This window comes from Bos javanicus, chromosome 5 (assembly GCF_032452875.1).
Source record: "Bos javanicus breed banteng chromosome 5, ARS-OSU_banteng_1.0, whole genome shotgun sequence".
Classification (NCBI taxonomy): domain Eukaryota; kingdom Metazoa; phylum Chordata; class Mammalia; order Artiodactyla; family Bovidae; genus Bos; species Bos javanicus.
The window spans coordinates 69,155,239-69,443,596 of NC_083872.1; the positions used below are offsets into that span (position 1 = coordinate 69,155,239).

At 40.8% G+C, this 288,358-nt stretch overlaps 3 protein-coding genes across 23 annotated transcripts; 2 read left to right on the forward strand and 1 right to left on the reverse strand.

Annotated features, from left to right (window-relative positions):
- The first annotated feature begins 7,183 nt into the window (after positions 1-7,183).
- Positions 7,184-65,369, forward strand: WASHC4 (WASH complex subunit 4). 6 transcript variants are annotated; one of them, XR_009736519.1, is made up of 34 exons: positions 7,195-7,344; positions 10,271-10,410; positions 11,313-11,366; positions 11,464-11,529; positions 12,379-12,424; positions 12,881-12,948; positions 17,889-17,971; positions 19,471-19,513; positions 20,154-20,257; positions 20,845-20,965; positions 22,581-22,704; positions 22,800-22,927; positions 23,757-23,917; positions 28,359-28,485; positions 33,913-34,038; positions 35,862-35,969; positions 36,448-36,594; positions 36,719-36,798; positions 37,967-38,072; positions 39,645-39,761; positions 40,921-41,089; positions 41,734-41,888; positions 44,307-44,381; positions 44,634-44,738; positions 46,895-47,029; positions 49,012-49,120; positions 53,576-53,642; positions 54,128-54,214; positions 56,875-57,022; positions 59,852-59,948; positions 60,554-60,750; positions 61,079-61,178; positions 63,114-64,539; positions 65,141-65,369. XR_009736519.1 is itself a non-coding variant. In XM_061417168.1 (34 exons), the coding sequence occupies exons 1-33, from the start codon at positions 7,284-7,286 to the stop codon at positions 63,179-63,181; spliced, it is 3,522 nt and encodes a 1,173-aa protein (XP_061273152.1). In that variant the 5' UTR covers positions 7,195-7,283; the 3' UTR covers positions 63,182-63,221; positions 64,428-65,369. The 6 variants fall into 6 exon arrangements, 5 of the variants coding, with proteins under 5 accessions (XP_061273151.1, XP_061273152.1, XP_061273153.1 ...); XM_061417168.1 differs by having other exon boundaries at positions 63,114-63,221; positions 64,428-65,369; XM_061417169.1 differs by having other exon boundaries at positions 63,114-63,221.
- A 3,528-nt stretch (positions 65,370-68,897) lies between these two features.
- APPL2 (adaptor protein, phosphotyrosine interacting with PH domain and leucine zipper 2) lies at positions 68,898-120,591 on the reverse strand. 3 transcript variants are annotated; one of them, XM_061417172.1, is made up of 21 exons: positions 120,315-120,591; positions 112,447-112,545; positions 101,878-101,937; positions 101,248-101,319; positions 96,612-96,699; positions 94,022-94,063; positions 93,852-93,910; positions 92,744-92,890; positions 89,394-89,476; positions 86,023-86,181; positions 84,427-84,615; positions 82,946-82,988; positions 82,789-82,845; positions 82,601-82,689; positions 78,524-78,682; positions 78,316-78,368; positions 76,572-76,746; positions 72,655-72,691; positions 72,128-72,268; positions 71,278-71,325; positions 68,898-70,038 (listed from the first exon to the last, which is right to left on the reverse strand). In XM_061417172.1, exons 1-21 carry the CDS (start codon positions 120,366-120,368, stop codon positions 69,904-69,906), a joined length of 1,989 nt encoding a protein of 662 aa, XP_061273156.1. In that variant the 5' UTR covers positions 120,369-120,591; the 3' UTR covers positions 68,898-69,903. The 3 variants fall into 3 exon arrangements, with proteins under 3 accessions (XP_061273156.1, XP_061273158.1, XP_061273157.1); XM_061417174.1 differs by having other exon boundaries at positions 68,898-69,822; positions 120,315-120,528; XM_061417173.1 differs by lacking the exon at positions 112,447-112,545 and having other exon boundaries at positions 120,315-120,539.
- Positions 120,592-188,644: 68,053 nt separating this feature from the next.
- Positions 188,645-281,339, forward strand: C5H12orf75 (chromosome 5 C12orf75 homolog). Of its 14 annotated transcripts, XR_009736522.1 has the most exons (7): positions 188,701-189,100; positions 204,914-204,938; positions 225,434-225,469; positions 226,412-226,491; positions 227,479-227,511; positions 276,467-276,518; positions 278,133-281,339. XR_009736522.1 is itself a non-coding variant. In XM_061417176.1 (6 exons), the coding sequence occupies exons 1-5, from the start codon at positions 188,734-188,736 to the stop codon at positions 227,502-227,504; spliced, it is 534 nt and encodes a 177-aa protein (XP_061273160.1). In that variant the 5' UTR covers positions 188,701-188,733; the 3' UTR covers positions 227,505-227,511; positions 276,467-281,339. The 14 variants fall into 14 exon arrangements, 11 of the variants coding, with proteins under 11 accessions (XP_061273171.1, XP_061273160.1, XP_061273165.1 ...); XR_009736521.1 differs by lacking the exons at positions 227,479-227,511; positions 276,467-276,518; positions 278,133-281,339 and adding exons at positions 229,059-229,179; positions 230,956-232,743 and having other exon boundaries at positions 188,699-189,100; XR_009736520.1 differs by lacking the exons at positions 227,479-227,511; positions 276,467-276,518; positions 278,133-281,339 and adding exons at positions 229,059-229,179; positions 232,750-233,617 and having other exon boundaries at positions 188,700-189,100.
- Positions 281,340-288,358: the final 7,019 nt, after the last annotated feature.

The window sequence follows — 288,358 nt, forward strand, 5'->3', positions numbered from 1 at the left end:
CAAGGGAATTCCCTGGTGGTCCAGTGGTTAAAACTTCATGCTTCCAATGCAGCGGGATTGAGTTTGATCCCTGCTCTGGGAACTAAGATATAAGATCCCACATGTCAAGCAGTACCAAAAAACCACAAGGTAGTTACATCCTCATCTCCCAGGGTGAGGGAAGACAATATATAATTCCCAACATCAAAAATTGAAGAAGTAATACTGCAATTATGCTATTTAGAGAAATGGAAGTAAATACTAAAATAATCAGCTAAAAAGATAAAACAATTGCCTTTGGGGAGAGGAAAATGGGAGAGCAGTCAGTAAGACTTTGCTATTTTTCACAACAAACTTTGTATAACTGCATTATTCTAGACCAGGGGTTGGCAAATCTTTTCTCTAAAAGGCTAGGCAGTAAACATTCTAAGCTTTGCAGGCCATACGGTAGACTTGTTGCAACTACTTGCTGCTGCTGCTGCTGCTGCTAAGTCGCTTCAGTCGTGTCTGACTCTGTGCGACCCCATAGACCGAAGCCCACCAGCGTCTCCCATCCTTGGGATTCTCAAGGCAAGAACACTGAAGTAGGTTGCCATTTCCTTCTCCAATGCATGAAAGTGAAAAGTGAAAGTGAAGTCGCTCAGTCATGTCCGACTCCTAGCAACCCCATGGACTGCAGCCTACCAGGCTCCTCCATCCATGGGATTTTCCAGGCAAGAGTACTGGCTTAACAAAAGCAGCTAGAGACCATTCTGAAATATAGCTGTATTCCAATAAAGCATTATTATAGACACAGAAATTTGAATTTCATGTCATTTCAGGTGTCATAAAATATTTTTTCTTTTGAGTTTTTCAACCATTTAAAAATCGTAGTTTTGAAGCTGTATAAAAATAGACTGGATTTGGACTGAGCTGTTGTTTGCTGATAACTGCTCTAAATGATCGGAGAAGGGAATGGCACCCCACTCTGGTACTCTTGCCTGGAAAATCCCATGGATGGAGGAGGCTGGTAGGCTGCAGTCCATGGGATCGCTAAGAGTCAGACACGACTGAGTGACTTCTCTTTCACTTTCATTTTCATGCATTGGAGAAGGAAATGGCAACCCACTCCAGTGTTCTTGCCTGGAGAATCCCAGGGACGGGGAACCCTGGTGGGCTGCCGTCTATGAGGTTGCACAGAGTCGGACACGACTGAAGTGACTTAGCAGCAGCAGCAGCTCTAAATGATGTGTCTTTATAACTATTAAAATAAATAAAACCCAATACACCTCTTGCAAAGAAAGCTAAGACTAGCAGGAGACTTTATTTTTATCTTGATGAAGTGTACATTTTAAAACACTATAGCAAACAGCTTTATTTTCATAATCAAAACTTGTATATATATACTTCCTTCAGAAAATCGGGAGCAAGACAAAGATGTCTGTTATCACCACTTCTATTCAGCAGTGTACAAGGCTCTAGAGAATGCAGTAAGACAATAAGAAAAAAATATAAGGATTAAAAAGGAAAACCAAAAATATCCTTATGCACAGACAAAATGTTTAGGAAAAGATGCAAAAGAATCTGCAATTTGTTACAGTTAAATGGAGAATTTGACTGAATATAAGTTCCATATATAATAATCTATTACTTTGATACACCTGCAAGAAACTGTTAGAAAACATTAGAAGTAATATGGTTTATAATTGCAATCATTGAAAGCAAATTTACTTTAAGAAAAAGTCTATATGACTTCTCTGGTGGATCAGTGAATAAGAGTCCGCCTGCCAATGGAGGGGACACGGGTTCAATACCTGGCCTGGGAAGATTCCGTATGCTGCAGAGCAACTCAGCCTGTGTGCCACAACTACTGAAGCCCTCAGGCCCTGGAGCCTGTGTTCCTTAACAAGAGAAGCCTCGGCAATGAGAAGCCCGAGCATCCCAACAAAGAGTAGCTCCCATTCACCGCAACTAGAGAAGGCCTGTGTGCAGCAACAAAGACGCACAGCACAGCCAAAAATAAATTCATTAATAAAAGAATAAGTCTATGTGCCTCAACCAAGACCCGGCACAGCCAAATAAATAAAAATATTTTTAAAGAAGAATAAGCCTGACAAAAGATATGCAAGAAATTTATGAAAAGAAACCTCTGAAGTTTAGAAAGAAAAGAAAATTATACACTTGCTGAAAGACTTTAGGGAAAACCCCAATAAACGTTAGTGTTAGGAAGATTCAATACCAATGGAAGAGAAATCTATTCCTGCCAAACTGATGTAGTGCCATCTCAATTAGAATTCCAACAGGGTTTCCCATGGAGCTCTACAAACTGACTAAAATGTATTTGGAAAATCAAAGGGTCAAAAATAAAAATACCCTTGAGGAGAAAACAGGAATAGGGGTTGTCTAACTAGACAGCAACACTTAAAAATTTATTGTAATTAAGAGTGGAGTTTTCGGCATTGGGATGCATGTCTGACTCTTTGTGACCCCATGGACCATAGCCCTTCAGGCTTCTCTGTCCAAGGAATTCTCCAGGCAAGAATACTGGAGTGGGGTGCTATTTCCTTCTGCAGGGGTATCATCCCACCCCAACCCAGGGATGGAACCTGGATCTCTTGCATTGCAGGCAGATTCTTTACCATCTGAGCCATGAGGGAAATATATGAATTAACATTGTTGTTCAGTCACTGAGTCATGTCCATCTCTTTATTACCCAATGGACTGCAGCACTCCAGGCTTCCCTGTCCTGCACTGTCTCCTGGAGTTTGCTCAAACTCATGTCCATTGAGTCGATGATGCCACCAACCATCTTGTCCTCTGCTGCCCTCTTCTCCTTTTACCTTCAGTTCTTCCCAGCATCAGGGTCTTTTCCAGTGAGTTGGCTCTTCCAATCAGGTGGCCAAAGTATTGGAGCTTCAGCTTCGGCATCAGTTCTTCCAATTAATATTCATGATTGATTTCCTTTAGAATTGACTGGTTTGATTTCCTTGCAATCCAAGTGATTCTCAAAAATCTTCTCCAGCTCCACAATTTGAAGGCATCAATTCTTCAGCATTCAGCCTTTTTTATGGTCCAATTCTCACATCCATACATGACTACTGGAAAAATCATAGCTTTTACTATATGGACCTTTGTTGGCAAAGTGATGTCTCTGCTTTTTAATACACTTTCTGGGTTTGTCATAGCTTCCCTTGCAAGAAGCAAGAGTATTAACATATTAGGAATCTTTTTGACAGATACACATAGGACTCTGACAAATTACTAACAGAAATGTCTTTAGTGAGTTATTACCATAGATTTTCTATTGTAAGAAACATATTTTAAACATATATTAAGAAACTAGTTCATCAATACCTTAGCACTAGTATCTATCTATACTATATTTAGGTATGAAATAAACTTGTAGTTAAGTTTAAGTTGTGGGGAGAAGAGTTAAGTGAAAGGATTGCTAGGTGCCCGTGGGCAGGCACATTCTAAGGGCAATTGTTTTAAAGTTCTTTGAAGCTGTCAAAATAGCATGATACTGTCCATATAAAATATTGCCCCTTCTAGTTTCAAGCTTATCTTTCAGAAAGCACTGTTAAGAGTGATGAAAAGTAGAAAGAAGGGTATTTAATTTTCAGAATGATTATTTGCCTTCGATAGCCTAAGCCTAAGAAATACAGAAAATCTATTGTAATAAATAACTTTCAGATAGCACATTTCAGTTAATAGTTAATGTGCTTTAGATTTAGTCTCTGACTTGTAATTCTCTAATAAAATTTGAAATTCTAGGTATGGAATTTGATTTAAAGATATGCAAGCTCAAGACTGGCAATCCCTGTGGTTTATTTTAAAATTAGGTGATAATGATTCAAAACAGCAAGCATTTCTACAGCATGTGGTTGTCATTGCTCTATACTTCTTACATGTATGAACTAAATTAGTCCTCATAACAATTTTACGAGGATTTTCCTATTACTTGTCCCACTTTATAAATGAGGAAATTGAGGCAGAGGTTAAATTCAGTTCAGTTCAGTCACTCAGTTGTGTCCCACTCTTTGCGACCCCATGAATCCCAGCACACCAGGCCTCCCTGTCCATCACCAACTCCCGGAGTTCACTCAGACTCACATCCATTGAGTCGGTGATGCCATCCAGCCATCTCATCCTCTGTCGTCCCCTTCTCCTCCTGCCCCCATCCCTCCCAGCATCAGAGTCTTTTCCAATGAGTCAACTCTTCGCATGAGGTGCCCAAAGTACTGGAGTTTCAGCTTCAGCATCATTCCTTCCAAAGAAATCCCAGGGCTGATCTCCTTCAGAATGGACTGGTTGGCTCTCCTTGCAGTCCAAGGGACTCTCAAGAGTCTTCTCCAACACCACAGTTCAAAAGCATCAATTCTTCAGTGCTCAGCCTTCTTCACAGTCCAACTCTCACATTCATACATGACCACAGGAAAAACTACCTGGCCCCAAACTCCATGGCTAGTAGGCGGCAGAGCTATGATTCAGACCTACACAGTTTGACTGTAGAAACTGTGCTTTTAATTATTAAATGAAACTGCCTCTCGCTCTGATTTAATAGATTAGTGAATATGCAGATTCAAATTGCTCTGACCTTTAATTTCAATGTATCATAATGAGCTACTAGGGGATTAATTACAGTGATTAGCACAAACATGAAGAATATAGCACAGTCAAATTCATGATCACACAGAAGTAAAAGGAAAAAGTTTGCTAACCATTCAGCACTGATGTTTCCTGTTATTTTCAAAATTTTTATTTTTTTCCTTTCTAAAATGCCCACTAAGACTGCAAGTACCACAGGGGTGGGATCCACCTTTCTGGTCTGTTTTTCCCATAACAATCTCTACATATAGCATGGTGCCTGGTACCTAGTGGGTCCTCAAATATTTGACCAACTGCAGATTCAGGGGCCTCAAGGAATGTTCCTCAAGAGGCTGTTTACTTGCTTTGTTATTTTTGGTCCTATTTAAGACTACAGAAGACCTTCACAAATTCTCTTTGCTAAAGATTAAAAAAATGTAAGTAGACACAATAAAACTTGAAAATTCACTTTCTAAGCACCAATACATACTCTTTTCCAGTTGACCACTGTCCTGTTCAGTAATTTCTCTTTCTTTTATTTACATGCGCATATGCTGGTGAAAAAGTTGGCTTAAAGCTCAACATTCAGAAAACGAAGATCATGGCATCCAGTCCCACCACTTCATGGCAAATAGATGGGGAAACAGTGGAAACAGTGTCAGACTTTATTTTTCTGGGCTCCTAAATCACTACAGATGGTGACTGCAGCCATGAAATTAAAAGATGCTTACTCCTTGGAAGGAAAGTTATGACCAACCTAGATAGCATATTCAAAAGCAGAGACATTACTTTGCCAACGAAGGTCCGTCTAGTCAAGGCTATGGTTTTTCCTGTGGTCATGTATGGATGTGAGAGTTGGACTGTGAAGAAGGCTGAGTGCCGAAGAATTGATGCTTTTGAACTGTGGTGTTGGAGAAGACTCTTGAGAGTCCCTTGGACTGCAAGGAGATCCAACCAGTCCATTCTGAAGGAGATCAGCCCTGGGATTTCTTTGGAAGGAATGATGCTGAAGCTGAAACTCCAGTACTTTGGCCACCTCATGCGAAGAGTTGACTCACTGGAAAAGACTCTGATGCTGGGAGGGATTGGGGGCAGGAGGAGAAGGGGATGACAGAGGATGAGATGGCTGGATGGTATCACTGACTCGATGGACGTGAGTCTGAGTGAACTCCGGGAGTTGGTGATGGACAGGGAGGCCTGGCGTGCTGGGATTCACGGGGTCGCAGAGTCGGACGCGACTGAGCGACTGATCTGATCTGATCTGATGCTGGTACAGGTTTATATGAAAACACAAATGTAACCACAAATACACACTTTCCTGCAACTACCTCCTGTTAGTTTCTCATGTCTCTATAAATCTACTCCATTTCTTTGAACAGTTATCTAGTATTTCACTGTACAGACATATTAAACTTTATGTAATTACTCCCCATGGATGGACATGCACAGGGTTTCTTACTAGTATCTACTGAAAACCATGCAGCAATGAACACTGCTGTTCAAATACATGTAGACATGTAGCATTACTGAGTAACACAGATCCCTGCTCACTGAAAAGCCTGTTAGCAGGTAGGCACAGGTAGCTCCTTGGACAGCAAGGAGATCAAACCAGTCAATCTTACAGGAAATCAACCCTGAATACTGGTTGGAAGGACTGATGTTGAAGCTGAAACTCTAGTATTTTGGTCATCTGATGCCAACAGCTGACTCATTGGATAAGTCCCTGAAGCTGGGAAAGACTGAGTGCAGAAGAAGAATGAGATGGATGGATGGCCTCACTGATGCAATGGACATGAACATGGGCAAACTTCAGCAGATGGTGAGGGCCAGAGAGGCCTGGCGGGCTGTAGTCCACGGGGTCTCAAAGAGTTGGACATGACTACGCAGCTGAACAACAACAACAGGTAGCCACTTCAACTGCACTTCTTCCCTCTGGCTTTTTAAGAAGAGGTATGAATAGAGCCGGGGCTTCCCAGGTGGCTCAGTGATAAAGGATCCACCTGCCAATGCAGGAGATGCCGGTTCAGTCCCTGGGTTGGGAAGATCACCTGGTGGGCTATGGTCCATAGGGTCGAAGAGAGTCGGACATGACTGAGCACGAAGCACGAAAGATGAGAGCTGAGTGCAAAATAAACAGAGTAGTAAAATTCCTCGTTTAAATGTGTTCATAAAGTAACTCCTCTTGCACATCGTTTTTGTTTTTTGTTTTCCCCTCAAGAGCAACCCGCATTGGGAGTGCAGGACAAGAGCGGCAAGAGCTCGGACGTTGGAGACCAGGCAGTCGTTGGCTAAACGAGCTTCTGGTAAGAAGTGCCTGGACGGCTATGTTCTAGTTGACCACGCCTTCCTATTAAGCCCTCACCCCATCAATTTTGCCCTCTTTAGGCTAGAATGAGGGAGCAGTTCTTTTAGTATTAAAAGTTCCTGGAGACTGCAGGGCTAAACTGAAGGTATAGAGATATGGCGTGAGAAATGAACTGGATGGTTGCGACGCCCAAGTAGTAACTAGGGGACACCTAAAGGACCACCGCCAAGGCTGTGGCAGCCTCCGCCGGCCACCCCCGGAGGACTCGGTTTCCCAGCGGCCCCCGCGGCCCGCAGGGGCGTCTAGCCCCGCTGGCCCTCGCGAGCGGGGGCGGGGCCGAAGCCGGAAGTCACGTGCTGCTACAGCCGCTGGGGTGAGGCCGCGGTCTTAGCCAAGGCTGGTTTGGGCTGTGACTAGGGGAGGCGCCGGGGTGATGGCGGTGGAGACTCTGTCCCCGGACTGGGAGTTCGACCGCGTAGACGACGGCTCACAGAGTAAGGGAGCGGCAGGGCGAGGGCTGCGGGTGCACGCTCATCGGCCCACCGACGTCCGGGCAGCGCTCCTGCGGGAGGGCTTTGCGTTGCGGTGGGCGCGCAGCTTTCTGCGCCTTGGGGTGTGAGAGGCACGGGCTCGCGAACCTAACTTTCGGTGTCGGGAGCCCCAGTGATGGTGAGTCAGGCAGGCCCGGCCTGGCTTGGCGTATGGGGTTGTGATTGTCCGGCGGAGCGCGCCGTGGCCCGGGGGCGCGGCGTGTCCACTTGGTGCAGCCGGGGCCCCGGACGGGGCCCCCCCGGGGAGGTCCGCATCCTGGGGAGCGGAGGCGGCCTGGTCCCTGGTCTCCTGGGACTTTCGCTGGATCTTCCGAGCTTGCAGTTTTAGGTGAGGTTGAGGTCGAGGTTCCTGTTTCGGTTTCCTGTTTTTCTTCGTTTTCCTCCCAAACCAACTTTGGGAAGTTTCGAGTGTCTTTGCCTTCATATCCTTAGAACTGTAGAAGGTAGCGAAAAAGAACTCAAGCGTGAAAAACAAACACGTGAACATCAATTTATTACCTTCCATGTCTTTTATTTACGTTTAATGGTATTTTTGAAAAGTGATGCCCTGTGGTTTCCAGCGCACCTAGACAGGTTTCGGAAATTAACAGCATATCTCCTGCAGATTTTACTTCATAAAATTGGATTGTCTCATTTTAATTTAGAAATCCAACCTCCAAAACCTAACAAATTCAGTTCCACGTAGCAAAATTTAGAGGTCAAGCTATTTCATTGAAACTACTTAAGATGAATACAAATTCGCAATCTATTTCTTATATTTGGTAATATGAATCTGTATAGGTGATTTAAATAAGAGATATTAGGCTTAACTGCTTTTTGAATTTGTTTTCTTATGTAGTTTTCTCAAAAGGTGTAGTTTTTAAAAATTACGTGTAAATTTTGCTTAATTTTTACAAAGACAGACACATTAGATGTATGTAGATTTTATTAGCCTGTCAAAAGGGTGAGTTTAAGTCAGGATGGTTAGCCGTTTCTCACAAAACTTTCCATGAGTTACTAGCTCTTACACAGCATGAGAAAACAATCCTGGTGATAGTGACAGGATCTTTCAACTTGTTTGTGGAGAGGATTCTGTCTTTGTTAAAGTGAACTGCACCTTGTCATGTATGAAGTTTTATGGATAGAGGTTCCTTACTCTGTATCTGTGAAATATTGGATTGAAGATATGTTTGGGTTTGAAAATGGTTCTGGTAGATTGAATCAGTTCAGTCTGATTCACTCAAAGATATTTTCCACACAAAGATAAAAAAAGGAATTCAGTCTCTTGGAAGTGATAAGCATGTTAATAGGTTTTTGGAATTTAACTCTTGAAGAATCACTATAGAGTTCTTATTTCAGATCTTATTTTAACTTTTACCAGCTTAAAAACTTATCAGCAAGGAACTTTAATGTTATTACAGATTTTCTCTTGCCTGCTACTTTAATTTCCAAGCAGACTAAATGAATAATTCATTGGCATGTTTGTCTAGCGTTGTCATTAAGAAGTCATTTTCTGGTTAAATGCAGCTTTGGTCATTTCCCTTGTAACTGAAAATTAGACAGGTACTTGGGATTTTGAGAATCATACACAGTTTTTAAAATTTAAGCTGTAAGGAAGGGAAGAGCTCTCTTCTCTGGGCCTGGTTTTCATTAATTTTTGGAATATGAATCATTTATATTGCTTTCCAGAATTGCCTGGATTAATGCTATAATAAAGCAGGAACCGTAATTAAATGGATCCACCTGATTCCAGGCATTAAGTTAACTAAATGAATCCACCTGATTCTGAACATTAGTTGCAGAATAGGGGAGAATGTGAAGCTAGGTCTTCAGTGAGTTGGAACATACTTACAGTTGCTTTGCATTGCTAATTTGAGGAGAGAAAAGCTTTACTTTTTTAAGAAGTCAGCAATTGAATAAAGTAATTCACATCAGTAAGAGAATCTGAGTTGGAGTTGAATTTGCTCCCTTTGGAGTAAGTAAGTATAATGTATGGTGCTGAGTCACTTCAGTCTTGTCCCACTCTTTGCGATCCTGTGAACTGTAGCCCACCAGGCTCCTCTGTCCATGGGATTCTCCAGGCAAGAAAACTGGAGTGATTTGCCACGCCCTCCTCCAGGGGATTTTTTGAACCTAACGTCTCTTTCGTCTCCTGCATTGACAAGCAGGTATTTTTGATGAGTAAGGAAACTTTTTGTCCAGTCTATTCCAGTGACTTCTAGAGTCCTCTATTAATATGTAAAGTCTGTAAATATCAACACAATATTCTGTACTCAATGTCCTTTACTGGCTTTTCCAATTCTATTATGATAATTAAAACAATATATCTTGGGGCATTATAAACATAAAATTAGCAATATAAATTTGGGGCATTACAGAAATAATACTGTGATGAAGCAGATCTAAAATCATTTCAAAAACAATATTTAGGTGTATTTTTAGGCATAGTTTACTGTGTAATTAAGCATTACAGTTAAAAATTTTGCTTCTATGACAGCTCAGATTTTTGCACCTAAATCAGGTTTTTTGCACAAAGTAGTTGTTTATGATTAAAATAGAGAATTAGGACATTGAGTTGTCTAAGGCATTTTCAGATTGTTTAGATTATGGGGTAAATAGTATAGTGACTTTTTCATAGTATTTTAAAGTTATAGTTTTAAGATGATTTCTTAAAGTACCATCTACTGTATGTACAATTATTATTATACTTGGAAAAGATAGAAAGTTCAATTACTGTTTAACTTTAGAACTTTATTTTCAAGAATTCCAGACATTCCAGGGTGATACATTAACAATGCTTACTATCTACTTTTCTGTGACTTTTGAGATTATTTGAAGTAAATGTCTTGTAATTCATTACTTTTCACAAACTTTTCAAATTTATATTTAGAAATTCATGCTGAAGTCCAGCTTAAGAATTATGGGAAATTTCTTGAGGAGTATACCTCTCAATTGAGAAGAATTGAGGATGCACTGGATGACTCAATTGGAGACGTTTGGGATTTCAATCTTGATCCTATAGCATTAAAGGTTGGAATTTGTTTTATTTTTAATTTACGTATACATTTTCAGAACATATATGCCTTGAAAACAGTGTTCAAATATGGGATATATATTTTTATTTGGAGTCTAGAGAGCTAAAAGAAACTTGGAGAAACATGGTTAATTTCCTTTTCTCTAAGCCATGCATGTGTGTGTTTTTTTTTTTTTTTTTTTTTAAAGAATGATGCAAACTCCAGTCTTTGAGCTGACTTTTGTTTTTCATTATCAAGAAAATGAAGAGGGTTGGAATAGCATATTAAGGCTTTGTTTTCTTATTAAGACTATTTTACATACAGAAAAGTGTGTAGATTTAAAATATATTGTATGTGAATTTTACCAAACATCTATCCCCTTGTAACTCATATCCCAGTCAAGATAAAGAATATTTCCATGATTTTTCAAAAGCTCCTTTATGCTATTTAGGGGCTCTTAATATGGGAGTGTTTTTATTTTTATTTTTTTAATATATAAAATACGCTGCTGTGTTCCATTTTGAGGTTGTTCTATTTTGTTTCATCTTTGAAACTGTAGCCTCTTACTACTCAAATAATAACATTTTTTAAGCATTTATTATGTGCTAGACAACTGTCCTAAGGTAGCAGTGTTGACTTTTTAATAGCAACTTTCCTGAGATGTAATTTGTGTATCATACAGTTTCTTTGGTTTGTAGTGTTTCCATAGACTTGTGCCACAGTCAATTTTAGAACATTGTCACCACTCCAGAAAGAAATCCTGTACCTGTTAGCAGTGCCCATCTGCTGTGGGACGGGTGCTGAGTACAGGGTCTAACACAACTTTCAGTGAAATAGAGCTAGTCTCAATTTGTGTATTGAGAATTTTAATGATTTTTTTTAAATTAAAAAGGAATTTATTTTCCTTTGTTTCTATAGCTTTTGCCTTATGAACAGTCTTCCCTTTTGGAACTCATCAAGACCGAAAACAAGGTACAGATTCCTAAACCTAAAAATCTATTTTTTAAAATGCTTTCATTATCTTCTATAATTTACTTCTTTCCTTTTGTATTTTTCCTCATGAAACTAGGTCCTAAACAAAGTCATCACTGTTTATGCTGCACTTTGTTGTGAAATCAAGAAATTAAAATATGAGGTAATTATTTATATTCTTCAAGACATTAAAAACATGATTTAAAAGCAAATATGAAAAAGCAAATATGCGCTTTTATATGTGTAAGTGTGCACAAATATTTCATGAAGATTGGGTGAGCTATGTATTTATTTTAGCAATAATAATGAGACCATTCACTAAGTACTATTTACCAAACACCATGCTAACCCTCTTAACAGTAATAACCACTTGGAGGTATGTGAGGAATAGATGAGAAAATTGAAGCTTAAAGAGGGTGTCACTCATCCAACATTTTATTGGTAGTAATGGTTTGAGTCTGGGCCTGCATTCCTTCTGTATTACTTGTCATATATACTGGATCTTCTGGATATAACTGATTTTTTTTAAAAAGGTTCGAATTTTTAATGGTTTGCGTTTCTTCACCCGTGAGCCATTAAAACTGGTAGATGGTAATAAAAAAGGTTTGAATTTATAATGTTGTGCATTTCCTCACCCATGAGCCTTTGAAAGTGGTAGATGGTAAACTTCATCTTTTCTTCTTTAGATTTTTTTTTTTTAATTTATTTTTCTTTTTTACGTTTTTGGTACTACATGGTTGCTTTCTCTCATGAACTTGTGAGAGGATGTCGGACAGTTAGAGTGGTCAGATAAAGGCTAAAGAAATCAAGAAATAACTTTGAGTATCAGTAATATCTTCGGTATTCTAAAGATAGATTGAATTTACCTATATTATAAGCAGTTTTTGAAGTTAAGTAAATTTGTATGTATGATGTAGTCATCTGTGTATTATTAAATAAGGATAATGAAGACAGCCTAGGAATTTAAAAACAAAATAGCAACCTTTAAAATTATTTTAATTTTTTTAAACAGGCTGAAACTAAGTTTTATAATGGTCTCTTGTTTTATGGAGAAGGAGGTAAGTTTTAAAATTTCACATTGTAATGTTGTGGTACTTGAAATAAACAAAGTTAACTGACAATTCTAGGACTGTTATGATCATGTAAAGTGTTAGTTTGAGCAGTGAACAGTCACATTTCTTTGTTGCTTTGTGTTTTTGTTTAGTAAACAGGTGAAAACCTCAGTGAACAAGCGGCAGCAAATTCTGTATAAAATTGATTTGTGAATATTTTTATAAATTACAAAGCACAATAGCTAGATGAATATTTTCCTTGAATTCATTAAATAGTGGGACAGATGGTTGCTTTTAATTGTGTGATTAATGATTGTTTCATTTTTCTCTTTAGTGTAAAATTCTGTTTTTCATACTGTCCAGATTAGAAGATGTCCTAATGAATAAAAATCATTTTCCTTTTTTGATGTTGATTGACTTTAAGATAAAAACTTGAAATATTTTTCATGTTGCCTTTTAAAGCTACAGATTCCAGCATGGTGGAAGGTGATTGTCAAATTCAAATGGGGAGATTTATTTCATTCTTACAGGTAAGTGGTTTTTACTTTTTATTGAGTTCCCCCCCCCCCCCCAAAAAAAGTTTGAGTAAATCACGTAATCAGAAAAGAGTTCTGAAATGTCAGATGCTCAGAGATTGTACTCTGAGGGTAAGGCACTTTGTTGGCATTGGATTATATTTAAGGAGATTGTAATTCCTGAAAGATTTTCAAAGCATTTTTAGTGACATAAGCTATCAAAATAAGTTTGTATAATTTCATTTATGGACAGTTTATCACCATGCCTCTTAAAACAATTTAAACTTTGTACCTGGTAGGAAAAGATAATTTATGATAGAAAAAGTGGCTAAGAAAGATCATTAAGCTGATATATGGACAAGGATGAAGTTTTAAAAGCAGCAGCATATGATGCTTTTAACCAGATGTTTCAATTTAGATATACTTTTCATTACTGTAAAGTTTTATTTTACAGTGTAAAGTTATTCTAGGTCTTTTGATTTATCAAAAGAATGAAATAAGTTGTTTCTCCCCTCCCTGTTGTAAAAGTAGTGCTTATATGGTAAAAGTAAAAACTGGAAATCAGGAAACAGTAGCCATAATCCCACTTACCTTCTGACTGTTGGATATAATATTTGATGTATTTCATTGAATCAGGCATGCTAATATGTTCAAATCTTTTATATCTTTACTACTTTGTTTTGGTCTTCTCACCTAATTGAGAGCATTTTGTTGCAGTTGTCCTCTATGATGGTACGTGTCAGTCAGGGTTCAATCCAAAAGCAAGTATCACACAGGATACTTCAAAAGGGGAGATTGAAAAGAGCTACCATTTGGTCCAGCAGTACCATTCTCGGGCATATATTCTGAAAAGATGAAAACTCTTAATTTGAAAAGTTAACGTGCACCCCAGTAATACAACACTGTTTACAGTCGATGAGACATGGAAGCAACCTAAGTGCCTGTCAACAGATGAATGGATAAAGAGGATGTGGTATATACATACACAATGGAATATTACTCAGCCACAGAAAAGAATAAAGCAATGTCATTTGTAGCAACATGGCTGGACCTACAGGTTATCATACTGTAAGTGAAGGTAGAAAAAGACAAATATATCATTTATGTGTGGGATCTAAAAAATAATGCAAATAACTTGTTTACAAAACTGAAACAGACTCACAGACATAGAAAACAAGCTTACGGTCACCATAGGGGAAAGGTGGGAAGAGGGATAAGGTAGAAGTACGGGATTAACAGGTGCACACTGCTATACGCAAAGTGGGTAAACAGCAGTGATCTACTGCATAGCACAGGGAACTGTACTCAGGATTTTTTATTAACCTTAATGGAAACGAATCTGAAAAAAACATATTGTTAAATCACTTTGCTGTACACCTGGAACTAATACAATATTGTGAGTCAACTGTACTTCAATTAAAGAAGAAAAGAATATATATTAAATCTAGAGAATTGGTTACATAAGGATTGGAGGGCTGAAAGGAAAAACAGTGAGGTAAGCCAGAGGACGCAAGTATCACCCCTATATGTAGGGTAAAAAAGGAAAAAGGTTCAGGTTGTTAGAATCTGAAAGCTAGGAGGAGGAGCCCCAAGGAATTAGTATTAATCTCATAGCTCTGAGGAATCAGTGCTGCCTGGCTGCTGCTGGTAGACTTTAAAATTGAATATTGCTTCTGGAGTCGTTAAGAGTCAGACACGACTGAGCGACTTCACTTGCACTTTTCACTTTCATGCATTGGAGAAGGAAATGGCAACCCACTCCAGTGTTCTTGCCTGGAGAATCCCAGGGACGGGGGAGCCTGGTGGGCTGCTGTCTATGGGGTCGCACAGAGTCGGACACGACTGAAGCGACTTAGCAGCAGCAGCAGCAGTGCTGAAAGAAGCTGGAGCCTGGGGCAAGTTGTGATTGCTGGGTTGAACTGATCCTGCCTGGATTATGTTGATAAAAACAGCAAGAAATAGAAGGGATGTCCCTTTCCTGCCTTTAGGTCTCCTTTTAGTGCCACCTGTTGACAAAACCTAACAGGAAGCCTGCTGGGCTGGGGTCTGAGAAATGTTGATTTGCAAGGTTGAAGTGAAGGTGTCAGTTTCTCCTTCTGGTTTTGTCAAATTTTGCATTTCTTATTTTGAGGACGTTTTATTTGGTGCTTATGAGTTTAGAATTGTTAATAATTCCCAGTAAATCGAATTGTATATTGTGTGATGACCTTCTTAAACTGTGATAATTATGTATATAGTATATAATTACATACATATTAATTAGCTATACCAATGTTAATCAAAATCTATTTGATACTACTATCACTGCCCCAGCTCTAGTTAGCATTTTCTTTTTTTAAAATTCTTTTTTATTCTTTCAGCCTTTCAGTGTCATTATGTTTCAGTTGTATTTCTCTAAAACTGGATCTATTTGGATTTTGCTTTTTTATATAATCTGAAAATTTCTGTGTTTTAATTGGTTCTTTTTCTGTATTTTATAGATAGTCTGTTATGTACCAGGACTCGTTTCTACCTTTTGCTTTGTGTTTTCTATTTGTCCTGCATTTTCTAGTCTTTGCTTTGCTTTTATTAGATTTATAGAAGTTTAATAAGAGATAACTGGAGCTGTTTAAATAAAATTGAAATGCATTATTTTCACTTTTAAAACATTTAAATTGTGGATCTCACAGCTGCATATAATTCCATTTTATATATTCAACAAATGTTTTGGGAGCCTAGCATATGTTAGAAACTGTGATTGGTGCTTGGGATACAGCAGTGCACAAAACCAACACATTTCTGCCCACAGAGAGCTTATTGTTTAGAACAGCCATAAATTTAATTAGATTCTAAATAAGATAGGTGTGAATTCAGTTCAGTTGCTCAGGCGTGTCTGACTCTTTACGACCCCATGAACTGCAGCACGCCAGGCCTCTCTGTCCATCACCAAGTTCTGGAGTCCATCCAAACCCATATCCATGAAGTCGATGATGCCATCCAGCCATCTCATTCTCAGTTGTCCCCTTCTCCTCCTGCCCTCAATGTTTCCCAGCATCAGGGTCTTTTCCAATGAGTCAGCTCTTCGTATCAGGTGGCCAAAGTATTGGAGTTTCAGCTTCAACGTCAGTCCTTCCAATGAACACCCAGGACTGATCTCCTTTAGGATGGACTGGTTGGATCTCCTTGCAGTCCAGGGGACTCTCAAGAGTCTTCTCCAACACCACAGCTCAAAAGCATCAATTCTTTGGCGCTCAGCCTTCTTCACAGTCCAACTCTCACATCCATACACGACCACTGGAAAAACCATAGCCTTGACTAGACGAACCTTTGTTGGCAAAATAATGTCTCTGCTTTTGAATATGCTGTCTAGGTTGGACATAACTTTCTTTCCAGGGAGTAAGCATCTTTTGATTTCATGGCTGCAGTCACCATCTGCAATGATTTTGGAGCCCAGAAAAGTAAAGTCAGCCACTGTTTCCACTGTTTCCCTATCTATTTGCCATGAAGTGATGGGACTGTATGCAGTGATTTTAGTTTTCTGAATGTTGAGCTTTAAGACAACTTTTTCACTCTCCTCTTTCACTTTTCATCAAGTGGCTCTTTAGTTCTTCACTTTCTGCCGTAAGGGTGGTGTCATCTGCATATCTGAGATTATTGGTATTTCTCCCGGCAATCTTGATTCCAGCTTGTGCTTGCTCCAGCCCAGCGTTTCTCATGATACACTCTTTAGTTTAGTTCAGTCGCTTGGTCGTGTCCGACTCTTTGTGACCCCATGAATCGCAGCACGCCAGGCCTCCCTGTCCATCACCAACTCCTGGAGTTCACTCAGACTCATGTCCATCGAGTCAGTGATGCCATCCAGCCATCTCATCCTCTGTCGTCCCCTTCTCCTCCTGCCCCCAATCCCTTCCAGCATCAGAGTCTCTTCCAGTGAGTCAACTCTTCACATGAGGTGGCGAAAGTACTGGAATTTCAGCTTCAGCATCATTCCTTCCAAAGAAATCCCAGGGCTGATCTCCTTCAGAATGGACTGGTTGGATCTCCTTGCAGTCCAGGGGACTCTCAAGAGTCTTCTCCAACACCACAGCTCAAAAGCATCAATTCTTTGGCGCTCAGCCTTCTTCACAGTCCAACTCTCACATCCATACACGACCACTGGAAAAACCATAGCCTTGACTAGACGAACCTTTGTTGGCAAAGTAATGTCTCTGCTTTTGAATATGCTGTCTAGGTTGGTCATAACTTTCCTTCCAAGGAGTAAGCGTCTTTGAATTTCATGGCTCTGCATATAAATTAAATAAGCAGGGTGACAATATACAGCCTTGACGTACTCCTTTTCCCATTTGGAACCAGTCTGTTGTTCCATGTCTGGTTCTAACTGTTGCTTCCTGACCTGCATACAGATTTCTCAAGAGGCAGGTCAGGTGGTCTGGTATTCCCATCTCTTTAAGAATGACAAACATATTCCTGGGAAAATCTATATTTCACTTAATGTGTGCCAAGCCTGTTAATAGGTAGGGTTAAAGGTTATAAACATTTGAAGTTATTTCAGAGTGATTTCTGAAGACCCTTTCCATTCCTTGTCACACTTTGTAAACTGGCAGCTTTTGAGCTTCATTCATTCAGATGTTCATTTAATAGGCAGAAATTGAGAAGCAGTTGAAGATTAACCACAGTACTGGACAGTGGCTATTCAAAGGAGTAAGAGAGTCTCTGTCACTTAGGAATTATATGAGCAGTGAAAGCAAGACTTAAAATACAAGGATGAATGAAATGCTATGGAGGCAAAGAGGTAGAAATGACCGTGGGAGGTGAGTGAATAACTGATTGCTTGAAGGATGCTTTAAATCTTATTGCAGGTTAACTGGAGATTTTTACTGGAAAACAGTTTTGTTTATGTTTAGCGTTGTTAACATAAAAGTCAGAAATGATGACATTTACTCAACTTGTAACATATACTCAACTTGTCATTTCAGGAACTGTCTTGTTTTGTTACGAGGTGCTATGAAGTGGTGATGAATGTAGTCCATCAGTTGGCTGCCCTCTATATCAGTAACAAGTAATGGATTTTAAAAATCATTTTGCATTTTTAATAGAGATGCAGGGAATGTCTTTGCTTAAACTAGCTAAATATTTAAAAGGTTTTCTTGTGTTTACTCATTTATTCACTCATTCCTTCATTCACGTACTCAGCTTTCTTTGAACGCTCGTGATGTTTTAAACACTCGTGATGTGTATAATGCAGAGGTTAGGAAGACAGTTTATACCGTGGTGCAGGAACCCATTATCTGTCTGAATGAAAATGTTGACAGAATAATCTTTAATTGTAGAGAAAAGGGCTAACATAGAATGTACTGAGTTCTCTTACTGCTTTTCTTTACATTGAAGTATTCTTGGCTCATTAGAATCATATGACACTTAAACTACTGAATCTTAGGGAGAGGGGACTAGATAATCTATAATTCTAATGATCTTCCAAGTTTGGATATCATTGCCCTAAATCAAGAAAAATGATCAAATTGTCATGGTTAGTATTCCTAACCACCACAGAGTAATACCTTGCATTTGATTAAAACTTTATACTTAATTTTTTCCCACTCACTTACAATCTTAAAATACCTTTGTTTAGGTATATGATTAGGAGTTCTCAGTTGTGAGAAGAGAGATAACTGAGGCCCAAAGGAAGTATTTGCCAAGATTCCATAGCAGTTTCAGTCTGATTCTTTCGGTCACCAGTCCATTCATTGTTGTTGTTCTTAGACCATGCTGCATCTTAACTGTCTTTGTAAAGTGGAAGAGTGTGTTGTTTCCCATTCTCGTGTGCTTCTGCTCTGTCAGATACTTAGCTCTCTTTTTCACTAAAGTTCTCATGGCAGAAGGGACTGACAGCATAGCTACGCCGGCCCGCCATAGAACCTGGTGTGTGATTCAGAGACCCCTCTCTACCACAGCCCTGTCCTAGAAAGACAAAGTTTATTTGAATTTTGTATTTAATTTTTAAAGTATTCTATCTTGCAGAATATTTTATATGTGCTTTAATATATAAGTATTAATTTATTTACTGTTGAGTAGGTTGAGTCTCTGGGAAGTAAAATTGAATTATCCTGGGGCTTTGACTTTGGTGTAATCCCATTTGTATGCATTGTTTTCTCAGTAGGAATGAAAACTCTAGAAATACACCCAACTGAAGAGAGGACTAGTTTCCAAATGCCAGTTTGGGTAGGATAGCAAAGATTCTAGTTGAAAATTGAGAAATTCTAATAGTTTAGAAATAAATGAATATCAGTTTTGGTATTTCTCTGCTTCATCCCAAGCTAGATGGGCCATGTATTGACATGTACCTACCCACTGAGTTGGGTATAGGCAAGGAGAGTACGTTAGTCCTCTTCTTGGGTGTGGACTATGATAGTAAACTTGTGTTGCATAAATTTTAGTGACTAAAGCCTAAATAAAAGTAAATACATTTTTAAATTCCAAGAGGCTTTTTCCTTAAAATAAACATGAACTGTGACCAAAAAATGAGGTTTTCTTTTAAACTTGGATGTTATTTTATTACAGGATTGCACCCAAAATTATAGAAACAACTGGAGTTCATTTTCAGGTAAAAGTAATTTAACTCGTAAAATAATAATTTTTTGCATATTTTGCTTTGGCATTTATATGATTGGGGAGTACTACACTTACTGCAAGGCTCTTAAAGGGTTTCTTTCTTTCTTTTGCATTTGTTCTCTCATTTGTGAACTTGATGAGGCGTTATTGACCCACTGTGAGTGTAACTCTTCCTAGTGTTGGCCCAGTGCAGACTCTCGAAGTCGGTGGTCCCCAACCTCTTTGGCACTAGGGACCACTTTTTTGGAAGACAGTGTTCACAGACCACAGGGGTGGGGAAGGGGGTGAAGGGATGGTTTGGGGATGATCCAAACACATTGCGTTTACTGTGCACTTTATTATTATTACATCAGCTCCGTCTCTGATCATCAGGCATTAGATCTGAAGGCTGGGGACCCCTGCTGTAAGTGGTCTGAGGGAATCTACAGTAATGTGATTAAGGATGAAATTTGGGTGAAGGGTTTTCCAATTTTAGGCTGTTCCATCTTGAGGATTAGTAGTTTCATCTGTAGCTTAACTTTCCCACTGCTTTAAGTTAGTAATTATCCCAAGTGTGTTTAACTTTAAAATCCACATGAAGCTTAACTTCTAACTAGTGATTAAATGATAATCATTAAAGGTTTTTTTTGCAGACTATGTATGAGCACTTGGGAGAGCTGCTAACAGTTTTGCTTACCCTGGATGAAATTATTGATAATCACATCACATTAAAAGACCACTGGACTATGTACAAAAGGTGAGCCAACTAAAATGTTTAAAATATTCTCTTTGTACAGTTAATGTATTACTAAAAAATAAATATAAATAGTACAGATCCTTTAAGAGACCTGAAGATACATATTTAGAAGGATCTCATTTCAGATTTTCTTTGAAGACAGTAACCATTCTTTTAATTGCAGATGGGCTTTTTGAGAGTATGATATACTTGTATAAAGCATCCTAATTCTTAAAGTGTAGTGAATGTTAATTTGACTATTTTAGGACCCAGGTTTATTTTCCTTGTTCTATACAAGTAACATTTATTCTCAGCTTGGTTTTATTTTGTTTTATATTCCAGACTTTTTAAAGTTAAGGCATTTTATTTTATTCAATCTGTTAGGTTTTCACTAAATTTTATCTAGAGAGTACCAGGTATCTGAATTGAAGATGATATAAAAAGGTATGTGATTAGAAATTTAAATATATTAGGATTGTTTTTGTTCAAATTTTCAAATGTGTAGTGTCAAATAAATGATTATAAATATAGAACTTTGATTTTGGGGAATAGTTTTAATATAAGAATTTATTGGCAAATTGAAGGTCTTTCTCCTCCTTTTCTACAAGGTTACTGAAATCTGTCCATCACAATCCTTCAAAGTTTGGAATTCAGGAAGAAAAGCTAAAGCCATTTGAAAAGTTCTTGCTGAAGCTAGAAGGGCAGTTACTTGATGGAATGATATTTCAGGTATGAGAGCTGTATCAGACTGTAATAAACGGGCTTCTGTTAGTAGACCCAGCTCAGAATTGTAGTGGGGCACTTTTATAACATACTGTTGTGACTGTATTTTTCTTTAAAAGTGCTTAAGCTTGAAACATTGATTATGTTGTAAAATATAATTATGTCAGTATCTAGTAGCTAATGAAATTAACAGTATACTGGTTATATTTGGGATAAAGTTTTTTTTAAATTATGTAAAAGGATAGAACTGTTCGAGGATTAGTATATAAACAGTTGTTTGTCAAGCATTTTTTTGTTGTTAATCTCTAGATTTTAGATTTGTGAAACAGCCTCTTAAAAGTCTGTTTTAATTCTTCCTACACAGGGAATATAATTTGGATCTATACAATTCAGGTAGCTTCTAACCACATGTAGCTATTTAAATTAAAATAAATCACCCTCTGCCATACTAGCAACATTTCAAGTGCTAATAGCCACATGTAATATAATTATCACACTTGTGTGTGTGCTCAGTCGTGTCTGACTCTTTGCAACCCCATGGACTGTAGCCCTCCAGGCTCCTGTGTCCATGGGATTCTCCAGGCAAGAATACTGGAGTAGGTTGCCGTCCTTCTCCAGGGGATCTTCCCGGCTCAGGGATCAAACTCACATCTCCTGCATTGGCAGGCAGATTCTTTGCTGCTGAGCCACAGGGAAGCCCTCACACCTTAAACTTATGTATGTTACATGCCAGTGATATCTCAGTAAAACGGCGAGGAAAGTCAGCTGTGGCTAACAGTCATACCAGTCAGCACATACATAAAACATTTCCATTATCAGAGGAAGTTCTGTTAGATGGCACTGCTTTGGTAGTGTTCACCAGAAGTTGCATTACAGTACACCCTTGAACAGCATGGGTTTGAACTGCACGGGTCCACTTATATATGGATAGTTTTCAATAGTGAACACTATAGTATTACACAGTCCATAGTTGGTTGAATCCAAGTATGGAGAGGAACTGTGGATACAGAGGGCTAGCAATAAATGATATGTGATTTGACCCTGACTTGTTCAAGGTTCACCTGTATATTCCATTTAAAGATCTATTTCAAGGTTACCTTTAATTTATATTTTAGATGGTCACAGTTTTTACAGAATGATCACAGCTCTTGTTTATACCAATGTAACTACAAATCCATTAATTTTAGAAGAATTTTTTTCATTGATTCTTTTTCCAGGAGCCATTTCTACACATGATGTAATAAAGTGCTAGGACAGTAATTGTTACCAGAAAAAATAAAGTCTCTTCTTAAAAGTGTAAATTAAAATAATAAAGCATGCTTTCCCATGCTTCATCAGATACACCTTCTGTGTATCACCAAGCACCACTGTGTCCCTTCTTGTAGGATATAGATTTTCAGTTCTGTTTTATTCCTTTCACATAACTGGTGCTCAAATATATAAGTATATATACATTTCCCATTCAGAAAGATTTAGATATTGGATTAGATTGAAAACTTGAGCCTCAATGTTAGTAAAATGATGAATGTAGGGTTTTATCACTATATTTAATTCTGTTTCATAGCATATTATGTCATATAACTTATGAGAGTCTAAATTTCTCTAAACGTTTTCTGTGTAGGCCTGTATAGAACAGCAGTTTGACTCTCTCAATGGAGGAGTATCTGTGTCGAAAAATAGCACTTTTGCTGAAGAATTTGCACATAGTATTCGCTCAATTTTTGCAAATGTAGAAGCCAGACTTGGTAATGTAAAACGCATTCTTTTTTTTGTTTGTAAAGTTTTCATTTCCTTTAAAGCAGAACTATAAGTATACTCTTTTTCTCTCATGTTTTATAAGGAGAACCTTCTGAAATTGATCAGAGAGACAAGTATGTGGGAGTTTGTGGACTCTTTGTATTGCACTTTCAAATTTTTCGAACTGTTGATAAGAAGTTTTACAAGTCTTTATTGGACATTTGTAAGAAGGTAAGAATTTGTAACTTCTGTTTTTTTTCAATTTGAATAGATGGAAAAGATTTTGGATAAAACTAGATATTTTAAAATGTGTTTTATTCCTGCTTACAAAAATGATAATTTTTGTAATAATAATTATAAAACTAATAGTATAATATTCATTTAAAAAACTAAGCTGTCCAAAAATAAGTAACATTGTACATGAAAATACCCCATAATTCCGCATCATATAAATACAGATTAGTAGGTGCTTTTTTGGATCTTTTCCTGTACATTAACTTCCTATTACTACTTTTATCTCTTCTCTTTCTTTTCCTTCTTTTTGTCATTCATTCCCATTATTGAAGTAGGAAAAATATGAGATCATTTTTTTTTCTGTCTTTGCTGTTTCCATGGTGTGGCGCCTGATTTCAGAGTTGAAAATTTAAACATTGTGTAGAATCAGGTACATTGACCATGAGAACCCAGCCATCTTGGATATGTATTCTGCATTTTTTCACTAATATAAAGTGAGAGTAAAGGTCGTAACGATTCAAGTTTCTGTTTAATTTTTACATGTTTTTGTTCATCTGAAAATCCATGAGTGTGTTTGTGTATGTTGTGTATGTTGTTTAATATTTAGGCAGAATAAAATTAATGTCATGCTCCACACCAGGTATAGGAATGCCTTGCCCTGAATTCTGTGCCATGTTAACGTAATTTTTTCACATTAATGAGGATCTTTTTATCATTATTTTTCTTGAAATAAATTGTCTTCCTTTGCCTGTTGTTGGACTATTAAACAGTTCATTATTTAGCCTGTATTTAATGATTTCCCCCTTTATTATATTTCCTGTTTCAGGTACCAGCCATCACTCTAACTGCTAATATTATTTGGTTTCCTGATAATTTTTTGATCCAGAAAATACCAGCAGCTGCCAAACTTCTGGACAAAAAAAGTCTTCAGGCCATTAAAATACACAGAGATACTTTCCTACAGCAGAAAGCACAGTCACTTACCAAGTAGGTTTTATAAGTATCCATAATGAAACTACTTAGATATTTTATATTTTAACTCTTACACTGATTCTGAATATATGGAAAGCATTTGAATTATAAGATCAAACATAGTTACTCATTACCAGAGAAGAGGCTGGGCAGTCTCTCCGAGATTTAATTTCTAGGAGTGTGTTCTTGTTTTAAATGTTGTAGGCGTAAACCTCAGCTTACGATGTGGACAAAGTATGCGTTATGGAAATACATGTACATGTGCGTACCCTCACATACACACACACATGTCTTTTTAGCGGGTGCATTACGTAGTTTTTGTGTGTGACGTGAAGTCGCTGCAGTAGATGCCATTTGATGAATTAAGAACATCGTGTGTACGTGCTTCAGTGTTGATTTTTGCAAGATTGATGCCATCCTTTTTTTATTTTTATGAAAGTAATGTATGCCTGTATTTAAGAAGTTAAAAAGTACTAAAGGTTCAAAGGGAAAAATAATTGTCCTCTGCTGAATTGCCCCCTATACCTTAGTCCTGTTCCCTAAAAGAATACTTTAACTCCTAGTTTCTTCTAATATTTACATCTTTTAGCTTCTTTTCCTATGTAAAATTTGAAATATGCACAAAATAGAGAAAACGGTATAATGAACTCACGTGTTCTCATCATGTGGCTCAACAGTTAAGTTTACTCACTGGAGTATATTGCATTCTCCCTGGAGTATAGTGCTAAAATTTTATGTTGACCTAGATGAAGATTTTAAGTGAGGTGTCATGGGACTTTGCCACTGGCCCGGTACTGATCACGGTTTTTAATCTGTAATGTAGTTATATGATACTATGGAAAACTACCCACTTTGTGTTGATCTTCACTGTTGAGGGGGAAGTTGCATCACTCCCGTACAGTGGGAAAGGAGGAGTATGTTTGGAATGTATGAGATCCCCTAAAGCATCTTTTAGTACTCCCAAGTCAGGTCCTGTGATTAAAGTCATGGAGAGTGATAGCAACTCAATTCAGGCAGGACTACTCAGGGCAGAGATTTCAGGGCTCTCCAATACATGCTAAGACAGAGTTGAGAGATGAAGACATAAGTTTGGGGTTATATTACGGAGATGAATTCAGTAGGATGGAGAGACAGGAATCAGATTTATTAGCAGTAATCTTAAAAAAGATTTGGATATTTTTGTTATCGGAGGCTTAATGTTCTTTAACAATGCAATACAATTGATAAAAATGTCAGTTTATATTTAGATTACATTAATAATTATACCCAAATTTTGGAAATGAGTTGCCATGTCTAGGCTAGGGGAATTGATAGTTGCATTGAATTTTTACTGGTCACATAATTAGTGTTTGGTGGTGCCACATTTTAAGAGGGCCACAGAGTGCAGCATCCGTGGATGAAGCCGATCAGGATGTTAGATCTGAGAACCATGACCTTTGAAGACTCGGTGGAAAAGTCTCTATATGGTTTGACCTTTAAAAGAGAAATCTGAAGAATGATGTATTTTCTTTAAATATTTGGAGGGCGTTCAGATTGAATAGGGAACAGATTTAATTCCTGTGTCTTCAGAAGTTCAGTCAGAACCAAAAGATGAACATGGCAGATATTAATAGTAATTGCCAACATTTTTAAGCTTGTTCTAGGCAACCCACTCCAGTATTCTTGCCTGGAGAATCCCAGGGACAGGGGAGCCTGGTGAGCTGCCGTCTATGGGGTCTCACAGAGTCAGATACGACTGAAGCGACTTAGCAGCAGCAGCAGCAGTAGGCCTTCTGCTAAAGGATTTAAACACAGTCTTACATAAACCCTGTAACAATCTTCCCATGTGGGAAATTGTAAAATCACAACTAATATTTACCCTGTGCTTTCAATAAGCCAGTATATTCCAGGAACTTCATATGTGTCATCTTTTTTAATCATCAGAAAATCCTGTGAGGTAGATTCTGTTGTTATGGCCATTTTATAAGTGAGAAAATTGAGATACAGAGAGAGTGACGTTAATCAAATTTAAACAACTAATGTGGCGGAGCTGGGAGTTTACCTCTAGAGCGCAAGCCCTTAACACTACTATAAAGTACTATTTTCATCCCATTTTCAGGTAAGGAAAATGAGACTTAGAGAAATGAATGTTGCCAGGGCACACAGCTAGGTACATGTCAGAGAGGCCAGGCAGACCCGTGCCCAGCCTGCTCTGAGCCTTTGCAGCAGAGTTGTGTAAGCTGCCCTGAGGAGTAATGACCTTACACCAGAGCTGACAGGCAGAACACAGAGGACTGTCAGTCCAAGGTGCTGTAGGAACTGAGTCTTCTTAAGTGAAAAATAAGTTGACTTTCAAGGATTCCCTCCCCCCATATGATAACATTTTAATGTTTCTAAATTCTTTTGTTTCAAAAATATACCTACACAGTCATTGCAGAGCTCCTTTGAGCTGAAGGGGGCAGTGTCTTTTTCATTGTCATAACTGCCAAAGAAACCTCAAATTCACAACACTGAAGTAAAGCCCGGGAGAGAGGAGTCCTGCTTGAGTCCTGATCACATTCTCCTCCTCAAAGTGGAGGCGTTGCCCTGGGATTTGGCCCTTTATCTGTGTTCCAGACTTTTAAATCAAATTATCCACAAGTCAAATAATAAATTTTAGCACCATTTGAGGCAGAGTGCAACTGTTGGTGGTGTTTGTTTAATGGCATCCTGGCTCAGCAGAAATAATTTTTCTCAGATTTGATGGTGAGGTTTCACCTCCTTAAAACACATAGGATCAATTGAAATTAATTTATTGTTTTTAAAATAAAAGAGTATACCTTAAATAGTTGTGCCCCTGAAAGTTCTCATCTTGAGTGATTTGATATGCTTTGATAGAGTGATGTAGTGTTAATAAGCAACCTGCTTAGAATTTTATTACTGATTCAGCTTTTCGAGGTTGGGACAGTTGCCTAGATTTGGGCTTAAGTCCTGGCTCAGCTGAGTACTAGTATGATGTTGGGCCCATTACTTAATTTCCCTGTTTGTCAATTTCCTGTTCTGTAAAATGGAGATCATAATATGTTAGTTACCTCACAAGGTTAATGTGAGGATGGAATGAATTAATTTGTGTAAAGTGCTTTTAACAGTGATTGGATATTTAGTAAGCATTCAGTAAATGTTAGCTGTAATTTTCAGATTCTGAATACTTCATTCTGCTCCTGGCTGTCATCTCCTTTCCTCTGCATTATCACAGGAGCTTCCTAAGTGGTTTTCCTGCTTTTGCCATTGTCCCCTATATAGTTTATTTTCAGTATGCCAACCAAAGTGATTCTGATCCTCCTCAGAGTTAGAGTAGGTCAGTCTGCTCAAATCCGCTCGCAGGTATCCCCAACCTTCAGGATCTAATGCCTTGATGACCTGAGGTGGAGCTGATATAGTAATAGAAATAAAGTGCACAATAAATGCACTGTGCTTGCATCATCCCATAACCATTCACCCCAGCTCCCCCAGGTTGTGGGAAGATCATCTTCCGTAACACCGATCCCTGGTACCAACAAGGTTGAGTCTAAAGGGGGGCTTCCCTGGTGGCTCAGAAGGTAAAGCATCTGCCTGCAATGTGGGAGACTCAGGTTCGATCCCTGGGTCAGGAAGATCCCCTGGAGAAGGAAATGGCAACCCACTCCAGTACTCTTGCCTGGAAAATTCCATGGATGGAGGAGCCTGGTAAGTTACAGTCCATGGGATTGCAAAGAGTTGCACACAACTGAGCAACTTCAGAGGCTTTCCACTGAAGTCCTTACCAGGCCTTATACAAATCCCTTTCTACTCTCCACTTTACCTGTTCCTCCAACCCACTCACCCCTGTGTATCCCTGATCTCCTTTTCTGTTCTCACCCCTCCTCTCTGCTCTTCAGTCATCCTGACTTCTTTTAGTACTTGAGCATGGCGCACACTCTTCTGTTTTGAGATGATTGCATTTGTTGTTTACTTTCCTAAAATTCTCATCTGTTGAATATTTGCATGGATTACTTATTTATCTCCTTCAAATCTTGGCTCACAATCACTTTTTCAATAAGGCTACTTTGATCACTGTGTTTAAAATTGTACTTGCTGCCCCAGTCACTTTTCCCTGCTGTATTTTTTCCGTAGCACATATCTGACATCTCAGAGTTCAGTTACTGATTGCTTTATTGCACAGCTCTTCTTTCTAGAATGTAAGCTTCATGGGAGCAGAGATTTTTGTCTGTTTTGTTTACTGCTGTTTTTTGTTTTTAGTACTGAAAAACAGTGCCTGGCCTGTATAGACATTCAGTGAATATTTGTTGCTTAAGTAAATTATGTGTGTATGTATAACATGTATATTTCGAAAATCTGGAAAAAAAAATCTGAAAGATGAATTGACTGCTGCCAGGAAATATTTTATTGTAGCCAGAAGAAGAAATGGAAGTAAATTTTCTTTCCTGTGCTGAATAACCTCAATATTTTCCTTTGTTAGAGATGTACAGTCTTACTACGTCTTTGTGAGTTCATGGATGATGAAAATGGAATCTATTTTATCTAAAGAGCAGAGAATGGATAAATTTGCTGAAGACCTCACCAGTAGATGTAATGTTTTTATACAGGTAGTTGCATCTTCTTTCTTAGAATGTTTGGATCATTTATTTGTTAATCCAGTATGCAGAAGGTACACTGTGAAAGAACTGTGAAGGGTAGGATATGTTTTTGTGTTTAAAACTGAAATTGATTTGGTTATGTAAGTTTGAGTCTGTGTGACTTGTTTAGATTTTCTAATACATGCTTTTAATATATGCATCTAATATATTCAAATCTACACTCCTTCCAAGTCCTGACTTCTTAGCTGCATCCCGTAAGTTTTGATGTGTTGTATCTGTATTATTCTTTACTTCAAAATACTTTAAAAAAAAATCATTGTGATTTCTCCTTTGCTCTTTTGACTGTTTTGAAATAGAATTCTTCATTTCCAAAAGTATGAGGATTTCCTAGTTACCATTTTATTATTGATTTCTCCCAGTATGAAAATATTTTCAGTATTGAAGTTTGTTCAGATTTGCATTGTGGATCGGGCTATGGACACCTTTGGCAAACATTTCATGTACACTTAAAAAGAACGTAGTTTGCTTTTTTTTGGTCGTTGTGTTTTGTATATATCAAGTAGGATCATATTTAATTATTTTGTCTGAATATTCTGTCAGTTACTGAGATAATTGGGTTGGAATCTTCCACTGTGTTACAGATTTGTCTTATTTATCCTTTGTACCTTTGTCAACTTTCATTTTATGTGTTTTGAGACTAAATAGGCACATAACATTTAGAATTGTTATAGCTTAGTGGTGAGTCAAACCTTTTATCATATCTGGTAATGCTTTTTGTCATAGGTCTCTTTTGTATGATAGTAACAATAGCTGTACCAGTTTTCTTTTAATTAGGTCTGTCTGCAAGGTCCATCTGTTACTATCCTTTTATTTTCAACCTGTTTGGCTCCTTTATTTAATGTGTGTCTCCTTTCAGTTCAGTTCAGTCTCTCAGTTGTGTCCAACTCTTTGCGACCACATGAATTGCAGTACACCTGGCCTCCCTGTCCATCACCAATTCCCGGAGTTCACCCAAACTCCTGTCCATCAAGTCGGTGATGCCATCCAGCCATCTCATCCTCTGTCGTTCCCTTCTCCTCCTGTCCCCAATCCCTCCCAGCATCAGAGTTTTCCAGTGAGTCAGCTCTTCACAAGAGGTGGCCAAAGTACTGGAGTTTCAGCTTGAGCATCAGTCCTTCCAAAGAACACCCAGGACTGATCTCCTTTAGGAGGGACTGGTTGGATCTCCTTGCAGTCCAAGGGACTCTGAGGAGTCTTCTCCAACACCACAGTTCAAAAGCATCAACTCTTCGGTGCTCAGCTTTCTTCACAGTCCAACTTTCACATCCATACACGGCCACTGGAAAAGCCATAGCCTTGACTAGATGGACCTTTGTTGGCAAAGTAATGTCTCTGTTTTTGAATATGCTATCTAGGTTGGTCATAACTTTCCTTCCAAGGAGTAAGTGTCTTTTAGTTTCATGGCTGCAGTCACCATCTGCAGTGATTTTGGAGCCCCCAAAAATAAAGTCTGACACTGTTTCCACTGTTTCCCCATCTTTTTTCCCATGAAGTGATGGGACCAGATGCCATGGTCTTAGTTTTCTGAATGTTGAGCTTTAAGCCAACTTTTTCACTCTCCTCTTTCACTTTCATCAAGAGGCTTTCTAGTTCCTCTTCACTTTCTGCCATGAGGGTGGTGTCATCTGCATATCTGAGGTTATTGATATTTCTCCTGGCAATCTTGATTTCAGCTTGAGCTTCTTCCAGCCCAGCGTTTCTCATGATATACTCTGCATATAAGTTAAATAAGCAGGGTGACAATATATAGCCTTGACGTACTCCTTTTCCTATTTGGAACCAGTCTGTTGTTTCATGTCCATTTCTAACTGTTGGCTTCCTGACCTGCATATAGGTTTCTCAAGAGGCAGGTCAAGTGCTCTGGTATTCCCATCTCTTTCAGAATTTTCCCCAGTTTATTGTGATCCACACAGTCAAAGGCTTTGGCATAGTCAATAAAGCAGAAATAGATGTTTTTCTGGAACTCTTTTGCTTTTTCGATGATCAGCGGATGTTGGCAATTTGATCTCTGGTTCCTCTGCCTTTTTTAAAACCAGCTTGAACATCTGGAAGTCTACGGTTCACATATTGCTGAAGCCTGGCTTGGAGAATTTTGAGCATTACTTTACTAGTGTGTGAGATGAGTGCAGTTGTGTGGTGGTTTGAGCATTCTTTGGCATTGCCTTTCTTTGAGATTGGAATGAAAACTGACCTTTTCCAGTCCTGTGGCCACTGCTGAGTTTTCCAAATTTGCTGGCATATTGAGTGAAGCACTTTCACAGCATTATCTTTCAGGATTTGAAATAGCTCAACTGGAATTCCATCACCTCCACTAGCTTTGTTCATAGTGATGCTTTCTAAGGCCCACTTGACTTCACATTCCAGGATGTCTGGCTCTAGGTGATTGACCACACCATCGTGATCATCTTGGTCATGTTTAAGCAACATGTATTTCTCCCCAGTGAAACTCTTATATATGTCAATACTGATACTCATATTTAATTAGCACCTGATTAATGCTTTCTATTTGTTTATATTCTTTTCTTGCTCTCTTTTGAATTATTTTTATTTATTTTATTTTTCCTTCTGTTACTTTCATTCAGTATTTTACTGTTCTTTTAGTGGTTACTGTAGAGATTTTAAGATGCATTATTGAACATTCAACTCCAATATAAATGAGTAATTCACTTTCTAGACAGTATAAGGCTCTTAAGCCCTTTTAATTCTATTTACCCCTTCTCACCTGTGCTGCTGTAGTGTATTTTGATTCTATGTATATTTTAAACCATGTAAGGCATTGTTGCTGTTGTTTTTAGTAGTATTCATTTAGATTTACCCATATATTTACCTGTTCTGTTGCTTTTTATCCTTCTTGAATCCCCTCATCTTTCTACTTGTGGAATACCTGTTAAAATTTAACTTAATTTTTTGTTTTCTGGCTTCCTTTGTTTTTGTTGAGAAGGCAGCTGTCAGTTTTGCTGTTTTTTTCAATATATGTCTTTGTTGGATTGCTTATAAAATATACTTTTTGGTTTTTAAGCAATATTTTTTGATGTACCTACATGAGGTTTTCTATGTGTTTTTGGTACTTGGGATTTGTAAAGCTTTTGGAATTTGTGGAAAATTCTCAGTCATCAACTCCTTAAGTATTGTTCCTGTTCAATTATCTGTTTTAATTATTTCTTCATCTAACCTACTACTAAACCCATCTACTGACTTAAAAAATTTTTTTCTTAGTTCTTAATTTTAATTACTTTTCAGTTTGTTTCTTTTTTATAGTTTCCAATTTTCTGAAATAATTTTGTGTTCTATTTCCGTCTGCATACTTAGTGTAATTACTTTGAAGCCCATGTCCAATAATTGCTAGTTATTTCTATTATCTATTTTTTGTTGTTTGTTTTTTGAATATATGTTATCTCTTTGTATGCCTGGTGATTTGTAATAACACAAATTGTATATAAAACTATAGACATAATTTGAAGATCTGGGTATTGTTTTTCTTCCTCCAGAGAGGATTTAATATTTGCTTCCAATACGCATTAGTCTAGGACAACTAGTAACTAAGATTACTTCAGCCCGGTCATGGGTTTAGATCATCGTAAATCGGGACCTAAACTGTATGATGGCTGTTTTTTTCTAGTTCACCCTTACTTTTTAGCAGGTAGTTTTTAAGAATCCCAACTCAGAGCCTGGTTGATTTAGCAGGACTCCATCCTCTCCTTGATAGGCCATGAGCTCTTATTTTTATCCTCAGGGATCCTGAAAGATATGTCTGGCTTCTGTCTTTGTTATCCTCTTTTGGAATGGGCAGATGCCTCTATGGGAAAGCAGCCTCAGATGCTGAGCTCATGTCTCTGGGTTTCTGTCTTCTCCCTATCATGGCCTTGTGGTTTCTTATTTTCTTGATAGCTCTTTGATACCTTCCAAGAGTTAAAAAAAAATGTTTTGTCCAGATTTTCTGGTTTTCTACAGGAAGGTTGGTCCAACTTATCTATTCTGCCATTTACAGAAACAGACCCCAGACCTTCCCCCACCCCATTTAGATGTTTAAAATTCATTCATCCTTCATGTGTATCCTTCACAAACTAATGACCATTAATTAGTTTGGGAATGAGGTGATGGTAGCTTGTGACCTCTGTGTCCCCTCCCACCTCTCCCCCCAAAAAACCTCTTTTTCTGCCTGCCTTAGAGTTACACTTTCCTTTTCCTTGTCTCTGCTTTTTAACTTTTCCCAGTGCTGCAGTAGGTTCAGGGTCTGGTGTAATAGCCCTGTAGCTGACAAGGTAAGACTTGCGACTCTTTCCTGCGTGTATACCCCAAGCGCTGATATTGTCACCTCTTAGGAAGCTGCCTACTCTCATTTCTTGGTCCTTTTAATTGTGTCGCATCTCCTTACAATAGAGCTGCTATTGGTTCACAGAAAATTTACCCTCCCTGCATTGTGTCATTCATTTAGTCAGCCACTGTTACTCAGGGTGGAGCTGGAGAGAAAGGTTGAGAATCACTGGCATATAGCTGCTGCCCTGGCACCTTGGATATATTCACAATAATATAGTTTAGGTTCATCTCTAAACTGTACATGTGTCTCTTTTTGGTCCTTCTTTATGAACCCAAAGAATCTGCATTATTCTGTTTCTGTGTGTTCTTTTTGGATCTAAATGAAAATATGTTTGAGAAGTAATAGCCTTTTTCTTATTTTGTATTCTATACTGTTTCCTTGGGTTTATTAGCACTAAATTTTTTTTAATCCTCACAGGACTTGTGGCTTCCTTTATAAGTAGAAGGGTAAGAGAGACCCTATTCTTGGGGCTGGAAGGAGAGAAAGTCGATTAGCAGCAACACAAGCAGAGGACATGGTAGCAGATGGATGGTAGGGGTTGGTCTGGGTGAGAAAGAAAGGGGAGATTGGTTTGGAACTGAGGAGTGCTGTTGAACGTCTGTACTGGCCAGAGAGCAGCTCTCTTTCTCCTCATTTTTCACTTCCTACTTCCTTAGAGCCCTCAGCCTTTGTCTTAAGCTGCAGCAAATAGGAGTCTTTAATCCTCTTGTCTGGCAGGTAACATAAGGATGAATAGATACCTTCCTGACATCCCAGTCATTTCTCTGAAAGTTTTGTTTTTTTTTAATGGAAATATTCTTTAATTGCAGTTATATACTGTAATGTCAAGAGGACTAACCTTCTAGTGTGTGATAGGTTGCATAACTTTAAAGGGGTGCTTTGAAACTTCACCACCATGTATAATACTGCATGTAAAGAGTATTTCAGAATCTTAAATGCACTTTAGAAACACTAGATATTGGTGAGTTGAAGAATTATTATCACATAGAGAATGAAATCTTGAAGAATGAAACTTTTTATTGTGATTTTAATTGATGTTTTATGTTGGTTTTTTATAGGGCTTTTTATATGCATATAGTATTAGTACCATTATTAAAACCACAATGAATCTCTACATGTCCATGCAAAAGCCAATGACCAAAACATCAGTTAAAGCATTATGCAGGCTTGTTGAACTTCTCAAGGTAAGTTTTGGATTGTTTTACCTTGCCATTATAATTGAGAAATGATCCAAGCATAAAGTAGGATTTTTGGGGGTAAGGTTTGACTTCTTGATTATGAGTATAAAAAATTACGGGAATGTGTTTTTGTCTCTTAGATAAAGGAACTAACCAGTGACAGAAATTTCTTGCATAATTTTCTGTGAATGGCCAATATACTTAAACTTTATTAAAAGTTAACATGTAGTCCAAAAGAAAAGAAGGAAAATGAAAAGATTAGTCAAAATATTAGTAGTTTTACTCATGGAAGTTCTAAGTGTGTTACATGAGTTTTAAAAACTACACATAAAATGTTATAGTATTAAAATGCATATGAGGCCAGTCAGCATGAGGCTGTTTGTTTTATAATATAGAGGAAGTGTTGTAATCTTGGGATTTGAATGCTTTTGAAAATGTGGTAAAATGTTTCTTAGCATACTCTTAAGTAAAGAAATAAAACTCATAGGTGGGAGAGCCTACTTGTAGCTTTTTGTAAAACCTGAGCTAAAGATTTGCTAGGGAATTTCTGTTAATAGTGGCTTTAGATATGCTTAGGAAATATAGTTTGGAGATCTTGTCTTTAGATTTTTAGCCGTTTTTTCCTTTAAGGTATTATTAGTTATATTTATTTTTAATGAAATGCAAATACAGAAGTATATATATGTATAAATGCATGTAAATCTTATATTTAATATGTAAGCATAATTTAAAAATAATAAACACTTAAAAACCTATTATCCCATTTAGGAAAGCGAATGTTACCAGTGTTTTTAAAGCCCCCTCTCTTGTCCTTCCTGGACTGCATCTTAATCTACCCTCTTGGAGGACCCGCTGTCCTGAGCTTCATGATTCCTTTGTTTCTTTTTAGTTGGTGGCATATGACTGAACTTATCAACCACTCATTGTTTAGTTATAAATGTTTTTGAAGTTTGTATTAATGGAGTGATGTCTCATGTATTCTTTGGCTTGGTTTCTTTTTACTCAGAATTTTTTATTTGGTCTTAACATGTTGGAGTGAGTAGCTGTAGTTCATTAATTTTCATTACTGTGTAGTCTTCCTAGGGTTGGACTTTTGGATAGTTTCCAGTTTTTGCTATTTTAAATTATGTTGCTATTCTTGTATTAATTTATGTTTCTTGGTGTAATTGTGCAAAAGTTTTTATGAGGTGTTATAAACCTATGAGTGGATTGCTGGGTTTTATGCTATGTATATACTCAGCTTTTAAGATGATGCCAGATTATTTTTCAAAGTAGTTAACATCAGTTTACATACCTCCGTCAGTATATTAGATTTCTGTTGTTCCCTGCCTGGCCAACATTGGTATTATCAGTCTTTTGTGTGTATGTGTGTGTGTGCATGTGTACTTGTGAATTAGTGTTTATAGACGACTTTATATTTAACATTTCCCTGATGATTAATGATAGTATCTTTTCAAATATTATTAACTTTCTTTTGTGAAAAATATTTTTATGTCTTTTGTTCAGGTATTTATTGAATTGTTTGCCTTTTTAAAAAAGTGCTTGATTCATTTGGTGTCTACATATTCTGAGTACTTATCCCTTGTGTGTGGCAGGTATTTTCTCATACATTGGTTTATCTTTTAATTTTCTTTATAGTGGCTTTTGATAAACAAATTTGTAATTTTAATACAGTTGAATTGACCAGTCTTACCCATTATAGTAGTGCTTTTTTCATCTCATTTATAACTTTCTTACCAGGCCCAAAGTCATAAAGATATTCTAGAATTGTGCCTAAATATTTTAAGTTTTAAGTTGATTCTCACAGAATCACTTCTGATTCTTTTTAGGCTATAGAGCATATGTTCTACAGGAGAAGCATGGTTGTGGCTGATTCAGTCTCACATATAACACAGCACCTTCAGCATCAGGCTCTTAATTCTATTTCTGTGGCCAAGGTATAAAAGCATAATTATATTATCTTTCTAGTTTGCCCTTCTGTTGTTTTGTGTTTTCTAGTTAAGCCTGTTTATCCACAATATTCTTGGTTATAATCTCCAAGGTATTCCATGATTTTACTGAGAGTGATGAGGATTATCTTTAGCCTGAATTTCCAGCATTAACACAGTTCTCCTAAAAAAGACATACTGTGCATTATTAAAATAATGTTGTATCTTTCTTAAATTAGTTCCTTGTTAAATTGATATGGTAATTTTGAGGTACACCTAGTAATTTGCTCTTCCTGATGGTGCTCAGCAAGAATGTTATAGAAATAAAGCATCTGACATTATCAAAAGAAGTGAATAGGGAAAGTATTTGTCTTAAGTGCTGTTAAGTTGAATCATGGAAAAGATAACTGAAAAATTTTTCCTCATGAGTCTTTTGTTACTGCCTCAAATTTAAAGCTGGTATGTCCTGTTTCCTTTTATCTTTAAGAAAAGAGTAATTTCTGACAAAAAATATAGTGAACAGCGTCTTGATGTGCTCTCTGCTCTAGTTTTGGCTGAAAACACTCTAAATGGACCAAGCACAAAGCAGCGACGACTTATTGTTTCTTTGGCACTGAGTGTGGGCACACAGATGGTAAGTGTAATGCTGTTGCTTACAGAGTGAAAATGAGACCTGAGCTTTCACACTTCCCTTTTTACTGACTTAAGAAACCTGTCCTTCAAGTGCGACTTCTCTGCGCTTTTCCCCTCCCTAATAGAAAACTTTTAAAGATGAAGAGCTCTTTCCACTTCAAGTAGTCATGAAGAAACTGGATCTTATCAGTGAACTCCGAGAAAGGTAAGTAGGGATATGTAATGGTAATGAAAGATACGGGTGATGGAAACATCAGGGCTTTTTTTTTTTTTTACATAGGCTAGCAGTAGAAGGAATATAATCTAGGTAGACCTTTGGTTCCTCCTTATAATTTCTGCGGCATGACTAGAATGAGACTGACAAGGGTTCGTATTTCTTTTACTTGTCTTCTGTAGTAAGGATGTAGCTTTTGGAAGAACTCACTTGAAAAATGTGATCTAGCCCTTAGAGCATCTGGCAGACTCTGGAACTGTTGTGCTTATTGTGATGGGTATCTCTAATGGACTCAGAGTTGCTGCTTTGTAACAAAGCTTCATCTGCTTGTGAGAGACTTAGAGCCGTCTCACATAGTCTTCCATAATTTTATTTGGGACAGAATTTGAGTTACATCGTTGGTTAGACAGTCACTAAGATGGATTCATTTTTGGAAGGCTTATTTGTATAACTCCTCTGGCTTTATTGTTTTCTTTTTATCAAATAAGCATTGAGTTTCTTAGAAGAGAAAATGGATTTTCTGAATTTTGATTTCCAGTGGAACTAAGATTACAGCACAATTTTTATTTAGTGCTCATATTTATAGCATAATGTTTTTGTTATTCTGAGAAGCTCAGATTTTTGTAGTTAGTGGCATTTCACTTTCTATCCATGGAAGAAATACGGAACTTTTCTTCACTCTATTTATGATCAAGTTGTTGCCCTTTTATAAAGTGTGAAATAGTCACTTGGCAAAGATAATGAATAGGTTGAGTGCCACCGGTTTCTGTTGTTGCTCTTTTGGGTACAGTTTCTTGAAAGGTCTCCTTTTCAACTTTGAGACAGGTAAAATGGTGCATGTGGTACAGGGCTTGTAAGCCTAGTCGTATCAAATAGTACTGAAAATTTAAACTATCTTAAAGTTACATTTTTTAAGTATGCTTTAAAACTAAAATGCATTTATAAAATTCGAACAGTGTCACATATTGGACTGTTTCGTTACCATTATTTGAAAAATATGTATTTTGTGACTTTTCTATGCTAATTTTGGGTTAAGTGATATAGGGAGTACAGATAGGAATAGACAGCTCTTACCTTTATAGTATGTAATGTCATTCTTTTCATTATTTTGGAGGGTGACTTCACTTTTGGTACCATTAATTGCTACTTTACATTGTAGAGTCCAGACACAGTGTGACTGTTGTTTTCTGTACTGGCATCGAGCTGTCTTCCCAATTTATTTAGATGACGTATATGAAAATGCTGTTGATGCAGCCAGACTACATGTAAGTAAAAGAATAATGTAAAGAACATTATTTATTCATTTTTTTAATATACGGTGCAAACCATTTTAATTAATTTTAAAATAGATCATTTAATAAACCATTTAAAAACTGGTGCTGTTTTTTAACAGTGCTATGCATATAAATTTTATATTAATATAAATTAATTTGAATATATACTTAACTCTTAACATATTCCTAATCATTCTCATTTCGCTGGGTTTTAGTTTGTGCCAAAATAATTGACTTATTTGTCAGCAAGGTATTCAGATCTTTCCACTTCCTTATGGAAATGAAGTATTTGAATGCTTAAGATAAAAAGGATTAGTTAATGTGATTTTTTTTTTTTTTGGTATTAGCATATGCTTTAGAGAATAAAATTCAACTCTTAGGAAAGTAAGGTCAGATCACATCAGATCAGTCGCTCAGTTGTGTCCAACTCTTTGCGACCCCATGAATCGCAGCACACCTGGCCTCCCTGTCCATCACCAACTCCCGGAGTTCACCCAGACTCAGGTCCATCAAGTCAGTGATGCCATCCAGCCATCTCATCCTTTGTCGTCCCCTTCTCCTGCCCCCAATCCCTCCCAGCATCAGAGTCTTTTCCAGTGAGTCAACTCTTCGCGTGAGGTGGCCAAAGTACTGGAGTTTCAGCTTTAGCATCATTCCTTCCAAAGAAATCCCAGGGCTGATCTCCTTCAGAATGGACTGGTTGGATCTCCTTGCAGTCCAGGGGACTCTCAAGAGTCTTCTCCAACACCACAGTTCAAAAGCATCAATTCTTCGGCACTCAGCCTTCTTCACAGTCCCAACTCTCACATCCATACATGACCACAGGAAAAACCATAGCCTTGACTAGACAGACCTGTTTTGGCAAAGTAATGTCTCTGCTTTTGAATATACTGTCTAGGTTGGTCATAACTTTCCTTCCAAGGAGTAAGCGTGTTTTAATTTCATGGCTGCAATCACCATCTGCAGTGATTTTGGAGCCCAGAAAAATAAAGTCTGACACTGTTTCCACTGTTTCCCCATCTATTTCCCATGAAGTGGTGGGACTGGATGCCATGATTTTCGTTTTCTGAATGTTGAGCTTTAAGCCAACTTTTTCACTCTCCTCTTTCACTTTCATCAAGAGGCTTTTTAGTTCCTCTTCACTTTCTGCCATCAGGGTGGTGTCATCTGCATATCTGAGGTGATTGATATTTCTCCCTGCAATCTTGATTCCAGCTTGTGCTTCTTCCAGTTCAGCGTTTCTCATGATGTACTCTGCATATAAATTAAATAAACAGGGTGACAATATACAGCCTTGACGAACTCCTTTTCCTATTTGGAACCAGTCTGTTGTTCCAAGTCCAGTTCTAACTGTTGCTTCCTGACCTGCATACAAATTTCTCAAGAGGCAGATCAGGTGGTCTGGTATTCCCATCTCTTTCAGAATTTTCCACAGTAAGGTAGTCATGTGTAGAAAAACAGCCTTCAGATTGAGGCTTTGTCTTTTAAGATAGGTAACTTCTGTAATATAATTCAGAGATGTAGTTTCTCTAGATTCACGTACATTCTGGTTTTCTTCTTTAGTACATGTTCAGTGCTTTACGTGACTGTGTGCCTGCCATGATGCATGCAAGGCATTTGGAGTCCTATGAAGTACTTCTGGATTGCTATGACAAGGAAATTATGGAAATTTTAAATGAGGTAACATTTGAGATTGAAAAGCTGAAGATGTGTTTGGAATGCAGTGTTTGGAAAAACTTTTTGGGTTGAAGCAGACTTTCACAAATGTATGATTCTTACTTACAAATCACTGTCTAGAACAAAGGAACTGTCACTGTTGTGCTAAATTGGTCTTTAATTCCTAATTTTTTGTATAGAAGTCCAGATTAGGAATTTGGATTTTTTTTTCCTTTTCCTTTTCCTTTTTTCCTTTTCCTTTTATATAAGTAGTATATTTGAATTTAAAGTCTTATTCATTAGAAGACTGCAAATGCAAAATTGCTTTGAATATTGTCTGCTGCTCATGGTAATATAGTTGAGACGACCATCAATGTTGAATTTCATTTTGAGAGCTAATGACTGAAATCTTTTATATTTAAACGTAAACCCTGTTTCTTGTGTAACAATTTAAATGCATCTCTCCTTGTTCTAATGAAGTGTGTGTTGTAAACACTGCTATCTTTAAAACTGTATTTTCAGACAGCAGTGTTTTTATATGGAGGGAGGAATTAAAAATGAGTGAATTTTACAATATAAACCTTCTCAGGTTTGATAAAAATGTGAGATTTTTAATATAATTTATCATGCTGAATATTCATATTTAGAAAATAAGGTACATGTCTTGGTCAGTATTTAGAACCCCATGTTACACCAGAGAAGATGATTAATTTCATTGCTGTTAACTCAGTGAGTTTTGTGTTTTTTTAATAATTTTATATGGAAGCATTTAAAAATTTTTCTCTTGCATGTTCTCAGGATCTTTCTTCCTTTGTTCTGGTTTATATAAATTTTATGCTCCATGTTGTATGTTCATGTTCCTTGTGGTGAAACTACCAGACATTAGCTTTTGATTTTCTTTGCAAGGGTATTATACTTAAAATACTAATGAACTCATTAGAACTCATCTGACTGCTTCCTGGTTAAAAAAATAGTCATTGATGTAAAATGGATAGCAAAATAATTTCACTTTCCCAGTGAAACAATATTTTACCAAGGAATATTTAGGTTGACAGTTTGACAGATTTTTTCATCATTGTATTGAGTATAAAGCTCTTCACATTGAGAACACGGACATCTAGAAGTATCATACAGTTGGAATATCATTTTGAAAATTTAAGATATCAATTCTTTTTCTGAATAGCATTTGCTGGACAAGTTGTGCAAAGAAATAGAGAAGGACCTGCGGCTTTCTGTGCATACTCATTTAAAGCTGGATGACAGAAACCCTTTCAAAGTTGGCATGAAGGACCTGGCCCTTTTTTTCTCTCTGAATCCAATTCGGTTTTTCAATCGTTTCATTGACATTCGAGGTGAGTGTTCTGGTTTTCTTCTTAGGGTCATATTCTATATGTGTTTGCTCTGTTAAAGAACAAATAACAAAAACAAAACCTTGAGAAAAATCTTTCCTTGTATTAGTCCGTTTATTCTTGAATTCCTTTTTGTTTCTTCATTTTTGTTTTCCTGGCAGCTTATTGTATTATTTAAAGAACACTTTTTAGCTCTCAGTCTTTTCTTTTTAATTAATTCATTTTTCAGTATTGTTTTTGGTTGCACTGGGTCCTCGTTGCCGTGTGCGGGCCTTCTCTAACTGCAGCAGGTGGGGACTTCTCATTGTCATGCGCGGGCTGCTCGCTGTGGGGGCTTCTCTTGTGAAGCGCGGGCTCGCGTGCACACAGCAGGTGTGGCCTGTGGGCACAGCCTCATTAGTTGTGGTGCTCGGGCGTAGTTGCTCCGTGGCGTGTGAAGCCTTCCGATCACAGATTGAACCCATGTCCTCTGTGTTGGCCGGCAAATTCTTATCCATTGCACCACCAGGGTCGTCCCATTCCTAGCACCTTATTTTAAGGGAAGAAATTTAATGTTCAAAGACAAGTTGTTTTTACTGTCATTTTTCTTCCTTTCCTACTGTTATCATGAAGCAAAAAAAGTTTTGATTTTTTTGTTTGTTTTGAAGCTTATGTAACTCACTACCTAGACAAGACTTTCTACAATCTAACGACAGTAGCTCTTCATGACTGGGCTACTTACAGTGAAATGAGAAATTTAGCTACTCAGCGTTACGGATTGGTTATGACAGAGGCCCATCTTCCTAGTCAGACTTTGGAACAGGTATAGTATAAAGTGTTCTTAGTATAGTCTAATGGTAGCTTAATAGTATTTCTCTAAGACAATTTTAAAAAAAATTTTATTTAGTATGTGTTTATATTTCAAAGTTGAAAGTGAAAATATTTGCTGTATATAAAAACCTCATAGTTGAGAAGAATAAAAAATTAGTGCTGATTTGCTTTATGAAAGAATTTATCACATGCTTCCAAATGTTTATACTTCACCTTTTGTTGAAATTTTGGTACATACATAAATTTACGTACAGCTTTTCAGAAACAAATGTAGGATAGTGAGGTGACTTTTGCCGAACTTTTACAAGTTTAGTCAAGGTCACGGTTAAGAATTTTAAACTAGATATAATATATGTGCTTCAATATCTTAGAAAAATGGTTAAATTTATAAAGTTGTATTTGTTTTTAAATTGAGTGCAAAATATTTAGCTTTATTAATTCAGTAAGCTAATTTACAATGTGGTTGTATCTCAGGAGTGCAAAGATTTGTTTTCAGTTAATTTGTATGTAATTCTTTCTAAGATAATCCAGATGCAATATTTACTAAAATCCATTAATTCAGTTCAAAAATTTGAAGATCATAATTTTTCATTTGTCTCACTGCATATATACAGGCCAGTTCCAGGATCAGTTTGTATATCCTTTCATTTACTTATTTAAAAAATTAATATTTATCAAAAATTTGCTACACACTACACGGTGTTGCTGGAGAGGGATGCCATTTCATTCTCCAGGGGTCTTCCTGACCCAGGGATTGAACCCATTGACTGCTTTGCAGTCAGATTCTTCACCACTGAGTGTCCTGTGAAGCCCTCAGTGTGTTTAGGGGTACAAAAATAAATAGAAACAGTCTTAGCTCATGTACCTGTAGCCTGGTGGAAGAAAAATAATGAGTAAACAAAATTTTAGATTAAAATGTGAGAAAATCTATAATAAAAACTTAATCAAAGTGGTGTTTTGATATTACTTTGAGCCCCAATTAGAAAAGCCATATTAGAGTAGTCACTGAAGAATGAAGGATTCTTATTAGGTAACTTGTATATTAAAGGTACATATGGGTGAGCTCAGCCGCCCAGTCGTGTCCTACACTTTACGAACCCATGGGCTATAGCCCACCAGGCTCCCCTGTCCATGGAATTTTCCAGGCAAGAATACTGAAGTGGGTTGCGATTTCATTCTCCAGGGGATCTTCCTGACCCTGGAATCAAACCTGCATCTCCTGCATTGACGGGAGGATTCTTTACCACTGAGTCATCTGAGAAGTCCTTATATTCAGAGTGGTCTAGTATAATTAAAAGAAGCATAAAGATTTGGAATTAGACTTTCTAAAATCCCTGGGTTCTGCCTCTTCCTAGCTCTTTGACTTTGCAGAACTCTCTTAGTTTCATGTTCTTCAGCTGTGGAATTTATTTTTTTCCTCCTTTTTAAAATTTTTTAAATTATGAAAGTATAGTAACACATTTATAGGAGACTTAGAAAATACAGTACAAAGTTACATATAGTCCACTATACATTACAATTATTTTTTTAAGTAAATTAAGATTTTTAGTTGGAGTTTCCTTATCAGACTCTCAAAAATTAATAAAATGAATAGAAAAGTAGAAGGATATAGTAGACCTGAAAAACACTATGAATCAATTCAACATAATTAAGATTTATACAATTTTCACACAATAGCAGGATAGAAATTCTATTTAAGTTCCCATAGACTATAAACCAGGAGACACTGGAACATATCCAGGGACATAAAACAAGGTGTAAAAATTTCATGGTCTAAAGGTAACTGAAGTCATACAGTGTCTGTTCTCTTATCACTGTGGAATTATGTTAGAAATCAATATCAAAAGGTACTTGAAAATAGTCCACATATTTTCAAGTGCAGTGTGTCATTTACCAAGAGAGATCTTTAACTTAGCCATTGAAAGCCTCAGTAAAGATAAAAGACTGAAAAAAAGGATGATCAGCTGTGGAATTTAGAAGAATAATATCTTTTTGAGAATTCCATGTAAAGAACCTTGCACAGTGCCTGAAAAATACTTTAGAGATCACCACATATTCTGGCTGCCTTTTAGAATCTGGCTGTTAATTTACTTTCTAAAGAATATAGAAAAAAATCCTTGGGAAGACAGATATTCTCAGAAGTGGTAGGGAAATGATGTGAGTCATGGATCTTTGAAGTTTTAACTTTTCCTATCTACACAAAAGGTGTAACAGTCAGATTTCCCCAAGCAGTTAGTCCTGTTTTTGTGTGTCAGAAGCCTAGTCTGATCTTTGGTTGTATGTTTTCTGTAGTTCTTTAAAATAATTTTAAAATATTGGGTGACTTAATGTAAGCAGTAAGTTACTATATTGATAAGTTTGATTATTTTAAACTAATGATAATAGAACTTATATGTGGATTGTTTTGTAGGGCCTGGATGTCTTGGAAATTATGAGAAACATTCATATATTCGTATCTCGATACCTCTATAATCTCAACAATCAAGTGAGTAAATAAAAATTTTTTTATTGTGGGTGGGTGTATAGTAGGAAAGGCTGAGGGGCAAAGAATTGATTCTTAGCAGTGAAAGTTAGTAAAATAAAGGAAACAATGATTGTTTAGAGATCTTGTTTATTTCTTTGCTTTGACTGTATTATCTTCTTGAATGGCTTTCCAATTATCTCTAATAAATAGAGTTCTAAAATTCTTAGATTAACTGACCAGTGTTTGCTATGGATTGTGTTTGTTTTATTACAGATTTTTATTGAACGAACAAGTAATAACAAACATTTGAACACTATTAATATTCGGCATATTGCTAATTCGATTCGAACACATGGCACAGGAATCATGAATACAACAGTAAGAACCTTCTGGGAGGGGGTGTTGTACAGATGTTTGATGCTGTTTAATTTGGAAGTTTAAGAATAGTTTTTTCATTGAATATTCTGATAAATACACATTATTACCTGTTCATATAATACCTGAATTTCCATTTTTCTGTTGTAATTGAAGTATCTGGCACTGAAGTTGTGTAAGATGGAAATGGAAGCTTTGTGATTCAAAAGGCACTTTAGAATGTCTTACCATCACAAGATCATTATAAATAACATTGGAGATTTGAAGACATCAGCATAAATATATATATCTGTGTAGATTGTCTGATAGTCTCTGAAAAGTTGCTTTTGAAAGCAAATCGATAGTTTATTTAATATCAGTCCCTGGTGGCTGTGCCACCAGGCAAAGAATCTACCTGTAATGCAGAAGACCCAGGTTTGATCCCTGGGTTGGGAAGATCCCCTGAGAAGGAAATGGCAACCCACTCCAGTATTCTTACCTGGAGAATTCCATGGACAGAGAAGCCTGGAGGGCTACGGTCCATAGGGTCGCAAAGAGTCAGACACGACTGAGCCACTAACACTTAACACTTGCATGCTCTTTTTCGGGGGAGGGTACTTACTAGTTATTTGATACCCTTAAAAATAGCAGTTTGCTAAAAATATCTCAAATCTTCCTAACTATGGGCAGTCATGTGAGAGACTGAATCATTTGAGCTTATATGTTGTTTTTCCTCTGTTGGAAAAAGAGAAATCTTTAAATTTACCTGCTTTTCAGATCACGGTTTCTCCTTAAGGAAAGAATAATGTGAATGTTTAAATAGTACAATATTTGGGAGTAAGAGAATAAGGAAAAGTTACATGACTGGAAGGTTGCAAAGGACCATTTTTAGTGTAGTGGAGAAGATGTATTTGAGCTGATAAGTAATATGGTTGGAGCTCTTTGTCAGTGGTTACCAGTAGAAAAACGAGACATGGATAGAGTTTGAGATTTCAAGTCAGGAGTCATCTGCATAGAGATTTCTGAACCTTTCAGGATCAAACTCTTCTTTGACCTCATCTATCAACCATTCATGTAACAGATGTAATTATGCCTGTATTTTATGTGTCTCAGGCACTGTGCCAGGTGCTGAGATGAGAAAACCAGACATTTCTTGCTCTCGTAGTAATTGTACTCTGGCGGGAGAAACAGCTGTTAATCAGTTAACCACACTAATAAATGTAAATTCCTGATGTCTGGTGATGATGAGCTGAGCACAGAAAAAATAAGATCAGAGACTGGCAGATTTACCCACTATTTAAGATGTGTAATAATCTTTAAGAGCTACTACTACTGAGAAGATCAAGAAAAAGCAGTGTTTAAAGCTGCAAGAAAAGTTCTGAGAAAGCACCCACTTCTATAACTGGGTGATGAAGACTGTTAGTTAACATGGGCATATATATGCCAAAATAATTGGTAATATTTGAAGGTGGTGGCGATGGAAGTTAATGCAAGGCTTTCATCTGTGGGTCAGAATTAATCTTGTTTTGACTTTAATCGTAGCTTAAACCCTACTTTTTCAGTGTTTTCTAAGTCTAGATCAGGGCCTTTTAATCCATTCTCAAAACACCTCCACTTGTCATTTTACAGGTTATTGCAGTCGAGATTTCCTAGTTTATTTAACGTATACTTGTCTTAAAGTGCCTGTCACTCCCATTAGAATACACTTGATGATGACAAGGGCAGTGTCTAGCATGAGAGCAGGTACATTGTTTTGCACATAAGAGGTGCTCAAAATATTTATGGGTAAATAATAGAATGTTTACTATCTTCCTTTAGGAAAGGTCAGAGAGCTCCATGTTTTTTACTTTAGTATCAGTTCATTCATGTAGCTTGGTAATCTCCTGAGTGTGGTTTATGACATAAAACCTAGCGTGTTGGCAAATCTGGTTTATGATTCTCACTATAGCTCTTAGTCATATTATTATGTGAATATTTTTTCCATTTTTTAAATCTTTTTTTTGTGTCATAAAAATATTTAAGAGGAGCTTTTAGAAAGTTCTATAAATTTTGGCAATAAAAACTTCATTTAAGTATTTCAGGTCCAAAATGAATTAGACTTTATAAATGGATTATTTTATTTAGTAGTACTGATTTGAAATTAATTTTTATATTTAATTTTTCCAATTTTAATTTTATAGGTCAATTTCACCTACCAGTTTTTGAAAAAGAAGTTCTATATATTTAGCCAATTTATGTATGATGAACATATCAAATCCAGATTGATTAAAGATATTCGGTTTTTCAGGGAAATCAAGGACCAAAATGATCACAAGGTATTTTACATGTTCTTTTGAAAAGGTGGTTTGATTCAACTATTGAATATATTGACATACCTTACATTGCTGTGCTTTACTTCATTGGGCTTCGCAGGTGCTGTATTTTTTAACAAAGGTTTGTGGCAAACCTGCGTTTTCAGATGATGGTTACCTTTATTTAGCAGCAAAGTATTTTTAAATTAAGGCATGTGCATTATTTTTTTATATGTAATGCTATTGAATACTTAATAGACTAAGTACAGTGAAAACGTAACTCTTGTATTACACTGGGAAACCATAAATTAACGTGACTCACTTTATTGCAGTATTTTCCTTGTTGCAGGGTCTTGAACCAAACCTTCAATATCTTCGGCGTTTGCCTATATAGCAAGTGTTTATGCTGAAATTCATTATGAGTTGCTCTGTTAGCGATTTTGTTTTCTTTTTTATTTTTCACATAACTCCCTGGTTTGCCTTCCAGTTTTCTGTATTTTCTCTTATAATTTCTTACCCTTTGCATTCTCTGTAAGTGAAAGTGTAAGGAAAAAGTAAATGATGAATGTAACCAGGTATTACTTTTCTTCATTTTAAAATAATGCAAAAGCAGAACGTGCTCATTTTGAAACATTTAAACAATGTATTGTTTAACATTTAAACTAAATGTTCTCCTTCATTTCTGTTTTCTCCCAATTCCATTTTCTGGGGGCAGTTGCTATTAATAGTGTCATGTGACGTCTTCCAGATGTCTGTGTGATAAACATGTATTTGTGCATTACAAATACTGCTTTTTCCCTTAACAAAAATGGACTAATACTAAACATGCTGTTTTGCAGTGTGCTTATCACGTCAGCACCTATAGATCTACCTCATTCTTCTGCAGAGTTGATAGTAAAGATGCATACTGTAACTCCTTTAATGTCCTACTGAGAAATAGTTATTCAGTAGCCTCTGATTTCTCTGTGCTACCAGCAGTGCTACAGATAACATCCTTGTATATTTATCTCAGTGTTAGGGACTGTTTTTGAAAGACAGATTCCTTGAAGCAGAAAAGGGCAAAGAATATGATTATTTAAATTTTTGATACATGTTGCCAAGTACTCTAAAAGTATTGCACCAGTTGACAATCCCACCAATAATTTATAAGAATGCTATTTTACTTTTGCCCTCTGGACTGAATTTTCCCATAGTGAAGTGAACTGTAAGTGTTAACTGTACAGAGGCTGCATATAGCCATGTGGATAGAGAAACCAGCAGGCTTGGATGGATTTTATGTTTGATTTGCCACATCCAAACCTGTTTTTATTACTCTTCTTAAGCATCACCTAGTTCTAGCCCTCTTATATATTAGTAGTTCATTCTTTTCAGTATCAGAGCAGCAAAATAATTAATAAAATTACAGATCAGTTATCAGGAAATTATATTAACTCATTTTTATTGAATCAGAAATTAATGTTCAGAGAAATAAATGGTACTGTTGTTGTATAAGAATTGTTTCCATTTGTTACTTATATAAAATGAATGATTGAAAAAAAATTGACTAAGACTTGAAAAACCTTTTTTTAATCGGTGATGGCAGCTAGAAATTTTAGTTCAGCTGATGTGTGTTACTTGGGAAGGAGTGTGTTTTTATGTAAGCCCCTAATACTTTTCAGCCCATGGAAACTTACCACAAATCTTGGTAAGATGTTTCTAGGAAGCATTGATTTCTTTTATCTATCTGATAGAGCAGTTGGAAGACTGATATTGGTAATGGGAAATCTAAGTTTGGTGGCATTCATAATTATTCCCTTTAATATAAAAATATTTAATTTATATTAACCTTGAATATTGGTAGTTTTTGTGCTATATATAATTTTTTTGTCATTAAATTCAGTAATTATTTTTTTTAACACAATGGAAATGCAAAATTAGAACAGTGATATTGGTATGATTGATTTGGTAGATATTTTATGTTTTAGGAGTCTTTATTAATAATGGCAATCTTCAAATTTTCTCTCTAGTATCCTTTTGAAAGAGCAGAAAAATTCAATCGAGGCATCAGAAAACTTGGAATAACCCCAGAGGGGCAAAGCTACCTTGATCAGTTCAGGCAGCTCATCAGCCAAATTGGTAAGTTATTGTAAACATGTTGGAAAGTAAAGTACAAATGCCAGGAATCTGTCTGATATATTATAAATATCTCATAGGAATGAACTTTAATATGTGCGTGCCTAAGTTTAGCTTTATTCCACTAGTAAATTCCTTTCCTTACCAAAAGTTTTTCAAGTATGATTGGATGGTTGGTGCACAAATAATTGATAGACAAATAAAATATTTATAAAATACATTGTGGATAAATAAAACCTCTTCAGTTAAATTAAAAATATAACTCATCTCAAAGGCCATACTCATAATAGTCAACTGGTAATTATTTATTGGGTGCCTATTCTTTTCAAGGTCCTATTTCAGACTTTTAAAAGAGATTCCCTCAGGTTAAGCCTGAATGCAAAGATGTGCGGTGTTAAGGTGAAAAGTTATTTAATAATTTTTCTATGCTCCATCATTTTATGTTTATATGTAACTTCTTGAGTTGTCCTTCTGCCTTACAAGTAGAACTTGTTTTCTGAAATGTGTAACACTATTTAAAAGGAAGAACTTCACTTAAAAATAATCCAAGATTTAAAAATCTGTATACTTATTTGAGCTTTTCATATGCATTACCTCTATTAATGTCCTCACGGTAACACTTGAGATAGGCATGTAATCATCTTTTTAAAGATGAAGAAAGAAAAACTCAGAAATAAGTGGTGTTGCTGGGATTTTAACCAGGGTTTTTCGGCTCCAAGTCCGAAGATGTTTTGTATTCTTCACAGTTGCAGACCGCAAGCAGTTCAGTAAATTCTTACTGACTCTGAAACTGAAACTGTGTCATTCAGTCATGTCTGACTCTCTGTGACCCCATGGATGGTAGCCCACCAGTATCCTCTGTCCCTGGGATTCTCCAGACAAGAATACTGGAGTGGGTTGCCATTTTCTTCTCCAGGGGCCCTTCCGACCCAGAACTCAAACCTGGGTCTTATGCATTGCAGGCAATTTCTTTACCGCCTGACCCACTGGGGAAGCCATTATTGACTCTAATTTGGCAAAATTTGGCCTCCTGAGATTCATTGATTCATTTATCAAACATTTATAAAGCCTTTGTTATACCAGGTATTTTTCTTGATGCTGAGAATACAAATAGCCTTTGTTCTCAAGAGGCTTTAAGTTTACTAGTGGGAAAGGTATAATAAACATTTAGTTAGGGAATAAAGTCAGTGAGCACTAGCTAAAATTATATAAATTAATTGGTTTACACATTAAAACTTTCTATTTTGTATTAGTACAAGAACTTAGAGACTTCTACTTTTGTAAATTTTTAATTTTAAACAATTTAATAGTGAGATACTGTCTAGTAATCTTTTATTCATAGTGATGTTTAATGTCATATTAGATTGTAAATTTATGGAGCAATAGTTGTTAACCCTTTTTGAGAATTTGATGAAAATACTGAATTGATTTTCCTCAGAATAATGCCCCTATGCATGTTCACATACAGTTCTGCATGTAATATCCCAGAGGTCAGATACCCAAAGCTAGAGTCCGTGGTACTCAAGAGCTGTTTCTTCAGAGCAGTGTTGCTTAAAACTTTAAAATTCACACACCAATAAGTTTTTTCCCCTTGTGAATACTGCTTGTGGTAGTACTTATTTTATGTTTTTACATTTTCTAAAAGTAGTTTTGTACTTTGAAGTAATCATTAATTCATGAGCTTAGGATGCTAGTCATTTTGCCCCCCAATGTACATGAAAATACACATTTTTCCCCAGTACACAAAAAATCATGTCACCTCTGCCCCTGGCATGTATTGCACAGTTGGTGAATATTATCCTTTTCACTTTGTTCCAGTATTTTATTCTTTATTCTTTTCTTAGGAAATATAAGTTCTTTACCTCTGCCCGTAAAAATTGTAATATGTTTTTGAGTCTGTTAACTCTGTTGAGAAAAGGAGTAAGGAATCTAGAGCTGGGAGCAAAATGAGAAGTCTTCTTGTGTAATAACCTGCCTGCTGAATGAATAACCACCACCATTAACATTTATTGAGCATTCGTTATGTGCCAAAGTTATTCTGAGTGCTTTATATGTTCTAACACATGTAAAACTCAATGCTGTGAAGTAAGTATTATATTCATTGATTCCACATATTTATTGAGGACAGTACAGTATTTCTAGGTGCTGGTAATATCTATGACAATAAACCCAGTGTTTAACCCATTATAGCTTAATTTAATAAATGAAGAGACTAAGATACAAAGTTTATAACTTGACCTAGGTTTTGTAGCTAAAAAGCACAGAGTTCAGATTTGAACCCAGTAGTCTAGCTCACAGTAGTACTCTTTACTGCTGCTCCCTATTTGCTTCTCACTAGCATATTTTGCGGAGAAGGCAATGGCACCCCACTCCAGTACTCTTGCCTGGAAAATCCTATGGACGGAGGAGCCTGGTAGGCTGCAGTCCATGGGGTCGCTAAGAGTCGGACACTACTGAGCAACTTCTCTTTCACTTTTCACTTTCATGCATTGGAGAAGGAAATGGCAACCCACTTTAGTGTTCTTGCCTGGAGAATCCCAGGGACGGCGGAGCCTGGTGGGCTGCCATCTATGGGGTCACACAGAGTTGGACATGACTGAAGCGACTTAGCAGCAGCAGCAGCAGCATATTTTGATCAGCCAATTTGGAGGAAAACAATTTGACCAATTTGATGGAAAACAATCAAACTAGATACTTCATTTTTCTAAGATGCATATTAAAGAAGCATTTTAACATCATTTCTTATATTGGGATAAGCCTTGGATTCAGTGATACCTAATTGAAGGTTTTTAATGATATCAGATGAAATAATGTCTGTTAAGTGCATAATTTTATTATTGTAATATATGAAGTATTGACTACTTCTTATCTTTTTGTTTGTTCTTACAAGTGTTTTCATTTCATTTGAATAGGAAATGTTGGCTTTAGGGTTGGAGCAGTGAAGAAAACAAAAGCTATATCATAGATTTTGCATTCTAGTTGGGGGAGATACAGACAAAAAGATATGTATCAGTAATAGGAGCTGAGTAAGGTGACATATCATTAAACTTAATGATTTTAAATGATTTAAATGATATTCAGGGAATGATATAGTTTAATGACATTTAGGGAAAGCTCTAAGTAGGTGACACGTGAGCAGGAACCTAAATAACATGAAGGAATAAGCCACGTGCATGTATAGCTAAGGAAAGAGTTTACCAGGAAGAGGTGGTGGTAAATGCAAAAGTCCCGAGTCTGCTTAGCATTTTTGGAAACCAGTTGGGCTGGAATGGAGTTAGTGAAGACCCAGATGGTAGGGTGTGGTGTCAGAACAGTTGCAAGGGGCAGAATCAAAGAACCACTAACCTCTATATAAAGGAAACATTGTTGAGGGGTGGCATACTGAAGGTGGAAATAGATCAGGAAACCATTGCATAGTGTAGTATTCTAGGCAAGAACCGCTGGTGGTTTGGAATAGGGTGAGAGCTGTGAAGGTCGGGAAAACTGGTTGAATTCTGGTGACATTTTGAAGGTAGAGCCAGTGTAATTTGCCATTGATTGAAGTATGAGGGAAAGGAGGGCTTCCCTGGTGGTCAGTGGTAAAGAATCCTCCTGCCAATGCAGGAGATGCAGGTTTGAACCACAGGGAGGATCCCCTGGAGAAGGAAATGGCAGCCCACTCCAGTATCCTTACCTGGGGAATCCCATGGACAGAGGAGCCTGGTGGGCTACAGTCCATGGGGTCACAGAGAGTTGGACACTACTAACTAAACTAAACAACGACATTGAGGGTAAGGAAGGAGGCAGAGATGACTTCACTGGGTTTGGCCTGAGCTACTGGAAGGATAGACTTATCAGTTTCTGAGGAAGAAAATATAACTGGGGGTGAAGATCTTCAGTTGGAGTTAAACTTCTTAAATTAAAAATTCTTCTTAGACATGGAGATGTAGGCATGGGATTAAAAAAAGCCTAGAGGAACAGTCTTGGTTGGAGATACTAGTTTGGGAGGAATCAAATAAGGATTTCTTGATACCACTTGCAGCTGTGTGTGTGTGTGTGTGTGTGTGTGTGTGAGAGAGAGAGAGAGAGAGGGAGAGAGAGACATGTTATTTAATGTGAGTGAAGAAGCTGTTGATAACAGTAATTTTTAAATGTTTGAGTTTTTAAAATGTGCTCAATTTAATGCATTTATCAATTAAAACAGTTATTTTTAAAATATTTAATATAGATGGTGTAAGTTTATGTACATTTATATTCAAAGAGTTGGACACTACTGACTGAGCAACAATATTTTAAGTGCACGAATATGTAACTTTTATTTTTGTGGAGCAAAACTGAAGTAAAATACAGCAAAGTCTCTTGGTTCTTATGAGTTGAAACCTTGTAATTGACTGCTATATATAACTGTATTCCTGATTATTAGAACTTAGAGTTATTTGTATAAACATCTGATTTTTTTGTGTGTATGTGGTTTTTAAGGTAATGCTATGGGCTATGTACGAATGATAAGATCTGGTGGCCTTCACTGTAGCAGCAATGCCATTAGGTATGGATGCAAGCATATTTTTGCCTTATTTATGCCATTTAGAAATTTTATGTCATTTAAATCTGTCTTTATTGTAAGTAATATTGTAGAAGGGGCTTTTTTCTTTTCTTGTTGATATATTTTGAGATCAAATATGGAAGAAAACCATTAATCCTACTACTTAAATATTTTTCTCAAATTTTAAACCTGTATTTTTTGAAATTAATTTCTTTTATTGGTGCAGTTTGAAATGTTCTATAGATTACATAATTTGTAAAGATTATAATTTGATGATTATATGTAAATAATTAAAAATGCTGAAATTGAGTTTTGGAACTCAGTTGTTCCAAATATAAACTGGTGATATTAATAATACAAGTGAAATAAATGCAGAGTTCTTTCCAAAGATATTGTTGAAAAATTTAGTCTTACAGTACTGCTTTTCGTCTGTCAATTGCATATATTTAATTTGCTTTAATAAATGCCTTCTAAAATTCTTAATGTAGATTTGTACCTGATCTTGAAGATATTGTAAATTTTGAAGAACTAGTCAAAGAAGAAGGTCTTGCAGAAGAAACGTTAAAAGCAGCAAGGTAATCTAATCTTGGAAAAATAAGTTAAATTTGGAGATTTAAAAACATGTATGTTCATTTAAACATTAAAGACTAGAGGATAACATATAAACTGATATGTCAGTGTTTTTATTATGCAAATAATGGTGTTTTTATGGGATACAATTTGTTTTAAGACTGCAGTATTCTGAGATCTTTCCAGCGTCACTAAAAGGGATCTTCTAGACGGTGCCCTCAGATACATGTGACTGTTCAACACTTGACATGTGGTTGGTTAGTCCATATTGAAACGTGCTGAAGTATAAAGTTCATAACTAATTTTGAGGATTTAGTGTTTAAAAAAAAAAGCCAAATATCTCATTAACAAAATTGGGACTTCCCTGGTGGTCCAGTGGCTAGGACTCCTCACTCCCAATGCAGAGGACCTGGGTTATCCCTGGTCAGGAAACTAGAGCCTACAAGCCTGCAACTAAGAGTTCCTGTGCTCTAGCTTAAGACTGGGTGCAGCTAAATAATTTTTAAAAAGAAGAAATTTAAAAAAATCTCATTAACGAAATACATTTCACCTATTTTTAAAAAATAATTTTATTTACTTATTTATTTTTGGCTGTGCTGCGTCTTTGTTGTAGCTACTCAACAAAGTAGAGTGAGGGCTACTCTCGAGTTGTGGTGCGTGGACTTCTCACTGTGGTGGTTTCCTTGTTGCGGCTCCCAGGCTGTAGAACACAGGCCCAGTAGTTGTAGCTCGTGAGCTTAGTTGCTCCACGGTGTGTGGAATCTTCCTGAATCACACATCAGACCCTTGGCTCCTGCATTGACAGGCGGATTCTTTACCACTGAGCCACCAGAGAAGCCACTTACCTATTTCTTTTTACTCTTTTTTAATATTCCTCTTTGCAGCATGGTTCTAGAATACTGGTCCATCCTTATGTAATCTGGAGCAGTAGTGTCCAGTACAGTGGTCACTGCCAAATGTAGCTGTTGAACACTGGAAATAGGGCTAATGGACTAGGGAATTGAAATAAAATCTTTATTTCATTTAAATTTAAATAGCTAATGACAATCTTACTGAACAATGCACATGTATAGACTTTTAAGTAGTGATTTTGGAACACAATTTAAAAGTTGAAAAGGCATGCAGAATTGTTAAGTATTTAGAAAACTGGGTTTTCTTATTAATAACCAAAACAGTTATTGAGTCAGGCATGAAGGGGCACCCTTGGACAAAGTGGAAACAATTTGAATATCAAAAAGAATAATGGTAGAAATTGATCATAATACTGAAGAAGAATCTGTGATACAGTGATAATAAAAGTTGGAGAGACAGAGGGAAAGTTCCTTTTTACAGTGATTGCCAGCTAGTAAATATGAAAGGGATGAGAAAATTTAGGGGAAAAACCAGTTTTGCAACTACCACTGTAGGACTTGACATCAGACAAAAATCATCAATGAATTCTCAAACATTTTTGGAGAACAGAGTATTCACTATGAAAACATTGTCTCACAAATTGATTATTAATCATAAAGGGGAAAAAACACCTTCCCAGTGGAGAGACTGATGTATCCACCTTACATGCTGACATAGGGCCCCCTGATGCAGTGTAATGGCGAGTACCTGTGTTGTGTTCTTGCCTTGATGTTTACTCATCAAGTAAAATAAAGTTTATGGCAGGTGATGTCAGGGAATTAAGACGTTATGATAATAAATTGATTCTCTAAATGGACATTAATGTCTTCTGGAGCAGGTATCATAGTTCAAGATAAATGAAGTGAAGTGGTTAAAATGGTTAATAGATGCCTGCTTTCAGGAAGGAGTGGTTAGATAGTTGGACATAGTTGGGTCACATGCATCTCAAAGGAGAGAGATTTCTACCATTTATTGGTGGAGGAATAGTAATTTGAAAGTGATAATAGCCATACATAAGGATGTAGAAGCAGCAGCTAATGTTTCTGAAGGTTGACTCAGTGAATGAATGAAGGTCGCTCAGACATGTCTGACTCTTCGACTTCACGGACTATAGAGTCCATGGAATTCTCCAGGCCAGAATACTGGAGTGGGTAGCCTTTTGCTTCTCCAGGGGATCTTCTCAACGCAGGGATCAAACCCAGGTCTTCCATCTTGCAGGTAGATTCTTTACCAGCTGAGCCACAAGGGAAGGCCAGGAGTACCGGAGTGGATAGCCTGTCCTTCTTCAGGGGATCTTCCCGACCCAGGAATCGAAACAGGGTCTCCTGCATTGCAGGCCGATTCTTTACCAACTGAGCTATGAGGGAAGCCTGAAGGTTGAGTGGGAAACTAGATTCTTGAAAAGGAGATAGATTACAGTTGAAGTCAGGAAGTGTAGGAATGTTAGTGAAGAGAGTTAAGATGAAGAGGGATTTATTTACAATGAAATGGACTTCTGCACAGTTCATTTTGAGAAGAAGAAATACAAAACTCTAAAATTTCAAGAGGCACTACATGTTCTCTTTTAGGGACTAAGTTAATTAAACAATGATAAGCTTCTGTCCATTAAAAAAAAAAGTTCATCCTGTACTCCAAGGAAGTTTAGAGATGTCTTCCAGTAATTCATATTTTTGAGTGCTCTCATCTAAACTAATGAGAGGTGGATTTTAAAAGCTTCCCCTTCTTTTGAGAAAGGAGCCAAATAAATACTTTCTTTCTTTTTTTTGCATTTTAGGCATTTGGATTCAGTCCTCAGTGATCACACACGAAATTCTGCTGAAGGCACAGAATATTTCAAAATGCTTGTGGATGTTTTTGCTCCAGAATTTCGAAGGCCAAAGAATATACATCTCCGAAATTTTTATATCATTGTTCCCCCTCTGGTGAGTATTTTTAATACACAAAATGAATTTTTTAAAGTATTAATAAATAGATCCAATTATTTTTTTACAGCAAGAAATGCACACAGACTGTATTGTTGACTTTTTGGTTGTAGATAAAACTAAATGTGGTCTCAGTGAATGTAGCCTAGAATTTTTACTTACTAGCTGTGCAGAATGAGACTTCTTTATAATTAAGATAGATTCTTATGAGTTAATAACTGCCAGAGGAATCCTAGTGTGATTTAAATTACTTGCGTATATTCTATTTTATATATATACCATGTAATCTTTGGACTGAATTATATAGTCATTTTAAGTGATTAATTGTAGACTGTTAAAATATGAAGTGTTTTTTAAAAGCATACTATTTAAAGGGACTTCCCAGGTGGTACTAGCGGTAAAGAACCACAGATGGAGCCTGGCAAGCTACAGACCATTGGTTGTAAAGAGTTGGACATGACTGAAACAACTTAGCATAGCATGGCATATCTCTACTCAGTAGTAAATATTAACATCTAAACTAAATTTTTGTTAATCGTATACAGTGTGTGCTGCTCTAGTTCTGTAGTTGACATCTTAAAAATAACCACAATTGCAGTATGAAAACAGTTATTACAGTGAGGAAAATGGAGTTAAGAGATTAGAGAGGTATATATTAGGAAAGAGTTATTCTTCTGTAAAGGTTTCTTTAACAAAGCTCTTTCTTAAAAAAAAAAATTGTAAAAGAATAGCTCTAAAGTCTAAATATCACTGAGCAGATGTAACTTCTGATTACATCTAACTTTGATCAAGAGCAATAACTTTTTTAATGTTGCTGCCTGAATTAACACATATATTCTAACATACTATTGTTAGTTGCTCAGTCGTATTCAACTCTTTGCAGCCCCATGGACTGTAGCCCACCAGGCTCATCCATGGAATCATCCAGGCAAGAATACTGGAGGAGGGAATCTTCCTGACCAGGTATTGAACCAGGGTCTCACACATTGCAGGCAGATTCTTTACTGTCTAAGCCATCAGGGAAACCCGAAAGTGAAAGTGTTAGTCGCTGAGTCAAGTCCAGCTCTTTGCAACCCCATGGACTGTAGTCTGCCAACTTAGAACCATTATTATGAATTCAAAGTATCTGATGGCTATGGACAGCTTTTTTCTTCATGCATTTTCCTTTCTATTGTTTCTTTTTAAAATACATTTATTGTTAATACTCTGTCATAATAATGGTTATACCATGTAGCAAAAATGTCCATATTTATCTGATAAGCATTGTCTTTTCATACTCAGATAGTTGTGAGACTGGAGGCAAGTCTATCTTAGTTATATTTCAGTAATAATGTAGTTAACTCACGGTGAATTCTCACCATGGTTCTTTAATTTGAAGCCATAGTAAACAGCAGTGAGGAACCATTTGTGGATATGAGGAAGAGGAGTTTTGCAGGGCAGCTGTCAAAATTCAGTTAGTGATGGAGAAAACAGGTGGGTTAAGAACACTACAAAGAAGAAAAGTATGGGACACTATTGTTTTTTTGAGTTTTAATCTAATTTCAGAAAAAACCATGAAATATCTAAGGAAGAAGTCTTTAACAAAGATTTTACAAAATGCAGTTCATTGCCAAGTAAGTTTTACAGGCAAAAAAAAAGTGAAATTTGATAATCTTGTTTCCAGTGTAAGCTATTGTAGTACTTATCATATTGTACCACAATTATTTTTGAACAGGCCTCTCTTTATTCCTGTACTGTGCTATCATAGCCCCAAGTGGCCACTTAAATTAGTTAAAATTTTATAAAAAGTTCAGGCACTCACTTTCACTAGCCACATCTCAAGTGCACAGTGGCCAGATGCGGCTGGTGGTTTACTGGGCTGGACACTGTAGATGCGCTGCATTTCTGTCATTGTCAGGAGTGTTGCCCTGTAGAGTGTTAGATGGTATTCATTTTTTTTACTGTAATTATTTAATTGGGCCTCCCTGGTGGCTCAGTGGATAAAGAATTTACCTTCAGTGTATTAGACACAGGAGGCATGGGTTCCATCCCTACTTTCAGTGTATTAGACACAGGAGGCATGGGTTCCATCCCTGGGTTGGGAAGATCCCCTGGAGAAGGGCATGACAGTCCTCTCCAGTATTCTTGCCTGGAGAATCCCATGGACTGAGGAGAATCCCATGGAATGAGGAGCCTACAGTCCAGAGAGGGTCATAGTCAGACACGACTAAAGCAACTGAGCACACATAGTAAGTTTCAGTAAATCTTTGTTGAATAAATGCTGTGATTAGTTAAGGTATTTTACAGGAGCTAAATTTTTAGGGAAGTGCTTTTTGGGGGGAATTTGTTTATCCAAATGACCACTAAGCTTTTTAAGCCAAGAATATGGTAAGAAGTACTATTATAGCATGAATTGGGTGGGCAGAACTAAGCATTGCTGTGTTTCAGAGTACTTAAGCTTTTAAGTAAAGCAGACCTACTTTTCTGACTCAGCTTTGCTTTAGATTATGGCTTTCGGGAAGTTACTAAACTTCTCAAGCCTTAGTCCCTTCATCTGTAAAATGTGCATGATATTTTAGAATGAATCTTATAACAAGGCACTGTGCTTGGGTTAAGTGGTGATTGAGGGAGTGCTGACATTTAAAGGATTTGGAAAAGAGCCATTATGAGATACTTACACATATTGTGATCTCACCAAGAGGCTTTTTATATGAGGCAAGTGTTTCAAATCAAAAAGGCAGGAACTTAGAAGAGATTCTATTTATAATTTTTGAAATGTCTGTTTCAGGAACTAAATTCTGACTCTCTTTAGCACAGTCGTTTCTCTGATATGTTGTTATATCTTTTTAGACCCTCAACTTTGTAGAGCATTCCATTAGTTGCAAGGAGAAGTTGAATAAAAAAAATAAAATTGGAGCTGCCTTTACTGATGATGGCTTTGCCATGGGTAAGCTTAATGAATTCTTTTCCCATGAATTTTGTGTTTACCTTACAATGAATTTTTTGAAATACTCGCTTGAGAATAGGTCTGTGTGCTCTGCGTAGATTTGTTTTTCACAAGCTGTGTTTATTTACTGGTTACTTTTTAGCTGGGTCATCTGGTAATACTTGTTTCCCATCATTTGTACTGTTCATGCTCCTTTGGTGTTGCTGATCACTTGGATTAATTATTTAGGCTTTGTTTTTGTTGTAGTTTTACAGTCTGACCATCTTTTATTTAGTTTCTCTGGTTTCCTTGTAGTTTCCTCACTTGTCTGTTTAGCAGTAGAACCACTCTTATAGCCCTATGTTATCTCCAGGTGATCTGCAGATCTTCATAGCCATATTATTTCTTTTTATCTTCTTGACTGGCTTTTTAAAAAAAAAATTTCTTTATAGGATCACATCTTTTTAAGGAGGAATTAAGCCATGTTGCTAAACTTCTCATTTGTGCTGTAAAGTGTAATTGGAAAGAGGATTAATTTTAAAATGGTTAATTTTAAGAATTATTGGTAGAGTAGAATACAGTCTGTGTACACATTGTAATTTGATTTTGGTTTTGCTGATGACTAGGTGTGGCTTACATTCTGAAGCTTTTGGATCAGTACCAGGAATTTGACTCACTTCACTGGTTCCAGTCTGTTAGAGAGAAATACCTGAAGGAGATGAGAGCAGTTGCTAAGCAACAGAATGTACAGTCAACTAGTCAGGATGAAAAACTACTACAAACCATGAATCTCACTCAGAAACGACTGGATGTTTATCTGCAGGTAGAGGAGAATAATAGTCAAATCTGGTTTGACTTTTTAATACCCATTACTTCTTGATCACTGAAAAAATGTCAATCATATTGAAACTCCCATTTTAATAGGTGAGATGAACAGTGGTCATAAAGAGTATATTTTTAAATGAATGATACTTGGAAGCCATTTGACCCATATCTTTAAAATGGATGGATTGCTTCGTTCAGTTTCTGTATTTATGATTTGCACTCACTAGAGCATTTTAGAAAAATGAAGAGATATTAAATATGGTAATTTTGATATTTTGCTAAAATACATATTTTAAACTTTTATTTCTGATATTTTTATTACTTAGGAATTTGAATTGCTGTATTTCTCACTGAGCAGTGCAAGAATTTTCTTCAGAGCTGACAAGACTGCGGCTGAAGAAAACCAAGAAAAGAAAGAGAAAGAAGGTTAGTGAGTGGCTTTTATTTGGAAAGACTAGTAAATCTTTCATCAATAATAGATTTGAATACCCCATTTTATTTAGTCAGACTTTTCTTTTTGAAAAAATATATAAACCTAGAAATGTCCTTTTTTTTAAAAGTAAAGCCTAAGTGGATCATTTATGAAACTGAAAAGAAGTTTAACATGCATTTCATTCTGGAATAACACTTTATTCAGTTCATCTTAATTTAAAATTGTACAAAGTTTGGGTTTTTTCTTTCACCCTTCAACTGTTAGCAGATGAGAAGGAACAGATTAGAGGAGACTAAATGCTGCTGAGTGCAGAACTGCTGATGACTAGATGTTGACTGAATGCCTGGGCCAGGTGACTCAGGAGGCATAACAGTCAAGACTGTTTCAGTATCAGAGTGAATAGCCTCCTGTGCTCCTCTATAGCCAGACCTTGGAGAATCAGAGCAGTACAGCCATAACTGATGGTCACTGGGGAGAGGATTCTGTCAGATACAATCTATGTGGATGTAAATTCTTCAGTATTTCATATTTAAGGGACCCTCATGATCATTTCTCAGATTTGAAATTTAGCACCAGTTGTTTTCTCTGAAAAATGGTTATTTCCTTTTTCTGTTAATGGAAGTTACGCCACTTAGGCTTCCTCTTTGGACGCTCAGAACTACGTACAGCAGCTTCACGGGCTTCGTGTTTGCCCTGCTTTCTTTCTTCTTACTCGTATTTATATCACAGCGATCAAGAATAAAAGAACTTCATGAACTATGATATTTTTATTAATCTTATCAGTTAAATTTTTAAAATATTTCACACTGAAGAGATCATTCATTTCTGTAGACCACTTACATCCATTACCCTATTCCCTGTTGATAATGTTACATCAGTATTACTAGCATATGCAAGCATTTTTGGAATCTATACTAAGTAAGTATTGATAATTGTGTGCTTGAAAAATGATTTCAGGCTGTTGCTGGGAAGATACTCAGTATTTATTAAATGAAAAAATACGTATTTACTACTTTTGGATTCATTTAAAAATAATATTTAGCAGAGTCATCTGGAAGGATCTGAGTCAGTATAATCTAAACCGTGAAGAGTTTAGATTAGTAACTGAACTGTGAGTTCAGTTTAGATTAGAATCTAAGAGTTTAGATTCAGTAGTTCAGTTACTGCATAGGCTGTGCTCAGGCCTGTCGTGATGCCAGAACCTTGTCTGCAGGTGGACTGGATGTTTACTTTTAAGGCCTAGAGCATTAGGACAAAATGAACATTGCAGTCTCAGGAGAGCTCCTTGCTTTGGACTGCTGTTCTTTAGGAACTCTCTGGGGTTTGGGGTTAATATATGTCACCCAGATAGCTGCCTGATGCCTGGGTGGTGGCTCTGCTGTAGGGCTGTTAGCTAAAGGTTGCTCAGAGTTGTCAGAGTTGCTAAATGTATTAGCTAAATAGTTTTGCTCTGTTAATGAAGTATATGCATATGACATTTTGCACAAAAAGCCAGAAATTCATTTTATTATGTTCATAATAAAAAAATCACATTTAAAAATAAATTATAAACATAATTGGGAAGGGATTCATTCTGGACAATTTTATATGTGAATTTGCAGTCATGTTTTTACCAGTAACAGCACTACAATTTCCTCACCCACGTGGAGGAACGTGCAGTGTGAAACCAACCCCACTCCAGACACAGTTCTGATGTCTCAACAGTTCCACACCCCGATTACAAACTAGTCAGAACATCACATTTGCAGTATTTAGCCTAGAGTTCTAAAACATGAAGGCAGATAAACTGCATATAATTTGTGATATTAGAGAAGTATTTGGTAGATGCAACATTCTGTTCATTTGAAATTTAGCAATATTGTCCTCGATTTTAGTTTGTTTTTTTAAATGAACATAAATATGTCCATTGTTTTTACTCATGCTTTCAGAAGAGACTAAAACAAGCAATGGAGACCTGTCCGACAGCACGGTGTCTGCAGATCCTGTTGTCAAATGATACTGATGGTTTGCGTTTCCCCTGTGAGATCATCAAAATTGTACGTGAAATGGATGTTACAAGCTAATAACAGAGTGTTTCCTGGGCCACATCTCTGGGAAACATTTAGATGCTGCATCTTTCTAAGGCAGTGCTCTAAAGTGAAGTCCATTCTCCGTCTAAAAGCTGTACTTTTCGAAGGTTGAGAATGAGATTTAAAGATTAGATTTTTTTCTTGGACTTTAGGCTTGGTGTGCCTGCTTGGGAACCGGTATTTGAAATGAAGTGTTAAAGGGTTAACCCACATTCCTAAACTGCCACCTCAGATCTCTTATAATCTACATGGATGTTTATAATTTGTATTTGCGTAGGTCTTTGATCCGTATTTGTCTCAGTCATTGGAAATTCAGTGCATATACTATGTACAGCCAGTAAATATGTTTAAACAAAAGGAGTTGAGGCTGAAATTCATGAAGCATACATATCAATATTCTTATAAAAGGGATAAATGAAGATGGTCTTGACACTAGAGGTGAGGCACTGGTGTATCCTTTATGTACAGTGTGAACTGGCTCGTTGTTAATGTCACGTGACTCACAAGAGCTGCTGCTGTCTGGTGAGGTATTTTATAACTCGTTTACATTGCTTTGAGAACTTATTTAACCTCCAACAACTGCTTTAAATTTAAGATTTACTTAATACTCAAGATGGAGGAAAATACAGATAAAGCCATAGAGTCCTGCTTGACGCTTTACTTTTGGCTGAAGGCATATATGATACCAGAGAAAACTGAATGAATTCTTACTTCTACATCCAAACTCAGGTTTCTTCTACATTAGGTTCAGTTGAAGTCTTGGTGATGGTTTGGGCAGATTTTTTTTCTTTAAACCAAGTATAATCTAAGAAATCAGATTTAGCACTGTGCAGGCTTTAAAAAAATTACCACTGTGAGAATGAAGTTCTAAATAACTAAATCATTTTACTGATTTAAAAAGTACAGAAAGATTTAGAGTAAATTTAGTTCTGGACAAGCTATTATTAGCTTTATTTTTGTAAAGATTATATCAGTTAATAGTAAAATGGTTAATCATGGCCTATAATATTTTAATATAATACAATGATACCTTTACAGTGAAAACAAAGTTTGAAACTTTACATGTAATACTAATGTTATTTTAGGAAATACTTGATTTTTCCATTGCACTTGCCTATAAAGCATTTCTTTGGGTAAATTTTGTGAGTAATTCTAACGTTGTTTGATTTCCAGCTTTTGGAATGGGTGTACAATGCCCTGTCTGTTCTCATTGGTCACAGTCAGGGTAACTTTCCCAGCTCAAGATAAACACTTTCACTGTTAAAATTCAGAAGAAACAGAATAGGTAGGAAATGTTTTTTATTGTGTCAACATGACTTATAGAATTATGTACAATGGATGGATTAAAGGCATTTAATATTTGTAATTCATACTAATTGTGGAAATGGCCCTGAAGCATGCTGCATAATTAATAATTTATATTTTGTCTTAAATGTTTATAGTAATGATCTTGCATTTGACTCTATCAAATTGGTCACCATTTCATAGCAACAGTATTACTTTTTTTTTCTTCTCTAACTTCCCTAAAATTGTTTCCTTTAATAGAAATTCTAATTAGAAGAGAATCAAAGGTTTCTGTCATTTTCCCCACATGTCAGTTATTTTATCCATACTAGATAGAGGTCACATGCTGACTCCATGGATACCTATGATTATGAAAAATGTGAGAGATCAAGTTTTACCTTTAGTTCAAAATAATGTGTCACTGCGGACTGGATAAGGTATAATAAATTTACTTATTTGACATCTCTGAAAAAGTACGCATATTTAAATGCTGTTGCAGTGCAGAGCAGCAGGGCTGAGTGTCTCACACCTAAGTTAATACACAGTTTAGATGATGGTTTTCTTTGCCAGTGTATTAATGTTAACATTTTTATTTTTTTCAGACATACTGCAATTTAAAATTTGTGTGCGCATTTGTTGTGAATTCACAGAAAACTTAATGTTCAAATTCTCAGGAATTAAAGACTAACCATAACATTGTCAATTCTAATTAGATTTTATAAAAGATGGTAAGTTTGTTATCTCCCTTAAGTGGGGGCTTTCCTCTCCCCCAGTTCTAAGAGAATACAATATGTATAATAGAACATGAATAAATGCAATTTCCAAAATTTACTTCCTTTGGATGTTTGTTCAGAATTGAATGTCTTAAACCAGTAGTTCTTACTCTTTCTGGAGTTCCCTTTAATAGTATGTGGAAATGTCTTTAAACAAATGCTTGCAAGCATATAGGCAAGACATTTCAAGTATAAAATTGGTATTGGCTCCTCTGTGTAGTCCAGGTGGACTTTTTGTTCTCTTTCCTTTTTATATTTTTAATCTTTCTGTTGCTTGCTGTTTTCAAATACAAGAACCCAAATGAGTGTATAATTTTAAATCTTACTCCTGGGAGGGGATGATTAATCTGTGGTGCTGTAGTGCCATTTGCAATCATGACTTGGACTGGACCAGCGTAATAAAGGAGAGCGTTCTAAACACTATGCTGGAGAAGATGTTGTGCTTTTCTCTTCTGAGGTGGTAAATTTGTAAGGTTGTGGGAAAGGTGAGACAATACCATCACATACGTTGTCCTCTTACTTTTTTATGCTGGACTGGCCAAATATAAATGGTGGACTTTAGCCAGTTTTAATAATTTTAGTTCTTTATCCAGCTTAAGTTGCAGAAGTTTCGGACTGATGGTATTCCTTTTCTTATGAGATTTAATGCCACATTTTTTTGTTTGTTTGTTTTTAGATGTTAGGACAATTAAAAGTTTAGATTGTCACAGATTTCAGTTTTAAAAAAGGAGTCCAGAATAAGTGGGTCTATTAAGTGAAGTCATAGAACTGTGCAGTGAACTCAGATGGTGATGACAAATGAGAGTTGTTTATATAGGAATTTCTTATAGGAAAGGTTGATTTGGGCAAGTATATAGATATTTTCCTCTATTGTAATAGTTTGGTTCTTCTTTATCACCTAGTTTACCTAATAGCACTGGTTCCCATGAGTGGAGAACATACTTGGGGAAAACAGGTGAAATTTCTCTCTCAGTCCATGTAGATCTGATGTCATAATTCTGGAGTCACCTTGTAATGTAAGATCTTTGTGTATTGAAACATTCTCTGGTAATGCAGTCATTATCATTAATGTGGGGGGCCAAAAAGTTAACACTTCTGTACCCAGACTCTCCTGTTTATATAAAGGTGGTAGTGTTACAGTAAACATTGCAGAATGTGTACAAAAGGTAATCAGGCATTAAAGGTGCACTTTTAAGTTGATGTAATTACTGAATATCAGAATCATCAGAGATGAATGCATTGAAACATTTGGAGGTTGCTTTGTCTCTGGTTTTCTGTGTGCTAATATGCAGCAGAAGCATAGATACTGGAACCAGGAGGGATTTGAATCCTGAGTTGCTGCTTACAAGTTTACTAACCTTTTTGTGCGTCATTTCCTGAGGCCTAAAATGGTGTAATAATATCATTCATAGATTGAGGATTTAGTTAATATGTATGAAGCCACTTTATTAGGAAACAGTAACTGCTGTAAATACTAGCTATTACTATGGTTGTTCCTATTGGCAGAAATTTACTTGGCATGTAATTATTAGCTGTTGAAAAGTTTGAAGATAAACAGTCTGTATTTGACTCTGTAGCTCAGTGGAGTGTTGACAGCGTGAGGCAGGTCTTGCCCCTCCCTGAAGGTGGTCTGACACGGGGCCAAACAACGAAAGGCAGTGCTGGGAAGATCAGTTTGGTGAGGCCAGCTGCCTAAGAAAAGGTCTCATTTTCCTGCCTCCCACCTTTCATTTACATTGGCACTTGTGAATTTTTTAGAGGGCTTTCCTATGCATTAATGCACATTTCAGTTGAGAGAAAGGGAGTCACCCACTGTTTCTGAATTTTAAATTTTTATTTAAAAATCAGATACATGCAAAAGCATTATTAGTATGTATGTACTATTTAGTGATCGAAAAGAGAATGCCTGTGTAGCCACCAGGTGGGTTATGAGCTTGGATGCTCCCATTATTCCTGCTCTGTTCCCTTTTCTGCTGCAGAGGGAACCACAGTGCACTGTGTTTTTCTTGAGGGTTACAACTGTCATTATTTTAAACAATAATATGGTGATGTTTGTGTTATTTTTTAAAGTTAATATAAATGTATTCTGTGTGCTTAGGCTTTAATTCAGTATCACTTTTGAAATTCATCCACGTTGATGTATATAGATCTAGTTCATTTAGCTTTATTTCCCTCATCCTGGATTACATGAATACCTAGATACTTGGTCTGTTGATAAGATCTGCGTTATTTCCAAATTCGGGATACTGTGAATAGCGCTGCTCTAATCGTCCTTGTACTTGTCCCTGGGAACGTGTGTGGAGTTTCCCCGGGTGTGTGTCACAAGTGACCCTCCTTGGCGGTAGGGCCCGGTGGACCTGCAGGTTCACTGGAAGAGAATGCCAGGCTGTTGTCCCATCCCAGAAGCAGGTGAGGTGACTCCCATTCCCTGCCAGGAGCTGGATTTCTGCAGTCTGGTCAATATCATATCTGTGGTTTTAATTTGAATTTCCTTGATTTTTATATGATTGAACGTATTTCTGTTTGAGCTTTTTTTCCTATGAAATGTTTCCATGACTTTTTTTTTTTTTTCATTTTTTTTTCTTACTAATTTTAGGAATATTTTATATATTCTGGATACTAATCTTTGCTCATGTGTGTTTGCTGAATTTGTTGTTCAGTCACTAGGTCGTGTGACTTTGCGACCCCATGGACTACAGCACAGCAGGCTCCTCTGTCCTCCACTATCTCCTGGGAAGATGCTCAGTTAATTTTGTATTTCATTTTGTATCTTATTCTATGTTTTCTGTGCCTTGGTCTGTTTTTGTTTTGTACATAGATTTATATTATTCTCCAGGTTCCACATACAAGTGATACATGGCTCTTTGACTTCCCTGAGTATAGTGCTGTCTAGGTCCCTCCATGTTGCTACCAGTGGCAGTATTTCATTCTTTTTTACGGCCGAGTAACAAGCCTGTGTGTTTGCCACATCTTTTTAAGCCAGTTGTCTGTTGTGTAAATAGTGCTGCATGTATCTTTTAAATTAGTTTTCATCTTTACTGGATACATACCCAGGACTGATATGGCTGGATCATATGGTAGCTCTGTTTCATCTTTTAAGGAACTTCCATACTTTCCATAGGCTACACATTATTAAAATTTTTTAATTAAAAACATCCATTTTTATTGAGTTTTATTATGTAGATATATTATTTTACACCCTGAACAGTTCTAAGCAAGAATTCAGGGGGTGTGGCTCTTGAAGCTTGTCAGAACTTGCTGAGCTATGAGCGACTATGGTTATGCTAGGATTTTATGGTGTATAATTTCATACTGTTTTGACCAGCTCACTGTGTTTCTGATGGCACCTCTTAATTTTGAGTTACAAAAGTTGTTTTATTAATCCATTTAAAAAGCAGCACCTTTTAAAAATTTGGCCTTGAGATCACGTTATTCCACTCACCTTGCATAATACATAACCCTCTGCTGCGATTTCATTATGTCCTGGGGTTTGGTTTTTGTTTTTTGTTTTTAATTAGCTGTTCAAGCTACAGAAACAGCTTTAGTTTTCTTTCATGGATGTTGTAGAAAATAATCACAAAAAGAAAAAGAAACAATGATAGTTTTTATTTGCTAGCGTTTATTGCTAGGTTAATTTATTACAAAGACAGTGGTATTTCTGTTGAACTTGGTTATAATTAAATACACTGTATCAATTAAAGATCATTACGCTTATTTCCTAACGGGCTAGGATGTCTGGAACTTATGTGTCAGGGTGAAAATAGGAACTTTTCTACCAAGCCCCATGGCCAGCTGTGCTTCAAGTGAGTTTAAAAATTCATTGGTTCCCTTCTTTAAGGAGGGTCTGGCTCAGAAGAAATAGAAATTGGTGGAGCTGTACACTGTCCATGGTGCTCCACCCCTAAAAACAGTATCTAAAGGCCCATACACTTCCAAATGCTGGTTCGTTAAGGTTCCACTGTAAAGTCAGACATCTTTTGTGGTACTTATCTGCTCGTCTTTTTATCGTGTGATGTTTGAACAGTTACCAAAACTAGACCTGCACTTCTGCTAGTGCTCGCGGCCCGGACTTCAAAGCACAGGGCTCATCACCTGACTGCACAAATGAATTCTGTTAGGTCAAATGATGAGACAGACTTGATTATAAACAGACCAGTTTCCGAATGACAGGCACTTACAGTTTCATTAAAATACAAAAATAGATTATATTAATAGGAAATATTTAGTGTCTATCAAATTATAAATCTAGACGTTTACCATTTTTTTTAAAGGATACTGAAAAAGAGATGACATTGAAATAAAGTGAACAATGCATTTTTTTCATAGCTTTCATTCTGAGCACTGAACAATGCAATCTAAGAGAAGGACTTACCACAAAGCACCTAAAATAACATTTGTAGATGGGTATGTTGTCAACCATTTCTTACTGTTTCCCTCCCAAGTCTCAGTATCAAGGCATCAAGAGTACATTCCACAAGCGATTGTCAGCATTCTGAAACCAGGTGGTGTGCCTGTATGTATCAGAGAGGTTGAAAACCCTTAAGGAGGTAGCTCTCCTTCCTGGGTGCTCTTCACCCAGAGGCGCAAGGAAGTTATGCTTCAGATTCTGCGCCTCTATTTTCACTTGGACTTCCATCATTGTCATCTGGTTGATCGTTTAATAGTACATATTTTCCATCATTGGTTAGTGGTACGGACAGCATTAATTGAGCCAGTGCTTCTGGATCCTGAAGTTACGGGAGTTTAAGAAGGAGAAAAGAAAACACTTAAAATGCACTTAAAACCCCTTTGGTTTTGTTGTCATTATATTCTGTAATCTAGCCTCATTTCTTCTGACTCTTGTCTTAGGTATACCTTCTTACATCTCTTAAAAAAAAAACAAACCTCAATTGTATTCTCCCAAAAACTAGGCTAAGGTTGTACCTGTCAGCCAAAATACCATTTACATAGCAAACTCAGAATCATCTTTGTGGAAAGAGTCCAGAGAGGAATTTCTTTCACAGCCCTGACCGCTGTCTTTAAACTCCTTTTTTTCCCTTTTACTCTATACCAAGAATTGCCAGCTATGGCCGTTTGGCTCACCACTTGTTTTTATAGTTTTATTGGAATATAGCCATGCCAATTCATTTACATACTATGGCTGCTTTTATGTTAAAACAGCAGAGTTGAGTCGTTTGGCAGCAGAGATGGTGAGCCTGGAAAGGTTTATCTTCCGGCCCTTTATAGAAAGTTTGGCAACTCTGATCCATACCATAAGATACAAACTTGCCGCGAGTCTTATTTTTTCATTATGTTGGTCCTAGTCCTTGACCTGCCTGCCCCTCCCTGATGGATTAGAACTGCACAAGTGTGATACCCACTAGCTACACGTTACTATTTACATTAGTTAAAACTAAAAATTTCAAATCCAGTTCCTTAGTCACACTAGCCACATTCAATCTGCATATTAAACAGCCCATCTCCGTTACTGCAGAAAGTTCTGGGCAGTGCTGAACTAGAAGCCCCTGGGGGCAGGAACTGTGTCTCTGGCTCACTGCTATAACCGCAAGGATTTTTCTTACACAGAATTTGCTCTCAAAAATTAGTTGGGTACTACTGATAGGTCTGAGAGTCTTCACTTCCACACAGTTTCCAGATAACATCTCAGTCAGTGTTGCTGGGCCTGTGACCACACTGGGGAGTGAGGCCTTAGAGCACACAGCAGATACTGGTTAGTGAGTGTCCTTTAATCTGAAACAGAGGAAACCTAGCCAACCACCAAGGCTGTAGCCGTGGTATTTGTTAGCAACGCCACGTGTTTCCAGTGACAGGAACTAGCTGATCACAAATGCCTGGCACACAGAAGGCTTAAAAGGAAGTCCCAGACGTGGCCACCCTGCCTAGTGAGCATCGCTTTTCTTTTTGAGAGAAAGGTAAGTATACAGATACCTTTTGAGTTGTTCAGCCAGCACTAAAATGAACCTTACCTTCTGAACCTCAATGATTTCTTTTCCCAAATTAATAGCATAACATATCTGCAAAAAAAGAAAAGCAGTGTTTGGCAAAGGCAGAAAAGGATAAGAACTTTAGAAGAAAATGTGACTCTGAAAGTATAGTGAGGTCACAGTCTGATCACATCACCACGGAGGCAGAGGATCTGGCTGCAGGAAGTTCATCAGATGGGGCTTCGGAACACTAGCGTCCACCTGTACTGGTCTCCTGTTGCCACTTTATGTTAAGTGAAAACTGACCTTACTAAACAGTCTAAAATTCTTACCAGATACTTTTTTCCTTTCTCTCAACCATACTTAGCCACTGCATGTTCATACACACAGTGCTTAACAGATACTTCCTGAAAGAAGGTTGAATCGTTTTGATTAATTCTAAGTAGCAAAGGCAGCCACAGAGTTTCATACTAAAGAATGGTTTAGATGTACTTTCCTCACATCTGCTTCCTTGGTTTCCTCCCTGAGAAAAGATTTTCTCCATTGTAACTTTTAAAAATAGAAATTTGAGGTGAACTGCTTTTTAACTTTTCCTAATCTCTCCTAAGCAATTATATTTCACCATTAAAGTTCTTCACTCTTTTTGCTTGATAGGTACTTTCCATATGGAAGTTTTACTCCAGTTTTCAGTGGGGCCTTCGTAGGAGGTATTCTTAAACTCCTCAGTGGGGACCTGAAGAGTAGTTAACTAAATGTTGAAGAGGTTTGTGCAAAATAACCCTTTAAATATCTCTGGACTGAAATATTTGGCATCTTCAGTCTAATGCTCTCTCAACTGAGCTGCTATTTTGGCCACCTTTGTGGCATCTTAAGATGAAGAAAATAACAAGACCTTTTCGCCTTCTGAGTTGCTTTCAAAAACATATGTGCTCAGAGACTCTCCGCCTGTGGATTCAGGCAAGCGGACCACAAAGCCAACCAGTCTCTTGTTTTCTTGATGAGCAGCAAACTGGGTGACACTGGTGAGTTCAAACTAGAAAAAAACAGGAATAGACTATTACTATGCAACAAATGAATTAGGGTCCCTGGCGGCTCAGAGGTTTAAGCATCTGCCCGCAATGCGGAAGACCTGGGTTCGATCCCTGGGTTGGGAAGATCCCCTGGAGAATGAAATGGCAACCCATTCCAGTATTGCCTGGAGAATCCCATGGACGGAGGAGCCTGGTGGGCTATAGTCCATGGGGTCGCAAAGAGTCAGACACGACTGAGTGACTTCACTTTCACTTTCCATAAAAACAGTGCACACTACTGGTGACGTTTAATCTGGCAAGTAAGTTTTTTAAGTGCACACTGTTTCCGGTGACCACAAAGGTGAGTTAGAGAGTAATCACTACAGTCAGCATGCAGCAGGGTACTTACATTGGCCCTTGTTACTTGAGTCTGGGGATCTATCAACCTGAAATTTTAAGAGATTCATTATATCACAAATGTTGGATAAAATTATATTCTTAGATGAGTTTGTAGAACTTCAGAAGGAAACCACACAAAACTTTAAATATGAAAACATATTTTCATATGTTTTTGTCTGGTTGAGGGCAAGGTGAGAGCACCATGGGACCATCCAAAGGGAGCGAGTGCCCTGGTTTCTGCCTTGACCGAACCTGTGCAGTTAAACCTCAGGGCATCTTTAATGGAAGATGATGGCAAATAGTGGATTTCACAGTATTTTAGTGCTTATCCGAAGAGGCAGCATTATAATTCTCCAGAAAAATTAACATGGATGGATAATACTCTGCAGCCGCCTTCTCAGAAATTCCTATCAGCCTGTTTCTCTTAAAGTACCAGAACCATATACTTCTCAGTTTTAACAAGTTTTCTCAAAAACATGGGGTAGAGGTGAGAACAGTTAAGGGATTTAACAGAACTGTTCCCTAACAGAACTATTCCTAGATTTAACCAAACTGTCAGTTTGGGTGTAGGAGGAGTAACTTTAGGAAGGTATTCTAGATACTCTCTTAAAAGGATTTTAAGCATCATCCATGTCTGAGAAAACTACCTTAGAGAATTTACTGTTATTTTATAGATACAAGTTTCTACTTTCTAAAACATAGTATTGTGTATATAAGTTATTACTGATGTGCTGTTTCATAAGTGAAAGTGAAATATCTATCTGCTTTGTTAAAAGATGGTTATAATTCTATTTATATGGAATGTCCAGAATAGGAAAATCTGTTAAAACAGATTAGTGGCTAGGACTGAGCAGGTTGCAGGGGAAAGGGAGTGACTGCTAATGGGTGTGAGTTTTTTTGGGGGGGGGGGATGAAAATGTTCTAAAACTGGGTGACAGTTGTACAAATATGTACATACTAAAAAACACTGCAAATAGGTAGATTATACAGTATGTAAAATTATATTTCAACAAAGCTGTCTCCCACCCCATGGTAACAATTTGAAAAATATACACTTACATTTGTTAAAGCACAGTGTTTATCATCAGAGGGCTCAAGACTAAATTCCTGGATACTAACTTTATCTTATGCAAGTCACCCTGACTTCTCTCATCTGCTTCGTAAAACTGGGATAAGAACCTCCGTAAACTTCAAAGAGGTGGTTAACAAAATGTGCATGGAATTTTAAGCTACAAAGCTAAATAATAATTTATGTCTTCATTAGTATGAATTTAATGATTTTTAAAATATACATCATAAGCAATTTCCCTCAAGTTGGGATAACCAAAGTATTTTGTAAAAGTTTTCTATAAATGGAAACTTAAAACTTATAGTTTACTGTGTATAACAGGTAACCTGTATTTGCTTTTAAAGATCTGATTTTCTGTGTGACTTCTAAAAACATACGAATTCTCATATAAGGATGTGTGTGTATGTAGTGGCAAAATACACCTAACATCAAATTCACCATTCTTGATATTTAACACATCACAGGATTGAACAAGCATCACCATTATCGAGTTCTACAACAGCTTCATCACCTCAGAGGGAAATTCTGCATCCGTTAGAGCAGTCACTTCCCATTCTCCTTTCTTCTCAGCTTTTGGCAGTTCTCACTAATCTTTGTAGATTTGCCTATTCTGGGTATTTCATATAAATGATCATACAATATTGTGGCTTTTTTGTGTCTTTCAATTAGTATAATCTTTACAAGGTTCATCTGTGTTGTAACTTTATTCCTTTTTTAAAATTTATTTTTAATTGGAGGATAATTGCTTACAATATTGTATTAGTTTCTGCCATACATCAGCATCAATCAGCCATAGGTATACATACGTTCCCTCCCTCTTGAACCTCCATTCCTTTTTAAGGCTGAGTAGTATCCCACTGTACATATATACCACATTTTGTTTATATATTCATCTTTTGATGGACATTGAATTATTTCTCTACCTTTTGGCTATTGTGTATAGTACTCTTATATGAACACTTGTTTTAAATTCTCTTGGCTATCAACCCAGGAATGGAATTCTATGTTTAAGTTCCAAAGGAACTGCCAAATTACTTCCCACAGTGGCTGAACCATCTTACATGCCCACCAGCAGTGGGTTCCAGTTGCTTCACATACTTGCTTACACCTTCTATTTTCTATTTTTTTTAAATCTATAGTCCTAGTGGGTTATGAAGTGGTTCTGGATATGATTTACATGTTAGTTACTAATGACATGAGCATATTTTCATGTGCTTTTGGCCAATTACCTATCTTTGGAGGAATAGATAGTCCTTTGTCCATTTTTAAACTGAGTTTTTCCTTTGTTCATTTGTGAGAGTTCTGTGTATTAGATAAAGGATTTGAAAATGTTTTCTCCCATTCTGTGTTGTCTTTGCACTTTTTTTGGGATTGTGTTCTTTGATGCACTATGTTTTTTCCCAGTGCTTTTACATAAATTTCATCTTTTTGGTGTTGATTATAAGAATAATGAGCCAATGCCTATGAAAGGTCCAGGGCATACTTGGAGAAAAGCTTTAAATAAATGTAAGTTTTTATTCATAAGAACCTCATTCTCGAAGCAGGGCACTCAAACCCAGTGCTCTGGGACAACCCAGAGGGGTGGTGGGGGAGGATGGGGAAGAGGGTTCAGGATGGTGGACACATGTACACCCATGGCTGTATGGCAAAACCCCCCCCCAATATTGTAAAGTAATTAGCCTCCAATTAAAATGAGTTGTTAAAAAAAAAAAAAAAAACCCTCATTCTTAGTAGGTTTGTAACACATGAAAAGGACTGATTTTAATAAATGGAAGAAACTATATTCTGATTTTTGCCGAAGTACTGGTTAACTTTTTTTGAAACTTAACATTTATTTATTGAGCCCTTTCTATGTGCCAGTCATGGCTGTAAATGTTTTACATGAATTAACTCATTCCTCATGACAACACTATGCGGAGTGGATAGGGTTGTTTTCATTTTATAACTGAAGAAACTGAGGCACAAAGGTTAAGTAACTTGCTCAAGTTCAAACAACTAATAAATGCCAGAGTCAGGAATAAGGGTCTAAAGCAGTGCTGCTGTCCCATAGAAATTTAATGTAAGCTTCTTACATGTAATTCAAAAACTTCTAGCAGCTGCATCAAGAAAAAAGTGAAAGCAAGAGAAATTAATATAATAGATGAAAAATACTACCAGCTAGACATGTTACTAACATAACAATTGCTTTCTCCCTGAGGTGGGTATGATAGTATGAGAGCTTAAATATTGGCATGTGTTGTACACTTCTCAGTTCAGATGAGTTAGGTTTCAGATGTTCCATGTAGCTGCAGTATGGACAGTGCAGGTCTTAATAAAACCTGTGCCAACCACAGCTTGACCACTGTTTGCCATCATTCATACAGCTCTTATTACTTGAAACCCCAAATCATGTAGTTGATATGGCTTGACTTCTTTATTTTCAGCCCAAGAAATATTAACCAGATTTTCCTTGTGGTGGTCTAGTTATCTCAGGCAGGCTCATGGTCTGTTTTCACAGTTTTTAAATTTTTATTACACAGTACTCTGAGGTGAAAGAGAAAAAACAAGCCCTTTCATTTGCAAGCTCTGAGAGAGAGTAACACTCAAATGACAGCATCTTTATGCACAGTGGGGTAGGATTCACTCACCTCTAAAAATACCAGTTTCTAAAAAAACCAGCTTTTGTCTTTAAGGGCACTTCTTTTAGCCAGTGTATCTTAAGAAATTGAAATGTGTTATAAAAAGCAAAGCAGAAACATGAATAGTGTTTTCACTTAATCCAATCAAACAAGTATTCTACTGTGAACGTTCTAGACAATTAGACGTGACTTAACAGGGAATTAGAAGCTGTAAGAAAGTCCGAAAATGAAACAACATACCTCAGAGTCTGACTGGTGACCATCAGATGGGATTCTGTCATCCGGAAGATGTTATGAATAGCCCGAGCAGCCAATACTTGTCTCATTGCTTCGTAAATCACTTCCGTAGTGTTGTCTGTTTTGACTGCCATTGATCCCAAAAACCGAACTATAAACATCTGCTGCAAAAGAGAATCTGCAAGAGAGCATTTTCTGCTCAGGATCATGTTCACTTCCTGCCTGCCGACCCACGTGCTGGTCTGAGGACAGGCCAACATCAGGTTTTTCTTGCTTTCTGAAGGGCTTTCTAAAGCCAAAACTTCTCATTACTCTGATTATATAAACCACAAACCACCAAAGCTCTGAATCTTCTATTGTCTATTATTTTGTCTGTTTGGAACTATTCATTAGACTAGAAAAGCACCTTTTTCTTCATCTATAAAATGAAACCAGATGAATGTCCTTCTAGCACTAAAACTCTACGTGACCACTAGTATATCATCTTACCTTTTCTCTGAAAATGAGCTTTTCCAGATAATAGAACATTCATTCATTACTTTGGCCTGCTGATAAAATCCTCTTATAGAAGAAAATGTATTTGAAGAAAGTAAGACCTGATGTTGGATCTCACTCAATTTATGCACATCATTTATTACTGAAAGGCAGTGATGACATTCCATCAACTCTGGGAGGTCTCAAACTGTTAACTTATTTGATGCTAATGAGCTTACAGTATTTGCTTCTTGATAATGACACATAACCTGACAAACACTAACAGCAATCACAGCTGGAAAATCATGAAGAAGGTTTGAAAGATCTTTTTTTTTCCTATAAGAACAATAGTTCTCCTTTCTACCATTTGAAAGTAAGAAGCCTACATTTTCTTCACTTGTCTTCCCTATTAGTATCCTAGCCCCTAAAAAATATCTGAATGGTGAAAAAACAAATTAGGAAAATATAACTGACATGTTATATAAACGGTTACTCCCATATGAAGATAGTTTTTACAAGTTTGACGTTTTCTGTATAGACCAGTAACAAATAACGTGGACTGTGAAAAGTCAGCTAGAGAGTCAGATCTGAGGCACAGCCTATTTAATAACATAATTTTTCATTTTTTTGCCTAAAGCTATGAGGAATGCCTCTTCACAAGTCCTACTTTTAAATAAGTGGCATTTCATTCTAATGACATTCTGTGGCTTCAGTCAGGAAGCTGTGTTAAAAAGGCCTTGCCAGCACTTCTAAACTGTCCCGGCTGGGAGCTGCAGCTCTGTGGGGCAGCAGGTTAGCTCTATCGGGTATGTTCTTATGCACCTTACAAGAATGTAAATCAGACAACAATCTGAATTATAATGAATTAAATAACTTTTATCCCCCCCCATATTTCATGTCACCTTCAAATTTAAGAATGAGTTATTTTTGAAATAGCATATTTATGACTCATCTGGATTTTATCCTCTTGGAGTCTGTTTTGCAGTAATGTGATTTAGATTCAGCAACATTGCTCTGCAGGAGCTACAAAAAGGTTATGGATGTGGCTAAATGGTACAATGCTTGCAGAAAATCTTGCACCCCTCAGTTTTTACGCTAGACCTATTCTATCGGCATTGTGTCCTAATGAGTTTTCACACACAACATCTGTGGGTCATAATTTCAATTCATAGTTCAAGTCAAAGCTTTTTGGAACATGACTTCACATCTTACTTCAAGGGCCCTGATTATTCTGTGCGGGGCAAAGAAAAAGCACACAAAACAACCCACTTACCTTCTGCTTCTGGAAATGTCGCATCCTCAGTTTCACCAAAGGGGTTGGTACGCCTAGGGGGACAGCCAGAGTCAAAACAATCCCAAGGGCTTCAGTTCAAAGAACGCTTAACACCTGAACTCTACGCCAGAAGGGGACGGTCTCTGGGGGTGGGGGGCAGGAGGGGAACGACATTCTCCCAGAAACAACCCCCCTTATTAGCCCATACCTGCCGCCTCTGTTCTGATCAAGGAATTCTGTAGCAGGAAGTACAATGTCAAACTGAATAGGTGTTCCAGGTGCAATCAGTTGTTCAGCTTCGGGTATAGTGACTGTTGCTTTCGGAACTATCTTGTCATTTTCCATCTCTGAACTTTTCACGTTCTGGCTGGGGTACAAAGTTGAAAAAAAAATTTTTTTTTAATGCCTTTTGACCTTAAGTTTTTACAATCAAATGAATACATGTCGAATGCCTATGTGACTTTTACAGGTAGATAAGGGAGAAGATGTAACTTCCTCTACCAATAAATCTTTTAAGATGACATTCACGTCTGTAGTTAAAATTCCTCAGATATTCCCGTTACCTACAGCTGGTTCTGTGCATGACATTCCACATGATGCTAGACTGCTTCTTCTATTACCTATTAATTTCCTGTATCTTTCTCTCTTTAAGAGAGGTTTTTGAGGGCAGAAGCTGTAGCTAAATCATATTTATCACTTGGTACACAGTAGGCACTCACAAATGTTTGCTGAATGAACACTACATTTTGGCCTAGCAGTCAACCACCTGGCTCTCCTCCTCCTGAGGGCCTCCCTCTCCCCGCCCTCTGCGCCCTCCGCTGTGCTCCTCCTGCCAACTCTGCCTCAGTTCCACTGCTCACCCACCCTCTCCTGCACTGCAAACAGCAGCTCAGATCACCCTCCAGCCACCAGGCCTTGCAAGCCAGCCTGACCCTCTCCCTCCTCTGCAGTCCTGCGTTTCTTCTCAGGAAGTCAGGAGGACAGTCTTGGACCTCCGTGTGCCTCCGGGGCTTAGCACTGGACCCACACATGTGGTTTGGGGATTGTGGCCAGAACAGTACAGCACTGTCTGAACAGTGATTGACCCTGTCTGTTCTCTTCCCAGTGTCAGCATGCTGTAATTTAACCTTTCATATGTTTATAACCTTTTCTCCCCAGTGTAAATGCCTGTGTAAATGCCTGTGAGGGGTAAAGAATGTAAAAGTATTTTGATTTCTTACATTATTTGAACCAAAAGAAGACTCTCAGTATCTTTCCATTCATTTGATAGTTTGTGTATCAGTATTTCAAATTTCTCAAGTGTGTCAGTAACTTAATATGTTGTAAGGAACTATTTTATAGTATCATCTGACAAATGAGCACAATCAATGGAAAGTGGACAGAGAAACAATAGAATAGTAGATGATCAGTACAAGGAGAGACACTTAGTTTAACCTCCACTGTTAACAGAAGAGGAATCCATGGCCTCTAGAGAAGCTGATAATGCTGACTGGACTCGGTCATCTGGTGGGTGAGCTAGATTAGGAACTGAGTCTTCCCCACAGTGTCACACTGCCTTAGTAACCAGAATGACAGAACCACACCTGCTGTTCAACGCAGTCTTTAAGAGGGGAGTGTGATACAGGTGACTCACTGGAGGAAGGTGTGAGTCTGACTTCCTTCACAATCTGTCCCTGTCTCCCTCCTTCCCAAGCTCATCTCTTCTCTGGCCTCCCTTGGCTGACCATCACCTAGTTACACTGATATCCTTTCAGTTCCCAAAAGACACCAAGCTCTTCTCTGCCATTCAGCCTCCACAGCTGATGTCGGGAATGCAGTATGTCTGGCTCTCTGCAAGAGAGGCTACTTCTCATCTCTTCTCAGTTTAAATACTATCTCCCCAGACAGCCCCTAAATTGGTCTCCTCTTTATTCTTTATGACAGCATTCTTATCTTTACCATAACAGTGCTTTCCTGTATTTCAACTAATTTACCTTTTGCCTGTCTTTCCCTACAAGTCTGTAAGTTTCATGCTCTAGCTCATTGCCTTGCCACATACTGGACATTTAACAAGCGTGTGTTGAACAACAGGATAAATGAATGAATATTAGATATAAGTAACTGCAGAATGAGTGAAGGCCACACATGAGATTTTCTTCGAAGTGAACAGCAATTTGTCTCCAAGAACACAGTTTCTCTGCTTCATTCCTCACTCTCATCAAAACCTTTATCCTTAATGAGTTGACCCTAAGAGAGTACCCCACCCTCCACTGCTCAGAGACCACCTGGCAGCTGTGTGTCACCCTTCCAATCTCTGGGCAGATTTCAGCCAGTTGGCTACAGTCATTTTTTTCTAGGGATTCTTCTATGGGGTCCTTTCTAAGAATGTGGTTTACATATTCTATAACAGAAGAGAAAAATCAGTTACTAAATCTGAGCTGCAAACTGTTTTTTCAGAAAGCCAATCACACCTAATTACTAACACTAACTGAACTTTGGCACTCCAGAAAGAGCGTTTTAAGAGTGGGAAGAGGTGGTCTCGGAGGTGGTCTAATTCATTTCATGTCAGAGTTGGGACAAAGACCTGGAGTGTTGATGACTCAGGGACATCTATCTGTGTTCAGAGCAGAGCTGTTGGTAAGACCACATCTCCTAACTCCAGCCTAATGCATGTTCTCCACTCTGTCCCCCTCAGACTCTCATGGCATTACTAAGAGAGGACAGACACTGACCCAATCCGAGGCTCAGAGAGGAGCCCCACTGGCTGGATCTGTATTTCCGTTTCCATTCATAAAGTGCTTTCGTTAAAGTTGCACTTGATAAGCATGCTGCTGCTGCTGCTAAGTCACTTCAGTCGTGTCCAACTCTGTGCGACCCCATAGATGGCAGCCCACCAGGCTCCCCCGTCCCTGGGATTCTCCAGGCAATAACACTGGAGTGGGCTGCCATTTCCTTCTCCAATGCAGGAAAGTGAAAAGTGAAAGTGAAGTCGCTCAGTTGTGTCCGACTCTCAGCGACCCCATGGACTACAGCCTTCCAGGCTCCTCCATCCATGGGATTTTCCAGGCAAGAGTACTGGAGTGGGGTGCCATCTGATAAGCACGCTACTTGTGTGTAAACTGGTATCCTTAAATTAGGGCACTGGAGTGTTCTCAAGACTTGTTGCTTCTTCCTCATTTTTGTTTCCTTGGCTCAAGTTCTCCTCACAGGACATCCCATGGGGCCTTCTGCCCTTCTCTTCTCCCACCCCACCCACTCTCTCCTAGGGTCACCAAGCAGTCTTCCCATGCCGTTCCGACTGCGTCTCCACTTCTCAAAGCCTGCAGTCCTCCGCTGCCATTCTTTCACAGTTGGACTCAACCTGTCTTGTTTTATCTTGTGTTCTTCCTCCTCATGTCCCCGTGTTGGCTGTGTGAACACTGGCTCCACACTGCACAGCACTGAGACCCTGGGAAGTTACTTAATCACTCTGAGCTTTCTGACAACTTTCTTCTGGAATCACTGGACAGTATCTGTAAAACACGTAACGGGGTTCTTCCTACCGTGCTATTGGGGTGCCTGATACACTCATGATTTAACTCACCCTTTGATACCATGCTTTAATCAGCTTAACAGATAAATCAGCCTTCTATTATTTAACCAATGGAAAATCCCATTTAGATAAAGGGTGGCATTCCTAGAATAAACCCTAACGCAGCATTCAAAGTAAGAGGATAGCTGTCCATGTGAAAATGCTCACTATAAATGACAACAGCAAGTAAAGGAAGGGAAGACAACCAATGTATTGAAACAGACAATAATAATTGATGGAAGAGTGTGGCGTTAAAGCAACAATTATGAAAAATAAAAATATGAAAAATACGTATGTGAAACAAATGCACATATGAAAATACCACTGTATGTGCTGATAAGGCCTGCAGCTGTAACATGGACACACAAAAGGTGATTTTTTAAAATTATTTAAAAAATTTTTGTTTTGGTTCCGTAACTGTTGATACTGATACAAATGTGGGGAGAACTCCTGACTAGCAGACACTCAATGCACATCCTATTTGCTCAGGCTGAAGCTGCATGGACCCCAGGAATGATGCTGATGTTGAAAGCTGACAGCTTTGAATCCTGGCTTGGCCCCCCGTCTGTGGTGTGACCCTGAGCAAAGTGTTTACCCTTTCCTGGTCAGAGTTACTGTTTCTGTAGTACAGGGCTGAACTGGCAGATCTGGAAGGATGAAATTTCTAGTACATGTGAAATTCCTAATACAAAGTTTGGCTCCACAAAAGCTACTTTTCTTTTGTCCTTTAGTTACCTGGGGCATGGACTTTCTTGTTTTTTTGCAAAGCTTGTAATTGGAGTCACTGCTTGGAGAGCCGTCTGATTCAACTTGATGGCGACTGCCTAAAAATCCACAGGAAACACACTCAGGTCCAGGAGGTGGACGCTTATCTTTCACACTAAGAAAAGTGCTGAGATGCAGGTGGGGTGGCTGTGAATTACCTCTGGGTTGTCAGTCAGGTAGATCTGTCTGGAGATGTTGTTTATTGCACATATCCACTGCAGAGGACATAAACAAAACAAAACCAAACCAAAAAACCTGCTGAATCCCAAAGTCATCCACCATACTACAACAGAATGAAACAAACGAAATCTTTACCTCTTCATTTTCCTTTCTGCTTTCTGCCTGGAGGATTATTCCCCTGAAATAAAGTACATCTGAGTAAGTGCTGCCCAGATCTCTGTGACTGGGACATACTTCCCTCCCCTGGGCCTCAGGTTTTCCATCTCTACAGTGAGCAAGCTGGACTCAGACCTGTTAGCCCAAGGTCATGATTCTGCAGCATGGACCATCTTGTGGCCCTACGTAGATGATCCAAGGTGGCCAAAACTGTGGCCTACCACTCCTCCAGCCACACCCAAAGAAGAACCTGCAGCCATTCCACGCCTTCCTAAGAACTGAATCTCTGCATGCCACGGACTGGGAGTAAGACACACATAATACTGCCCTACTTTCATAGAGGCATTGCTCCTGAAGGGACTCCATACCTGCCAGTTCCTGTGTTACTCATCCCATCTCTGGGAGCTGGGGAACATGGATCATATCCCTATTTCTTATCTCAGGGAAGTGAAGCCCAGAGGAATTTCATAACTGCCTGGGACTGTGACTAGAATCCAATATCTCCATTCCCAAGTCATTTCCCAACACCCAGGGACGAAGGATGATGTCTAAATATGCTCTGCCATTCTGGGAGAAGAGATGGTCTACACCATACAACACTGCTCCTTCCCCTGAGAATCTCAGCTCAGAAGCCCAGTGGAGAAAGGAAATGTAAGCAGAGCAGCTCTGAGCACAGGGCCACTCCTCCCCACAAGCAGGTGAAGCCTAGAACACTTCACGGGGCTCTGGACTCTGAAACAATTTCAGACCACTGCTCCAAGTGAGAGGGGATCCCGCTCAGACAGGGTCTACTGTGATGATATGAGGCTGTCACTGTGTAAGTGTGTGGTCACTTCTGGGCCCAAGGTGCACAGCAGTACGTGGGGACAGCGTGTTAATGAAATGACGCTGCTGCAGCCGAACGTCCTGCTCACATCAGCTGTGTCAGCTGGAGGAGTGGACTCCTCAGGCAGGCACCCACTTTCCCCTTTAGCTGCACAGCCAACCCCCATGTTGTGGACACAAAGGCTTGTCTAGTAACAGGAAGAGCCTGGCACCACCCCTCTCTCTGAGTCTCTACTGATCAACAGCTCCTTCCATCGCTCTCTACACATGTAGGTCACCCCTTCTCCAAAGCCACATACAAATCCTCCCTGGGACTTCTTTTTTTTGGCTGCGTGGCATGCAGGATCTTAGTTCCCTGAACACGGATCCAACCTGCACCCCCAGCAGTGTTAAGCATGGAGTCTTAACCACTGGACCTCCAGAAGTCTCCTCCCTGGGACTTCTTATAAAAGGCAGGCTGGACTCCATATGGTCTTGTGTCCTTGCTTAAAGAGAACATAAAGCCACCCTCCGGGAAGGTCGACATCACCCAGAGCGGGGCCTCCCCCAAGGAGGGCCAGCACAGAGTGAGCTAGGAGGCCCTCGCAGAGGCGGACTCACTGCCCGTTCCTCCCACATAAACCCGAGTGGCCTACGCTTTTCCATTGGGAGTGGTGATCTGGAAGCAGTATCGTCGGTCCTCACAGTCCACCGCCATCACCGAGCAGTTGTCCAGGTCCTGGATCAGGCCCCCGGCCACGGCGCCCCTAGGCTGGCACATGAGATTCCCGCCTTGGGTGAAGAAGTAGAGTCTCTCCCAGGTGGTTGAGACCAGCCCTGTTTTACTGTGAGAATTGAATTGTGAAAAGCCCATGAGCATTAGGAAGCATGAATGGCACCTCAAGAGTCTTGCTGCCTTTTTATGGGTATTGGTAGTGTTTCAGAAACGATGGGTTTCTTGACATTAAAGTAAAAGTGCTTTGAAAAGAATTCAAGTGCAAAGACTAGCAGGAGAGGGACAGTGCAGCCTGAATGAGTGGGGAGATGACAGGCTCTGCTGGTCCCAGGGCCAGCTCCAGGATGTGGGCGGGGACACCACTGCAGCCAGACTTTGCTTCTCAACCCAGTGTCAGCCATCGGACACTGAAAACCTGGAAGACCACTTCACTAGACTCAGAGCTCAACTGCTCGAAATCTAGTTACAGAGTTACCAGGGTCACTTCAGCCCACAGCATATACCGCAGAATCCTGGGCACTTTTTATCAGACTGGGTTTTGTTCCAGCTTAGATGTTATTCTTGTTTTGTGGGCTGTTTACAAGAGAAAAATCCAGTTCCTGGCCAGTAACACCAGAACCTTGTGGAATGTTCTGCACAGAACTAAAGGAGATATGTGGCCTGTGATCTTGACAAGCTTTCCAGACTTTTGAAGAGCTCTACCCTGGAAGGAAAGCAGCGGGCAATTCCTCTTCATACCCCCTCCATTTGGGGGGCGTTGAATATATTTGCTTCATTCAGTGTATGGAGTGTGACTATGCATGGGGCACTAGGTTTCCTGCCTCAATAATTACAATTTCCAAAAATGGTAACAGCTAACACTGGAGTGCTTATACCTGCTAGGAATTACCTCAGTTAATCTTTGTAGCAATTTTAGGATGTAGGTTCAGTTTTCAGCTTCATTTGACAAATGAAGTGACCGGGGGCCCAGCCAAGCAAGGGTGTGACCAGTGGGAGTTCACCACTGCACCTGCTCTGCTCTTAGGCTCAGGTAAACCTGAGTGTCTCGTTCATTTGAGATGGGCAATTGGAAGACCTGAAGGTTAAATGTGAGATTCAGTCTACAGAAATCTAGATGACTCTGAAAAGTTCCTGGCCCTCAAGACTCTGGCCTCAGTGCTGGGTCACTGGCACACTGCTCTCACCCACTGGGGGTCTGGGGAAGGGTCTCAGTGGTCTAGGACGATGACCAGTAAGAGCAGTCTACTTACAAATGGCCCTGGTGAGCAGGAAGGGGTGGCCTGTGGTGTCTTGGAGTCCATGTACTGCGTTCTTACTCACACGACTGTTTCAAGCCCATCTCTCAGTGTAGTTTGGGAGCTGGCCCAGGTCCTGAGTCCCAGGCAGGAGGGGCGCCTGGTGGGAGCTCTTCCCCACCCTCACACCTCCCCCGCCTTTGATGGGGCACGTAACAGGTGCTCTTCAGCCACTGCTAGGGAATACAGCTTTCAGATGGGGGCGGGCAGAGCACTCTTACTTTCTAAGATTAAGGTAACCGGCCTTCTGGATGAGGTTCCTGTTGACCTGGGGCGCAGCCACATCGAAGTCTGGGGTGTAAACAGCTTCATCGAGAGAAAGTAATTCTTGCTGGGATGCCCTCATCTTCTCTGCTTCCACTTCTAGTTCCACCTGGATGCTTGAGACAGAAGGTGTCAAGTCAGTCACTTGTCACAGCAGATGGCGGAGCCTCCCCATGGCTTCCTACCTCACACAGGATACAAAAGGCTCCACCTGAGGCCCTGAAAGCTGAAGACCACAGGGACTCCAGTCTGTTTTACTCAAAGTGTTAACAGGACTGCTGTTTTCAAACAGAGCATAACTGAATAGCACTGGGTGAGGCCTGAATCCAGGTAAGCAGTTACTCTGCCGACACAGTGGTGTCCAGGCTCAGAACTACCAATGTGAGTTTGAGAAGGCAAGCCCAACCTCAGGAGCCACAGGTGCTAGCAGCTGTGGAAGTGCCAGAGAGGCAAGAGGGAGATGGCCGTCATTCATGCACCCACCTACCCGCCATCTAGGCAGGAGTGGAGACGGCCATTGGAGACTGGAAAGCAACTAGAGCGCAAACACAAAGGCAAGGCCGATGCTTTTCCCTAGTGTGACAGCTACTCAACTGCCCAGAGATGGCACGGGCTGGCGGGCCATAGTTTGCCCATGGTCTGGCTTTCATTTCCTTGTGCCCTGAAGTGTGGAAAACCTGGAAGCTTTACCTTGAAACAAGCAGCTGCCCTTTCTCCTCGATAAGGTGAGGCCCCAACAGCTACCACACCCAGTGAGGACAGCCTGGGTTATAAAGTCTTAAACACAACCTGCCAGGATGGCCCCTCCACCCAAGAAAACAAACTCTAGAGGCGCTGCTCCACTTCCCCACTGCGGTAAGGAGACAGGACTGAACTCCAGTGTTGATTTCAGAAGGAAGCCTGGGGGCCAGTGAGTCCAGGGTTTTAGAATGAGCTCCTCAGCATTTCCTTTCAAAAGCATTCTGCAGGTGAGTGAGCTCGGGCTTGGTCATTCCATATTCTCCTCTTACAGGTTCAGTGTCTACTGGCTGGGTCTTGTTTAATGTTTCCCTGATACAAGCAGGCAGTCTGAGTTAATTTTGGCTATTTAGACATTTGAATGGAATGCCTGGAGCTCCACCAATGAACCTCATTAGTTTAACCTGCCTGTCACTGCCAAGGCTGAGACAAAAGAAATGAGAAAAAAAAAATTAAGCGGTAAGGATGTAGAAAGAGGAAGCCAAACGTATACAGAACCTTGTAGGCTCATCAGGTTTTGTGAGAAGCCTCTGACGATCTCATGAAAGGTAAGCATGCTTTCCCCCAGGAAAGCCCTCATGTGAACCAACACAACATCGTGCACACAACTGCAGGGAGCTTTTAGTAGCTGTCCCCTCCCTTCCCCCACCCATGTGGACTCAGGCTCAAAAACTCTGAGCTAACACAGGAACTCAGGAACAGGGTAGAAAAGTCACCATCTTCAAATGTTCCCTTCATAGTTTTTTGTTTTTTACAAAATCATGTTTTATTTAATTAAAAAGTGTGTGTGAGAAGGAACCAATAAAAAAGGCTGAAGTGTTATCACTTGGAGTAGGATTAAAAGCAAAGCCCCTGGCACCAGGGGTGGTTTGAAATACCACCCATGTGGGTTCAGGCTGGGTTCTGAATCCTCCCACAACTGGATGGGAGGCCAGGCATCCATCTCCCAGGGAAGCACTGCAGAGCCCAGGGCCGCCACGAGACACCGTTCCCTCGGCCTCTCAGGTGGGCTGGCTGCTGACATATGGCAGTGCAACATAGGCTGGCAGGGGGGGCAGCAGTATTCATCTACTCACCAGAAGAAAACGTAAGGGATAGGAAAATGATAATTCTTAATTGAATGCTTTCACTGTTTGAACCAGGAGGTTCCGGGGCTCCCAGGTTCAGCTGGGAACCCCACCTGCTGCCTCTGTTGCAAAATGCCTCGTCAGGCAGCAGAAGTGCAACTCACAAAAGGAGACCCAGCTCTCAGGAGCAGGCTGTGTGGCCAGGGCCCAGTCACGAGACTGTGGGAACAGCTGGTGCCCTGGTGACGGTTCAGAGAGACACCGACAAGGAGAGAGGACGCGAGCACTGCAGAGTGCCGGAAACGGGCACAAACGTCCTGCCCTCCGTTAATATAAAAATCTAGTCCACGAGAAAACCCTGAAGCACAAGAAGTTCTTGCAGACAAAGAAAACCATGGGATTCTGAGAGTTAAGGCAGGATGAGAGAGGCGGCGAGAGATAAGGGAGAGAGCGTTTTGCAGTGACAAGTTAATGGGCTCCCTATTTTCATTTTTTCCTGACACTCCCAGGGGTTCACAATCACATTACAAGGCAGGAAACTGAATTCAGATTTCACAAACTGCTTTCTAACATAATTATAAATTTAACGTGCATCAGCAATCAGAGGAAAAAAACAGTTTAGGGACTTTTACCAAGGAATATATGCTTTCCTAAACCACAACTCTCCCCGTGTTGCCCAAATAAATTCTACTCCTTGGCCTTTTAAAGATACTTTGAAATGCACATCCTCAAGAAAATGAACAACACTCATTTTTCCACACAAAATAAGATCCTCTACTTATACTTCTATTTTGTACACTGACTTATCAGTTATACATCTATATATACAGAGAGACAACATTTCTATATTCCAGGAATCGTGAGGAGTGCTCAAGGAACCGCACGTCTGTGCTGTTAATGAAATGAGCCTGGCGTTGGCGGTGCCTGGGTGCCTTCCATGAGTTCACCAGCGGGGACACTGATGACAAGAAGCAAGGAGACTCGGAGCAGCCGCAGCCTCAATTAAACGTGGGCAGGACAGTCTGCATTTGCAAGGCTGAACTGCAGTTTGTTAAATGAATTTTAAAAAGGCTTAATGTCTTATTTATCTATTTGTCATTCACAAATGATGCTGAGTTTCCTGAAAAGCTGCAGCACTTCTGGCTAATAACCCCATTAGCTCTCAAAGAAAAAAGCAAGCCACTCTTCTAAACTGGACTCATAGGCTTATAACGTGAAGATCTTAAGAAGAGGAACTTGGACTTAATGGGAAAGTACCCTTGTGGACATTTTAATTTTTGTTTAGAATTTGTAGTAGATAGGACTCTGGCTCCATACAAGTCAAGAACTGCAGAAATCATGGCTTTCCAAGCACACTACTCATAAAGAGCACAGCAAAGAGATGGGTGCCGTCTCTGAGCATTTATGGAGTGGAGGCGGTCAGGGTAGGGGGCTCTGTGGGGCCCTCCCCTCACCTTGCAGAGAGACTGACTCAGGAGAAAAGATAAAAGGCAAAGGAGATTCAAACCAGAGCACAGCATTACCTTTGAACCATGTCTGCGACGGAGGATAAGAAGCCGTCCATACTCTGTGAAAACATCTCTGCTCCCTTCTTAAAAAAGTTAATCTGAAAGATACAATTATGACATTCTGAAAACTGTCTGGGAAAGGTGATTGACAAAACTCGTGAAATGTGAGCTTGACAGCACCAGGGTGGTTGACACTAGCGGGCCCTCCTGCCAGCAGCACTGGCTGCCTTCCAGCTGAGCCCCACCTCACCAGCCGAGTTAGTCCCAAAGCCCACAGTGCCTCGGGAGAGGGAAAGGGGTGGAGCCTGCTAACTCGCTAAAAGGTTGTGAAGATCAGAGGTAGTGTAAGTGCTTGGTACATACCCCCCTCATCAATAACTCCTACTGATAATTATTTAGATATTATCATCTGCCTTTTTCCTGTGTGAATTTAGAGTCAACTCTTCAGGGCCAGTACTAGGTCTTATTCACCCTTGAGTCTCCGGCAGCTAACACGGTGACATGCACAGCACCAGCAAGAAGCAGAGAAGCAGTGTGCAGCTCTCAGTGAAGGGAAGGCCACTCTGACTGCCTCTTCTCACCAAGCCACATGTGGCTAAGAACACAGGCCGGACAGACGGTGACCTGGCTGCCAGCTTGCAGAAGGAAAATGGGGCTGAAGATCCTTAAAAGGCCCTTCCAACTCTGACATCAACTTAAAGGGGATTGTGTGTGAGAAGGACACAGCAGGTCTGTGGCATTGGGTAGGTGCTGGACACTGGGGGTGGCGCTCTCCTGCTCCCCATCATTCTGATTTGGAAGCAGGTCTTGCCCGGGTGGTGGGCATGGGAATCAACCTTTCACCTCTAAGAGGATGGGAGGTGTCATTGACACAGTTCTGACATCCTCACGCCTGGCCCCCCAGACACCCTGGGGAGGCACATACACCAGTGTTCTTAGTTCTCACGGTACAGAAACACAGTGCTCGGGGTATTCCTAATGCAAGGAATACCTGCAGGGAGATGCCCTGGCTCCGTGACCGTGGACCCATACAGAGATAAACACTGTAAATGCCACTCTGAGTCCCAGAAATGTTAAACATCAAAGTCTGTTAAATGAGCATTCTACATTTCTGAGGACACAGCACGAAGGTGGCTTTTCCTCTGCTTCCCTGCCCCGAACTCCTTGGAATTGATACTCTAAGTCCATACCTCAGCTCCTCTACTATTCTGTAAACACCGAAGGTAGAGGCTCATGCAGTCCTTTAAACAACCTGATGGAAAGAAGGCATTCACCACCGGCTTATACAACCACATGATGTACGACTCACCCTGTAAATACAACTTTTTTTGTGTTCTCATGTACCTGTACACAGATTACGAAACCTCAATCTGTGGGCAGGCATCAAGATTGAATCATGGCTTAATTGGAAACCTGTTTATTGAGGGCCAGAGAAGGAAAAACTGGAGTCAAACCACCTTCACTAAAGGGGGTGGTGCTGAGAAGTCTCACTGGTGCAATATCATCCGAAGACCTCAGTCCGTGGCCCTCTGTGAACAGCAGAAGTACTGTGGTCACATGATCATCAGCTACAGAAGCAGATGCTCCGTGGGCAGTGGGTACAGAGGGCTGATGAGGCAGGAGGACAGCGAACGCTTCAGAATCATCCAAAGATTCACGGTGTCGGACAACAACCTCGTTTACAGGAAGGAACTATAGTTTTTATCAGAATTCAAAAGTCTGCAGGGTGAGACTTTCATCCAGCCTTCTGTCTTGAAATCTGCATACTTTTCATATAAAAAATGAAACATGCCATCCTCTGTCCTCAAAAACGATGCTGCCACCACCCAACAAGGATGTGTGCTCTGCTCTGCCTTCCTAGGTGCAGGGGCTACACCAGCACTACTGCACCCGATGTCTTGTCTTCCCCTCTGCGGCCAGGTTGGGAGACGTGCTGGAATCCTTGGCCGCGAAAGCCAGTGAAACCAGTCAGTATCAAACCCATCCTTCGGGCCTTGTGAGGACCCTCCTCTGACCAACCCAGCTCCCCAAACACTGACCCGTCAGGCCCGGAGCTGTTCCTCTTTCTGAGATGCTGAGTCCAGGTCCTTCCCTGACTCGGGGCCTCTAACTGAGAAGGAATTACTGCTCCAAAGGCAAGAACTGCTAATCAAGGAGGTCAGATGTAGCAAGGGAGTACTGGCATTCTCTAACAATGCCAGGACAAGGGCAGGGGCAGAGGGGCAGTATTTAGCAGAAGAGGGGAAGGCAGCAGAGTGTGAGTGAGTATACACGAGTAGACACACGTGCCCCTTCCGAGGAAGCTGGGCAGTGCCCAAGGATTTGCTGAGGACTGGAGCCCACAGCTGGACAGCGCTCATGTTTGGTTTAATCCAGCTTTACTCAGCTGACACATAGATTATATTGCTCTAGTTAAATATTACCTCTGAAGACATAAGCGGACCTTACTGTCCCCACCACTAAACAATGTAACAAACATACTGAGAAGAAAGCTGAGCTTAAATGTTTGAAGGTTCTCTCTTATTCTTTTTGAATGAAACGGATATTTTATTTTTTGGAAATATATGTATTTTTAAAATGTATTTTAAAAACAATAGATGCTCACATGTGGGATTTTTTTTTAAGTTGCTTTTTTCCTTCTCAACGTTTTGCTTCTTCACATTCCCTTCTGTTCCTAGAAGGTTAACTGAGAAGATTCCCAGGTATGTTTCTCATGTGCCCAACTGAGGTTCTGGAGCCAAGCTAAGTGGGGCAAATGCAGGGTAGGGGTGGAGTGTGAGGGATGGTGTCCCAGGTCAAGGCCCCATCCTGAAACTGTAGCCTCCCTGCAGACAGTGTTCAGTAGCCCATGAAATGAGAGGAAGAAGCTGGATCAGTATTCTACAGAGACTTCATCAGGCAGTGGCAACGTTTCCCCATGCCCCAGAAGCCAAGGTGCTGGCAATAACCTCAGCAAGGTTATCTTGTGAGAAGAGCCTTTCCCACACAGAATACAAAGGAACATGCGGAGTCCTGGTTGCAGGCCCAGTTCCACCAATCTGGGAGTCAGAGGCTTCTCAGAAAATTGGACCAGGCCTGGCTTTCATTGGAATCAGACACAAAGGCCATGCTGGCTCCTCCCCACGGGAGTCCTGGGAACAGGCCACTGTTTCCTGCACATGCAGCCTAACAAGTCCAGCTCCTGAGGACCCAGCCCCTCTGGAAGCTCTCCAGTGCTGCATCTAGTAGCCTCCAGGAAGGCTGTGCATCTGTGTTTCTTTCTCTGATGATGCTTCCATGTCTCCTAGGGGCTTTGTCAGCAGAACACCACCCTGTTCTCCACAGCTGGTCAGGTCTGAGGCCTCGGGGCAGGGGGACAGCCCTACCTGTCCATGGGCAAAGCCCAGCATGGGCTCCATCATGGCCACGCGCTTTCTGTACTGCAGCGCATTGAGGGCACAGTAGTACTGAAGGGAGGAAAGGTGCTGTTTTCGCCGGGCTGCGGCCACCTCCTTCACGATTTCAGCCTTCACCTGGTTAAGAGGGGAGAGGAAAACCAATGGCAAGCTGTCCAAAGCAAGCAGCAATTCTGTACGAGCTGGCAACTTTAAAACATGTTTGTTTATTCATTAGAGCAATATTTGTGACAAAAAACATAAGGTTCTCCCTCAAGTTTTTAAAAAGTCAAATTAAAAATTCCAAAATTAATGGCATCTCAGTGTTTGTGAGGGTGAAGACAAGACTTTCTGCTGGCAGCACTACAAAGAACTACAGTCCTTTAGGAAAACGATGTGGCAGCATGCAATCACAGCCACAAACATTCTGCTTCACTCATAAGACTGTATTCCCGGGAAATCATGGAACGGAAGTAAAAGTTATATATCTGAAAATATTCGATATTCTCTATGTGTGTGTGTTAGTCATATAGTCGTGTCCAACTCTTGGCGACCCCATGGACTGTGGCCCGCCAGGCTCCTCTGTCCATGGGATTCTCCAAGCAAGAACACTGGAGTGGGTTGCCATTTCCTTCTCCAGGGGATCTTCTTGACCCAGGAATTGAACCCGGGTCTCCTGCACTACAGGCAGATTCTTTACCATCTGAGCTATACGGAAGTCCCTGATATTCTCTATAGCAGCTAAGAAGCTAGAAAGCATGAGTTAAAGAATCAGAGTCTACATCCAGGGCAAGGAGATCAAGTGCCTGAGTATATATGAGTCAGATAATCATATGAGGTATCAAGCTTAAGTTAGAATCATTACATGATTATCATTTTACAATGGTTCCAAGTTCATGTTTAATAAACTAGTTTGAAAAGCTAGAACTGAGAAACAGAAGTCTACTTAAGAGATTCGGAATAAATATTTTTAAAAATCCATGTGTAAGAAAAAAAAATTCATCAGGACACCCTCAATGCCACAAATTCATAACAGGAAAACATAAAAGAAGCTTAAATAAATGAAGTGAAAAATAACATGGAAGGTAGGTTTTCTTACCTTTTCATTCTCCTTTTTTTTAGGAAGCCTGCTATATTTTGCCATTGAGAGGTCATGCTCTAAAAATAAACAGATATTTTAGCACCCAGATGGGTTGAAAGGCAAGACATTCATTCAGCATCTCTACCCACAAACTAAACCCTCATACCAAGACCAGAGAAGATGCTTACCGCTGCTGGCAAGTCCGAAAAGATCCTTTAAAGTGCTTACTTCTGAATAAGAGAAAAAAAACATCTTAAAACAAAGAAAAAGTATGCCAACCCAGAGCTCTGTGCTTTCCCAGGAAAATAAAGACATGTACATGGAAGGGGAGAGTCTTCACTAGCACTCCCAGGTCCTGGTGACTGGGGATGCTTGCTTTCATGAAAAACTTCTGAAGTGATCTAGTATACTGTACTTGCAACAAGCCAACACCAATAAATATTACCCCATGTAGGTGCCACACACATCATGTATAAAGACGGCTTAACAAAGTCTAAGACCGAAAACACAAAGTCAACGTTAGAGAGCAATGACCGTCCAAGGTTAAAAACTTAAAAGCACGGAGATATTTAAAAGTAAGAGACACTTTCTACAATTCTAAAATAATCCATTTTTACTTTATCAACAGAGAAAAAAGTATTTTCACATTTTGTATGTTGCTTTTGTCTCAAAACTGCTTCCAGCTTATAAATTTCACTTCACATTTTTGTTATTCTTTCTAATATGGGGGCTACTTTCTGCCTTTCTATTCTTTAATTTTTCTTTCTTTCTCATCTTTTACTTCCCATTGGAGCAGTTTTAGAGTTTTTTCCTTATCAATTTTAAATCACCTGCTTAAAAACTCTTGTATTATCTTAATTCAGATTATGTACTTATACTGGTGGGTAAGCAGGCTTCCCAGATAGTTCAGTGCTAAGGAACCCCTCTGCCAATGCAGAAGACCCAGGTTCAATCCCTTGGTTGGGAAGATCCCCTGAAAGAGGAAATGGCAACCCACTCCAGTATTCTTGCCTGGGAAATCCCAGGGACAGAGGAGCCTGGTGGGCTACAGTCCATGGGGTCGCTAAAGAGTTGGTATGACCCAAGGCAAACCCTTCAAATCTCTGTCTTGGTGTCATCAGAAAAGGATAACAACTTTTTTCATGAATACTAAGAGACTTTTCACTACTACTGGATACTTTTATTCTCTTAAAAAAAAAATTATCATCCTGGTAAATACTACTATTCCACAAGTTGAGCCCTCTGGACTAACAAGGGCCACGTCATCAAGGCTGCAGAGCATTCTCAAGCTGAGGTTCCCACCAACAAACCTGAGAAACATCAGTCTGACCATATAAGTCGTCAGGGGGGATTCTTCTGTCTCCAAAAGACTTAAGAGTTCATTTTTTAAATGACACCCCTACATGTTTCTAATATTTTCATTTAGAGAAAATCTTTTTTTAAAACACACTCAATGAAGTTTTCAGTTACCACTGGATAAACAGCACAGGACAGGACTGTATTTAGGTCTGGGATTTACATGCTATTATAGATGAGCAACACTGAAAAACATACAAAAGTCTGCTCAATCGAGGTTTCTCTTCATACAAGCTGACATATTATGTATTATTTTTTATTTATCAAGTATTACTGCTGTCAAACTGCCCTTGGGTGGAGTTTATGCCACTTCTGCCGTTTCTCTGTTGGCCTCAGGTGACATGATCACAGGGGATCTCAAAGCGAGGGGGAAGAAAGCTTTATGTTTAAGATTTGGCCTTCCATGAATGGCATCTTTTCTGCCTAAAAAAACTTTAAGGTGCTGTATTTTTAAAGAGGAAGTACTATCCTGAACAACAGATCTTTCAGTACTCAGGTTCAGACTTTCTGTTCTGCAATTTTTTATATTGGTGTTGTAGAAAATACAATTCTTTACTCTCTGAGCAATGAATATTTTCAATGAAATAAAAATGGACAAAAGGACTAGAAAATCCACATTCCCAAAAGTAATATCAATTAAGCTTTTTCAAGATTATTTTTTCACTACCTTCATTTCAAATGATATAAAATTATTCTAAAGTTTTATTTTAGTTGAAGAACCAAAATTAACCCAAAAAGGCAACTAGGCTCTCTGAACTAGTCACATGTACTTCCTCCCACTAAATGTGAGCTCCACTGTTGTTCACAGCTATATCCCAGAATCGAGCACACATACTGCATGGTTCCCACTTTGAACTTTCCTCCTGAAGCTTTCCACTTACATTCCAAAGTATTCATGGCTCACAAGAACTGCATGCCTTTACAAATGCCCCCAACATGAGTCTGGGCAAACTCCGGGAGATAGTGAAGGACACGGAAGCCTGGCATGCTGCAGTCCATGGGGTCACAAACACTGGACATGACTTAGCGACTGATCAACAACAACCTGTAATATGAGCCTTGTTAACTCTGTCTACTTGGTAAACATTTATTTATCAAAACTCAGCTCAGAGATCTTCTTCTCTAGGAAGCCTTCTTTGGCACCCTACCTTCAAAAGGGTAATAATAATGCCTGTGTGCTGTTTCTGTTCCCTGTACAGCTCTATCAAGCTGCCCTTGTCACATTACAATTGTTTCCAACTCTATTTTCTTATTAGCCTTTGACTTCCTTTAGGTGAGCCAAGAACACTGTGAGGATTTAATAAAAGCTGAAAAAGAGGGTACTTCTCAATAATCCACACACTTAAAGAAATAGTTTCAGGAAAAAAAATACTTAAAGAATTAATATTCTGAAAGTATATGCACTGAACTCAAACACTTTACCTGTAAGATCCTTTTCTCGAAATTGTATAATTGGTAGAACCATTGTGTCTGCCAACTGTTTAGCCAGCTCTGTATGGAGAACATTAAGCTGAAAGAAAGAGAAATCTATTGAAGAAAATTATACCTACTATTTCTGACATTGTCTTATTTCACCGAGTGATCACACCGAACACTTCCATGTGGTTAAAGAGCTCAGTTAGACTTCTTAGCAAATAAATTACCCTTCATAAAGCAGTAAATGTCAGAGGCTAAGAGGTATTAAAAACTAAAGGCAAGGTTCTAACTGACCAGTGCACCATTTAAGTTTGCTAAAGGAATTTCTGATTGGAGAAGGAAATGGCAACCCACTCCAGTGTTCTTGCCTGGAGAATCCCAGGGATGGGGGAGCCTGGTGGGCTGCCGTCTATGGGGTCGCACAGAGTCGGACACAGCTGAAGCGACTTAGCAGCAGCAGCAGCAGCAGCAAAGGAATTTCTGAGCCCATGGTTATTGTTTGCTTACTGGGCAAATTCTGGCTCTGTGTTCTGGATGTGAGCCACATGCACCTAGAGAAGGAGAACGCTCTGATGTGTGGGCAGTAAGGTGAGCACTCTGCCAGGCCTGTGCGTGCGCGTGCTCTCTCAGATGGGGCTGAGGTCATACCTTAAAGACTGGCCTGCTGGGAACCCTGCAAGTATAGGCACTCGGGACCTGGGAATTGCCATGGAGAGAGAAAGCTCCCTGCGGAGACAACCCAGCCAGATTGCAGACCTTTCCAGGAGCAAGAAGGCTATATTCAGATATGCTCCTTCTCACCAGATAATTTCCACAGCTCTTGATTCTTTCCTCTCTTCCATCACAAGGCCTTACTAAATCCTGTCCTCGTAAAGGGTCTAGGAGAAATAAAAATCATCACCACCAGCACTAACACTAACACTTTGGAGCACCTCACGCACCACTTTGTGCGCCCGCTTTCTGTGCTTTTATATCACTTAGTTCCCATCTACTCTGTCAGATGGGTATTATTTATTATCCTCAGTTTTATAGGTGGGCAAATAAATCTCTAAATCTAGAGAGCAAATAAGTGGAACAGCTACAATGTTAATCCCTGGCTACTGGGATCTAAAATTCACGCTCTTTTCAAAATATTGTCTGGGATACAGTTTGTCTTTCACGCTCACAAAGTGGCTAAAACATTTAACGTGTGGTAGTTGGTAATGAACAGTGGAAGGCCCAGACTTCCAGATACTATGAGGATGCTCTGGGATTCCTGTTGGGTGTATAAGGAGAAATCACCCAGCGACTGTTTTTCGGGTAAATGTTAGGTGAAGTTTCTTTCAGCACCGATCAATCACATGCCCGCATCCCCCTTTTGCACACAGATCTCCCAACAGATCTGGTCCTTCAGGGTGGTGCTTGCAGAGGCTGCTCTGACAAGATTAAAAACTGGCCTAAGGTCAACCATCTGTCAGGCAAGGGAGCAGCTGGCCAGTCAATGTTCCCCTTATCTTTCAATCAAGCCAAAGAATCGCAGTTGTTTTTTTTTCTCCCTGTGGAGGAACACATGAAGACAGCCATGCCAAAAAATGCATTAGCACAGAATGTGTTAACTACTTTTCCTGAATAACTGCAATAAGAAATGTACCTTTTTTTTTTTTAAACTAACAGTTAATTAGACGAATTCAATGAACTGGCTCTGCATCGAATGCTCTAATTATTTAATTTAATCTTTATAATAGCTTGGTTAAGTGGACTATTCTGCTTCTGTCATTTACAGATGAAAAAAACCAAAACACAGAGAGGTTAAATGGTTTTCTTTCCAAAGGTTATATACCTCAGGAATGGCAAATTTCTGAACTATTCATTTTCTTCCTAATTTCTTCTTAAGGATCAAGGGATCTGTGTCACCAACTCTTTACTTTGGGGCTTTGGGAGGTAAGGGATAATCACTTCCAAACACACCACCTCTGCTGAGAAGTGTGCAAAGAGCACAGACCATCTCTTGGCACTTCAGTATCATCACACAGAAAATGGGCATCACAGCATGTTCCTTGCATGACTCTTTTGAGGATAAAACAATAACGTGAATAAGTAACACTCAGAGCAGAGGGCCTGACACACACTGGGCAATGGAATCAATAATGTCAAAAATTCCCTGTCTCAGATGCACTAAAAATAAGTAATCTAGAAACCTTGCTTTTGGTGAAATCATCAAGGATAAAAATCTCTATATGCCTATAACATCAAAGATCTGAATCCAACATATCCTATTAAATATAAGTGACACAAATCTCTACTTTTAGTTGGATTTTTCAATTTCTGAGTCAAATTACTTCTTTTGAAAAACTGTCAATCTGATATAGACCCAGGTAGAGAAAACTACCTCAAAAGTTACTCTCCACTTCCCACCTGAGTTAACTGCTTTCACTGGCTTAAGTCTTGACATCAAGAGGCTTGTGTGAAAAGTCACAGTGCTAAGTTTCCAGAAGGCTATGATACTGCCTATAAAAATCACACCTCCAAGCTTCCATCCTTTTGGAATGATCATTCCCCACTGAAAGAATCATCACTGGCCAATAAGTTCATGAAAAGATGCTCAACATCACTAACAGTTAGAGAGATGCAAATGAGAACTATAATGAGGTATAATAAATGCTGAAGAGGGTGTGGAGAAGAGAGAAGGCTCCTATACTGGTGGTGGGAATGTAAACCAGTGCAGCTACTATGGAAATGACACAGCATCACTTGTACAGGCAATTTAAAATATGACACAAATGAGCTTATTTACAAAACAGAAACAGACTCACAGACATAGAAAGCAAACTTAAAGTTACCAAAGAGGAAAAGGTGTGGCAGAATAAGTTAGGAGTTTGAGATTAGCAGATATAAACTGCTACATATAAAATAAACAACAAGGTCCTACTATAGAAGCACAGGGAACTATATTCAATATTGTGTAAGAAACTATAACGGAAAGGAATACGGAAGAAAAAATATATATCCGAATCACTTTGCTGCATACCAGCAACTAACACTGAAAAATCAACTATGTTTCAATAAAAATCAATTCATTAAAAAAAAAAAAAAAAAGAATCATCATTCCTGCCCAGGAAAATACAGTTATGAGTAAAGATCTTAAAGTAGAAATCCTAATTTAGGGTTTCGACAAATAACCACATTTCCTTAGCAACTCTCTTTTGGTCAAGAAAACATAACTTCAGTGAGTGCAGACTACTGCTTCTCCCCCTGGGTTATTCATTTACTGTTAATTAAGAAAAATTCTTCTCACCTTCAACAAAATTACTTGTTGCTCTTCTCTAATTCCATTTTCCATTCATCTTCCTCCTCTTCTGGACTAGACATGCATCCATATTATTATACAAAGAGCCCCAGCAGTGGAACAGAGGACAAAGCTCACTATCAACTGGACAGTTTGTATCTACATCCCTAGTGCCTCGAACTGCACCTGCTAAATAGCAGGTGGTCAGTATGTGTTGAATGAATATTGACTTGGTGAACTGAATGAACAGACAACTGGCACAAATTTATGTGAACGTTAGTTTCTTGTTCTTTAAACTGAAGACAGTGTCACCTTCGTATCAACAGTGGCACCGTGAAATGGCACCTGTACACTGTCTTGTTTGCTTATTCTCTGAAGATATTCTATTGTAAGTACCACAAACGCCTTGAAAAATGAAGTCGTTTACGCTCATCTAATTTGGCAGAGGGTGCTGCCCAGCACCCGCAGCACCTAAGCTCTTAAGTTTTTACAAGTAGGATTTAGGCACTTTTCCTATACCAACACCTGCTTTTCACAAATATTCCAGATATATTATACAACAGAGCCGTAAAAACAGTTGTCAGAATCTCTCTGTAGTGGGTTGACTCACACTCCCCGCAAAGTTATGTCTATACCACGGGAATTTTAGGGAAAAGGATCTCTGCAGAAACAATAAAGGATCTCAAAATAAGATCACTCTGGGTTATCCAGGTGTGCCCTAAATCCACTGACAAGCGTTCTAATAAGAAAATAAGACACAGACATGAAGAAAACAAATGGTGGTAGGGTGAGGAGAGACGGCCACGTGAAGTCAGGGGTGGAGACTGGGGTGATGCTGCCACAAGTCAAGGAACACCCAGAGTCACCAGAAGTTGGGAGAAGCCAGGACAGATTCTCCCCTGGAGGGAACGTGGCCCTGCCAACAACTTGATTTCATACTTGTGGCCTCCAGAACTGTGAGAGAATACATGTCCATTGTTTCGGACCACCTATGTGTAACTTTATTACAGCAGCCCTAAGACAGTAATTCTTCCTCCTTAGGAAACTGAATTCTTAGAAGTCTTTCTTTCAAACTATTGCTTACGTATACCAAGGCCTCTCCCCTCAAGCCAAAATCAAACATAACCGCATACAAATCTCATTTATGAAATGAGCCTCGGAAGATAAAGTTGAGATACCTTCTCAGATATTTAAATATATACCTAAAAATAAAAAGTAGGGTGAAATAAAGAGGAAAGAAAGTTTGAAAAAAGAATCAAATAAAAATTTGCTATGTATACCTATGGCTGATTCATATTGATGTTTGGCAGAAACCAACACAATTCTGTAAAACCTTTATCCTTCATCAAAAAAAAAATTGCCATGTTGCCATCTTACCTCATCCACCACTTTGGAAAAATAGTGGAGTGTAGAAATGACCTCTTCATCGCCTTTGCCAAGAGCAAAATTCTAAGACCAAAGAAAAAAAGTGCCAGGTGTTAGCTGAATGCCAGGGGATTCAGCACTATAGCATCATCCCACAAGATACTGCCCTCCACATCGACTTCCTCTCCTCCCAAGAGCACATGACGTCAGAGTGTCTGGCTGCAGAGAACCAGAGCTCTCCCTTGTTCTGCCCCAGCCACGCCGTCACCTGCCCTTCCCAGGCTATCCCGTTGTTGGTCATCACCCTTCTGCACAGATAGAATGGTATCTTTCAGTTTCTTGCCTGGAATTCTTAGTGTTGATGCACTTGTAGTCCCTCAAAAAATACAAACCCTCAGGGCAGTTGATTACATTTGTAAGCTAATTTTAAGAATACGTACATAAGAATATATAGACTTTTGGATAATCATTAGAATTTATCAGTGGATAAGAAAAGGCAAGAACAAGAAAAAAATGGAACTGGCCTATGGAAAAAAACAAAGGAAAGAAGGAAGGTCTCTAAAGGATGCCCCTAGAAAATTCCTTTGTAAGAACTCCACCTAGGACACTCTTAAGACATATGCCACATATATATCAAGTCACCTGTTTTTCATATGCCAGCAGTTGCTTAGAAAGCTGTTGAGTAGCCAGGCACATTTCATTCTGTAGGGAAAAGAGAAAAGTAAGATTTGTCCAGCGCACACACACTCACTGAAAATAATGCCACCTCAGAGAATCCCTTAAACGTAATACGTATCTATAAAATAATAAAATACTTTGTTCAGAAATTATTTGAAAAACAAGACCAAAACAGAAAAAATTTTTTTTTTTTTTAAAAAAAAAGCTTTTCTCATACCCACCATTTATAAATCAGTGCTCCTTCTGGTCATTCAGTCAGTAAACAAATGTAGTAAACCACTAAAATGTGCCAAACACCCAACCAAGGTTTGGTCCCTGCCCTCACAGGGTTTGTTGGGGAAATACACATTAAAAACTAGTTACAAGCATGATGAGACCCACAGAGGAAAGACTGGGTGCATTAGGAGGCTCTGATTGGAGGAGCTGGATGGTCTCTAATGAAGAGATGTTTTAAGCAGACAGACCCCTGGAGAAAGACCAGGAACTGGCCACAGGGATGGGCTTTCCAGGAGGGATGGGCATGTAGAAAAGCACCCAGCATGTTTGAAAAGCTATAAAGTGGGGTGTAGCTGGAGCTTGGGGTACAGGGAGTAGAAGTGAGACAAGCCTGGCAAGGCAGGCAGAGTGAGGGCTTGCAGGACTCTGTGGCCCAGCTGTAAGCAACATTACGACATGACACATAGTCGGATTCTCCCAAAGTACAGCACTAGGTCAGTGTTATCCATGTGTTACCAATGATGGATGGTAATTCCGAAGCACAGCTACAATGCCTGGGAAGGTCCCTTTTGTCCTGTTTTTCACTGACAGACATGGACCACTTTCATCTTGTTGTATTTCTCCCTCTAATCCCTGGCTACACAGCACCTGTCTACCACTATCCTCCCACCATCAACACATCCGGCCTAGAAAACGTGTCTTACATTTCTATAGCTCAGTGAAGGCTTCTCTTTAGGTTGGAGGTATACTCCTAAGAGAGGAATGGTGCCAGACGAGGGGAGGGTACTGGCCAGCCTTGACCTCCACTGCTGTTCGAATTCTCCTGGGTTTGCTGTGCCTTAGGGGTGAAAGCCTGAGTTCTGCCGGGGCTTGTTTTATTTTTCATGGGCCTCCTTTGCAAGATCCATCAGAGCCCAATCCTATGGTTTTTTGGCCTTCTTTGCAGATAACTGGTCAACCTGTTCCCCAATTTCCTTCATCTGTCCTAAGAAACAGCCAATAGACCCTGAAACATGGTATGCTCTCTTCTCCCCCAGGATGAAGTCAGGCAAACATAATGAAAATTCCTAGCTTTGGCATCCTACTGGGGTGCCACTACTTTGAAAACAAACTAGAGCTGGCAGTCATGTAGCCAAGAGGGAGGCAAAGGAACAAATCCAAAAGCCCTGTGTCCTGGCTCTAGACAGGAGTGTGCAACTGTTCTTAACACAGAGAAGCACTCCACAAGTGCTTAATGAATGGAGGAACAAACAGGGTTGGAGGACTCATCTAAATTTCAAGTCTTTAAACAATACCTGGGATCACAGCGTAAGGACAAAAAGACTTTCTAATCGTATAAGGCAACATCACAAACAAGGGGGGAACAGAATACAGAGTGGACACGGATGATGCAGTCAGCCAGGAGACAGTCTGCGGACCATCTTCAGCAGTGCTGTTCTGACAATTGGGGTGCAGGGGAACAAGGGTCTCAGCCCATTCACTGAGCTGCTACTCTGCTGTATCAGAAAACCCCCTACTCCTCTTCTTTGAGTTCATGGCAGTGGGTCTGATATGGACCTGCTCAAGTCACCCCAGACAGCACAATGGAGACTATGATTTGCAGACCCACAGAATCATCCTAACCATAGCAGTGAACATTTACAGAGCACTTAATTCAAGCCAGATACCACACTAAGTGCATTCTTGGCATTGTGTCATTTCATTCTGACAATCCTGTAAGGCAGGTCCTAACTATTAACTTGATTTTACAGAAGAAATGGAGGCACAGAGACATTAGGCCATCTGCCCAAGGTCACATAGCTAGTTAGTAGCAGGACTGGGATGTGCATCCAGGTCTGTCTGAGTCTAAAACCCACGCTCTTAAGATCCTAAGTCCTGCTAAGAGAAGAGACCTGAGAAGACCACTACTTTGGGCTAGAGATGACACACTTTTCCTATAAAAGGCCAGATAGCAATTATTTTTGACTTATTGGATGGATGGTCTCTGTCATGACACAAAAGCAGCCATAAGTAATTCATGGGCAAATAAGTGTGGCTTTGTTCCAACTTTATTTACAAAAATAAGAGCCCAGTCCAAGGGCCATAAGGTGCTGGTCCTGTTTAGACAGTAAATGTCTCACAAGATTGTCCTCTGCCTCACCTCCCTCAGGAGGCTCTCCATGAAGCTACAACTCTTCAGAGTCAGGAACAGATTCTGCTCTTCTAGTCCATTCTTTTCTTTATTTTAGCTAAGTCTAAAATATTACTGCCCCACATCTGCCTCCTTAGAGACCAATCAACATGATAACCACACTCCTTGCTTTCATAACAAGCAAGGGCCACAGGCTGCTTGAATCCTGCTCGGCTTTAGAGGGTCCTGGCAAGCACCCTCACATGTAGTGGAGATAGCTGCCAGGGAGCTGCTGGCACCCGACTGTGCCCAGGCCTACGGGGAGGGGGGGTTCGTGGGGAGGGGGTGCTCATGTGCTATGTGCACAACTCCACTGAGGCTCAGGGAGAAGGGGCAGAGCAAACAACACACACAACTGCTTCCAAAACTCCTGTGTACAGTGGCCTCTGCCAGGTCTCTACTAGAAATAGTTTCTGAAAATCCTGTGTATTTCAGATGTGTGTGATTCCAGGCACCAAGATTCTGTTCTACAAGCATGACTCCACCAAAGACAAAAACAATACGTGTTACAAAATGGCCTGTCACCTGCCCTGAAAAGAAATGAAACTCCCCTGTACAGAGCACATGATATGAAGTCTTTTTAAACTAGACCAACTTTAATCTTAACTCATACTTAATGTATTGTACACAAAGGTTTCATGAAATGCTTTACCAACATCAATTAATTAATCCACACCCTGTGAGGTAAGCCTGCCTAATTATCTCTGCAATAAGACCTGTAAAACTGGAACTTGAGTTAAGAGTAAATATTAGTAGTAACAATAATAAAAGTAGCTGCTAATATTTACTGAGTCTTTTCTAGGTACCTGAATTGCTGTTAAGCACTGTTTATATATCATCACATTTAATCCTTATAAGGCACTTACAATGTACAGCATATTCTTACTCTCATACAAATGAGGAGAAAGGTTCTTCTATAATAAACTACACAATTAGTAACCAGAATGGCAACAACTCAACTCAGATCTGTCAGACTCAAAATCTAAAGTGCAAGTTCTTAACAATACATTGGGTTGGCCAAAAAGTTCATTTATAAAACCCGAATGAACTTTTTGGCTAACCCGATACTATTCCTATCCAAAGTCCAAAACTGTACTTAGTCGTACTCCATGGGCAGGCCTCGTAGGGCCTATAAATATCAGCATAAATTCTGAATTTTTCTAGCTGTAGTTCAGCAAAAGCAGTGGTCTAAAATGTAGACTCTATGAATAATGGAGTTCTGGGAGTAGAGTCCTTCAGCGCTCTGGAATAGCTCTCTGGTTACCATCTACTCTATCAGATGTGTCATAAGAATCCTTAAGAGAGAGAACCTGAAGAAGGGTTTACTGACAGAATGTTCTATTTTAAACAACATCACTTCGCAAGGCTGGTGCCAAGCAGAAAGACCAGTGGTTGACAAAGCCAGAAGGAAAACTGAGATTTGGACAAAGAACTGTTTACCTCATGGTGGCGTGGAGCACTCACCAACTGCAACTGTCACCTGAAACCGCCTGATGGCCCGGGACCGGGAAGGAGAGGCCGGGAGCGGGGGCAGAGGAAACCCACTAGGGTCACCGTCACAGTGTAGGCACTGCTGTGATCTCCACCAAACACTTGGCCAGAAGCGTTGCCTGAAGTCAAGCGGTTGAGAGTCTCATTCATCACAGCACTACCCCAAGCTGATGGGATCAGGAGCCCAGGCTGGAGCGTGGCAAAGAGAAAGGTTAGAGAGCCCTGACTGGGGCAGGCCCTGAGGGGTACCTGCTGAGGACTCCAACAATACTCTGCAGGTACCAGGGAAGCCCTGAGGAACCTGGGCAGGAGAATAACAAGGTCAGATGTGAGCAGAATTCCTTAAGTGGCTGTGTTGCAAAAGAAACCTTGAAGGGAGAAAGAGGATGACATGAGGGTCAGGAGACCATTTGAAGTTGAGTGAGAGAGAGAAAAGGCTGACGCCAAGCCAGAAAGTAGAGAAGGTAGCAGAGATCTGCCTGCTATCACTGAGGCAAAAACATCAGGCTTGACTGAATGGGGGAGGAGTCCAAGACTGCTGGACCCTAGACCGGATGACCCACGATGGCAGTCCCCAAGCTAAGGTGCTGATGGCGGGGCACAGATCTGGAGGGACAATCAAGCACACAGTGAGGGTACGCGACATTCTCGTCAGTCCTTCATTTAACACCTAGTTATCAAATAGTGAATGAGGCCAGGCAAGGTGCTGGGCACTGGAGACAAAGAAAATCTGCTCTCGGAGCTCACAGTGCACAGAGAGGCAAAAAATCCCACACACTGTCCCTCAGAGCTCTGACTCACAAGAGCGCAGGGCGTCTGGGTGCTTTGGTGAGAAGGGAGAAAAGGAACACAGGAAAGGCGTCAGATACCTCGGATCTGAAGTCAGCCTTAAAAGTCACCTGCTGGGAAGGCCATTTGCCAGGACAAGGGGCCCCTGGGGATTCCGGGCAGCAGGAACGGCACAGCAGTCTCGAGATGTATGCAGGGCCTGGCACACCGGGCCAGCTGAAGACGAGACTAGAGGAGCAGGCTGAGACTCAGCACACAAAGAGCTCTGCGTGCCATACTGAGGGTTTCATCAGGGAGCCACAGAAGCATCTAAAGACAGGGAAGGTTTGGATGTGGTAGCTTGAGGGTAAAGAATGGACAGAAGAGTGAAAGACAATACCCTGACCACAGGGAAACTGCTTAGGATGGTGCTGCAGTAGCACAGGTAAGAGCGGAAAACTCTCTCTCCATAGTGACAAGAGGCAAAAGACATTTGGAATAAGGACCTAGAGATGAGGGCTAGAAATAGATTCTGAAATGGCCAGGCTGTGCTGCAGTGACCTTGCCCAGCAAGCTGGTAGAGACTAACCAGAGAAGGCTTCCTGTGGAGTTAGACTTAAGGGGCAGGCAGCAAAGGGTGCCAGGACAAGAAAACAATCAAGAATGGTGGGCAGAGACTCGGGAGAGACACTGTCACAGGGACCAAAGACAGTTAGTTGTGCAGGGGCCGCTGGTACCAGCATCGGGTGCTGCCCGGGAGGGAGGGTGGACAGGGGCTGGGAATCAGGCACGAAGCGGCCTGTGCAGCCAGTGGGGGACGGAGTCTAGAATGAGGAGCAAACATCAACGATGCAGTGAGGAATCAGAACGCAGCTACACTGCCCCTTGAGGAAAGTCAAGATCACAGGACCAAGTTCTATTTAACCCAACCAGTGGACCCAGGGTACAGTGCTATCATAACTATGATTATTCTAAGGCTTAGAAGGTGGTTATGTTAACGGTGAGCACTTCCTGCCAAGGACTGATCTTATACTTTACAGGTATTAGCTCCATTAACCCTCACAACAACCTATGAGGTGGTTATTACTATTAATATGACCTCTGTTTAACTGATAAGGAAACCCAGGCAATCAAGTGACCTGCTCAAGGTCACCCAGCAAGTGGCCAAGACTGGAACCCAGAGCTGATACATCTAAGGTCACACACTTAACCTCGTACCTAAGGAATGAGCCTGGCCCAGAATAATCTCTACCAATCTGAAAGCCTTCAATGTTGGCATGAGGGAAGGTTGTAGATTCCATATGCAAACCCAGTGCAAAAACCCAGGTCTCTGAGGCTGCTTCCAGGAACCACTCAGGGGCTCTCTGCTCCCGTACCTCAGCCTTGAGCTACACATATTCCTCTGTCCCTGTCATACGAACCTCAATGTGACTGTTTTTGAGAGCTGTTAAAATGCACTGATTGAAACCATTATGAATAAAACCCAATTAAACAAGGGGAGTTTCCCTGGGACACAAAAAGGAGCTGGCTCCCACCTTTAACACACTACAAAGCTGCTAGGCTGCTAAGCAGGGTTGTTCTGTGATGACAAGAACAACTGCTGAAGACTCCCACTTCCTTAGCCTCGGCTGACATTTCCAGAGACCAGTATGTCAAGAGAGTACAGTGTGGCGGTGTAGAGTGAGAGTGCAATAAAGTTTTAGAGTCAAAGACCTGAGTTCAAATTCTGATCCCGACTCTCATCAGCTGTATGATCACAGGCAAGCTGCATAAGCTCTCTTAGTTTCCCTGCCTGTAAACACCTACTATAAAAACACCTCTCCTTTACTGTGAAAGCTAAATGAAATTATACACAAGAGGTGTCTCGCCAAGTGTGTGGTACATTTATGTGTCTCATACTATTTTTATTATTAAAATACACAGTTCTGATCCTCTATGCCTTCCAAATCCTTCTCTCTCCCCCATTAAAAGCTCACACTCCTGGATGCCCACTACTCTGTTTCCCAAGAGGAACACTGACTTATTTAGCTTGATATTTATATATATATATCTCATCATTTCTAAAAAGTATTTTCCTCTTTATAATAACAAATGTACGCATATCTTGCAAAGTACTTTACTCCTATCCCCTCCCGCTGTCTAAGCCCAATTTGAAAAGATATGATTCCCAACTCCAGTGTGGACTTTTACATTTTAGGATCAGGAGTTCTGCACTTCAAAAGGTCTGTTTAAGAACAGCTGCAAAGGGACGTTCCTGGTGGTCCAGTGGTTAAGACTCGACCTTCCAATGCAAGGGGTATGGGTTCGATCCCTGTTCGGGGAATTAAGATCCCATATGCTGCAGGGTGTGTTTTAAAGTTGTAGAAAAAAATTTAACAAAAAAAGGTAAATAAAAAAGGAACAGCTGCAGAGATGAGACCATGTTTAAGCAAGCCAGTTTTGCTGAAGGAAAGGGAAAGAGCCTGAACCATGGTTCTCACGTCAAAAAATTCCATCCAGAACGTAATTAAAAAAAAAAAAAAAAACCACACCAGAACAAACGAAGAAATCCATCCAGACTGAAGGCACCAACTACAGAGGCGTGTCATCTGTTGGAGGAGAAAGACGGTTCTAGAAGATGCCAGGTTTCACTAACACTGCTAGGAACATCATTTGACCTTCCCCTGTTTCCTCAGTACAGTGTCTGAGAGAAGTAGTATTACCAAAGTAAACTTTCCAGATCCTAATAAATCCATTTTTTAAAGATTTTTTAAAAACCTTAACCTTTCTAGGAAAGAAACAAAAGTACAGCAGATATACAAAATCAAAACAAATATATTAAATGCAAAACTTGGGCAGATTTTTACTGAATATGTATACTCATGCATATATTTAAACACTATGTAAGTTTTAAACTTACTTAGTCAATAGTCTGAAAGACAGCAGAGATTCCTAAGTATGTAAATCATCTCTGCTGCAGGAGACGAATTCTTTTGTTCAGATGACCCACGATGGAGTACGCAGCTCCTGTGTGTGCAATGGCGTGTCTGACACTTAGGAAGCCACAGGCCATCCAGGCACTGCTGCAAAATGCTGAAAACAGCTTAGAGCCCACAGCTTCATTCTACTGCTTAAGACAAATAAAATTACAGACTTTCCCCAAACCAGCCAATATCAGCAAAACTGCTCACAGAACTTTCCTCTAGTTTTTTTTCACTCTTCCTCTTTCTAAAACTAAGGCCCAAATGGGCAAGTTCACTGTATCAGAATCCAGAAAATTACCATGCGGCTTGATTTAAAATATCTTTTATGAACATTTATCATTTATTAACAGCATTAACCTGGTTTGAAAAATGTAATAATGAAAAACATCTTGCTAAGCACCTGTATTTTAAAATGAAATTACAAAACTCTATTAATATAATTGAACAGGTCTAGGTGTAAAATATTTAAGGAAGAATGTTAAATAAAACCAAGAAAACATAACCTAAGGGGAAACGCTGAATGAAAATATTGGCACCTCTTTCTCTTTCTCCCTCCCTTTCTTTCTCTCTTTCTTCCCAACCACATACATGGACATAAACAAAGGGATCAAAGAGGAGTTAGAAAAGTTTTCTTTTTAATTAAAAAGAAACAAAACATGTTCAAATAAACCTGAAAAACAACTAGCCCTGACCCAACTAGCCCTGACCCCAGCCAATCTGAGTGCCACCGGACACTGCCAGAATCCGTCCCTGAGCTGGCAGCATTAGCCAGACGTTCCTGCTAAGCTTCTGCCACAGGAAACGCCGAGGCAGAAGGAAGGGTTTCTGCCAGCACAAAAGCCCATGTGATGATCATGTGGTGTGAACTGAGAGCTGGTTACAGCTCTTGGAATGCAAGATCCACTTAATTTTGGCAAAATGCAGTTTTCTGGGCTCAAAAAAAAAAAAAAAACACACATAAGAGAGTGTCTGGACATCTCCAAGTAAATGATTCTGACAGACACGGAGAGGCAGAGCAGAGACTCTTGGGAGTGGCGGAGTTGTAGTCCCTTAAGTCTTGGGACTCTTAAACCTTAAACAGGAGACCAATCATTTGACAACAATATTCAAATTCCTGAAGAGCAAGCAAATTTCAGTAAAAAAATTTTCTATTCCCTTAAATTCTGAATATTCAGGAAAAAAATACAAAAAATGTAATCGAAATAAATAGGGTTTTTGAAAAACTGACGAAGTAGGTCTCCTAGTTTCTGAGTGCTTTACCTCAGAAACAAAACCACAAATAACTGTGTGATTCTTTTGGTCACTAAAATTAGTTCCAATTAATAAGTAACACTTTTATAATATAGTAGTTTGCAAATCTCTATCTCTAGCCTGAACTCTGGATCTGAACTTTCAACATGATCTCTTTCCCCACTTTGATGTCCATGGACACCTCAGCCTTTCAAGAATTAAGACTGGCGTCTCTGCCATTCCTGTCACTGTCACACACACACATCCACACACACACTCACACACACCCCCACAAACATCCAGCTCCTCTTTCTGTGCTCTCCCAACTATGCACCCTGTCGTTCAAGTCAGAGACCTGGGCTTCATTCTTGATTCATTCTTCACTGACCTGACCCCTTCACATTCAGTCAATCACCAATCTGCCTCTTCCTGTTGCCACTGCCCTAGCTCAGGCTACCACTCTTATGTGTAGTAGTTAAGAGTCTGGGCTTTGGCTTCAGGCTGACTTGCTCTGCCATGTATTAACAGGGTGGACTTGGGAAGTCACTCATATGAGAATCCTTAAATCTCCTGACCTAGAAAATGAAGAAAACAGTAACAACACTCACCTCACAGAGTTGTGAGTGAATTTAAATGAAATGATTACAGGTAAAAGCCTCTGAAACTGTGCCTGGACCTTAGGAAGTAGTCAATAAATTTCAACCGTCACAATCATCCTCCTTTTGGGTGTCCAGCACAATCCTCCGGGTTAGGCACCCTTTCTCTCCCAGCACCTCTACACTCTTTGCTAACTGTTTTGTCTCCCAACCCAGCTGTAAGCTCCCTAATGGCAAGGACTGAGTCTTTTTCCCATATATGATATGAACGAATGATTAATAAAACAATGATAATAAGTGATTATATATGAAGAGTAAGTATGTAATAATAAATGACTACACATGACTACTAATATACACTATTATACACTGAATGTGGTATTTATTTAGAGATCATAGGTGAGAAAAAGAAACAGTAACACAGACAGATTTAAGTCAGCAAGGAATTAATAATGAAACCAGTTGCCATAATATTTTGACGTGTAAGGTAACAAATTTTACTTTTAAGTAACTCTCAAGTTTTATCCTAGCAAGTAACATACATAGGCAATTCTTGATCTTAAAAAGATTCACTTTTGCTACTCAGCAATTTATTTTCCATGGTTTTGCAAGATAAAGATACTTGTTCCTCAAAACAAAGAACCACCCAACTGTTCTAGAACTGTGACTCAAATCTTTTCAGAGGAAGCACTTGAAAAAACATCTCTATGCGCCTGCACTGACATCTAAGACTGATATTTATGAGAAAGAAAAGAGCCATGCCTCAGAATACTGAACCCACTCATTCACAAGTAGGAAGAGGAGACTCAAATGTTTCCCTTTGGGAGTGCATTCCTTTTTTTTTTATTAAAAAGCAGTGATGTGGTACCTTTCTACTGGTTCTACTAGTTACAGGAAAATTATCCTCTTTCTTAGGCTATGAAAGCAAACTGTCCTTAGTTTTTTGAGATGAAGAGAAGAGAAAAACAACTGTGATTTTATTTCAAAAATTTAAAGGGGGGTGTTCTGACTCAAATCTCTTGACCTCCTGAGAGAAGTTCAAGGTGAGGGCAGAGGGCTCCTACTCTGTTCCTCTCCAGGTGAGTGGGCACGAGGATACCTGGGCTCCATAGACGCGCTGCATCGCTTGAAGCAGCTGGTTGGTATAATCTGTGAGAGTGCCGGCATCTTCCTCAAACACACTCAGTAAAGAGCGAGTCTGCAAGAAAAGAGGCCAATATTATTTCTAAGTGGAAAAGTTGCAAAAGAAGTAAAACAAATACACACACACACACAGAACTGGGAAGGGAAGATGCCTGTTCTCTGGCTTTATTATTTTATTGCTAATACTGATACAAGTTGATTCCTGGAGCTTTAATTTAGAATTCCTTTTCTAATCCTTTAGACTACAGTGCAAGGCCAAACTGAATACAGTTCGAGTATTGGGGACAGAGAAGGAAAGCCGGTTTCTAAAGGGTTAAGACTCAAGGGCTATTATCTGTCTCGACTTTAGCCTCTACCTAAGCACCAGGGAAGTTCATCCAATAAAACAGTGTTAAAAAGGGCAGCCTCTCCCTTCAAGCCCATAACTTGAACTCAGTGTCAGTCCTGTCTGTGTACCTGGGGTGTGGTCACCCAGCACTGCATCATCTCAGTCGTTAACCATCTGTCTGGTTTTCTGCAATCTTGAGTGTCTTGCAGGAGTGTGTCATTCCTTCCGCTTAAGACACTACAGTCAATCTCCATGTCTTACGTCACATTCTAGTCAACCACATTTTTAAACTCATGGCCAGGAAATTTCGTGTACTATGGGCATGCCAGCAGAAGTTCTGGGCACAAAACTCAAATAGAAACTTAGGAACGCTAGCTCCATTCCTTTGGGAAGACTACTCAGGGTTTCAAGAACAGCTGAGCAATGTCTTAGATGAAAGGTATTTCCTATCATTTTCATGCAGAGTGCCTGATCTGCTGAGCACTAAGAAAATATTTATATATTGGAAGATGTCTAAAGAAGTATCACGGCATCACATAAGAGACCATGTCTGTTCAAGGGACTACTGTTAATGTGTCTAGCACAATGGGAAACATTAGTGACAGTGGGATCTCTATTTCAGAAAACAATCCACTAGGCAGTGAACAGAGAGTAAACTACAGAAATGTCTTTAATAAGGTGATTCCAGGGCAGCTTACAAAGAACAATCCATTAAGGTGCATAGTTTCCCTGCAAAGGAATTTCAATTCCTTCTTTCTTTTTCTAACTTATCTCAGGCAAGAGAACAATAACTGACCCCAAAGCATCCCCTAATAAACTAGAAGAGAAATCCAGGCGTTTGAATCGTCTGACCTTTGATTTTGTTGACAAACTCTGGGGCACTTCACAGCAGTACATATTATCCTGGCTTTGCCTGAGGTCTTTATGGCTAAAAATACCTTCTCTGAAACCAATGAACTCTCTTCAGTACCAATTCCTATCAACAGAAGGATCAGAACAAATAAAACAAAAATCATGGCTGTGACCCACTGGATCTTAATCCATCACTGCATGTCAATGAGTAGGTGAAAAACATTGATTTAGAATTCTTTATTATATCTCTTTCAAATATACTATTTGAAAAAAAGATTGCTAAAAGATGTTTTTGGAACCTACAGTGACTAGTCCATTACTCTAGAGTCATTCATTCACGTATATACTTTAGCCTTCATCCAATATTGGATGATACACTGTGATGGGGATTCAGATTCAGCGATGTTCTCCAGAAGCTTATAGTCTATTGGGCCCTCTCAAAGGCTCTGCGATCCTCTTGGGACCATGTCAGTCCTGGGTCCAAATTCAGGCCCTAACACTAATTTGCAGGTAGCACTAGAAGTAAAGAAAGTCCTTACGGTGCCTACCAGTGTCTAACACTAGCGGTAGCAGAGGATAGTGATCATGAAGCAGATAATGAACGTCAGTCGCTTATTACACATTGGCTTCACATGTATGATTTCATTTCAACACTGCGGCAACATTATCTACACAGTTAACTACTGATGTAAACGTCAGCTAATAGGAGAGAGCCTTTCGGTACTCATGGTGTCAGCGATGAAGGAGTTCTTCAATGTTTATTATGATTCGGGTTCCTTTTTTTGCTATAACAGTATGTCTAAGAGAAAGAAAAAGAGCGATACAACTGGATCGAGGCTATTTAATTTTTTAAAATACTACTCCCATCCATTTAGTTGAATCCTACTTACTGTTTTTAAAACTCTTAGGAACAAAACAGAATGGAAAATGAGCTGTAGGATGAAACGAGAGGGCTTGTATAAATATCCTCCACAAAGAGAGTAGAAAGAAAGCTAAAAACTACCATTTACTCTGTACGTCCTATGTATCAGACACTGTGTCGAGCACTAAATACTACTTCATCTAATCCTTCCACCAACTTCATTAGATACCACAGTTAAACTACCCCTTTTACAGATGATAAAACTGAGGCTCATCAAGGTTAAGAAACCTCCCACAACTGGGAAGCAGCAGGGCTGCAATGTAAACCCAGGTCTGGCTGGCACCAATGGCCAACGTTGTTTCCATCACAGGAGTCTGCATCCGTCACCCAGCAAAGGTGGGTTTCACCAGTGGGCATGCCCCTTGGCCCACAGCTCCCAATCCTGTCTGGAGGCGGGATGCAGCCGTCTGGAGCTGGCTTCTCTTTGCTCATCCTACTGTCATGCTCTTACCTGTGATAACAGCCAAAGCTACATCACAGATCTTTTCTTTATATCCTGAACATGTTTATCATGATACTAAAACTGACAAAAACACTCCTATCTTCCCTTTCTAACTGAACGAGGCCACGATCATCTTGAAAAAAAATACCCAGCTATCTCAGACACTGTTTTAATATCCACAGTTATCAGCCATCTGTTTAAACTTATACATGGAACAACAGGAATGTTCTGAGATATGAAGAAGGAATAGGACCAGTCATAGGTACACTAGTTGCTGGAAAGTTCTACCAAAAAATCCAGAGGACACTGTTGCATATAATTATAAGGACAATAACAGCAATCATTTATGGAGTTACTGTAACATGCAAGCGTGGAGATATTGATACTTGATATATGTTACTTATTCTTCATAAGAATTGAGCAAGTATTTTATTCTGATTTTACATGTGCTGAAACACAAGCTCAGAGAGGTTGAGTCACGTGCTGGATCATGATTTAAATTCCATCCTTTCTCTACTACTCTATACTTTCAAGAGTATGCCTGGACAGAAGAACAAAACCAAACACCTCAGCCTTAGTGCCACACTACCTTCCATCTTACAATAAAGAAACCAAGTGTAATCTAACAAAATAGTCCTAAACATTTTTCACGCCTAAAAACAGCATCTACTTATATAATGGCACAATTTCAATAGCTGTGATTATAAAATTTACACACATGTATGTGTATATTTTATACGTATTTAAAATGTTTCAATATTTATCACATATAATATATACAAGTATAAATACTACATATATATATTTAAGGTAAAAACAAAACTCTTATTCCCACATTATGGGAGAGGGACAGAAATGTCTCAGTAGAACCAAGTCTACTGAAATAAAGATGTATTATAAACAAAGAGTACAGCAGGACAAAAGTCTTCCACAATGAAGACAAAACCACTAGGCAATGTTCTGACGCATCTTGCTGGAGTTAAAAAGGCCTGGTTTCCCAGTTGGACCTCTCACTGCATAATCTCAGAACTTAGTCCTTAAACTGTCTGTGCTTCAGTTGTGCCAACTGCAAAGGAAACAAACATCCTAACAAAACAGCAAGCAACAGCGCTTCACTTTATCTCAAAAGCACGCCACGCACAGGAAAAAGAATAGCCCCTGGAGAAGGGCAAGCTGCAGCAGCTCAAAGTTGCATTTGTGTTCCTATCACAGTAGTATTCACACAGTGCAGGAACTGCTGCTCTCCTTATCTGTCTCCCAGAACAGACTGTCAACCAACAGAGGGCAGGCATTCTTATCTGTCATTACATTCCAGCATTTACCAGCACTTAGCCAGGAGCAGGGGACTTTCCAGGTGGCTCTAGTGGTAAAGAACCCGCCTGCCAATGCAGGAGACAAAGGAGACACAAGTTCAATCCCTGGGTCAGGAAGAACCCTTGCAGAATGGAATGGCAACCCACTCCAGTATTCTTGCCTGGAGAATTCCATGGACAGAGGAGCCTGGCGGGCTACAGTCCATAAGGTTGCAAAGAGTCAGACACGACTGAAGTGACTTAGCACAGCACAGCCAGGATCAGAGGCTCCCAAACAGCAACAGAGACAAGTATCTTAATCCCTAAAACATTCTGTTGCTCATACAGCAGAGATCAAATTGTGAACATCCGTTGGATCACTGAAAAAGCAAGTGAGTTCCAGAAAAACATCTACTTCTGCTTTATTGACTAGGCCAAAGCCTTTGATTGTGTGGATCACAACAAACTGTGGAAAATTCTTCAAGAGATGGGAATACTAGACCACCTTACCTGCCTCCTGAGAAATCTGTATGCAGGTCAAGAAGCAACGGTTACAACTGGACATGGAACAACAGACTGGTTCCAAATGGGGAAAGGAGGACATCAAGGCTGTATATCATCACCCTGCTTATTTAACTTATATGCAGAATACATTATTCGAAATGTTGGGCTGGATGAAGCACAAGTTGGAATCAAGATTGCCGAGAGAAATATCAATAACCTCAGATATGCAGATGACACCAACCTTATGGCAGAAAGCAAAGAACTAAAGAGCCTCTTGATGAAAGTGAAAAAGTTGGCTTCAAACTCAACATTCAGAAAATGAAGCTCATGGTATCTGGTCCTATCACTTCATGGCAAATAGATGGGGAAACAATGGAAACAGAGAGATACTTTATTTTGGGGGCTCCAAAATCACTGCAAATGGTGACTGCAGCCATGAAAATAAAAGACGCTTACTCCTTGGAAGGAAAGTTATGACCAACCCAGACAGCATATTAAAAAGCAGAGTCATTACTTTGCCAACAAAGGTCCATCTATCAAGGCTATGATTTTTCCAGCAGCCGTGTATGGATGTGAGGGTTGGACTATAAAGAAAGCTGAGCGCCGAAGAATTGATGCTTTTGAACTGTGGTGTTGGAAAAGACTCTTGAGAGTCCCCTGGACTGCAAGGAGCTCAAACCAATCAGTCCTAAAGGAAATCAGTCCTGAATATGCACTGGAAGGACTGATGCTGAAGCTCCAATACTTTGGCCACCTGATGGGAAGAACTGACTCCTTAGAAAGACCCTGATGCTAGGAAAGACTGAAGGTGGGAGGAGAATGGAATGACAGAGGATGAGATGGTTGGATGGCATCACTGACTCGACTGACATGAGTGTGAATAAGTTCTGGGAGTTGGTGATGGACAGGGAAGCCTGGCATGCTGCCGTCCAAGGGGTTGCAAAGAGTTGGACATAACTGAGTGACTGAACTCTTATAACACGTTGTGCAGGGCTGTGAACTATAAAGAAAAAAGGACGTGAACAGATGTATCTAAGGTCAGTGAACTGTTTTTCAGCTCCTCTTGGGTCACTGAGTTTAAACATAAAAGTTTCTGTGTTCATTAATGAATCCTATGCAACCAGGTTACTGGAGTAACCCTCATAAATACTCCACATAAAACAAGAGGAAACAAACAATAGATGGTTTCTTAAGAACGCTTCCTTTTAGTGAAATACTCTAGGTCACCGATGACAGAAAAGCCAGGTGCTAGGTGGCTGGGCTAACTTCAACAACACAGGCAGACTGCCTGAGTTCCAATCCTGGCTCTTCCACTCTATAATGTATAATTCTGGGGGCAAATTATTTAACTTCTCTGCTCCTTGGTAACTTTAATAGAGGACCTACTTCAAAAGATTGTTGGATTAGATGAGTTAATATATGTAAAGTATTGAGAACAGTGCCTGGCACATAAAATGCATATATGATACAGGTGTTTGCTATGGTTTTTATTCTTTATAGATAAAACGAAGGAGTTGGATTAGATTCCTTCCAATTAGAAGTCTATGAATCTCTTGGGAGGAAAGCTGCATTAGGCACAGGCCCCACACAAGAACACTATGCTTTGATGGTTATCAGAGACCGTCCTAGAAGTTAGCTTCCTTTCAAACCTCACCAAGAAGCCTTGTGACACTCACGTCTCAAAAGCAATGACAAATTCATCGCATAAAGAGGAACCCTAAAGACGAATGAGAAGGCCTCCATACCTCTTCTTCCTCAAGCATGATAAAACTTTAAGCCCCTTAAAGATCATCTGCTCCTCATTCTGCAGATGAGAAAAACCAAGCCAGTCACACTATTGGGCTCGTGCTGTCGCTCGGTGTTTTTTATCACTGTGCCACCTGGGAAGCCCCAGTCACAGGACAGGGATGAGGAATTCACCCAAATCAAATGATGAGTTAATGTTAGAGACACAATTAGGACCTTGCTTGCCAGTCCTCCTTAGCCTGCTTCATAGCTGAGTACATCCTGAAAATACTCAGAACTAGTGCATATTCATTGATGTGAGAACCAAAAATTCCAAATGTTAACTCCTCGGTGAGGGCAACACTGAGATTCAGTTAGTGCAGCCTCTTTCATCTGGCTCAGCCATCACCATGCTCCATTAGGAAAGCAATGTATCTTTGCACCTCAGTTTCTCCAACTACAAAGCAAGTGGAAATCCTTGTTCAAAGTGGTGGAAATCCTTGTTCAAAATGATAGAAATCCCACTTTATTATCTTCAGATCTCACATAACAGGTCTGAGGATGGACAAAATGACTTCTACCAAGGGCTTTTGTCCCATCAAAATGCCAGAAGTGCAGAGACTTCAAAGCAGTCTTTGAAAAAGTCAGACCTGAGGATGCCAATTAAAAAAAAAAAAAATCACAGCTTCCTTACAATTTCTTGACTATGTAAGGAAGATGACAAAGAAATGGGCACAAGATTTTAAGCACAGAATCCTTTGATTACTAAGTCTGAAGTGGAGAGATGCAGAATGGGTAAGTTCATCAAAGGATCATCTCCAGGAGGCCCAATTACATTAAGAAGAAAATCGAAAGCAAAAAGGGAAGAGAATTTGTGAGAGGAAAATAGTTTACTCTTAAAATCTTACTCTCATGTTTTAAGAGTTGAGATACTAGGGAATAAAGAGCCTTACTTAAGTAACCCAGGGATGCAGAGCCACTAGGGTAAATAAGAAGCTGGGGAAACGTGAAAGAAGGTGAACAAAGGTTCCCTGGGGAAAGGTGTACTGATTAGGAACTAAAGTCATTCTGCACTCACTATATTTACACACCAGCTTTCTGCAGAGCTCAAAGGACTTGAATCTCATCTGGGGAGTGCTAATGAAGTTTCCCTGTGCGACAAATGAGAGAGGTATTGTATTATTACAATTTCCTCTTCACAAATGGGAAAACAGGGCCAAGGGGAGCTCTGGCACCGCTGGGAAAGAGGTCGAGGCTCTCTGCCTCTAACTCTGGCCCTAAATCCACCAGGTCCCAGCATATCGGCAGCAGTAATAAGACTGACTTCTTATTCTGTGCCAGACATTACTCGCTAACAACTTTACAGGCATTTCTTTAATTCTAACAACTCAAGGAGACAGGAACAATTATTATCCCTATCTTACTTACAGATGACGAAACTGAGGCAGAAAAAGATTATCTGCCCGGGGCACCCGGCTAGTAAGCGGTGGAGCCTAGGTGTAGGCCAAGCAGCCCCGGTTTCAGCTGAGTTTGGAGAGGGGTCGGGACACAAAGAGTCGGGGTTGCTTTCCCGGTGTCTCCAGCTCTGCCTGAGGGATGCCATGTCCCGGAGCATCCCGGGTTCAGGACATTGGGCCGGGACCCGCCCCCTCCTTGCCCCCAAGGTGGCCCGGCGTACTCCCCGCCTCCACCCCGGGGCTGGAAGGGCCTCCTCGGCCTCAAGCCCTCGGGCGAAGGGGACCCGGGCGGCGGGAGATACCTGGGGGCTGTCCTGCAACGCCTCCTCTAGCAAGAGCTTGTCCACAGCGGGCATGGTGCCGCGCGGAGAGCCGAGGGCCGGATGGAAGCACGGAGAGCGGACGGCGCGGCAGTCCAGGCTCAGGCGACGAGCGTGTGCTCTGTGCCCTGGGTGGCCCCACGCGCGCCCACGCCTGGCCAGTGGCCGCCGCCGTCCGCCCGCCGGCCCTCCTCTCAGCCCAGCCCTCAGCTGAGCAGGAACAACAGGAAGTGTGGCGAGCGCCGACACGGCCACCGGAAGTGTGGCGGCCCCGCTTCCGCCAGCGCCCTTCTCTCGCGGGAAACCGCATACCCCGCCGGGCTCCCAGAGAGTAGTGTGTGAGGGTTCGTGGTTAAGGGGCCAGTGCTTGAGCTCGAGAATGCATCTAAAGCCCAGGAGGGGGAACTCAAGAGCAGAAGTGAGTGAAAGTCGCTCAGTCGTGTCTGACTCTTTGCGACCCCATGAACTATTCAGTCCATGGAATTCTCCAGGCCAGAACACTGGAGTGGGTAGCCTTTGCCTTCTCCAGGGGATCTTCCCAACCCAGGGAGCAAACCCAGGTCTCTGCCTTGCAGGCAGATTTTTTACCAGCTGAGCCACAAGAGCGCGAAGATAAGGTTTTATCTGCTTGTGGTACCCAGACTTTTTGAGTAAAGGAGATTAAGAGCCGATAGGTTTTGAAAATCTGTGCAATGCTGTGTGAAAATCTTAAGCTCCCCGTACCACTTTTTCTAGAAAAATCTCAGTGCCCTCGGGACAGCTCTGAGAGCAGAGAGGTCAGCTAGTTCTAGGAAAAAAAAAATAGGTAACTGAATCATCTGTGGTATTTGGAAGTAACCTTTTGGGAAACCACAGCTATTTGGCTAATATGGTTAGGTCTCGCCCTCGTGAATTGGTATGTTGTATCATTTTGGAAAATGTCCTAATTAAGGTTTTAGGGTAGATGATCTAGTTCAGTGTTGTCATTTAGAGATTTTTTTTAAGGGACCCTAAGAATGGTTTCGGAGAAGGCGATGGCACCCCACTCCAGTACTCTTGCCTGGAAAATCCCATGGACAGAGGAGCCTGGTAGGCTGCAGTCCATGGGGTCGGGAAGAGTGGGATACGACTGAGGGACTTCACTTTCACTTTTAACTTTCATGCATTGGAGAAGGAAATGGCAACCCACTCCAGTATTCTTGCCTGGAGAATCCCAGGGACGGGGGAGCCTGGTGGGGAGCCTGGTGGGCTGCCGTCTGTGGGGTCGCACAGAGTCGGACACGACTGAAGCCACTTAGCAGCAGCAGCAGCAGCAGCAAGAATGATTTGTTCAGAGTCAGTTAATGGAAGCTAGAGGAAAAAGAGAAAGAGGGAAGAGGAGGTGATGGTGAATACTGGCAAATGAAACTTGGTATCTTCTTATACCAAAGGCAAGGGTTTCAGAATCTTTACTCCTTTAGGAATCTAAGATTTTCGTAATAGGACATATCACCAAAAACAGACAAACAAAAACACCAAAACCAAACCAACAAACAAAAAAGGCAAGCAGAATATGATTTTTTAAAAAATACAAATTCTGTGTTTTATAGAAACACCTAGGTATATTAAGGCACAGTCTGAATTGCAAACACCTCTGAAAAGCCAGTGATGTTCTGCCTGATCACTTGAAAACTCCAAGGCCATTATTCCCTGTCTGGCTCTAGACAGCACTAACCTTTCCTGAGCCATGGTGTAGGCTCCATGGGGAAATCATGCACCATCCTTTCCCCACCATGTTCTTTCTTCTTATTGGGTAGAATCATGCTCATACCATGTTTCTTCCTTTTCCTGTATTTTCTATCAAGTATCATTCAGCGCTAGTGGTAAAGAACCCAGCTGCCAATACAGTAGGTGTAAGAGATGCTGGTTGGATCCACGGGTCTGGAAGATTCCCTACAGGTAGGGCATGGAAACCCACTCCAGTGTTCTTTCCTGGAGAATCCCATGGACAGAGGAGCCTGGCAGGATGCAGTACATAGGGTGGCAAAGAGTCAGACACAACTAAAGCTCGTTAGCCCTCATGCACATCGTTCAGTTAATTTCACCTCATACCCCCTCCCAACTCTTTTGTGACTGAAATCTTTTTCCACAAGGTCAGACTCAAACACTTTCTCCTCCCTTCCTAGCACCAAAGATTGCTACCTCCTCTGAGTCTTGACTGTCATCCTATGTGACTTGATTGTCATCCAGCTTGACTTACTCTGTAGGGCCTTTTCTTTCTATATGCAGGTCTTACTCTGTCTATAAATAGTGAGTCTGTCTGTATCACCTTCCCTCTGTTCTGAATACTGAGACACATAATAACAAATACAAGTTTGCTATTTATAGCACACTCATTTCTTCCAACTCCTTTCCAATTAAGAGGAATTTCCCTCAACCTTCCATCTTGCTTTGTTTCTACCCTTCCATTCAATTGGAAACACAACAGTTGTTAACTGCCTACCAGACAAACACTAAAAGTCCTTCTGAAGATAAGAATAGTACAAGATTGTATCAAGGGAGAGATATTGCATGCATTTTTATTTGAAATAGATGTAAAAAGGGGACAGAATACTTGAAAGGTCTCAGAAGTCCCATTGGGAATTGCCACAACATTTTTCATGCACCCCTCATCTCCTGATTAAAGTTACTCTTTCTGAAACACCAGTATTCAAAATTGTTTAAACTGTGTGCTTACATGATGCCATTACTTTTCTATGTTTTATTGCTACATTATGGGCTAAACAACCTTAGTGGGATTTCTTGGCCCTTAAGTACCATTTATAAAATTGTTTCTATGGGAAAATGCATCCCAAATTCAAAACAACTAAGTTATAAAACCAATCTGGGAATACAACACATTTGTAAATGTTTAATTAATTTCATTAACTTATCCAATTATTCATTCATGTAATAAATATAGGCTGCTCAGTGTTAAGCACTGTGTCTCCCACTTATTTTACTATCTTCTTTGTGATTCTCATTTAAATTCTGAATCCAAGGATTCTCCTCTTCAATAGTTAATCTGTACAAAACTATGTAAGAGGAGTTTTTATGTAAACAAGAGATATTTTTTGTTATAAGTATCTGCCCCTATTAACCTCTTGTGAGGGTAGCCTGCAAACATCCACCCAGCTGTATCTGAAATCCCTGGACAGCTGTGAGGTTGCTGACAGGAAGTAGAGAAATGGAAAATTTAGAGTTGCCATGTCCTCTGGGGAGAGACAGCTGAACTCTACGGAGCTACAATCTTTTTACCCATTGAAGACCAATGGGGAAAAGTACAGGTGTTGTTTCCATAGGCAACTATCTATGTGTCCTGTATTAGTCAGGTCTTTCTCATTTGCAACTAACAGAAACCTAAGTCCTGTTTGCTTAAAGAAAACCTAAAGGTCTGGGAGAAACTGAGGGATGAGAAGACTGTATTTCTTAGATTATTTGTACACTGATGAGGATAAACCAGTGGAACAGGGGAAACGGAAGATACAGAAGGGAGGAGAGATAATTGCAGGAACACAGTCCTTGAGCAGACGAAAAGGAGTGGGAACCTAGTCACACATGGGGGGAATAGAAGCAGGGATAGAGCATTCGGTTGATAGATAAGACAGTAGGTTGGTAGATTAAATGGAGAAAGATGGAGGAGCTCTTTTCTGACTGCTTTTATTTTCTCAGGCCTTACTTCACACATCTTTATTTCTTCAACACCAAGCTCAGGACTTGATTTATAATTGGCTTTCAATGAAAATTTGCTCAGTGAGGTATCAGTAGGGTTAAATATGGCTGTAACTAATTAGAAAAAGATTATGGTGTCAAACACCATAGAACTTTATTTCTCTTAAGTACTTAAGAAGCCTAGAGGTGGTGGCATGGCCTTCCTCAGTATCCGTCACTGATTCCTTCTATCCTGTCCTCCGGCTTCCCTTCCCAGAGTCACTCCATGGCCCAAGATGGCTGCTGGCATTCTGGTCATTAAGTCTACCTTCCAAACCAGCAGGTTGCATAAAGCAGCAGGGGACATGCTTCCACCAGAAAGTGCACGTACTGCTTCTTCTTAGGTTCCATCACCTAAGCCAGAACTTACTCTTACAGCTACACATAGATATATGGGAAGCTAGAAAATTGACCTTTTCCCAGGCTTAGTATGCCCAGCTAAAACCAAAGACTCTATTTATATACTGCTGGTGGGGATGTAAAATGGCATAGCACTGTGGAAAATAGTTCGGCAGCTTTTCAAAATATTAAACACAAAGTTATCAAATGACCCAGCAACTCCTTCCTAGTGTAAACACAAGAGAATTGAAAAGATATGTCTGCACCAAAGCTTATACATGAATGTTCAGGGTAGCATTATTCATAATAGCCAAGAAGTGGGAAACAACCCAAATGTTTATCAACTATCGATAGATAGGGCTTCCCTGGTGGCTCAGTGGTAAAGAATCCACCTGTCAATGCAGGAGACATGGGTTCAATCCCTGGTCCAGGAAGATCTCACATGCTGTTGAACAAATAAGTTCACGCACGACAATTATTGAGCCTGTGCTCTAGAACCCAGGAGCCACAGCTACTGACGCCTGCACACCCTGGAGCCCATGCTCTGCAACAAGAGGAGTCACTTAACAATTAAGAAGCCTGCACATCACAACTAGAGAGCAGCCCCCCTCACGGCAACTAGAGAAAAGCCCATGCAGCAACAAAGACCCAGCACAGCCAAAAATGTCAATTTTAAAAAATTTATTAAAAAATCTATTAATGGATAAACGAAATGTGGTATTATGGTATACTATTCAATCATTGAAAGAAAAAAAAGGGGAGTAATAATTTGGGGACAGTGATTTCTGCTATAGTTTCCTAGAATGAGTTAACTGATGATTCTCTTTGGGTTGCATTTAGGTTAATTTGAATAAAAGGGGAAAAAATTCTATAAAGAGGAATATGTGCCACGTCACACCAGTCAGAATGGCCATCATCAAAAAGCCTACAAATAATAAGTGCTGGAGAGGGTGTGGAGAAAAGGGAACCCTCCTTCAGTGCTGGTGGGAATGTAACTTGGTGCTGCCACTAGGGAAAACACTGTGGCAATTTCTTTCAAAACTAAAAATAGAGTTCCCATATGATCCAGTAATCCCAATCCTGGGCATGTACCTGGAAAAGACAAAACTTTAATTCAAAAAGATACAGGCACCCCAATGTTCATGCTGCTGCTGCTAAGGCGCTTCAGTCGTGTCCGACTCTGTGTGACCCCATAGACAGCAGCCCACCAGGCTCCCCCGTCCCTGAGATTCTCCAGGCGAGAACACTGGAGCGGGTTGCCATTTCCTTCTCCAATGCATGAAAGTGAAAAGTGAAAGTGAAGTTGCTCAGTCATGTCCGGCTCTTAGCGACCCCATGGACTGTGGCTCACCAGGCTCCCCCGTCCTTGGGATTTTCCAGCCAATGTTCATAGCAGCACTATTTACAATAGCCAAGACATGGAGGCAACCTAAATGTTCATCAACAGATAAACAGATAAAGAAGATGTGGTAAATATACGCAATGGAATATTGAAAAGTAGTGAAAGAGTTAGTAGCTCAGTCGTGTCCAGCTCTTTGCAACCCCATGGACTGTAGCTCACCAGGCTCCTCTGTCCATGGAATTCTCCAAGCAAGAATACTGGAGTGGGTAGCTTCTCCCTTCTCCAGGGGATCTTCCCAACCCAGGGATTGAACCCGGGTCTCCCACATTGCAGAATCTTTACCATCTGAGCCACCAGGGAAGCCCCACTGGAATATTCAGTTCAGTTCACTCACTCAGTCATGTCTGACTCTTTGTGATCCCTTGGACTGCAGCACGCCAGGCTTCCCTATCCATCACCAACCCCGGGAGCTCGCTCAAACTCATGTCCATTTAGTCGGTAATGCCATCCAACCATCTCCTCCTCTGTTGTCCCCTTCTCCTCCTGCCTTCAAACTTTCCCAACATCAGAGTCTTTTCCCATGAGTCAGGTGGCCAAAGTATTACTGCTTCAGCTGCAACATCAGTCCTTTCAATGAATGAATATTCAGGACTGATTTCCTTTAGGAATGGAATATTACTCAGCCATAAAAAAGAATGAAATAATACCATTTACAGTGACATGGATGGACCTAGAGATTATCATACAAGGTGAAGTATGTTTGACAAAGCAAACATATGATATCACTTGTATATGGAGTCTAAAAAATTATACAAATAAACTTATTTATAAAACAGAAATAGACTCACAGATAGAAAACAGACTTATGGTTACCAAAGGGAAAAGGGGAGGGATAAATTAGGAGTTTGAGATTAACAGATATACACTGCTGCTGCTGCTAAGTCACTTCAGTTGTGTCCAACTCTGTGCGACCCCATAGATGGCAGCCTACCAGGCTCCTCTGTCCCTGGGATTCTTCAGGCAAGAATACTGGAGTGGGTTGTCATTTCCTTCTCCACAGATATACACTACTATATATAAAATAGATAAACAAGGACCTACTGTATATTCGATATCTTATAATAACCCATATTAAAAAGAACCTGATTGTATGTATGTATCCTGAATCACTTTTCTGTATACTTGAAACTAACACAGCATTATAAATTAACTATACTTCAATTTTTAAAACAAGAAGAGTACGTGACATGAACAGAGAAGCAGGCTTGAGAAAACTCCCAGAGAGATATTCTCAAGTTCTAATGCCATGGGCTCAGTTTATCATCACCTCCTTGCTGAAGATTAAAGACTTGACTTTCCATTTGAACTCATAAAACAAAACCGTTTCAGAAAATAGTGTCTTGGTCATAAGGTCACTGACTTTAAACTTCTGCAAAATTAACAACTTGGCTCTCTGTTAGCAGTGACTTTTAAATTGGAATAGTCAGAGCCTGGGCAATGCTCCAGAGAAACCACTGTCTGGTCCTCATAGCATTTGGTTATCAAGCAAGAAACTTGGATGTTCAGTAAGAAGACCATCCCTAAAGTTGAAGCCCCATATTTATAGAAAAGAATGCTAAAAATAACGAACAGATTATGAGGAAAGTGTGGCATTATAAAAAGATAACTGACTTTGCAGTTAGACCTGTATTCAACCCCTGGCATTGTGGTTTACTAGCTATGAAACTTTGAGACAAGTTATTCAAGTTTTCCAAACCTTCTGAGCCTCAGATCACTTCTCTACGATATGGGAATGATAGTATCTACAAAGCCTGTTTCCATGGGCACCTGGCCACCTGTACTGTTTTAAATAGGACTCTTTCAGTCACACACGGCAGAACTCTAACTCTGATTAGCTTAAGGAAAATATAAACAGCTGGGAGAAAGTGGAGGGGCATGAGGAAGGCAGGATTTCTGAGACTGTCTAACCAGGAAGGGCAATCATGAAGCTGGAAACTGTTGGAAGGAGAAACTCAAAATCCTCAGGGCTGCCTCTCCACCAGTCATCCTCTCCATGTGGGCTTCCCTCTCTCAGCCCTGAGTCTCAGGCTCTAGAATCATGTCTGCTGGCAGCTGCAGGCTCATCTCTGGCACTGAAGAGCAAAGGGACGTCTCCCATCTTTAGTTAGTTAAGGACTCTGGTAATCCTGCTTTGGGACCCCTACCTATCCACTCCTTGGATCACTAACTGTGGCTGTGTGCGCACATGCTACCATAAAACACAAGGGGCTTGGCCCAGGTCAGGACCACACCCTCGATGCGGGAGGAAATGGGGTTAGTTACCGGAAGACAGAGGAAGTACTGCATAAATTCAGGCTTAAGGAGTCTACCCCCTCTCCCAGACCAAACTCAGCCTTCAACCTATCCCTCCTCCCTCACCATCCCTACTCTCTTCTATTCCACGTCTCAGTGAATAATTTCACCCAGTAGCTGAAGCCAGGAGTCTGGAGTTGAGCTATCTTCCCCTCCCCCAGTGGAATGACTCACCCAGCCCTTGAACTCTGCCTACAAGTTCCTCTCACATCTATCACTTTCTCTCCATCCCCCTCCACTGCCCTGGCACAGGACTCACCAGCCTTCATCTGTATGACGGTAATAATAGGTGTTCTTTCTTTTTGTTGTACCTCCTCCTATATTAACTTCCCCACTCTGCTGAGAGTTATTTTTCTAGAAAAAAAATAACTCGTCTTGTGTCTTTCTTCCCTGGTCAAGATTTTTTAATGGTTCCCCATCAAGGCCAGCTACATAGCTTACGGGACCTGGCGCAAAATATTGAGAAAGCAAGGGGAGAGTGCCATTCAATTTACTAAAATATAAAGTTCTCCCCTTTTTGGTCATCTCTTTTTCAACATGTCATGGTATTTTTATTTGCCACAATGTTCTAAGAAAATAAAATTTTGAATGAGAAATGGTTAGCATGAGCTTTACTGTTCATCTGCGCATGCCAGTTTTAAATGGAAATATGAGTGTTTAAGTCATATGAGGAATTACTGAAGTGATATAATTTGTATTTATAGCCCACAGAACAAAACTAGCCCAACTGTTTTATCTCACTTCTTAAAATGCACATGCTCTATCAACACTTAGGGGGAGCTGGTGCCTTTCATAATATGCTTACCTTGTTCTTGCTTTGAGGGGCTAAGAATGCCTAGGGGGCTATAGTATGTGACTTTAATTTTGTGCTCATGGAGCATCAGTGAAGACTACATGTGGGTGAAGCAGCAAGATAATGCAGAAGTACACATGGCATAGACCTCCTCTGCTTGTGTGTACACACCTCTGTCTTATTGGACTTCACTTACAAAACACAAGTTCAGAGATAAAGCTATTTCCATCAACAGGTGAAGGGATAAAGATGTGATATATGTGCATATATACACAATAGAATACTGCTGCTGCTGCTGCTGCTAAGTGGCTTCAGTCATGGCCGACTCTGTGTGACCCCATAGACGGCAGCCCACCAGGGTCCCCCGTCCCTGGGATTCTCCAGGCAAGAACACTGGAGTGGGTTGCCATTTCCTTCTCCAATGCATGAAAGTGAAAAGTGAAAGTGAAGTCGCTCAGTCGTGTCTGACTCTTTGCGACCCCATGGACTGCAGCCTACCAGGCTCCTCTGTCCATGGGATTTTCCAGGCAAGAGTACTAGAGTGGGCTGCCATTGCCTTCTCCAAAGGGAATACTACTCAGCCATAAAAAAGCATGAACTTTTGCCATTTGCAACAACATGGGTCAACTTAAAGGGTAAGACAGAGAAAGACAAATACCATGATACCATATATATCACGTATATGTGGAATCTAAAAAATACAACACACTAGCAAATATAACAGAAAAGAGACTGACAGAGAGAACAAACTAGTGGTTACCAGTGGGGAGAGGGAAGGTAGGAGGGGCAACATAAGGGTGGGAGGGGTGTTGAGAGTTACAAACTACTATGTATAAAGTAAGCTACAAGGAAAGTAATTATCTTCCAATTAAAATAAATAAATTAATTTTTTTGAAAAAGAAATTTAGAAAAAGTAAGTTACAACAAAGGAAATATAACCAATATTTCATAATAACCATAAACCTGTAAAAATTGCGAATCACTGTATAATCCATGCTAGTGGTAAAGAGTCTGTCTGCCAATGCAGGAGATGAAGGTTCAGTCTCTGGGTTGGGAAGGTCTCTGGAGTAGGAAATGGCAACCCACTCCAGTATTCTTGTCTAGAAAATTCCATGGACAGAGGAGTCTGGTAGGCTACAGCCTACGGGATCACAAAGAGTCGGACACAACTAAACATGAGGATAATTTAAGTAACACTGTACATCAAAAACTGTACTTTGATTAAATAAATGAATAAGAAAAAAGATTAAATTAATAAATAAGAAAAAAGATTAAATTATTGAGAATTTCAGAACAGCTGGCAGCAGAGCATTAATCCAAGCATGGGGCCCAACGAAGCATGAAGTCCCATGGGACTGTACCAGCTACACACCCATGAAGCTGAACTTGATTTCTATTTTCTGTAGGGTGAGTTCAAGCTGTTTTAAATGAAAATCTGGACCTTTTATGAGTAGCTGGAAGCCTCTTCTTTCCTTTCTCTATCCATTCTCCCACTTCTTTGCCACACAGAAATTTTTTCTCCTCCAAGGATGAGCTTCTTGTAGTAAACAAGTTTCTCTCACACCGTCCTCATTGCCTGAAATGTCTGAGATCCTTTACACATTTTAAGTCTCAGTTCAAAGGCTGACTCCTTTGTGGGGATTGCCTTGGTTCTTCCAGGAGGACTTAAGACCTCTCCTATGCTTGTCTGAGCTCTGATATACAGCTTGTGGTCATTATATATTGCATCACCATGGCCTGTAGGTCTATGTCGTCGACATAGTTGTTGACATAGTCTATTCCATAGACTGTAAGCTCTTTGAGGGCAAGAACTGCTTCTTTTCTTGTTGGAATCCACAGTGTCCAGCAGAGTGCTTGGCAAATGATAGGAGCTCACTCAGTAAAACATTTGTAAATTGAATGAAAGAATGACACAGTGCCTGGCATACAGTGGGTATTCATTGATAGATTCATTTCTTCAAAATAGTTACTGGTTGCCACTGGTTGCTCTATGCCATGTCTGTCTTTCCTTCAACAAACAGTGAATGTCTACTGCATGTCAGGACCTATGCCGGGAGCTGGAAACAAACTAGTGAACAAGACAGACCAGCTTCCTTCCTTCTAAGACCTCATATTCCAGTGAGCTCTCAAGAAATGTGATTTCACTTCTTCCCTCTTCCCCAGAGCCTCCTAAGAGGTAACCAAATCAGTCATACATATTTTAAGACTTTCTCTGTTTCCACCTTCTGCTCAGGATTCTCTTTCTCTGCTTCATTGTCAGGTACCAAGAGATGGATGCTTGATCTTGCCAGAGTTGTTTAGTTTTTTTCAACCACCGCAGAGATCAATGTGGAATGAACATGAAATCAGCCTTTTGGCCCCTGCACCAGCTCAGGCCATCTCACTAAATTATTCCAGAGATAATTCCCCCAGTTCAAGAAAATCACTCAATGCTGACTACTGTTTTTAATCTTGTCCCCTCCCCTAATTGTTTCTGTCTCACAAACTAGAGATTTATGGGACTTCCCTGGTGGTCCAGTGGTTAAGACTCTGTGCTTCCACTGCAGGGGGCATGGGTTCTATCCCTGTTCAGGGAACCAAGATCCTGCATTCTGCACAGCCAAAATAAACAAATTAGAGGTATTTCCTTGTAATCAAAACTGTGTGTGTCTCATTTGCTGTGCAATTGGTTCCAGAGCTGAGCTCAGGCTAAGGAGCAAGAGAACAGAACTGTTTGGACGCTTGAATTCTGGGTGACATAGGCCTATTTTCCATCCTCCCTTCACTTCTCTGTGACCTTCTGCCCTCGTGTAATTTCTAAGTGTTCTTTAGGAAAGAGGAATGTCACAAAGCCTCTGTATTAAAGAACTTTGACTCATACAGAACTGATTTTTCCCTGATGTTCTCCCAGCTGAGATAAAATGTTTCACACTTAATCATGGCTAAAAAAACAAATATTTTGGGAAGTTGGACCAGTCTCACTTTCAGGAGTTATTTATGACTTAGAGAATTGTAGAAATGTTTAAGAGATGAAGTCTCACTTGGGGTGTACTGTGGGCACAATTATGCACTCCCCACATTCATATGGGCTTCCAAGATGGCTCAGTGGTAAAGAATCTGCCTGCAATGCAGGAGACATGGGTTTGATCCCTGGGTCAGGAAGATCCCCTGGAGAAGGAAATGGCAACCCACTTCAATATTCTTGCCAGGAAAATCCCAGGGACAGAAGAGCCTGGTGGGCTACAGTCCATGGGGGTCACAGAAAAGTCAGACATGATTTAGCAAGTAAACTACAACAACTCATTTATATGTTAAAGCCCTGACCCCTCAATGTGATGGTATTTGGAGATGGGGCATTTGGGGGCTCATTAGACTTGGATGAGATTGGGGTGGGGCCCTTGTGATGGGGTTAGTGGCTTTACAAGAAGAAGCAAGAGAGGTCATTCCTTCCCCACCATGTGAGGACACAGTGAGAAGATGATTGTCTGCAAGTCAGGAAGAGGGTTCTCACCAGGAATTGGCCAGCACTTTGATCTTGGACTTCTTAGTCTGCAGAGGTCATAATTTCCACACACATCTGTTAAGTGCTAGTCACTGTCGATTAGTTTGGATATCTCCAGGGCCTATGAGAGTCCAGACAGACCACATCAACTGCCTCAGTCTCTCGCTATACTTTTTGCATTTAAATGATGTCACTAGCTGAGCTCTGACACATTGGAATTGGCAGTGGGTTGACTCTTTGCAACCTTATGAATGGCAGCATGCCAGGCTTCTATGTCCTTCACTATCTCTAGGAAATTTGCTCAAATTCATGTCCATTGAGTCAGTGATGCCATCCAACCATCTCATCCTCTGTCGTCCCCTTCTTGTTCTGCCCTCAATCTTTTCCAGCATCAGAGTCTTTTCCAATGAGTCAGTTCTTCCCATCAGGTGGCCAAAGTATTGGAGCTTCAGTCCTTCAGCATCAGTCCTTCCAATGAATATTCAGGGTTGATCTCATTTAGGATTGACTGATTTGGTCTCCTTCTTATCCAAGGGAGTCTCAAGAGTCTTCTCTAGCACCACAGTTCGAAAACATCAATTCTTCAGCACTCAGTCTTCTTTATGGCCTTCTCTTGAAAGAAGTCCATATATCACTACTGGAAAAACCATACTTTCAACTATATGGACCTTTGTAGGCAAAGTGATGTGTCTTGCTTTTTAATGCACTGTCTAGGTTTATGTATGAATATAATAACAAAAGCAAAGGTTAAAGTCATAGAAACAGATCCAGCGTGGAGTGAAAATTAACCCTTCCAGGTTACAGTGGTTTACTGCATTATTCTTAGAGGAGAGGAGTTGGAAACAATCATGTTTCTCAAACACCATGGAAAGTACAGGCAGGAGCTATGAATGATGGTCAACCAGAAAAATGTAAATTTGTTGCAGCATTTCATGAAGTTGATCACTTTAAGAATACTCTCTGGCCTTACACCTGGGCTCCAGCCTTTCTAAGAAAGCACACTTTCTGGAAGGCAACAGGTTCTCTTGAGCCTTGGCACTTGTACCTCCCTTCTTAGGAGCATTCGCTCCTTTCTTGCCACTCTTTTCTAGATGTCCCTCCTGCCCCATCGTCTTAGACACTCACTGACCCAAAGATGGCTTCTCATTGTATCCACCTCCATAAAGGTGGATGGCACCCTGCGCTATAAAGATCTGTTTATAGCTGAGTCTCCTACCTGATGCCACCATCCTGGAGGGTTCCTTCCTTTCCTGGTGTGATCCAGTCCCTGCTTAGCAAAGCCACTGCATGTTGTAGTCCCTCGATACATATTTCTTGAATGAATGAGCGTTTATGCCCTGGATGATGAAGGGAACATAATCACTGTTGTCTGAAAACAAATATATAAAGCACATGAGAGTTGTGAGTTGAGCTCTTTGGGGGCAAAATGAGAACTATACCCCAGGGGGCGACAGCTTCTCAGATAGCTCTGAGGAGCTGCTTCAAAGAAGAGGAGGGAGGGTCAGTGATGCAGATGGTCTTAGTGGAGAGGCGGGTACGTGCAGTCAGACACACGTTTTGGCAGAGGGCTGTTGTTAGTCATGAGGAACAGATGTCACTGTTAACGATTTTAGTGCTTTTGTAGATATGACAAGATGTAAGAATTCAAGCTCATAAAACCTCCTCCTGAAAATATTTAACTCTCTGAAAGCCTGTTCTGCCAGTTTTTCCCAGAGCACAGGATACTTTATTCCTAATCTCCACCCCGAACTCCTTTCAGCATGTTTGGGGCGTTATCATTGTGGTCAGGGTAGCAAAACGTATAAATCATTTTTTTTTTTTTCTGAATGCCTTTCTTGTGAATATGAGTTTCAGGTCCTTAACGCTCTAAATCTTTAGATATGAAGCTGATTTGATAGCTTCTGTGTGTCTGTATCATTCTGGCTTCAGATTTCATTTTCATAGCTCTGCTTGTGCTGTGAATCCCACACTCACCTCTCACTACCCCCACCAATTTACTCACCAAAAGGTGAGTTCCTCTGGGCTCTGGCTTTCTCTCCAGAGGTCAGCAGAGGGATTCCTTCCTTACTCTTTAGTTTTCTGGATCTCTCTCTGGAGGGTATCAGGTTACCTGGCCAATAGCAAAATTTCACTTGTGGAGTTCTTGCCATTTGCAGCATTGGCAGTCAATGGATTTTCAACTAAAGCTCTCTGATGGGTAGACAAAGGAAGGGTCTCTCCTGAGACCCTCCTGTAGCCAGTGTCCAGTGAATACATGGGCTTAGAGGGAAGGCTGCCTTGCTTTGGTTACCAGCCAGCTGTTTACTTAGCTTCTTGATCTACAGCTTCCTCACTGATAAGGAGAAGATAATAAAAGTCCTGACATCATAAGCTTTTTTATAATAATTAAATAAAATCATGCACATAAAGTATAACATCAAATCTGGCCTACACTAAGCAGTCAATAACAAAAGCTAATTGATGCCCCTAATGCATGTATGTGTGTAATTGATGACATAATAAATTTAATTTTCTAGTCTAGAGATTCCAGATATGATTCATCTAAACCTCTGGGGGAAGGTTTTGGGATATGAGATATTACAAAATATACCAACAAGGAAGCAACAAAATGCAATACAATATCAAGATTAGGTTCAGCAGTAACAAAGACCTCAAGTAACTGTGGCTTCTACAACATAGAAATTTCTCTCTTACATAAAAGCCCAGAATTGGCAGTCTAATGTCCAGATGGCACTTTGTGAGGTCCTTAGAGATTTAGGCTGTCTCTAATCCCCTCCCACCTCCAACTTTATTGAAGTATAATTGACAAAAGTATATATATTTAAAGTGTACAACTTGATGCTTTAATACATGTGTACATTGTGAATTGAGTACCACAATCAAGTCAATGAACACATTCATCATGTTACATAGTTAATTTTTTTATGAAAATGCTTGAAATCTATTTTCTTAGCCTATTTCAAGTACACAGTACATTATTAATAACTATAGTCACCATGACGTACATTGAATCCTCAGAACATATTTATCTTATGACTAAGTTTATACCCTTGGACCAACATCGCCCCATTTTCCGTATCCTCAGCCCTTGACAACCACCTTTCAACTGTGTTTTTATGATTTGACTTTTTTTTTTTTAATTCCACATAGAATGAAACATATCATATTTGTCCTTGTTTGGCTTATTTTACTTAGTGTAAAGCCCTCCAGGTTCATACATGTTGTCACAAATGGCAGGATTTCATTCTTTTTTAAAGGAATAATGTATATTTATCTATTTCTTGATCCATTCATCTATCCACAGACACTTAGGTTGTTCCTCTCTCTGTCTTGATGCTTCACCATACATTGACCCCTTGAGTCACTTATTGACCCAAGAGGGCTGCTCAACTCCATCCATCAAACTTAATTCAAGGCAGGAGGAAGGAAAAACAGGAAAGAACAGATGGTATCAACTTGCCCTCCTTTTAGGAGGATTCCTGGAAGCTGTCACATGACACTTCTGCTTAGAACCCATTGGCCAGAACTGAGTCACATGGCCTTACCCAACAGAAAGGAGGCTGAGAAATTCAGCCTTTATTCTGTATTGCCATATGCCCAACCAAAAATCAGTGGTTCTATTATAATGGAGGAAATGGAAAATGAAGACTGTAAACAGTCTCTGCCATAAAAACCCACCCTTCTCCTCATGATATTCATCATAATCAAGGATCTTAAGTGAGGTCCCTAAAACTTTACTGCATTTTTTCAATAAATTCAATAACAAGGCCTAGCATTATGCTCGGAGAAGGCAATGGCACCCCACTCCAGTACTCTTGCCTGGAAAATCCCATGGACGGAGGAGCCTGGTAGGCTCCAGTCCATGGGGTCGCTAAGAGTCGGGCATGACTGAGCGACTTCACTTTCACTTTTCACTTTCATGCATTGGAGAAGGAAATGGCAACCCACTCCAGTATTCTTGCCTGGAGAATCCCGGGGACAGAGGAGCCTAGTGGGCTGCCGTCTATGGGATCACACAGAGTTGGACACAACTGAAGTGACTTAGTAGCAGCAGCAGCAGCAGCATTATGCTTGGCACTGATATACAAGCCATAAATCTAGGCACTGAGGGTACAAAGATAAGTAAGGAACAGTTCCTCCCCAAAAATAGTACAATGTTTTATGTGCTGTACCAGCAGTGGTTACAAAGTGTTACTGGATATGGAGGAAGGAATGATTAAACTTTCTGAGGGAGAGGGTTACAGGGGATGGCCTGAGGAGGCCTCATGGAAAATAATTTTTGTTTGGGACCTTCATAGATAAAAAGAACCTTCTTAGAAATGAGCAGAAATGAGCCCAAAGCCGACTGCTGGGAACATTCTCCACTATAGGAAAGGGATGCTTGGCTTAAGTAAGTGGATTCAAGCAGAGTTAGAGAGAAATGGAATGGAGAGGGAGAAGAAAAGAATGTAAAGCAATGATCATTTTTTACTTTCAGTGATGAAACTTGGCTGGACCACTTATGGTCATAACCTAATTTTTTTCCCCTGAAATATTGAGTACTTTTCACAAAGAGCTAATTTAGCATACTGTATATGGGGCAGTGAAGAGGAACTAAAGAGCCTCTTGATGAAATGAAAGAGGAGAGTGAAAAAGCTGGCTTAAAACTCAACATTCAAAAAACAAAGATTATGGCAACTGGTCCCATCACTTCATGACAAATAGATGGGGAAACAATGGAAACAGTGACAGACTTTATTTTCTTGGGCTCCAAAATCACTGCAGATGGTGACTGCAGCCATGAAATTAAAAGACACTTTCTCCTTGAAAGAAAAGCTATGACCAACGTAGACAGCATATTAAAAAGCAGAGACATTACTTTGCCGACAAAGGTCCATCTAGTCAGAACTATGGTTTTTCCAGTAGTCATGTGTGGATGTGAGAGTTGGATTATAAAGAAAGCTGAGCACTGAAGAATTGATGCTTTTGAACTGTGATGTTGGAGAAGACTCTTGAGAGTCCCTTGGACAGCAAGGAGATCCAACCAGTCCATCCTAAAGGAATCAGTCCTGAATATTCATTGGAAGGACTGATGCTAAAACTGAAACTTTAGTACTTTGGCTACCTGATATGAAGAACTGACTCCTTGGAAAAGACCCTGATACAGGGAAGGATTGAAGGAAAGAGGAGAAGGGGATGACAGAGGATGAGATAGACTCGATGGACGTGAGTTTGAGCAAGCTCCAGGAGTTGGTGATGGACAAGGGAAGCCTGGATTGCTGCAGTCCATGGGATCGCAAAGAGTCAGACATGACTGAGTGACTGAACTGAACTGATACAGGGCAGAAAGGTTCTTTTTAGAAACAGATTTACAGTATTAAATGTCAGACTTAGCTGAAGTTTACATGATATGAAATTTCTGCTAAAATATAGAAAATAATCTTATTGAGAAAATAATCAAAGCTCTGGGGGATAAGCTTCACTGATGGCAATAAAATCAATCTCAGTTTATGATTACAAATGGGGAAATGAATTTATAGAGTTAACAAGCTTTCCCAAATCATGGGGCTTTATTATGGAAGGAACTCAGATTTTCTCATTCCTGGCAATGTCGGGTTCCCTGTTACTAAGCCTGTTTTGAATGTGGATGTGGAATTTTCTATATTGAATACAAGTGATGATAAATTGAAATAATAATGGAGTACAGTTCAGGCAAATAAACATGGAACTTGGTGTACATTGAGGATCTGGTCTCAGGCAGATCTCTGCACTGAGAACTTGAACTTTCTGTATACTGTACCAGACCCAAGGACATCGTCAGCCATATTCAGAACATCACTTGCCAGCTACAACCTCAAGACCTACCTCAAGATCTCCCCTTGTATCTATGCAACCATTTTGGATCACAACCAGTCCTTATTTAACAACACCTTTACTTCTTGCTGGATCCAACTATTGTTCAGTTGCTCAATTGTGTCCGACTCTTTGCGACCCCATGGACTGCAGCATGCCAGGCTTCCCTGTCCTTCACTATCTCCCGGAGTTTACTCAAACTCATATCCATTGAGTTGGCGATGTCATCCAACCATCCTATCCTCGTGGTCCCCTTGTCCTCCTCCTGCCTTCAATCTTTCCCAGCATAAGGGTCTTTTCTAATGAGTCAATTCTTCCCATCAGGTGGCCAAAGTATCGGAGCTTAAGCTTCAACATCAGTCCTTGCAATGAATATTCAGGGTTGATTTCATATAGGATTGACCAGTTTGATCTCCTTGTAGATCCAATTATAATTCTTGATAAATAACTCATGTAACCAATTGTAAGCTTGAGATTTTGCCTATATAGTTCTGCTCCATTTTTTAGTCTGGCAGAAAGCAATTCGAGTGCCTCTTGAATCTGCATCTCCCAGGCTACAGTCCCAACAAACCCCAAATAAACATCTTTTTATTTCAATCAGGTCTGTGATTGAAATTCTGTTTAACACATGTAATGTTTCAAATTCCAATTTGTTTTCTATTCTGTTCCAGCATGCATACATTCTAACATAAACTCACATGTACAATCTGAAAATACCTATAGTTGATTGTGAAAAATGTCTTGATAAAGCTTTATCATCTGGATAAAAAATTAAACATTGTAGACTGTGATGCTACAAAAACTGTCGCTATAAACACAGAAGCCATAACATGTCAAAACTGGATTCAAGATAATTTGAAGAACTTCTTTCTTAAAGAGCACAGAAAGACTTCAGTTCATCAGAATCTGGGGAAGAAAAAGTATTCAGCCATCCCAGGCACTACCAAGTGTGCTGTAAACCTTCCTGCAGTTGGGATGGGAGGCTTTGAGAAGCCTAGAGTCTATTCAAGAGGAAGATACAAAGTCTGTATGCAAAATATGCTGTTTTCAGCAAAAAAAAAAAATAAGGATGAAGCAAAATAAAAGTAGCAATTGTGTTAGACTCTTTTGTTTCATGCTAGGGAGGGATTTTCAGTGCTAATCAACTTAAATGGCCCATTTTGAAATAATTTCACTATGTGATTTTGAGGAAATGCAATAAAAGTTTCCCAAACAATAAATGTCACTATTAATTTATAAAACTTCTTGTTGCCTCCTGGATTTGTATTCAAGATGGTCTTATTTTTTTCTCAATCTTTTAAGTTACTTTTAATTAGCTTCTGCTTTTGCAGTTTTTCTAGAAGGATTACCATTTCCTAAGTCAGATACAATTTTGCTCTCTCTCTCTTTTTTTTTTTTTTACTTTCCTGTCTTAGGAACTTTTGTGATTTGTTTTCATTTTTGGCCACTCTGGATGGCATGTAGAATCTTAGTTCCCTGACCAGGGGTCAAACTCATGCCCTCTGCAGTGGAAGCGCAGAGTCTTAATTACTGGACTGCCAGGGAAGTCCTAGGAATTTTGTTTTTGACTCTTAAGAACTCACCAACCTCTTGGCCAGGGTCTTCCTCTAGCTGAGCCACACCTGTTTCCATCACAAGAGGTTGCAAGGTGGTAGACTCAGTTAGCCAGAGGGGCTGTGCTAGTAAGCATGTGAACCTTGGGTTTGAATATTAGCCCTGCCACTTTCTAGCTGTGTGACTTTAGACAGGTTTTTTAACCTCTCTGTGTCTCAGTTTCCTACATCATAAGTTGCTGCAAGGATTGAGTGCTCAATGCATAATGAGTGCTCAAAGCAGTGTTACTTAATATCATTATTGTGTTCCCAACAATATATTTATATTTGAAGCAAATGCTTCTTTTCTTAAAAATTAATTTATCTATTTTAATTGGAGGCTAATTACTTTACAATATTGTAGTGGTTTTTGCCATACATTGACATGAATCAGCCACGGGTGTACTGTGTTCTCCATCCTGAACACCCCTCCCACCTCCCTCCCCATCCTATCGCTCAGGGTCATCCCAGTGCACTAGCCCTGAGCACCCTGTCTCATGCATCAAACCTGGATTGGCAATCTATTTCACATATGATAATATACATGTTTCAATGCTATTCTCTCAAATCATCCCACCCTTGCCTTCTCCCACAGAGTCCAAAAGACTGTTCTACACATCTGTGTCTCTTTTGCTGTCTCGCATATAGGGTCATCATTACCATTTTTCTAAATTCCATATATATGCATGAGTATACTGTATTGGTGTTTTTCTTTCTGGCTTACTTCACTCTGTATAATAGGCTCCAGTTTCATCCACCTCATTAGAACTGATTCAAATGCATTCTTTTTAATGGCTGAGTAAGATCCATTGTGTATATGTACCACAGCTTTCTTATCCATTCATCTGCTGATGGACATCTAGGTGAAGCAAATGCTTCTTTAACATTTTCTTTAATATAATGTGTCTTGAAGTGGAGAATCCAGTTATTGAAGTCAAAAGATCTTGGTTCAAAGCCCAACATTGCCACGTTCTAAATGTGTGACCTTTGCAAAGCATACAACCCTCATGGGCTTCAGTTTTCTCAACCACAAAATGTAGACAGAGATGGATACCCTTTGATGCAAAACTACTATACATTCCAGCTCTTCCCTTCGCCTCTTCAGAGTAGTTTCTCAGAGCTATCTGAAACGCTGTCTCCCAGGCAGCAGTCCTCATTTTGCCCCAAATAAAGCTTAACTTGCAACTCTCATGTTGTGCAAACTTTTTTCAATATGTATCTGCCCAATATTATCTTTTCAAATATTATTAATTTTTTCAAACGGAGTCATTTGTCAGGGATTCTCCCACACACACCACATATTTGTCATGCAGATGAGCTGTGAATTTAATGTTTCCAGGCTTCCCAGGTGGCGCTAGTGGTAAAGAACCTGCCTGCCAATGCAGGAGACATAAGAAATTTGCATTTGATCCCTGGGTTGGGAAGATCCTCTGGAGGAGGGCATGGCAACACACTCCTGTATTCTTGCCTGGAGAATCCCATGGACAGAGGTGCCTGGTGGGCTATGATCCATGGGGTCACAAGGATTAGGGTACAACTTAGCAGGCATGGCTTAGAGATCTCTTTGGGAAGCTAGAGGATGCCCAGGAGGCTCTCCACACACTGAGGGGCACCCAGGCCAAACAGAGTTTGGGCACTACCTCAGGGGCTGGCTGACAATATTGTAGCCTAATCATGGGCTGTAAGAGTAAGTCACAACCTGGGGAGTTGTATCACTAAGATTACCTCTGGTGCTGCAGTGGTAAAGAATCTACCTGTAGGAGATGCAAAAGACGCAGGTTCGATCCCTGGGTGAGGAAGATCCTCTGGAGTAGGAAGTGGCATCCCATTCCAGTATTCTTGCCTGGAAAATTCCATGGACAGAGGAGCCTGGTGGACTAAACAGTCCATGGGTTTGCAAAAGAGTCAGATACTACTGAACATGCACACATGCAACAGAATTCCAGAAATCAGGAAAGGAACTTAGTGGCAGCTACCTGTTTGAGGATCGACACTGGCAAAGATAAGTGTCTATCAATCACATGGGAACTTTGCCTTCTGCAAGCAGTGACATAGGGGGATGAAAAGCATTAAAAATGTGAAGCAGGTCATCTAACTTCCCAGTTTCAAGCTCTCCAATGTTTCCTCATCAAATTACTGTAAAATCTGAAGTCTTTTCCATGGTTTGCGAGGTTCTACCTAATCTGGTCCCTGCCTACCTATGCTCCCTGACCCCCTCCCCTACTTGCTTCACTCCAAAAATGCTGCCCTTTCATCTGTTTTCAAAGACATCAAGTTGGTTCTTTTATCTTCTGACTGGGGCTCTCTTACTCAGATGTTGTCATTAAGACTTTTCTTGTGACTCAGGTCTCAGCTCTGATGTCATTTCTGGCTGAATATAAAATTGTCCCTTAGATCCTCTCCATCATTTATGTTTATAATATCCTGGGAACTTATCACTGTCTCAGTTTTCTTATTTGTTATATGTTTATTGTCAATTTCAAGCCTAAAGGGTATAATTCCCCTGAGAGGGGAGGGATCTTTTCTGCCTTGTTTCCTGCTGTATCCTCAAGTAGGGAGCAGAGCACCTAGCACATAGTTGGCGTTCAATAAAGTCGTCAATTTAATATATGGATGAACAAATGAGTGAGTGAGGATGGTAGCAGAGAAGCCTGCCTTCCTTTGCATTTTAATTTCATGTAATTAACAGAAGGGGTGGTTTTTGGGAATGGGGGAATTAACACGAAGAAACTCTGAGATGAGTCTCAACATCAAAGTGATGTAGTATATTGAGGACCACGGAATCTGGAATCAGACTTGCCAAGTTCAGTTCCCACCCTGCTGCTCTGTGACTTGTGGTAGGTTCTCTAACTCTCTGAAAAAAAAAAAAAAAAAGACTGTGATAGTAAAAATGCTTCTTATTGTTTAAGCATTAAATGAGATAATGCATATAAAGCTCTTTAAATAATGGCAGGCCCGTAATCAATCATTGTGTTGTTGTTTGGTAAAACTTCAAGTCTCTGATCCCCTAGCCTCCTCCCTCCCCCACTTCATGTCAGCTTTCCTAAATGCTGAGCATTGCCTCATGTGACTGGAGCCCGCCCTTCCAGGAGTTCTCAGTCCTCCCCATGCCACTCCCATGTGCTAAGGAAATTTCCATCTCCAGGTCCCTGGGGTTTAGCTTCAATTCCATTCCTTTCTTTCTTACTAGAGAAAGCACTTTGGAAAACAAAGTGAAAACCCAGTTATTAGAAGGATAACAGGAATCTTCTCAAATTTAGAAAACCATAAGTGTAAATCATTAGAAAACTTCGTCATCTCTCAAATGACACTAGATAAATGAGACTGGGAACCGCTGGCCTTCATGGCATACTGAGCAAGAAAAGGATTGAAAATGAAATGGAGAAGAAAGCCGCCTTGAGCAGTAACTCCTGTGGTCCCAAATTATAGTTGATGATGTTACCTACCATCAGCTCCCAGGGAAGAATCTTTCCTGAACTGCATCCAGGAAGTTACACCGTCCATCAAGAGTAATGGAATTGGATCCCTGGCCCTCCACAGGGGAGCAATTGATTGAAAATGGTATGTAAGTTAATGCTTGAAAAAGTCCATTAGCAGGGATTGCATCCTGCCAAAACTGTCCACACGGAACATCAGCAGAATGAATGGCTTCAGACTACTATGTGGTAGTGGGTGATACTGAAACTGTTATGTGTTATAGGTGTCTGAAGAGCTCTGGCACCTTAATCCTTTATGTCTCAACACAGAAAGGAATTAGGCGAGAGGCAAAGTGATAGATAAGAAGTGATTTATTAGAATAGGATGCTTGTAAGGTTCACAAGCTGGCAGGCAAGCATTGCGCTCGCTGCCCTGGGTACTCAGTGGGTTATGTTTTTATAATTAGAGAAAGAAGGTGGCAGGGGGTGGGGGGGCTGATCTTCTTTGTCTTTCTTGAGTAGACATCATGTTTCCTTCATCAGTTCCTCCCCCAGGTAGGGCAGGGAAGTTTACTTGTCCCTCCCTATACGGTCAGGCCAGGACTGTCATGACACTTTGGAAAAATATTTTCGGGTGTCAGTACAATGAGGTTCTTTCATTTTGAAAAGTCACCTTCCCATAAATGACTGTTTTGTGTGTGTGTATGCACAGAACCTGTTTTGGAAGCCATTAACTTGATGATTTCATTGGGTAGTTTGTAGGCCTTATTTTCTACTATTGTTTTATTGTTTGGGGGGGCATGGTACAAAGAACGTGTCTCAGGGACCAAAGAACATACTTTGTGGTTGCTAATTCACTGAGCTCACTGGGTAGGATGTGGGTCTCATGCCACCAATGTTCTGTTGTTTGGGGGCATGTCTCCTATTTCTGTTGCATGGCTTTGTTGCAAAGCAAGTTAGCTTGATTTCATCATTAGGCAAGCCTGTCTGACTTTGATGCAAAGTGACTTGTTTTGCTTTATGAGTCAAGCAGGCTAGCATTGTTTCAGAATTTTCCCATTATTTTCTTGAGTGATCATTAGTCTTACTGTGGTCTCCCAAATTACCCTAAAGTTCTCTATCAACAATTCTCTAAGGGTTTCTAAGCTAACCATTTGATCATCCTATCCTGCCAGGCTGCAACAGCGCAGGAACGGCCGAGAGGAGCTACCCAAGCCTGAGGTCAGGGGCGGTGGCCGGGGGAAGCTACCCCACGTCCAAGGTCAGGGGTGACAGCCGAGAGGAGCTACCCAAGTCTGAGGTCAGGGGTGGCGGCCAGGAGGAGCTACCCCACGCCCCCAAGCCCGAGGCCAGGGGTGATGACTGGAAGAGCTACCCCACACTGGAGGCCAGGGGCAGCGGCTGGGAGGACCAACCCCACGTCCAAGGAGCGGTGGGTGCGCGGGCGCAGGAGGGCCTAGAGGAGCTATTCCATGTTGAAGGTCAGGAAGGGCGGCAGTGAGGAGATACCCCTCGTCCAAGGTAAGGAGCAACGGCTGCACTTTGCTGGAGCAGCCGTGAAGAGATACCCCACGCCCAACGTAAGAGAAACCCAAGTAAGACGGTAGGTGTTGCAAGAGGGCATCAGAGGGCAGACACACTGAAACCATACTCACAGAAAACTAGTCAATGTAATCACACTAGGACCACAGCCTTGTCTAACTCAATGAAACTAAGCCATGCCTGTGGGGCAACCCAAGATGGGTGGGTCATGGTGGAGAGATCTGACAGAATGTGGTCCACTGGAGAAGGGAATGGCAAACCACTTCAGTATTCTTCCCTTGAGAACCCCATGAACAGTATGAAAAGGCAAAATGATAGGATACTGAAAGAGGAACTCCCCAGGTGAGTAGGTGCCCAATATGCTGCTGGAGATCAGTGGAGAAATAACTCCAGAAAGAATGAAGGGATGGAGCCAAAGCAAAAACAATACCCAGCTGGATGTGACTGGTGATAGAAGCAAGGTCCGATGCTGTAAAGAGCAATATTGCATAGGAACCTGGAATGTCAGGTCCATGAATCAAGGCAAATTGGAAGTGGTCAAACAAGAGATGGCAAGAGTGAATGTCGACATTCTAGGAATCAGTGAACTAAAATGGACTGGAATGGGTGAATTTAACTCAGATGACCATTATATATACTACTGTGGGCAGGAATCCCTCAGAAGAAATGGAGTAGCCATCATGGTCAACAAAAGAGTCCGAAATGCAGTACTTGGATGCAATCTCAAAAACAGAATGATCTCTGTTCATTTCCAAGGCAAACCATTCAATATCACAGTAATCCAAGTCTATGCTCCAACCAGTAACGCTGAAGAAGCTGAAGTTGAACGGTTCTATGAAGACCTACAATACCTTTTAGAACTAATACCCAAAAAAGATGTCCTTTTCATTATAGGGGACTGGAATGCAAAAGTAGGAAGTCAAGAAACACCTGGAGTAACAGGAAAATTTGGCCTTGGAATATGGAATGAAGCAGGGCAAAGACTAATAGAGTTTTGCCAAGAAAATGCACTGGTCATAGCAAACATCCTCTTCCAATAACACAAGAGAAGACTCTACACATGGACATCACCAGATGGTCAACACTGAAATCAGATTGATTATATTCTTTGCAGCCAAAGATGGAGAAGCTCTATACAGTCAGCAAAAACAAGACCAGGAGCTGACTGTGGCTCAGATCATGAACTCCTTATTACCAAATTCAGACTGAAATTGAAGAAAGTAGGGAAAACCACTAGACCATTCAGGTATGACCTAAATCAAATCCCTTATGATTATACAGTGGAAGTGAGAAATAGATTTAAGGGCCTAGATCTGATAGATAGAGTGCCTGATGAACTATGGAATGAGGTTCGTGACATTGTACAGGAGACAGGGATCAAGACCATCCCCATGGAAAAGAAATGCAAAAAAGCAAAATGGCTGTCTGGGGAGGCCTTACAAATAGCTGTGAAAAGAAGAGAAGCAAAAAGCAAAGGAGAAAAGGAAAGATATAAGCATCTGAATGCAGAGTTCCAAAGAATAGCAAGAAGAGATAAGAAAGCCTTCCTCAGTGATCAATGCAAAGAAATAGAAGAGAACAACAGAATGGGAAAGACTAGAGATCTCGTCAAGAAAATTAGAGATACCAAGGGAACATTTCATGCAAAGATGGGCTCGATAAAGGACAGAAATGGTATGGACCTAACAGAAGCAGAATATATCAAGAAGAGGTGGCAAGAATACACAGAAGAACTGTACAAAAAAGATTTTCACAACCCAGATAATCACAATGGTGTGATCACTGACCTAGAGCCAGATATCCTGGAATGTGAAGTCAAGTGGGCCTTAGAAAGCATCACTACGAACAAAGCTAGTGGAGGTGATAGGATTCCAGTTGAGCTATTTCAAATCCTGAAAGATGATGCTGTGAAAGTGCTGCACTCAATATGGCAGCAAATTTGGAAAACTCACCAGTGGCCACAGGACTGGAAAAGGTCAGTTTTCATTCCAGTCCCAAAGAAAGGCAATGCCAAAGAATGCTCAAACTACCGCACAATTGCACTCATCTCACATGCTGGTAAAGTAATGCTCAAAATTCTCCAAGCCAGGCTTCAGCAGTACATGAACCGTGAACTTCCAGCTGTTCAAGCTGGTTTTAGAAAAGGCAGAGGAACCAGAGATCAAATTGCCAACATCCGCTGGATCATGGAAAAAGCAAGAGAGTTCCAGAAAAACATCTATTTCTGCTTTATTGACTATGCCAAAGCCTTTGACTGTGTGGATCACAATAAAATGTGGGAAATTCTGAAAGAGGTGGGAATACCAGACCACCTGACCTGCCTCTTGAGAAATCTGTATGCAGGTCATGAAGCAAGAGTTAGAACTGGACATGGAACAACAGACTGGTTCCAAATAGGAAAAGGAGTACATCAAGGCTGTATATTGTCACCCTGCTTATTTAACTTATATGCAGAGTACATCATGAGAAACGCTGGACTAGAAGAAACACAAGCTGGAATCAAGATTGCTGGGAGAAATATCAATAACCTCAGATATGCAGATGACACCACCCTCATGGCAGAAAGTGAAGAGGAACTAAAAAGCCTCTTGTTGAAAGTGAAAGTGCAGAATGAAAAAGTTGGCTTAAAGCTCAACATTCAGAAAACGAAGATCATGGCATCCTGTGCCATCACTTCATGGGAAATAGATGGGGAAACAGTGGAAACTGTGTCAGACTTTATATTTTTGGGCTCCAAAATCACCGCAGATGGTGATTGCAGCCATGAAATTAAAAGATGCTTACTCCTTGGAAGGAAAATTATGACCAACCTAGATAGCATATTCAAAAGCAGAGACATCACTTTGCCAACGAAGGTCCGTTTAGTCAAGGTTATGGTTTTTCCTGTGGTCATGTATGGATGTGAAAGTTGGACTGTGAAGAAGGCTGAGCACCGAAGGATTGATGCTTTTGAACTGTGGTGTTGGAGAAGACTCTTGAGAGCCCCCTGGACTGCAAGGAGATCCAACCAGTCCATTCTGAAGGAGATCAGCCCTGGGATTTCTTTGGAAGGAATGATGCTAAAGCTGAAACTCCAGTACTTTGGCCACCTCATGCGGAGAGTTGACTCATTGGAAAAGACTCTGATGCTGGGAGGGATTGGGGGCAGGAGGAGAAGGGGACGACAGAGGATGAGATGGCTGGATGGCATCACTGACTCGAAGGACGTGGGTCCGGTGAACTCCGGGAGTTGGTGATGGACAGGGAGGCCTGGCGTGCTGTGATTCATGGGGTCGCAAAGAGTCGGACATGACTGAGTGATTGAACTGAACTGATCCTGTCTTTATCAATACCATTGTTTTTAACTGAATAATAAAATGCATATAATTCTCCTTCTATATTGTGTTCCTTTACACTCTTCATTTGTGGTCTTTGTAGAAACCTGAAAAGAAATACTCCTAAGGACTAGTTGTATATCTGAGCTGTGTTTTATGACTGTCTTAGAGTTTCTTCCCAAACCAAACCCTTAGGAAAGGATTTGAATGTTAAGTTGCTTATTGGCAAATACAAGGAACATTGTTAGGGGAGTTGACAAGTGCTACAGGGAGAGGATGAAGCCAGTAAATAGGGTATTATGAAACCAGTGGCCTCAGTGGGCAACTGAAATGTAATACCATAGGGAAATTCTGGGAAACAGTATGAAACACATATCTCAGAATAATCCTACCTGAGGGACAAGGGCTTGGGGTAGATTGAGCAGGAGGGTCATTGGAGTGAGATAAAGCTGCAATAATTTCCTGGTGCTTCCAGCCTGCTATAAACACATGTCATTGAAAGTGCCTTACAGGTTTCCAAAAAGAGCCCTTTAGGTCCCAAGATCCCCATGCTCAGAGCTCCATCAGCTGGAGCACACTGAGTCGGTGAGGGCTGTAAGGGGGATACTGGAGGTAGCTGCATCATTAACCACTGTAGTCAGTGTAAGCTAATCTGAACACCATGACTAGCTGGAAGATCCCTGGCAAGGTTTTAACCTTCTTCCGTCTCAGTATTTAAGCCTAAAGATTAATACCAGCCTTATCAGGCCACTGTGAGCATTAATGCAGAAAATGTATGTCAAGTAAACCCTGGCACACAGTAACTCTTCAACAAATTTTACATATATATGAAGTCCTTGGGGTCCTGAGACCAGGCCAACTGCTTTCTTATAGAATGTAGCTTTAACAGGGCTCACTTTTTTTTTTTTTTTTAACCATGCTAACTTTGATCTGGGAATGTAACATATTACCAACTACAGCAGGAGAGAAAAGGCCCATTTGTATATCAGATAATCACCCCATTATTAAGTATATATTATATAAACAGAATCTAGATTGTTATGCCCAGAGCTTTAAACAATTTTTGAAGAAGTAACACAAGAGAACTTCTGTGGCCCAGTAGATGGCTTCATGGCTCTCTCTGCCCTCAGTCTGTGGTGTAGTCCCCAATCCAAACCCCAGATCAACCCTTTTACCTAGTGGATGTGGGACTCCCTCCCCTTGGCAGTAGACATGAGGAAACAGGGTGTGTTGTCAGTTTCCAAGGGAACCATTCATCTTGAGATGCTTAACAGACCTGCATGTTCTTTTCTCAGTTTGTGGCCATGGTCACTCCATTTGTAAATAATGAAATGTGCTCCTAAACATTATTTCGTTTATGGAGAGAAGAATGCTGTCAAAAGAGAAAAAGCTTCTGGGTTTTGCAAAACTCTAAAAGGAACCCAATAGAAACTGTTGATTTACCTGCATGCTTATTTTTCAAATTGGGGAAATAAATACCTTTTTAGAAATTACCTTTCATACAAAAGATACTTATTGACATTTTACGGGTTTAAAAAAATCTTTCTTTACTGTATCATTGACAGCTTGAGAAAAGATCTGTTGTATTTAAAGTTATTTTTGTCTTAAAAAAGAACTGTAAATAGCTGCATTCAGTTGGTTCTTAAATATCAGGGTGAGAATTTGATTTGGATTTTAAAGCTATTAGTACAGTCAACATTATTGAAGAACTTCTTTGCAAGAGTACAAATTGAAAGGAAGTAAAATATTTAATAAAAATAGATGGTTATCAAGTTTTCAAGAGAATGTCAATTTCTAACAATCATTTTTTTAAAATAATTTTTTTTGATGTGGATCATTTTTAAAGTCTATTGAATATTGTACAGTATTGCTTCTGTTGTTTATGTTTTGGTTTTATGGCCATGATGCATGTGGGATCTAACCACACCTCCTGCATTGGAAGGTGAAGTCTTAACCACTGCACTGCCAGGGAAGTCCCCTAACAATTATTCTTGAGAAATTTGCAGTACTTTCTGGGTATTTTTAAACAATGGATCAAGATTTGCTTTCTAGTTTTATGTAAAAGCAGTTTGAGCAAGAACAAAAAAAATGCAACTGGTTCCATTTTCACCATCTTTTTTTTTTTTTTTTATGGCTTGACTGCAGAGAAGAACATCTTGGAAGATTACCAGTTCAATGCCTCTTCTTTTCGCATTCATTAGTAGTACCATTTTGTTCATAGACTGATTTTTTTTCAAGGCTAGAATCAGAGTTGATGCTTTTTACATGCTAATTTCTGCTCATTTAGATTTCTTTTTTTTTTTTTGGTTTTTCATAATAAATTTTCGCCTGTCTTAATTTCAGCCTTTCTACTTAGCCACCCAATTACTCAAACTACATAATATATATAATGCCCAAGATCTCGTATCCTATTCTCTTTAGAGAAATGACCAGAAACCCCGAAAGTTAATGCTTTCCACTTACAAACTCACTTAAGCGCTGCTAAAGTGGAACTGAGATTTCTTAATTGCTTCTCTGTTTGGCAGAGCTATGATTTTTAATCCTTGTCTGTATGGTTCCAAAGTTCATGCATTTTATTTTATATCAAACGCCTCTTTGTTCGGTGCAAAACTATAAAAAAGAACCTTTTATCTTTCTTGATACTCAATAAATGTTGCTGGTGCATCAGGACCAAGGAATGGGAAATTCACAACAAACAGTCAGCAAGTAATCACCTCTAAAATGCTCGAAATTGGTTGGGAGAAATGTTCGTAATCTTAACAAAACTTTTCACTTACCTCCTTTACCTCTTCTAGTCATTTGTGAGTTCCCCAAGACAGACGTTTAAGATTTAAAAAACATTCTTCATTCATTGCATCACTTTTGTATTTACTTTCATTACCACCATTGAAACATCTTGTTCCTGCATTTTTTTCCTGCAAATAGATAAAATTGAACAACATCAAGGCATAAATAAGCCTCTGGGGGTTGATCTGGGAGCCCTACCCTTTAGAAATTGTTTCTGTGAGAAAACAGGTACCAATTCTAAACAAACAAATTAGAACACAATCCCTTTGTACATTGGACATGCTGATTTGTACCAGGTTAAAAATGGTTTGGAAGTAGCATGGATTGAAATCTAAAGGTTGGCTTTGCCTCCACCTGGGTTTCTCATCTTGAGCAAGTTTCCAAACCTTTCTAAACCTCTATTTCCTTTTTTCTAATATGGGGGAAATAATAGTGCCTACTACAAAGGGTTGCTATGAGATATAAGTGATATATGTAAAGCATCTTGTAAAAGCTAAACAAATATTAGCTATGATGATCATGTTCTTAAGGCACCCTTTAGACCCCAGATTACAAATATTGGGGGCTAGAAAGATCAGGGTTCAGGCCCAAAGTCCTTTCTAACATGAAATCCAGTGGTTTATTACAGAGAGATTACTGTTACTAGTAAGGATTCCTAGAAAGGATTCCTGGAAAATTTCACAGTCTTTTAGGTCTGTATTTTCTTCTTTAGAATAGATGTAAGTAATAATAAAACCTACATCTCCTTTTCCCCCTTTGGTTTTATTGGGCTATAATTGACACGTAATATTGTGTAAGTTTAAGGTATAGGACTTGATCATTTGATATATGTATATATTATAAAATGACTGACATAATAAGGTTAGTTAACCCCTCCATCACTTCACAAAAGTTAACTTTTGTGTGTGTGAGTATATGTGATGATTACATTTAAGATCCACTCTCTTAGGAACTTTCAAGTATATAATACAGTTTTGTAAACTATCATCACTGTGCTCAACATTAGATCCCCAGAATTTCCTTATCTTTTAACTGGAGGTTTTAACCCTTTCCCCAACATCTCCCCATTTCCCCCACCCTTAGCCCCTGGCAGCCACCATTCTACTGTCTATTTCTATTAGTTCAAAAATCTCCTTCTCCTGGGTGTGGAGAAAAGGGAATTCTCGTAAACTCTTGGTGGAAAAACCATAGCTTTGACTAGCAAAGCTAATCAAAAAACCATAGCTTTGTCGGCAAAGTAACGTCTCTGCTTTTTAATATGCTGTCTGGGTTGGTCATAGCTTTTCTTCCAAGGAGCAAGTGTCTTTTAATTTCATGGCTGCTATCATCTGCAGTGATCTTGGAGCCCAAGAAAATAAAGTCTGTCACTGTTTCCATTGTTTCTCCACTGTTTGCCATGAAGTGATGGGATCAGATGCCATGATCTTCATGTTTTGAATGTTGAGTTTTAAGCCAGCTTTTTCACTCTCTTCTTTCACCTTCATCAAGAGGCTCTTTAGTTCCTTTTCACTTTCTGTCATAAGGGTGGTATCATCTGCATATCTGAGATTATTGATATTTCTCCCTGCAATCTTGATTCCAGCTTGTGCTTCATCCAGCTCGGCATTTAACATGATGTTCTCTGCATGTAAGTTAAATAAGCAGGGTGACAACATATAGCCTTGATGTACTCCTTTCCCAATTTGGAACCTGTCTGTTGTTACATGTTCAGTTCTAACTGTTGCTTCTTTACCTGCATACAGATTTCTCAGGAGGCAGGTCAGGTGGTCTGGTATTCCCATCTCTTTCAGAATTTTCAACAGTTTGTTGTGATCTACACAGTCAAAGGCTTTGGTGTAATCACTAAAACAGAAGTATATGTTTTTCTGGAATTCTCTTGCTTTTTCTATGATCCAACAGATGTTGTCAATTTGATCTCTGGTTCCTCTGCCTTTTCTAAATCCAGCTCGAACATCTGGAAGTTCATGGTTCACATACTTTTGAAGCCTGGCTTAGAGAATTTTAAGCATTACTTTGCTAGCATGTGAGATGAGTGCAATTGTGTGGTAGTTGGAACATTCTTTGGCATTGCCCTTCTTTGGGATTGGAATGAAAATTGACCTTTTCCAGTCCTGTGGCCATTGCTGAGTTTTCCAAATTTGCTGGCATATAGAGTGCACTTTAGAAGCAGCATCTTTTAGGATTTGAATTCCATCACCGCCACTAGACTTTTTTGTAGTGATGCTTCCTAAGGCCCACTTGACTTCACATTCCAGGATGTCTGACTCTAGGTGGGTGATCACACCATCGTGGCTATCAGGGTCATGAAGATCTTTTTCGTATAGTTCTTCTGTGTATTCTTGCCACCTCTTCTTAATATCTTTGGCTTCTGTTAGGTCCATACCATTTCTGTCCTTTATTATGCCCATCTTTGAATGTAAGATTCCTTTGGTATCTCCGATTTTCTTGAAGAGATCACTAGTCTTTCCCATTCTATTGTTTTCCTCTATTTCTTTGCATTGATCACTGAAGGTTTTCTTATCTCTCCTTGCTGTTCTTTGGAACTCTGCATTCAAATGGGTATGCTTCCCTCAGAGGGCCATGCTTAAAGATGAACCAAGATGTTACACATGGCCCACTTTGCATAGTGTCCAATTCAGGATCAGTGGTCAAAACATTAGAGATGGGGATGAAGATGGTGATGATGCTGGTGGTGGTTGTGTTGAGAGTAATGATGAGGAGGATGGTGAAGGTGATGGTATTGATGATGGTAATGAATGTGATAATGATCATGACACTGGTGCTGGTGGTAATGATGATGATGATTTTGTTGATTTACTGCTTAAAATTGTTTACTCTTTGATTTTTTTTTTCAGAGTTGCTGTTGTTTGCTGAAGCCACAGGCACTTAAAATGCAGACTTTAACTCTCCAAATATACTCCTTTCTCTATTTTCTAATATAATCTGTTTGAAACTGTTTCCCTGATCAAATTACCTTGTTGGTTCCATATCTAACTCCTGTTTTATAAGCTACTTGTTAAAACAAAAAGAAATGATGATACGAGACAACTATTTCTACATTTTCTTTTTTCGCTTAATTTAATGAATTTTCTGCTTGTTTTAAAGAAATAATGATATTGGCAGGGTGTGCAGATTGTCATTTTGATGGATCTTTGTAGTATTTGACAAGATTTGGCAGAGCTTTCAAAAACTGTTAGGTTTATCAAAATTCTATTCTGTACTTTGTCAAGATCTACCATCATTTATTATAAATCAGAGACCTGTCAGATAAAAGCGTTGTCATAGCAGGGGTTGTCAGTCTGTGCTCCTCGGGTCACCTGCGCCTCATATAAACCAAAGAGCTACAATTTTATATCCTGAAATTCCAGATAAGATTTCATTTGAAAAGAGGTTGCACAGCTAAAATATTTGTGCTTTTGTACATGCATGTCTTTCTGTAGACTGAGACAGAAAATATATTTCCAGACAAGAAAAAATTATAATTAGTCATGTTTAGTAGGTCAGAAAGGTAATGGAGAAATGATGAGAAGAGTAAGGAAAAAAGGGAGGTAAATAAAGACAGACAGGTAGATAAAGACACACTTGATTAGATAAGTATATTTTAAATTTATTTTTTGTTTGATATAATATTAACATATCCTTGGGATCTAAGTTCAACAAGCAGCTCCTTGAGGACAAGAACTGGAATTTACACTGGGTTTTGTACATCATTAGTCTCTGCTCTTGCAGAGTTCAGGTATGGCTGGATCCAGAAGCTTAAAAACTGATTACTCACTGGTCTCTTTCTTTTCATCACTCTGCTTTCCTATGTTGATTTCATAATCAGACAGGATTTTGCCAACATCAGTGATGCCTGTTGCTTCCATAGTTCTTCACTAGTGATCCTGGGAGTGGAGAATTAAAGGGTGGAGAGGTACTCTACTTTTTCAGTATTACTAGAAATTGTCCTAAGTATGACCCTCATTAGCCTGACTTGAGTTATGTGTCCATATTTTAGCCAATCACTGTGGTTAGAGGAATGAAGTATTTTCATTGGCCATTTCTGGGTCACGTGTTTATTACTAGAGCTAGAGCCAGGAGGTAAATCCTGTATGATGTATGTGGACCTGAGAGCAAGGAAGGAGTGTTAACTGAAAAGAAAATCAGGGGCTCTTCCCAAAAGGCAAAACAATTGATGTATGTTGTATCTCTGAGACTGTGGGCTTTCCAGGTGGCTCAGGCATAAAGAATCTGTGTGCTAGCAGAGAAGGCAATGGCACCCCACTCCAGTACTCTTGCCTGGAAAATCCCATGGATGGAGGAGCCTGGTGGGCTGCAGTCCATGGGGTCTCTAAGAGTCCGACTTGACTGAGCGACTTCACTTTCACTTTTCACTTTTATGCACTGGAGAAGGAGATGGCAACCCACTCCAGTGTTCTTGTCTGGAGAATCCCAGGGATGGGGGAGTCTGGTGGGCTGCTGTCTGTAGGGTCGCACAGAGTTGGACACGACTGAAATGACTTAGCAGCAGCAGCAGCAGTGAGGGAGACACAGGTTCAATCCCTGGGTCAGGAATATACCCTGGAAAAGGGAAATGGAAACCCACTCCAGTATTCTTGCCTGGGAAATACCATGGACAGAGGAAACTGGTGGGCTACAGTCCACGGGGTCACAAAAAAGTCAGACACGACTTAGTGACTAAACAACAATAGGAACAGTATCCTTGAAGCTACCTCTGCCCTTTCTCCTCTGGTTCACTCCTAAAACTCTCCAAAGAAAATATTCACTCTTCAAAGGAAATATTATGAAGAAAGAGTTAAAATACCAGCTTTGGAATAAGACATTCTGTGTTTAAATTTTGTTACTGCCACTTACTAACTTGGTATGTCGCTGGATGATGACCTAACCTCTTCGAAGTTCATTAGTTGCTGAGATTAAATGAGATAAGACTAAAGCAACACTGAGATGTTTGGACCTAGTAAGAACTCAATGTTATATTTCACAGAAGCTCTGTTAACCTCATCCACCTGCTTAAACTGCTCTCTAGTCTCAAAATACACAGATAGACACCTAGAACACATCTATGGCTTGCTGAATATCTAGACACTTCTATTCCCACCTTTTGAGTTGCTATTGTTCCCAAACATGTATATCCCACTTGTGCTTCTTATTATATTAACATAAATATTACTAACTCCAATACTTTGGCCACCTCATGCAAAGAGTTGACTCACTGGAAAAGACCCTGATGCTGAGAGGGATTGGGGACAGGAGGAGAAGGGGATGACAGAGGATGAGATGGCTGGATGGCATCACCGACTCAATGGACATGAGTTTGGGTAAACTCCAGGAGTTGGTGATGGACAGGGAGGCTTGGCATGCTGCGATTCATGGGGTCGCAAAGAGTTGGACATGATTGAGCGACTGAACTGAACTGAATTATTACTAAACCAACGTCCTAGAAGTGTAAACAGAGAGGTATTTCTGTGAAACGTCTTTTGAATGCTTTATGAATTTTTGGGAAAGATTTGATAAAAGTGAATTACTAAAAAGAATTACAGTGAAATTAAAGATGAGCAAAACTAGTGTAAAAGATTGGGGAAAGTAGTAAAGTTCAAGGAGGATTCTGCTCACCAAATAGTTTACAAGTGTGGTTTAGTGAAGAAACATGATATAGAACTCTAATCTCAGACCTTTACTCAAGTAAACATTGTGGCTATGGTATATCAGTTGACTGGTGACTGCATATACAATTATGTTTTTTAAATTCAAATAATGCCCAAGGTATCTGTGAACTATGTTTATGATTCCATGCTTTAGATATTTTCCTAACTGACTAAACAATAACCAGTCTTAATTGCTTTATATAGATAGAAAATGGTATTTCCTATGTTATTATTACTATTATCACTATGACTCATTGTCAATACTTTTTAGCCTCCCTTTCACTTCTCAACCATCTACAATCTGGTGTCTACATCTGTCACTCTCCTTGATCTTTTATCTAAGAAATGCATGACCTCAATTCTTCGCTTATTCTTTAAATGTTGCAGTTTCTCAGAATTTTGCCTCCTCTGAAATATTCAGACTCCAGGGGACTATTTCCAAATGCCTCATGAAGCTGAAGAACCAGAAAATCCAATCAGTCTATTTGGGATCCACTTTTCAGCATTATCAGTACCACCACTGACAGCCCACCCGGGTCACAGAGTCCTTATTGTAGGACACCTCTGTGGTCCAAAGTACTGTACAGGCTTCTTTCATGGTCTCCAACATTCCAGGTCCCAGACTCACATCCACATACTCTGTCTCCATTCCTGCATCAGGACCACTACACCTGGGGGCTCGAGCAAAGGACCACTTTGCCACATGCTGGGACCAACTCCCTAGACCTCGCTGTTGAGTCTGTCTCCCTTTCCATCTAGAGAGTTCCTCCTTGGGCCTTTGCTGTCCCTCTGTCTCAACCGGGTTCAAGTGGGACATTCTCAGTGTCCTAGAGAATTTTGTAGGGAAAATTGTCAAAGTCCTTAAGATGAACTCAAAGAGTACCATTTGTCTTCAGTGAAAAATGGAGTGTTTTCTGGCACATCATTCTGGATTATCTGTTGGATGGGGCCCTGTGCCTTTTGCTGTCTTAAAGGGATTTTACAACTATTATTTTGAGACAGCTAATAGCAATGTTGTACTTTTCCATGGATAAAAGCAAAGTCTCTCCACTATAAGGACAATTGTTTCCCACTCTTCAACCAAAGAAGCCAGTTTTGCACCTATTTCTAAATTTATTTTAGCATTCATGATTGACTTACATAAGTGTGGCAATGTGGATTCTCCATTGAACTGATTGTAACTGCTTGTGGCTACTTCATTAACTAATGAGTTAAACAAAGTCTTTGATGAGTGTTCAACTTGCATTTGTATAAGGGTCATGATTGGGCTTCCCAGGTGGTTCAGTGGCAAAGAATCACTTGCCCATGCTGAAGCTGAGGGGATCCCTAAATCAGGAAGATCCCTGGAGAAGGAAATGGCAACCTAGTCCAGTATTCTTGCCTCAGAAATCCCTTGGACAGAGGAGCCTGGCAGGCTCCAGTCCATGGGGTCACAAATAGTTGGACACAGCTTAGTGACTGAGCATGCATGCACATACAAGAGTCATGACTACACCATCTTTAAAAAACTGTTCATTTTTAAACAGCTTTTAATATCCTAGATCCTCCCAAGGGTAGCCTTTGTCTTATCAGAGTCCTGTTACATCTTCCTCCAGGACAATAGGTAGCAACTTTCCTTACCTTCACACCACTAGGAGAAACCACCTACATGATTCTTCCCAGAGCAGAGAAACTGCACCAAGATAATTTACTATTTCCATTTGGAAAGCAGCTGGCAGCTCTTACATGGCAACTTCTCTCTCTCAAGTTCCTTCTAACCAGGTGTCTCCCTTCAGGAGGTCACAAACTCAGTTTTTACATTCTACATGAACCTGTTCATCTGTATCCTTATGTCATCTTCCCATCCACCCACTCTAGAGCTTTTGTAGTGAGGATACGTCTTATTCATCTTTATAGTCTCCGTGATGTCTAAAATTGTACCTTGCATATCGTAGGTGTTCAGAACATGTTTACTGAATTTATAGCATATTATAGGATGACAGTGGTTCAGTTGGTAAAGAATCTACTTGCAATGCAGGAGACGCAGGTTTGATCCCTGGGTTTGGAAGATCCCCTGGAGAAAAGAAATGACAACCCATTAGAATATTTCTGCCTGGGAAATCCATGGACAGAGGAGCCTGGTGGGCTACAGTTCATGGGGTTGCAAGAGTCAGACATGACTTAGTGACTCAACCACCAACCATAGGGCGGAGAAGAATAGAATGGCAGCCAGTTAGAGCAAGGATCTTAAAGTATAATATTAGGCTGATAGAATTTTAGAATTAAAAGGACTGAGCAAACTCTGGGAGGTGGTGAAGGATAGGAAAGCCTGGTGTGCTACAGTCAAGGGGGTCACAAAGAGTCAAACATAACTGATTGATTGCCAACAACCATCTTTTAGTGGATTTGATAAAAGGAAAACTAAAGAGGGAGTGGTAGCCATCTATCAACAGTTATTTCAGATGTCCCTTCATAATGCCAAGGTCACTGGCTCCCTCCCTAATCTAAGGGACTAACATGTCCCTACAGTCCTAAGAGGCTTTTACTGAATTTGGATCAAGAACAGGCCTTTGCACAAACAAGGTTAACACTTTGTATCATTTCAAATCTGGGACACACTGAACTAACAAGGGCGGAGTGATTATGAGCCAAATAATAACCTGGCACTTGCCGTGCAGGGAATTCTAGATAAAGAGAAGATATTCTGTGATACCTTGAGATTCCTTTTTAGCCAGCACTCAGTGATCCCAGAAGAGATTAAAAATACCACCAAGATTTTTTTTTTTCCATGAAACTAACCCACAATGTCATCAATTTAATAGAGAATGCATGATTCTGGCCATTCTCCTGAAACTGACTTTTTACTACAGCAAAGTCTAAGAACAGTGCTGTTCAGTTCAGTTCAGTTCAGTCACTCGGTTGTGTCCGACTCTGTGACCCTATGGACTGTAGCAAGCCAGGCCTCCCTGTCCATCACCAAATCCCGGAGCTTACTCAAACTCATGTCCATTGAGTTGGTGATGTCATCCAACCATCTCATCCTCTGTCATCCCCTTCTCCTCCCACCTTCAATCTTTCCCAGCAGTGTTTTACATGAGCGTATCAATGAGGTTTGTTCTTTATATATTTGTAAATGAAGTAACTAGAACAAATGAATTCTATCTTTGGTAGCGTCAAGTTCAGAATCACAGACTTTCAGAACCATGAAGCTAGGATTTTCCAGTCTAACACCAGTGAGAAACACAATATTTACATTTTGCACATCAGAAGAGGAAGAGAACCGGACTCCCAAAGTAGTAACAGTCATTAATTGAGCACTGTAAGCATCCTTTAGCCAAAGGAGCTTGTTCAGTTCACCAGGAACACACCTGCAGTTGAACAGGCTGGGCTTATAGCTCAGTGCAGCCAGGACTGTGCACACCAGGGGAACTGTGGGTATTTCAGTAAGCGGTGGTAGAAAGAACCTGTGATAGGATTTAGGTTTTGGTTGAGGAATCTTGGGGAGAAGCTAATGAATGCAAGGGCCTTATCAGGAAGTAGCGGCAATACCATGATCGGGCATTTCAATAAATCTTATCTCCAGGGAGGGCAGCCCAGAGTCAGGGATGATGCAATAATTGGTAAGGAAGTAGTAATCACTCATTTTAGCAGAGAGGGACATGTTCACTATTTTGTGGCTGTACACAACCTTCTTCTCTCTCGTGTTATCATGGTCTCAGAGTGGCCTTGTCTGATGTCAGTGTCCTGTAAGATGGTTTATGTCCAGCAGGAGGACCACATGGCCTATCTGGGAACATCATACCAGCAGTGCAGGGAATGTCAAAGGCTGCTTTCTCAGCATTAACTATGCATTTAGTGCTTCACACACATTATTTCATTTAAACCCTACAATTCTATTGTTGTTTTTGTTGTTCAGTCACCAAGTCCAACTCTTCACAACCCCATGGACTATAGCACCCCAGGCTCCTCTGTCCTCCAATATTTCCCAGAGTTTGCTCAAATTCATGTCCATTGAGTTGGTAATGCTATCTAACCATCTCATCCTCTGTCACCTCCTTCTCCTCCTGCCTCTCAATCTTTTCCAGCATCAGAGTTTTTCCAATGAGATGGCTCTTTGCATCAAGTGGCCAAAGTGTCGGAGCTTCAGCATCTTTCCTTCCAATGAATATTCAGGGTTGAGTTCCTTTAGGACTGACTAGTTTGATCTCCTTGGAGTCCATTAGGTAGATATTATGAGTCTCATGTCACACATGAGACAATAGAGATTTGAAGAAGCTAATGTTGGTGGTGGTAGTTTAGTCTCTAAGTCATGTCCAAATCTTGCAACCCCCATGGACAGAGGAGCCTGACAGGCTACAGTCCATGGTTTTCTCCAGGAAAGAATACTGGAGTGGGTTGCCATTTCCTTCTCCAGGGGAAGCTAATGTTAGCAGTGAGGAAATGGCAAGTGGAGTCAGGACTGATACAAGCTGGATAGATGTAGGTGCCAATAATAAAAGTTGTTAGGCTTAGGGTTGGAAGAGGTGAATGTATTCCTCAACTCAACATCTGCCTAGGGCTCTTGGGAACCTCTGTAAACCAAAGAAACCCTTCCTTTCAGATGGGTGAAGGCACTTGCTCATTAACTAACATAGACTAACTTTACAAGAAACCCATGTAAGTGTCCAAACATTTACTTCTGGGTTTTAACCCACTCTAATATTCTTGTCTGGAGAATCCCATGGACAGAGGAGCCTGGCAATCTACGGTCCATAGGGTCACAAAGAGTTGGACACAACTGAAGCGACTTAGTATGCATGCAGGGCTTTAAAATGTAAAAAGACAAAAAAACTAACTCTCAAATCTACTAGGCTGCACCACTTCTTCTGACTCCTTGAGATGTTGTTACTTATTTATTAAGAAATACTCTCTGCTGCCAGCAGCTTTCTTTTAATTTTCTTTAGAAAATAGCAACCAACATATGCTGCTTTTGATTGTTGGAATGAATTAATTTCAACTTATAGACTCAGTGATGGGAACTGTTCCAGGATGACTTACTGTAAACAATCTTTTAAAGGTAGGTAAGAAATGAAAGGAAAGTTAATTTTTAAAAGTTCAGCCAGAAAAAGGAAACATTAGTCTCTATGATAATTTTTAACTTGAAAAATATGTTCATTACCCTCCTCCTCAATTCTTGAGATTACTGTCAATTTCAAAAGTATCTCCTACTTCTAAATACTATAGATTTCTTGCTTTTGAAACATACTAGTCTATCCCCTGGAGAAGGGAATGGCTACCCACTCCAGTATTCTTACCTGGAGAATTCCATGGATAAAGGAGCCTGGTGGATTATAGTTCATGGGGTCGAAAAGAGATACGACTGAGTGACTAACACTTTCATTTTCAGTCTATGTAATTAAGGAGATGAATATGAATCTACTATGCTTAAAAAACTAGAAAACAATTTCAGAACAATCATCAATGCCTACCCTGAACTACTGTAACAAAATCTAGAGAAAAAAGTTAAACAATTCTCAGTATCCCTAGAAAGCACAAAAATTTATTTTTAGATTTTGCTGATGATATTGACTGTAAATTTCTTTAACATTTATCTGGTTCTAGGTACTCCTTTTTACTCTGTTGCTGTAAAAATGCTAGTTTCAGCAAGCAAGTTTAAAAGAAACAGCAAAGCAAACACTAGAGAAGGTAGGTGTTTCTTTTCTGAACTCTAAAAGAAAGAAGCGCTGTTTTCATTGCTTCTGAATTCATTCATTCAGAATTAATCGTATTCTGAAAAACCCAGGGCTGAAACTTTTCTTCATTTGTGATATTTTACTTCTCTTCCTTCATTTTCGTCATGCAAAACCTTATTTGAAAGGTGTATTTAAAAAAAATATGTATGTATTTATTTATTTTTTGGCTGTGGTGGGTCTTCATCGTTGACGCAGGCTTTCTCTAGTTGCAGCGAGCAGGGGCTACTTTTGTCGTGGTGCGCAGGCTTTTCATTGCAGTGGCTTCTCTTGTTGGGGAACACAAGCTCTAGAGCATGAGCTCAGAGTTTGGTGCACGGGCTTAGTTGTATCTGAGGCATGTGGAGTCTTCCCAGACCAGGGATTGAATCTGTGTTCCTTGTACTGCAAGGCAAGTTCTTCACCAGTGGACTGCCAGGGAAACTCGAAAGGTGTATTTTTTTGTATTTGAATGTCATAAAGAACAAAAATATATACAGAGAGAAGTCTTTCTGTGTTCCCTAGAAATGTAATTCCCTTTCTCAGAGTCAATCTGTGTTTTCAGTTGGTTGTGTATCCCTTTTATGTGTTCACATACAAATATGTATCAATGCTTGTGTGTGTACATGTATCAATTTCTTCTTAAAAGTAACTTTATACTTTGAACTTATTTATGAATTATAAAAAGCTGGAAAAAATGGCACAGAGTTCCTTTGTACACTTTACCCAGCTTCCCCCAAACATCTAGCATCTCCATCCCTTCCTAAATAGAGGCATAGAGTAAAAGCACAGCTCCATCTACACAGAACCATTAATAGTTGTTATCTCTGGGCTACAGGATTGGGAATGGGAGCAACTCGATTTTCTACATTTATACATTTCCAAAATGTCTGAATTTTTATAGAAAATTTATTATTTTGATATTGATGAGATAAATTGTGGTTTGAAAACCAAAGGGAAGGAGAACTCATAGAAGCAGAAAGCAGAGTGGTGGTTGCCAGGGGCTTGAGAGGGGCAAATAGGAAGCTGTTGTCGCATGGGTATAGTTTCATAAGATGAAAAAGTTCTGGAGATTGATTTCATAACAACGGGAATGTACTTAACACTACTCAGTGCTATGGGCTTCCCAGGTGGCTCAGTAGTAAAAGATCTGCCTGCAGTGCAGGAGACACAGGTTTGATCCCTGGGTTAGGAAGATCCCCTGGAGAAGGAAATGGCAACCCACTTCAGTATTCTTTCCTGGGAAATCCCATGGACAGAGGAGCCCAGCAGGCTATAGTCCATGGGGTTGCAAACAGTCAGACACAGCTTAGTGACTAAATAATAACAACAACTCAACTGTACAATTAAAAATTGTTACGGTAGTACATTTTATGTGTGTTTTACCAAAATTTTTACAAAAGTAGAGTTTTTTTTTTTAATATTTCAAGAAGCAGTATATAATTTACCATTGGAATGTAGCCAAGATCCAGATAAAAAGCCTTCCAAATATTTAATGACCGTATACGGTGAGGCCATGAGAAATTATGATCACCCAAAAGATTTAAGTCTTACACCTCTCAGTGAGGGAAAATGACAGCCAGTGAAAATACCCATGGCCATTTTTTCACGAAAATGCCTTTTGATATTGACCACAACTTTAGGATAGGGAAGGAAAAAGATCTAATATTTATTTTTAACATTATTCTCCCTCAAAATCCTGAAATCCTTAAGTCAAAAAAACTCTGATGTGCAAAACTTTGTATCAGTTTATTGTTAAGGATTCCCTACCAAGTAGATTTCTAAGCAAAGATTGTATTACCAGGATCAGTTCAGTTCACTCACTCAGTCGTGTCCGACTCTTTGCAACCCCATGAACCGCAGCACGCCAGGCCTCACTCTCCATCACCAACTCCCGGAGTCCACCCAAACCCATGTCCATTGTGTTGGTGATGCCATCCAACAATCTCATCCTCTGTCGTCCCCTTCTCCTCCTGCCCTCAATCTTTCCCAGCATTAAGGGCTTTTCAAATGAGTCAGCTCTCCACATCAGGTGGCCAAAGTATTGGAGTTTCAGCTTCAACATCAGTCCCTTCAATGAACACCCAGGACTAATCTCCTTTAGGATGGACTGGTTGGATCTCCTTGCAGTCCAAGGAACTCTCAAGAGACTTCTCCAACACCACAGTTGAAAAGTATCAATTTTTCGGTGCTCAGCTTTCTGTATAGTCCAACTCTCACATCCATACATGACTACTGGAAAAATCATAGCCTTGACAAGATGGACGTTTATTGGCAAAGTAATGTCTCTGCTTTTTAATGTGCTGTCTAGGTTGGTCATAACTGTCCTTCCAAGGAGCAAGCGTCTTTTAATTTCATGGCTACAATCACCATCTGCAGTGATTTTGGAGCCCAGAAAAATAAAGTCAGCCACTGTTTCCTCTGTTTCCCCATCTATTTGCCATGAAGTGATGGGACTGGATGCCATGATCTTGGTTTTCTGAATGTTGAGCTTTAAGCCAACTTTTCCACTCTCCTCTTTTACTTTCATCAAGAGGCTTTTTAGTTCCTCTTCACTTTCGGCCATAAGGGTGGTGTCATCTGCATATCTGAGGTTATTGATATTTCTCGCGGCAATCTTGATTCCATCTTGTGCTTCCTCCAGCCCAGCGTTTCTCAAGATGTACTCTGCATATAAGTTAAATAAGCAGGGTGACAATATACAGCCTTGCTGTACTCCTTTTCCTATTTGGAACCAGTCTGTTGTTCCATGTCCAGTTCTAGCTGTTGCTTCCTGACCTGTATACAGGATTACCAGGATAGATAAAGTTAATTTTTTTTAGATAAAGTTAATTTTGTGATACTATAGAGGTCAATAAATCAAGAGGACATAATGATCTTTGATGTTTTTAAGGGTCATGTACCTATTCCTGTTATTCTAGTTGGAAACCACTAACAAAGACACCTGGTTGGAAAGAGGGTAGAAGTTCTTGCAAAGCAGGAGACCTAAGTAGAAAAAAAACAATGGATGCCCATTACAAAGATGCTTGGTTAGACTAGTCCAGGAATATGGATGAGGTGTGGTACAAAATACTTGACATTAGGATGTTCTGAGAAGTTCAGGAGATATCGTCAAGAAATCTATACAACACTATTTCCTTCTTGTACTCAAGGGTATTTATTATTGGCATTTGTGGAAGAAATGAAGAAATTTGTGAAGCTGTCAATTTCAACTCTAAATTTGATATTTTAATTTTTTTCAAGGACAAATGAAATTATTTTACAATGGGAGAAGTATGGCTGATAAGTGATGCCGTGCATTTGATAGTCATTTAAAAAATATTTATTTAACAAAAGACCATATGCTTTCTACTGCTTCAGGAAAGTGACCTTTTGCAAAGTAGAGTTCTTGGATCCTTGATTATCTCACATTTCTGTTACTCTAAACCTATAGCTTCTAGGTGTGGTTGCATGACATGATAAAGGGAATACATGAATGTATAGTGAAACAGAGCATGAAAATTTTTTCTTGGGTTCTTTTTCCATTTTTATCTGATAATAATTGCACGGCTTTATTTCTATATTAATTTCTCTGCCTTTTATTTACTTTCAAATACTTTGTTTCTTGGTAATTTAATTCAAAAGGATTTCTCTTGGTCCAGATTGAAGGAGGCACCAAACTTACACAGTGGGGACTTGATGGAGGAAGCACCCATCTTTGCATTCCAATGCAACCACATTCTCATTGATGAGGGTACATAGTCAACACACGAACAGGGTATAATAAGGAGGTCATTCCCATCACCATTTTGCAATTCTAGCTTACAGGAAAGATTTAAATTTGAGCTTCCTATTTACTTGAGGACTTAATGGGTCCCTTGAGAAACCAATAAAGAGACATTGGGAACTGATGGATGCACATGGAAACATTTACTTTCTTCTGCAAATACTTTCTGATCTTTTCTCTTTTTTATAAATAACTCTCCTTGTTCCAAAACAGACTATTTGTCCTTGAAAAAAATTTGTCTGCAAAACTTGATTTGCTAAAGCAAACGTTTTATTTTAAAAATTGTCTAGAAAATTGTTCTTGCCAGTGCAATTTCCATCCTATGTTTTAATTTTTTTTTCCTTTTTTAAAATGACTTTTAAAAATCAAAGTATAGTTATTTTGAATGTTGTATTAGTTTCAGGTGTACAGCAAAGTTATTTGTATATATGTATATGTATATATACACACATATGTATCCTCTTTCAGAGTCTTTTCCGTTATAGGTTAACAAGCGATTGAGTTTAGGTCCCTGTGCTTTACAGTGGATCCCTGTTGTTTACCTATTTTATATATGTGTGTGCTTACTTGTGTCCAACTCTTTGTGACCCTATGGACTAGCCCACCAGGCTCCTCTGTCCACGGAATTTTCCAGGCAAAATTATTGGAGTGGGTTGCCATTTCCTACTCCAGGGGATCTTCCTGACCCAAGGATCAAACCCAAGTCTCTCACTTCTGCACCAGTGGATTCTTTACCCCTACACCACCTGGGAAGTCCTCTACATTATATATAGTAGTCTGTGTATGTTAATCCCAAACTCCTAATTTATCTCTACCCACCAGCCTTCATATTCCCTTTGGTAACCATAAGTTTGTTTTCTGTGAGAGTCTATTTCTGTTTTGTGAACAAGTTCATGTGTATCTTTCTTTAGATTCCACATATAAGTGATATTATACACTATTTGTCTTTCTCTGTCTAGCTTCATTTAATATGATGATTTCTAGGTCGATTTATGTTGCCACAATGGCATTATTTCACTCTTTTTTATGGCTGAGTAATATTCCATTCAGAGAAGGCAATGGCACCCCACTCCAGTACTCTTGCTTGGAAAATCCCATGGACGGAGGAGCCTGGTAGGCTGCAGTCCATGGGGTCGCAAAGAGTCAGACACAACTGCACAACTTCACTTTCACTTTTCACTTTCATGCACTGGAGAAGGAAATGGCAACCCACTCCAGTGTTCTTGCCTGGAGAATCCCATGGACGGGGAGCCTGGTGGGCTGCCGTCTATGGGGTCGCACAGAGTCAGACACGACTGAAGCGACTTAGCAGCAGCAATATTCCCTTATGTATATGTACTACATTCTCTTTATCCTTTACTCTGTCAAAGGACCATTAGATTGCTGCCAAGTATTGGTTATTGTAAATAGTGCTGCAATGAACATTGGGGGGCTTGTATTCTTTCAAATTAAAGTTTTCTCCAGATATATGCCTAGGAGTGGGATTGCAGGATCATATATTAGTTCCATTGTTTTTTAAGGAACCTTCATACTATTCTCCCTAGTTGTTGTACCAATTTATATTCGCACCAACAGGGTAGGAGGGTTCTCTCTTCTCCACATCCTCTCCAACATTCATTACATGTAGACCTCTAAGCAATGGCCATTTTGATTGGTGTGATGTCATACCTCACTGTGGTGCTGATTTGCATTTCTCTAATAATTAGCATCATTGAGCATCTTTTCATGTGACTGTTGGCCATCTGTATATCTTCTTAGGAGAAATGTCAAATTAGGCCTTTTGCCCATTTTTTGATTGGATTGTTTACTTTTTTGGTATTAAGCTGTTTGAACCATTTGTGTATTTTGGAAATTAATCCCTTGTTGTTAGCATCACTAGCAAATATTTTCTCCCAGTCCGTAGGTTGTCTTTTTGTTTTGTTTATGGTTTCCTTTGCTGTGAAAATGCTTTTAAGTTTAATTAGGTCCCATTTGTTTATTTTTGTTTTTATTTCCATTACTCTAGGAGTTGGATTCCCAAAAGTATTGCTGCAATTTATGTCAAAGAGTGTTCTGCCTGTTTTCCTCTAGGAGTCTTATAGTGTATGATCTTACATTTAGGCCTTTAGTCAAATGATAATAAATTTTTAGTAAAATCTCTTTTTTTTAATACCTCTTGATCACCTGCTATCTTCTCATAACTGTTTCGGGTTTGCATATCTTTTATCCTCTAACTCCAGGGGAAAAGGTGGATTTTATTTTCTTTGAATATCCTTCAGTGCTTTGCATATTATTCTGGCATATAATATATATGCAACCAGCATTTGCTTAATGAGTGAACAAACTGATTACTGCTAAAAGCTTAACAAATTTGAAGCTGTCTGTAAAAATCTCTTTTCAATTTATGATAAATTATGTTATTGCTGTTGTTCAGTCACTCAGTCATCTCCAACTCTTTGCAGCCCCATGGACTGCAGCACACCAGGATTTCCTGTCTTTCACTGTATTTGTTTTATAGTAAAGCAACCTGTAAGTAGGCATCTCATATTACATTTTAAAGATACTAGTGACTAAAAGTGGAGAAGGCAATGGCACCCCACTCCAGTACTCTTGCCTGGAAAATCCATGGACGGAGGAGCCTGGTAGGCTGCAGTCCATGGGGTCGCTAAGAGTTGGACATGACTGAGCGACTTCACTTTCACTTTTTACTTTCATGCATTGGAGAAGGAAATGGCAACCCACTCCAATGTTCTTGCTTGGAGAACCCCAGGGACGGGGAAGCCTGGTGGGCTGCCGTCTATGGGGTCGCACAGAGTCGGACACGACTGAAGCCACTTAGCAGCAGCAGCAGTGACTAAAAGACAGGAAAAACTTCTTGGGCTAGAAAGAAGAGCTTTCCAAAGTTAAGAGTGTGAAATGTGGGTCTTCTCTGGAGGTCCCATGGTTGGGACGCTGCATTTCAAATGCAGGTGGTATGGGCTTGATTCCTGGTTGGGGAACTAGGATCCCACAGCCACATGGTGTGGCCGAAAAAAAAGGTGTGAGGCATGAAGAGTCTTTGGAAATAAGGTTGGAGAAAAAGAAAAAGAAGGTTTTTAGAGAAACTGATGATCAGCAGGCATGACGCTTAAATGAGGGTGAGGGATCAAACTGGGTTCTGAGACTCGATTTCCAATGTGTGGGTGGGGCTTTCCCTCATGGCACCAAGGAATTCTCCAGAAATCAGCTTGTATCCTACAGTGCAATTCAATCCTGGAACTATCCACCCGGAAAAACCATCAGATCAAGTAAAGGTTCAGTCCTACAAGACTGTCCATATCCCCTCCATCTTCAGGGTTGTTACCTCTACTTCTGACCAATTGGCTATAAATCAGAACTTTTCATGACTCCTATCTCAGGTTTGGTTAACTTGCTAGAGTGGCTCAGGGCACTTAGAAAAACATGTTAATTCCTAAATCACTGGTTTAAGGTAAAAGGATATAGTTCAGGAACAGCTAGATGAAGAGATGTATAGAACAAGGTGTGTATCCAGTTTCCATGCCCTCTCCAGGTACGCCCCTCTCTCAGGCCCTCCAACTTGGAAGTTCTTCAAAGAGTTTTTATGAAGTTTCATTACCTGAGCATGGTTGATTAAATCATTGTTCATTGGTCATTGATTCAACCTTGAGCCACTCTCCCCTCCCTGGAGGTTGGAGGGTAGGATTGAAAATCCCAACACTCTAATCACACAGTTGGCTCCAATGGCAACCAGCCCCATTTATGGGTACTTTCCAAAAGTCACCTCTTTCACATAACAAAACACACCCTTATCACTTCCAATTCTTAGGAAGGGTCCAAGTTTTGGAAACCATGGAGGGAGACCAAATACTCATGAGAATTATATTTGTCACCTGAATGACCATATGTATATACATATTTTCTTATAAATCATCATATCACAGGGTACCACATTGGCTTACTAAGAAATACATTCTATTGATTTCCACAAATAACAGAAACCTCTATTTAGTAGCTTAAGTACATCAGTTTATCTCATGTCTAGGGGGAAGTCATGCAAAGATGATATGGTGGCTCCAAATTGTCTCCAATTGTTCCCATATGAGGAGCATCAAAATTGCTTGTTCACTAGCTAAAAGTCAGGTTTCTGGACCCAGTACCCAGTTTACTGAATCAAAATTCTAGGTATGGCCACCGGGACTCTGAATGTTGAACTGGTACACCTATTTTTCTAATGGAGGGTACTGACCTAAAACAGTGTGCCAGTTATTTTTCCAGCAGAAATTTTTTTTGGGGGGGGGCATGGGCATCACCAAAGAATTGCAATACAGACCTGCAACCATGGTGAACCATATGCAAGTCCTCACATAACAAGAAGAGGAGAACTCTTTTAAAGAGGGGAAAAGGAAGTTGGGAGGGCTAGAGTAAACAAAGAATTGATTGGAGGAACTGATAGTTTGAAGTATAGTGCTTTTCATTGGCTGAGTTATGACATTCTCTCAGTGGCTGAGCTATTTCCAAGAAGGAAGAGTCTTTCTACTTCCTGTTAGGCTCTATTACTTGGTGGGGCATAAAAGCTCCCCCTTCTGGCCTCCCAACTCTATTTTAATTGAGGTTTCTCAAAGTTTTACAAGGGCCTACAATGAGTTGACAATCATTTGTATTTTTCTAGATACCTACCTGTAGGAATTTCTGTCCAGAGATTTCTGCTGCAAGCTGGTAAAATGGCTTTGATCTCTAAATGGCTGTGGCAGAGTGTTAAGCCAAGAGTCCAGTATGGAAGAGGGAAAAGGAAAGCAAAATGTGTTAAAGCTAGTGTCTCAAAGCTGTAAGCTAAAGAGGAGAAGATTCTTGTTCTTTGGCTAGTGGAGAAGGCAATGGAACCCCACTCCAGTACTCTTGTCTGGAAAATCCCAGGGATGGAGGAGCCTGGTAGGCTGCAGTCCATGGGGTCACTGAGGGTTGGACACAACTGAGTGACTTCACTTTCACTTTTCACTTTCATGCATTGGAGAAGGAAATGGCAACCCACTCCAGTGTTCTTGCCTGGAGAATCCCAGGGACAGGGGAGCCTGGTGGGCTGCCGTCTATGGGGTCACACAGAGTCGGACACGACTGAAGTGACTTAGCAGTAGCAGTGGAATTTTACCATTGAGGTATACTAAAAAATATTCCATTTAGGGTTGTCTCAGCCTGTTTCATTCAGTTCAGTTCAGTCGCTCAGTCGTGTCCAATTCTTTGCGACCCCATGAATCGCAGCACTCCAGGCCTCCCTGTCCATCACCAACTCCCAGAGTTCACTCAGACTCACGTCCATTGAGTCAGTGATGCCATCCAGCCATCTCATCCTCTGTCGTCCCCTTCTCCTCCTGCCCCCAATCCCTCTCAGCATCAGAGTCTTTTCCAATGAGTCAACTCTTCGCATGAGGTGGCCAAAGTACTGGAGTTTCAGCTTTAGCATCATTCCTTCCAAAGAAATCCCAGGGCTGATCTCCTTCAGAATGGACTGGTTAGATCTCCTTGCAGTCCAAGGGATTCTCAAGAGTCTTCTCCAACACCACAGTTCAAAAGCATCAATTCTTCAGCACTCAGCTTTCTTCACAGTCCAACTCTCACATCCATACATGACCACTGGAAAAGCCATAGCCTTTACTAGACGGACCTTTGTTGGCAAAGTAATGTCTCTGCTTTTGTTTCATTAGGACCTATCAAAATGATAAACGATTATAGTTCTTAATAATAACACTCAATAATATGTTGGCTGTTTCCCTGGTGGCTCAGATGGTAAGGAATCCTCCTGCAATGAGGGAGACCTGGGTTCGATCCCTGGCTTGGGAAGATCCCCTGGAGGAGGGCATGGCAACCCAGTCTAGTATTCTTGCCGGGAGAATCCCCATGGACAGAGGAGCCTGGTGGACTACAGTCCATGGGGTCGCAAAGAATTGGACATGACTGAACAACTAAGTACAGCACATGTTGGCTGTTGAAAATCAGACTTTTCAGTAGGGAACTAAAACAGTAAACATTTTAGCTTGATTTATGGATCTTTTCATTAAAGAAAGAGACAAAGCAGTTTTTGTGTATGTGGCATATAAGATGGTGGATGGGAATTTACTTTCCCCTTCTCCATCCCTGTAGTAGTTTTAAGACTTTTTTTTTCCTCCTTGGGCTATAATGTTTCCACTTCCAAATTTCAATGTAAGTTGTTTATTCCCCCATTATGTATTTTCCTTTATTATTTTCCATGCACCCAATGCTAGAAAGTGTCAACATTGCTTTGAGTCCTTGTACTTGTGGCATAATTAGGAGAACTTGCATTTTGAGAGAAAGTGCAATTCCTTTAATTGAAAAATTTTATTAATGGACTTTTATCTCATTTCCCTGGTGCAATGGTCCCTAAAACTGGTTGATGATTAGAAAGCCCTGGGAAACTTTTAGCATATTTTTCACTGCTAATTAATTAATTTCAAGTACAAATGTAGCATGTACTTTTAAAAAAACAGTTCAAAAAGTGCAGAAGGGTAAAAAGTGAAAAGTAAATCCCCTCTTCTCCACTTTGAACTTCTTAGAATACTCCTGTTGGTAATATATTATTGTGTATTGCCTCGATGGACATGAGTCTGAGTGAACTCCGGGAGTTGGTGATGGACAGGGAGGCCTGGCGTGCTGCGATCCATGGGGTCGCAAAGAGTCAGACACGACTGAGCGACTGAACTGAACTGAACTAATTGCCTTTCAAAAACTTTGGTGCTTAAAGCAACCATGAAAAGTGAAAAAAAAGTGAAAGTGTTAGTCAGTCAGTCATGTATGAGTCTTTGTGACCCCATGGACTGTAACTGCCAGGCTCCTTAATTGGTGAAATTCTCTAGGTAAGAATACTGGAGTGGGTAACCATTCCCTTCTCCAGGGTCTCTTCCCAACCTAGGGATTGAGCCCCAGTATCCTGCATTGCAGGCAGATTCTTTACTGTCTGAGACACCAGGGTAGCCCTGATACAACCATGGTGGTGGTGGTGGTTTAGGCACTAAGTCGTGTCTGACTCTTGTGAACCCATGGACTGTAGCCTGCCAGGCTCCTCTATCATGAGATTTTCTAGGCAAGAATATTGGAGTGGGTTGTCATTTCCTTCTCCAATACAACTGTATGCATATTTATATCTCCCCCCCACCACAAATGTGACCATTCTATATCTACCATTCTGTAATTTGCTTTTCCTGTCCACTGTTTCCTGGACACCTTTTTTGTATAACATGTGTAGTTCTACTTCAGCCTCTTAAATGGATATGTTTTTATTAAAATGATTCTGATTCATTCAATTGGGGAAGGATTTGTGCTTCTCTGAGAAGCTGCTGTATTATTTCTGATACAAACTAATCCATGAACTAGCATTTAGAAACCACTGTCTTAGCTCATGTGGCAAAACATGTTTTAAGATATGTCATCTTCCACGTTTGGCTGAAATGTCTTTACATCAAGATTAGAAATGATGTTTTCCTTTCTACTTCCTGATAAGAATGAGAAATGCAATATACAACTGCCCCCTAAGAGATGTTTTTTAAAGACAAAAAATTCTCCTATATATACAAGGAAGAAAATTTCCTTGGCAACTGATGGCAAGTATGGAAGATAATGGGCGGAATTTATTGTAAGAACAAGGCAACATTTCTACTGAGAGAATGTCAGATTAAAGTAGTCTAAACAAGGTACTTATAGGTCTTCAAGCAGAGCCAGGAATAAACAACTGAGAGTCATAGATAAATGGATGGAGTGGCCAAGAAGTTAAAATTAAATACCGCCCCTCCCCCTTTAAAGTTAAAGTATTTTCCTTCTATCAAAATCATCTTTGCCTTGAACTTGAGTCCTGGTGAGTTGCCTTGACTAATGTTTACTGCTGAGGGATAAAGACTTCATTTCTGAAAAATGCTTTTCAAAGCTGTGGGTGGAGGTTTTGAGTAGTCTTCTAGGAAACAACTAGAAGTCAAAAGGCCTGCCAAGAAACTTCTCCGGGGCTCCCTGCCTGAGTGGCTTGTCATCGAGCAGAAGGGAAATGTGCTCTTCTGCAGGGTGAATCTTGGCGGGTCAAATTCAGACTTGATAAGAACACTAATTAGAGTAATGGAAGTTAGAGTTCATTTATCTCTTAGGAAAAATTATGAATGGTGTAGGGGTGGGGACTTGAGAATATAGTGTCCATTAAATTCCTTAGTTTAGAAGAAAGAAACTGCCCCTCCAAGCAGAACATCTCCCATCTGGTGACAAGTGCTAGATGCAAGGAGTTCCCAAGGCCTGAAGATCAAGCTTTATTTTAATCACATCACAGTTTCCAAAATGAAAAAAAAATTTTAAACAGAACTCAAAAGATCTTTTAAGCTCAATTCCCACCCCTCCCCCACCAAACATCTATAGAGACAATTGGAATAGAAGCTGAGCACTTTGAAAACACATTAGAGATTGCAGTTTGGTTTTAATCAGCCATGGGACTATCCCATTTTGGAAATTACCACTTTAAGAATTCAAACTGCCTGAGACTGCATATCATAACTATGATAACTATGGAAAAGTTGCATATTTGTATTTCTAGGTTGGTTTCTGAAGAAGTATTCATTGATGTAGGTATTCATTAGTCACTCTACATTGCTTTGGTTATAGTTAGAAACCAAGTTTGCTTGCTAAGTCACTTCGGCTGTGTCTGACTCTTTGCAACCCTATGTACTGTAACCTGCCAGGCTCTTCTGTCCATGGGGATTCCCCAGGCAAGAATACTGGAGTGGGTTGCCACGTCCTCCTCCAGAGGATCTTCTCAGCCCAGGGATCAAACCCACATCTCTTATGTCTCCTTAATTGGCAGGCAGGTTCTTTACCACTAGCGCTAGCTACCTGGGAAGCCAAGTTCAGATCAGATCAGATCAGATCAGTCGCTCAGTCGTGTCCGACTCTTTGTGACCTCATGAATCGCAGCATGCCCGGCCTCCCTGTCCTAACTTGGGAAGCCAAGTTAGGTTAACTTAAAAAAATAGAATATATTAGAAGGAAATCACACTGCTTTAGAGAATCAAAGGAGGAATTTGTCATAGATAAATAACGGCAAAGTAGTTAAATTAAGTAAATGTTTTTTAAGCCAAGAGTATTTCCTTCTATCAACATCATAGTTACCTTGAATTTAGGTTCTGGTAAATTGCCTTAGCTATTTTAGTTAACAGCAGGCCTCGGGAAAAGGGATCCAGGGAAGAGATGGAGATTCCACAAACAGGCTCTTTGGGGGCATTGCCATCAGGATAACTCAGCCCCAACTGCTTTTCATGCAGGTGAGCTTTCCATGTTCAAAATTCAAATTCTGGTGGAAGGATTGGATTGGATCACAGCCCATTTCTCAACCAAGTCTTCTCCTTCATGAGCTGTTGTGGCCCACAGTCCCATCAGAACCATGTTGAATGGGAGATGAAGAGTTACCCAATGGGTTCTTGTGGTAAGAAGGGAAAAGACGTACTTGGTAGGTCAAAACTAGAGCAACCCAGAGGGATAAATTGGGAGATTGGGATTGACATATGTGCCGTGTGCTTAGTTGCTCAGTCGTGTCCGACTCTTTGTGATCCCATGGACTGTAGCCTTCCAGGCTCCTCTATCCCTGGGATTCCCCAGGCAAGGATACTGGAGTGGGTTATCATACTCTCCTCCAGGGGATCTTCCCATCCCAGGGATGGAACCCAGGTCTCCCAACATTGAAGGCAGATTCTTTACTGTCTGAGCCACCAGGGAAGCCTGGGATTGACATATATACTCTACTATATAGAGACTAGATAACTAATAAGGACCTACTGTATAGCAAAGGGATTTCTTCTCAATACTCTGTAATAAACTATATGGGAAAGAATCTAAAAAAGGATGGATACTTGTGTATGCATAACTGATTCATTTGCTGTACAGTGAAACAAACACAACATTGTAAATCAACTATACTTCAAAAAAAAAACTAGAGCAGCCACTGCTGTCACCAAGTATATTAATTAAGATGATTTCAGTGGCAAGGAGGAATATCTAACTATTGTGAAAAGTAGAAGTTTTACAGTCTCACGACCTTGGAAGAATTCCAGAGGTCCCGGAAGATACTCAACAAATACTCATGGTGAGTAGACTGGGAGTTCTGGAAAGACAGGAGGTGTGCCATAAATGAGGGAAGTTAGAAAGGGTAGTAGGGGGATGGAATCAAACAGCAGAATTTATTTCTACAACGGAAGGAGATATTCTCACTCTGAAAGTCGGAGAAAAGGTAAAAACTGATGCTCTCTGTGTAAAAGAGGAACGTGATAAATGTGAGATGCCTTTTTTGATATAATGGGGGTGGAGTCCAAGGCACAGGTGGAAGGTGACCTACTTGCAGAAAAAGTACATATGGGAGCTTTCTTCAAGTGTGGTAAGGGATCGATAATGCCCATCTTAATTTCTGATGTGTGTGACCACATACTATGACTACTCTAGCAGCCCAACTCTGATAATAAGGCAAATGAAATAGAAAAAAGGTCACTGATTTTAAATGCCCTTATCCTGCTTTTGCTGCCATAGGCTTTCTCCTATTAGCTATAGTTCATTCTCAGTGATGTTGGTGAAGCATTTTTCAGCACCCTTCACTTAGGGGACCTGAGGGTCAAGTCCCCACTTCTATTGGCAGAGCTTGAATTGGTCTCATGTGTGTCCTTGGCCAGCTATAGGGGATAAGAATTTCATTCTGTGCCAATAGGTGGGAATTATTTCCGATTTATTGCTCAGGGGAATTTAGGTCACGGTCTGTAATGGTTGATAAGAGCTCACTGGATAACGCAAGGAACTCAAATTCCAGGACTGAATTTGATAGGATGTAGGACTCTGAAGGATAGTTTCTTCCAGTGACTTTTCTCTTATTGGATGTGCATTTCAAAAACAAGTGCTCCAAAGACCAAGAAGTGAAAAAGTAAGGAAAAACAGCTTGATTTTTTTGCATGAAATTGCTGTGGACAATCTCTGATCAGGTTGAGTGGCTCCTTCTTTAACAAGTTCTCCTTGACTGACTCCATGACTTAGTGAATATTTGTCCAGCATCCATCAGAGAAATAATAGCTTAAGATTACTGAGAGTTTGCCATGTGTTTAGCTATGCTCTGAAAATGGAAAGTTGAATAGAATCTTGACTTGTGGAATTTGTATTTTAGTATTGGTTGGGTGTGGGGGTGATGGTGGATAAACAAGACCTAATGATATAGTATGGTAAGGAATGTGCCTGTGAGATAGTGAAAGTGAAAGTCGCTCAGTCATGTCTGACTCTTTGTGACCCTATGGACTGTAGCCTGCCAGACTCCTCTGTCCATGGAATTATCCAGACAATAACACTGAAGTGGGTAGCTGTTCCGTTCTCCAGGGGATCTTTCCAACCCAGGGATCGAACCCAGGTCTCCTGCATTGCAGGCAGATTCTTTACCCTCTGAGCCACCAGGAAAGCCCATGGTATAGAGGGAGGACGAATTATTTCCTCCTGGGAAAATAGAAGAAGACTTGCTGAGAAGATAACATTTGATGGGCCTTGAGGATTGAATATGAAGATGTCAGAGAATGGAGGAGAGGGAGGGAGGTATGCCGGGCCGGGGCACCTGTGTGAGCAAAGGTGTGGTGGTGACAGCCTGTTTGGAGTGCTCAGAACACAGTGCTCAGGAAAAGGAGATGGAGCTACAAAGGTGGAAGAATCAGAAGATACAAAGGCTCTAATTGTCACCTAGAGAGCTTGGCCTTTGTCTTATTGGCAGTGAGGAGTCAACATGGGATGTAAAGGAGGGGGAAGATATGATCAAGTGTGTTTGGACAGAAGGAAGCCTTGGCAGCAGTGTCGAGGATGGCTGCTTTCTCTCCTGGAATGACCCCTTGTCTTCTCCATCTGGCTGGACCATTCATATTTAAAGGTTCAGCTCAAGTATCACCTCCTTCAGAGCCTTCTCTGGTCTCCTCCATCTGGAACACCATGGAACCCTATAAAATGTGTTTCATAGCACCCCTAACACCCAGTGGCACATTTCTTTCCTGGTTAACCTGAGGGTTGTGAGGATTGGCCTCCTATCCTTGCATCCCTGTGTGGTCAGCACCTGGCACCATCTGCGGCACTTCCTAATTGCTCACTAAAAACTTTATTGTTGAATGAATGAGCATAAGCATCCACTGTCTTTATATTTGCTGAAGCTGGTTATACATAAAAAGTACTATCGACTGAATGCTTACTCTTCGTGAGATAATTGTGATCTCACTTTATTCTCACACAAAACTATTTGCAATAGTGAGAATAATGTTTCTTTTTCTTCTACTGTTACTACTACTATTATTACTACTACTACTGAAATTTCTTACACGACTCTTACTATGTGCCAGACACTGTAGTGATTTACATATATTAACTCAATTCTCATGGCAACCTGCTGGTATAGGTGCTAGTCCCCATACCCCCCCTCTTTTTTTTTTTTTTTTTTTACAAATAAGGAAGCTGAGACAGAGTGTGATGAGGTAACCTGCTAGTCAGTGGTGAATTAGGATTTGGGCCCAAGCAGCCTGGCTCTAAGAATCTGTGTGCTTTCCGTTGTTTAGATTATGTCCAGGACTTCCCTGGCAGTCCGGTAGTTAAGACTCTACGCTTACACTGCAGGGGGCGTGGATCCGATCCCTGGTTGGGGAACTCAGATCCCATGTGCCACATCCATATAATAGGTCTAAAGCAGTTAGGAGGGTTTAGGCTCCTAGGGTATAGGTTCAGTTATAAAAGTCAGGACAAAGAACTAACTCCATGTCTATCTGGCTCCAAAGTCCTAAGACTTTAGATTCCTGCTCTGTTTTATATTAAACATAATATGAGTGTTCACCAGGGTTATCACTAGGACATTCAGTTTTGAATTTCTGCAGAGTTAAACAAAGCATGATAGGGAGAAGTCTGATTCCTAGAGGGTTTAGAAGTAGGGGAGGCTAGAGAAACTCAGGGTGGGTGGATTGAGTGTGTATAAGAAATTGGAAGTCAGAATTGCTTCAGTCTATGGACGGAGGAGCCTGGTGGGCTGCAGTCCATGGGGTCGCTAAGAGTTGGGCACTACTGAGCGACTTCATTTCACTGTTCACTTTCATGCATTGGAGAAGGAAATGGCAGCCCACTCCAGTGTTCTTGCCTGGAGAATCCCAGGGATGGGGGAGCCTGGTGGGCTGCCGTCTATGGGGTTGCACAGAGTCGGACACGACTGAAGCAACTTAGCAGTAGCAGCAGGAAGTTTCTAGACTGAGACATTGTATCTGAAATCAGATTTTAAGACCTTCAAGCTAGGAAACATCTAGCAGCTTAATAGATCTTTTGTGTGTGTGGTGGGGGGGGTCATTTTTTGAAGTACTTAAAATCAGAAAAGAATGTACTAGTAATCTCTCTGAATCCTGAAAGATTTTCTTTACCAAAGAAGCCTGAAATTGGAAATCATTTTCTTTAGAAATCCCTTTGTGTCCAAACACAGTTCAATTTTCGTGTGCTTTAGCTAATGATTAAATATCTCCCCTTCACCCTTCAGTTCCTTCCCCCTTTTCCAAGCAATTTAATCTTAGCCATTTATATATATTGTTTAGTTAGTCATGGCAACCATGTCCTTTGATAGGCAAGTGAGCAACTAAATTTAGACACAATATTGACAGTCTGGCTGTATTAGCCAAAATTTCTAACATAAGGTTTGAGTGATCTACGTGGATGGCCAATATCCTTGGAATTGATGATGCTACAACCAAATGGAAAAGTTTCTTTAGCAGGCTAGATTGGTATTGCTTTGTCTTTCAAATGCATTTGTAAGGAAAACATAAGAGGTGACAATGCAGCTTATTTGGTTTCATTTAAGGTAGTTGTTGAAAAAATAATACAGAGGGGAGGAAATTCCTTTGGAAGAAAAGGACTTTTCAGGAGAAATGTGGATGTGAGAATTTCAATATCAAGCTTCCTTTTATTTTCCTGTGTAGAGAAACAAGTACGTAACTATTAAAATCCCATTTTCAAATATCAACTTATAAATGACAGTCCATGGTAATGAAAACTTCATATAAATGCATCTAAACTGTCTCTAAGTTTTCTCTAGGGTTTGATGGTGTTGTGTAATTTAAAATATGTGATCTTAACTGTAATTCAAGTGAAAGGATATTTACAAGTTTAACATTGTCAATGAACATATAACACTGGAAGTCTTACTTCCTGCTTTTTAAGCCATCAGAGATTATTCAACCATGTTTCAAATCTTCAAAAATAGTATGTAAAAAAATTCATTAAAAAAATTCAGGCAAATTACTTCCTGCTTTTGAATTCTAGCTTGATGTCTCTTCAGTTCATCAGGGCAAGCTCATCCACTTTCTACAGGTTAATAACTGCTTTTACATCCTGAATGTTTAGCTGCCCAAGGAAAATGCTCACAGTTCCCTTTAGGAAATGAGAAAATGCTTCAGAGAAAAGGACATGACATTTTTTATTTTACATGTGCATTAAATTTTCATCATGCTGCCGACCAGGCCTCAAGAAGCAGGATTGATTGCCACTTAGCTCCTGCAAATTTTCCCCAGTATCTTCTCATTGTTAGAAAAAACTATTGACTCCATACAGAACATTTTATTCTAGATCTCACTTGGAACTATTTAGTCTGTAAATTCATGGGCACGCCAAACAATATACAAGCTTTAATAATGTAAAAATACTATGAATAACCCTAAATGTAAACTGTAATAACATCTCCATTTATATGAAGTGCTCGGAATAGGCAAATCCACAGAGATGGAAAGTAGAGGAGTGGTTGCCAGGGGCTGGGAATAAAGGTGGGGGATGGGGAGTAACTGCTTAATGGGTGCAAGGTTTCCTTCTGAGATGATGAGAATTGTTTGGATCTAGATCGACTTCACTTTCACTTTTCACTTTTATGCATTGGAGAAGGAAATGGCAACCCACTCCAGTGTTCTTGCCTGGAGAATCCCAGCGGCAGGGAAGCCTGGTGGGCTGCCGTCTCTGGGGTCGCACAGAGTCCGACACGACTGAAGCGACGCAGCAGCAGCAGCAGCACAGCAGATAGTGGTGATGGCTGCACAGCACTGTGAAGATTAAATGCCACAAAAATGTATAGTTTAAAATGCTTTATTTATGTTATGTGAATTGTATGTCCATTTAAAAAATGTAGTAACATCAAATTGGGAGGATTGGCAGTGATACTTGGTGAGGAAAGGGGTACTTTACAAGGAGATTGAAGTCACATGCCTGTTTTTGCTCTGTGCCTCAGCCTCTTCCTTTAAAAACAGCCAAGTAATTAGACATCACCTGGAGAAAAGGAAGCAGACACATCGTGTGAGCTATAAAATGGGGACACCCCCCCAAGATGCTGCTGCTAAGTCGCTTCAGTTGTGTCCGACTCTGTGCAACCCCATAGACGGCAGCCCACCAGGCTCCCCCATCCCTGGGACTCTCCAGGCAAGAACACTGGAGTGAGTACTTACTTGATGGCAAAACGTTGGACCATATTTCCTGGGATCCTTTCTTACTCTGAAATCCCAGGAAATTTGCTCAACACATGTTTCTCACACATTTTCTAGTGGTGTCCCACTTGCTCTTTGATTCCAAGTCCTGAGTCTTGGAGTCCCGAGGTGGTCATAGCCGATTAAAACACAAAGCAAAGAAGCTTTAAAAGCCTAGCTCCTTCCTAGACCAGATACTGGAATGGGTGGGTAACCTTTCCCTGGCTGTGGATGGATTCTTAACCAGCTGAGCCACAAGGGAAGCCCAAGAATACTGGAGTGGGTAGCCTATCCATTCTCCAGGGGATCGTCCCAACCCAGGAATTGAACCAGGGTCTCCTGCATTGCAGGCGGGTTCTTTACCAACTAAGCGATCAGGGAAGCCCAATCCTATTCTCAGGGGTTACCTTAAATGTCACCATCAGCGTCTATGAAGCTCCTCCACTTGTATATTTAATCTCAGCCTGTTGCGTGACTGAATCTCTTCCTTGCACTTATTCCAGCTAGTGATTTGAGGGCATCTATTTGCAGATTTTTGTTGTTGTTGCTTTGGTTTTTTTTTTCAAACTGTCTCCTCTAGGTCAACCTCACAGTGGCGTGGATGAATGTTTACATATATTCCTGAGTGCCTGGTCAGGTCCAAAGACTGATTGAAGTGCTGGAGAAACAATGATTAACTCAGGAAGTTGTAAAAATAGCAAAGCAAACTCAAAAGAGATTAGAAAGAAGAAAATAATAAAGGCTAGATATAAATTGAAAACCAAACAAAAAAAGAAGTGGTAAAAAAATGAACAGTGGACTCTAAAACTCCAATAAAATGGACAAATATATAGCAAGACAGATCAAGAAAGAAAGAAAAAGTGCAAATAAACAGCAAAAGTGAGACAGCAAAAGGGAGCACATTCACAGATATAAAAGAGATCAAAATCACAAGAAAAATACTGTGGTCAATTTTATGCCCATACATTTGAAAACATATATTGTACCAAACACAGATTTGGTTGCTATATCTGTGTTGCTGCTGCTGCTAAGTCGCTTCAGTCGTGTCCGACTCTGTGCGACTCCATAGACCGCAGCCCACCAGGTTTCCCTGCTGCTGGGATTCTCCAGGCAAGAACACTGGAATGGGTTGCCATTTCCTCCTCCAATGCATGAAAGTGAAAAGTGAAAGTGAAGTTGCTCAGTCATGTCCGACTCTTAGCGACCCCATGGACTGCAGCCTACCAGGCTCCTCCGTCCATGGGATTTTCCAGGTAAGAGTACTGGAGTGGGTTGCCATTGCCTTCTTTGATATCTTGTTATGATACGTTATAAAATGCTATGCTCTGTTTTGATATGATATGGTATGGTATGATATACCTATTGGTATGTGATGATAACCCTAACATCTCAGTGACTTAAACATAACAGAAGTTTCTTTCTTGCTCATGCTGTAGCTCCACTGTGCATGTGGGTGGGGACCTGTCTGATGCAGTGATTTAGAGATCTAGGCTGATGGAGGATGAAACTCCTCTACATGTACCTCTAGGGTCCTCACAGCTGGAGAATCTAGCACTTGCAATCAAGAGTTTCTTCATTTGTGGCTGGCTTGGAGATGTGCTACTCAGATTTCCCTTCAAGAGAGAACTTGCTATGAGTGTTGAAGTTGGTTGACAGTCTCCAGCTCTTGGCATCTTTGAGATCTGCTGCTGAGGTCAAGATCTCTCTGGACAGCTTCCAGCCCAGCAGGAATCCTAGGACTTGGCCATCTCTGCCCAGCATGGGCCTACCCTCGCAGCCAATCTACACAATCTGTTGCCCTGGCTAAGACTTTCTCAGAGCTACACCAGTCTGAGCTTCTTCCCGCCCAGTCCTCCATAGAGACCTCTCTTCTTATTCTCCCCATGGATGACAGACCTGAGAATGCAGCCTGAAAGGCTTTCCCTGCCTACTTCTGATCCTTCTTCCCTATATCTTTCAGGTGTTTCCTGCAATAAATCTCTTGCACTCCTAACTCCCAGGAGACCAGAATTCATAGAGTCTCTAAGTCATATTTTGTATGACTTGTACTCCCATTTCATTGGCCAAAGCTAATCACATGTCTAATCCCATCTTCAAGGGTGTAGGGCATCTAATCCAGAAGACAACTAGATATTGTAGCACGTTTGTAACATCTATGAGAACTACTGATTAAGCAGCTATTAATTATCCCTCCCTTTTTTGCCAGCAGAGCCCCCGTTTTGTTCAGGTATCTATCCTGCACTTTCTGTCATAACTCAGGGGCAAACTGTAACTTACCAGAGCCAATGATTAACGTCCTATTTATCTTCCTAGGGATCAGGAAAGGGATGTGTGACTGATTCTGGCCAGTGAAATGGAGTGAAAGTGCTCTGGGTACCTCCTGGCTTTAAAAAGGGGATGCAAAGAGGGGAAAGCCCTCTTTGCTGGGGGTGGGGGTGGGTGGGGGTGGGTTATGACAAAGCCCCTTCTCTGTTGCTGAGTATTTCTGTGTGGCTGAGCTACTCAGAGCTGAGGCAGCCATCTTGCAATTGGTCAATAAGGAAAAAGAAAAAAAAAAACAAAAAGAAAACTCAGGTGTCCAACTCTTTATGGAAGACAAATCATGAAAACAGACTGACTGAGCTCTGTGTTCTCCTTGTTTTCTCTTTCCTGTCAGATCCATTTCAGTCACACACCTTTTCTGTCTTCTTCTCACCACATCAGTTCTTGTTTAAAGAATGAAAACAACAGCTAAATGGTGTGATTTAAAACTGGCACAGAGAAAGAAGCTAAAATTGACTGGTCAGGAAATGAGGCATGCATTAATGATTTTCTTTTGACTCAATGCTTTTTGAAAACATCCAAATGTGGTTAGCCATTGTCCAGGAAATAAAATAAATTCCTAAAAAGGATAAAGGAGACACTAGACTTACTCTTTCACTTCACGTTAGGGAGAGGACTGGCATTTATGGGGCACTTACTGTATGCCTGCATTTTATTAGGAAATTTTCATGTATTGTATCAGGAAATGATTTTTCATTGCCCTTGGAATAAAATCATAACTTCTTCTTAAGCCCACCTACCCAGTGTGATGTGGCCTACCTCTTCAGCTAACTACCACCATCTCAGCTCTAGCTTAGCTGTCCTGGCCTTTCTTGTTGTTGTTTATGAAGCATACCAGCTTGTTCTTGCCTCAGGACTCTTGCACGTCCCATTCCCTCTGCCTGGAATGCTCTTTCCTTTATCTTCACACATCTGATTTCTTCCCATCAATCAGACTTCAGCTAAAATAGCCTTTCTTCAGAGGGTTTTGGGCTTCCCCAGTAGCTCAGTGGTAAAGAATCCACCTGCCAATGCAGAAGATGTGGGTTCAATTCCTGAGTTGGGAAGATCCCCTAGAGAAGGAAATGGCAACCCAGCTCCAGTATTCTTGCCTGGGAAATCATTGACAGAGGAGTCTGGCAGGTTATAGTCCATGGGATTGGAAAAGAGTCAGACGTGACTGAGCTACTAAATGACAACAACAGCAACAGAGGGGCCGTCCTTGACCATCCAGCCTAACACAGCCCTCCCCTTCAGGCATCTATTTTAGTTTCCTGCTTTATTTTTTTCCCATTGCACTCTGAGTATCTGAAATTATTTTTTATTTGATTTTGATCCATCTCCTTTAATTAGATTTTTCTTCTATATCTTGTTCACTGCCGTATCTCAAGCATTTAGAAGAGTGGCTGGCACTAATGAGACACTCAATAGTGTTTGTTGAAAGATAGACAGCATAGTCTATAACCTTATAAGGCAGAGGACATATGATTAACAAGCGTCAATGTCCTCCAGTTAAAGACCACTAGGAACATCCTGGTAGTTGAACAAGTTGAGTTTACCATTCATCACAGTGACAGAGAATGCACATCACGGGGAACAGAGTATTAGAGAAAGATTTAAAAGACCTGGGTTTAAGTTAGGTGATTCTGGTTGGGATTTAAGGAAGCAGGATTTTTTTCCTGGATTGGATATTGTCAGGAAGCATGGACAATTCTATGATGGGATATTCTTAATGAATGTCACCGACAAGGCAAGAAGACTAGAATGGTGCTAAAACTATAACTGGTAATAATAATAATAAAAAAGTAACAGTCAAAAAAGTATTAGTCAGGTTTGGGTGGTGTCTTTGTGGTTTGCCAGTGAATTTGTCTTTGTTATATTTAGACAAGATTACTGAGTGGTATTTTTGGTCTTACTTCCTCATAGTTATCGAGCAGCCATCACTGATATTGGTTTCTATGCAACTGTATTTAATCAGAGAAGGTGAAGACCTAGCTGTGAATGTCAGATCATTTACTGGATGCCAGGGTCTGTTTTCTTCTTTCTGATGAGTGTTCTAGGGTTCCAGTGTCATATGGTGAAGAAATAAGTAAGAGTGTTTCTTCTGGCTGTTTGATAATCCCCCACCTTTCTCCCTCATCAATTCTGTATTTGTATGGAAGTAACCACTGAATCAAGATGGTGGAGGCCAAGGTAGAAAAGCAGTGCTTCTAAATGCCAAACAGCTCAAAAATGCACCATTTGCTCAAGAGTTTATCATCATTTCAGCATGAGCCCAGGTATATCTAATTTTTAAAGGGGGCATGGTGTATCTTTTGTAACCTGAACAATAGGACTACCTAATCTTCACTATCGGAGAAGGCAATGGCACCCCACTCCAGTACTCTTGCCTGGAAAATCCCATGGATGGAAGAGCCTGGTGGGCTACAGTCCATGGGGTCGCTAAGAGTCGGACACGACTGAGCAACTTCACTTTCATTTTTCACTCTCATGCGTTGGAGAAGGAAATGGCAACCCACTCCAGTGTTCTTGCCTTCAGAATCCCAGGGACGGGGGAGCCTGGTGGGCTGCAGACCATAAGGTCGCTAAGAGTCGGACACGACTGAGCAACTTCACTTTGACTTTTCACTTTCATGCATTGGAGAAGGAAATGGCAACCCACTCCAGTATTCTTGCCTGGAGAATCCCAGGGACGGGGGAGCCTGATGGGCTGCCGTCTATGGGGTCGCACAGAGTCGGACACTACTCAAGTGACTTAGCAGCAGTAGCAGTCTTCACTATTGTTCCAAAGATCATGTACAACCATCCACTAGGGCCTTGGTTCGAGTTCAAGGTTTTCTCAAAACACAACTGTATGTTATTTAGGAAGGTCTTTTATCAGTATCCCAGCACCCTCTGGGTTTCCTGTATTCCTCTGTTAGCATCCCTGCTATTTTGTAATTATGTTGCTTATAATCTATCTGCCTGGTTAAACTTTCTCCCATATGTTTGTAACCCTGGACCTTAATTTTAACAAGGGACTTGGCACAGGTTAGGTTCTCTATAAATATTAAATGGATTTAAAATGGAGATTTAATTCCTGGCTTGAATTTACCTCACACAACATTTATTGAGTCTGTCCAATGAGCCAGAAGACATTTTGATAAATCAGATGTCCTTACTTTCAGGGAGTTAGCACGCACTTATAATAGATTTAAGAAAAAGAAGAGCTGTCATTTATTTAGGGTCAGGTACTATGTTAGGTGCTTTGCATGTGTCTGAATAATTATTGCCATTTTACTGGTAAAACAACCGATAAGTTGTGGGTTAAGTAATTTTGCTGAAGTCACACAGCTACTAAGTGGCAGAGCAAGGCTGGTTTCTTTTGCCTTCAATCCTTGCCAGCATCAGTCTTTTCCAATGAGTTGGCTCTTCTAGTCAGGTGGCCAAAGTATTGGAGCAAAAGGAGAAGAGGGTGACAGAGGATGAGATGGTTAGAACATGAATTTGAGCTAACTCTAGGAGATAGTGGAGGACAGAGTAGCCTGGTGTGCTGCAGTCCATAGGGCTGCAAAGAGTTGAATGTGACTTAGTGAGTGAACAAAAGCCTGACTCCAGTAATACTTTCCCAACAATTAGGCTGAAAAATGCCACATAAATTCACAGTTCTGTCATTAAATCAGAGTTCAAGTTGATCTGGGGTGGCCTTGGCTTGGGATAGCTTGAAATAGGATCTCAGTTCTTTGACCAGTGATTGAAGCCATGTCCAGCCAGTGAGAGTGCAGAATCTTAGTCACGAGACCAAGAGGGCCAGTGGCTAGGTCCTGGTTCTTCTGCTTTGGAGAAACGAATTTCAACAAAGAGTTGGAAGTAGCGAAACAAGTGTTTTTTTAGGAGGAAAAACGTATATCATGGATAGACATACACAGGTGGGCTCAGAGAGAGTCGTGCACCTTTGTGGGCACACTTAGTTGCTCAATGGTGTCCAGCCCTTTGCAACCTCATGACCTGTAGCCCGCCAGGCTCCTCTGTCCATAGGATTCTCCAGGCAAGAATACTGGAGTGGGTTGCCATTCCTTTCTCCAGGGGATCTTCCTGACCGAGGGACTGAACCTCCTGCATTGCAGGCCAATTCTTTACTGTCTGAGCTATCATGGAAGCCTTTCCAGTAGCTTCAGTCACTTATTTGAGGCAGTTCTTCTGAGTTTCCTCTGGTCAACCATCTTGCTTTGCCTGGCTCTGAATGCATATTTGGTATAATTTAGGGCCCTGCCCCTCTTGTATGCAAGCATCTTTTGGCCAAGATGGATTCCAGTGCAAGGGTTTCTGGGAAGTTGACGGAGTATATTATAGTCCAGCAACTCCTCCCTTCTCTGACTTCTGAGGAACCTTTCTGTGTATGTGCAGTTTGGGGGATCTCCTTGATCTTAAGAATGAGAAATATGTATGTAGTCTCTTTATCTTCTATCCAAGCAGGACTGGGCTCCTGTCATTGTCTTCATCTTGGAGCATCTGCCCACAGGGGACAGATGTCAGCTGCTCAGCCTGAAGCCCGTTTATCTCTTGCATCAAGGTTCTGGATCCAGGTTTTTCAAAATTGCAGCAGATACTTAAAGTCTAGTAGGTTAATATGACCAACATAGGGAAGACTTTATGTTCCTGTTACTGGCCAGTGTGGATGGGGGAGCAGAGTTGTATTGGCTTTCTGTTAAAGCAGAAATGGATTTCCGTTTATAGAAATATTATATATTTGGGGGAGGGGAGCGCCCATTTGCTCAAAACAGGTGTTCCCCGCCACTTCCTCCACCGACCCCCTCCCGTCTCCCGCCCCCCCGCCCCGTCCCAAAACACACATCCTGAAGTAGGGAGGGGAAGTGGGCAAAGAGAAGAAAAGCCAAAGAGGATGTGAAGGGCCGCCAGGTGGTCATCCTCCACAGCCCTGCCTCATCCTCCAGCCCGCGCCGGCCACACCCCTCAGCCCCGCCCTCACCCCCAAACCCACTTTAAACTCCCGCCCCCTCTTAACGACGACCAATGTCCGGCCGGGGAGCCCTCAGGAGGCTGAGGATTGGCCGGCGCCGCGGTTGCCGAGGTGACGGGTGGGTCCGGCGGGGTCCCAGAGCCGGGTGCTGCGGGGGCGAGGATTGCCGGGCAGTTTCCGCCCCGGCCAGCCCAGGCCTGCGACGCCCAGATTTGCGCTCCTGGGTAGCTAGAGTGGGTGGTCCCCGAGAGCCCCCCGAACCCGTAAGCCCCCGCCGGCCTCCGGCTCGGGGCGCGCCGCCCTCCGCCTTCGTCTCCACTCCCAGGATCTGCGGCTGCCAGCTCCCGAGCGTGGCTTCCCCGGCCGGCGGCGCGATGGGCTGCGGGAACTCCACCGCCGCCAGCGCGGGCGCGGGCCAAGGTGAGCGCGGCGGGCTGCTGGGTGCGCGGGCACCGCGACTCGGGGGCGGTGGGGAGTTCTGCAGGGCTGACCGCCTCTGCGGGAGAGGCCAGGAGAGAGGCGGCGAGAAGGAAGGGCGCGGGGACCCGGGGCAGGGAGGGCGTGCAGCCCCCTCTCCCCGTCCCCGATTTCGGGACAGGAGCCGATCGTCCGGTTTAGGACAGACTGAAAACGGGGCATTTCCCCTCCCTGTGCGGGGGCGGTCACGCCTGGATGAGGAGAACCTGCAGGGCGATTCTGCGGAGGGAGCGCGGGGAGCCCTGGTGGCGGGGCTCCCCTGCAGCGGGTAGTCCCGGCACTCTCCTAGGAGAGAGGTTTCCTAGTCGTGGCCAGCGTCTGCTCCCTCTTTTCTCGCACTCGCTTCCGCAGGCCTCGGGCTCCAGCCCCTCGCAACCCAGAGTCTGCACCTGGAAAAGTGCAGCAGAACGATTCAGGACTTTCTTTAGGGGGAGGGAAGGTGCTAGTGGGTTGAGAACTGCAAACAGGGCGCTAAAAATTCATCTGTTTTGATGTTTAAGACCGGCTGGGCTGTTAAGATTCCTCTGAGAAGCTGCAGTATCGAGGATGCTTTAGAATATGTGTGACAGAGCTTTAATATTAGCAGTGATCTGTTCTTATGTTTTTCATTAAAAAAAAAAAATTGAAACCTCTTTTTACACTTCTTCATTGTGTTGATTGGCCGGGGAAGTCGTCTAGATTCCCCCTAGTCAGCCAGGCGTTGTATCAAGTGACTTATTCCAAAACTCAACCGTTCTCTTTGACTCAGCTAGTGTCTACTTATTTAAGAGTCTGGGTCTGTTTTGAGTAATACAGTATCTGCTGACCTATTTTGGTGTCTTTTGGATACAGAACTCATATCTCCTCCAATTGAGATCAATCAGACGCCACATCCCATCCCAACCAGCAAATGGGAAGGGCGCTCTGATGCTGCAGTGTTTCCAAGGCGGGAGTGAATGCCCGCTCAATGACTTTGTGACCTTGGGCCTGTCACTTCCCTTGATCCAGACCTCCTGGAAGATGTAGTTTAAAATTCAAGCCTTTCCAGTTTATTTATTTTAAAGTTTATTTTGATGTTCACTTATGGGATCAGATGTGGGAATCTGCTCATTTAATTGGCGAAGTTTGTTATTCCTCTCTGGCTGTCAGTGACCAGACATACGGAATATTTTAGGAGAAGGCACTAAAATATGTGGAATTCTAGTCCCAAAGCTGTGAATGAAGCCAGGTAATGATTCATTGAAAAGTTTCTTTCTGACAGGTCATCTTTACCATCTCGAATTAAATTCCCAATCTTGTGACAGGCAGAGAGCTCCTGGGGAACAAACCCTTTTAATTCTTGTAACAGAGTCAAAGGTAGTGAGCTTAATTAGTGCCTTAGCATAAGGACAGGAGTCTCACTTGAGAGTGGCCAGACAGCTCTGTGTGGAAACCTGGAACCATGTCAAGACCATATTCTGCACCAGGAATTACGATTTACTCTAACAACTGAGGTTGAACTGCGTAGGTCCACTTATACATGGATTTTTTTTCAATAGTAAATACTGTAGTACTACATGCTCTTCAGTCATTTAAATCCACGGGTGTGGGACTGCGGATATGGAGGGCTGACCATGAATTATACTCAGATTTTCCACTCTGTGGAGGGTTGGTGCCCCTAATCCCCGTGTTATTCAAGGATCGAATGTATATCTCTCAACCTAACACGCACTGTGTCCCTATGCCTTCCATTGCATGTGTACCTTACTTTTAAAAAGGTTAAAAACCATTACCTTTAGTTTGGTACGTTTTCCATGTTGTCATAAAAAGAAAGAAAGAAAAGAAAAGGAAGGATTTGTAACCCATTTGCTTTAAAGTAGAGCTAGCTTACTTCAGGGTGTGTCGTCTCCCTGTCAGGGAATTGAACCCTAGTCTCCTGCGTGACAGGCAGGGATACTTACCAGTATTCTAATGAGGAGGGTTTCCCTGGTAGCTCAGTAGGTAAAGATTCTGCTTGCAAAATCTAGGAGATCTAGGTTTGACCCCTGGGTGGAGAAGATCCTCTGGAGAAGGAAATGACAACCCACTCCAGTATTCTTGCCTGGAAAATCCCATGGACAGAGGAGCCTGGCAGGCTACAGTCCATGGGGTCGCAAGAGTTGGATGCGATTTAGTGACTAAACCACCACCACCGGCTTACTTCATTTATATTTTTGTTTGTTAATGAACTGCCTGTCAGGTTTGGAGATAGAGGGAGGTTTTCCATTGCTAAACCAGGACTATGATAAGTGAGCTCTGCAATGGTGAGGTAAGAAATAGAGACAACATGATTCTCTTTACAAATATTTGGTTGACCTTTATTCCCCCAATGAGCACATTCCTTTTTATGTAAAGGGAGATACAGTTATATTGAAAAAAACCACTCTGAGCGCATGTCTTCTGGATGAGTAGCCTCACTTTTGTTCACGAAGGACAGCTCCTGTAAGAGCATGCTGTTCTCTCCTCAAGCTCGCTCTTTGCTAAAAATTACTGTGTGTTCAGAGAAGAGGAAAATAGCGAGGGCAGACTATAAAACACGAAGGAGAAGAAAACATGAGTTGGGAGTTATTGCATCACCTCTTTGATGACTCTGCCCTTGTTTCTGAGAAGTCATCCCCCAAACATTTCTCTGCTGGTGAGTCCGGGTGCCTAGCCTCGGGCTTTGGTCATTGTTATTTCGAAATTTTCTGTCAGTTGATGTAACACCTTAGGTTCAGAAAGGAAATGCATCAAGAGGAAAGATGGAAGGGTAAGAGAACTAAACCACAGTGCAAAGGTTTCTTTCAATTGTGAACTTTGGCATCAGCATTAAATACGCTATTGCCCAAGCTGCAAATGCATGTCACTGAACCCAAGTAAAATGAAATGCATTAAATTGGTGTTGTCTCCACCCTCCAGTAATTACAGTGCAAAACTTCTGAAATGTCCCAGGAGTCTTACACTTCAATAGTCATTTTTAAGCTTTTCAGCCAAAAAAAAAAAAAAAAGAGAAAGATGGTGGGCAGGTGCTGAACTTGAATGTGGAGAGTGAGGCTCAAGCTTGACATTGGCACTGTGCTGGCTGCCACTGTGGGCATTTCACTTTACTTTTTTGAGCAACAGAATAGCACTCTACTGTAATTACTATATAGAAGTGGAGTAATACCACGTTGAAGGTGAAATGGTGTTCCCTGAATATTTTTCTATAAGAACACAGCAAATCTGCTTTCAGAGGATACATTAGCACTTTATAATAAGGACCCCCAACCTGAAATCGCCATTGTAAGCCCTGTCTTACTCCCTAAGTAATTCAGGTAAAACCACATAATTGTTTCTTTTCCCTGGGCTATCTGGACAATAGCTTTTCTTGGCTTTTGTCTGGTGAAATTGGTTTATATGACAAATTGATATTTAGTAGTGTGCTTCAGTAAATTTGATTCTGTATGTCCAATACATGGAGAAACTAAAATGCAGTACAGTGATCAAACAGCCAGAAGTAATCCGCTCATACAGACCCTAGATAATTTAGGTCAGATTTCCTTTGCAGTAGATTTCTAAGTGGAAGCTAGTACATGGTCCACCTCTGTGTGCAAAGCTTCATACTCTGTTAGGGAATTTTAGGGCAATGGTAGGGGCAGCCAGCAAGGGATGACTGTAGAATGAAATCAAGCTTTCCCCCTCTTGAGAAATTGGTTTGGTGAAGTAGGAAGATTCACCATTTGAGAACACCTGCAAAGCAAAGTGTAGTCAAATATACAATGAGCATCCAAATGCCCAAGAGATGTGGAATAAATCATAGTTTATTCAGAGAAGTCTTCAGGGAGGAGTCAAAGTATCCATGCTATCAGGGTAGAAGGGGACACGAGAACCACTTTGATTATACGAGCGCAGTCCCCATTTTGATGTTTTAGGACCATCACTGTCTCAATGTAGGAATTTGATTTTTTCCAACCTAGAACTATACAGGACTTCTTTTTTCCATTCAGTGACAATTCAGTACGTTTTCCCTGCATAGTGTAGAGTCTAGACTCTAAACTTTAGAGGAACGTCTGGGTTTAAGAGCCCGTCTTTTAAAAATTGGAGTATTGTTGATTTACAGCGTTGTGTTAATTTCTGCTATATAGCAAAGAGGTTGTTATATATAGTTTTAAAATCTTCTCTTGGTTTATCTTAGGGTATTGAATATAGTTCCCTGTGCTTTGTAGTCAAATCGTGTTCTTTTTCCATCCCATGTATAGTAGTTTGAATCTGCTAACCCCAGACTTGCAGTCCATCTCTCCCTCATCTCCTCTCCCTCTTAGCAACCACAAGTCTGTTCTCTGTGTCTGTGAGTCTGTTTCTGTTTCGTAGACACGTTCATTTGTGTAATACTTTAGATTCCACAGTGATATCGTGTAATATCTTTCTTACTTTGATAGATAAAAAGAGTCCATTTTGAAAGGGTTTCATTTGCTACAGGCAGGGAGCTGTTGCTTTCTCTGTGTTTTTCTTTGCTCTCCGTCTCCACCACTCTCTTGATCAGCAACCAGATTCTCTATTCCCTTGTTTTTCCTTGAATATATTCCTTAATTAGGCGGAGACATGAACACCCCTGCATTTGAGCTGATGAACCATAGCAGGTCAGTCATTTCCTGTGTCGAGTCATACATGTAGATTGTTGCCTGAGTCTGTAATGTAAACCAGGAAATCCTATTTTATGTGAACCAGAAAAATCCCTTCAAAGTTTGGATGGTTCCAAATGTGTACAAGAGCCTGGTTCAGTGTAGACTATTTTGCAGGCTGTGAAAAATATTTGCAGCAGCAGAGTCATTTCAGAAGTATTCTGCTCCTGGTACTTGATTGAATTGTTGAGTTGCTTTTTCTACCAGAGATGTGTAAGTGGCAGCTATCTGACCATAACTTAGTTTATTACTAGACTCTTTCTATAGTGGTTCTTCTATTTTATTCTATTTTATCATTGTACCCAGGGAGTTACTATAGTTCTTTTGGGTCCAGTTACTTAGGTTAGTTATCACCTTATCCTCTATTAGATACATAATTACATTCTCTTCTGTTGCTGTAGCTATGTAGTCCAGCCTTCATCGACATCTGTAGATGGTTTCAGTCAGTTCAGTTCAGTCACTCAGTCATGTCCGACTCTTTGTGACCCCATGAACTGCAGCACGCCAGGCTTCCCTGTCCATCACCAACCCCTGGAGTTTCAAACTTATGTCCATTGAGTCAGTGATACCATCCAACCATCTCATCCTCTGTCGTCCTTTTCTCCTCCTGCCTTCAATCTTTCCCAGCATCAGGATCTTTTCCAGTGAATCAGTTCTTTACATCAGGTGGCCAAAGTATTGTAGCTTCAGCTTCAGCATCAGTCCTTCCAATGAATATTCAGGACTGATTTCCTTTAGGAGTGACTGGTTTGATCTCCTTGTAGTCCTAGGGACTCTCAAGAGTCTTCTCCAACACCACAGTTCAAAAGCATCAATTCTGTGCTATAAAAGCAGCTTTCTTTATAGTCCAACTCTCACATCCACACATGACTACTGGAATGGTTTGGTAGTTCTGAAATTCAGCCACTGTGCTCAGCGTTAGTCCAGGCTGTGTAGTGGTAATAATATAAAATTTTGCTGATATCATCAAAGAAGTCATTAATATCTTATGTGCTTCTTCCCCCTAGCTCACTTAGGCACCCCCCTCCCCAGCCAATCTGTCTTTCTCTTCTTTAAATATGCTCCACTCATTCTTGTTCTCTGTCTATTTGAAATACTCTTTCCTGGAGAGCTGATATTTTGTTTATTTGTTGTCATTTTTGTTCCCCTTCCCCAAAGGTAAGCTTCATGAGAGTCTTGTCACAGCTGGACGCTCAGCCTCAAGACCAATATTCAGTCTTTCAGTGGAATTTTTGGGGTCTTAAAAATTTTTTTCTTGAATGGATAAATATATTGGGGAAACAAAAAAGATATAAAATTAAGTCCTAACTTGTTGTAGGCACTCTCTGACTGATATAGCACTAGAGGAATGAAATAAAACCTTAAGCAACCAGGGAAGCCTGCTTGGAAGAGGTGGGACTTGATTTGACTTTGCAGAATAGGTAGGATTTGGATAAGCAGAGAATGGAAGGGAGGGCACTTTTAGAGCAGTATGAAAACACAGGGACAGAAACGGGCTCAGTGCATTTCAGGGCAGTGAGAAGTCTGTCCTGACTGGGTCAGTAGTTCACGTTGGTTGCAGAGTGTTGGAAGTAAGAACCGTCAGGATGGGAGTTGGGGAGGACAGAGAGGCAAGAAGGCCTCAGAACTGAGAGGAGGCTCTGGAGCCCAAAGACCCCAGTTCAGATCCTGCTTTCATCATTTATCAGCTGCATAACCTGGACAACTTGCTGAAACTGTCTATATCTTAGTTTCCTCAGCTGTAGAATGGAAGAGTAGTTATAGAACCTACTCAAGATTAAATGAGTTTAATATATATAAAGTGCTTAGAGCAGTGCCTTATTGTCTAAGTACTTAATGTGCTATTATTAATACAGGGAAAGACTGTCATAGACTGGTATAGAAGGAAGGAGCCAGCAGTAGAGTGATGTAATTTAAGGCTGTCGTCAGGAGTCCATGAAGTGAGAGGGTTGTTGGTGAACGATGGAGGCATTGACATCAAGGACCCCTGCAAGCCAGTTGGGCTGAGGACCGGCTACATGTGAGGGACGTAGGAAGTGGAAGTGAAGCTGCTCAGTTGTGTCCGACTCTGACCCTTTGGACTGAAGGCTATCAGGCTTCTCCGTCCATGGGATTTTCCAGGCAAGAGTGCTGGAGTGGAGTGCCATTGCCTTCCCCAGGGGATCTTCCCAACTCAGGGATCAAACCCAGGTCTCCCGCATTGCGGGCAGATGCTTTACCATCTGAGCCACCAGGGAAGCCCTAGGGAGGTAGCGGGAGGGAGAAATGAAAATGTACCCAAACTGTTAAAGCCTAGGAGACAGGTGGCGCTAGTGGGAAAGAATCTGCCCACAATGCGGGAGACCTGGGTTCGATTCCTGAGTTGGGAAGATCCCCTGTAAGAGGGCATGGCAACCCACTCCAGTATTTTTGCCTGGAGAATCCCATGGACATAGGAGCCTAGTAGGCTCCAGTCCATGGGGTTGCAGAGTTGGACACAACTGAAGCGACTTAGCACAGCAGCAGGAGACTGGAAGGAGCTGCTACTCCCTCTAAAGGGAAGGTTGGAGGATGCAGGTGACCCGTTATCCTCTTGGATGGACTGCATTTGACGTGATGTGAATGACAAGATGTGTGAAAACACCTCTGTGCAGACAATTATCTCTGGCACGAAAGGATTAGAAGGTTCACTTGTTCTAGCCCCACAGGATCGATGTTGCAACCATGTGACTGGTTCATGAAGGTGACCCAAGAGAGTTATTCAACTCTGCCATGAGCCACTTACAGCTCAATAGAGACATAGCTTAAATTACAGCAGCTAAATGTCAATGCGTTGCCCTGTGTCTGTACTTATACAGCTGTGTTTATTAATTTTTATCTACTGAAAGCATAGTATTCGGCAAGGGCAACCTGTAAGCAAAGAGGTTTTCTCTTAAGAACATCCACATTCATTAACATGATTTTATTTGCAACAACATGGGTTGGACCTAGAGGATATTAAGCTAAGTGAAATAAGTCAGACAGAAAAAGACAAATACTGTGTGTTTTCACTTATATGTGGAATCTAAAAAATGACACAAATAAATCACTATAATGAAACAAAAACAGACTCACAGGTACAGAGAACAAACTAGTGGTTGCTAGGTAGTGAGGAGGGCTTATGGGTGAAATAGGTGAAGGTATTAAGAGGTGTGTGTGTGCCAAGTCGCTTCAGTCATGTCCAGCTCTTTGCGACCCTATAGACTATAGCCTGCCAGGCTCTTCTGTCCCTGGAATTCTCCAGGCAAGAATACTGGAATGGGTTGCCATGTTCTCCTCCAGGGGATCTTCCTGACCCAAGGATCGAACTGGTGTCTCCTACGGCTTTTGCATTGCAGGCAGATTCTTTATCGCTGAGCCACAGGGAAAGCTCCATTATTAAGAGGTATAAGCTACCAATTATACAATAAGTAAGTCTTATGGATGTAAGTCAGCACAAGGAAAATAGTCAATAATGTTTTAATAACTTTGGTGCATAATCTATAAAAATCTTGAATCTTATGTTGTACCTGAAATTAACGTAACATTGTAAGTCAACTATACTTTAAAAAATTTACCTTTTTAGAATACACTGATCTGAAATTTTTTCTCCACTATTGAAGAAATGACTTACGATTCTGTGTCTCTTATTGGCTTATTGAAAAATAGACATTGCTGTAGATGAACTAAAGAGCTGTTGTTCTACTTCTTTTGGCCAATTGAGCTGATGACATAGTTTTAGAACTATTATGGGTCAGAGGAGACATAGCAAGCTGTCAAAATTAGAGGGAGCTTTGTTTTTTTTTCTACAGTTATGTTTATACAATTCTCAGAGAGATGTTTTTCTTTCATAAAACAAATAAAGAGTAAAACGTTCCTGCATATTTTTATTATTTCCCATAAGAGCCATAATCATTTATATTTCTGATTAAAAGAAGAGTGATTTGTGCATCTTCAGTGCCTTTTAGAAATTCTTCATGTGCATAATTTTATTTTCTGGTGTATGTGTTTAAGTTATCACTACTCAGTCTGAACAAAGAGATACGATTTACTATGTAATTTAGCGATTCATTTGTTTGTGAACAGTTCCAGTATGTTACTTCAGCGCTATGAAGTGCATAGAGAACAGGGATGAAAAAGGCATTAATAGTGTTTTTTCAAATGTACATATGTATTGTGACCTTTCTTTTAAAAGAGGTAAATATTTTCTTTTTGTTAAAATTTGGCATGGGTAAGGAAATTCATAAAAATAAATATATGACTCTGAACCATATTGAAAATGTACTGGGCAGTACAGGGCAATCTTTTAAAGTTATAAGACTTATTAGATTGCCAATAAACATCTGTCTATAGGAACCAAGATGTTACAAATATCTGCTTAATATCACTGAACTGCTGGCTTTATCATGCACTAGGAGTAAAATTTTGTCTGTGTTTGCAGAATATGTGACATGTCATATTAAATTTAATTTTTCCTCAATATTAATTTTGCTATGTATTTTTTTTCAAAAGGGAATTTCTGCTTTTGGAGAGGTAGAGGAGCACAGGAATGAGAAGTGCATTGGGTTGAATGGTGACCTCTAAAAAAGATACGTTCTCATCCTAATTTGGAATGTGTGAATATTGTCTTGTTTGGAAAAAAGAGTCTTTGCCAGTATAATTAAGGATTTTGAGATGAGGACACCATCTTAGGTTATCTGGATAGGCTCTAAATCCTAGATGATGAAGTGTCTTTGGAAGAGCTAGACAAGGAGAAGACAGATATGGAGAGGAGGTGATGTGAGGACGGGGTAGAACAGAGAAAGCACTATCTGGCCACCAGCCACAGAGTGCCAAGGAAGACCCACTGTCCCGTGATGCTAAGAGGCCTGGACCGTGTTCTTCCCGCAACCTCTGCAGGGTGTTGGGACCTCCTGACACCTTGATGATGTACTTCTGGCCTCCAGAACTCCGAGAGCACGTATCTCTGTTGTCTTAAGGCATTTAGCTTGTGGTGATTTGTTACAGCATTCATGCGGAACTAACACAGAAGACATTTTTGTAATTGTTCCTGGAATGGGATATAATCAGAAAATCAGAAAATGAAGAGTTTACAAACAATACCTGCAGTGTGAATAATCATTTGCTGAAGCAGATACAGCACCGTTCAGTCTTGGTGTGATTCACACAGCATTTCAAAGCTGTTCAGAGCCTCAGTTATTTATGGGGGTACCCAATTTCTATAAAATGTGAAGGTTATCTGAGAGGTTTTTCCTTCCCAGATGCCATCTGCCTCTCCAGTTCTCTGACACCGTCCAGTTCAATTCTGATGCTCATATGTGGAGTTAGTGTCTATCACCGTAGGTTTGAGGGCTGAGTCGCCTGAGATGGTCTCACTTCAGACATCAGTATCAAGTATTGGGTCCCCAGCTTACTTGCACTGCTGTCTGACTTGACAGCAAATTTGGGGGTTCTCACATCCCCTCTCCTCAGACCTGACAGTTTGCTAGTATGACTCAGGAAGGTACTTTGCTTACTGGATTAAACGTACTAGTTTATATAAAGGACACAAATGAACAGCCAGATGGAGAGGTACAGAGGTCATGTTAAGAGTCTCAGGCATAGGGGTCTCTGTCCCCATAGAATTGGGGTAACCCCCCTCCTGGCACATGGATGTTCAACTCAGAAACTTTCTGAACCCTGTCCTTTTAGTGGTTTTTATGGAGGTTTCATTACATAGGCCTGATTGATCAAATCATTGGCCATTGGCGATTAACTTGATCTCCAGCCCCTCTCTTTTTCCAAGAGGACAGGGAGTGGGGTTGAAAGTTCCAAGCTTCTAATCAAGCCTTGGGTTTTCTGGGAGCTCCCATCCTGAAGCTACCTGGGGTCCTGCCAAGAGTCACCTCATTGGAAGAAACAGGCTCCTATCACCCTTATCTCTCAGGAGGTTCCAAGGATTTTAGAAGCTCTGTGCCAGGAAGAGGGAATGAAGACCAAATATCTTTCTATGATTCGTCAATATCAGATTAATTTTTTTTAATGCTTGAATAAATTGCATTTGCTGTGCATTTTTAAGTGACTGAGACTCTTGACTTTGGGACTCATGAATACAATTTTAAAATCTTTTGACGAAAGTAAAAGGTATAGACTTTGGTGGCAGTCTGGTGGTTGAGTGCACGCTTGCACCGCAGGGGGTGTGGGGGTGTCAATCCTTGGCTGGGGAATCCTGCATGCCTCACAGTGCAGGCGCTTCCCACCAAAAAAATATATATGTATACACAATCATGGTGAAATGAGGCAATATTGTGAACAACAGTCTTCTAAGTGTTAAAGAAACAGTTGTATTCAGAAGGAAGTGTTTGTCACTGGAACTGAATGTGATACTTTTCTGAGAGCAGACCTTCCCCTCCCACTTCCATTTTTTAGGAAGATATTTAAAATTATAATGATCAATAATACAATTTTGGAAAATAGTCATTAAATCTTTTGACTCACAAAAATTCTAATTTAGGTCTGTAGATTTTGTGGTGCTTCTATCCCACAAGAAACATGGTTACCTGCCTTCCCTTGTGTTAAGGTACCATAGCTATGTTTAAACAGTAGAGAGGCATTTTGGCAGGAAATGAAGTGGTACTAACAGGGAAAAATGTTTTACCCCAGGGGTCTTGAAAGAAGTAGCTATACCACTATAAATATTTGTTTAATAAATGATGAATCTCATGAATCATAAACACAACTTAAAGCAAATGGGATTTTGCCGCTATTTGAATTGTTCTAGTCAAAGTATCTTTTGCATAAAATATCTAGAGAAGAACTCTCCATCTGGTTAACTGTAATCAATGTCTAGATGAAATATGATTAAAATGTTGCACTGAGGGTAACCAGAATTTTTCTTCTCTTTCTAGTAATTTTATGATTTTATACTTCTGCAAAACAAAGACATTTCATATTTTATATACCTAGAAATCCTGATATTTTTGCTGGGAGTTTCAACAATTACAGATTTTGTTTTTCTTTTTCTCTGAGAAGTTGTATGTCAGAGAGTCATGTTCTACCTGCACTGGTTATAAGCTTATCATTAATCCCTTGCTCCTGTGAAGATGTATGCTTTCTTCCCTTTTAGAAAGATGCATGTACATTATAATCATATCTATAGGCTTGATGTCTATACATCAAGTCAGTGTTTCTGACTTCTTGGCCTCCGCACCACTGCAGTTGTTAAATAGATGGTGCCCTTTAAGAGAGGTACATTTGTGAACATAAGAAATGGCCTGCTGATTTCCTTCTGGAAGGTAACACCTGGCATCTGCCTTGGGCCTGCTGGGAAGTTAGATGGTGAACCCAGCAGGAAAGAGGCCGTGGGGACGCCGGAGTCAAGGTGAAGTGGATGCAGGGTTTCTGGTGACTGATGAAAACAGGTGCTGAGGAGACAACATGTGACTGTTTTGAAATGAATTTCACTCACACACTTATTGTGGTTTGTCTTTTCCGGTGCCTTTGTCAGCCCAGGATTAGAAGCTGAAGCAGAGGGATCTAGGGACTGTCAAATAAAATACTGGAGCAGGAATTTTACCTGGCTCTTCTGCCTTCCAGTTCCATGCTGTTGTTTCCCTACCACCCTGCTGCTGTCCGTCAGATACAGTGAGGTGGCTTCTGTCCTCTCTGCCCTCCCCTTCATCTCTAACGGCTCAGCGCTCGTGGCCCTCACATCATGACCGCCGTCTTCTTTCTGTATGACGTCCCAGAATCTGTTCTGATGCCTTCTGCTCTCTCCTCCCCTGAGCACTGCAACCCCCAATCATTCCCCATCTTTTTCCATGAAAATGAAACTAAGAAAACGAGGATATTTATTTTCTTTTTAGACTTTCTCCCAGATTCTCATGCTTGTTTTGATTCTGAAATAAAATGTCCATTTTTATGGGTTTTTGGTGGCACTAAATCTTTTGTTTATTTTTTCCTGTTGAACTCTCCACTGTTATTATGTTTAAGATTTTTTTAAATTTTAGGATTTTTTTTTTTTGGTTTTATGATCTCAGATTCCAAAGCCATTTTTATTATATAATCTTAGTGAGAGTTGTGAAACACAAATATTACTCTCCCCTGAGTAAAGAGTCTTAAGTTTGTTACAAAGTTCAGGTTTGGTCAAAACCTTTAAAGAATTTATTTGAGACATAGTCTTTTTAAAATTCATTTTAAAATAATTGTATTTATTTTTTGGCTGTGCTGGGTCTTCATTGCTGCTTGGGCTTTTTCTCTAGTTGTGGTAAGCAGGGGCTTCTCTATAGTGTGGTGCACAGGCTTCTCATTGCAGGGGCTTCTCTTCTTGGGGAGCAAGGGCTCTAGGGCAGCCGGGTTTTGGTAGTTGTGGCTCCAGGGCTCTGGAGCACAGCCTTAGTAGTTGTGGTGCACCGGCTCAGTTGTTCCAAGGCATGTGGGATCTTCCCAGGTCAGGGATTGAACTCATGTCTACTGTACTGGCAAGCAGAGTCTTTACCACTGAGCCATCAGGGAAGCCTGACACATAGTCTTGATTATCTTTATTCTTTTCTTTGAATTTGCAGTATTATACATCCTAGATTAATATCTCTCGGATAACGTTCTTACAATTTTGGCAATAACTCTTCCTGCAGACTTGTTTGTATTTTGTAGCATGTTTTCCTTTATTTTCATACCTCTGTGACTTGTACAGGAGTTAACTCCCACTTCATAGATAGGAAAATTGAGATACTAAGGAAAATGTGACTGCTAATAACAGTGATGCAGTGCAGGAGATCCAGGTTCAATCCCTGGTTTGGGAAGATCCTCTGGAGAAGGCAATGGCAACCCACTCTAGTACTCTTGCCTGAAAAATCCCATGGACGGAGGAGCCTGGTAGGCTGCAGTCCATGGGGTCACGAAGAGTCGGCCATGACTGAGCGACTTCACTTTCCCTTTTCCCTTTCATGCATTGGAGACGGAAATGGCAACCCACTCCAGTGTTCTTGCCTGGAGAATCCCAGGGACGGGGGAGCCTGGTGGGCTGCCGTCTATGAGGTCGCACAGGGTCGGACACGATTGAAGCGACTTAGCAGCAGCAGCATGATAGTTCTATTTTTAATTTTTCTGAGGAACTTCTGTACTGTTTTCTGTAGTGGCTGCACTGATTTACATTCCCACCAAGAGCGTGCACTGGTATCCTCCTTTTTCCACATCACTTGCCAACACTTGTTATTTGTTGTCTTTTTTGAAAGTAAGCATTCTCACAGGTATGAGGTGATATCTTGTGGTTTTTGATTTGCATTTCTCTGATGATTAGACATGTTGAGCATGTTTTCATGTACCAATTGGCTATCTGTATGTCATCTTTGGAAAAATGTCTATTCAGATTATTTACCCATTTAAAAATCAAGCTGGTTTTTCTCTCTCTCTCTCAACCTCTCTTTCTCTCTTGCTATTGAGTTTTATGAGTTCTTTATATATTTATAATATTAACCTCTTGTATCAGATATGTAATTTAGAAGTGTTTTCTTCCGTTCAGTAGGTCGTCCTTTCATTTTGTTGATGGTTTCCTTTGCTGTGCAGGAATTTAAAAGATTTGATGCAGCCCCACTTGTTTATTTTTGCTTTTGTTGCCTTTGCTCTTGAAATCAGATCCAAACATTAATTTCTAAGATCAGTGTCAAGTAACTTACTGCCTATGTTTTCCTCTAGGAGTTTTATGGTATCAGGTCTTACATATAAGGCTTTAATTCATTTTGAGTTAATTTTTGTGTACGATGTAAGATAGTTGTTTAGTTTCATTTTTTTGCATACGACCGTCCAGTTTTCCCAGGACAGTTTATTGAAAAGACTATGCTTTCCACGTTGCATCTTCTTGCCTCATTTGTTGTAAATTAATTGAGCATGTATGCATGGGTTTCCTTCTGGGTTCTCTATTCTGCTCCATTGATCTGTGTGTCTGTTTTTTTTTGCCAATAACATACTGTTTTGATTACTATAGCTTTGTCATGTAGTTTGAAATCAAGAGCATGATGCCTCCAGATTTGTTCTTGAGAAGATGCTTTAGCAATTCAGGGTCTGCTGTGGTTCCATAGACATTTTAGTATTATTTGTTTTATTTTCTTGAAAAATGTCATTGGTATTTTGATAGAGATATATAGATTTTAAAGAACTTCATGGTAACTTTTGAGACAGATGTTTTTATTTTCCTCATTTGACATGAGGGAAGTGAACTTATAAGAGGTTAAATGATACTGAATTCCATGTAGCTTTTAAAGTTGGAACTAAGTTCTGTTTGTTTAGGTAAGGATATTAGGGGGCAGAAGTGCAGATGGAACTGTGTTGTGGGCGGAGAATGTGATAAGTGAGAGGACTGGGTTTTTGACATGTGGATGGGAAGCAAAAATGAGAGGGTTCAATAGCAAATAGGACAAGAGTTGGAAATGAATGTTACTCCTTTTGGAGCTGGGCTGGCATCTTCGAGACTTCCCAATTCATTTAGGATGTCGTCTCCATTTTGTCATGTGATGACTTTGCTTAACTTTTTGATTAGTGCATAGTGTAACATGATAGTTCCATGTAGGTACCAGCTTAGAAGTCATGTGGCTTAGAAAAGAAAATACTTCTCAAATTTGTTACCGTATCTGTAAAATTAGCAGATTAGGTTGGGGCATCTTATAAAATTCCTTTCAGAATCAGGACTTTATAATTTATAAAGATAAGATAAATGAAGTCGCTCAGTCGTGTCCAACTCTTTGCGACCCCATGGACTGTAGCCCGCCAGGCTCCTCTGTCCCTGGGATTCTCCAGGCAAGAACACTGGAGTGGGTTGCCATTTCCTTCTCCAGGGGATCTTCCCGACCCAGGGATTGAACCCAGTCTCCTGCATTGCAGGCAGACACTTTAACCTCTGAGCCACCAGGGAATAATCCGTTATAATTTATAGGAATTGTTAAAAATGGACAGAATAAATTCTAAACCTAAGATTTGGCTTTTTATGATTTTTCTGCTGTCCTTTTTCTTCTTTTGTGAGATGATCTTTCAAAAAATCATATTCTCAACTCATCTCTTGAAAAAGTTATTTTAGTTGGATACTGGGCTTAAGATTTTTGTACCAGTGTTATCAAGATAACAAGAAAATATCTTTTTTTTTTTCTTCCAGGCCCTGCAGGAGCAGCTAAAGATGTGTAAGTACTTAATATTATGATTTTCTAAACTGTTTCTGAGGAAGACACTGTTTTCATGATTATGACCTTTAGATATGCAGGTTTGGCTGAAAAGACATGGAAGTACTTTCTGTACTGAACACAAATCAAGGCTTTCATTTGATTTGTAACTAAAGTGCTATTTGAATAAAGGGATTATTTGTGGCTTTTTATTTTAGCCTTTCAGTTGCCCTAGCACTTTAACCCAGAACTTTATGAAAAGGAAATGTTTAATTGTGTTTCCATCCTAGCTGTGTAGAGATTTCTTCTAATTGCAAGCCTGTGATTACAGCAGAATTAAGCACCTAGCTTCTATGACTATGCAACATCTTAGAGTTTAGCCCTTTGGGAGGGGTGCGAGCCAAGCATTTACTAAAGACACACTGAATTGCTTTGAAGTGATAAATAGACGTTTGAGTGAATGTATATGTCCATTTGAGGCAATCAGTATTGAGTTGAATTTTAGACCACAGGACCGTTTGAGGGTTTCCATCATGCATCTTCTTTGCTTCTTCCTACCTTGAATCTAGGTATAGACAGGACATTGCAGTAGTTCACTATTTAAGAGTGTTTGTGGCACTGGGAACTATATTCAATATTCTGTAATAAACCATAATAGAAAAGAATATGAAAAAGAATATATGTATATGACTGAATATATACATATAACTGAATCTCTTTGCTGTATTACATTAGAAACTAACACAACATTGTAAATCAACTATACTTCAGTTAAAAAAGAGATAAATAAAATGCAAATATTCTGAAAAAAAAAGTGTCATTTAGGGAGCTGGGTAGTGAGGGTGGTGTAGGGAAGGGAGAAGGTAGGGATGAAGAGCCCCCAAGGACAAAAATAGAAAAAGGAGTGTTTGTAGTCACTCCATGGATTGTGGGACCAGCCTCTGTCCAAGCCACTGCAATCGGTTTGGCGGTCAAGACTGATGGTGCCACACACACAGACCAAGAGGGCAGGAGAAGATGTGTTACTCACATAATGAGGCTTTCTAGAGAGCACAAAGTGGTCTCCTAAACTGGTCCATTCAGTTTGCATGAAGGAGGGGGTAAGTGGCTTTGTTTCTTATTATGAGTGGTGCTGGGGGTGGATCGGGGTGGTGGGCAGAGGAGTGCCTGGCTGTCTCCTCCCTGTTGGCATACATGGAGGAGTTCACAGGTTTTCTTTAGGCTTGCACAGTTGTGGGGCAAAAGGATCAGTGGGACTTGAAAGCTTTTGTCACAAGCAGAGTCAGGCATTTATATATATATATATATATATATATATATATATATATATCAAAAAAGGAATCCAGAGAAGATTAGATTAGGGCTATAAAGTTTTGGGGGGATTAAATAAGCTTTTTGTATGGAACTTGAGGTACAAAGGAAGCAGTGTAGAATACTTCAGTCTCCTGGTTGCAGTGGTTGAGTTTATTACCAAAGCATCGAGCAAGAGTGCGTTCAGCATCCTTATGTATTCCTGGTATGGCAGTGTCTCCATCTCTCCTTCAGTCTCTCCCTTTCTTTTCTGTACGTTGTTGCCAGGTTAATCCCCTGTCCTTTCAGGATCTCTGCTCCCAATTTTAGATTAGTCTCCATTGCCCATGGGATTGAGTCCAGAATCCTTTGCAAAAAGGAAAAGGCCCTTTAGATTTCAGCCTTTAGGAGAAGGAAGTCCTGCAGTCAGGGAGTGACAAGATCAAGGGCCCAGTGGGGAACTGGGTGCTCTGAGACCACTCTCAGGGTCTTACACTGACTTCCTGATTTCTGTCTTGCCTCCTTAATTTTTTTTTTTGCTGTTCCCTCTGCCTGGAATGGTGAATTCTGTCTGTAAAAATTCTGTCTATTCTTCTTGGCTTATATCTTACCCTTTATGAGAAGAATATCCCTGATCTCTGTTAGTTGTGGTATCTCCCTCTTTTGAACTCTTACAGCAGTTTGGACTTTTTTCCATTGGGAATTGAGAAAAGTCCCCTCTAGTTCATAGTATCATGCTGGGGACATAGCTAGTGTGTAACAGATGAATCTCATAATTTTTCTTTAAGGAGAGATTGGTTGCATGACTTCTTTCTTTTAAAGGTATGGAAATTTCTAAGAAGATTTAGTGATGGCTTTTTGGATGTTTTTGTCAATATTACCTTCTCCAGGACATGAGATGCCATTTAACTATAGCTACTTTTAAATTGTTTATTTTTTATTTTTGACTGTGCCAGGTCTTTGTTGATGCTCCAGCTTTTCTTTAGATGTGGCAAGTGGGGCCTACTCTCTAGTCGAGGTGCATGGGCTTCTCACTGTGTGGCTTCTCTTGTTGCAGAGTACAGGCTCTGGGGCCTGTGGGCTTTAGTAGTTGCAGCTCCCAGGCTCTGGAGCACAGGCTGAATAGTTGTGGTCCATGGGCTTAGTTGTCCTGTGGCATGTGGGATCTTCCCAAATCAGAGATTAAACCCGTGTTTCCTGCATTGGCAGACAGATTCTTTACCACCGAGCCACTAGGAAAGTCCCTTAACTACTTTTTAAAATCTTGAATTCACTAGATTTAAATGTCCTGTGACTTTGTGTACCTTATAAGTTCTGTAACTAAAAAGATATAATTTTATTCAATAAAGAAAGTGAAGTCACTCAGTCGTGTCTGACTCTTTGCAACCTCGTGGACTGTAGCCCACCAGGCTCCTCCATCCATGGGATTCTCCAGGCAAGAATACTGGAGTGGGTTGCCATTTCCTTCTCCAGGGGATCTTCCTGACCCAGGGATCGAACCTAGGTCTCCTGCATTGCAGGGAGATGCTTTAACCTCTGAGCCACCAGAGCCCTTCAAAAGTAAATTGGTAGATTTAATTGGAAAAAGTTAAAGAAAAGTATAGTATTTTTTTCCTTGCACAAAAGGTATACTCAAACCATTTTTTTTTAAAGCAGAAGCTGTAGATATATAAATCTTGACTGTAATATTAGAAGGTGTCATGAATGAAGGAGGAAACCAAGAAATTAAGACAATTTAAACTTTTATTATGAAGATTTAAATTTTTTGTTTTTGTTTGTCATCTAAAGAGACTGATCTCAAATTAAAAGAAGTGGCCAGACTCACATCACGGATGCTGAGAGTACAGCACTTCAAATAGGACACACAGCATATTATATAGACCACATAAAAGTCTTTTGAGGGGGGTTGTGATTGTTTTTATAAGTCAGAATCATTATAATTACTCCTTTAATATATAATAAAAATCAGTGTTCTAGGGACGGTTTGGGATTTTTACAGTATCTCCCTTTTACTATTATTTGCCTGCTTTCTATAGGCAAGAAACCAGGATATAATAAATAAAATGATGTTTTTGCCCTAGAGCAGGTCAGTATCTACTGGGGACCAAACTACAGTATTATAAGTGCTAATTATTAAAATAGTCAAAATTTAATGCTAGTCTGGGTCTTGAAGGGTGAACAGGAGTTTGTGTGGGGAGGGGAAGAGTGGCAGGGCAGGGGAGAGAACACGATAAGAGGCCCTTGGGTACCAGAGAGCCTCATGCTCTTCTGGAAAGTCAGCCAGTGTTCCCGGAGCCTGTGGCACAGGCTCCAACACGTGGAAGATGAGGCTGATGGGCCGGAACCAGCTTGTGAAGGGCCTTTGGTGGCAGCCTGGTCATGGTACTTGATTTTTATATGCATTCAAGAGCCATTCAGAATTTTAAGGTGGGGACTTCCATGACTGTGCTTGGGCTTTAGGGCGATGACTCCCAGGGCAGTGGGCTGTGTGAGATGGGGGAGGGGTGGAGGCACAGAGCAGTAGTGGGGCTGAGGCCAGGAGAGGGGCAGACAGCAGACAGGACGCAGGCAAGGAGCTAAGGTGATGATGCATTCAGGGCGCACCTAGAAATGTCATTGATAAGACCTGTTGAACGACTGAATAGGGGAGGAAAGGAAAGGAAAACCTGAGGTGAAACGATAGCTCTGTGGTTACAAACTCGAGCCAGGGGAAGGGATGGCTGATGACCCAAAGAGGTCACATGAGCTAAAGGGAGAAGAGAAACCATTGAATGCGACGTGATGGCCACACTAGTCACTGGGGGATATGGTTTCAGTTGAGTGGAGTGAATACCAGTAGAGTCAGTGTGGCCGTGAACTAGGAGTGAGGAAGTGATGCCTGGTCTTTTGTTTTACAATATTAGACAGTAAGGGATGGAAAAATGTGGTAGCTTGAAGAGGAAATGTATTTTAAGAAATACATTTCTGTTATAAAATAAATACTAAGGAAATTTGTAAACCACAGAAAAGCATTTTAAAAAAAGAAAAAAATCAGCTATTATTCTACCATGAGAGACAATAGACAATCAGCATTAATATTTTACATTATTTTCTTCCATTTCTTTGTGATTCTTTCTGCCTGATTATGTGTATGGGTGATTTTATATATTGAAGTTTGGTTTTCATTCTCTATTTATTTTTACAGAGGAGACAGAAGGTACACCAATAGGTGAGAGTATAGGAACCAGTAGAGCAAGAAAAGCTGAGGGTGGTTTGGGGAGGGGTTATCTGTGTGAGGGAGAGAATAATTGATGGATGTAGATTCTAGAACATGCAAGAAAGATTAAAAACATAGAAGGTTCACCTTACCAGCTTGAGATAAGGAAGAAAGTATGAGTAAAGATATATAGAAATTTAATCATCATAGGACAGACCTACATGTATATCAGGGAGTGAGACTTTTGTTTTTCTCACTCCCTCTCATCAAAATTAAACCACAGAACCCTCACATGCAGAACGAAATAGAAGTGAATTCAACTTGATGACATTTGACTGTTTTCACAAACCTGAAAGTCAACCATGCTTTTATTTCAGGGAATTTATCTTAGCTATTTGGCACAGATAGGTTGTGTTGGGATATTTTTGGTTGGAAATGGCAGAAGCCCAGCTTAAACTGGCCTACACAAACAAACATAAAGGAATTTATTGGCACGTGTAATGGAAAAGCTCCAGGGGTTCAGCCATAGTCACAGCTGGATCCAGGTGATCAAATGACAGGAAGAAACTCTTTCATCTTTGCTTTCCTGTGTTTGGCTCCATTCTGAGGCAGCTTTTCTTCAGTGGTGATGGAGATGGCCAGTTTTTATCTCATTGGCTTAATTCCCATGAAAAAAGAGCTTCTCTTTCCCTGAAGATTGATCAAGTCATAGCGCTAGGCTCTCCCTGGCCAAGACATGGGATCAGGTGCCCCTCTCTGAACCAGTCAGTGGGCCACGAGGACATGGTTTCTCATTGGCCAGGCCTTGGTCACGTGCCAACTGCTGGAGCCAATCAGTGTCGTTAGCCTCACCTAACCTTAAATAGTGGGAGAACAGTGGTTCCCACACCAAAGAAAAATTGGGATGCTGTTACCAAAATGGGAGAGAATTATAATGGGGCAGGCAGAAAAAAAGCAGGTTCTTCATGTAGATCAACTTTTATATTATTTCAAAATAATCTTTTGATTTAATTTTTATTGGAGTATAGTTGCTTTATACTGCTCTGTCAATTTCTGCTATATAGCAAAATGAATCAGCCATATGCATACATATATCCCTCTTTTTAGGATTTCCTTCCCATTTAAGTCACCACAGCACACCGAGTCGAGTTCCCTGTGCTATATAATAGGTTCTTGGTAGTTATCTATTTTATTAGTGTATATAAGTCGATTCCAGTCTCTCAATTCAGCCCACCCCTTGATTTACTTTTCAGTGTGTGTGTGTGTTTTACAAATATATTTTGAATAAGAAACAGTATTAAACAAGTTGAATCAAATTTAATGTTTGCTGTTGAAAATAAAAGATCATAGCCACTCAATTTAAACAAGGTTATTCAAATACTTCTTTCACTTAAAACTTGTAAAGTGATATTTCATTAAGATTTTTCTTGACAAAGCAGTTTTATTGTTATGGAAGGTAACAGCTATAGAGAAAAATATCTTGGAATGAGTTACCATAAAACACATCAAACCTCAGTCTTTTTAAAAAGCTGAAATTACATATCTCCAGTCTTGAGTTTCCTTGGAATCCTTTTTAAATTTCCCATGTCTAATATATCTGTGTCAGCTGAGCCTTCTTCTAACTAAAGATCTGAGTGTATCTGATAACTTTGTTTCTCCTCTGTGAAGTGGCATGCAAGGCTGTTTAATGAGGGTGAGGTAGCTTGCTGCTGCTGCTGCTAAGTCGCTTCAGTCATGTCCGACTCTGTGCAACCCCATAGATGGCAGCCCACCAGTCTCCGCCGTCCCTGGGATTCTCCAGGCAAGAACACTGGAGTGGGTTACTGTTTCCTTCTCCAATGCATGAAAAGTGAAAATGAAGTTGCTCAGTCATGTCGGACTCTTCAAGACCCCATGGACTGAAGCCTACCAAGCTCCTCCGTCCATGGGATTTTCCAGAGTACTGGAGTGGGTTGCCATTGCCTTCTCCGGGAAGGTAGCTTACTACTCAAAAATTTTACCCATTTTCTGGGGGTAGGAAAGTATTTAGCATTGAAAAAACCTGCATTTTGGAAGCAGAGAGACCTGAGTTTAAACTTCTTTCCACCCTTAACTGTGCATGCGTGCTCAGGTGTGTCTGACTCTTGGTGACCCCATTGACTGGCTCCTCTATCCATGGAATTTTCCAGGCAAGAATACTGGAGCGGGTTGTCATTTCCTTCTCCCAGGGATTGAAACTGTGTATCCTGCATTGGCAGGTGGATTTCTGACCACCAGTGCCATCATAACACTGGGATGATATTAACTGTTCAGGGTAGCCATCTTCATCATTATCATCATCATTCTCAACTTTAATAGCTTATCTTTATTGAGAACTGCATACCATAGAGTGAATTCCAGTACTTGAAGTATATCATCTCACTCACTGCCCCCAACAGTGTGATGAAGACAGTAGTTCTTTTTCATTTTACAAATGGGGAGATGGGAGACAGAGAAGTTAAGCAACCTCTTAAGGGTTATGATGGTTATTGATACAGTATATTTAGTATCCTAGCATAATACTTGGTATTATGTGTTGTCCCTCCCTCATAAATTGTAGCTAGAATTACTAGGTGGTTTAAGGGTTGTTGAAAAGATTTGGCCAGTGCCTCTGTCAAGAAAGCTGAGTGCCGAAGAATTGATGCTTTTGAATTGTGGTGTTGGAAAAGACTCTTGAGAGTCCCTTGGACTGCAAGGAGATCCAACCAGTCCATTCTGAAGGAGATCAGCCCTGGGCGTTCTTTGGAAGGACTGATGCTAAAGCTGAAACTCCAGTACTTTGGCCACCTCATGTGAAGAGTTGACTCATTGGAAAAAACTCTGATGCTGGGAGGGATTGGGGGCAGGAGGAGAAGGGGACGACAGAGGATGAGATGGCTGGATGGCATCACTGACTCGATGGACGTGAGTCTGGGTGAACTCCGGGAGTTGATGATGGACAGGGAGGCCTGGCGTGCTGCGATTCATGGGGTCACAAAGGGTTGGACACAACTGAGCGATTGAGCTGAACTGAACTGAACTGTCATGAATCACTGATGGGAGAAGACCCAGTGCATCAAGGGCCTCGCTGTGGTTAGAAATCTCACATTCCCATTGTTTGTCCATCAACACATGATTAGATTTTCCTCCATGGGATGCTGTGGAATAGGAACAGGCAGAGAAACAATTGGGCGTGTTCATTCAGGGATAGAGAGGGATTGGTGACCAGCAAGTATTGCTGAAATGTTTGACTACAAGGCACTTGCTGGAGAGGGGGGGAGGGGAAGCACTAAGTGGCTGATAAAAGGGTAGAGCCGAGAGGGTGTGTGGACTGGAGGCTTCTTTGGGGTTGGGCGCTAGGGATGGGAGATCAAAGGAAGATTGTTTTCCCCCCTAGGGAGTGGAATTGTCTACTCTAAAATATGAGAGGTGAAATAGTTGCCGGAACTAAGCTCCATGGAGCACCCATGGGAGTAAGTTATTAGAAGAGCAGTAAAAATTGCTGGGATAGAGGAAATTAGCAAAATGTGAAGCAAGAGGTCGACTGAATGGTTTTCATGGGATTTAAAATTGTCCAAGATAATGATGGTGAGAAAGAAAACCTTTGAGTCAGGGCCAAAATCTTCAGTGCATCCGGGGTCTGTTATGGCAAGGTTCTGATGCCAAAGAGGAGAATTTTGGAGTGAAAATAAAATTGACCTCAGCTGAAAGAGTGCTTTGGAGAGGTTGGAAGTATTCTGGCTCCATCTCCTGTTTGGAGACACTGGGACAAGGGAAAACTAGCTACTTATTCCTTAGGTTTTGAGAAAAGTGATACATCAGGGGAAAGCAAGGTTCCTTAAGGAGGAGAGAACATTCCTGCCTGCCTTGTAGCAAAGGATACTTCTACAGCCAGTATTGAAATAATCCAACACTATGAGCGACTTCACTTTCACTTTTCACTTTCATGCATTGAAGAAGGAAATGGCAACCCACTCCAGTGTTCTTGCCTGGAGAATCCCAGGGACGGGGGAGCCTGGCGGGCTGCTGTCTATGGGGTCGCACAGAGTCGGACACGACTGAAGTGACTTAGCAGCAGCATGTGCTTCTTAGAAGGAGAGCAGGAGAGGGGTAAGGGAAATTGCAATTTAATTCTTGACCCATTAAACCCTATACAAAGAGCAAATGTTACTCAAGTTCTCCGGTAATATACATTCTGGAAGAAAGAAAGGGACCAACATTGGCTAAGGGGTCTGACCGAGGAAAGAGACGGAAAGCTAACTACTGTCCCAAGGCGTTTCGAGATTGTGAAGACGTGAATGATATTACACATAGGCCCAAACAGTCAGTGATAAAACATTAATTCTGTCCAAAATCATTTGTAACTGAATGCTTGGTGGAATTGATTTGAATTTCCCTGAAAAGCAGGAGTCATCGTAAAAACCTCTTACAGAGAAAATTGAATGATTGCACTTTAGGACTGTAGAGTGGGTAGAAGGAAACACTGTCAATTAATAAGCTTCTTCCAAAGTCGATCATGAATGGTTGCTAAAACTAGATCATTGGAGCTATACAAATGATCCCCCGGAGGTTCATATTGAAATTGTACTGTTTACAAATCACAGCAAGCTTGGCCTCTTTTGTTACACTGCAAATAGGGGAAAAGAAAAGACTGCAGACTGTTTTCTACTTCTTAGATCATCGTTAATAAGAATAACGCTATATTTAGAACACTTTTCTAGACAAAATAAATGAAAAATAAATAATTTCTTTGCCACGGAACTATGTTGTTCTGGAAGGCTCGGGAAATAAGAACTTTATGAATTTTAAGGCAACTGTGCCACCATGCTTGAGGAGATATTAATTGGAGTGGCTGGCGGCTGTCTGATATTTATCATCTGTGTTTGTTCTGGCGAATGCGCCTAATGTATCCATGCTGTGGGTTCATTATTTTACCTCTGAAACCCTTCTGTTGGTCCCTGAGGACAGCTATTTTATGTAACCCAGAAACTAAGCAAATATAGTGACGAAAATATTTTTATTACCAAGCGCTACTGAGAAAGGAAAAAAGTAGTGGTTTGTATTTGCTGTAGGAATTCAGAATAAGGTCTCTATGTGATCGTTGATAAATGGACATCATAGTGGAATAATAAGGGGCTTCTCTGGTGGCTCAGATAGTAAAGAGTCTGGCTGCAATGTGGGTGACTTGGGTTCAGTCCCCTGGAGAAGGAAATGGCAACCCACTTCAGTGTTCCTGCCTGGAATATCCCATAGATGGAGGAGTCTGGCAGGCTACAGTTCATGGGGTCGAAAAGCGTCATACACGACTGAGCGACTTCACATAGTGGTATAAACTGATAAAAGGGTTTAGGTATTTGGTGTGGCTATTTAGTTTTATATAGGTATATGCACAAAATGGGCTTCCCTGGTGGCTCAGTGGTAAAGAATCTGCCTGTCAATGCAAAAGATGCAGGTTCGAACATCCCTGGGTGGGGATGTGGGGAAGATGCCCCTGCGGGAGGGAATGGCAACCCACTCCAGTATTCTTGCCTGAGAAATCCCATGGACAGAGGAGCCTGGTGGGCTACAGTCCATGGGGTCGCAAATAGTCAGACATGCTTAGTGACTAAACAACAATGCACAAAATACATTAATGAAGAAAGAACAGGCAGAGGAAAACCAGCCAGCGCCAAAGAGCAACCACAGACATGGAGCTGGTTGGAAGGCAGCTCACCTTCTGGAACCTTGACTTAAAAGCAGTCCGAGCTTATTTATAATTAGAGAGAAAGTCAGTGTCTCTGGTTCATTTCGAGAAGGTGTGCAAAGCTAATAGGAAGCAGACAGGTGTGCATTGACGAGCAAATCTGAATCAGTATAGACAGTCAATCTGAGAAGGGTTAGGAAAGAACCATGCTGGTTTCACCGGAAGTGGGCTAGAAGTATTTGGTGGAAACTTAGATATAAGAAAGTAGTTTTGAAACTAACGGTTGCTTTTTCTTTTTTTTTTCTTTTTCTCACATGGCCTCAAATTGGGGCAACTTTGGTGAGACAGAAATCACTAAACACTATACCACTCTGCAAGGATGTGTCATTTTTAAACTATCAACTGCTAGCTTTTCAGCAGTCCCCAAAGTGGGGGAGATGATAGACTAGTGGTCTACCCTCAATCATGCTTGACTCTCCAAACATTTTTATTGATGCAGTGGCTGAGAATCTGAGTCAGAGCTTGGGAGCGGGTGACCTTACTGTAGGAGCTTATGGTAAAACTCAGTGGGTGGCTTTAACCTTTTCTTTCTCCTGGAACACCTGTCCTTTGATAAAAGAAGCTAAGTCTTTGCTAACAAAAAGATACCCAATGGTAATTAAATGTCCAGTGTATTTTTATAAACCTAGTCCAAAATTATTAATATGTGTTCCATGGTTCTTAGGAAGTGTGTTTTTTTGCGTGTGCGGTTAAAAGTTTTTTTTTCCCTTTATGATGGGATGTGACCTTTTGTTTAAGTAATATGATGCTGTTACATTTTTTTCTCAAATATGATGTCACTTTCCACAAATTTTCAAATGCTGGGTGTGTGTGTTAGTTAGTCGCTCCATCATGTCCAACTCTTTGCCACTCCATGGACTGTAGCCCATCAAGGCTCTGTCCATGGGATTCGCCAGGCAAGATTACTGGAGTAAGTAGCCATTCCCTTCTCCAGGGGATCTTCCCAACCCAGGGATCGAACCCAGGTATCCTGCATTACTGGCAGATTCTTTACCATCTGAGCTACTAGGGCAGCCCACTTCAAGTACCGTATATGCTCAGAAATAAGACACTGTCTTGAAACTAGAGAAAGCAATATACCAATAGGCTTTTAGTCATGCTTCTGGAAAAAGCAAGTTTATCACATAAGTTTACTCTGTAGAGTATTAGCTCATGGGGATTTGAAAATGGAGGAAACTACTTGCTACAATTAATCCAAGTCCTTTAGTACTATTTTGTTCTTTAACTCTTTGGACCCAGGAAGTATGTCTTCTTCTACTATGCATCCTGGGCACGACCGTAAAATGGACAGTGCAGCCCCAGCTCTTAGTTCCAGCCCCTTCCTTGGGGCCTGGCCCCCTTTCTCACATGCCTTTCCCATCATTGACACTGAGGCACACCTGACCAATAATAGAGAATTTGAATTTGTAACTTTTGCCACCAGGTAAAATCAAACTATATTTAAATCATGGCCTTTCCAGACCCTTAAAATTATTCAAATATGTGGTTGCCTACACCACTGAATAAAAATGCCAGCCACCTGCTTCTCCATACTCCCGCCTCTTCTTCACTTAGTTGTGGAGGTCAGAAATCAGGGGGCGGGGGGGTGGTGGTGTGACTTTCTCAACGTGCTGCCTTTGTCATGATATTAAGGCATTAGAACTGTGTTAGTTGGCAGGGCTTTCTGTTAGCTGTTTTAGATTCAGTTCCACATTTCCGGGAGAAGTCTGTGGGCACCTGGTTAGATTAGAGACAGCTGTTGTAGCCTCTTCTATTTCCCATTTCCTCTCTCTCGAGCAGTAGACTGGCGTACATTAGAATTGAGGTGGAGCTAACGAAGAATTGACTTGCTCTCCCAATCTTTGCCAGCCAGAAACTGTTTTCCTAGCAGGGCCTTTGGAATGGGGTAGACCAGCTGGGTAGGAGGCATGGAGTTGGGTCCCCTCGCCTGGGTGGTTGCCTTGTTAGGGGGTGGTTTTCTTACTCGGACCTGCTGCAACCAACCCTTACTGTTTTTGTACCCAAAAGTAGATCAGATCTCAGGGTGCTCCCACGGACAAGCACAAAGTCTGGCCTGGGAGGAAAGAGCTTATACTGCTAAGTAATTGCAGGATTTTGAAAGTTTCTTTTACCACAATCCTTGGGAACATGTGTAGAAATGGCTTCTAAGGATGTGAGACCAAGGAGGAAGGAGTGTATAAGGAGACTGAATTTATTATTTAACAGATTCTAGACTTAATAATTTAGTTGCATGGCTGGGACTCTTAACAGTGTAGTCAACTTGGTTGATAAACTTTAACTGAAGGAGTTTACACTCTCACCAGGGGAGAACTTGCCTGGTGTGATAGGGAGGAGGGAATCCAAAGGTTTGAGGAGATCGGAATGCTGGTGTGGATTTTTCAAGTGTGAGCTGCTCCCCACCACAGAGGAGAGCCCCTTCCCCAGGCACTGAGCAAATTGAGAAACACATAGTGAAGGGAGTATCCAGGGGGATCATTCTCTGTAACGTGGCTGTGACAATGGAAGATGCTGCCCTTGAGATGGGTACTTTGTTTCCTTAAGGGGACGGGATCCCAGAGAAGCAGAGGTCAGGAACTCAACCACCCAATCAAGAGGGAGGGGATATATGTATACTTATAGCTGATTCACATTGGTGTACAGCAGAAACTAGCACAGCATTGTACAGCAACTGTGTGTGCATGCATACTCAGTTGCTCGGTTGTGTCCGACTTTTTGTAGCCCACCAGGCTTCTCTGTCCATGGGATTTCCCAGGCAAGAATACTGGATTGGGTTGCCATTTCCCCTTCCAGGGGATCTTTCCAACCCAGGGATCGAACCCACGTCTCGTCTCTTGTGACTCCTGCATTGGCAGGTGGATTCTTTACCCATGAGACACCTGGGAAGCCCCAAAGCTACTATACTCCAGTGAAAAAAAAATCAAGAACTCAATCACCCAGGACAAGATAGGCATACTCACCAACATGGGCAGCAGGATGAAGAGGCACATTGTTTCATCTTGGAAGGAATTTTGAGAATAGCTAGTTGATTACACTCTCCCTAGGGATAAATGAGAAACATGGCCTCAAGGTTCCTTTTCTGCCTTTATGTATTTTGTAAGAGGGAGACTTCTGGTGTGTGAACCAGAAACTTGAACTGAGATCATCACAATGGAAAGGCATGGCTTCTTAACCCAGTTTCCAGACTCAAGTCAGATTCAGAGTGATTAAGGCCACATTCCCTTGAGGGAATTTTAAACATGGCTGCATACATTCATGGTAGAGATTCTTTTATATCTTCTCAGAGTTGTGTTCATTCATTAGAGCACCTGTGCCCAGAACAGAAGGAAGTACCTGGACCTTCTAGAGATTTCTAGGCACTGGCTCTGGTTGATATTAATGCCTGAGGATGCAATATGCCATTCTGGGCCATCAGCCCATGTGTGGGCTTATAGTGGTCAGGGAAACAATGGAATTTTGGCTAACCTGAAAACTGTGGTGAGTCCAATAGTCTGCAGATCCCAGGCTCTGGTCATTTCCTTTGTTTGTGAGTTCATAATCAGGGTAGATGTATTTGGAAACTGAAAGAATTCCCACATTGGCTGTCATGGTAGGAAAGGTCAAGTAGAAGCCCATCGGATTTCCCTTCTGTACCAGAATAATATACAAACAGGAACACTGAATTCCTGGAGTTGCAGGAATTAGTGCCCCCACCAAAGATGTGGAAAAAGGAAAACATGAAGACACTTCTCATATCTCCTTTTAACTTGTCTGTTTGGTCTGTACAGAAGGCAGATTTATTTTAAAGGCTGACTTTGGATTCTTGTTAAGTTTAATGAAATGATCATTCCAACTTCAGCTGCTGTTCAACATACGGTATCTTTACTGAAAACAATCAACATAGACCCTAGCTTCTGTTACGCAACATTTGTCGAATGCTTTATCTCTGAACCAGTTTGCAAGGATTACAGAAGCAGTTTGCTTTTACCTGGTAGGGTCAACAGTATACCATTGTAGTCTTGCCGCTCATTCTGTATTCTGCAATATCTTGATGTTATTGACACCTTATAGCACATCATACTGGTCTAGTACATTGATGATGTTATAGAGATTAGACCTGATAAACAGGAAATAACACATCCTTTAAATACTTTAGTGAGACACATACAGTCCAGGGGGTGCAAGATTAACCTCACTCTTGCTACCAAGTAATATATCAGTTAGTGTCCACTTAGGGTAAAGGAAACCACATTAGCTATGTTAGCAGAGAGAATTTACCATTAGGAATTGGTTAAGCAGGTCATGGAGGATTGAGGATGTGAGAAAGGAAGACTAAGATAATAGGGAACATTATATCAGGAAGTGGCTACCACTCCTAGGGAAGGAGTGACAAAGGAAAAAAGGTTGGGGTTGCCAGAATCTAAGAGCTGGAAGAGGAGGGGGTTCTCTGGGGCTGGGATGCTCACTTCTGGGGAGAGGGCACTGCCAGGCTGGTGTCACATCTGAATTTCGTAATCCAGCAGGAACCACAGCTGGAGGCCACATAGTATCCATGGCCTGCCCACTTGAGCTGTGATGACCAGAAACAGAGTGTCAGCAAGGCTGGTCCCATGAACCAGCTCCTGGGCTACTGCAGGCAGGAGCAGCACGCAGAGCTGGAAAGGGCAGTCCTTTCCCCCGTTCCTGCACTTTATGTCTCTTGAGCGTCCCCTTTGGTGGAACCTAACGGGGAGCCAGGTGGCAAAGGAGGATGTTGCTTGAGTCCTTGTCCCCACATGGCAGTGTGGGGAGGGAGGGTCCAACACAGCTTCCCTGCGGGAGCAGATTTTGTCTGGATAGGCCACATAGTTGTTTCCAGCTGTCGACCCCTTGGTATTAATAATTTGTGCAGGTTTTCCTTCCCCCTTATTGACGTCAGCCTCCATCGTGGTGAAACTGGGGCTGGGGCAGGAGAAAAGGGAGGGAAATTGGTGAGTCACCTTTCCGTTTTTGTTTCGAGGCAGTTTGATTTATGGTACGTGGTCCCTTACCTCCTATACCCCTGTGTTTTGGTTCTCTTGGTAGAAGCCTTATTCTCAAGGTTTCTTCTCCATTTGTGGTAAATTCGGGGGAATTCTTGTCCCTGAATGCCTTCATTCACATTTCCCATCTTCAGTGTCTCTGCTTGTAGGCACCTGAGTGTTGACTCCTGAACTGTTTCAGAACTGTTATTTAGAAGTGGATTACTGCCCTAGAAGGTTTCTTTTTCTTTTTTTAATTATTTTTTAATTGAAGGATAATTTTGCTTTATAGAATTTTGTTGTTTTCTGTCAGACATCAACAAGAATCAGCTGATTCACAGTACACCCACGTCCCCTCCCTCCCGAAGCTCCCTCCCGTCTCCCTCCCATCCCACCCTTCTAGATTGTTACAGAGCTCCTGTTTGAGTTCCCTGCGTCATATATAGCAAATTCCCATTGGCTATCTATTTCACATATGGTATTGTAAATTTTCATGTTACTCCCTCTGTACATCTCACCTTCTCCCTCCCGCCACATCCATAGGTCTGTTCTCCATGTCTGTTTCTCCACTGCTGCCCTCCAGATAAATCATCAGTGCCATCTTTCTAGATTCTGTATATATGCATTAGTATACAATATTTATATTTCTCTTTCTGACTTATTTCACTCTGTATAATAGGCTCTAGGTTTGTCCACCTCATTAGAACTGACTCAAATGCATTCCTTTTTATGACTGAGTAATATTCCATTGAATATATGTACCACAGCTTCTTTATCCATTCATCTTACTGGACATCTAGGTTGCTTCCATGTTCTGGCTATTGTAAATAGTGCTGCAGTGAACACTGGGGTACATGTTTCTTTTTCAATTTTGGTTTCTTCAGGGTATATGCCTAGTAATGGGATTGCTGGGTCATATGGTGGATTAATTCCTAGTTTTTTAAGGAATCTCCAAACAGTCTTCCATAGTGGCTGTATCAATTTACATTCCCACCAGCAATGCAAGAGTGTTCCCTTTTCTCCACACCCTCTCCAGCATTAATTGTGTGTAGCCTTTTAATGATGGCCATTCTGACTGGTGTGAGGTGGTATCTCATTGTAGTTTTGATTTACATTTCTCTAATAATGAGCAATGTTGAGCATCTGTTCATGTGTTTGTTAGCCATCTGTATATCTTCTTTGGAGAAATGTCTGTTTAGGTCTTTTCCCCAATTTTTGATTGGGTTGTTTGTTTCTGTGGTATTGAGTTGTATGAGCTGCCTTGTATATTTCGGAAATTAATTATTTGTCGGTTGTTTCCTCTGCTATTATTTTCTCTCATTCTGAGGGTTGTCTTTTCACCTTGTTTGTAGTTTCCTTTGCTGTGCAAAATCTTTTAAGTTTAATTAGGTCTCACTTGTTTATTTTTGTTTTTATTTCCATTACTCCCTAGGAGATTTCTGCTGGTTAATGTATGTTCACTTGCTCCTTGTCTAAGGGAACAGGATTATGGGCCGAATGTGTGGAGGTATTTGGACCAGTGAACTCCTGAGCAGTGTTGTCAGGACAGGCAGAGAGGTTTGGCCTCTTCCGGCTCATCTACTGTGAATTGGCTTCCTTTTTACTTTGCCGTTCCCAGCATAGACTAATTCAATCTTCAGTTTCTCTTTTCTAAAGAAAGACTCCAGGGTGAAGTCATCTCATTCTTTGTCTTTAGTGCTGGCAGAAAATAGAGCTATGATGGCCACAACCAAGGGCTTTCTAGGCTCTGTCAGTGGCTGCTTTCTCTCCAAGCCAGGGTTTACATGGCTTTCTGTCCTGCTCTCCCTCCCCACTTCCTTCCCTGCTTTTGGGAACAGATCTTGTGATGCATCAGCAATCACAGCTGCACAGTAGTCACTGCCCTTGCACTAAAGCTATAGTGACCAGGAAAGAAAAATGATCAAGTCCTCCATGAAGATCAGTGGCTCCTCCAAGGGCTCCGTGGTAGGGTGGTGCCCTGGCCCGACCACAGGGTATTTTCATCACTTTAGAAACTGAACAGAAATCTGCATTGCATGTGCCTACAACGGGGCTGCACGGGCTGTAGGTTAGCAAAACATAAGGTTTATTTGCCTTTGATTCACATTCTACACATTCCCTGTGGGAATCATCCCATGCTTCAGAGGCTTTGTATGTCTTCGGCACTTGTATGTCTAGGAAAATTGTCAGTAAGTGAGTTACTAAGGCCAGTTGGTAACAGGATCTTTCAAAATACACTCAGTGAGGGGAAACAAGTACAATGATTCTTTAAGATGGTGCATGGGTGGGGCAACCCAGGTATTTGGACAGCCAAGGCGTTATCCCAAACTTGTCAATCTTCCCAGGTGTTAGAATTCTGAAGACTAAAGTTTCTTGCCAAGTTGCTTAGCAGTCAGATAAATTTATCACCCCAGTTGTTTTGAACTGCTGTGAGATAATGTCCACTTTTCATCAACAAGAAAGGCCCTTTCAAAAGAAGCTGACCTTCACACCAAAGGTGTATCTTTTTAGATGCTTAATGTCTCTAGATCTTCCTCTTACCAGGAATGTTTATTGCTGCTTGATGAACCATTTCTTTTTCTGAAGGCTACAGCCAGTGCAGGCAGGGCAGGACTGAGAGGCAGACCATAGCTGAGAGGCTGCTGTCCTCTCGAACAGGACAGGGCAGCACTTGGCTCTCAGGCAGCCAGAGTGGCTTGGCCCTCTCTGTCCACAAGGAGATTTAGTTTAGACCAGCCACTATTTTTTGATTTAACTTTGATTTGGACCTGGTTGTTCAGATGAATACAGTCTAATGTAACTGCTGATCTGGAGAGGTTTTCTACCAAGAAAACTTCAATACATGACTCATAAAATGAGTTATGTAGCCATTTAACAAGTTGTAAAAGATTGCTTGCCCCTGACAGCATAGAGGCTTAGGTCTAATGCTAATGAAACATTGACTAAGACCCTTCTGCCACCTTGGTTCCTTCTTATAAATGGGATGATAAAATCAGAGAGATCCGGCTTGGGAGATAGAGGTGTTTCTCTGATACAAATTAGCATGGGCCCACAGTTTATGAAGCAGGAACTGAAATCACACACACACACAAATCATACACACACATACAGATTTTTATTGGAGCATCAACCTAGTTAATCTTAAGGGAAATCAACCCTGAATACTTGTTGGAAGGATTGATGCTGAAGCTGAAATTCCAGTATTTTGGTCATCTGATGCAAACAGCTGACTCTTTGGAAAAGTCTCTGATGCTGGGAAAAATTGAGGACAGAGGGAGAAGAGGGTGTCAGAGGATGAGATGACTAGATGTCATCACTGAAGCAATGGACATGAACTTGGGCAAACTCTGGGAGATGGTGAGGGACAGGGAGGCCTGGTGTGCTGCAGTCCATGGGGTTGCAAAGAGTCAGACATGACTGGGTGACTGAACAACAACAACAACAATAAAACAACATAGTTGCTTTACCATGTTGTATTAATTTCTATTGTACAGCAACCTTTGTTTTGAATTCTGGCTCTATTACTTGGCCATGTAACCTTGGATATAGTACACCACCTTTCAGAGTCTCAGTTTTTCATTTTTAAATGTGACTAATCCTCATTTTGGGCTTCCTGGGTGGCTCACTAGTAAAGAATCTGCCTGCTAATGCAGGAGAGGCGGGTTCGATCCTAGGGTTGGGAAGATTCCCTGGAGAAGGAAATGGCAATCCACTCTAGGATCCTTGCCTGGGAGATCTGATGGACAGAGGAGCCTGATGGGCTACTGTCCATGGGGTCTCAAAGAGTTGAAAACGACTGATCGACTAAACAACAACAGCAACAACAACAAATCCCCATTTTTCAGGATTGTGATGAGGATTGAAGGAAATAGTAGAATCGCAGGAGCAAAGTACCTGGTACAGTTACACAAGCAGGTTGTGAGACAGGGATGAGGCTCACAGCTTTTGTAAAGAGTGGTGTGGAGGCAGCGCCCACTCTAGGGGAAGCCACCATGTTGGTTTGTCGCAGGAAGTGTTTTTCACTTTAACATCTTCCTGTTTGAGAGGCAGAGTGGTAAATTGGAATGTGGAATGTGGTTTTGGTGTCAGATATCTGGGTGGGGTTTCAATGTTGGTCTTACTTGTTGGACTTGCGTATTTGTTCATTACCTGGCTCTCTGAAGCTATTTCCTCAGAACTGTTGGGAGAAATCACACTGGTGCATGTGGAACGTCTGGCATGTGGAATCTGACACATGGGAAGGACTCGTTGATGATGCTGTTTTTACCCATGTGGTCTTTAGTCTCCAGTCTTTGTATCATAGAATAATCATTTGTGGAATGAAGGGAGCATGTAGATAAAGGCAGGCACTATAACTTACTTGAAGGTTTAAAAAATGGCTATCTGGTAAGTCTTTATAAATGATATTTTTAAAGATTTAATAATATATCTGAAGCTTAATTTATTACCCAAAAATATGGCAGCTACATTATCATTTCATGCAAATTAGTTGCATAAGATACTGATTAATTTTATACAGAGAATGCAAGTTGGGTTTTAGGGCATTGAATAATTTATGAGGTAATAGATTAAAAATAATTCACTATTTTCTTACATTTGGGGAAGTTAAATATATTTTAAAACATTGAATATATCCTTGAGCTGAATCACACAAAAGGGGAAAGACTTAAAATACACACATATGTCACTGGATAGGAAAAGAATATCTGCAGCAAAAAATTAGGCATTCTGTATGTCCATAACTGCCAGTTACAGCTTCAAAAACAATTTCACAATAACGCTGGCCATTCAGAATCGGAGTAAACGGTTCTGATAATCTTGAACAAGTTTGTCACCATCATTTTCCTATTATCTGTACTGATGGGTTATAAATCCATTTTAATTAAAAGTTGTAAATAGCACCTAAAAGTGTTATACCACTTCAGTAAGCATAGCACTGGGTCTACTACAGTATGACTTTGACACCTTTGAATTAAAAAATGATCCAACTTTATCAAGAGGTAAATGAGGTTGATCATTAGCTGGTGAATTTAGATTATGGGCTCAATTTGGACAAATTAGATCACAGGGTGGTTTTTGCCCTCTATGGGTGTATTTTCTGTGTGTATGGCCAGTGTTCAGCAGATAAATTCCAAATCTCCACTTCCTTTCTTTGTAGAGGCAGAGAGAGCATACTGTGTTACTGAAATACTCCATGGAAGAACTTGAAAGAAACAAAAGTGGTCTTTAACTTGTCAGTCCCCTTTTGCTCAGAACCAAAAATGAAGTCTCTGTGTAACCAAATGGCTCATATCAAATGTTTTTGATCTTTTAGAACAGAAGAATCGATAACAGAAGATGATAAGAGGAGGTATGTTTAGTGTTGAAGCTGCCTTTAATTTGAGTATTTTGGGCACACCTCATGGATTTAATTTAACACAAATTAATTTAACTCACAAATTTAATTGACGCCTGGGTAGCACATTGCCAATAATACCAGTTCCTCCAGGGAAACTTGTGGCACAGACAATACAGGTGGGAGCAGGTAGTGTGATAAAGATCTTGCCCCGAGTTCTTCATTATCTTTGCTTCTTCCAAACAAGCGTGGTTTGTTCTGTGCACACAGCCTGTGCTAGCTTCCACTCGTGGACTTTGGATGAGCTGTTCTCTCAAATTGGATGACATCTCTTCACTTCCTCTGCCTTCTCCATCCTTCCATCCTCTGATTAACTGCACTTCACTCTCATTACTCCTTACCTCTCTCTTTCTCCTCACTTTATATCTGCTGCTGCTGCTAAGTCGCTTCAGTCATGTCCGACTCTGTGCAACCCCATAGACGGCAGCCCACCAGGTCCCGCCGTCCCTGGGATTCTCCAGGCAAGAACACTGGAGTGGGTTGCCATTTCCTCCTCCAACACTTTATATCTACCTACACATAAAGTGTTTTTGTGTGTTCATAGCACCTGCTACCACATTAGGTGAATTCTTGATAAATGTTGACTGATTAACTGTAACCTGTCATGCCACTGTTATTTATTACTCCACTGAATTCTAAAAATCCCAACTCCTTCTTCCTCATTGCAAGTAAAATATCTAAAAACTACAGCTTTCTATTTTTATATGTAGCTTTTATTTAAACAGAAAAACAATGATCTTCCAAGGACAATAGTATTCTGAATTCTACTTTTGTAAAGTCATAAATTAGTTTAATAATTCTATAATTGTTTGAAAGTTCCCATGATATCACCACTTTCTGCAAATGTAACCATGTAGTTTGGTCTGATTTTTCTATCTCTGCTTCTTTCTCATCAAGAAACTATGGAGGAGTGTATGTTGGTCTACCATCTGAAGCTGTCAATATGGTGTCCAATCAGACAAAGACTGTGCAGAAAAGTAAGTAAAACTCTGTGATATTTACTGTTTCTACATGTCTAATTTTTTGTTTTGTGAAAAAAAATGTGAAATTGATATTTCCACTTGCCTGGCTCACCCTAAATATTACTGAGTTTCAGTGAACCATGTATAAGAACCATATCTGGGACTTCCTTGGCAGTTCAGGGTTGAGACTTCAACCTTCCACTGCAGAGGGCATAGGTTCAGTCCCTAGTTATGGAACTAAGATCCTACATGCCACCAGGCATGGCCTAAAAAAAAACAAGCAACAATAGTAACAACAAAAACCCATACATGCTCATTGTAATCATTTGTTGAAACTGCCACCCACATGATGAGAATAATTCCAGAGCAACAGTTAGCTTCTGTTTGTGGTTGATCCATGGATATTTTAAATTTCATCTTGATTTCAGTGATGATCAGTGTGAAAGCAAATGTTTCAGTAAATTTATGGAATTTTTGTAGAACATAAAGGTGAATTCTTATAATACCTTATAAATGTAACTGGTAAGTAGCCTGGTGATTAGAAGAAAATTAACTGCCTTTTGTGTAACGAAATGAAGTGGAGGCTCCTTTTTCTGAGTTTTAGTAGTTAGTAATTGTGGGGCTAATGAAGTCCTTTTGATAATAGGTATGATTGCAACTTTGTAGATAGCTTCTTACTAAAGTTAAGTTTTAATGTGGCTTGTAAAGAATGCTGATTTACTAATCACTATACAGTTGTCTAATATATGGTTTTTTAAAGAACTATTGATATGTACACATATATAGATGTAACATGTAATTTAATTTGTACACAAATATAATAAAAATATTATATTATTTTAACATACCCTGGTTATTTGTTCCTCATTGCTTTTTCTCTACTTGATGATTTAGACTAGCAAATATGTATATATCCCAGCTATTTGTAGTTCTATGGGTAACTGCAATAAGTTCTTTATAACTGAATATTTAACTTTTCTTAATTTTCTTTTTTAAGATTAGAAGAAGAAAATATCATGACTCAATAATCAAGAGGTACTGTATATTTTTCTAAATAATTCTGTATATTTACCCTTGATGAATGAACTGTAGATATTAATAATGCTCTGTATAAGATTAGGAGGGATCTCATCTTTCAGTTAAATCTATGGAATCAAATATGTTTTATTGTAAAGAAGTCTTTAATGATTAGATTGATTTTCTCTGCAGTTACCTTTTTTCACTTAATTTTTTTCAACTGCAACTTAATTCATCAAATAAGAACAAGCTACATGTTTGCCTAGACTTACCGAGGTTTCTCTCTTCATTGCCAAAATCTTTGAGGGGCTATGACCTTGAAAATGATAGACAAGGAAAGACTAGAGAGGCTGGGAATTAGATTCGGATCAATATTAAATGTTTGGCAATAGCCAGGAGTACTTGATATACAGAGAGAAGATTTATCAGTACCAAAACTCCAATAGAGATAGGTAGTCATCAGTTTGCAAAGATGCAGTTTTGCAGGAAGGAATAGTAAAATTATAGACCAAATTTAAAAGGTGAAGCACTGTTGACCTGGTGAAGAGTGTGGAGTTAGAATTATATTGATACGATGAACAAGAACAAGGATACAAGAAAAATAGCTTTCATTAACGACCCTCTGGGTACCAGATACTCTAAAAGATACTGAGCAACCATAGAGCCAAAGAGTTTCAGTTCACCTGGTCCACAATGCATGCAGTGCTTAGATCTTGCCTTTCAGTCTTGCTGAACATCCAATGATCAGGAATGCTCTGTCTCCTGAGATAGCCCGTTCTCTTTTGGGAGTCAGACAACCTTGGATTTGAATTCAGGCTCTTTCCGTTACTAGCCTGGCAAGTTACTTCCCCTGATATTTATCTTGAAGGGGTCTTGTTAGGATTAAATATAAAGTCAATGGTACCTTCTGCTGTAATTGTCACTGTCTTCATCACCATCATCATCGTCATTGTACCGTCATCCTTTTGTGTAACTAGGATCCAGCCCTTGGTAGACCAGAAGCAAGACTGATTTGATGTTGAACCAACTTCTTGCTCAGAGCCAGTATGGGTACTGGTGTCTGGGACGATATGGGGTGCAGAATAAGCTCAAAAATGGAGACAAATGAGCTTTCCTATTGGAGGAAAGGGACATGGAAGCTTTAACTGGTTTCTTTGGGATAAGAAATACAACAATATTAGGCAGCTTCTTCAAAGACTTTCTCGTCAAGGCTACAACATTATGGAGCATTATTCCCTAGTGCTCATATCCATATTAGGGTGTTGAGAACTTGCTGGAGATTTTCTATTTCTAGTATTTTTAAGAGTTCTAAATCTCATGTAGATTTCTAAGTTCCCTGCTGCTTTTTTCTGATGTGACTGTATTTTTTTTTATTATCTGCATCAAATAGAAAAGATAATCTAGTTGAAAATAAGCATACATTAGTGTTTACCCTCCTGAAAACAGGATATATTTCAGAAAGCATCTGAATAGAGTGGGAAGCAGTGCTGTGTAGACAGAGATCAGGAGACTTGGCAGGTCTGTATTAACACAGGATCTTAGATGAATCCCTCACTTTCTCCCAGCTTCACCCAATTTCAATTTTCACATGTGAGAGTTAGACAAGATGATTGTGGATCTGAAATTTCCTGATAACAGTGGAGCCACACTGCTGGTGAATCAGCCAACATCAGCCAATGTTAGACGGTGAGCTTGAATATTTCCCTACTGCCCATGGCTATCGGTATGAAAACAGACACTATTTTATTGCCATCCCTCTCTCCTTTCAACTTTTCCCATTCTTTAACTCTACTGGTTACCAATCAATTTGCCTCTTTTGAATTATCTGAGAAAATGTCTACATTGAAAGGCTGTCTGTTTACTCAATTGTTAAGCATCCTTAGTAGTACTTATCATGAGGTGTTGGAGCTTAAATTATCGGGCAGAAATGCTGATAAGAAGAGACGTTTTATGGAAGAGATTGGAGATGCTTTTGTTTTTTGACCTAAACCAGAAGATCAAATTGCCAACATCCATTGGATCACAGAAAAAGTAAGAGATTTCCAGAAAAACATCTATTTCTGCTTCCTTGACTATACTTTAGCCTTTGACTGTGTGGATCACAACAAACTGTGGAAAATTCTTAAAGGTGGTCAACAGACCACCTTACCTTCCTCCTGAGAAACCTGTATGCAGGTCAAGAAGCAACAGTTAGAACCGGACATGGAACAAAGAACTGGTTCCAAATTGGGAAAGGAGTACATCAGGCTGTACACTATCACTGTGCTTATTTAACGTCTATGCAGAGTTAAGTTCAGTTGCTCAGTCATGTCTGACTCTTTGCGACTCCATGGACTGCAGCACACCAGGCCTCCCTGTCCATCACCAACTCCCAGAGCCTACTCAAACTCATGTCCATCGAGTCGGTGATGCCATCCAACCATCTCATCCTCTGTCGTCCCCTTCTCCTCCTGCCTTCAGTCTTTCCCAGCATCAGGGTCTTTTCAAATGAGTCAGTTCTTTGCATCAGGTGGCCAAAGTATTGGAGTTTCAGCTTCAGTATCAGTCCTTCCAATGAATATTCAGGACTGATTTCCTTTAGGATGGACTGGTTGGGTCTCCTTGCAGTCCAAAGGGCTCTCAAGAGTCTTCTCCAACACCACAGTTCAAAAGCATCAATTCTTTGGCACTCAGCTTTCTTTATAGTCCAGCTCTCACATCCATACATGACTACTGGAAAAGCCATAGCCTTGACTAGATGGACCTTTGTTGGCAAAGAAATGTCTTTGCTTTTTAATATGCTGTCTAGGTTGGTCAAAACTTTTCTTCCAAGGAGTAAACGTCTTTTAATTTCAGCAGTCAGCATCTGCAGTGATTTTGGAGCCCCCAAAAATAAAGTCTGCCACTGTTTCCACTGTTTCCCCATCTATTTGCCATGAGTGATGGGCCCGGATGCCATGATCTTAGTTTTCTGAATGTTGAGCTTTAAGCCAACTTTTTCACTCTCTTCTTTCACTGTCATCAAGGAGCTCTTTAGTTCTTCTTTGCTTTCTGCCATAAGGGTGGTGTCATCTGCATATCTGAAGTTATTGATATTTCTCCTGGTAATCTTGATTCTAGCCTGTGCTTCATCCAGCCCAGCGTTTCTCATGATGTACTCTGCATATAAGTTAAATAAGCAGGGTGACAATATACAGCCTTGACATATTCCTTTTCCTATTTGGAACCAGTCTGTTGTTCCATGTCCAGTTCTAACTGTTGCTTCCTGACCTGTGTACAGATTTCTCAAGAGGCAGGTCAGGTGGTCTGGTATTCCCATCTCTTTAAGAATTTTCCACAGTTTGTTGTGATCCACACAGTCGAAGGCTTTGGCATAGTCAATAAAGCAGAAATAGATGTTTTTCTAGAACTCTCTTGCTTTTTCGATGATCCAGCAGATGTTGGCAATTTGATCTCTGGTTCCTTTGCCTTTTCTGAAACCAGCTTGAACATCTGGAAGTTCATGGTTCACGTACTGTTGAAGCCTGGCTTGGAGAACTTTGAGCATTACTATGCAGAGTACATCATATCAAATGCTGGGCTGGATGAAGCACACGCTGGAATCAAGATTGCTGAGAGAAATATCAATAACCTCAGATATGCAGATGATACCATCCTTAGGGCAGAAAGCGAAGAGGAACTAAAGAGCCTCTTGATGAAGGTGAAAGAAGAGAGAGAAAAAGCTGGCTTAAAACAGCGTTCAAAAAACAATGATCATGGCATCCAGTCCCATCACTTCATGGCAAATAGATGGGGAAACAATGGAAACAGTGACAGACTTTATTTTTGGGGGCTCCAAAATCACTGCAGATGGTGACTGAAGCCATGAAATTAAAAGGTGCTTGCTTCTTGGAAGAAAAGCTATGACTAACCTAGACAGCATATTAAAAAGCAGACATTACTTTGTCATCAAAGGTCCATGTAGAAAAAGCTATGGTTTTTCCAGTGGTCATGTATGGATGTGAGAGTTGGACTATAAAAAAAGTTGAGCACCAAATAATTGGCGCTTTTGAACTATCATTTTGGAGAAGACTCTTGAGAGTCTTTTGGACTGCAAGGAAGTCATACCAGTCCATCCTAAATGAAATCAGTCCTGAATATTCACTAGAAGGACTGATGTTGAAACTGAAGCTCCAGTACTTTGGCCACTTGACGTGAAGAGCTGACTCATTGGAAAAGACTCTGATGCTGGGGAAGATTGAAGGCAGGAGGAGAAGGGAACGACAGAGAATGAGATGGTTGGATGGCATCACTGACTCAATGTACATGAGTTTGAGCAAGCTCCGGGAGATGGTGAAGGACAGGGAAGCCTGACGTCCTGCAGTCCATGGGATTGCTGAAGTCAGACACGACTGAGCGACTAAACAACATATGTGTAAAATCTTAGTGTCCCAAGTTCACAGTCAAATTGGTTACTTTGTGAAGCTAGTGGCTCAAATCGTAAAGAATTTGCCTGCAATGCAGGAGACCCAGGTTCAATCCCTTGGTTGGGAAGATCCCCTGAAGAAGGAACTGGCAACCCACTCCAGTATTCTTGCCTAGAGAATTTCAAGGGTAGAGGAGCCTGGTGGGCTACAGTCCATGGGTTGCAAAGAGATTTGGACACGACTGAGCGACGGACACTTTCATAATCTCTTAAAATTGGCTGTATCTCCAGATGTGTAGTTTCTTCTACAGATGACCCAAGGGTGGAAGTTTTGCCCGTTTAGATGTATGGAGTGCTGCCAGTGCAGTAATGCTTCTCAAATGCCAGTGGATGGGCTTGCTGCATCAGATCCCCAGGGAGATAATGTGGATAGCTCGCCCCCTCCCAGGAGGGTCTGACTGAGCAGGAAAGGAGTGGGGTTGTGGCTGAACAATCTGTATCTTTGTGCTGTTGATGGGTAACTAGGTTTGGGCATCATCCCATTGGTGTATTGGGCTGGCCAAAGAGTTCAATTCATAAGATGTTGTGAAGAAACTCAGAGGAACTTTTTGACCAACCAATAGTTTAGTTATAAGTTGAAAAGTCTCTTTGTCCATCCACCTTTGTCTCTATATAAGTGTCATCAGTGCTTCCCCCTATGCTGGCCACATTTTCATTCTCAGATCGATGTTAAACGGGTGTTGAATGTGTGTTTTACTGAAGAGAAAATCTGAATAATTTGCAGGCTTAATGCTGATGTATTTTTATCTAAGTGTTGCCTTTCATGCTTCCTAATAACTCTTTCCCCTTTTTTTTGTTTGTTACCCTCATAGCCTGTTCATCAAGATCTGGATGAAATTTTTCCTTCATGGGATTTTGTAATGTGCACAGACATTTCCAAGGAAATTCTAAACAGTCGCCACCCCTCCCCCCAAATTCTTAGTTGGTAGTTGAAACCACGGGTACATACTGAATGTTGTGGTACTAGAAGGGAATTGGTTAAACAACATGCTTGGATATGGAACTTTCTGTGATCCACCTGCAGAAGACAAACTTATGAAGGGTTCTTGCCCAGCCGGTCTCTGTGTCCCTGCTGTGTTCTCACCTGAACATCCCCACAGCTCATGAAGATCATGTCTTTTCACTGATGCTTTTTTGATAGTTTTTATAAATTAAAATCCTTCATCTATTTATAACTTAAAATAATAAGGCACTATCAACGAGTTACCCAAAGTAATATATTTGTCTGTTATTTTTCACTATTTCTACTTCATGTTGATTTTTAGCTGTAAAATTGATTAAATTGATAACTTCCTGCTATCTCCCTTTTTTACTATTGGTTTTCAGCTTTATTTAAATGTCAAAGGAGTTTCTTTATTGGGAACAACACATTACATGGCAATACTTCAACTGCTGAGGTTTGCATGCCGTACGTACATTTCAATTAACTTCTTCTTTTCTTTAGTTAAAGGCTTATGTAACTACAAGTACTTCATAGCCATCAAGTCTCCCATTCTACTTGTGTGTGATCAAAGCATCTTATCATGTTAATTCTGTACTGTTTTCAAGGACTTGTCACTGATGGTTAGTGGGATATTTGGAAAGTTCTTAATTTGATAACGACCTTGTGTATCCACTTAATACTGCAATGTAAATCACTCAATTGCATTTCAACAATTAAAACATTTTTATCCCTCTTTACCTGGATTTCTTCATTATTTTCTAGAAGAACACTTTCAAATAAGTCACATGTTGTGATATGTAGATACAATATATCAGTATAAAAATAATAATGTATAAATGGATTGCTATGAAAAGAACAAAATCTTTCACAAGAAAATCATTACCTTATGTATTCCATACAACTATCATAGGGACTTCAAATGGATTTGAAAAACAAACAAACAAACTGAAGATTGGAATCACTGAGAAATGATTATGGTACGTGTACTCCTGTGCCATATCCACACATCCATAATGGCATTTGGGTGAAATATCATGTTTATCCCATAGAGATAACAGATAGATTAACTTTTGAAAACTTTTAATTTTGAAATAAATTTAGATTTAAAGAGGAGTGTAAGGATGGTACAGAGAGTTCTTAAATGCCATTCTCTAGCTTTCCTTAATGTTAACATCCTACATAAACATACTATAATTTGTCAAAACTGAGAAATTAAACATTGGTATAATGCTATAGACTAACTACAGGCTCTCATTGGATTCCATTAGCTGTTCTGTTAGCATCCTTTTTCTGTTCAGGGTCCAACCTGAAATTCCACTGCATTCTTTTTTTTTTTTTAAATTATTTGTTTGGTCACACCAGGTCTAGGTTGTGGCCTGTGGGATCTAGTTCCCTGACCAGGAGTGGGACCCAGGCCGCCTGCATTGGAAGCATGGAGTCTTAGCCACCACACCACCAGGGAAGCCCCAAATTCCACTGCATTCTGTTGCATTTGTCATCCTGACTCTCCTCTTCCTGGTGTTTTCTCAGAATTTCCTTATTTTTCATGACTTGAGACTTTTGAAGCCTACATATTTTAAGTATTTTCCTCAGTCTGGATTTCTCTGATGTTTTCTTATGGATGGGGGTTATAAATTTGAGGGGAATTCCACAGAGATGAAGAGCCCCCTTCAGCACATCATAATATCTTATGACTTCAACATAATTTGTTATTGGTGATATTAACTATGATCATTTGGATAGGAGCATCTGTCAGGTTTCTCCACCGTAAGGTGTCTTGTGTTCTGTTTCCATTCTCTGTTCCTTATAAGTGAGTCAGACGTTTAGACCACACTCAATAAAAGAAAGTGAAAGTTTAGTTGCTCAGTTGTGTCCGACTCTGTGACCTCATGGACTGTAGACTACAGGCTCCTCCATCCATGGGATTTTCCAGGCAAGAGTACTGGAGTACTCTTGCCCTTGCCTTCTCCAGAGGATCTTCCCGACCCAGGGATCGAACCCGGGTCTCCCACATTGTAGGCATATACCATCTGAGCCACCAGGGAAGTTTGACCACATTCAAAGGAGAGGGGAATTAAGCTCAACATCCTGGAGAAAAGAGTGTCAAGGAATTTTTGAGAAGCATTATGTATTACTTGCCATAAAAAAATGAAATCTTGCCATTTGTGACAACATGAATGAACTTATTTATGTTAAGTGAAATAAGTCAGACAGAGAAAGACAAATACTATATGATTTCACTTATACGTGGAATTTAAAAAACAAAATGAATGACTAACAGAAACAGTCATGCAAACAGCTGTTTGCCAGAGGGGAGGATGGGGGAAGGAATGAATAGGTGAAGGAGATTATGAGATATAAACTTCCAGTTACAAAATAAATGAGTCATGGGGATAAAATGTACAGTGTGGGGAATATAGTCCATAATAACGTAGCATCTTTGGTGATAGATGGTAACTAGACTTCCGTGGTGATCATTTTGAAATGTATAGACATATCAAGTCATTATGTTGTGCACCAGAGTTTACAAAAGAGGTCAAATATACCTCAATTAAAAAGTAAAGCAAAAGGGAAAGAAAAGGAAAAACCCACGGTAATTATTAAGTATTTGGGGGGAGACACTTTGAGACTCTGAACATGTCCTGTTTTTAAAGACTTGCCCACCAATTTTAGCATTCATCCTTGGACCCTGCTGGCAGCATATACTGTGGCTTCCAGTGCTCATGTTCTACTTCCCTTGTTCCTTCACCTGTGTTACTTGGAATCCTTCTCTGAAGAATACTTGTCTCTTCTCCCACATCTGCCTTCCCAGGTGACTCAGTGGTAAAGAATCCATCTACAATGCAGGAGAGGCAGGAGACTTGGGTTTGATCCCTGGGTCAGGAAGATCCGCCTGAGGAGGAAATGGCAATCCACTCCAGCATTCTTGCTGGGAAATCCCATGGACAGAAGAGCCTGGCAGGCTACTGTCTATGGGGTCACAAAGAGTTGGACACGACTGAGCGGCTGAGCACCCCCATTTTTTATTCAATTATTTATTTATATCCATAGGACTCATGGATACTACGTTCTTCTTTAGGTTATAGTCTAGCACTATAATGATACCTATTTTATTGCTCACATTGTTCAAGTTTTGCTCATTGGTTGTTTTTTCATGTTAGTTCTTGAAAAACCCATCCTTTGTTCTTCTTAGGTTGACTTTTATTAGCAAGCAAAAACAAAAATCCAATTCAAAAGTTAGTTTAAACACATTCCTAAAACTCCATCAAATTTTATTATAAATGAACAGTATTTTTCATATTATGACAAGTCTTATCATTTTCCTTCAACTGGACATTATTTAAATTTAGAACCTTGTGATTCTTACAAGTTAATACCACCACCCACTTACCTATGTCTTACGTCTGATTACCATTTTTATTAAGTATTGCAAGAATCTTGAGTGAAAGTCTTAGACAAGAGTAATTACTAATGTTAAAAGCTTTCTAAAGCAAGAGATTGGAGAAACCTTTCAGTTCAGTTCAGTTCCCCAGTTGTGTCCGACTCTTTGCAACCCCATGGACTGCAGTATGCCAGGCCTCCCTGTCCATCACCAACTCCCGGAGCCTACTCAAACTCATGTCCATTGAGTCGATGATGCCTTCCAACCATCTCATCCTCTGTCCTCCCCTTCTCCTCCTGCCTTCAATCTTTCCCAGCATCAGGGTCTTTTCAAATGAGTCAGTTTTTCGTGTCAGGTGGCCAAAGTATTGGAGTTTCAGCTTCAGCATCAGTCCTTCCAATGAATATTCAGGAGTGTGCCCAAAATTTGAGAGTTAAAAACTCTTCAAACAATGTATTCTGGTTCTTTGTAAGACTGTTACTGCAATGTAATGTATACTGGAGAGATGAGTTTCAGAGAATTTCTGACTAATAAAATTATTTTGATTGGAAAAGATTTCTTAAGAAACTGTCTATGCTAGGAGCATTTATTTCTAGACTTGGTTTTAGGAGACTGCTTGAATTTAGTTTTGGAAAAACTGTTTCAATCTCTGGAATGTAGATGTCTGGTTTTGGCAAGTACAACTTACTTCTGGGGTTTTATGGAAGAGTGGCTTCCTCAATGAACTGAATTCTCAGAAGTGATCTGGAGGAGGCTCTAGGGAGAGGAACAGAATGATAGAAGAGGCTAACTTAGTACTTGCCTGGAGAATCCCCATGAACAGAGGAGCCTGGCAGGCTCCAGTCCATAGGGTCACAAAGAGTCGGACATGACTGATGCGACTTAGCACTAGCACAAGTTAGTACAACTGGGAGGTTATCTCACTGGGCTTTCCAGTTGGGAAGGGCTTGAAGAGGAAGAGGAGAAGGTTCTGTTTTGCAAATGGGAGCTTTATGTAGTCTTATCATATCTGTGCTGGAAGTTGTGAAGAATTTCAGGAGTGAAGAGTTATGTAAGGAACTCATTCCCAGGAAGATAGTTTACATTTTCTTAGCTTACTTTTACTTAATGAACATGATAAATCCAAGCAGAACAAAATGATGTGCTTTCCCATAGATTGGTTTCTGATACCCCATTCCAATTCTTAATTGTTTATTGATCATCACCAATTGAGTTCTTGCTGTGCCCCATATGGATACTAGTCACCGAGGACACTGCTGGAAGACCCAACCCCTGCATCTGGGGCTCTTTAGAATAGTGGGGGAGAGGGCACTGGGTAACCTGTATTAAGCAGAGAGCAACGCCCAGGGGAGCCTGATGGCTTTGGGAGCACAGTGCAGGGGCACCCATGTCAGACTTCTGGCTTAGGATAGATTCCCAGAGTGCAGTTCCCTGTTGAGCCATAAGGGAGAGCACCAGGAAAACAAATATGGGCAGAAGAAGCTAAGAAAGGGTAAAGAACCGCAAACCCGGAGCCCTGAAGACCCTCAGTGTGTCCTGGGAACTGCTGGGAGTTCATCCTGGCTGGGTGGGGGTGGTGGGAATTGCAGGGGAGAGGTGGGGCAGGGTGACTGTGGGAGCTTCATGGGGTGAGGTGGAGCTTCATCTGAAGACTGTGGGAAGCCACTGTGGGGGGAAGCAATTGTGGGGTTTACCTGCTGGGTCCCCCCAGTCACTCACCTAAGGGCCATCAGAAGGCTTCGTCTTTCGTTCTCTTCCAACCCCTGGTTTGTGAGTCTCTCTGTAGAGGCATGACTAATACTTGCAGTTCTAGTTTGTGAAGATGGGCGTTTCCCATTTAATGGCTAATACAAAAGACTTGGAGTTCTTAGACAGTGCAATTTGTGGAAAACGTTGTTAAACAATAACGTCTATCTCCTACACAAGACATTCCTTCAAGACTAGGAGGGGTGGTTGGCTGTTTAATGCGTAAAAACTGACACAGAGAGTCAAGGAAAATAAAGAAACAAAAGTGTATGTTCCAACCAAGACATTCTACTAGGAAGGTCAGAAACATTTCATGGGGCAGGGCCACACCTCCCCCAGCACCAAGTATAACCAGCTGCTTAGTAATTGAGGCCATCCTGTTACTTCACATCCCTCTCCCACTTCTCTTTCCACTAAGGCGATTCATTAAATGAAGACAAACTTCTCTTGCCACCAGTAGAGTCTGTAACACTAGAGGATGAGATGGTTAGATAGCATCACTGACTCAATGGACATGAGTTTGAGCAAACTCTGGGAGATAGTGAAGGATAAGGGAACCTGGCATGCTGCAGTCTATGGGGTCGCCAAGTGTCAGACACAACTTACCAACTGAACAACAACAACAGAGTCTGTAACTACATGTTACATGATAATTTAGCACTTCATTTATCTATTTTGCTTATTCTATAAATACTTAAAGTGCTGCAGACTCCCTAGGAGGCAGGCATCTTGTATATTCTTTTCCATTCTTCTTAGAATTGAGTCTAAGGGATCTACTATGAAAAAATGACTTTGTATTGATATGAAAGCAAGAGAATTTGTGACTCTCAGACAGGGTGTGTTTTCTCTAGAGCAGTAGTATCTTTGGGACAGATTTAAGGCCTTTGGTAAATCATCTGGCTGTTTCTGTGCCTTGAAAAATTTCAGTAAATAGGACAAAATCTATTCTAGTTTTCTTCTAAGATTGTTATTAGAAGGATTCATTAATTCACTGATTCATTCATCCAACAATTATTTTCTGAGTCTAGGTCTGGCATTTATTTTTTTAAAAATGTAACAAATTTTATCTTTTTACTCATCCTGTGGATGTGTATTTTTTAAAATTAATGTATTTGGCTGTATCGGGTCTTAGTTGTGGCACTGGGGATCACTGTGACCAGCAGGATCTTTTGTTACAGCACGTGGACTCTGTAGTTGCGGCAAGCAGGTTAAGTTGCTCCAAGGCATGTGGGATCTTAGTTCCTCATCCAGGGATTGAACCTGTGTCCCCTGAATTGGAAGATGTATTCATAACCACTGGACTGCCAGGGAAGTCCCTACTCAAAGTGTGAAAGTGTTAGCCATTCAGTCATGTCTGACTCTTTATGACCCCACAGACTGAAGCCTGCCAGGCTCCTCCATCCCATGGGATTTTCCAGGCAAGAACACTGGAGCGGGTTGCCATTTCCTTCTCCAGGGGATTTTCCCCACCCAGAGATAGAACCTGTGTCTTCCACATTTGCAGGCAGACTCTTTACCATCTGAACTACCTATCAGAATACCTCTATCTCATCTAATTCATTAGGAAGTGTTTTTTTTTTTCTTTAATTTTTATTAATTTTTTTCTGGCCATGCTGGGACTTCTTTGTAGAGTGTGGGCTTTCTCTAGTTGTGGAGCTTGGGCTTAGTTGCCCCACAGCATGTGGGATTTTAGTTTCCTGACCAGGGGATCAAACCCCTGCATTGGAAGGTAGATTCTTAACCAGTGTACCACCAGGGAAGTCCCACTGCCCTTTTGCTAGGAACAATCACTAGCTGGAGACCTGGCATTATTTTAGGCATTGGAGATGCAACAGTGAGCCAATCAGACAAAAGTCCTTGATATCAGGTTTATGTTTTACATGAGGAGATGCACTAAGTGAATAAATATTATATATGTGTTACAGTAATAAGTTCTATGGGGGAAAACTAAGCCAGAAAAGGGAATAGAGAGCTAGTTGGGCAGGTGGGTTTGCAATTTTAATCTTGAATAGGAAGATCAGGGAATTACTCACTAAAAAGACATTTGAAGGCAAAGAACTGAAGGAGAAGTAGCTACCCATGTGGGTTCCAGCAGAACATTTTAAGAAGTGGCAAGCTAAAATACCTCATGCAAAAATATGTCTAGAATATTTAAAGAAGAGTGAAGAATTCAGTGTGGTTGGAAAAGGATATGGCAAATGGGAGAGTTGTTGGAAAGGTTAGAGGGTCATGGGGGAGGGGTATTTTGGAGAAAGACCAGGACCATTATAGACTTTTAATTCTTTAAAATGTACTTTAAAATAAAAATTGTATATATTTATTGTGTTCAACATGACTTGATATACATAGTGAAATGATTACTACAGTCAAACCAACACATTAATTCCCATATGTGTCTGTGATGAGTTCACTTGAGATCTACTTCCTTAGCATATTTCCGTTATTCAACACAGTATTATTAACTATAGCCATCATGCTGAGCCTTGGCTCTTTAGACTTGTTCATCCCACATAATTGCAACTTTTTACCCTCTGACTAGCATCTTCCCATTTCTCTCACTCTCCAAAACCCTGGTACCCAATATTCTACTCTCTGTTTCTATGAATTAATTTCTTTATAAAAATTTTTACTCACAAGTGTGATCAGACAATATTTCTCTTTGTCTGTCTTATTTTACTTGGAATAATGTCCTCCAGGTTCATCCATGATTTTGCAGATGGCAGGATTTCCTTCTTCTTTTATGGTTGATCCAGAAAAACATCTATTTCTGCTTTATTGACTATGCCAAAGCCTTTGACTGTGTGGATCACAATAAATTGTGGAAATTTCTGAAAGAGATGGGAATACCAGACCACCTGATCTGCCTCTTGAGTAATTTGTATGCAGGTCAGGAAGCAACAGTTAGAACTGGACATGGAACAACAGACTGGTTCCAAATAGGAAAAGGAGTACCTCAAGGCTGTATATTGTCACCCTGCTTATTTAACTTATATGCAGAGTACATCGTGAGAAACACTGGACTGGAAGAAACACAAACTGGAATCAAGATTGCCGGGAGAAATATCAATCACCTCAGATATGCAGATGACACCACCCTTATGGCAGAAAGTGAAGAGGAACTCAAAAGCCTCTTGATGAAAGTGAAAGTGGAGAGTGAAAAAGTTGGGTTAAAGCTCAACATTCAGAAAACGAAGATTATGGCATCTGGTCCCACCACTTCATGGGAAATAGATGCGGAAACAGTGGAAACAGTGTCAGACTTTATTTTTCTGGTCTCCAAAATCACTACAGATGGTGACTGCAGCCATGAAATTAAAAGACGCTTACTCCTTGGAAGGAAAGTTATGACCAACCTAGATAGCATATTCAAAAACAGAGACATTACTTTGCCAACAAAGGTTCATCTAGTCAAGGCTATGGTTTTTCCTGTGGTCATGTATGGATGTGAGAGTTGGACTGTGAAGAAGGCTGAACGCCGAAGAATTGATGCTTTTGAACTGTGGTGTTGGAGAAGATTCTTGAGAGTCCCTTGGACTGCAAGGAGATCCAACCAGTCCATTCTGAAGGAGATCAGCCCTGGGATTTCTTTGGAAGGAATGATGCTAAAGCTGAAACTCCAGTACTTTGGCCACCTCATGCGAAGAGTTGACTCATTGGAAAAGACTCTGATGCTGGGAGGGATTGGGGGTAGGAGGAGAAGGGGATGACAGAGGATGAGATGGCTGGATGGCATCACTGACTCGATGGACGTGAGTCTGAGTGAACTCCGGGAGTTGGTGATGGACAGGGAGGCCTGGAGTGCTGCAATTCATGGGGTCACAAAGAGTCAGACACGACTGAGCGACTGATCTGATCTGAATCTTCCATTGTAATCTTCCATACCACATTTTCTTTATCTATTTGTACAGACAGTGTCAATAATACTGCAGGGAACATTGGGGCATGTGTGGCAGATATCTTTTTGAGATAGTGATTTCACTTCCTTCAGCCATATACCCAGAAGGAGGATTGCTGAATCCCGTGGTAGTTCTATTTTTCTTTGCAGAACTTCCATGCTGTTTTCCACAGTAGCTGCACCAATTTACATTCCCACCAACAGAGTAAAAGGGTTTCCTTTTCCCCACATCTCTTTTGAGACAGTGATTTCATTTCCTTCAGCTACATACTGAGAAGGAGAAGGAAAGTTATGACCAACCTAGATAGCATATTCAAAAGCAGAGACATTACTTTGCCAACAAAGGTTCGTCTGGTCAAGGCTATGGTTTTTCCTGTGGTCATGTATGGATGTGAGAGTTGGACTGTGAAGAAAGCTGAGCGCCGAAGAATTGATGCTTTTGAACTGTGGTGTTGGAGAAGATTCTTGAGAGTCCCTTGGACTGCAAGGAGATCCAACCAGTCCATTCTGAAGGAGATCAGCCCTGGGATTTCTTTGGAAGGAATGGTGCTAAAGCTGAAACTCCAGTACTTTGGCCACCTCATGCGAAGAGTTGACTCATTGGAAAAGACTCTGATGCTGGGAGGGATTGGGGGCAGGAGGAGAAGGGGACGACAAAGGATGAGATGGCTGGATGGCATCGCTGACTCGATGGACGTGAGTCTGAGTGAACTCTGGGAGTTGGTGATGGACAGGGAGGCCTGGAGTGCTGCGATTCATGGGGTCGCAAAGAGTCGGACACGACTGAGTGACTGAACTGAACTGATGGCAGTTCTGGTGGGCTCAGACAGTAAAGTATCTGCTCACAATGCAGGAGACCTGGATTCGATTCCTGGATCGGGAAGATCCCATGGAGGAGGGCATGGCTACCCACTCCAGTATTCTTGCCTGGAGAGTCCCCATGGACAGAGGAGCCTGGTGGGTTACAGTCCATAGGATCGTAGAGAGTCAGACACAACTGAGCTACTAAGCACACAGCAATTTTATTTCTAATTTTTTGAGGAAACTCTGTACTGTTTTCCATAGTAGCTGCACCAACTTACATTCCCCTCAACAGAGTACAAGTTTCTCCTTTTCCCCTCATCCTCTCCAGCACTTACTGCTTGTCTTTTTGACGATGGCTATTCTAACAGATGTGAGGTGATAATTCACTGTGGTTTTTTGATTTGCATTTTCCTGACGGTTAGTCATGTTGAACACTTTTCGTGTTTCTCTTCACTCGATTGTTTCCTTTGCTGCGTTTGACAATAAAGGAATGTTTTATGAGTCAGCTATATGGGAATATTATATAGTCAGAAAAATTATGCTTTTGATGAATATGTAATTTAATGGGAAAATGTGCACAGTATGTTTCAGAAAGCAAACATAAATTTATATACAGAATTATCCCAGATGTTTTTGTATATGTGTGTAGGGATGTATTTGTATACACAGAATAAAGGTGAGTAGGGTGTGGTGCAGTGGTGGAGTGGGTCCTTGTCTCTCATTGTTCAGTGACCTTCAAGCCTGATACACCCTGACCCTGAGCATTAGTGCAGTGTTAGGCTCACAGGAGTGAGTACAAATGGTTTATTGAATATTGATGGAGGAAGTCCTTTCATCAGTTTACCAGATCTTGAGTTTTACCAGACACTTGACTGTATTATATTTAACTCTCACAGTAATCCGCTGTACTTTAAAGATAATAGGAAACTAGTTTGAGTTGACTTCTTAACAATCTGCATAAAATCTGTAATAACTTTGAGTGTTTAACATCTTTGTGAAAAAAAAAAAAGACAAACCAAGGGCTAGGAGCATGCCTATGTAATGCGTGCATTTACTGCCCTCTTGTGGAATTAACTTCTAATAGCAACTTTGTTTTTTTAAATTTTTTCCAGAGAAGCCTAGCCGGCTACATACAGTCCATGGGGGTGCAAAGAGTCAGACACGACTGAGCAACGGGGCATGCGTGCACACATAGTTGCTTTACAATGTTGTGTTAGTTTCTGCTATATATCAACGTGAATCAGCTATCAGTCACTTCAGCTGCTCAGTCGTGTCCGACTCTTTGTGACCCCGAGAACTGCAGCACGCCAGGCTTCCCTGTCCTCCACCAACTCCCAGAGCTTGCTCAAACTCATGTCCATCGAGTCGGTGATGCCATCCAACCATCTCATCCTTTGTTGTCCCCTTATCCTCCTGTCTTCAGTCTTCCCTAACATCAGAGTCTTTTCCAGTGAGTCAGTTCTTTCCAACAGGTGGCCAAAGTTTTGGAGCTTCAGCTTCAGCATCAGTCCTTCCAATGAATATTCAGGACTGATTTTCTTTAGGATTGACTGGTTGGATCTCCTTGCTGTCCCAAGGACTCTCAAGAGTCTTCTCCAACACCACAGTTCAAAAGCATCAATTCTTCAGCGCTCAGTTTTCTTTATAGTCAAACTCTCATATCCATACATGACTACTGGAAAAACCATAGCTTTGACTAGACAGACCTTTGTTGGCAGAATAATGTCTCTGCTTTTTAATATGCTATCTAGGTTGGTCATAACTTTTCTTCTAAGGAGCAAGCATCTTTTAATTTCATGGCTGCAGTCACCATCTGCCGTGATTTTGGAGCCCCCACACCAAAAAAGGCTCTCACTGTATACACATATTCCCTCCTTCTTGATTGGGTGGTTGAGTTCTTGACCTCTGCTTCTCTGGGGTCTCATCTCCACCCCCAGCCCCCGCCCCCCCCGCCAAGTAAACAAAGAACCCATCTCAAGGGCAGCATCTCCCATTGTCACAGCCACGTTACAGAGAATGATCCCCCTGGATACTCCCTTTACTATGTATTTCTCAATTTGCTCAGTGCCTTGGGGGAGGGGGTCTCCTCTGTGGTGGGGAGCAGCTCACCCTTGAGAAATTCACACCAGCATCCCTATCTCTTCAAACCTTTGGATTCCCTCTTCCCCATCACATCAGAAAAGTTCTGACGTACTCCTGTCCTGCCATTTGTGCAGTGGAAAAGGAGAGAGAGGGAGAGACTATGCCGTGGGCTCCAGGAGTGGCTCCTGGTGTTAGACTTAGCCTGGAAGGTCTCTAGGGCCGCTTGGCTTATTATGGTGGGCACTATGAGTTCTCTTTACTCTCAGAAAAATTCACCAAATGACGTTACTGTTTCCCTGATTCTTCTCTTGCAGAGCCATTTATTTTATGGTGAAATGTCTCTTTCATGGAACACAGGGTTTCTCTGTGATGTTTATGATCCCTTCCGTGTTTCTGATGAGGAAGCTGAGATCCAGCAGAACCGTGCACCTGCCTCAGTCTGAGCCTCTCTAATGGCACATTCCATTCACACATTAACTGCACATCTGTGAGGAGTCAGGCCCTAAGGGCTGGTAGATGCCAAGGTGGGACTTGAGTCCAGGTTTGTAGAATCTCAGAGCCTTTCCACTATAGCATGGCAACATTTGTCAGAGGCCTAACTTACCAAAGACTAGTTAAAAAGCAAAAGGAGAGAGAAGAGGAAATGCCAGGGAAGACGAGAAGGAAGTATGCAGGAGAGAAATGATCTCATTCCAGTGTGATGTAGAGGATGCAAACAGGCAGCATTAACTGCTGAACTTCTAGGAGATAAACTCTCCCAACAGGAACCAGTATAGAGATAAACACAGGAATCAGAGAGATGGAGATTAAAATACCACTCTTAAAAAAATTCTGGGCATTTCCCTGATGGTCCAGTGGCTAAGACTCTGCTCTCAATGTAGGGGCCCCAGGCTTGATCCCTGGTAAGGGAACTAGATCGCCCGTGCTGCAACTGACTTTGCTGGCCTCAACTAAAGATCCTGCATGCTGCAACAAAGGTCAACGATCCCACATGCTGCAACTAAGACCTGGTGTAGCCAAATAAATAAATAATAATAAAAAATTCTGTTGAGTAACATCCTCTTCCAAAATTCATGCTCACTCCACCTCAGAATGCGACCTGACTTGGAAATAGGGTTTTTGCAGATGTAATTAGTCTAGATGAGGCCATGCCAGACTAAATGAACCCTAAATCCAGTATGTCTCATGCCTTATAAGAAGGTAAAACAGATGGACAGAGACAAAGAGGGAGCATGTCATGTGAAGACAGAGGCAGAGATGGAAGTGATGCAGTTGTGAGTCATGGAAGCCCAAGGATTGCCAGGAGACACCAGAAGCTGGAAGGGGCAAGAAAAGAGCCTTCCCTGAAAACTTCAGAGGAAGTATGGCCCTGCTGACACCTTGATTTTGGACTTCTAGCCTCCAGAACTCTGAGAGAGTACATTTCTGTTGTTGTAAGTACCAGTCTGTGGTACTTCATTATGGCAGACACAGGAAAGGAAAACACCACAAAAGCAGTTTGGAGAACATGACTTTCTGCTCACTTTTTGAGTGCCCCTTGGGGTCACAAAAAAGTCAGACATGACTTAGTGACTAAGCAACAACAACAAATCCTTGAGTAGATGGACTTCCCCCCCAGCCTTTCTTTGAAGATTTTCCACAAATCAGGCTGGCTCCTTGGAGGATGGAGATTAGGTGAGCAAGCCCAGTTCCTTCCTGGAAACTCGCCAATCAGAGGGGCAGAATGAGGTGGGTGTTGGGGGTAGTCCTGCTGAACTTCCTCCAACAGGAAACATGAAGAGTAGGGGATAAGAGTTCCTGCCTGACAGCGTAGATGCCAATTTTCAGACTGCACCATGTTTTTCTAAAAATATTTGAATCTGTTCCCATAAAAGTCGGGAGATTTCATATAAAATCCAGATCTCAAGCTTCTTTCAGAAAATGGAAAATCTGGTCACATTGGCCACTTTCCCACAGGGTTAGGACTGGCTGTTACTGCCAAGTGGTGTCTTCTTCTGATGGGGGCCCTCTGGCCCGGCATTCTGCCTGCCACTCTCTATGTCTTATCCTGGGTCCACACCATCCTCTCTGCTCCTGCCTGGCACTTTCAGACATTTTGGCTTAGGATTCTTGGAGTAGTGTTTGAGAGCACAGAGTTGAGTCAGACAAATCCTGGGTTCAAATCTGTGTTCAGGTACTTCCTAAATGTGTGGACTTGGGCAATTGATTTTACCTCCTTGAGCCTCAGTTTTCTCATATGTAAAATGGGGATAATAAGAGAACCTATGTTGATATATGGCAAAAGTTGATACAGTATTTCAAAGCAATCATACTCCAATTAAAAATAATTAATTAAAAAAAGAATCTATGACTATTACAGAGGTTCGTGACATTGTACAGGAGACAGGGATCAAGACTATCCCCATGGAAAAGAAATGCAAAAAAGCAAAATGGCTGTCTGAGGAGGCCTTACAAATAGCTGTGAAAAGAAGAGAAGCAAAAAGCAAAGGAGAAAAGGAAAGATATAAGCATCTGAATGCAGAATTCCAAAGAATAGCAAGAGGAGATAAGAAAGCCTTCCTCAGCGATCAATGCAAAGAAATAGAGGAAAACAACAGAATGGGAAAGACTAGAGATCTCTTTAAGAAAATTAGAGATACCAAGGGGACATTTCATGCAAAGATGGGCTCGATAAAGGACAGAAATTGTATGGACCTAACAGAAGCAGAAGATATTAAGAAGAGGTGGCAAGAATACACAGAAGAACTGTACAAAAATGATCTTCACGACCCAGATAATCACGATGGTATGATCACTCACCTAGAGCCAGACATCCTGGAATGTGAAGTCAAGTGGGCCTTAGAAAGCATCACTACGAACAAAGCTAGTGGAGGTGATGGAATTCCAGTTGAGCTATTTCAAATCCTGAAAGATGATGCTGTGAAAGTGCTTCACTCAATATGCCAGCAAATTTGGAGAACTCAGCAGTGGCCACAGGACTGGAAAAGGTCAGTTTTCATTCCAGTCCTAAAGAAAGGCAATGTCAAAGAATGCTCAAACTACCGCACAATTGCACTCATCTCACACGCTAGTAAAGTAATGCTCAAAATTCTCTAAGCCAGGCTTCAGCAGTACATGAACCATGAACTTCCAGATGTTCAAGTTGGTTTTAGAAAAGGCAGAGGAACCAGAGATCAAATTGCCAACATCCTCTGGATCATCGAAAAAGCAAGAGAGTTCCAGAAAAACATCTATTTCCGCTTTATTGACTATGCCAAAGCCTTTGACTGTGTGGATCACAAGAAACTGTGGACAATTCTGAAAGAAATGGGAATACCAGACCACTTGACCTGCCTCTTGAGAGACCTATATGCAGGTCAGGAAGCAACAGTTAGAACTGGACATGGAACAACAGACTGGTTCCAAATAGGAAAAGGAGTACCTCAAGGCTGTATATTGTCACCCTGCTTATTTAACTTATATGCAGAGTACATCATGAGAAATGCTGGGCTGGAAGAAGTACAAGCTGGAATCAAGATTGCCGGGAGAAATATCAATCACCTCAGATATGCAGATGACACCACCCTTATGGCAGAAAGTGAAGAGGAACTAAAAAGCCTTTTGATGAAAGTAAAAGAGGAGACTGAAAAAGTTGGGTTAAAGCTCAACATTCAGAAAATGAAGATCATGGCATCTGGTCCCACCACTTCATGGGAAATAGATGGGGAAACAGTGGAAACAATATCAGACTTTATTTTTGGGGCTCCAAAATCACTGCAGATGGTGACTGCAGCCATGAAATTAAAAGACGCTTACTCCTTGGAAGGAAATTTATGACCAACCTAGATTGCATATTCAAAAGCAGAGACATTACTTTGCCAACAAAGGTCCATCTAGTCAAGGCTTTGGTTTCTCCAGTGGTCATGTATGGATGTGAGAGTTGGACTGTGAAGAAAGCTGAGTGCCAAAGAATTGATGCTTTTGAACTGTGGTGTTGGAGAAGACTCTTGAGAGTCCCTTGGACTGCAAGGAGATCCAACCAGTCCATTCTGAAGGAGATCAGCCCTGGGATTTCTTTGGAAGGAATGATGCTAAAGCTGAAACTCCAATACTTTGGCCACCTCATGCGAAGAGTTGACTCATTGGAAAAGACTCTGATGCTGGGAGGGATTGGGGACAGGAGGAGAAGGGGGGGACAGAGGATGAGATGGCTGGATGGCATCGCTGACTCGATGGACGTGAGTCTGAGTGAACTCCGGGAGTTGGTGATGGAAAGGGAGGCCTGGCATGTTGCGATTCGTGGGGTCGCAAAGAGCTGGACATGACTGAGTGACTGAACTGAACTGAACTGAACTGAATCCCTTCCAAGGAGCGGGGGGCAGGGAGAGAGAACCTTCATTATGGGGCCATGGAGAGAATTCAAGAATATAATCATGTGAGTCTTACACATGCAAGTGGCCAATAGATGGGAGCTATTGCTTCTATTTGAAAAGCAAATCAGAACATTGAAAGAGGAAACCTCAAAGAGAGAAAGCCTCAGTCGTTAGTACACTTTGTCTAGCTTTAGGACTGCCCTCCATCTCACCAATTTTCAGAAAAATATTTTAGTAAGTCAGCTTCTCAGGAGCCCCTTTCTATTAAAAAAAAATAATTTATTTATTTTAATTGGAGGATAATTATAATATTGTGATTTTTTTGCCATACATCAACATGAACTGGCCATAGGTGTACATGTATCCCCTCCATCCTGAACCCCTATCCTACCTCCCTCACCACCTGATCCCTCTAGGTTGTCCCAGAGCCCTGGCTTTGTATGCCAGGAGTCCCCTTCTGTAGTAAGGAGTCCAATAGCAGTTTGGGGAATTAGAGGTCTAAGTAAGGTGATTTCCCCCTCCTCCTTAAGAGTTTGATTCTCTTTGGGAAGAGGTCGTGGAGAGGCAGGAAACGCTGGACCCCATCCAAATACTTTGATGTCTAGTTTTAAAATACTTGAGTTCTTAGCTGGCTTTGCAGACCGCCTAGTGGCCCTCAGAGGACAGCTTCTACTTGCACTGATCACTTCTCCTGGGAGGCCCGGAATGACGGAAGACCACAGAAGGAACCAGTTGACTTCAAATAGCCTACTTCCAGGTGGAGGCGAGAAACCAGATGGAATTGGGAAGGAGGCAGGGTGACAGAGAGGAAAGTTCTTGGTTTTTTTTTTTAAATTTTTACTTTTTTAACTGAAGGACATATAAATTTCTTGTGAGAAGGAAGGCTCAGTTAGGAGGCCGTCAGCCTCTGAAATGGTTACAAGCTACAGAAACCAACTCAAGCCAGTCGTAAAAATGAATTTATTTGGAGGGATAATGGAGCATTTTGTAGACCCCAAGGACTTGGAGGTCTCTCCAGGGATTAGAAGCATGAACTGGGAAGTGATCAGGTACAAGGTGCAAAGTATTAATAAAACTTAGTTGTTGATACAACTAGATACAACATGGTTGTTCAAGCACCATGCATTGAGTAATCCATCTTTTCTCAACTGGTTTGAAGCAGCACTTTTATCACATTCTAATTCTTTGGTGTTTGGATCATTTCTGGTAAAATTCTACTTCATCTGCTCCTCTGGTTGTTATGGGTTGAACTGTATCCTATAGAAAAGGTATGTGGAAATCCTAACCCCCAGGACCTCAGAATGTGGCTTTATTTGGAAACTGGTTCTTTACAGAGAGTAATCAAGTTAACATGAGGTCATTTGGGTGGGCCTTAATCCAGTCCATCCTAAAGGAAATCAGTCCTGAATATTCATTGGAAGGACCGTTGCTAAAGCTGAAACTCCAATACTTTGGCCACCTGATGGGAAGAACTGACTCATTTGAAAAGACTCTGATGCTGGGAATGATTGAAGGCAGGAGGAGAAGGGGACGACAGAGGATGAGATGGTTGGATGGCATCACCAACTCAATGGACGTGAGTTTGAGTAGGCTCTGGGAGTTGGTGATGGACAGGGAGGCCTGGCATACTGCAGTCCATGGGGTTGCAAAGAGTAGGACATGACTGAGTGGCTGAAATGTACTGAACTGAACTAATCTAGTAGAATTTCTGTCCTTATACAAAGCGGACATTTGGACACAGAGATGCATACAGAGGGAAGGCAGTCATATGAAAAAGAGGAACCATCAGGGTGATGTACCTATAAGCCAAGGAATGCCAAAGTGTATCTGTCAACTAGTAAGAGGTGAGATCCTTTCCCAAAACATTTCAGAGAGAGTGTGGCCCTGCCAACACCTTGAATTTGAACTTCTAGCCACCAGGACTGTGAGACAATACATTTCTCCAGTTTGTGGTACTTTGTTAGAGCAACCCTGTAAGCTAATACAATGCCCCAATGTACCAAGCTGTTTTAATTATTATAGCTTTATAATATTTAAAAATACCTGGTCATGTTAATCCCAGGGATTTTATGTTTAAGACGTGGAAGGTTAGGTCTAATGTAAATACTAAAGATTATAATCTAAAACACCATTTAAAGCTTAACTATTATCTAGAAAACTGATTGAAATATACTCTTGAAATGGGCACATTTTATGGCATGTTAGCTACCCCCCTATAAAACTGATTAAAAAGAAGAATAAGACTCAAATATATCATATCCTACTATGTAGCAAAGGGAGGGGGGATCACCACCATTTTACTTTCTTAAAAATTTTATTTGTTGACTTTTGGATCGCAGCCATTCTGACTGGTGTGAAATGGTACCTCATAGTGGTTTTGATTTGCATTTCTCTGATAATGAGTGATGTTGAGCATCTTTTCATGTGTTTGTTAGCCATCTGTATGTCTTCTTTGGAGAAATGTCTATTTAGTTCTTTGGCCCATTTTTTGATTGGGTCATTTATTTTTCTGGAGTTGAGCTGTAGGAGTTGCTTGTATATTTTTGAGATTAGTTGTTTGTCAGTTGCTTCACTTGCTATTATTTTCTCCCATTCTGAAGGCTGTCTTTTCACCTTGCTAATAGTTTCCTTTGATGTGCAGAAGCTTTTAAGGTTAATTAGGTCCCATTTGTTTATTTTTGCTTTTATTTCCAATATTCTGGGAGGTGGGTCATAGAGGATCCTGCTGTGATGTATGTCAGAGAGTGTTTTGCCTATGTTCTCCTCTAGGAGTTTTATAGTTTCTGGTCTTACGTTTAGACCTTTAATCCATTTTGAATTTATTTTTGTGTATGGTGTTAGAAAGTGTTCTAGTTTCATTCTTTTACAAGTGGTTGACCAGATTTCCCAGCACCACTTGTTAAAGAGATTGTCTTTAATCCATTGAATACCCTCTTACACTGTTGGTGGGAATGCAAACTAGTACAGCCACTATGGAGAACAGTGTGGAGATTCCTTAAAAAACTGGAAATAGAACTGCCATACAACCCAGCAATCCCACTGCTGGGCATACACACTGAGGAAACCAGAAGGGAAAGAGACACGTGTACCCCAATGTTCATTGCAGCACTGTTTATAATAGCCAGGACATGGAAGCAACCTAGATGTCCATCAGCAGATGAATGGATAAGAAAGCTATGGTACATATACACAACGGAGTATTACTCAGCCATTAAAAAGAATACATTTGAATCAGTTCTAATGAGGTGGATGAAACTGGAGCCTATTATACAGAGTGAAGTAAGCCAGAAGGAAAAACATAAATACAGTATACTAACGCATATATATGGAATTTAGAAAGATGGTAACAATAACCTGGTGTACGGGACAGCAAAAGAGACACTGATGTATAGAACAGTCTTATGGACTCTGTGGGAAAGGGAGAGGGTGGGAAGATTTGGGAGAGTGACATTGAAACATGTAGAATATCATGTAAGAAACGAGTTGCCAGTCCAGGTTCGATGCGCGATACTGGATGCTTGGGGCTGGTGCACTGGGACGACCCAGAGGGATGGTGTGGGGAGGGAGGAGGGAGGAGGGTTCAGGATGGGGAACACATGTATGCCTGTGGCGGATTCATTTTGATATTTGGCAAAACTAATACAATTATGTAAAGTTTAAAAATAAAATAAAATTAAAAAAAATTTTATTTGTTTATTTCTTTTTGGCTGCACTGGGCCTTCTTTGTTGCATGTGGGCTTCCTCTATAATTGCAATGAGTGGGACCTGTTCTCTAGTTGTGGTGAATAGCTTCTCATTGCAGTAGCTTTTCATGTTGCAGAGCATAGCCTCCAGGGTACTGGCCCAGTAATTGTGGCCCATGGCCTAGGTGTCCTAAGGTATGTGAAATCTTCCCAGACCAGGGATAGAACTCATGTCCCCTGCACCAGCAGGTGGATTCTTAACCACTAGACCTCCAGGGAAATCCACCATTTTGCTTTTTAATGCATGTTGCATGGTTTATGCAAACTCTGGACCAAAGCTCTGCATATATTTAAAATTCTGGTGAAAGTCTCATTGACTGATGGGGCTGGAGTGTTACACTGATATTTAGAAACAATTTAGGCCAACAATCATCTACTTGCCTGAAATGGTGCTACTGGGTAAATTCTTATAACACATGTGCAGGTCATTCTCAGGTACAGACTGGGTGAGGTTCGGTTATAACTTTACAGATCAGCTGAGTAGTAATAGCAGAATTTAAAATATGCTGAGTTGTGACCATCTAATGTCAGAGATCACTTCAGTATTTTAGTCTTTGCTATAGTTCTGACTTTAGCAGGCAGAATGGTTTTAACAGAACAGCATGGGATTCGCAAAATTGCCTTGCCTACTGGAACAGCTCCAAAATCACTGCAGACAGTGACTGCAGCTATGAAATTAAATGACACTTGCTCCTTGAAACAAAAGCTATGACAAACCTAGACAGCATATTAAAAAGCAAAGACATCACTTTGCTAACAAAGGTTTGTATAGTCAAAGCTAGCTCTTTCCAGTAGTCATGTGCAGATGTGAGAGTTGGACCATAAAGAAGATTGAACACTGAAGAATGAATGCTTTCAAATTGTGGTGCTGGAGAAGATTCTTGAGAGTCCCTTGGACTGCAAAGAGATCAAACCAGTCAATCCTAAAGGAAATCAACCCTGAATATTCATTGGAAGGACTGATGCTGAAGCTGAAGCTCCAATACTTTGGCTACTTGATGTGAAGAGCTGACTCATTGGAAAAGACCCTGATGCTGGGAAAGATTGAAGGCAACAGGAGAAGAGGACAGCAGAGGATGAGATGGTTGGATGGCATCACTGAATCAATGGAGAGTTTGAGCACACTCTATGAGATGGTGAAGGACAGGGAAGCCTGGTGTGCTGCAGTCCATAGCGTTGCAAAGAGCTGGACGTGACTTAGTGACTGAACAACTGGAACAGCTAAAGCATCTTTAAAGTCACTGAAAGATTAAATTGTGAACTGAACATTCAAAACAAAATAAACTAGTTCTGAAGTATTCTGCAAGTATCTTACTGAACAGGAATTGAGATTTCTAGCAATTAAAAATGTTGTCATCGATTATTTCAAGATATATTTGAAAAGTGTTCTGGTTTTTCAAAACAAGGAAAAATCTAAATTTGCTGAAGACTTGTTCATCAAATCCCTCTTAAGACATTTAGTAATTAAGGAATGTGACTCAATTGTTGGTGTTAGTGATTCATTGTTACACCAACAATCCCGACTATCTGTCAAACTCTGGGTCTATTCCAGTAAACTGAGATTGGAAGGTGAGCCATGAAAGTTTTTACCTGTGTAGCTACTTATTTATGTAAATTAAGAGAGCTGTGGTAGCTATGGGTTGCATCTGCCTAGCACACTCTCCTTTTCCCCTTGTTCTGCTAAGAGAAGCCCTCCTCCCTGTGGGAAATCCATTCCTCATGGGTGGGAGGGGCTGACCTCTCAACTTCTCTCACCACCAAGATGGCAACGTGACTCTAACCTGGTCAAAAATTTCCTATTTTCATTACCTATAGTCATCTTTCTGAGAAGAGCATGTGACCTAAGATGTCTGATCAGCATCTGGCCAGAAATTTTCTCCAGAACTTTAGGGAGAAAATTTTCCCTCTATGATTTATGCATGTGTGCTAAATTCAACTCAGTCGTGTCTGACTCTTTGTAACCCTGTAGACTGTAACCCACCAGGCTCCTTTGTCCATGGAGTTCTCCAGGCAGGAATGCTGGAGTGGGTTGCCATACCCTTCTCCAGGGGATCGTCCCGACCCAGGGATCAAACCCACATCTCTTATGTCTCCTGCATTGGCCGCCAAATTCTTTACTACTAGCTCCACCTGTATGATCATAGCTTTAACTATGATGTAAGCCTACAGCTACTGAGGTCATCTTTCCCTCCAATACAGGGAGGCTCTCTAGGAATAAAGCCACTTTGAGGGAGAGCAGGGCTGAGAGATGGAGGAGGGGGAGATGGAAAGGTTGCCATGGCTGAAGCTGTTTAAGTCCTTGGCTCTTCCTTATGGGAACGGATAAATGCTCCCTCTGGATTCCCTGGTGGCTCAGAGGGTAAAGCGTCTGCTTGCATTGCGGGAGACGTGGGTTCAATCCCTGGGTTGGGAAGATCCCCTGGAGAAGGAAATGGCAACCCACTCCAATATTCTTGCCTGGAAAATCCCATGGATGGAGAAGCCTGGTAGGCTACAAGTCCATGGGGTCGCAAAGAGTCAGACATGACTGAGCAACTTCACTAACCTGAGTTGAGTTTCCCTCATGCAGAACATAAAGATAACTGGTGAATTGTAATTATAATGACTGGCAAATTGTCTACCTGTGAAAATCAAGCTCTTCTTGGAAATGTGCAACCGCAATAACAAAAATTAGATGCTGAAGCTAACACAGGACTGGACTCTCCTACTTGTTGAATAAATAAATTCTCATTTAATATGGAGACGTGAAAGCTTAGAGAGGCTGAGTGTCTTGCTCAAGATTGCATAGCTAACAAGCAGTGCAGCTGGTATTGGACTCCATATTCTTATTACTTTGCCTCCCAGGAGGCCTCCCTTGGGAGGGGACTCAGGTGCTGGTCAGTCACCGGTGAAAGTCATGTGAATGGAAGTAGCTTCTTTTGGTTTTGAGATCAAAGTATTTTCGCTAATTGGGGAAAGGAGTAGTGGGGAGGCTTTGGCTGTGGAGAGGAGATTCTTCTCAGCTGATCCATGGACAATGATGTTCCTTTCCTGCCCTGTACCTTCTCAGATGGCTTTTTAAATGATGTTCTTTTGACTAAGGATGTGTGGTTGAACATCAAGCTGTTGGAAGAGGCGTTTTGGCAACTTGATGACATTCTAATGAACTTGCGTCCTTCCTCTTGAATTTTTGGTTGTCCCCTGTTGAATTCTACTGGACACCCAGAAATGTTTGCCTAAGTAGTTCCCTTTTGAGGGTTGGGAATATTATGTTGATTAGGATCAGCATTTTTGTCCCACCCTGCCCTCAACATTTGGGCTTTTTTTTTTTTTTAATTTTTATTTATTTTAATTGGAGGCTAATTACTTTACAATATTGTATTGGTTTTGCCATACATTGACATGAATCTGTCACGGGTGTACATGTGTTCCCTATACTGAACCCCCCTCCCACCTCCCTCCCCATCCCATCCCTCTGGGTTATCCCAGTGCACCAGCCCGGAGCATCCTGTATCATGCATCAAACCTGGACTGGAGATTTGTTTCACATATCATAATATACATGTTTCAATGCCATTCTCCCAAATCATCCCTTGCCCTCTCCCACAGAGTCCAAAAGACTTCTATACATCTGTGTCTCTTTTGCTGTCTCATATACAGGGTTATCATTACCATCTTTCTAAATTCCATATATATGCGTTAGTATACTGTATTGGTGTTTTTCTTTCTGGCTTACTTCACTCTGTATAATAGGCTCCAGTTTCAGCCACTTCATTAGAACTGATTCAAATGTATTCTTTTTAATGGCTGAGTAATACTCCGTTGTGTATATGTACCATAGCTTTCTTATCCATTCATCTGCTGATGGACATCTAGGTTGCTTCCATGTCCTGGCTATTATAAACAGTGCTGCGATGAACATTGGGGTACACGTGTCTCTTTCCCTTCTGGTTTCCTTGGTGTGTATGCCCAGCAGTGGGATTGCTGGGTTGTATGGCAGTTCTATTTCCAGTTTTTTAAGGAATCTCCACACTGTTCTCCATAGTGGCTGTACTAGTTTGCATTCCCACCAACAGTGTAAGAGTGTTCCCTTTTCTCCACACCCTCTCCAGCATTTATTGCTTGTAGACTTTTGGATCGCAGCCATTCTGACTGGTGTGAAATGGTACCTCATAGTGGTTTTGATTTACATTTCTCTGATAATGAGTGATGTTGAGCATCTTTTCATGTGTTTGTTAGCCATCTGTATGTCTTCTTTGGAGAAATGTCTGTTTAGTTCTTTGGCCCATTTTTTGATTGGGTCGTTTGTTTTTTGGAATTGAGCTGCAGGAGTTACTTGTATATTTTTGAGATTAGTTCTTTGTCAGTTGCTTCATTTGTTATTATTTTCTCCCATTCTGAAGGCTGTCTTTTCACCTTGCTTATAGTTTCCTTTGTTGTGCAGAAGCTTTTAATTTTAATTAGGTACCATTTGTTTATTTTTGCTTTTATTTCCAATATTCTGGGAGGTGGGTCATAGAGGATCTTGCTGTGATTTATGTCGGAGAGTGTTTTGCCTATGTTCTCCTCTAGGAGTTTTATAAAGTTTCTTGTCTTTGTTTAGATCTTTAATCCATTTTGAGTTTATTTTTGTGTGTAGTGTTAGAAAGTGTTCTAGTTTCATTCTTTTACAAGTGGTTGACCAGTTTTCCCAGCATCACTTGTTAAAGAGATTGTTTTTTCTCCGTTGTATATTCTTGCCTCCTTTGTCAAAGATAAGGTGTCCATAGGTGCATGGATTTATCTCTGGGCTTTCTATTTTGTTCCATTGATCTATATTTCTGTCTTTGTGCCAGTACCATACTGTCTTGATGACTGTGGCTTTGTAGTAGAGCCTGAAGTCAGGCAGGTTGATTCCTCCAGTTCCATTTTTCTTTCTCAAGATTGCTTTGGCTATTCGAGGTTTTTTGTATTTACATACAGATTATGAAATTATTTGTTCTAGCTCTGTGAAGAATACCGTTGGTAGCTTGATAGGGATTGCATTGAATCTGTAGATTGCTTTGGGTAGTATACTCATTTTCACTATATTGATTCTTCCAATCCATGAACACGGTATATTTCTCCATCTATTAGTGTCCTCTTTGATTTCTTTCACCAGTGTTTTATAGTTTTCTATATATAGGTCTTTTGTTTCTTTAGGTAGATATATTTCTAAGTATTTTATTCTTTTCATTGCAATGGTGAATGGAATTGTTTCTTTAATTTCTCTTTCTATTTTCTCATTATTCGTGTATAGGAATACAAGGGATTTCTGTGTGTTGATTTTATATGCTGCAACTTTACTATATTGATTGATTAGCTCTAGTAATTTTCTGGTGGAGTCTTTAGGGTTTTCTATGTAGAGGATCATGTCATCTACAAACAATGAGAGTTTTACTTCTTCTTTTCCAATTTGGATTCCTTTTATTTCTTTTTCTGCTCTGATTGCTGTGGCCAAAACTTCCAAAATTATGTTGAATAGTAGTGGTGAGAGTGGGCACCCTTGTTTTGTTCCTGACTTTAGGGGAAATGCTTTTAATTTTTCAGCATTGAGGATAATGTTTGCTGTGGGTTTGTCATATATAGCTTTTATTATGTTGAGCTATGTTCCTTCTATTCCTGCTTTCTGGAGGCGCTTTTTTTTAAATCATAAATGGATGTTGAATTTTGTCAAAGGCGTTCTCTGCATCTATTGAGATAATCATATGGTTTTTATTTTTCAATTTGTTAATGTGGTGTATTACATTGATTTGCAGATATCAAAGAATCCTTGCATCCCTGCGATAAAGCCCACTTGGTCATGGTGTACGATCTTTTTAATGTGTTGTTGGATTCTGATTGCTAGAATTTTGTTAAGGATTTTTGCATCTATGTTCATCAGTGATATTGGCCTGTAGTTTTCTTTTTTTGTGGCATCTTTGTCAGGTTTTGGTATTAGGGTGATGGTGACCTCATAGAATGAGTTTGGAAGTTTACCTTCCTCTGCAATTTTCTGAAAGAGTTTGAGTAGGATAGGTGTTAGCTCTTCTCTCAATTTTTGGTAGAATTCAGCTGTGAAGCCGTCTGGACCTGGGCTTTTGTTTGCTGGAAGATTTCCTATTACAGTTTCAATTTCTGTGTTCGTGATGGGTCTGATAAGATTTTCTATTTCTTCCTGGTTCAGTTTTGGAAAGGCATACTTTTCTAAGAATTTGTCCATTTCTTCCACGTTGTCCATTTTATTGGCATATAGTTGCTGATGGTAGTCTCTTTGTATTTCTGTGTTGTCTGTTGTGATCTCTCCATTTTCATTTCTACTTTTATTGATTTGATTTTTCTCCCCTTGTTTCTTGATGAGTCTGGCTAGTGGTTTGTCACTTTTATTTATCTTCTCAAAGAACCAGCTTTTTGGCTTTGTTGATTTGCTATGGTCTCTTTTGTTTCTTTTGCATTTATTTCTGCCCTAATTTTTAAGATTTCTTCCCTTCTACTAACCCCGGGGTTCTTCATTTCTTCTTTTTCTAGTTGCTTTAGGTGTAGATTTGTTTTTTATTTGACTGTTTTCTTGTTTCTTGAGGTATGCCTGTATTGCTATGAACCTTCCCCTTAGCACTGCTTTTACAGTGTCCCACAGGTTTTGGGTTGTTGTGTTTTCATTTTCATGCATTTCTATGCATATTTTGATTTCTTTTTTGATTTCTTCTGTGATTTGTTGGTTATTCAGCAGCATATTGTTCGGCTTCCATATGGTGGAATTTTAAATAGTTTTTCTCCTGTAATTGAGATCTAATCTTACTGCATTGTGGTCAGAAAGGATGCTTGGAATGGTTTCAGTTTTTCTGAATTTACCAAGGCTTGATTTATGGCCCAGGATGTGCTCTATCCTAGAGAAGGTTCCGTGTGCGCTTGAGAAAAAGGTGAAATTCATTGTTTTGGGGTGAAATGTCCTATAGATATCAATTAGGTCTAACTGGTCTATTGTATCATTTAAAGTTTGTGTTTCCTTGTTAATTTTCTGTTTAGTTGATCTATCCATAGATGTGAGTGGAGGTATTAAAGTCTCCCACTATTATTGTGTTATTGTTAATTTCTCCTTTCATATTTGTTAGCATTTGTCTTATATATTGCGGTGCTCCTATGTTGGGTGCATATATATTTATAATTGTTATATCTTCTTCTTGGATTGATCATTATGTAGTGTCCTTCTTTGTCTCTTTTTACAGCCTTTTTTTTTAAAATTTTTTCACTTTACAATATTGTATTGGTTTTGCCATATATCAAAATGAATTCGCCACAGGTATACATGTGTTCTCCATCCTGAACCCTCCTCCCTCCTCCCTCCCCATACCATCCCTCTGGGTAGACCCAGTGCACCAGCCCCAAGCATCCAGTATCATGCAACAAACCTGGACTGGCGACTCGTTTAATATATGATATTATACATGTTTAAATGCCATTCTCCCAAATCATCCCACCCTCTCCCTCTCCCATAGAGTCCAAAAGACATATACATCAGTCTTTTAAATCAATATACATCAGTGTCTTTTTTGCTGTCTCTTATACAGGGTTATTGTTACCATCTTTCTAAATTCCATGAATATGCGTTAGTATACTGTATTGGTGTTTTTCTTTCTGGCTTACTTCACTCTGTATAATAGGCTCCAGTTTCAGCCACTTCATTAGAACTGATTCAAATGTATTCTTTTTAATGGCTGAGTAATACTCCGTTGTGTATATGTACCATAGCTTTCTTATCCATTCATCTGCTGATGGACATCTAGGTTGCTTCCATGTCCTGGCTATTATAAACAGTGCTGCGATGAACATTGGGGTACACGTGTCTCTTTCCCTTCTGGTTTCCTTGGTGTGTATGCCCAGCAGTGGGATTGCTGGGTTGTATGGCAGTTCTATTTCCAGTTTTTTAAGGAATCTCCACACTGTTCTCCATAGTGGCTGTACTAGTTTGCATTCCCACCAACAGTGTAAGAGTGTTCCCTTTTCTCCACACCCTCTCCAGCATTTATTGCTTGTAGACTTTTGGATCGCAGCCATTCTGACTGGTGTGAAATGGTACCTCATAGTGGTTTTGATTTACATTTCCCTGATAATGAGTGATGTTGAGCATCTTTTCATGTGTTTGTTAGCCATCTGTATGTCTTCTTTGGAGAAATGTCTGTTTAGTTCTTTGGCCCATTTTTTGACTGGGTCATTTATTTTTCTGGAATTGAGCTGCAGGAGTTTCTTGTATATTTTTGAGATTAGTTCTTTGTCAGTTGCTTCATTTGTTATTATTTTCTCCCATTCTGAAGGCTGTCTTTTCACCTTGCTTATAGTTTCCTTTGTTGTGCAGAAGCTTTTAATTTTAATTAGGTACCATTTGTTTATTTTTGCTTTTATTTCCAATATTCTGAGAGGTGGGTCATAGAGGATCTTGCTGTGATTTATGTCGGAGAGTGTTTTGCCTATGTTCTCCTCTAGGAGTTTTATAGTTTCTGGTCTTATGTTTAGATCTTTAATCCATTTTGAGTTTATTTTTGTGTATGGTGTTAGAAAGTGTTCTAGTTTCATTCTTTTACAAGTGGTTGACCAGTTTTCCCAGCATCACTTGTTAAAGAGATTGTTTTTTCTCCGTTGTATATTCTTGCCTCCTTTGTCAAAGATAAGGTGTCCATAGGTGCATGGATTTATCTCTGGGCTTTCTATTTTGTTCCATTGATCTATATTTCTGTCTTTGTGCCAGTACCATACTGTCTTGATGACTGTGGCTTTGTAGTAGAGCCTGAAGTCAGGCAGGTTGATTCCTCCAGTTCCATTTTTCTTTCTCAAGATTGCTTTGGCTATTCGAGGTTTTTTGTATTTACATACAGATTATGAAATTATTTGTTCTAGCTCTGTGAAGAATACCGTTGGTAGCTTGATAGGGATTGCATTGAATCTGTAGATTGCTTTGGGTAGTATACTCATTTTCACTATATTGATTCTTCCAATCCATGAACATGGCATTTTTCTCCATCTATTAGTGTCCTCTTTGATTTCTTTCACCAGTGTTTTATAGTTTTCTATATATAGGTCTTTTGTTTCTTTAGGTAGATATATTCCTAAGTATTTTATTCTTTTCGTTGCAATGGTGCATGGAATTGTTTCTTTAATTTCTCTTTCTATTTTCTCATTATTCATGTATAGGAATACAAGGGATTTCTGTGTGTTGATTTTATATGCTGCAACTTTACTATATTCATTGATTAGCTCTAGTAATTTTCTGGTGGAGTCTTTAGGGTTTTCTATGTAGAGGATCCAGAGAAGGCAATGGCACCCCACTCCAGTACTCTTGCCTGGAAAATCCCATGGATGGAGGAGCCTGGTAGGCTGCAGTCCATGGGGTCGCTAAGAGTTGGACACGACTGAGCGACTTCGCTTTCACTTTTCACTTTCATGCATTGGAGGAGGAAATGGCAACCCACTCCAGTATTCTTGCCTGGAGAACCCCAGGGACGGCGGGGCCTGGTAGGCTGCCATCTATGGGGTCGCACAGAGTCAGACACGACTGAAGCAACTTAGCAGCAACAGCATATAGAGTATCATGTCATCTGCAAACAGTGAGAGTTTTACCTCTTCTTTTCCAATTTGGATTCCTTTTATTTCTTTTTCTGCTCTGATTGCTGTGGCCAAAACTTCCAAAACTATGTTGAATAGTAATGGTGAAAGTGGGCACCCTTGTCTTGTTCCTGACTTTAGAGGAAATGCTTTTAATTTTTCAGCATTGAGGATAATGTTTGCTGTGGGTTTGTCATATATAGCTTTTATTATGTTGAGCTATGTTCCTTCTATTCCTGCTTTCTGGAGGCGCTTATTTTTAAATCATAAATGGATGTTGAATTTTGTCAAAGGCTTTCTCTGCATCTATTGAGATAATCATATGGTTTTTATTTTTCAATTTGTTAATGTGGTGTATTACATTGATTTGTAGATATCGAAGAATCCTTGCATCCCTGCGATAAAGCCCACTTGGTCATGGTGTATGATCTTTTTAATGTGTTGTTGGATTCTGATTGCTAGAATTTTGTTAAGGATTTTTGCATCTATGTTCATCAGTGATATTGGCCCGTAGTTTTTTTTGTGGCATCTTTGTCAGGTTTTGGTATTAGGGTGATGGTGACCTCATAGAATGAGTTTGGAAGTTTACCTTCCTCTGCAATTTTCTGGAAGAGTTTGAGTAGGATAGGTGTTAGCTCTTCTCTCAATTTTTGGTAGAATTCAGCTGTGAAGCCGTCTGGACCTGGGCTTTTGTTTGCTGGAAGATTTCCGATTACAGTTTCAATTTCCGTGCTTGTGATGGGTCTGTTAAGATTTTCTATTTCTTTCTGGTCCAGTTTTGGGAAGTTGTACTTTTCTAAGAATTTGTCCATTTCTTCCACGTTGTCCATTTTATTGGCATATAGTTGCTGATGGTAATCTCTTATGATCCTTTGTATTTCTGTGTTGTCTGTTGTGATCTCTCCATTTTCATTTCTACTTTTATTGATTTGATTTTTCTCCCTTTGTTTCTTGATGAGTCTGGCTAATGGTTTGTCAATTTTATTTATCCTTTCAAAGAACCAGCTTTTGGCTTTGTTGATTTTTGCTATGGTCTCTTTTGTTTCTTTTGCATTTATTTCTGCCCTAATTTTTAAGATTTCTTTCCTTCTACTAACCCTGGGGTTCTTCATTTCTTCCTTTTCTAGTTGCTTTAGGTATAGAGTTAGGTTATTTATTTGACTTTTTTCTTGTTTCTTGAGGTATGCCTGTATTGCTATGAACTTTCCCCTTAGGACTGCTTTTACAGTGTCCCACAGGTTTTGGGTTGTTGTGTTTTCATTTTCATTCATTTCTATGCATATTTTGATTTCTTTTTTGATTTCTTCTGTGATTTGTTGGTTATTCAGCAGTGTGTTGTTCAGCCTCCATATGTTTGAATTTTAAATAGTTTTTCTCCTGTAATTGAGATCTAATCTTACTGCATTGTGGTCAGAAAAGATGCTTGGAATGATTTCAATTTTTTTGAATTTACCAAGGCTAGATTTATGGCCCAGAATGTGCTCTATCCTGGAGAAGGTTCCGTGTGCGCTTGAGAAAAAGGTGAAATTCATTGTTTTGGGGTGAAATGTCCTATAGATATCAATTAGGTCTAACTGGTCTATTGTATCATTTAAAGTTTGTGTTTCCTTGTTAATTTTCTGTTTAGTTGATCTATCCATAGGTGTGAGTGGGGTATTAAAGTCTCCCACTATTATTGTGTTATTGTTAATTTCCCCTTTCATACTTGTTAGCATTTGTCTTACATATTGCGGTGCCTCTATGTTGGGTGCATATATATTTATAATTGTTATATCTTCTTGGATTGATCCTTTGATCATTATGTAGTGACCTTCTTTCTCTCTTTTCGCAGCCTTTGTTTTAAAGTCTATTTTATCTGATATGAGTATTGCTACTCCTGCTTTCTTTTGGTCTCTATTTGCATGGAAAATCTTTTTCCAGCCCATCACTTTCAGTCTGTATGTGTCCCCTGTTTTGAGGTGGGTCTCTTGTAGACAACATATATAGGGGTCTTGTTTTTGTATCCATTCAGCCAGTCTTTGTCTTTTGGTTGGGGCATTCAACCCATTTACGTTTAAGGTAATTATTGATAAGTATGATCCCATTGCCATTTAATTTATTGTTTGGTTCGGATTTATACACCCTTTTTATGTTTCCTATGTAGAGAATATCCTTTAGTATTTGTTGGAGAGCTGGTTTGGTGGAGCTGAATTCTCTCAGCTTTTGCTTGTCTGTAAAGCTTTTGATTTCTCCTTCATATTTGAATGAGATCCTTGCTGGGTACAATAATCTGGGCTGTAGGTTATTTTCTTTCATCACTTTAAGTATGTGTTGCCATTCCCTCCTGGCTTGAAGAGTTTCTATTGAAAGATCAGCTGTTATCCTTATGGGAATTCCCTTGTGTGTTATTTGTTGTTTTTCCCTTGCTGCTTTTAATATTTGTTCTTTGTGTTTGATCTTTGTTAATTTGATTAATATGTGTCTTGGGGTGTTTTGCCTTGCATTTATCCTGTTTGGGACTCTCTGGGTTTCTTGGACTTGGGTGATTATTTCCTTCCCCATTTTAGGGAAGTTTTCAATGATTGTCTCCTCAAGTATTTTCTCATGGTCTTTTTTTTTTTTTTTTGGTCTTCTTCTTCTGGGACTCCTATGACTCGAATGTTGGGGCATTTAACATTGTCCCAGAGGTCTCTTAGATTGTCCTCATTTCTTTTAATTCGTTCCCCCCCCCCCCCCCCCCCGTTTCATTTATTTCTACCATTCTGTCTTCTACCTCACTTATCCTATTTTCTGCCTCCGTTATTCTACTGTTGGTTCCCTCCAGAGTGTTTTTGATCTCATTTATTGCATTATTCATTATATATTGACTCTTTTTTATTTCTTCTAGGTCCTTGTTAAACCTTTCTTGCATCTTCTCCATCCTTGTCTCCAGGCTATTTATCTGTAACTCCATTTTGTTTTCAAGATTTTGGATCATTTTCACTATCATTATTTGGAATTCTTTATCAGGTAGATTCTCTTCCTTTTTTGTTTGGTTTGGTGGGTATTTATCCTGTTCCTTTACCTGCTGGGTGTTTCTCTGCCTTTTCATCTTGTTTGTATTGCTGTGTTTGGTGGCCTTTCAGTATTCTGGCAGTTTGTGGAGTTCTCTTTATTGTGGAGTTTGCTTGCCGTGGGTGGGGTTGGAGGGGTGGCTTGTCAAGGTTTCCTGGTTAGGGAAGCTTGTGTTGGTGTTCTGGTGGGTGGAGCTGGATTTCTTCTCTCTGCAGTGCAATGAAGTATCAAGTAATGACTTATGAGATGTCAATGGGTTTGGTGTGACTTTGGGCAGCCTGTATATTGAAGCTCAGGGCTATGTTCTTGTGTTGCTGGAAAATTTGCATGGTATGTCTTGCTCTGGAACTTGTTGGCCCTTGGGTAGTGCTTGGTTTCAGTGTAGGTATGGAGGCATTTGATGAGCTCCTATTGATTAATGTTCCTTGGAGTCAGGAGTTCTCTGGTGTTCTCAGGATTTGGACTGAAGCCTCCTGCCTCTGGTTTTCAGTCATATTCTTACAGTAGCCTCAAGACTTCTCCATCTATACAGCACCAATGATAAAACATCTAGGTTAAAGATGAAAAGTTTCACCACAGTGAAGGACACCTAGAGAGGTTCACAGAGTTACATGGAGAAGAGAAGAGGGAGGAGGGAGATAGAGGTGACCAGGAGGAGAAGAGGGGGAATCAAAAGAGGAGAGAGCAAGCTAGCCAGTAATCACTTCCCTATGTGCTCTCTGCAGTCTGGACCGCTCAGAGATGTACATGTAGTTATAAAGAGAAGAGGGGAGGGAGGAGGGAGACAGAGGTGACCAGGAGGATAAAGGGGGGAATCAAAAAGAGAGAGACAGATCCAGCCAGTAATCAGTTCCCTAAGTGTTCTCCACAATCTGGAACACACAAAGAGATTCACAGATTTGGGTAGAGAAGAGAAGGGGAGGGAGGAGATAGAGGCGACCTGGTGGAGAAAAAGGAGAGTCCAAAGTGGAAGAGAGCAGTCAAGCCAGTAATCTCACTCCCAGGTTAAAATGGGTACTGAAGATTGGGTTCTTAGAAGTACAAAATTGATAACAAATACCAAAGAGCAAAGATTAAAAATCTAGAGTAGAGGTTGGATTCTCAAAAATACAATATTAAAGAAAAAAACAAAGTCACAAAATTATAAGATATATATATATACACACACACACACACACACACACACACACATATATATATATATACACACACGAAGTTTGCTTTAAAAAATAGGGTTTTTTTTGCAAAGTAACAGTAGGTTATAAAAATGAAAATTAAAAGAGTAATCAGTTCAGTTCAGTTCAGTCGCTCAGTCGTGTCCGACTCTTTGTAACCTGATGAATCGCAGCACGCCAGGCCTCCCTGTCCATCACCAACTCCCGGAGTTTACGCAAACTCACATCCATCGAGTTGGTGATGCCATCCAGCCATCTCATCCTCTGTTGTCCCCTTCTCCTCCTGCCCTCAATCCCTCCCAGCATCAAGGTCTTTTCCAATGAGTCAACTCTTCACATGAGGTGGCCAAAGTACTGGAGTTTCAGCTTCAGCATCAGTCCTTCCAATGAACACCCAGGACTGATCTTTAGAATGAGCTGGTTTGATGTCCTTGCAGTCGAAGGGACTCTTGAGAGTCTTCTCCAACACCACAGTTCAAAAGCATCAATTCTTCGGCACTCAGCCTTCTTCACAGTCCAACTCTCACATCCATACATGACCACTGGAAAAACCATAGCCTTGACCAGATGGACCTTTGTTGGCAAAGTAATGTCTCTGCTTTTTAATATGCTATCTAGGTTATAGAGGACTTAAAAATAGAAAAAAAATTTTTTAATTTAAAAAATGATAATAGTAAAAATATATCTAGGACTTTCTCTGGTGTTGTGGACAGTATGGGGTCAGTTCATTTTCAGATAGTTCCTTGATCCAGCTTATACTTCTCAAGATATATAGGCCCCTTCCTATGTAGTCGATACTAACTACAGGGTTTTAATCTATTGTGCCCGTCACTTCCAAGGCGGTTCCCTCTGTTTGTTTTAGCTTCTTCTGTTTGCTGGTCTCTTCAGTGTCTGATTTCCACCCTGACACAAGGGGGCGGTGGTGGACACTTTTTTAGGCTCACTTGTTCAGTCGTGCTGTGGGGAGGGAGGAACACTGCAAACAAATAACACTGGCATGTGTGGGGAGTGCTCGCAGTGTCTTGGCCACACTGGGTTTGCCCCTGCTCACGGCGTGTGTGCTTTCCCTGTCTACATTGCTTAGGCTCTAGATTGCTCTGCTGGGAACTGTCTAAGGCGAGCTCTGGGTTGTATGCACTTTACAGGTCTAAGCCACTCATGTTCAGGTTCTTGGGTACTCCTCAGAGGTGCAGACTCGGTTTGGCCTGTGTTTTGTGCCCTTCCCAGGTCCGAGCAGCTCAGGTGACCAGGTGCTTGGCAAGTGCGGTTGCTGCAACTTATCGCCTCCCCCATCCTGCCGCTTGGTTTTCTGGGTGTACAACTGGCGCACCTTCTCAGGTGTGCCGTGTGTCTCTTCTGGGGAGCTGATCTCTGGCTGCGACCCTCCTGGCGGATGTTGACCATCCAGAATACCAAGAAGTCTTGGTTATCAAGGAAGCCTGCTTGCAGTTTGGCAGATGATGCCTCTCTGGGGCTGTGATTGCCCCCTTCTGGTTCTGGCTGCCCTCGCCTGCCTGTCTCCAGCAGGGAATGGGCCGGTCTGCAGCTGGCTAGCTCTGCTCAGTCCTTTGTTCTGTGAGCCAGCCTGGCGGTGTCTTAGGTTAGGGCTTTTCGCTGGATAGCTGTCCCACAGTCTGGGTTGCTATCTCAAGTTAGTTCCCTCAGATTGCCCTCGGGGCATTCAGGCCCGGTCCTTACTCTAAGCAGTGCAGCCCGGACCTCCCTGCCCAGCCCCCGCGTGCTAGTGGAGGATGCGGGCGTCTGCGCTGCTTCTCTGCTGGGAGTTACTGTTGGGCACTTAATCTCCTTTTGAAGACAATGAGCTGCTTTTCTGGGTGCCTGATGTCCTCTGCCAGCATTCAGAAGTTATTTTGTGGAATTTATTCAGCGTTCAAATGTTCTTTTGATGAATTTGTGGAGGAGAAAGTGGTCTCCCCGTCCTATTCCTCCACCATCTTAGGACTGCCCCCTGGGCTTTTTCAAAAAATTTGAACAGAGTGCAGGTTCTAATCTCCAACTGATCTCAAAGTCTCTTGTTTTAGGGGATTGTGATGGGCTTGACTGTTTTCTGTGCTAAAACGCTCTTGTGTCTTCCAGTAAAAATAAGAATCATTCTTAGTGGTCACTCGATTCAGGTCCTATGATCAGCGGTGTGTTTATATTATCTCATTGAACCCACCACAAAGTTGTGTGGCGAGGGCCACACTGAGCAGTACAGGGGGCAGCTGACGCTCTGACAGGTGCCATGATTTGTTCGAGGTCATGTGGTTAGTTAGTCAGTGTGTGGTGGGGGTAGGAGGGGGAATTGACACCAGTCCAGTGAGATTCCACAGCTGGTTTGCCTGACACAGCACCAGGAGGCTGCCCCTGCCATTCCAGGAAGCCTTTTGCCAGGATGGCATCTGGAAAGCAGGGCGACAGAGTAGAGATCACCTGCTGGCCCAACTCCCCATCCAGATTGTTGGGACTTGTGGTTTAGCAGGTCACCTGATGCCAGGATGGCTTTCCCACCTGGAAGAACTTAAACACTGATCACTATACCCACGACTACAATGTCAACAACAAAGGTCGTTCAGCAAATTCCATCTTCCTCCAGGGAAGTCCATGTTGAGAAGGCTTGATGCACTGCATCCTCTTAGTGTGTGTATGTGTGCGTGTGTGTGTGTCTGGTTGTGAGGGTGCATAGATGAGGCCTTGACTCAGTATCCCAGCCATGTCTCCTCCCTTCCAGCCCTCCCCCCGACACATTCAGGTACCCTATTCTACCTGCGACAGTGCTCTATATCCTGGATACTCCAGCCACACCCATTGGATGCTGCCAATACCTTCGCTCTCCACAGCACTCTCTTAGAGCGTTGAGGGGGACCCCCTCATATCTATGCCTCTTCTGAGCTCTTCTAGCAGTTACCCAACCTTTTGAGAGTGTGAACACCCCTCTTCCCGAGCCAGGAAGGTGTAGTGCTCAGCAAGGGGCTATGGATGAGACTGCCCATGGTTGCTCTCTTGGCTTGACTCCCTGCTCCCTGTGTGTCCTCAGGCATGTTGGTTAACCTCTTTGAACTTTTGCTTCCCCATCTTTGAAAGGAAGATCATGGTACCCATCCTGTTGCTAGCTGGGAGAAGTAACCGAGATGCTGTAAATGAGCACCAGTAGATACCATCATCTAGGAAAAAGAGGCTAAAATTTCCTGAATTCAACATCTTAATTTCTTTATCATATCTTGAAGTCAGAGGGACTATGTTCCAGCAACTCTGGTTCCTTGGGGCTCTTGGTTTTCATTGGCTGTGGACAGGCTGGGGCCTCAGTTGAGCCTGGGTGTTAGTAGCAAGGGCACAGAGCCTGACAGTCAGAGAAACCAACATCATGGTACCGCTTTTGAGAAAAGAAAGAGCTGTATTGTGAGATGGACTGGCAAGAGACAGGAGGCAAAGCCTACAAACCTATCTTTCTGATCCAGGGTCAAGGGCAAAATTTAACGTGGTCAGGAAATTTCAAACGTGGAAGCTGATTGGCTAGTCTCCAATCAACTGATTGGCTAATCTCACAGTCAGTCCGTATTAGCTACCCTGGGCTGTGTGGGGAGGCAAGATTTTCCTTATTGCAGCCTTCCTCACTTAGCAAAGTCAGTGGCTGCATTTCTATTCTTTGAACTCTGTAGACTGAAGATTCTGGGTTCTGAGTCATTCTGGAGATCTGAACTCCTGTGTGGCACGTGTGCAGTCCTGTCCCTGTAAATAACTTAGGGTCAATCCACCTATTTAAGGAGGCAAGACTCATTTAAGCTGGTTAGTCTGGGTTTTTTTTTTTTTTTTAATGTTATGTGTATTTTATTTTTAATTAAAAAATGTTTTACTTTCCTTTAATTAAAAAAGTTTTTATTGGAGTACAGTTGCTTTACAAAATTGTGTTAGTTTCTACTGCATGGCAAAATGAATCAGCTATACATATACATATATCTGCTCTTTTTAAAATTTCCTTCCCATTTTAGTTCACCACAGAACATTGAGTAGAGTTCTCTGTGCTATACAGTAGGTTCTCGTTAGTTATCCATTTTATGCATAGTATCAAGAGTGTACATATGTCAATCCCAATCTCCCAATTCACCCCACACCCCCTTTCTGCCTTTGGTATCCATCCATACTTGTGGGGATACCAGTGCTGTATGTCTGTGTCTCTACTTCTGCTTTGTAAATAAGTTTGTCTATACCAGTTTTCTCAGACTCCACCTATTAAGCTGGTCAGTGGTTTACGTGCTGTTTCACAGGTGTCTCTGATTTCCTCTTCTTTGTTCACAGGTTTCAGGGTCGGTTCAGCAACAAGGACTTAGTGTGCTCAACATCCCTTCATACTCCTGGTGAGAACCCCACCCTCCCCACTCAGCTCCTGGCTTCCGAAGCCCAATATGTGATATTGACATGACCCCTTGTGGGGCCCTTGCATTGTGGGGGCAACATTGTCATCTGCCCTTCAGTTTCACTTGTAGTGAGCCCAAGAGACAAAATCATGCCTGTGGAAGATTTCAGGGAACATCTCCTGCCCATCTCCTGGAAAGTGGTGATCCTGGCTGAAAGAGGTTTTCACAATCTTGGGAACCATGGAACATAAGTGCTACACAGGCCTGTGGTGAAAAGTTCATTTTACAGACAAGGAAAACTGAGGCCCAGAGAAGGGAGATGGTGGTGTGTTATGGGAAGACAGTGCAGGGTGGTCAGGAAGCCGACTCAGGTTCAAACCCCAATGCCTTCATGTACTCGCTCTGTGACCCTGAGCAAGTCATGGGCTGTCTCTAAATCTTGACTTCTTTCCTGTAAAACGGTAGGGATGATAGTAGTGCCTGCCTCCTGGTGGAGTCACTGAGAGGATTTAGACAAGGTTTGTGTGTGTGTGTGTGTGTGTGTGTGTGTGTGTGTGTGTAGCTCAGTCCAGTGCCTGGGCCCAAGGCAGTGCTTGACCAGTTCAACTCTTGCCCTCTGTCCTAATTCTCCTTCACTTTTCTTCTATTCAGTGCCTTTGACATGGAGTGCACCCCACAGCACCCAGAGAAGCTGTAGCAGAAGCCCCACACCCTCATCTTCATGATGCCCATGATTCTGGAATTTGGGGACCTGGGAGTCACCCTCATTTCAGTTTCAGATTTCCTGTGGTCACATATGCTGCATAAGCTTTGAAAATAACTTTGGTTTTCCTTACTTATAATTATGTCATAATAATCACAAAAATTGTATAATTATACATTTTGAAAAATTCAAGTATAGTTGACTTACAATTTTGTATTACTTTCAGTATATATATATATATATATATATATATATATATATACATTTTTTTAATTTTTAATTTTAATTTTTTTGCCATTGTTCAGGCACTTAGTCATGTCTGACTCTGCGACACCATAGATTGCAGCACGCCAGGCTTCCCTGTCCTTCACTATCTCCCGGAGTTTGCTTAAACTCATGTCCATTGAGTCAGTGATGCCATCCAACCATTTTATCCTTTGTTGCTTCCTTCTCCCCCTGCCTTCAATCTTTCCCAGCATCAGGGTCTTTTCCAATGAGTCGGCTCTTCTCATCAAGTGGCCAAAGTATTGGAGCTTTGGCTTCAGTGTCAGTCCTTCCGATGAATATTCAGGATTAATTTCCTTTAGGGCTGGTTTGACATATATATTCTTTTTTCAGATTCTTTTCCATTATAGTTTATTACAAGATATTGAGTATAGTTCCCTGTGCTATGCAGTAGGTCCTTGTTGTTTATTTTATATACAGTAGTGTGTATCTGTTAATCCCAAATTGCTAATTTATCCTTCCCCCTGCTATCCTCTTTGGTAACCATAAATTTGTTTTCTAGGTCTGTGAGTCTATTTATTTTTTGTAAATAAGTTCACTTGTATCATTTTTTAAGATTCCACATATAAGTGATATCATATGATATTTGTCTTTGACTTATACTTCACTTAGTATGATAATCTCTAGGTTCATCCATGTTGCTGCAAATGGCATTATTTCATTATTTTTATAATTACACTTACTATAACAGATATCTGTGGCATGTGTCCACTATGGCACTGTGCATGAATATTCACCGTAGTCTCTTGAAAGTGGAAGTGTTAGTCACTCAGTCGTGGCCGACTCTGTGTGACCCCATGGACTCTAGTCCACCAGGCTCCTCTGTCCATGGGATTCTTCAGGCAAGAACCCTGGAGTGGGTTGCTGGTTCCTTCTCCAGAGAGTCTCTTGAGGTAGGGTCTATATTTATCATCCTCCTTACACAGATGGAGAGGCTGAGGTGCTGAGTGGCTAAGGATGTACTCAAGATCACTAGTTGCTTGGTGGCCATGTCCAGATCTGGCCCCAAAGCACTCGCATTTTGGAGTTGCTGTGGTTTCTCTCTCTACACACAACCAGCCTGCCTTTGTCACTCTTAGCCTTATTGAAAGAGGATCATCCACTTTTCTTTTGTCTTTAAAAATCCATGCTGGCTTTTCAAGTTTTATGGGCAATTATATAGTTTCCCCACTGCTGATTCTTAGGGATGGCTGTGGGGCTGGCAGCTTCTCTTCCGATGAAACTGGAGATGGCTAAGTTTTACCCATCGGCTTCAGATATTTGACAGCTGGTATTCTCTACCGTTATTTTCTGTCTTCCTTTAGTAACTTTTGCCTCAGATGGAAAATTTTATAGTTTTTAAAAAATGAGTTTTATAAAATTGGAGAGCTGGAGGTGATGGGTGGAAAAACAGCCAGGGCAAAGGAGAAAGTCTTTCTATTTTTGAGTCTGGTCTCATTAAAAGAGCTCTCTTTGCCCTGTCCTCAACGTTCTGGCTTTCCAAATTCTCTCTTGTTAGTGGTTTTGCCCTGTCTCTGTTTATTTTGTGACTCGTGCCTGAGGGGATGTGTTCTCAAAAGAGAATTCTCCACACTACATCTTGTTCTGACTCCATGTTGCACCACCCCCTCTCTCGGTCAAAGCCCTCTCTGTGCGGGGCAGCGGAGGTTTATTCTGGTGAACAGGGATGCCATGTAGAAGCAGCAGTTAGATAGGGTAGGGACGGAATGAACTTTCCTTAGAATAACTAGACATTTGAGCGGTCATACCCACAACACAATATTTTTCCTGGCACCAACACCACTTAAGCGGTAGATTTATACAGAGGATTCTACTGTGGGTGACTGAAAGACATCAAAATTCCCGTTGTTTTAGTCAGAACAAAGAACACGAAAGTTTGCTCAGATGAGGGGGGCTCAGGAGAGGCCAGCCTTTGGTTCCACTCAGAACTTACTTCCAACACATCGTCACATTCCAAGAAACACAAACGACCAAGAAAGCCAATCATATCCTTTCTGACATGTGCTCCTTCCCTGTATTTGCCAACCACTTAATGTTGAAAATGATGACAAAGATGGAAAGATAGAACAAGCCACAGTTGCAGTTCCATTCTGCACGTGAAGAATGTCCGTGTGTGCATGTACCAAGAAATAAAATATAAACAGTTGAGTCAGTTTTGAGCAGCATTTCTACTGTTCTGGTAAGAAATAAATACATATGCATGCATGAGTTACAAAGTATGAGTTATGCAGTTTTTCTGATTCTGCATGTGAGTCAAGTGCTCTTATATTTGCAGTTAAAACATATTGTACAGTATAAAGATGGAACTGTATAATTTATGCTAGTAGTTAAAATGTTCAGTTTTAGTTAGAACAGCATTGTGTGTGTGTTCAGTTGCTCAGTCCTGTCCGGCTCTTTGCAACCACATGAACTGTAGGCCACCAGGCTCCTCTGTCCTTGGGATTCTCTAGGCAAGAATCCTGCAGTGGGCTGCCATTTCCTCCTCCAGGGGATCTTCCTGACCCAGGGATCGAACCAGAGTCTCCTGCATGTCCTGCACTAGCAGGAAGATTCTTTACCACTGGGACACCTGGGAAACCCCTAGAACAACATTAAATAATAAATAAAAGCAGCATATCAAGGTCAACATCAATGATCATAGATCCCATCAATAGCATGTAACCTTGATATGATGTGATGAAATGGCACTTTATCTTGTGATCTCTCTCCCCACCATAACCCCAGTTTAACCTAGAGAAACACCAGGCAGATCCCAATGGACAGGCATTCTGCAAATATCTGGTTAGTACTCATAATTGTAAAGATGATCCAAATCCGTACAAGTCAGAGAGACCATCACAGCCAAGAGGAGACTAAGGAGACGTGACAACTAAAAGTATGTGGTATTCTGGATGGGATCCAGGAATAGAAAAAGGACATTACATAAAAACAAAGGAAATTGGAATAAAGTGTAGATTTTAGTTAATGGAAAAAAAATGAGGGGCTCATTCAAGGGCTCCAGCTGTTATTTCACTGGAAAACAAAGGTGCTGGGTCCTCAGAGGACCCAGGTACTAGACTTGTGGGACACAAGTCATTCTTTCAGGCTTTCAGCTCAGGGGTTCCCTTTTCCTCCAATTTCTTGGGGCTTCCCAATCTCCTTTGAGCCTCTTTTTCCTCATCTGCCCAAGAATCTCAGAATGGTTGAGGGAATAGGTCAGGAAGCAGAAGCTGGATGTTCATCCCTACCATTTAGTTCAGTTTAGTTCAGTTCAGTCGCTCAGTTGTGTCTGACTCTTTGCAACCCCTTGAACCACAGCACGCCAGGCCTCCCTGTCCATCACCAACTCCCGGAGTCCACCCAAACTCACATCCATTGAGTCGGTGATGACATCCAACCATCTCATCCTCTGTTGTCCCCTTCCCCTCCTGCCCTCAATCTTTCCCAGCATCAGGGTCTTTTCAAATGAGTCAGCTCTCTGCATCAGGTGGCCAAAGTATTGGAGTTTCAGTTTCAACATCAGTCCCTTCAATGAACACCCAGGATTAATCTCCTTTGGGATGGACTGGTTGGATCTCCTTGCAGTCCAAGGGACTCTCAAGAGTCTTCTCCAACACCACAGTTCAAAAGCATCAATTCTTCGGCACTCAGCTGTCTTCATAGTCCAACTCTGACATCCATACACGACCACTGGAAAAACCATAGCCTTGACTAGACGGACCTTTGTTGACAAAGTAATGTCTCTGCTTTTTAATATGCTGTCTGCTGCTGCTGCTGCTAAGTCGCTTCAGTCGTGTCCGACTCTGTGCAACCCCACAGACGGCGGCCCACCAGGCTCCCCCATCCCTGGGATTCTCCAGGCAAGAGTACTGGAGTGGGTTGCCATTTCCTTCTCCAATGCATGAAAGTGAAAAGTCAAAGTGAAGTCACTCAGTCGTGTCTGACTCTTAGCGACCCCATGGACTGCAGCCCACCAGGCTCCTCTGCCCGTGAGATTTTCCAGGCAAGAGTACTGGAGTGGGGTGCCATGGTTGGTCATAACTTTCCTACCTCCTAAACTTTTAGCAAATCAGTGTGTCCCTGTTTCCTTGCTGGTTAAGTGAGCATTGGAGGTTTCAGTAGGTTATCACTTGTCAAGTACTTAGCACAGCACCTGGTGCTGGGCAGTGCTCAGCCTAGGTTAGTGTGGTTGTCTCTTGTGACTGGCTTCCTTTGCTCTCATGTGGCCAAGGGTACATTAACAACAGCCAAGGATAGCAGTAACCCTGCTAATAATAATCAGACTAGCTCATAGTTATTGAACTTTTACTATGTAAGTATTTCATATGTATTTTCATTGTATCCTCAAATCAAATTGAAATAGTTGCCTTTATTTATATGTTATTTATGCTTATTTATTTATACTTATTTTTATTATATATTATATTTATTAATTTATACTTTATATATACTTATATCTTTATTATCTTCCCATTATAGATAAGGGAAGTGAGGTTTGAGGAGAGCAAGTAACTCACCCCAAGTCACACAGGTAAGTTGGAGTCAAACCTGCACTCATATTGTGGGAATACATGACTGTCTTAGTCTCTTGGGGCTGCTATGTCAGATTACCACTGACTGGGTGGCTTATAAACAACAGAAGTTTATTTCTCACAGTTTTAGGGGATGAAAGTCAGATCAGGGCGCCAGGATGGTCAGGATCCAGATTGCAGACTGCCAACTTACCATCATATCCTCATATGGCAGAAAGATGTTAGGGAACTCTCTGGGGTCTCTCTTATCAGGCACTAATCACATTCATGAGGCTCCACCCTCATGACCTAATTACCTCCCAGAGACTCCACCTCCAAACACCATCACATTAGGGATTAAGTTTCAACATACATACTTTTTGCGGGGAGAGGGGAGATGCAAAACTTCAGTTCATGGCAATGACCTTCTAAATCCAGTGCCTCCACTCTTTGATGATGTGGTTTACAGTTCTTAAACTTGGTTTCTTGATTTACTAGTTCACATTCTTGAGGAGAAACGTGATGGACTACTCTCAGTCTATGGATATTTTCCCCTTAGGTTAGGTGTGCATTGTTGGATCAGTCGGCTGTGGCCAGGGGGGTGGGGTCATGTGGTTCCAACATGGCAGTCTAGACCACAGAGACAGAATGTTTCTCAGAAAGGGAAGGTAGGATATCAAACCCTTGTGTTATACACTCATGTTTTAGTCCTAAAATTGTCTCAATGTTCCCTCTGGAGGATTAAGTCACTGTAGGTATTACTGTATGCCTTTTTCCTGCTGATCTGGGCCGTAGGCGCTGGGGCCATTCACTGGCAAGCCCAGTCCCACCCAGCCCTGGAATCAATCTACATGGTGTTGGCAGTACATTGAGTGCCCTGTGTCTGCCAGTGGGTGGGATGTGGAAATTAATTTGGCAGCGATAAGCAGCTAATGTCCATGTGTCTACCATGCTGGTTTTCCCCCCACTTTTCGCTTGGTCTTTCTGTTGATATTCCTGCTTGGTTCTTGGGATGGTACTTTAATAACCCAGATCATCCCACCAGTTCCTCCCCACTCCCTGGACCCCCAACTACTAGCTGAAATCCTGTCCTAATTTAAACATAAGGCTCTGAATCACAGACTCCCTCTGCTGCCACACACCCATCTATCCACCTACCTACCCAACAAATCAGGTCCCTTTGCATGTTTTTCTTTTAACTTTCACTGTAGAAAATTTCAGACATTCACAAAAACATACAGCCTCATATGATAAATCTTCATGTTGCCCATCACCTGGTTTCAACGATTAAATCATGGCCAAGCTTGTTTTATTTATACTTCCACCTAATCTGCCTCAGTATTATTTTGTACCAAATTTCAGATCGTTATCACTGCTTCTATAAATAGTTCAGTTCACATCTCTGAAATATTAGGTTTGTTTTTAACATAATCACAAGCCTATTAACTTGCTTAAATATATTAACAATGATTTCTTTATATCATCAAATAATCCAGTCAGTGTTTATATTTCCAGTTGTCTCACACATGTTTTAAGTGTTTTTTTTAATTAACAGTTTTTGAGTCAACATTCAAATAAGGTTAACATATTGTGATTTGTTGATAAAATCACCAGATTTTTGTCTCCTTTTCTAGTTTCCCTTTTATTTCTTAAAGAAATTGGGATGTCTGTTCTGGAGAACCTCCCAGTGGGGACGTGCTGATGGAACATTAAGACTGAAAGCCCTGCTTCGGAGTTGCAGACTCACTGTGACCTTACAAGGTGGAAGGAAGGAAGGAAGGAGCTCTCTGGGGCTTCTTTTAAGGGCACTACTTCCATTACTGACGGCTTTATCCTCATGGTCTAACCACCTCTCTGAAGTCCCACCTTCTAATACCATCACACTGGTGATTTGGCTTCAACATGTGAATTTTAGGGGACACAGATATTCAGCCTATAGCAGGGTATAACTTGGACTAGATATGAAATAGACCCTAAATAATGATAATATTAAATTAGGTAGAAATTGATTTCTCTCTCATGTAAGCATCTGAGCTCATGACAGTGGCTCTGCTTCACAAGGCCGTTAGGAGTCCAGCTCCTTCCATGTTTTGATTGAGAATTTGGTCTCTGGTTACAGGAGATGAGAATTCCTTTCTATGGGGCTAAGGAGGGGCTAAGGAGGCCCTTGTACTTTTCTACTTGGTTTTCTTTATTGACTAATAGTCATTGCAATCTTTCATTATCTTTTTTTTTTCCCCCAAAGCATACATTGTTCTCCAATAACAGCCATTCAATTCCATTGTCCCTAATGACTCTTTCCTCCATCTTTGGCAAAAGCCCAATATGTCACATACTCTAGGACCATTTCTTCCACCAGTATCCCATTCTATTTCACTACTGGTGGAAGTTTGACCAGTTTCACTGCCATCTTCCATATGGGGCTGAATTAGCTCTGTGTATCAACCGCAATGGACTGCCCAGGTGGCTCAGTGGTAAAGAATCTGCCTACCAATGCAGGAGACACAGGTTCGATCCCTGGGTCGGAAAGATCCCCTGGAGAAGGAAATCCTGGGGTAACCCACTCCAGTGTTCTTGCCTGGAAAATCCCATGGACAGAGGAGCCTGGTAGGCTAGAGTCCATGGGGTTGCAAAGAGTCAGACACGACTTGGAGACTAAAGAACCACCACCACAACATCAACAGTAATGGGGTTCTCATTGCCTGTCAGCTGGCAGGTGATACAGCCCTAGAGTCCATTTTAGCATCTGTTTTCTCAGATTACTCCTGGCATTATCTGTCCACAGGGGGCAGCTTGTGGCACAGAGATTAGATTGTGTTAGGCCTACTGGGGGATGTGCTCAGGAGGGACACCTGTGGTGGAAAGAAAGGCACAGAACTGAGCAGAGAGAGGAGTTCGACAGAGAATGAAGTGGTTGGATGGCATCACTGACTAAATGGACATGAGTCTGAGCAAACCCTGGGAGATTGTGAAGGACAGGGAAGCCTGGCGTGCTGCAGTCCATGGGGTCACAAAGAGTTGGACGCGACTTAGTGACTGAACAACAACAACAGCTTCAACAAAGGCCTCAGCTGACCATTGAAGAACCTGAGAAGCTGGGATGACTGGTCAGACTTCAGGTCTCAAATGTGGGCAAGAGACTAAACCTTTGTATTCCCACAGCAACCAGTTACCACAGCAGGCTGCTGCCCCTGGGAATGAGCATCGTCCTTCAGTGAGATGGTTTTCTTTAGGAAAAAAGGAGCGGTTTCTGAGAGGGCTGATAGCTGAGAGTCCTCAGCCAGCAAAATGCCCAGCAGTGGAGGGAATATGAAAAAAAATGGCCACAATATTTTTAGAGATATGCCCATTAAGAAGTGGAGTCTGTTTTCCACCCCTTGAATTTGGCTTGGCCTCGTGACAAGCTTTGGTCAATGGGGCCAGAATCACATGTGATACAAGAGTCTTGAAAGTGCTTGCCCACTGGGGCTTGTTCTTCTTTGGCTGCTGGGGGCCCTTCCATTGGCATGTGGAGAAGCCCAGGCCAGCGCCCCTGAGAGGAGAGAGTCCCTATTCAACCCAGGTGAGTCCCAGACATGTGACATCCTAGCCCATCCAGGCCAGGCCAGAGGCCCACATGAACCACCTCACAGACCCACAGGATCAGGGAAAATGATAAGTGTTTATTACTTGCAGGCATTCAGTTGTAGGGGTCATTTGTTACACAGCAAAGAATTTACTGATGACTAGGGTAGCAGGAACCTGGCACTTGATCTGACCAAATGGGGAAAATGTTTTGGGATTTGGCAAACATATATGGTTTTATTTCCCTTTCCCAGGTTTCTAGATTTCTAATAAAACTCTAGCCAAATCCATACGCTTTTCAGAGCCTTTACAAAGCACCCTTTCAATTACCCTTCTCAGCTCGGACAAGGGAATAGAAGAGGCCTTTACCATTCATATATGCTAAGAAAAAAGCATGCTTTCAGAGCTGCCAGTGTTGCAGAAAAGAAAACACAGTCACGACTGGAAAAAAACCAAGGACTGCTATTTGATGATAAATGTTCTAAAGATAGCAGTCTGTTGATTGTTCACTGAATACAGTTTTTGGAGGAGCATTTGAGGAACTGATGCAGTGAATGAAGTGGAAATGTGCTCAAATGAAAAAGAAAGATCAAATCAAAATAAAATGTACATCAAGCACCTTCCAGTTGCTTATCAGAAAAATATTTTCATACTTTTCATAGCACACACTTGCTGCCACTTGAAAAGGTTTGTTAAATGAATACATGGATAGTAGGATGTACTACCATGTGTGAGAAATGAACTTTCCTCTTGCCCCTGCTTCAAGCTCTTGGAGGGATTACCTTGGCATAAAATAGAGGCGTTGGGCTCAGTGATCTTAAGATTTCACTTCCCAGACCCCATAGATCTCCACTCAAATTCTAGGGCTGCCATTTCCATAAATATGTTTGTCTTCTCTCTGTTCCTTGAATTATCCTTCTGAAAACAGAGATTTGGACCATTTAGAAAACCTAGGTTTGGGGATTCTCCATGTGATAATGGAATGTACCTGGGGAAAATGATCTGGATTTTCTTCTTTCTTCAGACTCTCAGCAACCTTTCATGTGACCTGGGCCAAGTTATTCAAACACTCTGTGCCTCAGTTCCCAAATCTGTGTAATGGGACAATACTACTACTTGTAGGGTTGTAGGGAGAATTAGGGATAATGTATGTAAAGTGTCTGCAACATAGGTGCTAAATAGCTGGACATTATTATATAATGGGTATGTTGCAGACTGCTGTAGAGGTAGGGAGAAAGAAAATTTGTATATTCTAATAAACTCTGTGAAATCTGGTATTTCTGATTTTATTCATAATTGTCAAGTGTTGGGCAACCCCTCCGGACCCATTCAGCCCCACATCTTTATTTAGAGTTCTGAATTCCGTCTTTCTGACTAGTCCTTCTTCCAAACCCTTGTGGGGAGAAGTCACATTTCTTAAGCTGCTAAATCAAATGACAGTTGCTTTTTATTCCATGTGTTTCTCATTCCAAAATGTTGTTTTGAATATTTTCAGCTACTAAGCATAAACTCCAGTTGGTTATGTTTTGCCTTATAATTGATTTTTTTTTCCTTCTGCACATTTCAGATGCCTGCTTTTGGGTTTTGCATTATTCTGTGGTTTCCCAGTCATTCACCCCACCCTTTAATTGCTCCACCAGCATTTAGTCTCTGCTGCCTGCCAAGGCCGTCTCCCCCTTTTCCTAATATTCCCCGGGTTCTCCCCAAGGGTCGTTCCTTAATCCAACGAGCTCTCCAATGCTTTGCAAAATTGAAAGTCCTCTGTTTATCCTGCCCCCTCCCCTCAATGTTCGTGGCAGTTATCTCACTTGGGCTTCCATTTCCTGCTCTTATTCTTGGCCCTCTGCCAGCCATCACACATTCACATGAAATCCTGCCTTTCCTCACAGAAGGGAAAGGCTGTTTCCATTCATGGAATGCTCACTGGCCACAAAGATGCTACACCCTAGCCACAGGCAGGGTGTTCCGGGTTTCCTGACATGCCCAGGGCCAGGTTGGAGGGCTGTGGTCCCGACAGTTATCTACAGTAAAGGCAAGTAAAGCTAGAGAACAGTGTGGTCTTTGTGGGAAAGGGGAGAGAAAATGGGCTGTCAATTCTAACTGACCTGGACTTTGGTCCATGTAGTATGACTGAGCCTCAGTTTGTTCATCTGTGGAATGGGAATCATAATTCTACCCACCTCACCACCTTCTCATGAGGGTCATGAATGAAAAGGGTCATTTGGGCCTGGAAAATGGTATTTGCTCCATAGGGATTTTATTCCCTGCCCTCCCCCTGCCCTGCCCCTTATTAGTTGCTAAACTCTTCGGGTTCAAGTCCCAGCAAGCAAAAGAATGGTACCTCAAAGAGGTTCATTGAAGAGGGTGTAATGAAGATGATGTATAGCAGTGGTCTCCAACCTTTTTAGCACCCAAGACTGGTTGCATGGAAGATTTTTCCACAGACCTAGGGAGGAAGGATGGTTTTGAGAAGATTCAAGCACATTTATTGTACACTTTATTCCTATTATTATTACATCAACTCCACTTCACATCATCAGGCATTAGAGGAGGTTTGAGACTCCTGTTGAGATTGATGGAGGTGTGGGCAGGGCTGAGAAATGTCCTGGGATCAGCAAGAGCCAGAAGCCTTTGCTGATGGGCAAGTCAAGGGCTTGAGCGCTGTAGCCGTGATACAGGATCAGGGCAGACTGGCCCTTGGAAAGGGTCCTGGGGTCTTAGCAAACTCTCACCATTTCCTTCCCTCTTTCTTAATAAAAGCTGGGAAAATCTAAGTGTTTTTTTTTTTTTAATTAAAGTGTTGGAAAGGAGTTGTGACTCCAACAGAGAAATGCAGCCACTGTTAAAATTATACCCTCTCGAAGGGGGCTGGGGGTGGTCACACATCCCTTCTCTCTCTTACTGCCAGTGCCTTCTCTTGGCTGACCCCAGCTGGAAGCCAGAGGTTGAGGGGCCCGAAGGATGAAGTCCAGTGTGTGGCCTCCTGGTCACAGAGAGAGGCAGAGAAAGGGAGAAAACGGGCCAGGAGGAACAGAATCACCTTGCCATTTGTCATTGAAGAGCCAGTCACTCTGCTCAACGAGTCTCCATTTCCTGTAAAGTGGGCATAAAACGAGCCTGCTGATCTACCTCCTGGGGCTAGAACAAAGATCAGGTGAAAACGTGATAATCACTTACTGTGCACGGACATCTCTTCTTCATTGGCTTCATCTCACTCAGTCCCAAAACCCAGGGATAGTTGAAGGCAGATAGACTTTGTATTCAGGAGTGGGGCTCAGCTGAGCTTTTTAACTGTGGCATCTCCATCAAGGAACTTCACTCTCTGAACCTCCCTGCTGTCTTCCTTTGGGTAACCCCACAAGTGGATCCTGAGACAAGTATTTGAGTGAAGTGGTTTACTTGGGAGCTGGTTCCAGGAAGCATAGCATGGTGAGTGTAGGGAGTGAGTAAAACCAATAGCAGATCTCGGTCCTACAGGGACCTCTGGGAGACTGTGTGGGGAACAACCCTGGATTGTTCTGCCACTGGGTGAGGTGCTGGACTGCTTATCCACTGGCTCCCATCCCTTGTTGGCTGAGGGTTGCTCCTGCGGTTTCAACTCCATGGGCCTTCCCGGTAGCTTGTATTTGGGCAGAGGAAACTCAGCAGCCAGAGAGACACAGGAAGTCACATTGATGCCCTCCAATGAGCCAGGGGGGACTGGCTGGGGGACTGACTACATCTGCTTGGGTTTCCTATGTTAATTCAAGGGGCAGCTGTGAAAATTAAATGATTAATGATGAAATGATGCAATGTCCGCCAAGAACCTGACCCATAGTAGGTATCTATAAATAGGAGGTATTCATAAGAAGTTGGGTAAATAATATTCTTGTCCTACAGATTGTGGCAAATGGGACTCAAAGAAGTTAAGACATTTGTCCTAAATCACATGGACAATTCTAACATGGCCAGGGCAGCCCTGACTTGCACTCTGCCATAGCCACCTCTGTTAATGGACTCTACATGTACAGAGCTTTTGTGTCATAAAGCGTGAGAAGCTCCATAAATATATTATAAAATGTTTGTAGTCCCAGACGTGCTAGCTCACATCCAGCTTAAAGGGACTCTGAGTAGCTCTTCTCTCAGCCCTAATCCTCATAAGCTCAAATACATATTTTCTTAGTCCCCTGGGGTCTTCCACTCTGTGCTCCAACAATCCCCAGCCCTTCATTAGCGATGCCTAGGTGTCTCCACAGATTTCAAAGGGGTGCCAGAAAGTCTCCAGACGAAATAAAGTGTGCTGTAAACCGCTAAGGGCATAAAACTCTAGACACCTTGTTTTCCATGTAATGTTTCCTTTTCAAAACAAATATTTTGAAATGCCCTCTGACTATCCTGCTGATACAGGCAAAAAAAAAAAAACCAATAAAATGCATAACTCTGTTTTAAAAAAAGTTGTAGTAAAGCGTACATCATGTAAAATTTACCATTTTCACCATTTTGAGGTATTCAGTTCAGTGGCATTAAGTACAATCACATTGTTCTGTAGCCATCAGCATCAACCAGCTCCAGACCTTTTTCTGTCTTCCCAAACTGTGACTCTGTACCCATTAAACACTAACTCCCCACTCTCTCTGCTCCCCAGCCCATGGCAACCACTGTCTACTTTTCTGTCTCTAAATTTGACTCCTCTAGTGACTTCATATGGAGCTTCTCAGGTAGCACTAGTGGTAAAGAACCTGCCTGCCAATGCAGGAGACATAAGAGATGTGGGTTTGATCCCTGGGTCGGGAACATCCCCTGGAGGAAGGCATGGCAACCCACTCCAGTATTCTTGCCTGAAGAATCCCACGGACAGAGGAATCTGGTGGGCTACAGTCCATAGGGTCACAAAGAGCCGGACACGACTGAAGCAACTTAGCACGCGCACATACAGAGACCCCATATTAGTGGGATCTTACAGTATTTGTCTTTTGTGACTGACTTAGTTCACTTAGCATAAAGTCTTCAAATTTTATGCATGTTGTAGCCAGTGCCATAATTTCCTTCCTTTTTAAGGCTAAATGTTACCCTGTGGTATGTTTTCTAGACAACATTTTGTTCATCCATTCATCTGTGGATGGCACCTGGGTTGCTCCCACCATTCAGCTACTGTTAATCATGCTGCAGTGAACACGGATGTGCAAAGACTTGGTTGAGTCCCACTTTCAGTTCTTTGGGGTATCTGCCTAGAAGTGGAATTGCTAAATCCCTGGTCATTCTATGCTGAATGTTCTGAGGACCCTCCATACCATTTTCCATAGCAGATGCACCATTTTACCACCTCCCCTCCCCTCCCCAATCCTGGCGTAACTGTTTCACAAAGGAGGAAAAATAGGCTAGTAACTTGCAATTAAGTAGTATGTTGTGTTTCAGAACGTAACACTGAGGCTGGACTGCAGGGATACACAACACACTGGTTAGACACCTACCTCTTATCCACGAGCACAGGCTACTGTGCAGGTGTGATGAAACCTGTGCTGTTCCTGAGTGTGTTGATATCGGTGATTTTCCACAAACAAATCAATGCCATCTCCATCTGACTTGTTGCATTCCTTGTGTACAACATACAACGGATATATATTAAAGATGTGTACAAGTACCTTGATATTTATATGTGAGACAAAATTATACTCAGAACTTTATGAACAAGCTTTTTATCTACATATTTTTCTAGCAGGACATTTGAAAGGTGTGTGGGATGGGGAACATTTTTTATTGTGCAGCACTGTCCTATGCCTCACCTGCTAATTTCCAGCAGCAAATTCCCCCAAACCCCCAACATTGTGACCAAAAAATGCCCCTACAGATTCCCTAAATACTCTCCAGGGAGTGAAATATGGTCCCCATTACAAAATGTCTAGCAAGCCCACCTAGGGTATAAAACATTGTAAGTAAGTGACCTTTGGTTGCTTCACAGTAAGAAGGAGAATTGTTGGCACAAAGGCATTTAAAGATGTCCAAGGAGTCCAAGATTTTGGTCACAAAAATCACCATCTGGAATTTCTTCCACTGGTTTCTTCCAACCCACAAGGGCTCAATTGTTCTCAAAATCTGTTTTCAGTGCTCAGCTCATGGGTGAGAAGCAACCCAGGGCGTGAGCACGTCTGGTCTCTGTGTGTCTGTGTGCGTGTGCTCAGTTGCTCAGTCACGTCTGACTCTTTGCGACCCCAAGGACTGCAACTTGCCAGGCTCCTCTGTCCGTGGAATTTTTCAGGCAAGAATGCTGGAGTGGGTTGCCATTTCCTCCTCCAGGGGATCTTCCCGATCCAGGGATCGAACCCACATCTCCTGTGTAAAAATTCCTGCAATGGCAGGCAGATTCTTTACCACTGTACCACCTGGAAAGCCCACGGTCCCAGTGGGAAGATTCAAAAAGAGGGCAGATTTATGAAACATCTTTGAGGCTGATTCTCTAAAGCTTAAGAGATTAGATGTAGGGAGTGAGAAAAAGATGAAGTAAAAGATGGCCTAGTATCCTTGCGATTCAGTACAGGGGAACTGACATAAGGTTGACATGGAGACGGTGAATGAGTATTATACTTAGAGCCGGCCCTGAAGCTTGGCTGATGGATGGTGCCTGTGACTGTGTTCCACTGTGCAAGGGGGCTCGAGGGCATGCTCTGAGTGGAGACGGTGGAACTAAGAGACAGCTGGTTATTAGTGGTTCTGAGATATAGCAGGAAGAGCACAAGGCATTAGGAGAAGGAAGACTAGGATTTAGGTTTCTGCTCTACCATCAGTAAGATGTGAAATTTGGGACAAATGGCTGACAAGTGTCAGTTTGCTCATCTGTAAAATGGGCTAATTCCAGCCTTAACCCAGCACCCAGGGCACTTGTGTGACAGCATCATATTCTTGGCTGTGCCCTTTTATCTGACACCTGCTGCTCTGCTCACCTCACACCCTGCTGCTGCTGCTGCTGCTGCTAGGGTGCTTCAGTCGTGTCTGACTCAGTGTGACGCCATAGACGGCAGCCCACCAGGCTCCCGTGTCCCTGGGATTCTCCAGGCAAGAACACTGGAGTGGGTTGCCATGTCCTTCTCCAATGCATGAAAGTGAAGAGCGAAAGTGAAGTTGCTCCATCATGCCCTACTCCTAGTGACCCCATGGACTGCGGCCCACCAGGTTCCTCCGCCCATGGGATCTTCCAGGCAAGAGTATTGGAGTGGGTTGCCATTGCCTTCTCCCACCTCATACCCTAGATGTTGGTAAATATCCTGGGTATCAGACAAGGATCTCCAGAGAAAGGGAATCAACAGAATATATGTCTGTGTATGCTAAGACATTTTGGGGAATCTAAGGTTATTTTAAGGAATTTGTTCACATGTTTGTGAAGTCGGCAAATCCGAAGTCCATGGGGAGCTTGGCAAGCTGGAAACTCAAGCAGGATTTCTATGTTAGAGTCTTGAGGCAGAATTCTTTTTTTCAAGGAACCTCATTTTTTTGTGTTTGAGCCTTCAACTGATTAGATGAGACCCACACCAGTCCATCCTAAAGGAAATCAGTCCTGAATACTCAATGGAAGAACTGATGCTGAAGCTGAAACTCCAATACTTTGGCCACTTGATGTGAAGAACTTCATTTGAAAAGAACCTGATGCTGGGAAAGATTGAAGGCCAGAGGAGAAGGGGACGACAGAGGATGAGATGGTTGGATGGCATCACTGACTTGATGGGCATGAGTTTGAGCAAGCTCCGGGAGTTGGTGATGGACAGGGAAGCCTGGTGTCCATGGGGTCGCAAAGAATCGGACATGGCTGAGTGACTGAACTGAACTGAACCCACACCATCAAAGATAACCTTCTTAAAGTCAGTTGACTGTAAGTGTTAATCACAGCCGCAAATACCTTTTCAGCAACATCTAGACTAGTGTTTGACTAGAGAGGTCCAACCCATGACCAGGAATTGAGCCCTTGGGATCTGCTCCACTTGTCACATAACCAACAACACACTCCTGGCTTGCTCTGGGCCTCATAGTCTTCCTTAGGAAACTGACTATCACAGCACAGTCCCTCCAAAGCCTCAGGAAGAACTTTCCATATTAAAGTGCCCCGGTTAGAACAGGTAGGGTTCAGCATCTCCTCAGCTAAGCATGGTCCCAGTGCTGTCTCTAGTGCCTTAAACCCCACTGAGTTCAACCCACTGGAGTGCCAAGCACCTACATCGTTGCCAGGACCCCTGAGTTTCCCTGACTTCACTGCCCGTGTCCTTCCTCACTAGACTAAAAGGGCCCCTGCGGTGCATGCCATCTTCCCAAAGAGTGGGGCCCTCTTAGC

What these genes read in the sequence shown, in the direction of transcription:
- WASHC4 (XM_061417167.1), top strand. Translation starts at nt 7,284, where the DNA reads ATGGCGGTGGAGACTCTGTCCCCGGACTGGGAGTTCGACCGCGTAGAC. An exon ending in TGAGTGTGGGCACACAGATG is followed by an intron (nt 36,595 to 36,718) that starts GTAAGTGTAATG and finishes CCTCCCTAATAG; the next exon opens with AAAACTTTTAAAGATGAAGA. An exon ending in AGGACCAAAATGATCACAAG is followed by an intron (nt 47,030 to 49,011) that starts GTATTTTACATG and finishes TTTTCTCTCTAG; the next exon opens with TATCCTTTTGAAAGAGCAGA.
- C5H12orf75 (XM_061417176.1), top strand. Translation starts at nt 188,734, where the DNA reads ATGTCCGGCCGGGGAGCCCTCAGGAGGCTGAGGATTGGCCGGCGCCGC. An exon ending in GCAGGAGCAGCTAAAGATGT is followed by an intron (nt 204,939 to 225,433) that starts GTAAGTACTTAA and finishes TTGATCTTTTAG; the next exon opens with AACAGAAGAATCGATAACAG. An exon ending in GACAAAGACTGTGCAGAAAA is followed by an intron (nt 226,492 to 227,478) that starts GTAAGTAAAACT and finishes TTTTAAGATTAG; the next exon opens with AAGAAGAAAATATCATGACT.
- APPL2 (XM_061417172.1), bottom strand. Translation starts at nt 120,368, where the DNA reads ATGCCCGCTGTGGACAAGCTCTTGCTAGAGGAGGCGTTGCAGGACAGC. An exon ending in GGTTACCTTAATCTTAGAAA is followed by an intron (nt 84,616 to 86,022) that starts GTAAGAGTGCTC and finishes CAATTCTCACAG; the next exon opens with TAAAACAGGGCTGGTCTCAA. An exon ending in ACCTGACTGACAACCCAGAG is followed by an intron (nt 82,690 to 82,788) that starts GTAATTCACAGC and finishes GTGGATTTTTAG; the next exon opens with GCAGTCGCCATCAAGTTGAA.